We start from the raw sequence: 284497 nt of genomic DNA, 5'->3' as shown, positions 1-284497 counted from the left end.
ACAGAGGCTTCCTGCCCACTGATACGTACGAGGATCAAGAAAGGTTAATTGCAGCGCAGTTGGAGATGTGACTGGAATGTGTGCTAATTCTGCCCTCCCCAAATGCTTGTCATGATTTAGCTGCCTGTCAGTGTGCATCCAATGATACCATTGCTTGCCTGATACCAGGCATGCCTTTAAACACCTTTCAGGCATTTTGAAGAAACTGGGGGCAAATAATCAGCATTATTTTGAAATCCAGCCTAGGATATACATTGTTGTAACTTACAAAAGCTGCCAGTGCACAGGCACACAAGAGACCCTCACAATGTGCTCTCTTCCACATAAATCAAATTCCCCACCTTTTACAGAACAAGCCGAGCTGAGAAGCGAGCTAAATTTCCAAAACTTATATATTACTTGCAGGGAGAGAAGCTCTTGGAAAGATCAGGTAACGTTCAACATACTAAGAGTCACATCCTGATACTTTCTTCCTCTCGAGACTCCTTCTGCCAATATCTCTTCAGGATCTAAGCTTGTGCACTGGTACCTTTCTTCATTTTTGTGATAGAGGGGGGTTCCAGTCCTCGTAGGATCACCACAGCTCTGCCCCTCTCCTGAAGCAGGTATGCCAGTTGCCTGTGCTACTTTCATGGTGTTCGTCTTATGCTTAAGGCTAATTAGCCTCACGGACAATCCACGCTGCACATTAACCACAGGCAGTTGTTACTTGGATAAGCACTCTGCTTTCTTGACTGTCACCATAACTCTTTCTCCCACTGTTTCTGAGAACAGTTGCTGGCTGCTCTTCACTTCGGAAGTGGCTGCAATCCTCTGTGGGTCCCTCCTGTGGAAATCCATGGGAATTTTCCATCCATTCCAGTGTGAAATCTCACGGATCACAATGTTAAAAGATCCTTACCAACAGACTACCTGTAAATCTACTGCCATCAATAGATGCTTATTATTATATACAACACATGTGTAAGTCAAGTGATAAATAAAAGTAAAACTATCTATTTCCTTCAGATTGCGAACTTTCAGTCCAGACCTTTTGCTGACACACTATGGATTTAAAGATTGGAAGCACTTGCACATTACAGTTATTTAAGGCAACAGAGGGACCATATCTCCAGGGACACTTCACCTGTTCTTGCTGCTTTTTACTTTCTTGGTCTTTCCCTCTGGTCTAGTAATAACATCCATCGCTTTGCAAGATAAGAAAACCAGATGAATTATAGTCTAAGACAGGTATGTAAAACATATGGTAAACTGTGATGCAGTCAGCAAAGAAGGAAACAGCACTGGCCAACGTCAGTATCAAATAGGTACAACATCAAAAGTCTTTCTCCTCCATAGGTCCTTTTCTCTGCTGTTGTTCAGAGCTGGGCGTACATTCCTGCTTCTCCTGTAGTTAGTTACTAAATTCACAATCGATTTCTTGTGCCCTGCAGCCATTTCTAGCATGATCTTTGAAATCAGTAATATGTTGGTGACACCAACAGGCCTAGGCTCCAGGTCTGTGAATTCAAAACTGTAACCTGCCCGTCCACATGCTCGCGTGAAAACAGACCACCCTCTGAAAAACAGGGGCAAGGAGAAGGTGGGTCCATGGCTCACATGCTGTATGATTCTTCCTGTGCTTCCTTTTCTCTTTGTTGCGAGCTGCACTCCAAAAGGTACAGCAACATCACAACAGATTTGCCTCCCGGGCATTCCATTCAGAACAGGTGCCTCTACGCCATGCATCTTGGTGCTGGCAGTGCTGTGGGAGTAGATGGATAGCTGAAGCACGATTTATCAAACAATAAACACAGCAATCAAAACGCCAACATATTGCTAACAGACCTGACGTACAGAATGAGATTGTGACCTAAAATGAAAGCTAGAAACAATCTTCTTCCATGTTTGAGTACACGAAGGGCAGAAACACTACCTCCCTCCTTAGCTCAAACAAAATTAAAGGGCAGATAAGAAGGTATTGAGGCTTGTTTCAGAGTTCTTTGTAGAACTATTTGCGCTCGTATCAGCTACCAATCCACCCAGCTTGTAACACTGCCTTCAAAACTAGTAGGCAGTAAACACCAAAAGCTTAGTGGTAAGCTTTTAGATCTATATGCAACACTTTCTAAACAAAAACCATAAGACCTCAAAAAGGCTTATCATTTAAAGGAAATTCCCTCAAACTACAGAAAGGGATGTTTTTAAGCCATTGGTGAAGACTGAAGAGCTGCACTGAGTTCCTGCCTCGGTCACGGACAGTTTCCATGGGAAGAGTCAAACCGTACAGACTACCTTGGGCTTCAGTTTCCCATTGACAGTATCAAGGCAGCAATGCATCCCTCATCTTGTCCATTCAGAATAGTCCTCATCATCTGTAAGCAGCTGTGCGAGAGCAGAACAGAACGCTCTTCCCACGAGTAATGCTCTTTACCCCTGGGCCAAGGGAAGAGTTTAGCCTGCATCTTTTCTAACTGTGCACAACCACTCAGCTGTTTTATTCAGATCTCACTCAAATCTCAGAGCACCGTTCCATTAATAAATGAATGTAGCACGCAGAGGTTGCTTTAAAGTCACTAATTCTGATTAAACTAGTAGCAACAGGATGAGAGTCTCAAAGGACCATTATTAACACTGCACACACAATAAAGGTTCAGATTCATCTGTATGGCAACTAGAGAGAAAGCCAGGTTGCAATGACTAATTATTTTCAATAACTTTGAATTAAAGAATAATCTGAGAATAATATGACTATAAGCTTTGTTCATACATCTGGTCTGCCTCTTTGGAAGCTCTACCAGTTTGTTCCTTTGGCATCTACTTCAGTCTCTCGTCTTCAAAATTTCACTGGACAGTTGGTGTCAGGTCAGCATCCCTAAAGAAATAATTCAAAGATATAGAAAGCCTGAGATAATTAAGGCAGGTATTTTATAGATTTTGAAGAGCTTGGCTGACTTGGGGCAGGGGAGGGGCTTGCCATGACTTCCGTGCCCTCTAACAGAAGAATACACGAAGAAAGGCTTGAGACTTGACAGTTGTCACTTGGAAACTAGATTAGGGCTTCCACTCAGTTTTGAAAGTCTTGAAACAACGGCCTTTCCAGATACTGCAACCACAACAGCTTTGAAAGTCACAACCCACATGAGTACTCTTGCCAAGGAGTGCTCTCACTCAAAGGGGGCTTTGAGGTGTTTCACATCCCCCGTGCATCAGCCAAACAAACATGGCAACCACAGCTCCTAGTTTCCCATCAGGGAGCTCCACTTCAAAATACAGCTAGACAGGCTCCCTGTATCTTGCAGACACACACAACCAGTCCTGGACTTTGGTAAAAGTTTGACCCTCCAGAAACGTTCTTTGGATCACCAAGAACCTGCAGCCTGCTGTGAACACCATTAAGCTAAAAGAATAGTTTCACCATATGATACAATGCTCTCTTAATAAATAGCAGATGCTTTGACCAGGACCTGATTTGAACATAACACATTGCAGACCTGAGGCCAGTTTCCTGGACTCCACAGGAATGCCTTGCCCTCTGGCAGCCAGTCAAGCCTCCAGTAAACAACAAACATTTAGTCTTCAGCCCCAAAAGACACACTCCATCCAAGCACCGACGGAAAGGATGTGTGAATTCAACCGTTCACTGAGGTCTACCAGAGGAGCTGGCAGGCAGCACCAATGCTGCCTCATCTTGTATTTTAAACAGCTCCTGACACAAGCGACTCCCCGGCATATGCCGGGCACTCAGCAAGTGATCACAGCTCTTTTTACACTGGCATTGTGGGAAAGGATCATTTAGTTCTGGGTTGTGAACTTTTTTGGACTGGGACAGTCTCCTCTATCGCTGGGTTTGAAAAATACCTGGAAGATCTCTGAGCCATTTTATTTCTGTTCTCTTTTTGGATGAAGAAAAAAGACAAAGCATTTTAATTGCTGCATTATCTTTATTTGTATATCATAGGTTTCTTGCACTCAAAGCTTACAAGAGACAAGCTGAGTCTAACACCGAGTTTTGTTCCAGTTGGAGAACATCTCCCATCACAAAAGCATGCCAAGAAACAAGCTGTTTCCATACAGCAGAATTGTCAAGATCCAGCCTAATTGATTTTTTCACAGATTTTAATGCCCAAAATGCTTGGAACTCCTGCATTGGCACAGCCATTAGCATTGATTAGTGCTAAAAGAAACAAGAAAATTAAGATATTAGCAGTGACAAGATCTCTGTATCCATCAAGGAAAAGTTTGTTAAGTGCACAAATTTCTATCCCCAATTATGGTCCTATTCGAGGCTCCTGTTGGTCTCAATGGACACTGCGTGAAACTTCAGTGGGCTAACTCAAAGGGAGGAAATGTTTGCATGGCTTTAAATCACCTTTGTGCTCCTCCCGTCCCTTACATGCAGCAGGTCGCATGCTGGCATACAGTAGATGCCTTGTGGGATCTCTGTGTCATCGAGGCATAAGCTGGGTACCGCTGCTACACAGTAGTTTCTTCTGACACCTGGCAAACCACTTTGGAACAGCTGTCCCAGATATTTAGATGCCTAATACTGAAAAGCAGTGCTTCACCAGATTTTCCAAAGCATCCCAGAGCCTTACCTTTCCATCCTGCTAGGTAGTTTACTCCTCCTCCCCCAAACAGGGAAATATGTTCATGCCTCAAAGGTGGACTTAAGGCTTAAAGGATAGAAGGGTGCTTATGCACTGTAACAGAAGCGTAACATTCTGATCTCATAACTTACGTTGAGTTTCTGCAAGCTGGTAGAGAGGAAGACCCGTGCAGAGTTGTTCAATGGCTTTACCGTAGACAAGCCAGTCTTTCATACGTCCAAGTCTGGAATGGCCCGATTGAAACTGTACCCACACACTATATGGAGAGTATACTGTGTTCATAGTCTAAAAAGAAAGAGTTAGACATCATCACTAATGTAGCTTTGTTTCCATTCTACTAGGACACCCCTTGAGAAAATCCCAAAACCTAACATCACCTTCCTTTGCGTCACACAAAGCAGCAGCTAAAGAAGCTACACGCTTTTAAAAGATTTTAAAATATGTTCAAAGTTCACTAGATACTCATTCTGTTAACATACCAAAATTGAGCTGTGTTGCTATCATAATAAGTTATGTTAACGTGCGGTAAGTTTTGCTGTAAATGCGCTACTCTTAGGCTGTCATAAATTGGTCCAGAACTCAAGTCCATCTCCGGGCAACACTTCCAGTCACCTCCAGGAAACCTTTGCCCGAATTGAAAAGTCAAAGTCTGGTCAAAGTAAGTAGATTTCTAAACTTTGTTCTGCAAGCAGAATTATTTCAAGTTATGTCAAGCTCAACAATTCAGCTGGACAATGAAAAAAGAGAACGCCTGCCTAAGTTCATATTGCCACCCCCCTAAAACACTCAAATTACACTGCTTCAGGGACAGGTGATCTTCTAGTCTAGTCACAGTGACAATCCACTCCAAAACCATGAGGAGTGTCGTGATTGCTTATTATCTTAAAATAATGTTCTAAATTATATTCCCCAAAAGTTCTGTCTTCTCAGATCTGCTTTATCATTGCTAACACAGTAAAAGACATTCTAAGAACTGCTCTTCTCAAAGGCAGAATGGAGGGCTCCCGTCACACCACCCAGCTCCTACACAGCAGCCTTTCTTGTCCACCGTACGGGTTTTGCTACAAAGTCACCTGTCTCTCAAAAGCCAGCCGTCCCATTTCTTCCAGATCTGGGATGTATTCCTTATTTATTTTCATGATAAAGCAGGCATTTCGTGAAAATAATCTTGTTGCAATATATCCCTGTGATTAAAAAAACATGAGCTAATTAATCAATTGAAAACGGCTACCACTAATATTAGTTGGTTCTCCCTACAATCTTTAGGACAACCGAGAAGCAACACCAAGTGGCTACACAGACCACGACTGTGGAACGACTCTGCATGGACATTGTCACCTTTGGGGAATGGAAGCAGCCTGCCCACACTAACGTCTGTCCATAAGACTGGAAGGATCTTTGCCGACAGACTTCTGCTGCACTCGCTATACGAGGGTGATGGCAGCCCATTCTCAACTCTGACCTCACTGAGGTCAATGACATTCTGCTCACTGTCGTGAACCACCGCCACAGGTTTCATTATGAGTCTTTGAAATGGACAGTCATATGGGTGAAACAAAAGATGGCCTAAGAGGAGGGAAGGTGATGGAAGTCTTCAAAGAAACAGTGTTTCACAACAACTCATGGTGACAATACACTAAAATAATTTCCGAGTTTAAAGACTTCCTCAAAAATTAAGTCTTGGTAGATTCTTAGATTTACTTACATGCACGTAGTCAAAAATGGTATCAGAGGAGTACAGGCCAGAACGGACATGGACATCAACAATGTGCTTCTCGTTGTCAATAGTCATAGTTCCAGTGACATAGTCATTTTGAGGTTCTTGCAGGGTAAAAGTCTTTGGTAAAAAACACAAAATCATTGTTCATCATCTGGCTGGCGCCTTTAAAAGGTGTAACATAAACAAATGCTTTCTCTCAAATAAACAAGCATGATTGCTTTATGTAAATACTAAATCCCTTAACAACCCTCTAGCAGTCTCAGGAGGCCCTTGAGGTGGAGATAAGTCATGCAAGAGCGGGTCAGGCTGAGAAAGGAGGGGACAGGCCCTCGCTGCAGCCTAAGGAAAAACAACATGGGGCACCCCAGTCATTATGACTGGCAGCAGACTGCAACAGTCTCCAGATCTTAGCTTGAGCTAAGGGGACCTAAGCCCCCCCAGTTTTTGTGTTCCTGTGCACCTGCACACAACTGCCTCTTTGGCTTCTACCACTGTCACCTTGGGCAAATGCCGTTTTTCTCTGTGCTTGGCAATAAGCATCTCGTTACTTTCTTCTGTGCTCTCCTTCCTACTACGTTCACCCCCTGCCCAGGAATCTCATGCACTTTCAAGGAGTACCCGCACTACAAGGCTTCTCAGTCTACTTACCTCCAATGCAGAAGTCTGAGTCCAAAAGACTCCCAGCAAAACGAGGACTGCAGCCTGGAAAAGGAAGAAGCATTCTCACTCAACAGAAACACCAGGCAGTGCCACAAAAAAACCCCAAAAACCAGTCTGTGAACGGAGGGAAGCAGCTGTAGCATCAGTTTGAAAAATGACCCCCTTAACACATGTATTTATTAGTTGTAAACAGTTACAGCTCTTCGTTGTAAAATTCTTGCATTTAGGCTCTCTGTTGCCTGTAACCAAAAAAGCAGAATGATAGCTTACACATTACATGTTTTTTATTTTTCAGAAGTCACACTCCCTGGTACCATGTTACTTCTGGATGTGTCTCCGCAACTGTAATTACTAAATCCAAACTACATCCCCCGTCTGAACTGTAATCCAAGTTCTGCACTCTTTGCTCAAATGATGCTTCCACTGACTCCCAGGGGTTACTGCACACCCAGGAAACGCAAGCTTCCCACTGAACAACCCACAGTAACAATACACAGATCATATTAGTCCCAGTACTGTACCACTTACTTGAGCATCTTCTTCTCTGTCCTCTTATTTTTAAAAATAAGGAACTTTTAAAAATATATGTTCAATAAAAATGGATATACTCACAAATCCGTTCATTTTTCTTTCAGATAAGAACAAGAGGCTGCAGAAAGTAAGAATGAAAGAAAATCCCAGAGACCTTCAACTTTTATATCTTGCTGGAGGTGTGGGAAACAATTGACAGAACTTTTCTTCATGACTCGAGCAAGTCCATATCTACATGCCACACTGTGGTAAGCCTCATATCTGAATTTTGGGTTGGCACAGATAACCTGACCCCGATAGGTTAAAAGCACTCAGTAAGTCAGCTTTTGAAAAATCAATCACTCTGCAAATGGCTATTATTTACTGGTTTAAACTCAAGAGGAGTTCACACTCTTGTTGCTTCCATTTTTTAAAATATTTTAAATATTTAACAGGATATTGTCCAGAACTGAAAGTCATCAGGAATAACTCTGCTATTCATTCATACAAACTGCATTTTGTTTTCTGAAATATAACCCCTCACAGTCTGACAGTCTGCAGACAAATTCTGGAAAGGAATACCTATGTCATGGTGGGCTACGTGCCAGTCACTGAACAGACCAATTCTTCAGCCATTTCTTCCATCCAATACATGCACGAACTCTTAACAAGAAGCAGCATTATATCAACTAACTTTAAACAAAACTCTATAAAGGCACGACATAACATTTCGCTCAAGAACTACATGATGTGAGCTGTCTGCTTTTCATTTCCATCCCCTTAAGACTCTCGTGGTGAAAAAATCCGATATTCTCTCAACTCTGCAAGTTGAAATCCAGGCAATCTTTCAGAGCCCGGTCATGCCCACGTTGGGTGCCAATAAATCTGTCGTGGTTTGGGCTGGGCTGGCCACTAAAATAAATCACCGATGCTCTCTCTAACCTCTCTCCCCTTTAACCTCACATCCCTCTTCTGAGAAGGCAGCAAAAATAAGAGAGAGAGACTTACGAGTTGAAAAGAAACTAAACTAATGAAATATTAATGATAAAAAGAAAACACAATAATATTAATAGGAAAATAATGAAATATATACAATATATACCAAACCGTACCAAGCTCCCAGGATGACGATCACGTCACCGGCAGGCACTGGGCAAGTCCCAGACTGGACTCAGCGACGGACGGGAGATGAACTCAGGAACTGGATTCAGGAATGCACGGATTGGGATCAAAGGCAGAAGAACAGAGTCCTCCTCGGACACCGGCCATTGAAGAAAGAGTCTGACCCTTTGATCCCTCAGCTTTTATACTGAGCATGTTGCAGATGGGATGGAGTACCCCATTGGTCAGTTTTGGGTCACGTCTCCTGTCCGCTCCCCCCGGCAGGTGCAACCCCACTAAGCTTTTCCACTTCCCACCCTCCAACTTGGTCCATAATTTATCCGACCTTGGCTGTTACAGGAATGAGTATAAGGAAGAGCCTCTCTGCATACCATTCCTTGGGATTCACTATAAACATCAGGCGTTATCTGCTAGAAGCAGGCACTGTCTGAAAAATATGCCATTCATTTCAGAGAATGCAGTTAGTTAGAAGAGACATAACTGAAAAGTAAAATTACTGAAAAGAAAATTGGTTCTTTTTTACCTCAAACACAGACAGAGTGCTGCTTGGTTTTGATCACTTACCGTGATATATATAACACATGCATTGAAATCAGGGACATAATTGGGAATAACAATTGTGCTTTACAAGACCATCTGGGTAAGCGCTAGCCTCCTCAGTGCACAAAGGAGTGACACAAAACTGCAGAGGATGCGTGCGTCACACAAGGTCACAAAACAAAAGGAGCAGCATGAGGATTCCTTCTTTAAAGCTACAACTGTTTTCTGGATCCTGTGAAAATGTCAGCGACCACATGACATTGCCCTGAGAAGTATTCTCCTGCGACTATGACCTTGCCCGGGCTCCTCCTCATCTGCGACTCCACGTCAGCCAGTGCCAGAACCTTGACGAATCCTACTCTACTTTCTACTAGAAAGTCATAATAGAGGCTGATTCCCTTCTAATAAAACAAGAACGCAACCTAATAGACAACACATTGCGGTAATCTCAGTCATCACAAAAAAAGGTGAAAGAGATTCTGTGGAATTCTCTCTCAGCAAACAGGCCTCAGTGAAAGAAGGACATCGCATGCATTTGCATGGGTGGGGTGGCTGACACCCCAGAGGGCCGTGGTGCCACCCAGCATGACCTGGACAGGCCGGAGAGCTGGGCAGAGAAGAACCTCATGAGGTTCAACAAGGACAAGCGTAGGGCCCTGTACCTGGGGACGAAGAATGTCAGGCACTGGTATAGGTTAGGGGGGGACCTGCTGGAAAGCAGCTCTGAAGAAAAGGACCTGGGGGTCTTGGTAGACAGTCAATTATCCATGAGCCAGCGATGTGCCCTTGTCGCCAAGAAGGCCAAGGGAATTCTGGGCTGCATAGGGAAGAGTGTGGCCAGCAGGTCCGGGGAGGTCATTCTCCCCCTCTACTCTGCCCTGGTGAGGCCACAACTGGAATACTGTGTCCAGTTCTGGGCTCCCCAGTTCAAGAGAGACACGGAACTACTGGAGAGAGTCCAGCGGAGGGCAACAAAGATGATGGAGGGATTGGAGCATCTCCCTTATGAGGAAAGGCTGAGAGAGCTGGGACTCTTTAGCCTGGAGAAGAGAAGGCCGAGGGGAGACCTTATTAACGTTGACAAGTATCTAAAGGGTGGGTTTAAGGAGGATGGAGCCAGACTCTTTTCAGTGGTTCCCAGTGACAGGAGGAGGGGTGACGGGCACAAGCTGGAACATAGGAAGTTCCCATCAAATATGAGGAAAAACTTCTTTACGGTGAGGGTGATGGAGCACTGGAACAGGCTGCCCAGGGAGGGTGTGGAGTCCCCTTCTCTGGAGACTTCCAAGAGCCGCCTGGACGCAGCCCTGAGTGATGTGCTCTGGGCAATCCTGCTTTAGCAGGGGAGTGGGACCAGATGATCTCTAGAGGTCCCTTCCAACTCTGAAATTCCGTGATTCCATGAAAGCCGTGCTGCTAAGCAATACATCAGAATACATACGAACAGCTAGCAAATTGTGACAACCACCATTAGATTAGACTAATTTGATTGGATTGATGTTACCCTCCTCTTGAAATCTTGCTCTGACCCTTCTCAAAAGAGTATTTGTTTCTAACATTACAGATATGTCAGAAACATTCAGAGTAGATTCCAGCAGCCAAATAAACCTTTCATAGCAGGAATCTATCAGGGTTCAGGCACCACAAGCTAAACCAAAAAGCTGTCCTAAGTTTTAAATGCTTTTAAACTAAAGCTTGAATTAAATTTCCATTAGTCATTACGTCTTCGTATGCTCATTTCTTGTGAAAAACACCCAAGAAGCACAAGTTTCTGCTTTCTTAAGCACCAATAAGAGCAAAACAACCACGTAAGAGCAAAACAACATGTGAAATCGGTCATTTAGTGAAGGAGAATTACAACAATAGCCACCATCTCATGATTTTCACCTCACATTGGACTGACTGCATGTGGCTGATCCGATCAGACAAGGCCAGATGTTAATTTCTAAGAAGCACTTGACCAATTAACAACATTATTGCAAGAGAGAACATACTCCCACTTGGCTCAGGCAAAACCTAAATATACTTCCAATAGGAAAGCCTGGCTTTTTGGAGGCTTTTTCCCCACACTTAATCACATATCTCCCAGTAATACGCCTGCAATTAGCACACATGCACTGAGAGGCAAGACAATCCATGATTACACCAAGAGTCCTCGAAGCACCCTTCTATATTAAGCAACTGAAGTAAAGAGCTAAATAAGCAGGGATACAACCCGCTCTAATTGCCACATGCACAACTTTCACTTTTGCCAGTCCACAGGCAGAGTGAGGTTTAGCTTAGGAAGCTGTGACTCAGAACCCCTCGCTGAACATGAAATTTCACAATGATCACAGAATCACAGAGTGGCAGGGGTTGGAAGGGACCTCTGGAGATCACCCCGTCCAACCCCCGGCCAGAGCAGGGTCACCCAGAGCAGGTGGCACAGGGACGCCTCCAGGCGGGTTTGGGATGTCTCCAGAGACGGAGACTCCCCCACCTCTCTGGGCAGCCTGTGCCAGGGCTCTGCCACCCTCACAGCAAAGAAGTTCCTCCTCGTCTTGAGATGGAACTTCCCATGGTCAAGTTTGTGCCCGTTACCCCTTGTCCTGTCCCCGGGCACCATTGAAAAGAGCCTGGCCCCATCCTCCTGACACCCAACCTTGAAGTATTTATAAGCATTGATAAGATCCCCCCTCCGTCTTCTTTTTTCCAGACTAAAAAGACCCAAATCCCTCAGCCTTTCCTCACCGGAGCGATGTTCCAGTCCCCTCGTCATCTTGGTAGCCCTTTGCTGTCCCCTCTCCAGCAGTTCCCTGTCCTTCTGGAACCGGGGAGCCCAGAACTGGACCCAGTGCTCCAGATGGGGCCTCCCCAGGGCAGGGCAGGGCAGAGGGGGAGGATGACCTCCCTCCACCTGCTGGCCACGCTCTTCTGGATGCCCCCCAGGATGCCATTGGCCTTCTTGGCCACCAGGGCCCATCGCTGGCTCATGGTCATCCCGTTGTCCCCCAGGACTCCCAGGTCTCTCTCCACAGAGCTGCTCTCCAGCAGGTCACCCCCAACCTGTGCTGGTGCAGGGGGTTATTCCTCCCCAGGTGCAGCACCCTGCACTTGCCCTTGTTGAATTTCATAAGGTTTCTCCCCATCCAACTCTCCAGCCTGTCCAGGTCTCGCTGTATGACAGCATAGCCTTCCGGTGTGTCAGATGAATGATGCCCACATTCACAAAGTAGTCTCCTTGCTTTAGATACTTTTGGCCTAAGGGAAGACTCTCAAACTTTTCCCCAACTAAAACCACTTTTTCCTCAACTGTTACACTTGCAATCAGGTTGGTCATATCAGGGAAGCCAGCAGGAATAGAATTTGAGTAATTTTCAAAACAAGTAATATGTTGTAACAACAGAGCAATGTTTATTGTCACAGTAAACTTAGTTTCTCTGTTATTTTCACAATAAATTGTAAGTTACCTTGATGAAACATGATTAAGTTATAGAATTCCTATCAATCTATTTAAGTAAAATTTCCAGAAGAATTTGACCCATTATTTGTCACTGTCATACACTAAAACTCATTTCAACAAAAGAACCTTGAACATCAAATGAAAAGAATAATTGTACAATTTCAGTTCAAGTTTGATTACCAAACAAGAAGTTCAACACATAAGGGAGATGGATTCAGTCAAGTTAAGGTGAGGTGATATTATCATAATAAAGTCTGCTGGTGACTCATGGGGTTTTTTTCCAGGTACTTTTCATAAATATTTACTTTATCAGGGAGTGAGCAGGTAGTGGGAGAAAAGTAAAGAATGAAGGAACACCTCAAAAAATCAACAAAATTCTACGTGCTTCCATTTGCATTCAGCGGGGCATGCCACGTGCTAGATAAAGATGAGGCGCACAGCCTAGAAAAAGCTGTGCAGCAAAGGAAAGGTCAAGCAGAATTAATCACATTAGTTAAATAACAAATCAAGCTTTAAGGACGAATCTAGAAATCATTTCAGCAGTTTTGCTAGACAGTACGACCTAGAAAAACACGTGAAAATAAAAGTGTGTGCACAAAATGAAACACTAGTTTGAGAACAGTGTTAAAACTGGAACGCCTCTTAGCCTTGGCAGATTGCTGCATGGTGGTACAAGAATCTAGTATGGAAACAGAATGCCTTGAGCAGAGCTTTCAAGAGGAGACTGAGACAAGCTTGTCCTGGAAACAGAACAAGGTCTTACACAGTAAAAGCACTCCTCCCTGCCCTTTTTCCTGGCTTCTACTCTTGTAATTAGTTTTGTAAGCTATTCTCAATGTCAAATGCTCCAGCTGTGTGTGTTTGCCATACAAACTACTCCAGTAATCAGAAGTTGATGGAAGATTTGGAGATTCAGGCTTCCAAGTGTGATGCATCACTGTAATGGCCAAGTTGGCTACACTTGTTGGAAGACATGGACAAAACTGATTTCCATCTCATTGCTAATGACACCATAGGGATCAGCTTTATACAGTTCAGTTTCTCAGTGTCTTTCTTGAGAAGTAGTCGATTAGTTAAATTTCCAGAGACTACAAAATGATTTTGTGACATACAAAATAAGGCTTTTATGTGTATTTTGGATCTTGGAGGCTAGGGACATTCCCGTCACCAGCTGGCATCCACAAATCCATCCCATTAGAAGAACTGTAAATTTTTTCCCTTAGCAATTCATTACTTTCATTCACTGTATTTTATGCCTCGTGCAAACTGCAAAGTGGGTGCAAAACAGATGAACACCAGAGCTCTCTGCTTACAGTGCTGGCAGACTGGCTGCACTCACATAGTCCCAGCAAGGCATCGGTTAGCAGCAGAATGACAGAGTGTGGCCCTGATGGGTGTAAATGAGACCTGGGCCTTGCTTTCTCAACTACAGCCAGATTCCCTGGCTTTTCCACTAACACCTGACACAATGATCCTCAGCAGCTGAGGACAGTGGAGAACTTTGCTCAGACAGACACATGAGTTTATGATGACACCGAGTCCCTGTCATGCCATCCTGGCAACCAAAAGGAAACTTCAGCGTGCAATCCCAAACTGAGCTACAGTGAAGGGCACAATTAGTCTACAGAGGGACCAACAGAGCTGCTGTTAAATAAGAAGCACTTTTGGAGGAGGTAAACGTGCTGGAAAGCAGATCCTAACTGAACGAGCTCAGAAAATAAGGTTAACAGAACTCAGTAATTTCTATGATTTAGAACCAACTTCACGGTTTCCAGGGACAGACTTGGCACTTTTAACATAGCAAGGTTACCAACCTCATTGATTTAAAAATGTTATCAGCTACAGACAAAATACCATGCTGAGTCCTTTGCTATGCTTTGCCAAGCACAAAGCGTCACTACAAATTTTATTAGGCATCTATTTTCTGGTTCTGATTTTTTTTTTCTGTCATTTAAAAGTTGCTATAAAACACATTCAAGTTACGATAACAAGTTTTGTTTCATCTTCCTGAACATAATGAATTGATCAAGCTGGTATCAAAGCCTCCTCTTATCAGAGCATTTCCCCAGGAAGCCCGTCATGGTTCTGTGAACACAGGGCATGTGCCAATAAGGTAAACGCGTGTTAAGATTTAACTTTGGGATATTACTGTATAAAAAGTAAGAGTATACAACAATTACCTGCAGATTTTGCCTTGCCTACCATCAAAATGAAGTTCACTGTAAGTACATTTATCACTTTCTCATAAAACTTTAAAGGCTAGACAGATTTAAAATTATTTTGAGTCTTTCTCAGTGCCTAGTGAACTACTACTGATTTATATAGGGATTACGGAGTGAAAATGCCAAATGGGTTGGGACTGCATGGGTGAAATTTCACTTTGGGCACTGGCTTCACTCCACATGCCTACTCAAATGGAAGGAGCGTAGTGCTCTGTTACAAGGGCAAGACGCACATGTAAAATGTTCCAAGGGCAATATTCTCTCCTTCACAACTCAGATGCAAGTCAAGAGTCACAGCAAGTTACATAAAGTTATGGCACAGCTGTCTGATGGGAGCATAGGACAAGAACCACGAGACATGAGAGACTCCAAGCGCATGGCTGCAAAACAGGGGTATTTACAGCTGCCTGAAATTGTTGCAGGATGAATTCCAAACAGTTAGTGCTAAATGCTCTGAGTCACACTTGGATCTTCCTCATAAAATGCCTCCTTTGAAGCAGATGAAATTTGCGACAGCTTCAATATTCGAGGCATTGTCTCCAAGAGAATAATTGTTCACAATAAGGATTATTGCAAAAGAATTTATCATCATGATAATATCAAATCTCTCAAAAATATATGACCAAGTGATATGAGGAGAGGCCGAAGGGGCTGGGCATGTTTAGCTTGGAGAAGAGGAGGCTGAGGGGAGACCTCATGGCCCTCTACAACTACCTGAAAGGAGGGTGTAGAGAGGTGGGTGTTGGCCTCTTCTCCCAGGGGAATAATGACAGGACCAGAGGAAATGGTCTGAAGCTGCGGCAGGGGAGGTTTAGGTTAGATATTAGGAAGAATTACTTTACTGAAAGAGTGGTCAGGCACTGGAACAGCCTGCCCAGGGAGGTGGCTGAGTCACCATCCCTAGAGGTATTTAAGAAACATCTAGATTTGGCACTTCAGGGCATGTTCTGGTGGCAGAGATTGTAGGGGTTTTTCTGTGTGTGTATGGTTGGACTCGATGATCTCAAAGGTCCTTTCCAACCATGAAGATTCTATGATTCTATGATTCTATATCAGCAGTAGTTTTGACAAACAACAAGCATGTGAAACGCTATTATTTTCTAAAGGGGCAACAAAGTGTTTAACATTACATTCTTCTGAACAAAAGTGATTGTGCCTACCCTTATACTATAAGCCCTGTGTTCAGAGGCATGAGATCTCCTGTGAGGATGCTCAGGTCCCATTTCAGCTGTGTTCCAAGTACAGAGCTGTACAGTGCACCCACATTCCAACTCTCCACAATAGCTGCACACCTTCATGGATGTTGCATGGATCTGCTCCATGTCTGAAATCAAAAGCTGAGCCCCAAAAGTTCACTCTCTGAAACAAAGTATTTCAGACCACCTTTTTCCAAGGAGTTTACTGAACTGGGGCGGGACATATTTTACCTGTGCAAAGTGTAGTACTGAGGTTAAGAGTAATTTATATCAATTGATGATCTGATGTAAGCTCATTAACAAAAAATTCTTCTGCATATTTAAACACTTGACCCCACTTCAGGAAAGTGCAAAGAGGTACACAAAGTTAAACTGGAAGTCAAAATTATTTTAATTCGATGCAGGATCAGCAGTCCCAATGTTAAAGTGCTGTGAATTTAAAATGTTCATTTCAGATTATGATTGCTTCTCTTCTTGGAGTTTTCCTGGCTCCAGCCCTTGCTAACAGGGTAAGTACAGAGCTACACGCAACTAGACACTGCCGCCTTTAGTGGTCTTTAGCTATAGCCTATGAAAAACATGTTTCTGAAAATAAAGCTGTATTTAAAGCCTGATACTTAGCAGAAAACTACTTATTGTTTTATACCAAAGAAAATATTTCAGGCCTTGATATATCAAGGGAAAGAGACGGTTGCTAGATACAGAATCAACAAAGTCTGCCTTGAGATTAGCACAAACACTGTGAAAGTCATTGTGTGGAGAGAAACAAATGTTACCCATGAAGGATCTGACCACAAAATCCAGTGAAATGCTCTCTGGAACCCTCTGCCTGCGGGTTCCGTCTGGGGAAAGAACAACAATGAATTAGTTTACTTCCCTTAGAAATTTTTCTTGCAAGCTTGATACTGAACTTCCAGTAATGTGAAAGCTTGTCTGTCTTCATAAGGTGGATGCATCAGACGCAAGAAAACCAGGGCTAGATAAAGCCTGAACGTGAGGCTTGACACAACAGTACTAAAGGCTTCCCAGCCTCCCCTCTAAGGCCAGAAGCCATCTCCCCCTCAATTGCATCCCTAAAAGCATTAATCTCCCCAAACGTGGTTACTACAGCTCTTGCTTTGTTGAGGGAAAGACCACTGGGAATCCACAAACCTAAACCCTTACCTCCTTTCATCTTTTTCAAAAATCAGAACGGCAAGAGGCACCACAGTGAGCACTCACACCGCTCTTTCCCTGACACTGGGGTCAGCACCGACTCAAAGGAGGGCTTCAAGGACTGGAAGTCTGTCTGGGACATCGAGACTGTAAGTGGCCACCACCATGGCTCGAAAACATAGAAAATAACCAAAAGGTTTTTGGGAAACACCTAAGCTTCAACAAAACTTAACAAGATTCAGAGGAGATGCTGAAGAACGTTCCCACTTCACCATTGTTTCTGCTGCACTGATGTTTTCAGCAGTGAATTCCTTCCCCTGACTTAAGCACTGTAACGTATCATACACGTGGCATTACTGGAGAAGGCAATTTACCTTTTACCAAAGTCCCTTGTCAGCCTCCACAACACATTCACCTGGACAACATAATTGAAAGAACAATATTTTCCTTCCCTATCATTATTTGGACTGTAGAAAGCTTTTTTTTTGAACAAGTACTTCTCTCTGGCAATCCGCTTATCTTCCACGGTATATCGTTTGCAACAAAAAGCTTTTTTTCTTTTTTATTTCAACAGGGCTACGTAGCAACCAAGGTACTTTCAAAGCACACCTGCATCATTGCTAAAATAGACAAGAGGTTTTTCCTTGATAAACCCTTTCCTGCACCACCTCGAGGACACCAGGTAGGATGGTGAATGACAGTGGTGAGAAAGCAAAGCATTTGCCTGTGAGAAGTCCTCGTTCCTGACCCACAGAGAGGAGAAAAGGCTCCAGGAGCTGAAGACAGGTTTCTCAGCAGGGCATTGGTTTTTCTAAATGCTCCTTTCTCGGTTTGTCTCTTTGATGCTTAGGGACTTAGCCCTCACCAGCTTCCTCCCAGAGAGAATCGCTTCACTATCTCAAGAAAGAGACTCCAAAGCTTGCACCCATATGGAAAACGCATTCAAGCTCTGTGCCGAGGAATTCCCTCTTACCTTGCTTACCCAGCTGCCGGTGAGTATACTAGTAACAGTGTTTTGGAGACCCAAACAAAAAGGAGCAAGGTTAAAAAAAAAGGATGAAAAAGATGTAAGTGAAGATGAGCAAGTTAATTATTGAAATCTTGTGCTTTTCTATGACTTTTATAAATCAGCGAACGCGTGCAAAAGGGAAAAAGCAGGTCTGTCCCTCTTCTGCATACAACTCGGAGACCAGGCTTTTCAGGAACATTTTGGGCTCTCGCTGTTGGCACAAGCCTGAATTTTTTAAGCAACTTCATGCATATACAATACCTAGCTACCACCAGTCCTGCCACAGCACAACTCTGAGATTTACAACCCCATTTGCAGCTTAGATTTGTCTAAAAAAATTGCACTAACAGTTGCTTCTAGTCTAAGTTTAGAAAGATGCAGCTCAATTTTTAAATGGCATTTCCTGGTCCATTTCCAACATCATGTTGGAAGAATTTCAGCCACATTGTTCTCTTAGTTCCTCACTCCAAATCTAATCAGTTTTTCCTTTCCTTTCAGGATCAAACTTCTTAAAGCAAGATGTCGCATGTTTGAAAGTTAAGATAAACGAGCTGCCTTTCTATTTCTGTGATTAATTCTTCTGGATGAAGTTTGGAGGAAGAACATTCACAGATGTGTGTACCCACAAACAAGGATGTTTCTTGTGACAATCTTCCCTTGATCACATTTTCAGCCACTTCTCTGTCTCTTCTTCTGCTCTGTGTGGAGGCAATTGTGTCTCAGCAAAATTTACCATCAACCTCTATTGGTCTGCGCTGTGTTTTTACTAATCCTTTAAAAACGTGGAAGCCATTCCAAGGACAAGTTGCTAAACTGGTGTTCTTGCAAAATCCCAGGTTTGGCATTCAAACCCCAACCTGTACAATTTCCCAGACACATTTCACATGCTGCCTTAAGCAATTATTCATCACTACTCAAAGCAAACGGCACTATTCCTACTGCATAACCATATTTAAGATCATAAGGTCTGAAGTCCGGATTTATAGGAATACACAGATCTGAGTTATTTCTATTGTAACTTCTTATTAACATACTAAGTATTACAATGTTTTATGGTAGCAGTAAGCGTTGCAACGCAACATGGCCAAGCACAAAGAGACAGAGACACTATTGCTCTCATCAACCCAGCAATCAAGCTGCAAGTAACACAATTGATAAGTGCATTAAATGCAGCTTGGAGTTGACTACGGGTGGTCCTGAACTATCTTTGAAGAACGTTTAACACAGGAAGCAAAAAAGCATACCCTCACCAATCAGAAGTGCAGTTGGGAATCTGAAAGAATCAAACCAGAGTTAGGCCAAATCTAAGGCCAAACGGCTGGGACTAGTTGCTTCAACTAAGACGATCACGTCCGAAACGCCGTCTGTCTGGAAAATACCAGACCTTCACCTTCCCTCCTGGCTCAGAGGCCCTTCTGCTGGAGTTTGAAAGGAGTTGCTCCAAGAGACACTTTACCCGTTCTCCTGACAGTCAAGGGCTACTCTAAATAAAGGATGCAGCAGCCTGGTCGGTTCAGGAAAATGGTTCTGGGGTCTTGAATAGTTAACTGACATGAAAACCAAAGCAAAACTGCACCCCAAAGTAGGTTATTATCCCCTCCAAAGAAAAGCAGCCACGTGGTTGCAGTATTTAAACACAGTTCCTGTCTGACTTGCCTTGTAGTTTGTGGAGGGAATCTCCTCTCCTTTTCCAATGTCACACTGCATTTTCCCTGACATCAAGCAGGCACAGCCCTCGTCACTTGCCCCATCGCATGTCACTGGGAAATGTCTTTCTGGGGCCCTTGGAGCCCTTGAAAACTATGGGCCACACTCTGTAACAGGTGATGGTTTAAAGGCCCCTGAGGCAGCAGGGGTCTGACCTGAGCAGGGCCTATGGCACAGCACAACATCACACACCCCCGGCTGTCACAGCCCTGTGTGCAAAGGGAGCAGCAGCCTTGTAGGGAAACAGGGGGACCCTCTCCTGGGCTCAAACCAGAGGGTCCACGGTCCCCTTGGCAGGGAATACCCGGGCACGGATGTTTCTGGCAAGGGATGACGCCTGCCCCAATACCATCTTGTTTCAGGCCAAAATTTCAACAAGAAGGAACAAACACTTGCAGCAAGGCCCGCCTTCTTGCAAAACTACTTTAACTTCATGCACGTAGATTCCTGGTTTTACTACAACATTACACATTGTGATGCTTAATACATATCCAAGCTCTCACATCAGTTTGAGACCATTTTAGTGGTAGCGTACGCATACAGAGACTATTCTCTCAGAGGTACTATTTACACTGTATTAAACGCTTGTGAGTTTCAGGATCCTGCAAATGCATTTCAACTGGAGAATTTTTAATCAATGTCCCACTTTTTAGACTCTAGTACTGCCAGCTCTATCGTTCTTGTGTTGCAGTTAGCTACTTCACAGCTGTTGAGCACCTGTAAGCTATGCGGAAACACTCCCCTACCTGAAGGATCCCACCCCTCTGGTAGCTCCTCACTTTTCATTAGAAGACCCCCACACTTAGGACCGCAGCTCGGGGGAGTCTCTAACATGCTTTAAATCACGCTGCACATCTCCCAGGTTTTCTCAGAGAGGCTTGGCAGATAGGGGTGTCTTGTGAAGCGCGGATGGCAGCTTATCTCATTGAGAGCATGGAACAAGCCCCTCGCAGTCCCTGGTGTTAAAGGGCTCGACTTATCTGGAATGAGTGGCAGAGTGCCCTGGCTCAGCTCTCAGTATATTGCACCCAGGGACATTGCTTAATGTGCTGCTGTCAAACACCTCCCAGTGCTCAGGGCAAATTTCTGAATTGCGGAGCTTCTTTGGGTGAAAACAGCCCCTGCTTCCCATCACAGGGGGTGGAAAAGGTTATTGGCTACCTCTGTCGGCTCAAGCCCTACGTCTCAATTTAAACATATACTTAAATGCTTAACAATCCGTACGTGACCAATTCTCCAATCTGAGCAGAGTCACAGAAGGGTCTACATTATGCTACATCTGCTTTTCTATCCAACAACAAATGGCTGCAGCAACCTGAGGACCCCGTTCTATAGGTCTGAATCATCTTCCTCTCTTCATACACACCCTCAGAAAGTTAAATAAAGTGGGAACCCCCAAGTCACAGGAATCCGGCTGCCTCTTTCTGCGTTGAGAGCAAGAACAACGAAAAGAACTTGCAGAATAGGAAGAGAGATGCCAAAACCTGCGGAGGGTGTGGCCACGACGAGAGCCAAGAACAGTAGGACCTGCCGGCAAGGAACAGAGATCTGGCTACAAAATTTCAGCCAGACTGCCACCCCCTTTTACCCCGGTCCCCCCAGTAAAAAAAGCCCCAAACAAAACAATGAGCCAAGAGCACATAATTCCTCTCTGGGTTCTTCATGTTTGAGGTGGAGCCCGGCTAAGCAGGACTGGGCAGGGGCAGAGACAGATGAGGATGGTTTGATTTCACTTGGTGGGAACAGGGTTGGGATAAAGAGAGGGAGATGAGCAGAATGCAGGAGTGCTGGGGCTTCCCCCTTACCTGTGCTCATGGTCAGTGTGTGATTGGCCTTTGTCAGATTTATCTGTCCTCCGTTGCTGCATCCCTTTTCTGAAAGAGAAAAGATTTCACTTATTCGTATTAGATCTTGTGAATCTCCTTCTGTTTCTAGAACGTTTTGAAATCTTTCATTAGTAAACCTGGTGCAAATGCAATGCCTCATTAGACAACAGTATATACGTCTCACTGGTTGGAAATCTGAAAGAATTCTAATCCTCTGCATCCTAACTCAGCTATTACTTAGAATCATAGAATCATAGAATTGTCAGGGTTGGAAGGGACCTTAAAGATTATCTAGTTCCAACCCCCCTGCCATGTGCAGGGACACCTCCCACTAGATCAGGTTGCTCAGAGCCTCATCCAGCCTGGCCTTAAAAACTTCCAGGGATGGGGCTTCCACCACCTCTCTGGGCAACCTGTTCCAGTGTCTCACCACCCTCATGGTGAACAACTTCTTCCTAACGTCCAGTCTGAATCGACCCATCTCTAGTTTTAATCCATTCCCTCTAGTCCTACCATTACCCAACATCCTAAAAAGTCCCTCACCAGCTTTCTCGTAGGCCCCCTTAAGATCCTGGTAGGCCACTATAAGGTCTCCTCAGAGCTTTCTTTTCTCCAGACTGAACAACCCACCTCTCTCAGTCTGTCCTCATAAGAGAGGTGCTCCAGCCCTCTGATCATCCTCATGGCCCTTCTCTGGACACGTTCCAGCACGTCCATATCTCTCTTGTAGTAGGGGCTCCAGAATTGGACGCGGTACTCCAGGTGGGGTCTCACGAGAGTGGAGTAGAGGGGGAGAATGACCTCCCTCGACCTGCTGGCCACGCTTCTCCTGATGCAGCCCAGGATACGATTGGCTTTCTGGGCTGCTAGTGCACTTTGACGGCTCTTGTTGAGCCTTTTGTCCACCAGCACCCCCAAGTCCTTTTCTTCGGGGCTGCTCTCAAATCCATTCTCCGCCCAGCCTTGTGCTTGGGATTGCCCTGACCCAGATGGAGGATGTTGCACTTGGTCTTGTTGAACTTCATGAGGTTCGCATGGGCCCACCTCTCCAGCCTGTCGAGGTCCCTCTGGGTGGCATTCCTTCCCTCCAGCGTGTCAGCCGCCCCACACAGCTTGGCGTCGCCGGCAAACTTGCTGAGGGTGCACTCTATGCCACTGTCCATGTTGCTGACAAAGATGTTAAACAAGACCAGTCCCAGTACTGATCCTTGAGGGAATCCACTTGTCACTGGCCTCCACTTGGACATGGACCCATTGACAGCCACTCTTTGGGTGCAGCCATCAAGCCAGTTCTTTATCCACTGAATTGTCAGTCCATCAAACCATATTTTATGGGCTTGGAGACCAGGATGACATGCGGGACAGTGTCAAAGGCTTTGCTCAGGTCCAGGTAAATGACGTCAGTTCCTCTCTCCTTGTCTATTGATGTTGTGACCTTCTCATAAAGGGCACTTCCTGGGGAACAAATTTCAGGTTGATGGCGATTCATTTTATTTTAGTTTTGAGTTATGGTTTGCTCCTAATCAGTGTTTCCACCAGCCTAATGGCAGCAAGATCTCACTTAACAACAACGCCGGCTTCAGTTGGCAATAAGAAAGACGTAACTGTGGAGGTTACCGTAACTAATTGCCATCTAGTGGTCAATGGAAATCGCACTTGGTGCTCAACTCGAGTCGAAAGCAGACATGTACCACACCAGGACTGGATTATATGCCTTGGACAAGCCGGTACGGCTCACTGGCCAAGACATTTTCCTACTTCAAACAAGTAGCCGTGCAAAACTCAGCTCACCACCCCTGAGTATTTAAGATTAGGCACCTCGATTCAAACTGAGCACGTATGTTCCCTTTACCGGGATGCGCCCTCTTCTCTTCTTGCCCACAGATCTTGCCATGCTGTTCAGTGCTTGACCACAGCAATTTGACCCAAGTGCCTAGCGCTTGTAGAGACACAATCAAGAGGCAAGTTTTTGGCTTCTAAAATTAAGGCATGGTCTGGCAAAGGTGTCATACCTTGACCTTGGGAAACAGTCTCGTACACCGAGAAATTTGGGGAGGTGGTGAGGGGAGGTTCTCAGTGGAATGGCTTCAGTGGTAAAAAGATCTTGGATTACTGTGCAGCGCAGGTGACTAGATAAACTGCTGTCCTTGGCACTGAGGGACCACAGAGGCTTCCTGCCCACTGATACGTACGAGGATCAAGAAAGGTTAATTGCAGCGCAGTTGGAGATGTGACTGGAATGTGTGCTAATTCTGCCCTCCCCAAATGCTTGTCATGATTTAGCTGCCTGTCAGTGTGCATCCAATGATACCATTGCTTGCCTGATACCAGGCATGCCTTTAAACACCTTTCAGGCATTTTGAAGAAACTGGGGGCAAATAATCAGCATTATTTTGAAATCCAGCCTAGGATATACATTGTTGTAACTTACAAAAGCTGCCAATGCACAGGCATACAAGAGACCCTCCCAATGTGCTCTCTTCCACATAAATCAAATTCCCCACCTTTTATAGAACAAGCCAAGCTGAGAAGCGAGCTAAATTTCCAAAACTTATATATTACTTGCGGGGAGAGAAGCTCTTGGAAAGATCAGGTAACGTTCAACATACTAAGAGTCACATCCTGATACTCTTCCTCTCGAGACTCCTTCTGAAAAACACCGTCTGAAAAACAGGGGCAAGGAGAAGGTGGGTCCATGGCTCACATGCTGTATGATTCTTCCTGTGCTTCCTTTTCTCTTTGTTGCGAGCTGCACTCCAAAAGGTACAGCAACATCACAACAGATTTGCCTCCCGGGCGTTCCATTCAGAACAGGTGCCTCTACGCCATGCATCTTGGTGCTGGCAGTGCTGTGGGAGTAGATGGATAGCTGAAGCACGATTTATCAAACAATAAACACAGCAGTCAAAACGCCAACATATTGCTAACAGACCTGACGTACAGAATGAGATTGTGACCTAAAATGAAAGCTAGAAACAATCTTCTTCCATGTTTGAGTACACGAAGGGCAGAAACACTACCTCCTTAGCTCAAACAAAATTAAAGGGCAGATAAGAAGGTATTGAGGCTTGTTTCAGAGTTCTTTGTAGAACTATTTGCGCTCGTATCAGCTACCAATCCACCCAGCTTGTAACACTGCCTTCAAAACTAGTAGGCAGTAAACACCAAAAGCTTAGTGGTAAGCTTTTAGATCTATATGCAACACTTTCTAAACAAAAACCATAAGACCTCAAAAAGGCTTATCATTTAAAGGAAATTCCCTCAAACTACAGAAAGGGATGTTTTTAAGCCATTGGTGAAGACTGAAGAGCTGCACTGAGTTCCTGCCTCGGTCACGGACAGTTTCCATGGGAAGAGTCAAACCGTACAGACTACCTTGGGCTTCAGTTTCCCATTGACAGTATCAAGGCAGCAATGCATCCCTCATCTTGTCCATTCAGAATAGTCCTCATCATCTGTAAGCAGCTGTGCGAGAGCAGAACAGAACGCTCTTCCCACGAGTAATGCTCTTTACCCCTGGGCCAAGGGAAGAGTTTAGCCTGCATCTTTTCTAACTGTGCACAACCACTCAGCTGTTTTATTCAGATCTCACTCAAATCTCAGAGCACCGTTCCATTAATAAATGAATGTAGCACGCAGAGGTTGCTTTAAAGTCACTAATTCTGATTAAACTAGTAGCAACAGGATGAGAGTCTCAAAGGACCATTATTAACACTGCACACACAATAAAGGTTCAGATTCATCTGTATGGCAACTAGAGAGAAAGCCAGGTTGCAATGACTAATTATTTTCAATAACTTTGAATTAAAGAATAATCTGAGAATAATATGACTATAAGCTTTGTTCATACATCTGGTCTGCCTCTTTGGAAGCTCTACCAGTTTGTTCCTTTGGCATCTACTTCAATCTCTCGTCTTCAAAATTTCACTGGACAGTTGGTGTCAGGTCAGCATCCCTAAAGAAATAATTCAAAGATATAGAAAGCCTGAGATAATTAAGGCAGGTATTTTATAGATTTTGAAGAGCTTGGCTGACTTGGGGCAGGGGAGGGGCTTGCCATGACTTCCGTGCCCTCTAACAGAAGAATACACGAAGAAAGGCTTGAGACTTGACAGTTGTCACTTGGAAACTAGATTAGGGCTTCCACTCAGTTTTGAAAGTCTTGAAACAACGGCCTTTCCAGATACTGCAACCACAACAGCTTTGAAAGTCACAACCCACATGAGTACTCTTGCCAAGGAGTGCTCTCACTCAAAGGGGGCTTTGAGGTGTTTCACATCCCCCGTGCATCAGCCAAACAAACATGGCAACCACAGCTCCTAGTTTCCCATCAGGGAGCTCCACTTCAAAATACAGCTAGACAGGCTCCCTGTATCTTGCAGACACACACAACCAGTCCTGGACTTTGGTAAAAGTTTGACCCTCCAGAAACGTTCTTTGGATCACCAAGAACCTGCAGCCTGCTGTGAACACCATTAAGCTAAAAGAATAGTTTCACCATATGATACAATGCTCTCTTAATAAATAGCAGATGCTTTGACCAGGACCTGATTTGAACATAACACATTGCAGACCTGAGGCCAGTTTCCTGGACTCCACAGGAATGCCTTGCCCTCTGGCAGCCAGTCAAGCCTCCAGTAAACAACAAACATTTAGTCTTCAGCCCCAAAAGACACACTCCATCCAAGCACCGACGGAAAGGATGTGTGAATTCAACCGTTCACTGAGGTCTACCAGAGGAGCTGGCAGGCAGCACCAATGCTGCCTCATCTTGTATTTTAAACAGCTCCTGACACAAGCGACTCCCCGGCATATGCCAGGCACTCAGCAAGTGATCACAGCTCTTTTTACACTGGCATTGTGGGAAAGGATCATTTAGTTCTGGGTTGTGAACTTTTTTGGACTGGGACAGTCTCCTCTATTGCTGGGTGTGAAAAATACCCAGAAGAAAAAGATCTCCGAGCCACTGAGCTGCGTATTGAAAATGCTAGGATTTTTCATGGCACTTGCAGAATTCAAGCTTCTTTGGAAGTGTTGGGAACATAGATCTGCTCCCTCCCTTAATCTATGCATTCGTCTATTTGATCCCCCCTCCAGCAATCATATATAAGGTGAGTCAGCACCTGGATAGGCTGGGTGGTAATGCCAAAGGGAAGTTCTCCACTGGAAAAAAACTATTCTGTTACTGTTTCTTCATTAGCATGAAGCATATACCAATGCCACGGTCATGCTGCAGCCTAAGCACAGGAATACACAAAAGGGAAACCTATCCCTTCTGTAGGAATACTTGCAAGGCCCACTTTATTTCTGTTGTCTTTTCGGATGAAGAAAAAAGACAAAGCATTTTAATTGCTGCATTATCTTTATTTGTATATCATAGGTTTCTTGCACTCAAAGCTTACAAGAGACAAGCTGAGTCTAACACCGAGTTTTGTTCCAGTTGGAGAACACGGCTACCATCACAAAAGCATGCCAAGAAACAAGCTGTTTCCGTACGGCAGAATTGTTAAGATCCAGCCTAGTTGATTTTTGCACAGATTTTAATGCCCAAAATGCTTGGAACTCCTGCATTGGCACAGCCATTAGCATTAATTAGTGCTAAAAGAAACAAGAAAATTAAGATATTAGCAGTGACAAGACCTCTGTATCCATCAAGGAAAAGTTTGTTAAGTGCACAGATTTCTATCCCCAATTATGGTCCTATTCGAGGCTCCTGTTGGTCTCAATGGACACTGCGTGAAACTTCAGTGGGATAACTCAAAGGGAGGAAATGTTTGCATGGCTTTAAATCACCTTTGTGCTCCTCCCGTCCCTTACATGCAGCAGGTCGCATGCTGGCATACAGTAGATGCCTTGTGGGATCTCTGTATCATCGAGGCATAAGCTGGGTACCGCTGCTACACAGTGACGTCCTCTGATACCTGGCAAACCACTTTGGAACAGCTGTCCCAGACATTTAGATGCCTAATACTGAAAAGCAGTGCTTCACCAGATTTTCCAAAGCATCCCAGAGCCTTACCTTTCCATCCTGCTAGGTAGTTTACTCCTCCTCCCCCAAACAGGGAAATATGTTCATGCCTCAAAGGTGGACTTAAGGCTTAAAGGATAGAAGGGTGCTTATGCACTGTAACAGAAGCGTAACATTCTGATCTCATAACTTACATTGAGTTTCTGCAAGCTGGTAGAGAGGAAGACCCGTGCAGAGTTGTTCAACGGCTTTACCGTAGACAAGCCAGTCTTTGTTACTCCCACGGGCAGAATGGCCAGATTGAAACCGAAACCACAGATTCTTTGAAGAGCGTACAGCGTTCATATTATTCATATTCTGAAAAGAAGGAGTTAGACATCATCACTAATGTAGCTTTGTTTCCATTCTACTAGGACACCCCTTGAGAAAATCCCAAAACTTAACATCACCTTCCTTTGCGTCACACAAAGCAGCAGCTAAAGAAGCTACACGTTTTTAAAAGATTTTAAAATATGTTCAAAGTTCACTAGATACTCATTCTGTTAACATACCAAAATTGAGCTGTGTTGCTATCATAATAAGTTATGTTAACGTGCGGTAAGTTTTGCTGTAAATGCGCTACTCTTAGGCTGTCATAAATTGGTCCAGAACTCAAGTCCATCTCCGGGCAACACTTCCAGTCACCTCCAGGAAACCTTTGCCCGAATTGAAAAGTCAAAGTCTGGTCAAAGTAAGTAGATTTCTAAATTTTGTTCTGCAAACAGAATTATTTCAAGTTATGTCAAGCTCAACAAATCAGCTGGACAATGAAAAAAGAACTCATATTGCGACCACCCTAAACCAGTCAAACTACACTACTTCATGGACACATGATTGACCACTCTGAAACCATGGGGAGTGTCGTGATTGCTTATTATCTTAAAATAATGTTCTAAATTATATTCCCCAAAAGTTCTGTCTTCTCAGATCTGCTTTATCATTGCTAACACAGTAAAAGACATTCTAAGAACTGCTCTTCTCAAAGGCAGAATGGAGGGCTCCCGTCACACCACCCAGCTCCTACACAGCAGCCTTTCTTGTCCACCATACGGGTTTTGCTACAAAGTCACCTTTTTCTCAAGAGCCAGACGATGGATTTCTTGCAGATGTGGGAAGTGTTTCTTATTTATCTTCATGATAAAGCAGGCGCTTCGTGAAAATAACCTTATTGCAATATATCCCTGTGATTAAAAAAACATGAGCTAATTAATCAATTGAAAACGGCTACCACTAATATTAGTTGGTTCTCCCTAAAATCTTTAGGACAACCGAGAAGCAACACCAAGTGGCTACACAGACCACGACTGTGGAACGACTCTGCATGGACATTGTCACCTTTGGGGAATGGAAGCAGCCTGCCCACACTAACGTCTGTCCATAAGACTGGAAGGATCTTTGCCGACAGACTTCTGCTGCACTCGCTATACGAGGGTGATGGCAGCCCATTCTCAACTCTGACCTCACTGAGGTCAATGACATTCTGCTCACTGTCGTGAACCACCGCCACAGGTTTCTTTATGAGTCTTTGAAATGGACAGTCATATGGGTGAAACAAAAGATGGCCTAAGAGGAGGGAAGGTGATGGAAGTCTTCAAAGAAACAGTGTTTCACAACAACTCATGGTGACAATACACTAAAATAATTTCCGAGTTTAAAGACTTCCTCAAAAATTAAGTCTTGGTAGATTCTTAGGTTTACTTACATGCACGTAGTCAATAATGGTATCAGAGGAGTACAGGCCAGAACGGACACGGATTTCAATAATGTGGTGCTCCTTGTCGATAGTCACAGCTACAGTGACATTGTGACGTTCTTGCAGGGTAAAAGTCTTTGGTAAAAAACACAAAATCATTGTTCATCATCTGGCTGGCGCCTTTAAAAGGTGTAACATAAACAAATGCTTTCTCTCAAATAAACAAGCATGATTGCTTTATGTAAATACTAAATCCCTTAACAACCCTCTAGCAGTCTCAGGAGGCCCTTGAGGTGGAGATAAGTCATGCAAGAGCGGGTCAGGCTGAGAAAGGAGGGGACAGGCCCTCGCTGCAGCCTAAGGAAAAACAACATGGGGCACCCCAGTCATTATGACTGGCAGCAGACTGCAACAGTCTCCAGATCTTAGCTTGAGCTAAGGGGACCTAAGCCCCCCCAGTTTTTGTGTTCCTGTGCACCTGCACACAACTGCCTCTTTGGCTTCTACCACTGTCACCTTGGGCAAATGCCGTTTTTCTCTGTGCTTGGCAATAAGCATCTCGTTACTTTCTTCTGTGCTCTCCTTCCTACTACGTTCACCCCCTGCCCAGGAATCTCATGCACTTTCAAGGAGTACCCGCACTACAAGGCTTCTCAGTCTACTTACCTCCAATGCAGAAGTCTGAGTCCAAAAGACTCCCAGCAAAACGAGGACTGCAGCCTGGAAAAGGAAGAAGCATTCTCACTCAACAGAAACACCAGGCAGTGCCACAAAAAAACCCCAAAAACCAGTCTGTGAACGGAGGGAAGCAGCTGTAGCATCAGTTTGAAAAATGACCCCCTTAACACATGTATTTATTAGTTGTAAACAGTTACAGCTCTTCGTTGTAAAATTCTTGCATTTAGGCTCTCTGTTGCCTGTAACCAAAAAAGCAGAATGATAGCTTACACATTACATGTTTTTTATTTTTCAGAAGTCACACTCCCTGGTACCATGTTACTTCTGGATGTGTCTCCGCAACTGTAATTACTAAATCCAAACTACATCCCCCGTCTGAACTGTAATCCAAGTTCTGCACTCTTTGCTCAAATGATGCTTCCACTGACTCCCAGGGGTTACTGCACACCCAGGAAACGCAAGCTTCCCACTGAACAACCCACAGTAACAATACACAGATCATATTAGTCCCAGTACTGTACCACTTACTTGAGCATCTTCTTCTCTGTCCTCTTATTTTTAAAAATAAGGAACTTTTAAAAATATATGTTCAATAAAAATGGATATACTCACAAATCCGTTCATTTTTCTTTCAGATAAGAACAAGAGGCTGCAGAAAGTAAGAATGAAAGAAAATCCCAGAGACCTTCAACTTTTATATCTTGCTGGAGGTGTGGGAAACAATTGACAGAACTTTTCTTCATGACTCGAGCAAGTCCATATCTACATGCCACACTGTGGTAAGCCTCATATCTGAATTTTGGGTTGGCACAGATAACCTGACCCCGATAGGTTAAAAGCACTCAGTAAGTCAGCTTTTGAAAAATCAATCACTCTGCAAATGGCTATTATTTACTGGTTTAAACTCAAGAGGAGTTCACACTCTTGTTGCTTCCATTTTTTAAAATATTTTAAATATTTAACAGGATATTGTCCAGAACTGAAAGTCATCAGGAATAACTCTGCTATTCATTCATACAAACTGCATTTTGTTTTCTGAAATATAACCCCTCACAGTCTGACAGTCTGCAGACAAATTCTGGAAAGGAATACCTATGTCATGGTGGGCTAGGTGCCAGTCACTGAACAGACCAATTCTTCAGCCATTTCTTCCATCTAATACATGCACGAACTCTTAACAAGAAGTGCTGCTCGTTACTGATCTCTTTCTGTGGTGTATATAACACATGCATTGAAATCAGGGACATAATTGGGAATAACAATTGTGCTTTACAAGACCATCTGGGTAAGCGCTAGCCTCCTCAGTGCACAAAGGAGTGACACAAAACTGCAGAGGATGCGTGCGTCACACAAGGTCACAAAACAAAAGGAGCAGCATGAGGATTCCTTCTTTAAAGCTACAACTGTTTTCTGGATCCTGTGAAAATGTCAGCGACCACATGACATTGCCCTGAGAAGTATTCTCCTGCGACTATGACCTTGCCCGGGCTCCTCCTCATCTGCGACTCCACGTCAGCCAGTGCCAGAACCTTGACGAATCCTACTCTACTTTCTACTAGAAAGTCATAATAGAGGCTGATTCCCTTCTAATAAAACAAGAACGCAACCTAATAGACAACACATTGCGGTAATCTCAGTCATCACAAAAAAAGGTGAAAGAGATTCTGTGGAATTCTCTCTCAGCAAACAGGCCTCAGTGAAAGAAGGACATTGCATGCATTTGCTTTATTCCACTGCATTCCACATGGAAAATGTTATCTCAAGTGTAACAAAGGTATACTGCTAAGCAATACATCAGAATACATATGAACAGCTAGCAAATTGTGACAACCACCATTAGATTAGACTAATTTGATTGGATTGATGTTACCCTCCTCTTGAAATCTTGCTCTGACCCTTCTCAAAAGAGTCTTTGTTTCTAACATTACAGATATGTCAGAAACATTCAGAGTAGATTCCAGCAGCCAAATAAACCTTTCATAGCAGGAATCTATCAGGGTTCAGGCACCACAAGCTAAACCAAAAAGCTGTCCTAAGTTTTAAATGCTTTTAAACTAAAGCTTGAATTAAATTTCCATTAGTCATTACGTCTTCGTATGCTCATTTCTTGTGAAAAACACCCAAGAAGCACAAGTTTCTGCTTTCTTAAGCACCAATAAGAGCAAAACAACCACGTAAGAGCAAAACAACATGTGAAATCGGTCATTTAGTGAAGGAGAATTACAACAATAGCCACCATCTCATGATTTTCACCTCACATTGGACTGACTGCATGTGGCTGATCCGATCAGACAAGGCCAGATGTTAATTTCTAAGAAGCACTTGACCAATTAACAACATTATTGCAAGAGAGAACATACTCTCACTTGGCTCAGGCAAAGCCTAAATATACTTCCAATAGGAAAGCCTGGCTTTTTGGAGACTTTTTCCCCATGCTTAATCCACACATCCAGAAACTTCTCTGCTAAAGAGATGTTGATGGAATATTTGGAGATTCAGGCTTCCAAGTGTGATGCATCACTGTAATGGCCAAGTTGGCTACATTTGTTGGAAGACATGGACAAAACTGATTTCCATCTCATTGCTAATGACACCACAGGGAACAGCATTATACAGTTCAGTTTCTCAGTGTCTTTCTTGAGAACTAGCCGATTTTGGATCTTGAAGGCTAAGGAGGCTAAGGTTCTGTGAAAATCGGGCACATGCCAATAAGGTAAACCCATTCAGAGGCATGAGATCTCCTGTGAGGATGCTCAGGTCCCATTTCAGCTGTGTTCCAAGTACAGAGCTGTACAGTGCACCCACATTCCAACTCTCCACAATAGCTGCACACCTTCATGGATGTTGCATGGATCTGCTCCATGTCTGAAATCAAAAGCTGAGCCCCAAAAGTTCACTCTCTGAAACAAAGTATTTCAGACCACCTTTTTCCAAGGAGTTCACTGAACCGGGGCGGGACATATTTTAAAAACACTCTGTTTATGTGATCTTCTTACCTGTGCAAAGTGTACTACTGAGTATACCACATTTCAGGAAAGTGCAAAGAGGTACACAAAGTTAAACTGGAAGTCAAAATTATTTTAATTCGATGCAGGATCAGCAGTCCCAATGTTAAAGTGCTGTGAATTTAAAACGTTCATTTCAGATTATGATTGCTTCTCTTCTTGGAGTTTTCCTGGCTCCGGCCCTTGCTAACAGGGTAAGTACAGAGCTACACGCAACTAGACACTGCCGCCTTTAGTGGTCTTTAGCTATAGCCTATGAAAAACATGTTTCTGAAAATAAAGCTGTATTTAAAGCCTGATACTTAGCAGAAAACTACTTATTGTTTTATACCAAAGAAAATATTTCAGGCCTTGATATATCAAGGGAAAGAGACGGTTGCTAGATACAGAATCAACAAAGTCTGCCTTGAGATTAGCACAAACACTGTGAAAGTCATTGTGTGGAGAGAAACAAATGTTACCCATGAAGGATCTGACCACAAAATCCAGTGAAATGCTCTCTGGAACCCTCTGCCTGCGGGTTCCGTCTGGGGAAAGAACAACAATGAATTAGTTTACTTCCCTTAGAAATTTTTCTTGCAAGCTTGATACTGAACTTCCAGTAATGTGAAAGCTTGTCTGTCTTCATAAGGTGGATGCATCAGACGCAAGAAAACCAGGGCTAGATAAAGCCTGAACGTGAGGCTTGACACAACAGTACTAAAGGCTTCCCAGCCTCCCCTCTAAGGCCAGAAGCCATCTCCCCCTCAATTGCATCCCTAAAAGCATTAATCTCCCCAAACGTGGTTACTACAGCTCTTGCTTTGTTGAGGGAAAGACCACTGGGAATCCACAAACCTAAACCCTTACCTCCTTTCATCTTTTTCAAAAATCAGAACGGCAAGAGGCACCACAGTGAGCACTCACACCGCTCTTTCCCTGACACTGGGGTCAGCACCGACTCAAAGGAGGGCTCCAAGGACTGGAAGTCTGTCTGGGACATCGAGACTGTAAGTGGCCACCACCATGGCTCGAAAACATAGAAAATAACCAAAAGGTTTTTGAAAAACACAGAATCACAGAATGGTAAGGGTTGGAAGGGACCTCTGGAGATCACCCAGTCCAACCCCCCTGCCAGAGCAGGGTCACCCAGAGCAGGTGGCACAGGAATGCGTCCAGGCGGGTTTGGAATGTCTCCAGAGACGGTGACTCCACCACCTCTCTGGGCAGCCTGTGCCAGGGCTCTGCCACCCTCAAAGGAAAGAAGTTACAGAATCACAGAATGGTTCGGGTTGGAAGGGACCTTAATGTTCATCTAGTTCCAACCCCCCTGCCGTGGGCCCGGACACCTCCCACTAGACCAGGCTGCTCAAAGCCTCATCCAGCCTGGCCTTAAAAACTTCGAGGGATGGGGCATTGACAACTTCCCTGGGCAACATGTTCCAGTGCCTCACCACCCTCACAGTAAAGAATTTCTTCCTGATATCCATCCTAAATCTACCCTCTCAGTTTGAGGCCGTTACCCTGTGTCCTATCATTACACTCCCTGATAAAGAGTCCCTCCCCATCCTTCCTGTAGGCCCCCTTCAGGTGCTGGAAGGCCGCTATAAGGTCTCCTCGGAGCCTTCTCTTCTCCAGACTGAACCCCCCCAACTCTCTCAGTCTGTCCTCATTACAGAGGTGCTCCAGCCCTCGGATCATCCTCGTGGCCCTCTGCTGGACCCACTCCAACACGTCCATGTCCTTCTTGTGTAGAGGACTCCAGAGCTGGACGCAGTACTCCAGGTGGGGTCTCACGAGAGTGGAGTAGAGGGGGAGAATGACCTCCCTTGACCTGCTGGCCATGCTTCTCCTGATGCAGCCCAGGATACGATTGGCTTTCTGGGCTGCTAGTGCACTCTGACGGCTCTTGTTGAGCCTCTTGCCCACCAGCACCCCCAAGTCCTTTTCTTCAGGGCTGCTCTCAAATCCATTCTCCGCCCAACCTGTATTTGTGCCTGGGATTGCCATGACCCAGATGGAGGACCTTGCACTTGGTCTTGTTGAACTTCATGAGGTTCGCATGGGCCCACCTCTCCAGCCTGTCGAGGTCCCTCTGGGTGGCATTCCTTCCCTCCAGCGTGTCAGCTGCCCCACACAGCTTGGCGTCGCCGGCAAACTTGCTGAGGGTGCACTCTATGCCACTGTCCATGTTACTGACAAAGATGTTAAACAAGACCAGTCCCAGTACTGATCCTTGAGGGAATCCACTTGTCACTGGCCTCCACTTGGACATGGACCCATTGACAGCCACTCTTTGGGTGCAGCCATCAAGCCAGTTCCTTATCCACTGAGTGGTCCATCCATCAAATTCGTGCTTTTCCAATTTAGAGACCAGGATGTTGTGTGGCACAGTGTCAAACGCTTTGCATAAGTCCAGGTAGATAACATCAGTTGCTCTCCCCTTATCTACCAATGCTGTGGCAACACCATACAAGGCCACCAAATTTGTAAGGCACGATTCGCCTTTGGTGAAGCCATGTTGGCTATCACCGATCACCTCCTTATTTTCCATGTGCCTTAGCAGAGTTTCCAGGACGATCCACTCCATGATCTTGCCAGGCACAGAGGTAAGACTGACCAGTCTGTAGTTCCATGGGTCATCCTTTTTTCCTGTTTTGAAAATGGGGGTTATGTTTCCCCTTTTCCAATCAGCAGGAACTTCAACAATTTCCTCCTCGTGTTTAGGTGGAACGTCCTATGGTCAAGTTTGTGCCCATTACCCCTTGTCCTGTCCCCGGGCACCATTGAAAAGAGCCTGGCCCCATCTTCCTGGCACCCCCCCTTGAAGTATTTATAAGCATTGATAAGATCCCCCCTCAGTCTTCCCTTCTCCAGACTAAAATGACCTAAATCACTCAGCCTTTCCTCATCGGAGAGATGTTCCAGTCCCCTCAGCATCTTGGTAGCCCTTTGCTGCACCCTCTCCAGCAGTTCCCTGTCCTTCTGGAACCGGGGAGCCCAGAACTGGACCCAGGGCTCCAGATGGGGCCTCCCCAGGGCAGGGCAGAGCAGAGGGGGAGGATGACCTCCCTCCACCTGCTGGCCACGCTCTTCCTGATGCCCCCAGGATGCCATTGGCCTTCTTGGCCACCAGGGCCCATTGCTGGCTCATGGTCATCCCGTTGTCCCCCAGGACTCCCAGGTCTCTTTCCACAGAGCTGCTCTCCAGCAGGTCACCCCCAACCTGTGCTGGTGCAGGGGGTTATTCCTCCCCAGGGGCAGCACCCTACACTTGCCCTCGTTGAATTCCATAAGGTGCCTCTCCGCCCAGATCTCCAGCCTGTCCAGGTCTCTCTGGACGGTGGCACAGCCTTCTGGGGTGTCAGCCACCCCCCCCAGCTTTGTGTCACCAGCAAACCCGCTGAGGGTGCACTCTGTCCCTTCATCCAGGTCATTGATGAATATATTGAAGCAGACTGGACCCAGTACTGACCCCTGGGGAACACCACTTGTCACTGAACTTGAACTAGACTCTGTGCCCCTAATCACAACTCTTTGAGTTCTATCTTTCAACCAGTTTTCAATCCACCCCACTGTCCATGCATCTAACCCACACTTGCGAAGCTTCCTTCTAAGGATGCTTTGGGAGACTGTGTTGAACGCATTGTCAAGGTAGACAATGTCCGCTGCCCTCCCCTCATCTATCCATCCAGTCATTCCATCATAGAAGGTTATGAGATAGGCAAAAATTATTTCCCCTTGGTGAATCCATGTTGAGTACTTTTGATAGCTTTCTTTTCCTCCACATGCCTTGAGATGATGCTGAGAACGAGCTGTTCCATCACCTTTCCAGGGATGGAGGTAAACTTCAACAACCTGAGCTTCAAACTAAGTTTCAACAAAACATAAGAAGATTTTAGAGGAGATGCTGAAGAACATTCCCACTTCACCATTGTTTCTGCTGTACTGTCTGCTGCACTGATGTTTTCAGCAGTGAATTCCTTCCCCTGACTTAAGGACTATAACGCATCATACACGTGGCATTACTGGAGAAGGCAATTTACCTTTTACCAAAGTCCCTTGTCAGCCTCCACGACACATGCACCTGGACAACATAATTGAAAGAACAATATTTTCCTTCCCTATCATTATTTGGACTGTAGAAAGCCCTTTTTTTGAACAAGTACTTCTCTCTGGCAATCCGCTTATCTTCCACGGTATATTGTTTGCAACAAAACGCTTTTTTTTCTTTTTTATTTCAACAGGGCTACGTAGCAACCAAGGTACTTTCAAAACACATCCGCACCATTGCTAAAATAGACAAGAGGTTTTTCTTTGATAAACCCTTTCCTGCACCACCTCGAGGACACCAGGTAGGATGGTGAATGACAGTGGTGAGAAAGCTGAAGACAAGTTCCTCAGCAGAGCTAAGAAACACACAAATTTGCACACAGATGCTGAACTACATTTTTGGGTTTTCCAAATGTTGCTTTCTGTGTTTGTCTCTGATGCTTTAGGGACATAGTCCTCACAAACTTCCTCCCAGAGAGAATCGCTTCATTATCTCAAGAAACAGACTCCAAAGTTTGCGCGCATATGGAAAACGCATTCAAGCTCTGTGCAATTGCAAAGAGACAGATGCACTATTGCTCTCATCAACCCAGCAATCAAGCCGCAAGTAACACAACTGATAAGTGCATTAAATGCAGCTTGGAGTTGACTACGGGTGGTCCTGAACTGTCTTTGAAGAACGTTTAACACAGGAAGCAAAAAAGCATACCCTCACCAATCAGAAGTGCAGTTGGGAATCTGAAAGAATCAAACCAGAGCTGGGACTAGTTGCTTCAACTAAGACGATCACGTCTGAAACGCCGTCTGTCTGGAAAATACCAGACCTTCACCTTCCCTCCTGGCTCAGAGGCCCTTCTGCTGGAGTTTGAAAGGAGTTGCTCCAAGAGACACTTTACCCGTTCTCCTGACAGTCAAGGGCTACTCTAAATAAAGGATGCAGCAGCCTGGTCGGTTCAGGAAAATGGTTCTGGGGTCTTGAATAGTTAACTGACATGAAAACCAAAGCAAAACTGCACCCCAAAGTAGGTTATTATCCCCTCCAAAGAAAAGCAGCCACATGGTTGCAGTATTTAAACACAGTTCCTGTCTGACTTGCCTTGTAGTTTGTGGAGGGAATCTCCTCTCCTTTTCCAATGTCACACTGCATTTTCCCTGACATCAAGCAGGCACAGCCCTCGTCACTTGCCCCTTCGCATGTCACTGGGAAATGTCTTTCTGGGGCCCTTGGAGCCCTTGAAAACTATGGGCCACACTCTGTAACAGGTGATGGTTTAAAGGCCCCTGAGGCAGCAGGGGTCTGACCTGAGCAGGGCCTATGGCACAGCACAACATCACACACCCCCGGCTGTCACAGCCCTGTGTGCAAAGGGAGCAGCAGCCTTGTAGGAAAACAGGGGGACCCTCTCCTGGGCTCAAACCAGAGGGTCCACGGTCCCCTTGGCAGGGAATACCTGGGCACGGATGTTTCTGGCAAGGGATGACGCCTGCCCCAATACCATCCTTGTTGTCATAGCCCTGAGAGCAAAAGGGGTAGGAGGCTTGCAGAGAAACTGGGATAACCACCATTTGGCATAATTTTATGTCTCAAAAGCGCCCTTTGGAATTGCAGACTCAATTCAGTGAACCTGAGACCAGATTTAATTTAAAATTGTACTTGCAGGACCGCTTAGAAGTTATTTTTATGCACTAAAGCCCCCTACCTCTATTAATAATATGCTGGATTCCAGTTGAAAAGTAATTTTGCAACCTTTACCTGCCACAGACTCGGGCTGCACACAGAATTAAATGAGCAACTTGACAAAAACCTCCGTAACTGAATGATCACCTCTTTCAATGAGTATTTGTATCACCACAGAAAAGAAGCTGAGGCAAGGAGAGAAAAAAATTATTCTTGCCACCTCAAAGAACAAAGACACCCACAGACTGGCACATGTATGACGCTTTTCAGCTTGAACTGCCTATTTATCGTAAAATAATTTTCAGTGGCAATGTGGTATTTGGGCCAAATATTCTGGCGGGCCCTATGGTTACATGGTAACATACAGTACATTTTGGGAAGTACAAAGGCTCTTGTTTATTTTGTATTTTGTCTACTGTAAGGCTTTTCTTTTCAACCCGAGGCTATCTCTGGTCTGAAGTTTGGTGTGAATTTTCAAAAGTAATTAGTACATGTCAGAAAGTTACTTAAGTTACTTTAAAACATGTTTAATTTTTCACGGCAAATGGATTCTTATCTGATAATCATCAGACTCGGGAAGGTCAAAATTTGCAGAAGTATAATCCCCGTATTTATGAAGTAGTTACAGCAGGAAATACTTTCCAGTGACAGGCAGACAGGGATGCAAATGGCAAAATAATTTTATTTCAACACTTAACCGTTCCACTTATATACATCTGAAAACATATATAAGGTGGACAGTTCACCTTGTGCATTCTACCTGCACCGGCATCAGCTCTGCAGTCAAGATGAAACTCACTGTGAGTATGCATGCTTTTTCTTCCTTAGAAACTAAAACTTTGATTCAAAACCATTGCCTTTCTCTCTCAGAAGTGCCTGTGTCTGTCTGTAACAGAAAGGTATTCTCTGGGGAGATTTTCCTCCTCCAGAGTGAGCAACTCAGACCCTATTAACCTAATCAGATGAAGAGGTAAGGATTTTTTTAAAGGCTTAGCTATACATTATTTGATCTACAGGAAGCCTAATCCATGTCCATTTTTGTCAATGCTTTTGCAAAACCAGAGCGATGCACTAATGGATCAACCGCTTTCTTGTAATGCCCAACCAGAAGAAATTTACATTCCTTCTCCCCATCCCGGTGAAGTATCTGTATGCCTCTGTACAGGTCTCAGAAGCAACTTCAGAGTCGGCTCTTAAAAAAGCAACCTCCTACCTTCCCAGTTTGCGTTATTCTAGGGTAAAGCAAGGATGACTCATTTTAGGTGACTACTGTAATTCCAGTATGAAACCAAAAAAGGATCCAAAGAGTACACTTTAACACCAGATCAGGAAAAAGGCACTAGCTTTCTCACGACCAGATTTGTCAGCCAGACCTGCAGCTACAATTTTGTTTTCGATTTTGATTTCAGATCGTGACTACCGTCCTTCTTGGACTCTTGCTGACTCCAGCCCTTGCTGAATACGTGAGTATACTGACCAAGTTACACATCCATTGCTGCTGTTTTCTAGATTCCCTCCTTCTAGAATTTTCCTTGCTTCTTTCCCCATCCCTTTGGAGGATAGGAATGTAAAACTTCTTTCATGCACAAAACTCTACAGCCACCAGGAGACAGTTGTAAGATACAGAAATTATTCGCTGAATCTATTACAAGAATTCTTACGGCTACTCCAGAATGCCACAGCCTTATTTTGTTGTCATTTTGAAAAGACGGTGGTCACTAGAGGTGCTCCCTGTGGGCCACACTTTTTCTGTTCTAGCAGTGTTTTTCTAAAGCTCTGGGCAGATAACTGGCTCTAACTTGAAAGTCTAAAAGGGTTGTTTAATTTTGTTCTCTAGTTTCCGCAAAAAGGTGGAAGCCAGCCAATCATAACCAAGCAATTCACCATTGTCGGAGGCTTCCAAATTCTGACCCTCAACAGGGAATGGCGCGTGGCAACTATCGAGCAAAGGAGCAACCAAGGATCATGGAAAACCATTTGGAACTACAATCTGGTGAGTGGCAAGGAGCACGCTTTTTTCCGAAAACGTACAAGACGACCAGCTCCTATACAGAGATGACCAAAATATAGGATTTGTTTCTTTATTCTTAACACCGAGTCCAAGTTTTGGGGTCAAAACTATCTGCATTTATTGCTTTTTTTTAAATGCAGATGTTATCCCAATCTCCGTTCTTGAAAAACTGAATTCCTTATTGTCAAAAACTTTATTTTACAGGGCTACATTGCAAGCAGAGTGCTGTCACAGGGAACTTGCTACATTTCCGTAATGAACAGAAATGTGATACCTCGCTTTGATACCCTCATCACGCTGGCTGAGCAGAACATGGTAAGATGAAACAGGAGTAGTTGCTTGCAAAGTTGTAGGGTGATGCAAAGGAAACATTGTTCTTTTCTTTTAAACCCACAGTTACTTTAAAAGCCATTTAGATCACGCCATTGAGTATGAAGTACCATATTGATTAGACTTGTGTCGGGTCGATGGTTGGACTCGATGATCCGAAAGGTCCCTTCCAAATTAGACAATTCTAGGAATCTACGATGATTCTATGAAGCATTGGAGGAGGGTTTTCCTGTTTTTTTCTGATGCTGTAGATTACTTAGATTATTTTGACGATGTTTTAAAAGATTATTTAGACAGACTGCTTTTTAAACAATTTGTTACGCTTAAAGATTTTATATTTTTGGCATGGTGCTCTTCATCATCTCAGTCTTTGAAGGCTACAAATCCCATTTTTCTAGGCAGCTCTAGCTGAGGAAGAGCAAATAATCCAGTAATGAGGAAAAAAGTTTAAATAAGGTTTCAAGCTTTCCAAACTTCTTCAAAAGAACCAAGCACCCTACGAGCACAAGTTCAGCCCACACAATGAGCCACAGACATTTTAAACCCGATTTTAGCATTCAGCATACTAACCTTTTGTAGACACTGGCTTGTCTGGAAGCCTGAGAACTGAGTCCTTGTAAAAATCCTGGCTTTAAAGGACAAGAAGGCATGGTGGGGAAGAAAAAGGGAAGAGTTCACGCGGGTACCGGCCTGAGCAAAACCATTCGGCTCTAGCTAGTTCTAGGCTTGCTTGCACTACGGTGCATCTCACTGCCCCCCCCGAGGCTTATCTCAACTCCTTGCTTAGCAGCAAGAAGGAAGCATATTGGAGTGGGCATTCAGGAACCCTTTGATAAGATTCCACCAGAACTTTGAAAGCCTACATCAATCCCCGTCATCCCTGCTAAGTGTGCCTTTACCCTGGAGTTCTTCAAGCTGTTTCTTGACTGTGCTTTTTCTTTCCTGAGAGGATGAGATTTTCACAAGTGGCAGGATTTTCTTTTTCTGAACAGCCACGTGGCTTGGGGCTTTGCTGTGGGAATGGTTTTTCAAGAGAAAAAGAGTAGGTGCCTCAACTGGCCCCTCTTCCCAGCTACGTTTTCTATGAGGAAGTTTAGGTCTGCAGGTTGCTAGGGAACAGCTGGAAACCTTCCATGGCGTTAATTATTTCTGGGCAGTAATATCTAAAAATACTTCTGAGTCATTTCAATACAAAATTGGGTTTTTCGTTTTGGAACATTGCTTTGCAGATGCTGTTGTTCAGACCTCCATTTTCCTTTAGGGCCTAAGAGAGCACCTCTATAGTCAACAGCCTTTCCCCCATATTAATTGTCTGAGCCCAAACAGGAATCCGGTGGCTGGAGCTGAATAAGGAGAGGTGCAAAGCAGCAGGAAGCCTAGGGCATCAGAGAAAAGGCAGGCGTCCAGACACTTTGTCCAGACAACGGAGCGCTCAAGTAGGAAAAGATAGCTGAAATTCATTTGAAACAAAGCACTCTGGAGCAGTTCAGAAAAAGCTGCCCCACTGAGACACTCCGAGTTCTCAAACAGGTCATAAGCAACACTTGCACATAATTTTACTGTAAATGCATCTGCCCTGCGTTGCTGCTGCCCTCTTTGGCTCCCCTGTCAGAAGGCTGAATGAACAGCCTTCCCCTTCCAGGCTTCCAAGTTACAACCTGAGCAAAGGAATACGCGTAGCATTAAGCAGATTGAGGCATTCATTGATCCTGCTGAGTGATGTTCTTTGATGTTTAGGGCCTGAGAGGTCAAGGACAACCTGCAAGGGAGATCACGTTTGTCGTCAAGGGCCCTGTCCTTGACCTCTCCTCTTACGGAACAGACATCATGGCTATGTGCAGAGGACTCACAACCTACCTGACTTACGAAGTTTACGGTGAGTGCAAGCAAATGAACTACCAACCAGGCATTTTTTCCCCTTGGGCAATAATACACAAATGCTGCTCTTCCAACTAGAGATGGGCACAAATCAAGAACCTCAGGAGTTGCAGAAAGGGTTCAGTACCTCTGCAGATCAGCATTGGAACAGTGCTGAGTCACAACCTCCATAAATGGTGAATTTCAGAGGTGGAAGGATTGCTTTACCTAGGAGTTTAAAGACCTACACACTTCACAGGATTCGCCAGTCATGTCAAAGCCTGTCAGGGCCTGTGAACTGGCACTAGCATAACCGTATAGCGGACAGCAATAGATACTAACAGTGTAGAGTGTAATAGTGCCCCTCGCTACTGGAAAACCAAAAGAATACGGAATAGCAAGTCTTTGTGATCATTCATTTCTGATCCAGTTGTGTTTGGTGACTCCAGAGGAATCTTCCACTATCCATGTAAAATATTTCTATTACAGCAGTTATTAAAAACATTGCTCCCTCAGAGTAATAACATGCACGGTCGGTAGGATGCCAGCCATTGCTATGGAGACTAGTATAAATCAACTGCCTTGCTGTGGGTGCCATAATCACATCCTGATCACTTGCAATAGAATTTCTTGTATCGTGGGGAAAAAAAAGGAAATTCTTTTAAAATGTATATATAGGAACTCAGTTTAACTCAGAGGAGTTAATCCTGAAGCACCAGCAAAGTACTCTGAGCCTTACTGCAAGCCGATTGCCTGCAAACCCTGTCACGAGAAAGACGCTCTGCAGATCAGGCACAGGATGTGGCATCCAGACATAGCAGCAGTTCCACCCGCTCACTGCTTGCTTTGCTAATTGCTTTGGTACTCGAGATGGCTCAATTTGATTACAAATGCAAGTGCAGCATGCCAGGTATTAAGGGCTGCCGATGAATTCAAAGAGCACTTAACACCATCTTAGCTATGACCTCATGGTATTTTTTCTTTCTTTTCTTGTTTTTAAAGGACCACAAAATACATACAATTACGGATCATGCACTGTACTTGATGTCCTGCAACTCGTGGACCTCAAGTACTGTCAGGCAAATAACAAGGGCCCAATCCAAGGCTATCAACCTTTCTGAAGCAAGCACGGATGCCCAATAGCTGCTGTACAACCCCAATGCTGTTCTTCCCTGGCATCTCCTCTTTCGAGAGATTCCTTCTTGATGCTTCAGATCAATTGGCAACCATATCTTTCAATTAAAGACCTTTAGCATGGATTAACTCTGGCTAGTTTCTCATTACTATAGCCTTTATCATCTATGAACGCATCCTGAAAATATTTTGATTGCATCTCTTCTACCCCTTGTCAGCCCTTTGAATGCGCTTTTAAAAGCCTGCTCTTAACACAGGGCACACCCACAGAGGTGGGCAAGCATCAGAGTATGTATATTACAAATACGGCACACTGAGTAGTTACCTTATGAACCTCACGAAATTCAACAAGGGCAAGTGCAGGGTGCTGCATCTGGGGAGGAATAACCCCCTGCACCAGCACAGGTTGGGGGTGACCTGCTGGAGAGCAGCTCTGTGGAAAGAGACCTGGGAGTCCTGGGGGACAACGGGATGACCGTGAGCCAGCGATGGGCCCTGGTGGCCAAGAAGGCCAATGGCATCCTGGGGGGCATCAAGAAGAGCGTGGCCAGCAGGTGGAGGGAGGTCATCCTCCCCCTCTGCTCTGCCCTGCCCTGGGGAGGCCCCATCTGGAGCCCTGGGTCCAGTTCTGGGCTCCCCGGTTCCAGAAGGACAGGGAACTGCTGGAGAGGGGACAACAAAGGGCCACCAAGATGACGAGGGGACTGGAACATCGCTCCGATGAGGAAAGGCTGAGGGATTTGGGTCTCTTCAGTCTGGAAAAAAGACAGCTGAGGGGGGATCTTATCAATGCTTATAAATACTTCAAGGGGGGTGTCAGGAGGATGGGGCCAGGCTCTTTTCAGTGGTGCTGCTCGGGGATAGGACAAGGGGTAACGGGCACAAACTTGACCGTGGGAAGTTCCATCTCAAGACGAGGAGAAACTTCTTTCCTTTGAGGGTGGTAAAGCCCTGGCACAGGCTGCCCAGAGAGGTGGGGGAGTCTCCGTCTCTGGAGACATTCCAAACCCGCCTGGACACGTTCCTGTGCCATCTGGCTCTGGGTGACCCTGCTCTGGCAGGGGGTTGGACTGGGTGATCTCCAGAGGGCCCTTCCAACCCCTGCCATTCTGTGATTCTGTGAGTTAAGACCTTCCTGTCCCTTTTCAGGGAAAGACGCCTCACGTTAAAAATCCTGATTCCTGTGGCATGAAAGGTAGAAAGGAAGAAGGAGGACACACAGAATTTGCCCTTTTTAGGGCAAGAGGGGTCTAACTTGTAGAGTTTGCAGAGTAGTTGTGCTCCCAAAATAGAGTCCTCCATTTTCCCAGTGCGTAGCAAGGACTGGCCAGAGGCATCACATTGAACACTCAGGTGGATGAAGCTTTGCTTCAAAGAGGCCTGCACAATATAAACACAATTATTGAGCCACATAAGGCAGGGCGAGATCCCCAGCTGTCTCCTCCCAAACGCCTCTAACTCAGCCTTGAAGATGCCAACAAAGCAGGCTCAGTTTTACTTCCTTCATGCTGCAATGGCACCGCAGAGACAGATAAAAGACTTATTCCATTTATGCTGCCAGGGACATGTAGAAAGAGTCTTTGTGCTTGCCTGATAGCTAGTGCGGGATTCTCCATATGTCCAATCTTCCAGCAGTATAAATTTGACATGAATCAAGCTAGCAATACGGTAATGTTTCTGCTGAATTAATGAGGACATTAGACAAAGTGTTTATGTCAGATTTGTCAGCTCTAGGCTAAGGACAAACAACGCCATCTCTACTTTGACCCACCATGAAGCCTGCTGTTAGAAAGTTAACCCTTTCCCACCCCCTCTTCCCCCCCATTTATCTTTGACTGTTGTCACCTAACGCTCAGAACTTTAAAAACTCAAGACTGATTATTTCCTCGGTTCTAACAAAAATGGCAGGTTGCCCTGGGTCGTGCAGGTGAATACAAATCTCTCTGTAAGAATACCAGCCATGCAGTGTCCCTCAGTTTCTCTTACCCTCTCACTGATCCCCACAGGCTTTATTCTGTAGCAGCTCACTTAGGCACATCTCAGGCAAAGGCATCTCAATTATCTGGGTTAGCACACATCAGTCCTAGCAGAGGAGAGAGTGAGACAGTACTTTATGGCAGCTAATCTCCTTCCTTTTTGGCATTACACAAGTTCTTTTAATTCCTTCACACGCCAGCGGTTTGCATTTTGCTCAGGCTGAGGCTAAATAAGACAGAAAGCGGCAAGAAACAAAGTTTGGGAGGGATTTTCACTTATTTTTACTCATTATACAGTACCCTAACAAAATCTTTTGGCTCTTGTCATGCCCTACTTTGCCACCTTATTGGCATTTCTCTATGTAACTCCCTCCCCAATAGGGACCGTAAAGAAGCTTTTTAGTAGCAGTATGTGCATTTTAATGCCAAACGTACATGAGTGAAAGAAAAGGAAACTTCAGCCACCTAACAAAGCAAAGCAAAGCAAAGCAACTTCTTGGCAGCAACAAAAACACACCTATGATGCTCACCACAAAAATGGAGCACAAGCGCTCTGAAGAAACTGACTTAAGACAAGGGCTCAAACAAACCTGATGCTTCAATGGAAACTTTATGGCTTGTTAGCAAGTGGAGCTGTTACACGTCTCCTGACCCCAGCCCAGAGTCCGTGCCTCCCGGCACACCCCCAACAGCATATGACACATTTGCTTCACACCACTGGGAGGAGAGTTCTGAAGAACAAGTACAGCAAGAACAGCCTCACTACAGATCTTCCAGCCCATACCATCCTCCAGCACTGCAGAAAACTACCCCAGTCCAGCAGGTGACATTTAACAGCAGAGAGCAGTTCATGGCACGTGTCCACAAAGGCATCGCCCAGGCTCTGATATGCAACAATATGGGATTTTAAGAAGCCACCGTTGCACCCTGCAGACATTCGTCTGCATTTTGCCCCTTAAAACCTAAAGGCTGCACTAGTAAGTGCCTTACTAAAGACAGTTGCTCAGTCAAAGGAGATCTGTAAACCTCATTAGGAGAGGACAATTTGACAACACAGCACGGGCCGAAGGGGGAAAAGTTTTCCATTTATCCCTTCCAGTCCAAACTCCAGTTTGGAGCACACGTCAGTAGAATTAACCTCTTCCAAAGAAAGCCTGCAAGAAGGAGCAGGGTCACTTAAGATCCCATGCCTCACCTCCGAGATACACGGTCACATTCTCCATGATTGAAAAGGGTGAGTCAGACACTGCAAATCCAGCAATGCGGTAGGATTTACTTTTAAATCCCATAGGATTATGTGAAATGTAGTCAGGAACTCTGAATCTTTCATTCTGTGCAGCTCTGCTCCCGCCTGCTGGGCACGTGTGCTTATCCTTTTGCCTTAAAGCCCATGGAAACCAACCCACAGAAGACCCTAAGAGTCATTTAAGCAAACAGTGCTTCATCAGTGCCATTTGCGTATTCACTTGCTCAAAGTTAGATGTGCGTTTCTAGATATTCACTGTTACCTTGGACTTGATCGTTTCAGGATTCATACACCTTCATGTCTCCAAGGGGCTCGTTCCTGCTGGCTAACTATCTGGTCAAACTGAACCGACTGCTACGGAGAATATTGAGTTTGCGTCCTTGTGAACGACAGGGGACTGAGAATCCGGACACCCGTACTCTTGTTTGCACTTGGTCATTAGAGCAGTCAGAGTTTTAAAAAGTATTTTCTAAGAACCTGACCTTAATTGAGTACTTTCATTTAAGAAGGGAGGTCAAACTCAGCCACCCAATTTCCAGAAGTGCTGAAAACCAGAAGCCCCTAATGATTTCCTCCACATTGCTCCAAACTCAGGATCAGTGCCACCTTTGTCTAAATTCAATTAGAGAGAAATATACCACCCTTTGAGTAGACCAGGATGAATTTGGTCCGGCTCTAAGGGAATGTAAAAAACCACTTGCAGAGGTGCTGCAAGGATGCTGTAGCCCTGGCAAAGTGCTTGGAAGTGGTTAAAGTAAGGGCAAAGCAAAGCAATACACATGCAACACTTCGTAGAGGAGGGAAGGCTGTTGAGAAGTGCACAGCCCTATTTCCTACGGCACTAACCACAGGGCACAACACTGCACCCCCTGCTCCTAGGCAGGGTTAGGCAGACATGAAAACACAAGACTTGGAAAGCAACTGCATGGCTTTCCCGGATTATGGCAGAGTTATTCCCTACACCATATTTCCTCCTGTTTTATTTAATACCTTGCAAACAATATATTTTCATCTGTAAACTGAGCCTGATATTCCTCGTCGGGAAGAGGTTGCATCCAGATGCAGAGTTAGCAGCCCTTGTTAGAACAGCTAGTGGAAGGAACTCTAATCGCCAGGAAGATAATACAATACAGCCTTACACGCTGCAGCACAGGGAAATAAAATCAAAGCGGGTCAAAGTCAGATAAAAGCAAGCGACAAGGGAGTCTGTTGAAAAATTAGAGCAACGCAGGGAAGAAAAAGGCCTTCCTGGCCACTGGGTGTCAGCCTTGACTTACACGGTGCCCAACTGAACCGTGAAGGCACACAACTCATACCCGGGGAAGTCTTGTCCTACGCCATGTGAGACAGTGCAGCTCCGCGATCCTAGCAGAGCTGTGCCGAGTTACCCCAGCTGAAGACACGGCCAGTGAATTTAAGGACAAGTCTACACTGCTGACAGGGAAGCAATTCCTGTACAATGATAATACATTTGTGATGATGACATTGGTCAGGGCAGGCAATTTGTTGCATCTCGATTATCCATGCAGGCTGCTGTAGCAGCTTCCTGAAGTGCCGTGAAAGCTTGCGAACAAGGCTTTGAGATCTCGACAGTAACGATAAAACATGAAAACCTGCTGATAACACTTTGCATCATTTTGCAGATTCTATTCATGCACCAAGGCCATCACTTGGAGCTTAATTAACTATGCTGTATGTGATTTAAACACCTTCCTGCCTGTCTCTTTCACACAAAGAATACCACACTCCCAGACCTCTGACAGCTGTTAGGTCTTTCACACAAAAGCTTCAGCCGTCACAATATTTTTGTCTCTGGCATTTTTAGCGAGCAAGGGAGGGAGGGACAGACAGACATTCCAACACCCCCTCCTGTGTCTCACATGAGCTGCCTATTATGGAGCTGCTTTTCTCCAGAGTGTTGATCCTGCTCTTACCAGACCGTAAACAAAAAGACACATGCTCAAGATAGGCACATGAAGAGGTCTAGCCCTGGAGAAAGTCAGAGTTATAGCACAAAGCACGGTGTTTCCCTTTGCCAGAAGCTCCCTCCATCTCAGAGTGCTCTAAGCTTCATCTGATGCCTCATTCCTTGGCTTTTGCCCAAGCTTTCCTGGGCCTTCTGTCAGCCTGAATCCACAGATACACAAGGAATCGGGTCTCCTCCTCCGCTCCCTTCTTCCTCTGCTAGCTTCAGGCCACTGTTATTTTCCTGAGGTACCGATTTTTATTTACTTTAATTTCTTTTGACTCCACATAGTTGTTCAGCTCAGGGCCAGTCAGAAACAACCGAAAGAGATTCTCAGTCTTCTTTTAATCTTTAGGCAGACACAGGTCATAAGCTAGCCGGCTCTGGTAGGAGCCCTAGCTCTACCTCAGATCAGAAGCTGGCCCTAAGTACTTTCCCAAGATGCTCAAAACCAGCACATCAGTCTCCAGGGAGGAAGCTTTTCTTCTATCCTTCCTATTTTCACACCCTCCATCCAGCTCATTTGCTTTGAAAAATACTAAAAAAGAATCCACGGACTAGTCTCAGCCCCTTCCTTAGGGCAGTACAAACTTCAACACCCTGTTCTGCTCCTGGCTAGCCCCTGACAAGCTCTGACTTCCAAAGGCTATCCGCTTCCTTCAGGGCTGACCAGGGTTTGGCAGCAGGACCATTTGCCCATGTCTCTGTATTATCCACATTAGAGATGATGGAGCTGGTGTACTTGCTGAGCATAGCCAGGTGTGGGAGGGAGAACACTCCCAAAGTTTTAATCATCAATGCAGCAAGGTGCCTGACTAATGTGTAATCCAGACGTTTCCACTTCCGTCAAAAGTCTGCTGTCATGCTTTTTGTCCTTTTCCCTTGAAACCTATCCTGCTGCTTTTCCTGGTCTTTCCTCAGATTGTTTGCATTTGCTAAGAACTTTTTCTAGGACAAATTTCACTCTTTACGCAACAAAGAACAGCTTGGAAGCCTGGCTCAAGTGCACTTGCATCCCCTCTCAGAAACTAGACCTGGTCCCCCAGGCTTGATACAACACCTGAAGCTGCTCTGCTAACCATAGAATCATAGAAGCATAGAATTGTTGAGGTTGGAAGGGACCTTTAAGATCATCGAGTCCAACCTTTAGCCTACCCTGACAAGAGCCACTTCTAAACCATGTCCCTCAGTGCCCCATCTACCATTTTTTTAAACACCTCCAGGGATGGTGAATCCACCACCTCCCTGGGCAGCCTATTCCAATGTTTAATAACCCTTTCAGTGAAAAAGTGTCTCCTAATATCTAATCTAAACCTCCCCTGACGTAACTTGAACCCATTTCCCCTCGTCCTATCACTTGTCACCAGGGAGAAGAGGTCAGCCCCCATCTCTCTACAACCTCCTTTCAGGTAGTTGTAGAGGGTGATAAGGTCTCCCCTCAGCCTCCTCTTCTCCAGGCTAAACAACCCCAGCTCCCTCAGTCGTTCCTCATAAGGTTTGTCCTCCAGGCCCCTCACCAGCTTTGTAGCCCTTAACCAGTGTCAGTACTGGGAGAACAGGTGTGTTGCTCAGGCCCGAGAGGATGGGAGAAGGAGGGCTAGGAGCCCCTGCTCCTGGGCTCTCTAGTTTAGCTCTTGCTGGCCTGGGGGGGGCTGCTCTGAGTGAGGAGTGCTCTTGCTTTTGGGCCGTCCTGCTCCGGTTTTGGAGTTTGTGGTACTGTTTGTGGAAGGAGACAGAAAATGCAAGCGTAGCTGACGTTACATTTTCCAGCAAGTTTTCCTGGCAGAGGGAGGGTTTAGGCTCCAGTGGCTGAAAGGAGCTTGCTAAGGATGGTAAGAGGGGGCAGCCCGTTTCACAGGCACAGCCGTTGCTCGATATTTCTCAGGACTGAGAAAACCCAAGGGACGAAACCTGGTGTGGCTTGTCACTTCAGTTTTTGTGAAGCTACTCCAGGTTTTTCAAGGTCTTTATACCCGGATGCTGCCAACGTGGGAAACCAAGATGTCTCTGCATAGTGCTGCGTGGCCGCTGTAAGCAAACTGCTTCTCTGCTCGTTCCTAAAGCTGCTGTGGGATGTGTTCAGTGTGCTCGCTGGAGGAATGAGATGTTCAAAACCAGTGACTCCGGTCAGCTTGAGTTTTCGCCACCAGGTGGCATTCTCTGAGCTTTTTTTGCTAAGGAAAAACAGAACTTGCCATCCTTAATAATAACAATAATAAATGAGGGAGGGGGGCGAGTTCCTCAAACCCTCCCTGTCATTTCTGAAGTGTGTAACAAAGCAAGATTTGTTCGGAGGCTGCTTCTTCTCTCGCTAAACAATGGTGCTGCTTTCAGAGAGCTGCAAGTGAGACCGAGGGTCAAGTCCCTTTAAAAAAAAAAAGTGAAATACAGTATTGTGCATCTTGAAATCTGAAACCAAGAAACAGAAGTGCAAGGGAAACAAGGGGGAAAGTCTTGCAATTCCTGAGAACAACTCTTGCAAGTGGAGTTTCAAGGAATAAAAGATACACATACATACAGACCTGCCTACAGATTTAAAGGTCACTGAATGGCTTTTGTGGAGAAACCTGTGAAATAAAGGAGCCTGGAAGAAGAGATTTCTTTTTCTCCTCCTCTCTGGATATAATGGCTATTGCAAAGCAAAGCATCTTGAGATTTGGCTGCAGATGTCTCTTCCTAGCAAGTTTTGTGCTAGCCTGTGATGGACAAGGTGGAAAGAGAGAGAACGGTGGTCCTGCCTGTTATGGAGGATTTGATTTGTATTTCATTCTGGACAAGTAAGTCGGTTCTCCTCTGCTCTTTTTCAAAGAAGTCTTTCTCTAGGCATGAACTGGAATGGCATATACTGATACCGAGGAGGTTTTCTTTGGATTTTGCTTTTGCAGAAATCACTGTGTCCCCAAGGGACCTAGGAAACTGCTTACTGCTCTGGCATTGTTTTTGTTGTGGCAACTTCTTTGGTAGGTCTAGTATATAATCTCATTGTGTTCTGTAAATCAATTAGTTATAAATGTTGCTGTGGCTGCTCTAGAAGCTTTATTGTGTACTTGACCCCGTAGTTTCTTAAAAGAGTGGTTGGGAGAAGGGCAGTATCCTCATCACCTCTCGTTTCCCATGAAGACTGTACAGTTTGCTCAGAAGTAACACCCCACACATTGCAGGGTTTTATTTTGGTATTAAAGACTTCTGGCCCATAGTTGGCTTCCAGAGTATGTGTCTGCCACTGTGTGGAACAAGAATTCGGTGCCCACCTCTTTTAGCTTGCAGTTGATCTTGTCCCTCTGCCTGGGATTTCTAAAAAAATTAAAACAGACACCCTGAATCCTAATAAGGTTTCTGGGAAAGTCTTTAATCTTCAAGTCAGTTTGAATACACAAACTTACATCCTTAGAAAGGTATCTAGCCATACATTACCTCAGCCTATAACATTACCTCAGCCTATGCAAACATTGAGTTTACTCTTCCCCAACCCCCTTTCTATCTGTTTCTGTCATGCATGTCTTCCCCTGGATATCAGGTCCTGACAAATTTGATCCTGCGTCTAACAATGCATCTGCATTCCTTTCAGGGAACAGATACGCCAGGGTCTAGAAGAGCTGCAGAAAGTCCTTCCGGGAGGCGACACATACATGCATGAAGGATTTGAAAGGGTAACTAGATGCGTGCTATAGTGCCTCTAAACTGTGTCTGGGTGCTCCTCAGGAACTGTTAAACAAAGGGATCTGGTTAATACTTCTCTGGTAGGTAAGTGGGGCTGCCTCCCTTTTATGCAATAGGCACGCTGAAGTGTACGCGTTCAGTGTTGGAGCTGGTACAGGCAGCTGCAAACCCTACTACTTATCTTTCTTTTTGCCTTCAGCTTCTCTGGGGGGAGCTGCCTTTTCAGCCTAGGACAAGGCAGAAGGTTTTGCCTTGCAATCCCCCGCAGACCCGTGTTCAGGAAGGGTGGAAAGCTGTCTAGAGTCCTGCATGGGTGCTCTAGTAGGCTTGTTAGAGCTGGGTGGGGGCTCAGGCCATGGCTCTAGCCCGTTCTCACTGGTGGACAAATGATGCTGCGCAGAAGTTATTGCCTGCTCTGATCGTCTCCTCCTGTATGCTTTACAAGCTCAGCAGTTTCTCTAGACCTGAATCCCCTCCCACTTCTGTACTCCACATGCATTTGGGAGGACTCTGGAACTGTCTGCCTATTGAAAACGCATGTGAACACCCAGCAGAAAGTCAGGTGACCTGACAGAGCTGGTGGCTCTGAACTTGGAGCCCAGACCCCAATCCCAGAGCCTGGGGACTTGTGAAGCTTAGCAGGAGAAGTCCAAAGAACCAAATTTAAATTCAGAACAGAAATGAAATTCATAAACCAAATATGTTCAGGGTGGCCTACTCTTTAATTTTGAATGGATGTACCCTGAAGTGTTTGCCCTTCTACCTTGCAGAATTTGCTTGGGCATAGGTCAAGTGGGAGACAGAAGCATAACAATATCTCTCTGTAGTTGTTTTATTTGCAAGTAGAGCAGCTGATCTAGAGGTGGTGAGAAACATCCAAGGTCCATTGATAAATATTCCCAAGGAAGAAGGTGAATGTGATTTTCAGATAGCAGAATAGTGGGAGGCTGCATTAAGGATTGACTGTTTGCTGCACAGTGGTACAAGAATCTAGTATGGAAACAGAATGCCTTGAGCAGAGCTTTCAAGAGGAGACTGAGACAAGCTTGTCCTGGAAACAGAACAAGGTCTTACACAGTAAAAGCACTCCTCCCTGCCCTTTTTCCTGGCTTCTACTCTTGTAATTAGTTTTGTAAGCTATTCTCAATGTCAAATGCTCCAGCTGTGAGTGTTTGCCATACAAACTACTCCAGTAATCAGAAGTTGATGGAAGATTTGGAGATTCAGGCTTCCAAGTGTGATGCATCACTGTAATGGCCAAGTTGGCTACACTTGTTGGAAGACATGGACAAAACTGATTTCCATCTCATTGCTAATGACACCATAGGGATCAGCTTTATACAGTTCAGTTTCTCAGTGTCTTTCTTGAGAAGTAGTCGATTAGTTAAATTTCCAGAGACTGCAAAATGATTTTGTGACATACAAAATAAGGCTTTTATGTGTATTTTGGATCTTGGAGGCTAGGGACATTCCCGTCACCAGCTGGCATCCACAAATCCATCCCATTAGAAGAACTGTAAATTTTTTCCCTTAGCAATTCATTACTTTCATTCACTGTATTTTATGCCTCGTGCAAACTGCAAAGTGGGTGCAAAACAGATGAACACCAGAGCTCTCTGCTTACAGTGCTGGCAGACTGGCTGCACTCACATAGTCCCAGCAAGGCATCGGTTAGCAGCAGAATGACAGAGTGTGGCCCTGATGGGTGTAAATGAGACCTGGGCCTTGCTTTCTCAACTACAGCCAGATTCCCTGGCTTTTCCACTAACACCTGACACAATGATCCTCAGCAGCTGAGGACAGTGGAGAACTTTGCTCAGACAGACACATGAGTTTATGATGACACCGAGTCCCTGTCATGCCATCCTGGCAACCAAAAGGAAACTTCAGCGTGCAATCCCAAACTGAGCTACAGTGAAGGGCACAATTAGTCTACAGAGGGACCAACAGAGCTGCTGTTAAATAAGAAGCACTTTTGGAGGAGGTAAATAACACCTCAAAGTGCTGCTTCTGTAGCAGCCACGGCTAAGAAACAAATCCAAATTATCTGAGCCTATACATATATCTCTCTCTCTCTTAGCCTATTGAACAGCATTCCCAGCTTATTGAACAGCACTGAACAGAATATTCCTAGGCAAAAAGACTCTGACATTTATACTGGCCAATTAAATAACCTAAACATTTTGCAAAGTTTCTGCAGCAAACAAGGCAAATAAACTCTTATGCCATGGCTCTGTATATAATTATCAAATTCAGAGAAATATTAAAATCTACTTTCTAAATACTAGTTGATATAAAACGCCCATTGTTACTGCTCCTCCCTTACTCATTCTTTGTTATTTCTAGCTTATGGTCCCTTTCTAGAATTAGCCCTTAGTCCATCATCAGTTACTACTTCTGTGAAGATAGAGAGGCCGTGCCTGAAGACTGGAAAGCAGATCCTAAAAGACAGAACAGTGCTGAATAAGCTCAGAAAGGAAGGTTAACAAACAACCTCGGTAATTTCTATGATTTAGAACCAACTTCATGATAAAGATAACCCATATTTTAAATCAATGGAGGTGGTAATCTTGCTATGCTCAAAATGTTATCAGCTACGGATAAAATACCAGGCTGAGTCCTTCGCCACATAAGCACAAAGCGTCACTACAAATTTCATTAGGCATGTATTTTATGGTTCTGGTTTATTTTTTTCATTGAAAAATTACTATAAAATACATTGAACTTACCATGACAATCTTTCTTTCATCTTCCTCTATGTAACGAACTCAATCAAGCTGGTATCAAAGCCTCCTCTTATCAGAGCATTTCCCCAGGAAACCTGTCACAATTTTGCATACACAGGGCACGTGCCAATAAGGTAAACCCATTTTAAGATTTAACTTTGGGATATTGCTGTATAAAAAGTAAGAGTACACATCAATTACTAGCAGATCTTGCCTTGCCTACCATCAAAATGAAGTTCATTGTTAGTATGTGTATCACGTATTACAGAGTGAAAATGCCAAATGGGTTGGGACTGCATGGGTGAAATTTCACTTTGGGCACTGGCTTCACTCCACACGCCTACTCAAATGGAAGGAGCGTAGTGCTCTGTTACAAGGGCAAGACGCACATGTAAAATGTTCCAAGGGCAATATTCTCTCCTTCACAACTCAGATGCAAGTCAAGAGTCACAGCAAGTTACATAAAGTTATGGCACAGCTGTCTGATGGGAGCATAGGACAAGAACCACGAGACATGAGAGACTCCAAGCGCATGGCTGCAAAACAGGGGTATTTACAGCTGCCTGAAATTGTTGCAGGATGAATTCCAAACAGTTAGTGCTAAATGCTCTGAGTCACACTTGGATCTTCCTCATAAAATGCCTCCTTTGAAGCAGATGAAATTTGCGACAGCTTCAATATTCGAGGCATTGTCTCCAAGAGAATAATTGTTCACAATAAGGATTATTGCAAAAGAATTTATCATCATGATAATATCAAATCTCTCAAAAATATATGACCAAGTGATATGAGGAGAGGCCGAAGGGGCTGGGCATGTTTAGCTTGGAGAAGAGGAGGCTGAGGGGAGACCTCATGGCCCTCTACAACTACCTGAAAGGAGGGTGTAGAGAGGTGGGTGTTGGCCTCTTCTCCCAGGTGAATAATGACAGGACCAGAGGAAATGGTCTGAAGCTGCGGCAGGGGAGGTTTAGGTTAGATATTAGGAAGAATTACTTTACTGAAAGAGTGGTCAGGCACTGGAACAGCCTGCCCAGGGAGGTGGCTGAGTCACCATCCCTAGAGGTATTTAAGAAACATCTAGATTTGGCACTTCAGGGCATGTTCTGGTGGCAGAGATTGTAGGGGTTTTTCTGTGTGTGTATGGTTGGACTCGATGATCTCAAAGGTCCTTTCCAACCATGAAGATTCTATGATTCTATGATTCTATATCAGCAGTAGTTTTGACAAACAACAAGCATGTGAAACGCTATTATTTTCTAAAGGGGCAACAAAGTGTTTAACATTACATTCTTCTGAACAAAAGTGATTGTGCCTACCCTTATACTATAAGCCCTGTGTTCAGAGGCATGAGATCTCCTGTGAGGATGCTCAGGTCCCATTTCAGCTGTGTTCCAAGTACAGAGCTGTACAGTGCACCCACATTCCAACTCTCCACAATAGCTGCACACCTTCATGGATGTTGCATGGATCTGCTCCATGTCTGAAATCAAAAGCTGAGCCCCAAAAGTTCACTCTCTGAAACAAAGTATTTCAGACCACCTTTTTCCAAGGAGTTTACTGAACTGGGGCGGGACATATTTTACCTGTGCAAAGTGTAGTACTGAGGTTAAGAGTAATTTATATCAATTGATGATCTGATGTAAGCTCATTAACAAAAAATTCTTCTGCATATTTAAACACTTGACCCCACTTCAGGAAAGTGCAAAGAGGTACACAAAGTTAAACTGGAAGTCAAAATTATTTTAATTCGATGCAGGATCAGCAGTCCCAATGTTAAAGTGCTGTGAATTTAAAATGTTCATTTCAGATTATGATTGCTTCTCTTCTTGGAGTTTTCCTGGCTCCAGCCCTTGCTAACAGGGTAAGTACAGAGCTACACGCAACTAGACACTGCCGCCTTTAGTGGTCTTTAGCTATAGCCTATGAAAAACATGTTTCTGAAAATAAAGCTGTATTTAAAGCCTGATACTTAGCAGAAAACTACTTATTGTTTTATACCAAAGAAAATATTTCAGGCCTTGATATATCAAGGGAAAGAGACGGTTGCTAGATACAGAATCAACAAAGTCTGCCTTGAGATTAGCACAAACACTGTGAAAGTCATTGTGTGGAGAGAAACAAATGTTACCCATGAAGGATCTGACCACAAAATCCAGTGAAATGCTCTCTGGAACCCTCTGCCTGCGGGTTCCGTCTGGGGAAAGAACAACAATGAATTAGTTTACTTCCCTTAGAAATTTTTCTTGCAAGCTTGATACTGAACTTCCAGTAATGTGAAAGCTTGTCTGTCTTCATAAGGTGGATGCATCAGACGCAAGAAAACCAGGGCTAGATAAAGCCTGAACGTGAGGCTTGACACAACAGTACTAAAGGCTTCCCAGCCTCCCCTCTAAGGCCAGAAGCCATCTCCCCCTCAATTGCATCCCTAAAAGCATTAATCTCCCCAAACGTGGTTACTACAGCTCTTGCTTTGTTGAGGGAAAGACCACTGGGAATCCACAAACCTAAACCCTTACCTCCTTTCATCTTTTTCAAAAATCAGAACGGCAAGAGGCACCACAGTGAGCACTCACACCGCTCTTTCCCTGACACTGGGGTCAGCACCGACTCAAAGGAGGGCTCCAAGGACTGGAAGTCTGTCTGGGACGTCGAGACTGTAAGTGGCCACCACCATGGCTCGAAAACATAGAAAATAACCAAAAGGTTTTTGGGAAACACCTAAGCTTCAACAAAACTTAACAAGATTCAGAGGAGATGCTGAAGAACGTTCCCACTTCACCATTGTTTCTGCTGCACTGATGTTTTCAGCAGTGAATTCCTTCCCCTGACTTAAGCACTGTAACGTATCATACACGTGGCATTACTGGAGAAGGCAATTTACCTTTTACCAAAGTCCCTTGTCAGCCTCCACGACACATTCACCTGGACAACATAATTGAAAGAACAATATTTTCCTTCCCTATCATTATTTGGACTGTAGAAAGCTTTTTTTTTGAACAAGTACTTCTCTCTGGCAATCCGCTTATCTTCCACGGTATATCGTTTGCAACAAAAAGCTTTTTTTCTTTTTTATTTCAACAGGGCTACGTAGCAACCAAGGTACTTTCAAAGCACACCTGCATCATTGCTAAAATAGACAAGAGGTTTTTCCTTGATAAACCCTTTCCTGCACCACCTCGAGGACACCAGGTAGGATGGTGAATGACAGTGGTGAGAAAGCAAAGCATTTGCCTGTGAGAAGTCCTCGTTCCTGACCCACAGAGAGGAGAAAAGGCTCCAGGAGCTGAAGACAGGTTTCTCAGCAGGGCATTGGTTTTTCTAAATGCTCCTTTCTCGGTTTGTCTCTTTGATGCTTAGGGACTTAGCCCTCACCAGCTTCCTCCCAGAGAGAATCGCTTCACTATCTCAAGAAAGAGACTCCAAAGCTTGCACCCATATGGAAAACGCATTCAAGCTCTGTGCCGAGGAATTCCCTCTTACCTTGCTTACCCAGCTGCCGGTGAGTATACTAGTAACAGTGTTTTGGAGACCCAAACAAAAAGGAGCAAGGTTAAAAAAAAAGGATGAAAAAGATGTAAGTGAAGATGAGCAAGTTAATTATTGAAATCTTGTGCTTTTCTATGACTTTTATAAATCAGCGAACGCGTGCAAAAGGGAAAAAGCAGGTCTGTCCCTCTTCTGCATACAACTCGGAGACCAGGCTTTTCAGGAACATTTTGGGCTCTCGCTGTTGGCACAAGCCTGAATTTTTTAAGCAACTTCATGCATATACAATACCTAGCTACCACCAGTCCTGCCACAGCACAACTCCGAGATTTACAACCCCATTTGCAGCTTAGATTTGTCTAAAAAAATTGCACTAACAGTTGCTTCTAGTCTAAGTTTAGAAAGATGCAGCTCAATTTTTAAATGGCATTTCCTGGTCCATTTCCAACATCATGTTGGAAGAATTTCAGCCACATTGTTCTCTTAGTTCCTCACTCCAAATCTAATCAGTTTTTCCTTTCCTTTCAGGATCAAACTTCTTAAAGCAAGATGTCGCATGTTTGAAAGTTAAGATAAACGAGCTGCCTTTCTATTTCTGTGATTAATTCTTCTGGATGAAGTTTGGAGGAAGAACATTCACAGATGTGTGTACCCACAAACAAGGATGTTTCTTGTGACAATCTTCCCTTGATCACATTTTCAGCCACTTCTCTGTCTCTTCTTCTGCTCTGTGTGGAGGCAATTGTGTCTCAGCAAAATTTACCATCAACCTCTATTGGTCTGCGCTGTGTTTTTACTAATCCTTTAAAAACGTGGAAGCCATTCCAAGGACAAGTTGCTAAACTGGTGTTCTTGCAAAATCCCAGGTTTGGCATTCAAACCCCAACCTGTACAATTTCCCAGACACATTTCACATGCTGCCTTAAGCAATTATTCATCACTACTCAAAGCAAACGGCACTATTCCTACTGCATAACCATATTTAAGATCATAAGGTCTGAAGTCCGGATTTATAGGAATACACAGATCTGAGTTATTTCTATTGTAACTTCTTATTAACATACTAAGTATTACAATGTTTTATGGTAGCAGTAAGCGTTGCAACGCAACATGGCCAAGCACAAAGAGACAGAGACACTATTGCTCTCATCAACCCAGCAATCAAGCTGCAAGTAACACAATTGATAAGTGCATTAAATGCAGCTTGGAGTTGACTACGGGTGGTCCTGAACTATCTTTGAAGAACGTTTAACACAGGAAGCAAAAAAGCATACCCTCACCAATCAGAAGTGCAGTTGGGAATCTGAAAGAATCAAACCAGAGTTAGGCCAAATCTAAGGCCAAACGGCTGGGACTAGTTGCTTCAACTAAGACGATCACGTCCGAAACGCCGTCTGTCTGGAAAATACCAGACCTTCACCTTCCCTCCTGGCTCAGAGGCCCTTCTGCTGGAGTTTGAAAGGAGTTGCTCCAAGAGACACTTTACCCGTTCTCCTGACAGTCAAGGGCTACTCTAAATAAAGGATGCAGCAGCCTGGTCGGTTCAGGAAAATGGTTCTGGGGTCTTGAATAGTTAACTGACATGAAAACCAAAGCAAAACTGCACCCCAAAGTAGGTTATTATCCCCTCCAAAGAAAAGCAGCCACGTGGTTGCAGTATTTAAACACAGTTCCTGTCTGACTTGCCTTGTAGTTTGTGGAGGGAATCTCCTCTCCTTTTCCAATGTCACACTGCATTTTCCCTGACATCAAGCAGGCACAGCCCTCGTCACTTGCCCCATCGCATGTCACTGGGAAATGTCTTTCTGGGGCCCTTGGAGCCCTTGAAAACTATGGGCCACACTCTGTAACAGGTGATGGTTTAAAGGCCCCTGAGGCAGCAGGGGTCTGACCTGAGCAGGGCCTATGGCACAGCACAACATCACACACCCCCGGCTGTCACAGCCCTGTGTGCAAAGGGAGCAGCAGCCTTGTAGGGAAACAGGGGGACCCTCTCCTGGGCTCAAACCAGAGGGTCCACGGTCCCCTTGGCAGGGAATACCCGGGCACGGATGTTTCTGGCAAGGGATGACGCCTGCCCCAATACCATCTTGTTTCAGGCCAAAATTTCAACAAGAAGGAACAAACACTTGCAGCAAGGCCCGCCTTCTTGCAAAACTACTTTAACTTCATGCACGTAGATTCCTGGTTTTACTGCAACATTGTGATGCTTAATACATATCCAAACTCTTTGTATTCCATTAAAAGCTTGAATTAACTGTATATCCTACAGTAACCATTTTATAGAAGACAGGGAACGACTACCGAACCATTGAAGCAAAGTATTTGCTTCTTCCTGACCCTAGGAACTTAACTGGAATATAACATTCTGGGAGGCGTCTTGCTCTAACTGGGACATCATTACATTTCACAGTGTTCATTATTCAAATTTAAACTGATCCAGGTTTAGACTGATTGGGAAGAGAACAAAACTCAAAAAGAGATTGCTAAGTAGAGACACAACAGAAAGACTCCAGTGAACCCAAAGAGACACCAATGCTCTGCCTCTCAAAATATCCATATAAGTACAGAGATATACAGATATTCTTAACAGTGTAGAAGACTGTAGTTGCTTACCTCGCACAAAAAGATCCCTCTCAACAAGGCTGCGGCCTGAGCTTTTTCACTAAATACAATTTCCATGATCTACAATGATCACTTCAGTAACTCAGGCTGTCTGGAAAATACCACATCTTCACCTTCCCGAATTTCATTAAAATTGTAACTTGAATTCTGAGGGCCAGTATGCCACATAAGCATTACAAAGTCAGAGGATTTTATCCTAAGTCATACCGCCCTGTTTTTCTCCTATCCCTCAGCAGGCAGAACATGCAGATTCAACTGCATTTACATTTAAAAAAAAACACACCTAAAAAACTATATTGACAGAAAAAAGTTCAAAAGAGTGACTTGACTATAATTAAAAAGCCATATTATAATCTAATTAATGTATGAATACCCTCATGTACTTTAAGACAAATTCAGGATGCTGAGAGAACCTGAATCGAGAGGGATTTTTTTTTTTTTAAACACAAAAAGTGATATTCTCACTTGAGACACCGCCAGCAGGTCTAACATCAGTCTTCTGGAAAGAAAATACTTCCACAACTGTGAAAGAATATAATTGGAGCGGCTAAAGCTGCCGGCGTTGCGCCGCCGCCTCAGCAGGGTTTTCCCGCCCTTTTTCCAGCTTCCCCCCCGCCCCCGCCCCGGTCACGCGCCCAGCGGGGCCTCAGAGGCCGCCGCCTCAGCTTTGCCCCTCTGCCGCCCTGCGCCCGCACCTCAGCATAAGGAAACTCTCTTGTTCCCTCAGCAAAGGGGTAATTCCCGTCAGGCCGCGAAGGAGTTTTCTCCATCTTTCTCCTCAGGTTTCTGGGTTGTTTTTTTTTTCCCTCTCTCCCCAGCGGTGCCACAAGTGGGCGAGCGCGAGTGCAGTCCCCCTCAGACCGCACAGACCGACGTTTTTCACAGAAATGCATACAAGCTTGTACAGACCCAAGAATATAACCACCATTTCGCAGAACTGTATGTCTCAAAAGCGCCCTTTGGAATTGCAGACTCAATTCAGTGAACCTGAGGCCAGATTTAATTTAAAATTGCACTTGCAGGACCGCTTAGAAGTTATTTTTATGCACTAAAACCCCCTACCTCTATTAATAATATGCTGGATTCCAGTTGAAAAGTAATTTTGCAACCTTTACCTGCCACAGACTCGGGCTGCACACAGAATTAAATGAGCAACTTGACAAAAACCTCCGTAACTGAATGATCACCTCTTTCAATGAGTATTTGTATCACCACAGAAAAGAAGCTGAGGCAAGGAGAGAAAAAAATTATTCTTGCCACCTCAAAGAACAAAGACACCCACAGACTGGCACATGTATGACGCTTTTCAGCTTGAACTGCCTATTTATCGTAAAATAATTTTCAGTGGCAATGTGGTATTTGGGCCAAATATTCTGGCGGGCCCCATGGTTACATGGTAACATACAGTACATTTTGGGAAGTACAAAGGCTCTTGTTTATTTTGTATTTTGTCTACTGTAAGGCTTTTCTTTTCAACCCGAGGCTATCTCTGGTCTGAAGTTTGGTGTGAATTTTCAAAAGTAATTAGTACATGTCAGAAAGTTACTTAAGTTACTTTAAAACATGTTTAATTTTTCACGGCAAATGGATTCTTATCTGATAATCATCAGACTCGGGAAGGTCAAAATTTGCAGAAGTATAATCCCCGTATTTATGAAGTAGTTACAGCAGGAAATACTTTCCAGTGACAGGCAGACAGGGATGCAAATGGCAAAATAATTTTATTTCAACACTTAACCGTTCCACTTATATACATCTGAAAACATATATAAGGTGGACAGTTCACCTTGTGCATTCTACCTGCACCGGCATCAGCTCTGCAGTCAAGATGAAACTCACTGTGAGTATGCATGCTTTTTCTTCCTTAGAAACTAAAACTTTGATTCAAAACCATTGCCTTTCTCTCTCAGAAGTGCCTGTGTCTGTCTGTAACAGAAAGGTATTCTCTGGGGAGATTTTCCTCCTCCAGAGTGAGCAACTCAGACCCTATTAACCTAATCAGATGAAGAGGTAAGGATTTTTTTAAAGGCTTAGCTATACATTATTTGATCTACAGGAAGCCTAATCCATGTCCGTTTTTGTCAATGCTTTTGCAAAACCAGAGCGATGCACTAATGGATCAACCGCTTTCTTGTAATGCCCAACCAGAAGAAATTTACATTCCTTCTCCCCATCCCGGTGAAGTATCTGTATGCCTCTGTACAGGTCTCAGAAGCAACTTCAGAGTCGGCTCTTAAAAAAGCAACCTCCTACCTTCCCAGTTTGCGTTATTCTAGGGTAAAGCAAGGATGACTCATTTTAGGTGACTACTGTAATTCCAGTATGAAACCAAAAAAGGATCCAAAGAGTACACTTTAACACCAGATCAGGAAAAAGGCACTAGCTTTCTCACGACCAGATTTGTCAGCCAGACCTGCAGCTACAATTTTGTTTTCGATTTTGATTTCAGATCGTGACTACCGTCCTTCTTGGACTCTTGCTGACCCCAGCCCTTGCTGAATACGTGAGTATACTGACCAAGTTACACATCCATTGCTGCTGTTTTCTAGATTCCCTCCTTCTAGAATTTTCCTTGCTTCTTTCCCCATCCCTTTGGAGGATAGGAATGTAAAACTTCTTTCATGCACAAAACTCTACAGCCACCAGGAGACAGTTGTAAGATACAGAAATTATTCGCTGAATCTATTACAAGAATTCTTACGGCTACTCCAGAATGCCACAGCCTTATTTTGTTGTCATTTTGAAAAGACGGTGGTCACTAGAGGTGCTCCCTGTGGGCCACACTTTTTCTGTTCTAGCAGTGTTTTTCTAAAGCTCTGGGCAGATAACTGGCTCTAACTTGAAAGTCTAAAAGGGTTGTTTAATTTTGTTCTCTAGTTTCCGCAAAAAGGTGGAAGTCAGCAAATCATAACCAAGCAATTCACCATTGTCGGAGGCTTCCAAATTCTGACCCTCAACAGGGAATGGCGCGTGGCAACTATCGAGCAAAGGAGCAACCAAGGATCATGGAAAACCATTTGGAACTACAATCTGGTGAGTGGCAAGGAGCACGCTTTTTTCTGAAAACGTACAAGACGACCAGCTCCTATACAGAGATGACCAAAATAGAGGATTTGTTTCTTTATTCTTAACACTGAGTCCAAGTTTTGGGGTCAAAACTATCTGCATTTATTGCTTTTTTTTAAATGCAGATGTTATCCCAATCTCCGTTCTTGAAAAACTGAATTCCTTATTGTCAAAAACTTTATTTTACAGGGCTACATTGCAAGCAGAGTGCTGTCACAGGGAACTTGCTACATTTCCGTAATGAACAGAAATGTGATACCTCGCTTTGATACCCTCATCACGCTGGCTGAGCAGAACATGGTAAGATGAAACAGGAGTAGTTGCTTGCAAAGTTGTAGGGTGATGCAAAGGAAACATTGTTCTTTTCTTTTAAACCCACAGTTACTTTAAAAGCCATTTAGATCACGCCATTGAGTATGAAGTACCATATTGATTAGACTTGTGTCGGGTCGATGGTTGGACTCGATGATCCAAAAGGTCCCTTCCAAATTAGACAATTCTAGGAATCTACGATGATTCTATGAAGCATTGGAGGAGGGTTTTCCTGTTTTTTTCTGATGCTGTAGATTACTTAGATTATTTTGACGATGTTTTAAAAGATTATTTAGACAGACTGCTTTTTAAACAATTTGTTACGCTTAAAGATTTTATATTTTTGGCATGGTGCTCTTCATCATCTCAGTCTTTGAAGGCTACAAATCCCATTTTTCTAGGCAGCTCTAGCTGAGGAAGAGCAAATAATCCAGTAATGAGGAAAAAAGTTTAAATAAGGTTTCAAGCTTTCCAAACTTCTTCAAAAGAACCAAGCACCCTACGAGCACAAGTTCAGCCCACACAATGAGCCACAGACATTTTAAACCCGATTTTAGCATTCAGCATACTAACCTTTTGTAGACACTGGCTTGTCTGGAAGCCTGAGAACTGAGTCCTTGTAAAAATCCTGGCTTTAAAGGACAAGAAGGCATGGTGGGGAAGAAAAAGGGAAGAGTTCACGCGGGTACCGGCCTGAGCAAAACCATTCGGCTCTAGCTAGTTCTAGGCTTGCTTGCACTACGGTGCATCTCACTGCCCCCCCCGAGGCTTATCTCAACTCCTTGCTTAGCAGCAAGAAGGAAGCATATTGGAGTGGGCATTCAGGAACCCTTTGATAAGATTCCACCAGAACTTTGAAAGCCTACATCAATCCCCGTCATCCCTGCTAAGTGTGCCTTTACCCTGGAGTTCCTCAAGCTGTTTCTTGACTGTGCTTTATCTTTCCTGAGAGGATGAGATTTTCACAAGTGGCAGGATTTTTTTTTTCTGAACAGCCACGTGGCTTGGGGCTTTGCTGTGGGAATGGTTTTTCAAGAGAAAAAGAGTAGGTGCCTCAACTGGCCCCTCTTCCCAGCTACGTTTTCTATGAGGAAGTTTAGGTCTGCAGGTTGCTAGGGAACAGCTGGAAACCTTCCATGGCGTTAATTATTTCTGGGCAGTAATATCTAAAAATACTTCTGAGTCATTTCAATACAAAATTGGGTTTTTCGTTTTGGAACATTGCTTTGCAGATGCTGTTGTTCAGACCTCCATTTTCCTTTAGGGCCTAAGAGAGCACCTCTATAGTCAACAGCCTTTCCCCCATATTAATTGTCTGAGCCCAAACAGGAATCCGGTGGCTGGAGCTGAATAAGGAGAGGTGCAAAGCAGCAGGAAGCCTAGGGCATCAGAGAAAAGGCAGGCGTCCAGACACTTTGTCCAGACAACGGAGCGCTCAAGTAGGAAAAGATAGCTGAAATTCATTTGAAACAAAGCACTCTGGAGCAGTTCAGAAAAAGCTGCCCCACTGAGACACTCCGAGTTCTCAAACAGGTCATAAGCAACACTTGCACATAATTTTACTGTAAATGCATCTGCCCTGTGTTGCTGCTGCCCTCTTTGGCTCCCCTGTCAGAAGGCTGAATGAACAGCCTTCCCCTTCCAGGCTTCCAAGTTACAACCTGAGCAAAGGAATACGCGTAGCATTAAGCAGATTGAGGCATTCATTGATCCTGCTGAGTGATGTTCTTTGATGTTTAGGGCCTGAGAGGTCAAGGACAACCTGCAAGGGAGATCACGTTTGTCGTCAAGGGCCCTGTCCTTGACCTCTCCTCTTACGGAACAGACATCATGGCTATGTGCAGAGGACTCACAACCTACCTGACTTACGAAGTTTACGGTGAGTGCAAGCAAATGAACTACCAACCAGGCATTTTTTCCCCTTGGGCAATAATACACAAATGCTGCTCTTCCAACTAGAGATGGGCACAAATCAAGAACCTCAGGAGTTGCAGAAAGGGTTCAGTACCTCTGCAGATCAGCATTGGAACAGTGCTGAGTCACAGCCTCCATAAATGGTGAATTTCAGAGGTGGAAGGATTGCTTTACCTAGGAGTTTAAAGACCTACACACTTCACAGGATTCGCCAGTCATGTCAAAGCCTGTCAGGGCCTGTGAACTGGCACTAGCATAACCGTATAGCGGACAGCAATAGATACTAACAGTGTAGAGTGTAATAGTGCCCCTCGCTACTGGAAAACCAAAAGAATACGGAATAGCAAGTCTTTGTGATCATTCATTTCTGATCCAGTTGTGTTTGGTGACTCCAGAGGAATCTTCCACTATCCATGTAAAATATTTCTATTACAGCAGTTATTAAAAACATTGCTCCCTCAGAGTAATAACATGCACGGTCGGTAGGATGCCAGCCATTGCTATGGAGACTAGTATAAATCAACTGCCTTGCTGTGGGTGCCATAATCACATCCTGATCACTTGCAATAGAATTTCTTGTATCGTGGGGAAAAAAAAGGAAATTCTTTTAAAATGTATATATAGGAACTCAGTTTAACTCAGAGGAGTTAATCCTGAAGCACCAGCAAAGTACTCTGAGCCTTACTGCAAGCCGATTGCCTGCAAACCCTGTCACGAGAAAGACGCTCTGCAGATCAGGCACAGGATGTGGCATCCAGACATAGCAGCAGTTCCACCCGCTCACTGCTTGCTTTGCTAATTGCTTTGGTACTCGAGATGGCTCAATTTGATTACAAATGCAAGTGCAGCATGCCAGGTATTAAGGGCTGCCGATGAATTCAAAGAGCACTTAACACCATCTTAGCTATGACCTCATGGTATTTTTTCTTTCTTTTCTTGTTTTTAAAGGACCACAAAATACATACAATTACGGATCATGCACTGTACTTGATGTCCTGCAACTCGTGGACCTCAAGTACTGTCAGGCAAATAACAAGGGCCCAATCCAAGGCTATCAACCTTTCTGAAGCAAGCACGGATGCCCAATAGCTGCTGTACAACCCCAATGCTGTTCTTCCCTGGCATCTCCTCTTTCGAGAGATTCCTTCTTGATGCTTCAGATCAATTGGCAACCATATCTTTCAATTAAAGACCTTTAGCATGGATTAACTCTGGCTAGTTTCTCATTACTATAGCCTTTATCATCTATGAACGCATCCTGAAAATATTTTGATTGCATCTCTTCTACCCCTTGTCAGCCCTTTGAATGCGCTTTTAAAAGCCTGCTCTTAACACAGGGCACACCCACAGAGGTGGGCAAGCATCAGAGTATGTATATTACAAATACGGCACACTGAGTAGTTACCTTATGAACCTCACGAAATTCAACAAGGGCAAGTGCAGGGTGCTGCACCTGGGGAGGAATAACCCCCTGCACCAGCACAGGTTGGGGGTGACCTGCTGGAGAGCAGCTCTGTGGAAAGAGACCTGGGAGTCCTGGGGGACAACGGGATGACCGTGAGCCAGCGATGGGCCCTGGTGGCCAAGAAGGCCAATGGCATCCTGGGGGGCATCCGGAAGAGCGTGGCCAGCAGGTGGAGGGAGGTCATCCTCCCCCTCTGCTCTGCCCTGCCCTGGGGAGGCCCCATCTGGAGCCCTGGGTCCAGTTCTGGGCTCCCCGGTTCCAGAAGGACAGGGAACTGCTGGAGAGGGGACAACAAAGGGCCACCAAGATGACGAGGGGACTGGAACATCGCTCCGATGAGGAAAGGCTGAGGGATTTGGGTCTCTTCAGTCTGGAAAAAAGAAGACGGAGGGGGGATCTTATCAATGCTTATAAATACTTCAAGGGGGGTGTCAGGAGGATGGGGCCAGGCTCTTTTCAGTGGTGCTGCTCGGGGATAGGACAAGGGGTAACGGGCACAAACTTGACCGTGGGAAGTTCCATCTCAAGACGAGGAGAAACTTCTTTCCTTTGAGGGTGGTAAAGCCCTGGCACAGGCTGCCCAGAGAGGTGGGGGAGTCTCCGTCTCTGGAGACATTCCAAACCCGCCTGGACACGTTCCTGTGCCATCTGGCTCTGGGTGACCCTGCTCTGGCAGGGGGTTGGACTGGGTGATCTCCAGAGGGCCCTTCCAACCCCTGCCATTCTGTGATTCTGTGAGTTAAGACCTTCCTGTCCCTTTTCAGGGAAAGACGCCTCACGTTAAAAATCCTGATTCCTGTGGCATGAAAGGTAGAAAGGAAGAAGGAGGACACACAGAATTTGCCCTTTTTAGGGCAAGAGGGGTCTAACTTGTAGAGTTTGCAGAGTAGTTGTGCTCCCAAAATAGAGTCCTCCATTTTCCCAGTGCGTAGCAAGGACTGGCCAGAGGCATCACATTGAACACTCAGGTGGATGAAGCTTTGCTTCAAAGAGGCCTGCACAATATAAACACAATTATTGAGCCACATAAGGCAGGGCGAGATCCCCAGCTGTCTCCTCCCAAACGCCTCTAACTCAGCCTTGAAGATGCCAACAAAGCAGGCTCAGTTTTACTTCCTTCATGCTGCAATGGCACCGCAGAGACAGATAAAAGACTTATTCCATTTATGCTGCCAGGGACATGTAGAAAGAGTCTTTGTGCTTGCCTGATAGCTAGTGCGGGATTCTCCATATGTCCAATCTTCCAGCAGTATAAATTTGACATGAATCAAGCTAGCAATACGGTAATGTTTCTGCTGAATTAATGAGGACATTAGACAAAGTGTTTATGTCAGATTTGTCAGCTCTAGGCTAAGGACAAACAACGCCATCTCTACTTTGACCCACCATGAAGCCTGCTGTTAGAAAGTTAACCCTTTCCCACCCCCTCTTCCCCCCCATTTATCTTTGACTGTTGTCACCTAACGCTCAGAACTTTAAAAACTCAAGACTGATTATTTCCTCGGTTCTAACAAAAATGGCAGGTTGCCCTGGGTCGTGCAGGTGAATACAAATCTCTCTGTAAGAATACCAGCCATGCAGTGTCCCTCAGTTTCTCTTACCCTCTCACTGATCCCCACAGGCTTTATTCTGTAGCAGCTCACTTAGGCACATCTCAGGCAAAGGCATCTCAATTATCTGGGTTAGCACACATCAGTCCTAGCAGAGGAGAGAGTGAGACAGTACTTTATGGCAGCTAATCTCCTTCCTTTTTGGCATTACACAAGTTCTTTTAATTCCTTCACACGCCAGCGGTTTGCATTTTGCTCAGGCTGAGGCTAAATAAGACAGAAAGCGGCAAGAAACAAAGTTTGGGAGGGATTTTCACTTATTTTTACTCATTATACAGTACCCTAACAAAATCTTTTGGCTCTTGTCATGCCCTACTTTGCCACCTTATTGGCATTTCTCTATGTAACTCCCTCCCCAATAGGGACCGGAAAGAAGCTTTTTAGTAGCAGTACGTGCATTTTAATGCCAAACGTACATGAGTGAAAGAAAAGGAAACTTCAGCCACCTAACAAAGCAAAGCAAAGCAAAGCAACTTCTTGGCAGCAACAAAAACACACCTATGATGCTCACCACAAAAATGGAGCACAAGCGCTCTGAAGAAACTGACTTAAGACAAGGGCTCAAACAAACCTGATGCTTCAATGGAAACTTTATGGCTTGTTAGCAAGTGGAGCTGTTACACGTCTCCTGACCCCAGCCCAGAGTCCGTGCCTCCCGGCACACCCCCAACAGCATATGACACATTTGCTTCACACCACTGGGAGGAGAGTTCTGAAGAACAAGTACAGCAAGAACAGCCTCACTACAGATCTTCCAGCCCATACCATCCTCCAGCACTGCAGAAAACTACCCCAGTCCAGCAGGTGACATTTAACAGCAGAGAGCAGTTCATGGCACGTGTCCACAAAGGCATCGCCCAGGCTCTGATATGCAACAATATGGGATTTTAAGAAGCCACCGTTGCACCCTGCAGACATTCGTCTGCATTTTGCCCCTTAAAACCTAAAGGCTGCACTAGTAAGTGCCTTACTAAAGACAGTTGCTCAGTCAAAGGAGATCTGTAAACCTCATTAGGAGAGGACAATTTGACAACACAGCATGGGCCGAAGGGGGAAAAGTTTTCCATTTATCCCTTCCAGTCCAAACTCCAGTTTGGAGCACACGTCAGTAGAATTAACCTCTTCCAAAGAAAGCCTGCAAGAAGGAGCAGGGTCACTTAAGATCCCATGCCTCACCTCCGAGATACACGGTCACATTCTCCATGATTGAAAAGGGTGAGTCAGACACTGCAAATCCAGCAATGCGGTAGGATTTACTTTTAAATCCCATAGGATTATGTGAAATGTAGTCAGGAACTCTGAATCTTTCATTCTGTGCAGCTCTGCTCCCGCCTGCTGGGCACGTGTGCTTATCCTTTTGCCTTAAAGCCCATGGAAACCAACCCACAGAAGACCCTAAGAGTCATTTAAGCAAACAGTGCTTCATCAGTGCCATTTGCGTATTCACTTGCTCAAAGTTAGATGTGCGTTTCTAGATATTCACTGTTACCTTGGACTTGATCGTTTCAGGATTCATACACCTTCATGTCTCCAAGGGGCTCGTTCCTGCTGGCTAACTATCTGGTCAAACTGAACCGACTGCTACGGAGAATATTGAGTTTGCGTCCTTGTGAACGACAGGGGACTGAGAATCCGGACACCCGTACTCTCGTTTGCACTTGGTCATTAGAGCAGTCAGAGTTTTAAAAAGTATTTTCTAAGAACCTGACCTTAATTGAGTACTTTCATTTAAGAAGGGAGGTCAAACTCAGCCACCCAATTTCCAGAAGTGCTGAAAACCAGAAGCCCCTAATGATTTCCTCCACATTGCTCCAAACTCAGGATCAGTGCCACCTTTGTCTAAATTCAATTAGAGAGAAATATACCACCCTTTGAGTAGACCAGGATGAATTTGGTCTGGCTCTAAGGGAATGTAAAAAACCACTTGCAGAGGTGCTGCAAGGATGCTGTAGCCCTGGCAAAGTGCTTGGAAGTGGTTAAAGTAAGGGCAAAGCAAAGCAATACACATGCAACACTTCGTAGAGGAGGGAAGGCTGTTGAGAAGTGCACAGCCCTATTTCCTACGGCACTAACCACAGGGCACAACACTGCACCCCCTGCTCCTAGGCAGGGTTAGGCAGACATGAAAACACAAGACTTGGAAAGCAACTGCATGGCTTTCCCGGATTATGGCAGAGTTATTCCCTACACCATATTTCCTCCTGTTTTATTTAATACCTTGCAAACAATATATTTTCATCTGTAAACTGAGCCTGATATTCCTCGTCGGGAAGAGGTTGCATCCAGATGCAGAGTTAGCAGCCCTTGTTAGAACAGCTAGTGGAAGGAACTCTAATCGCCAGGAAGATAATACAATACAGCCTTACAGGCTGCAGCACAGGGAAATAAAATCAAAGCGGGTCAAAGTCAGATAAAAGCAAGCGACAAGGGAGTCTGTTGAAAAATTAGAGCAACGCAGGGAAGAAAAAGGCCTTCCTGGCCACTGGGTGTCAGCCTTGACTTACACGGTGCCCAACTGAACCGTGAAGGCACACAACTCATACCCGGGGAAGTCTTGTCCTACGCCATGTGAGACAGTGCAGCTCCGCGATCCTAGCAGAGCTGTGCCGAGTTACCCCAGCTGAAGACACGGCCAGTGAATTTAAGGACAAGTCTACACTGCTGACAGGGAAGCAATTCCTGTACAATGATAATACATTTGTGATGATGACATTGGTCAGGGCAGGCAATTTGTTGCATCTCGATTATCCATGCAGGCTGCTGTAGCAGCTTCCTGAAGTGCCGTGAAAGCTTGCGAACAAGGCTTTGAGATCTCGACAGTAACGATAAAACATGAAAACCTGCTGATAACACTTTGCATCATTTTGCAGATTCTATTCATGCACCAAGGCCATCACTTGGAGCTTAATTAACTATGCTGTATGTGATTTAAACACCTTCCTGCCTGTCTCTTTCACACAAAGAATACCACACTCCCAGACCTCTGACAGCTGTTAGGTCTTTCACACAAAAGCTTCAGCCGTCACAATATTTTTGTCTCTGGCATTTTTAGCGAGCAAGGGAGGGAGGGACAGACAGACATTCCAACACCCCCTCCTGTGTCTCACATGAGCTGCCTATTATGGAGCTGCTTTTCTCCAGAGTGTTGATCCTGCTCTTACCAGACCGTAAACAAAAAGACACATGCTCAAGATAGGCACATGAAGAGGCCTAGCCCTGGAGAAAGTCAGAGTTATAGCACAAAGCACGGTGTTTCCCTTTGCCAGAAGCTCCCTCCATCTCAGAGTGCTCTAAGCTTCATCTGATGCCTCATTCCTTGGCTTTTGCCCAAGCTTTCCTGGGCCTTCTGTCAGCCTGAATCCACAGATACACAAGGAATCGGGTCTCCTCCTCCGCTCCCTTCTTCCTCTGCTAGCTTCAGGCCACTGTTATTTTCCTGAGGTACCGATTTTTATTTACTTTAATTTCTTTTGACTCCACATAGTTGTTCAGCTCAGGGCCAGTCAGAAACAACCGAAAGAGATTCTCGGTCTTCTTTTAATCTTTAGGCAGACACAGGTCATAACCTCGCCGGCTCTGGTAGGAACCCTAGCTCTACCTCAGATCAGAAGCTGGCCCTAAGTACTTTCCCAAGATGCTCAAAACCAGCACATCAGTCTCCAGGGAGGAAGCTTTTCTTCTATCCTTCCTATTTTCACACCCTCCATCCAGCTCATTTGCTTTGAAAAATACTAAAAAAGAATCCACGGACTAGTCTCAGCCCCTTCCTTAGGGCAGTACAAACTTCAACACCCTGTTCTGCTCCTGGCTAGCCCCTGACAAGCTCTGACTTCCAAAGGCTATCCGCTTCCTTCAGGGCTGACCAGGGTTTGGCAGCAGGACCATTTGCCCATGTCTCTGTATTATCCACATTAGAGATGATGGAGCTGGTGTACTTGCTGAGCATAGCCAGGTGTGGGAGGGAGAACACTCCCAAAGTTTTAATCATCAATGCAGCAAGGTGCCTGACTAATGTGTAATCCAGACGTTTCCACTTCCGTCAAAAGTCTGCTGTCATGCTTTTTGTCCTTTTCCCTTGAAACCTATCCTGCTGCTTTTCCTGGTCTTTCCTCAGATTGTTTGCATTTGCTAAGAACTTTTTCTAGGACAAATTTCACTCTTTACGCAACAAAGAACAGCTTGGAAGCCTGGCTCAAGTGCACTTGCATCCCCTCTCAGAAACTAGACCTGGTCCCCCAGGCTTGATACAACACCTGAAGCTGCTCTGCTAACCAGTGTCAGTACTGGGAGAACAGGTGTGTTGCTCAGGCCCGAGAGGATGGGAGAGGGAGGGCTAGGAGCCCCTGCTCCTGGGCTCTCTAGTTTAGCTCTTGCTGGCCTGGGGGGGGCTGCTCTGAGTGAGGAGTGCTCTTGCTTTTGGGCCGTCCTGCTCCGGTTTTGGAGTTTGTGGTACTGTTTGTGGAAGGAGACAGAAAATGCAAGCGTAGCTGACGTTACATTTTCCAGCAAGTTTTCCTGGCAGAGGGAGGGTTTAGGCTCCAGTGGCTGAAAGGAGCTTGCTAAGGATGGTAAGAGGGGGCAGCCCGTTTCACAGGCACAGCCGTTGCTCGATATTTCTCAGGACTGAGAAAACCCAAGGGACGAAACCTGGTGTGGCTTGTCACTTCAGTTTTTGTGAAGCTACTCCAGGTTTTTCAAGGTCTTTATACCCGGATGCTGCCAACGTGGGAAACCAAGATGTCTCTGCATAGTGCTGCGTGGCCGCTGTAAGCAAACTGCTTCTCTGCTCGTTCCTAAAGCTGCTGTGGGATGTGTTCAGTGTGCTCGCTGGAGGAATGAGATGTTCAAAACCAGTGACTCCGGTCAGCTTGAGTTTTCGCCACCAGGTGGCATTCTCTGAGCTTTTTTTGCTAAGGAAAAACAGAACTTGCCATCCTTAATAATAACAATAATAAATGAGGGAGGGGGGCGAGTTCCTCAAACCCTCCCTGTCATTTCTGAAGTGTGTAACAAAGCAAGATTTGTTCGGAGGCTGCTTCTTCTCTCGCTAAACAATGGTGCTGCTTTCAGAGAGCTGCAAGTGAGACCGAGGGTCAAGTCCCTTTAAAAAAAAAAAGTGAAATACAGTTATTGTGCATCTTGAAATCTGAAACCAAGAAACAGAAGTGCAAGGGAAACAAGGGGGAAAGTCTTGCAATTCCTGAGAACAACTCTTGCAAGTGGAGTTTCAAGGAATAAAAGATACACATACATACAGACCTGCCTACAGATTTAAAGGTCACTGAATGGCTTTTGTGGAGAAACCTGTGAAATAAAGGAGCCTGGAAGAAGAGATTTCTTTTTCTCCTCCTCTCTGGATATAATGGCTATTGCAAAGCAAAGCATCTTGAGATTTGGCTGCAGATGTCTCTTCCTAGCAAGTTTTGTGCTAGCCTGTGATGGACAAGGTGGAAAGAGAGAGAACGGTGGTCCTGCCTGTTATGGAGGATTTGATTTGTATTTCATTCTGGACAAGTAAGTCGGTTCTCCTCTGCTCTTTTTCAAAGAAGTCTTTCTCTAGGCATGAACTGGAATGGCATATACCGATACCGAGGAGGTTTTCTTTGGATTTTGCTTTTGCAGAAATCACTGTGTCCCCAAGGGACCTAGGAAACTGCTTACTGCTCTGGCATTGTTTTTGTTGTGGCAACTTCTTTGGTAGGTCTAGTATATAATCTCATTGTGTTCTGTAAATCAATTAGTTATAAATGTTGCTGTGGCTGCTCTAGAAGCTTTATTGTGTACTTGACCCCGTAGTTTCTTAAAAGAGTGGTTGGGAGAAGGGCAGTATCCTCATCACCTCTCATTTCTCTATGAACCGTGAAGGCTGAAGCACTCACGAAAGCAGGGGTTGGAGAGTTATCATTGCAGGCATTAGTTCTGCAGCTGAAAATGGGAAGGAAATGCTCGCCTGCCTGGTGATCTGCTTCTGTACCACTTGCTCCTTAGCTCTGAACATTCTAGAGCAGCAACTGGCAGGTAAAGACCGGGCTCCAAGAGGTGCCTACTCCCTTTGAAAGGTTCGGGTTTTGGCAGTTGTGATGGTAAGCAGGTAGAGTGCCTCATTTAAAGTGAGCTTGATTTTCTTTACGCTGAGTCACATTTTCTTTGTTTCCTGTTAATCAAAGGCAGCTTTTGACTGCTGAATTGTTTATACTGAAGATCACTTCCAACCTCGCTTTTCTCATCAATTGTGATAGTGTCATCTTCTTGGCACTGGAGAGTTTGCCTCTTTACAGGCCTTCAGATTGTAGATGGAGCCATGTGAAATAGGTCCGTGCTGAGCCTTGGGAAGCTTCATATTGAAGCAATACAACAATTTACAAGAAAGTATGAAAAAAGTACTAGCTAAAAGGATTCTCCTAATTTTCTTGATTAAGAATAGTTATTTTGAACCAAAGATTTGGAAATACTGGAGAATATGCATGCCAGAGCCATGGTACTGACATTATTAACCATAAATTTCAGAGACAGGAAAGTATTTGCAACTTGCCAAAAATGCTCGCGGATGAAGCTTTCTGACTGATCCTCTGGAGTGTTTTGCAGTAGCTCCCACATTCCATTAGTAGAGATGACTTGGGATTACATAACGCTTTATTACAAAATACTGGATAAAATGTAAGGCTGAGACACAGGCTATTTTAGCATGCCAGTTGTCCTAACGCTCCAGGGAAGGATTTTTTTCTAGACCTACCCATCTAATGCATTTTGTTGCTTTGGCTGTTCAGTTCTTGGTTGGAACACTTTTATGGCTATGTATGAAAAAAAACCCACCAGAGCATGATTTGTACTGCGGACAGCTTCTGGAAACTGTGTTTCCCTGAAAGTTGAAGCAGGATTGAAAGTTCTCTCTGTTGGATGTGCTGTGTTATATCTTGGAGCTAATGTAATTGTAACAGCCACTTATTTCAAGTTCTGTGCTCTCTTACTAAAAGGCATGACTTTCTAGGCTTGCTCAAGGGATTATTAATTTGGGTGGAAATACGAGGCTTGGCGCGAACTTTAAAGTAGGCAGGTTTACCTCAGTGTACGTATCAAGGTATCCAACAAAAAGTCCTGCTCTGACAGTTGCAGGCTTCCTATTTTGGGGGGTTTTCTGGTGCAGAAATAAACAGGGTCTAATGTGAAAATGTCCTTGGTCCCCAGTGGGATTTGGAGGAGAGTTATGGTGTTTAAACTACTAGGGTGTACAATATGCCATGGACCTGATTGTTTAGCCTTTGAGGAGGCTGATGAGAGACTGTCTGTGGGGGAGCAGGTTATCCCATATCCTTTATCTTTAAAACTTTCTTTCACTCGTCAGAGTCTAAAACTGAAGTTCTAAAAACCTTGGATCTTACTTAGCCTGGGTTTTCTACCTTCTAATTATTTAGAGAATGTTTTCAAAAATGCTGCTGAAGTCCTGAATGTGGAGAGAGGTGGTGCCTACAGAGGGCTTCAGGCAAACTGTGAAATTATAATAGATTCAGAGCTCGCTGCTTTCTTTTTCTGAATAGCTTGAAAAATGATTAAAAGTGATAAAGGACACTGAAGCAGAAGAGATTTGGATTCTGAAGCACAGAATGTGAATTTAAATGGTGGAAGCAAGCCATTAAAATCTTAAGCCACCTACTTTCTGGGATCAAAGGAGTAATGTAAAAACAATAAACATGGCCCTCGAAGTCAGCAGTGCTAGAGCCCTCTACCGACCCTTTTGCCTCAGTGCCTACGTGGATTTAGTGACTCCTTACGTCCCATTAGCACCCTGTACGCGTGCTGCTCATAGGACACCTTCCAGCCGCCACACTATACGCAGTCCTTGTCACAGCGCTGGCTCTTGAAGCATGTTTCTGGCCACAAGAAGCCCCTTTAAAGAGAACATGTAACCACTGGGGAAGGCGCTCATGTTATAGGCTGTTCTCATGAAGTGATGCTCTACTCCCTGCAACAGTCTCCTTAGACTCCTGCAAGCTTGCTGGGTGCACTGCTGAAGGGAAACCGGGTTTCCTCAGGCCCTGTGTAATCAGCTGGAGACATGACTCCCTGCAGATGGCATGCTCAGAGGACCTGAAGCACATCTCCCATTTCTTGTGGTCATGAAGGAGAAAATCCAGCATTCAGCCATTCAGAAATAATCCTGTTAAGCTACACAGCCTTGGTGTGCATGTAACAAACAGAACAAAAGCTTGAATGATACTAGGTGTGCTTGCTAGCAATAGCATCCTTAACCTCTGTGCGTGCACTTGCCTGTCTTTTATCACTTCCAAGAGTTCTCATACAGCTTAGGTAGCAATAGAGAAGGCCTCTCGTGCTGTGACTGTTGGACCTCAGGCTAGCAGAGTTACGTTCCAAAAGTGATGCAAAGACACCCCAGACGACTGCAGTTCGAGTCGGGCAAACTCCTTGCCAAGTAAAACTGAAGTTCTCACACTGTTGTTGGTGCAGTGCTCCAACTTCGAAGGAAACTAAGGTTTGCCAGCTCTCTTGAGAATCCTTGCTTGACATGCAGCAAACCTAGAAGGACAAAAATAGCATTACACATGCAAACACCGAACTTGAAATTCTGAGGTGCCTGACAGCACGTCCACTGAAGGGCTACAACTCAAGCTGTACGCTAATTAGAATACGGCTGTGTGCTGTTTGCTGTGTAGGTTATATGTATAGTCATACAGGGCGCTGAGCATCTCAGAGTGGAGGGCATACCAAGATGAGCCCGGTGTTGTGGAAAGTAATGCCAGCTAATCTTGGGAGAATTGTTGAGAGGGCTGGTCCTAGTTGGCATGTCCTTTTGTGTTACTGTGGTGCTGAGGGGTTTCAGGGGTTGAGGCTCCCCTAGACTGAAAGGCAGCAAAACCTATGTCAGAAGATGGTGCCACAGAATTTATAGCCTGGATGCGAGTTAAGGTACGTGGTCTTCATTAGGAAGGAAGAATGAGGAAGCAGTGAGTTGTTGATGAACATAAAACAAACATTTGTTTTTGCTGACATTGTTATTCTAAAAATATCATCCACGTGACTAATTAATGAAGACTATGACCCGCTCCCTAACTGACATGGCATCTAGTGCTGTAGTATGCAAACACCCCACACAAGCGCAGCTGGAACATTAGGTAGAGGCAGCTCCCAGATTAATTTATATGCACGTAGGGACAAAGGAATAACAATGAGTCGGTCTTCTCAGTAATCTTTTGCTGTATCCTCTCTGTGTCAAAGGTGTTATTTCCTATGCTCTTGCCTGTTGTGTGCAAATACTAGGCATTTCAAAGCCATGTGCAGAAAACATGCAAGGAACTGTACATATGTGAAAGAACTTGGCTCCAAAAGATCCTTGGAAAAATGAAGCAAGTAATCCAAGCTGTTTCCTGTGATCCCTTCGTTATTCAGCCAGACAGCTGATCTATTTTTAACCAGTTGTATTGAAGTGAAACTCCTGCTCTAGAGAGGCTAATAGTTGTTTCTTTGAATGCAGCTTTAGTAGCGGTGGTTACCGTGACTTAAGCGGGACTAAGTCCAGATTTACACTCAGAGTACAGAAGAATATAGGGGCCACAGTGGGATGGAAAGCAGACTCTGTATCACCAGGCAGCACCTACATGAACCGCTTCTGGTAGTGGTGACTCTTGTCCTGGGAAATGTGAGCCCTCCAACAGAGCTAACCACAGGACCCTTCCAGAGCTGAATAATATTCTAGCTGCTCTAATCTGAAGAAATACAAGCCTTCAGTAGGCAATGGTGAAACGGAGCGTCTGCAGAAATAGATTCAAAATAATCTCTGATCATTGATGACCAAGTCAGTCATTTGTTGATTGTTTTTCTGAAATCACAGGCCTGAATGCAGGGCAATGTATGCGTTTTGTTTGGCTGGCAGGGGTTTGCAAGTATATGGAGACAGAGTTTTTCTTTCTTTTAGCGTGAGGCTTGAGGGATGCTAGCAAGGTAGCCTGCAGGAATTTGCACGTTCTTGTGTCATTTTTGCTTGTTGCCTGAGAGAATGTAATTCCCTCCTAAGCCTGCTGTAGGCATGCAGTTGCAACGAGCGATGTGAAATCCTTGCCCATCAAGACCTGCGTACATGTTTTCAGCCATTGGTGAATCTAAGGTTAACTGTTCCTTGGTAAAAGGGGTGGGTGGGAACTGTCTTAAGTCCAGGATTAAGTGTGTGCCTGAAGTGCTCTGCACTTTATCTACTGCTTCATGTAAATTCAGTCCATGGTTACTTGTTTATTAGTTGGGTTTTTTGCATATCCCTTGCCAGTCAGGAAGAGGAGAATGTTCTTGGACTGTGATTAGTTTTAGAGGCTTGTCCTGCTCTGAACTGGACCTCTATAGACCCTGTAACCTCAAATGTTTGACAGTAGCTCTGGTAAGCTGCCTCGTGTGAAGTGTTGCACAAGATAGTAGTAGTGTTTCCTCAAAGAATTGCATCACTTCTCTAACATCGTTGTGTTATGTAGTGTTTTCAGAATTGCTCCTGAAGTATTTGGAAAGAGAAAGGACTCTTTATGGCTCATTTGTGTTATTTTTGAAGAGCTCAATAAAAAGATGCTGCAAAACATCTTGGGTCAATGCCACCTCTGACAGCTAGTTAGTCCAAAACTGTGGAAGTTTAAGGAGAATTTGGATCAGCATCAGTCTCTGCATAGGTGTCTTTAGGTACTTCTGTCAGCTGCAGTGCACGTAACTGGCGTGAAGTCTTTGTATGAGAGGTTGTAGGCTTGATTCCGTTTTCTTCTACTTTGTGAACTAAATAAAGCCATGGGCATTCTGAGAAGCTACAATGACAGAAATTGAAATAAGGAGTCTAAAAAGTGCAAGAAAGTCAAACTGTAACGAGGTTTGCGTTACTGCAGGTTTGGGTTACGGTGCCTCTTGTCGCAGTGAGCAGGAGAAAAGCACCTGCTGGAGAACAGGGTTTGGCCAGAGTATGGCTCTTTGTGTCTGGAACCATGGAGCCATGTAGAGTGTCTCTCTCGCCCTTGGATTTAGTTTAGATGTACAAAATTCCAGCACGGTTGACCACAGAATGCATCATGCACTTGTTAATGGCATTACTTAGTCTTAGTCTTAATAGTTTACTTAGTCTTAATTTCTATGGATTTGATTTTTCTCCAGCAAGAGAATTTGGCATCCTCACAATGAGCCTTTTCTTAAATTGCAACCATTCAGCTGCAAAGTGTTGGCTTGCTGATCATCTTGTTTCTCTTTGGGAATATGAAGAGATAACAATTTTAAATTTGGCTTTTATTGACTTACAGTTAGACTTTAGAAATACTTGTCTGACTCAAAGTTCTAGGCCTGCCTTATGACAGGCTTTACAAGTGACAAGTGTCTTTTACTGAGGGGCTTCCAAATAACACAGCCAGTTCTGGAGGTGAACACTGTAAGCTAATAGTGGTTTTGTAAACCATCTATTGACTGCACGAAAGTTACTTTTATTGGGTTTTTTCCATTTTATGCCAAGTGAAGACTGTAAGAAGTCTGAAGTATGTTTCAGAAGATCATAGAATCAGAATGGCTCAAGTTGGAAGGGACCTTAAAGATCGTCTAGTTCCAACCCCCCTGCCCTGGACCAACCTCCCACTAGACCAGGTTGCTCAAAGCCTCATCCAACCTGGCCTTGAACCCCTCCAGGGATGGGGCAGCCACAGCTTCTCTGGGCAACCTGGGCCAGGGGCTAACCACCCTCAGAATGAAAAATTCCTTCCTAATATCTCACCTAAATCTCCCCTCTTTCAGTTTAAAACCATCACCCTTCATTCTACCAGTCCCCTCCCTGATCCAGAGTCACTCCCAAGCTTTCCTGGAGCCCCTCTATGGACTGGAAGAGGCTCTAAAGTCTCCCTGGAGCCTTATGTTCTCCAACTCTCTCAGCCTGTCGTCACAGCAGAGGGGCTCCAGCACTCAGAGTATCTCCATGGCCTTCTCTGTCCCCGTTCCAACAGCTCTGTGTCCTTCTTATGTTGAGGGACCCAGAGCTGGAGGCAGCACTGCAGGGAGGTCTCCCCAGAATGGAGCAGAGGGGCAGAATCCCCTCCCTCACACTGCTGGTGGCTTTCTGGGCTGCCAGGAGACATTGCCAGGTCATGTTGAGCTTCCCATCCACCAACACCCCCAAGTCCTTTTCCTCAGGGCTTCTCTCCATCCATTCTTTGCCCAACCTGGATTTGTGCTTGGGATTGCCCCGACCATGTGCACTTGGCCTTGTTGAACTTCATGAGGTTTGCACAGGCCCATCTTTCAAAGCCTGTCCAGGTCCCTCTGGATGGCATCCCTTCCCTCCAGCGTGTCAACCACACTGCACAGCTTGGGTTCATTGGCAAACTTGTGAGGGTGCACTCAATCCCACCGTTCATGTCACCAACAAAGATGTTGAACGGCACCAGTCCCAGTACCAATATCTGAGAAACACCACTCGTCACTGGTCACCACTTGGACATTCAGCCATGGATGGCAACTCTTTGAGTACGCCAGTCCAGCAATTCCTTCTCCACCGAACAGTCCCTCCATCAAATCCACGTCTCTTCAACTTAGAGACAAGGATGTTGTGTAGAACAGCATCAAATGCTTTGCACTAAGTCCAGGTAGATGATGTCAGTTGCTCTTTCCTTATCCACCAATACTGTAATGCCGTCATGGAAGGCCACCAAATTTGTGAGGCGCAATGTATTTCATGTATTAGAGGAGCACTTTTTTCCTAAATGCAGACCTGGGCATTTATAGCCACTGACACCTGGGCTTGAGTAGATGGAGAAATTAACTGCAAGTAGACTGCGGGCTGTCTAACTACGGATGGAAAACTCACTGTGCTAGAAGGGATAATGTATGGTTAGCAAAAGCGTGAGCCTTCATTTTGGGACCCTTTTATAGCTTGTTCTGGAAGAGATGAAGAATAAATGGATTTTACGTTATTCCAGTTGCCCCAGTTCAGTGTGTGCCTTTGGAACTGAAAGCAGAAACCATCCTTCTTTTGTGGGACAGAGTGGGTTTGTTTTTATGATTCTAGCAAAGATAAGAAGTTTCCTTAAAATAGATGTTTAACCTTCTGCTGCTCTTGAACTTCAGGTTGTTCCCATTGTGCGTTAATAGATGTGTGGGAAGGTTTCATGGGAACAGAGCTGTAACTTCAGATGCGTGGAGTTTTGTTGCAGAGGGCATAACGATGCGACTGTTGATGGGAGAATAGGGAGAGGATGATGAAGGGAAGGAGGTGCAGCAGAAGCTGCAGCTGTACTTGTGTGAAGAATTAAAAAGCACTGCTTACCTGAAAAAACTGCCCAAATAGTTTAAGACCAACAGTTGCAAAGGCAAACGCTTAAATAGGATGTGCTATTGATGGGCACGTCATTGAACTGAGCTATTGGTTTTTAAGCTTTATTCTAGCAAATGCATTTTCAAAGGAATGCATGACTTCTCAGAGCTGTGGAAAATGACAGGAGTTTCAGATGATGACCTACATATCTTATGGGCTCTGTGGCTGGATCTCATTCCCAGCTACTTTGCTCCAATAGTAATTTTAAGTGATGATCAACTTTTGCTCAGAGGGGAAGAAATTACCATCCTTTTAAAGGCTAATGTACTTCTAGGGCAGTATCCTGTTGCAAGCCCTACCTAGCTGGGGCTTCTGTGTTGGCAGAGGCCGAGCGCTGAGTTTTCCCTTAACATGAAGTGTAGTATGGCCATCTTGTCTGATGGCTAGGAGAAGGTTGGTTAGGTTATACTTGTGAAAGTACACCTAGCTTCACATGTCTGCTACTACCAGATGGTTCAGAAGACATGGGAAACTTCAATGAGGCACACTGTTTCTGAGAGGTGGATATATGGTCTGAAGCAACATACCTTTCACTGAAAGAAGTAGTAGTAGTTTTATGGTTAACAAAGCCTTGGCTTCATGTGTCTTCTGGAGACTGATTTAACCACTGCTATAAAGTCAAGTGTTTCTTTTATGTCTCACCATATAAAGATGACAAATACTTATTTTGCAGGCCAGTTCTCAGAAATTACTCGGACTGTTTGGGACTGGAGTGCCTGTCTCGGAGTTTTTCCATACATCTGAGAGGAATTTGCACCTAGGGTTGAGCATTGTGTGTCTCTGTTACAGAATCACAGAATTGCAGAATGATAGGGTGGGGAGGGACCTCTGGAGATCACCCAGTCCAACCCCCTGCCAGAGCAGGGTCACCCAGAGCAGGTGGCACAGGAACGCGTCCAGGCGGGGTTGGAATGTCTCCAGAGACGGAGACTCCCCCACCTCTCTGGGCAGCCTGTGCCAGGGCTCTGCCACCCTCACAGCAAAGAAGTTCCTCCTCGTCTTGAGATGGAACTTCCCATGGTCAAGTTTGTGCCCGTTACCCCTTGTCCTGTGCCTGGGCACCACTGAAAAGAGCCTGGCCCCGTCCTCCTGACACCCCCCTTGAAGTATTTATCAGCATTGATAAGGTCCCCCCTCCGTCTTCTTTTTTCCAGACTAAAAAGACCCAAATCCCTCAGCCTTTCCTCATTGGGGAGGTGTTCGAGTCACCTCGTCCTCTTGGTGGCCCTTTGCTGTCCCCTCTCCAGCAGTTCCCTGTCCTTCTGGAACTGCAGAGCCCAGAACTGGACAATGTTCTATCCGTTGGCAGTTTGGATGCAGCAGAGGTTAAGTTTCTCATTTGAGAGCAAGTCATGATGTACCTCGAACTTCATCTGTTAAAAGACACCCATTTCCCCACTGTCCGTGTCGTTTAATTAGTTTATCAAGGCCCTTGCTATTGGCATTTCCTTGGTCCTCTCTGATGCACATTTGCATGGAGAACAACTAATGATTTCAAGTCCTGGTCTGATGAGAGGAAAGAGAGCCAAGAAGTAATCTAGCACTATTAGCACGTGCTTATGATCAAGTCAGCTCTGCAATATGTCCCTTAAAATCCTGGACAAAACGGGGGTGCCTGTAAGGTTTTGTTTAAGGAGTTGCACCATTTGGTATCGGGTCCGTTGTGCAATGAGAGCCAGAGTTCACTGTTTTTCCAGATGGTCCATGTGCTTTTGTACCTGTGCAAGGGTCCTCACTGCATGTCATCTAAGGTTGTCTTTGGACATATTGGGGCCATACAGAGAAAAAACGGTTTAAGGTGTCGCGGAGCAAGTGGGTAAGGCCAAGGCTTCTACTGAATGGCTGTAAATGAAAACCAGGTGTGGGGAGAATAGGGAAGGAAATTTGTATGACGTGCACATTGTGGTCTGCATGCTTGCTGTGCTGCTAGGAAGTGAAGTAATGCTCTTTGCAGCCAGGCTGGGGTTGGCTGCACCAGGTGTGCAGTACTTGGGTGAATCTATTCATGGCGATTGATTTGCATTCTCGGATCTAAGGTAGAGCAGAGTCAGGTCAGATGCCTTTTCTTTCTGTGAAGTGACAAAAACATCTTCTCAAATGTTCGTTTCTCCTTCCTCAGGCTGCAGGTCAATGAAGTTTCTATTAAAGCTGGAATGATTATTTGTCCTATAAATATTTTTAATTTTAGTCAATAAATTAAATAAGTGATGATACATTTATTTTCCAACTCTAGGAATGAATTTTTTCCCAATATTAATATTCCAGTGTTCATAGAAGTGTTTATGCCAGAGGGGGCATTTAGTGCTGAAAGATTCCCATTAACCTATTTTTTCCTGGTTCTTACAACATAAAGAAGAATAATCCAGTCCCCTTCTAGTCCATGGGTTGTTTGTTTTGTTTTGTTTTGTTTTTTTTTCCCAAGGAGAGAAATTAGTTTGTTTTGCCTTTAACTGAGGCCTGAGAGTATTACCCAGAACAGCTGAGATGTGGACCTAAGGTGTTTTAATTTTCATAGTCTCTAGCACAGTGGAAATGCTAGAGAAGTTTAAGAATCTGTTCCTCCAACTGCATTTTATTCTCAAAATACACTTGAGCTAAAAGCTCTGCATAATGGTATGGCAAGTGAGTTGGTGGAATTAATCTGAAATCTACTGTGCAGAGGGACAAGTCTTCACTCACACAGGGTTTATTTGTTTAAGGCTGTGCTAAAGGTCTAGCGTAACTGCCATATGTTATTACCAAGTATAGCCTCAAACACTTGCCTGGGGTGTAAATTATTCTTGCTATTCAAACTAAAGTAGGAAATGTCATTTACAGTTTAATATCTCTTTAAAGGAAGAATATGGACAGTGAGTGCTAAACAAAATAAAAAGAAATGACTAGCTGAGCAATGTGTAACAAAGCATTAGGCTGGGAAAACTACCATAGCAGCAATTAAACTAGTCTCTCCTGTAATAATTTGTTTCCCTAGATCAGGAAGCGTCCTGCACCATTGGAACGAAATATATCATTTTGTGGAACATTTGGCCCGCAAGTTCATAAGGTAAGAAGTGCTGCTTTGCAGATAACCGCATGAGGAGGGGTTGTGTGCCAGCAGCTAGGAAATGTGCTCTCAGGCGCGGTTGAACAGCACATGCTACTTTCCACCAGGGCACCCGGTGGAGAGAGAGTTCTTAATGCTTTTCTCAGATCATCCTGTTGACTGCTTTTCCCCAAACTTCTGTTGTGCAGGAAATAGGGGTAGAAAAGCTAGTTTTTCCCTTTTCTCCTGTCTGGCTTCGATGGATCAAATCGCATTTTTGTGGGGAAGGAATCCTCTTGTTTCAGAGATAGCCGGCTACCTCCTGAGGTACAGAAGTTTGGGTCTGCAGGGAGAGGCCTGAGGCTGTAGCTTTCAGGCACTGAAAGACTAGATGAAAAATCCCCCAGGCCAGTGGGTGGAATGTGTTATGATAAACATAATTAGTCTTCCTTCATCTCCATGGTGATATCAGGATGCACTTAAGCCTTTCTTGCTTTAGCAATCCTAAAGTCATGATGCAAGTGCTATTGGCATCTTTTAGAAGGATTCCTCATGGTTTTGCTCTGGGCCTTCCTAGTCAAGGCAAACACCTTTTGCTGCTCAGTCCTATCTTTTATCTTGCCTAGTTATAATCTGAGCAATCAGAGCGCCATCTGTTTGGTGTTAACACATGCAGTAAACTCTGGTCTGGACCACTGAAATAATTTACTTTTTTTCTCTCCTTCTCCAGCCCTCAACTGAGGATGTCCTTCATTGTTTTTTCAACTAGAGGGACAATTCTAATGAGGCTAACAGAAGACAGGTAAGAAGTTGTTTAAAGGTGCACAGCAGCTTTTGTGTCCTTGTTGAGCTTCCTTCGCCTTTCTTGTTCAATGATTTCCAGTCCACTCTGAGCAGTTGTGACACCTTTGTGCTTCTCAATTTAATTGTTAGAATCACCTGCCCATTTTTGCCTCTGACACTCATTCTTCTAGAATGGTGAAGAGGTGTTCCAGTCCCCTCATCATCTTGGTGGCCCTTTGCTGTCCCCTCTCCAGCAGTTCCCTGTCCTTCTGGAACCGGGGAGCCCAGAACTGGACCCAGGGCTCCAGATGGGGCCTCCCCAGGGCAGGGCAGGGCAGAGGGGGAGGATGACCTCCCTCCACCTGCTGGCCACACTCTTCCGGATGCCCCCCAGGATGCCATTGGCCTTCTTGGCCACCAGGGCCCATCGCTGGCTCATGGTCATCCCGTTGTCCCCCAGGACTCCCAGGTCTCTTTCCACAGAGCTGCTCTCCAGCAGGTCACCCCCAACCTGTGCTGGTGCAGGGGGTTATTCCTCCCCAGGGGCAGCACCCTACACTTGCCCTCGTTGGATTCCATAAGGTTTCTCCCCATCCAACTCTCCAGCCTGTCCAGGTCTCTCTGGATGGCGGCACAGCCTTCTGGGGTGTCAGCCACCCCTCCCAGCTCTGTGTCATCAGCAAACTTGCTGAGGGGACACTCTATTTCTTCATCCAGGTCATTGGGTGATACCCATACTCTTGAGGAAGAGGTGAGCATGATTTCTTTGGAGGTCTGAAGGTATGTTATAGGCAAACAGTGTTTAGGACAGATTGCAAGGGTGTATATTTTTTGGCAATGGCAGTTTGATTGCCCTGTTTCTGAAGCACATTCCTGTCATACCCTTGTAGATCCCCAAGTTAATCCCAGTAAAATCTATGGGATGGATTTTTATTTTTTTTTATTGTGACTTCAAGGAGAGATGGATGAGAGCCTTTAATTGCTCTTGCTTCCTCTGTTAACTTCATTGCCACGTGGAGCAAAAATATATATGTAACACATGTGAAGGCTGTATAAGTCAGCATGTGTTTTACATATTGGATGTCTATGAAATTGCATACCAGAGCAGCTACTATAGAGGAATGAATAGGAAACTGGCTGCTTTCCTAAAGAGCAGTCCTCATACATACCAACCTTGATAAATGGCATTAAACCCAGCCAGCCTAAGCATCTCTTGCCACTTACTGCAACAGTAAGTATAAAGAAAATTAGCCATATCTAACTTGGTGCCAGAGGAAAACCCGTTCCCTGCCTCTTTCTGTCTCCCACCCCGCGAGCACACCCCATTGCAGAGGTTTCTGGTCTGTTAAGGCTCTAAGCTGTGACACTTAAGTCTGAGGACTGACAAACAAGGAATGGCCTTCATGCTGCTCTTTTAGTTAACATTAGCCTTTCTTAATAGGGAAGCTGGAGTAGTGGCAAAACCTCTTCTACATTGCCCATGCCGCCATGTGGTGTATCAGCATCTGAATGTGAAGACTGAGGGTGCTTAGCATCTCTTTTGGAAAAACTCTGTGCATCTAATGGGACCGGATTGACAGATTTTAAAAACCGTTGCTGTCTGGTTTAAAATTTCAGTGTTCATGTTTGAAAAATAATTCTGATCACAGGAAATGCTTTTGATTTTTATATTCAGGTTTTGGGTTGGTATGTTCATGGGTAGCTGAATATCTGTCCCTAGCCCAGCTATGATATACAGCTCAGTGCCTAACCAGTTTGGGATATTGCAGGTACAGAATGAGTTCTTGAATGTTTGATAATTCAATCTATTGCAAAAGCAAATACTCTCTTCTCCCTGTGGGAGTTACTGCTCTGTAGACTGGCTAATGTTAATGCACCCCTGCAATCGGTGTCACACATGTGAGGTAGAGTATGTGATGATCACTGGGTTTTCTGAAGCAGTTAAAAAATGCAGGGACAAAACTGACTTCTGGCATTCGGTCTTGCAATGTCAGTGCAGTCCTGCCTGCAGTGACTGAATCTGTCTCCCATGAAGATTGTACAGTTTGCTCGGAGATACACCCCACACATTGCAGCGTTTTATCTCGGTATTAAAGACTTCTGGCCTGTACTCGGCTTCCAGAGTTTGGTGTCTGCAACTGAGTGGAACAAAAAAATGGGTGCCCTCCTCCCCATTTATCCTGTAGTTGATCTGTCCCTCTGCCTGGGATCTCTTTAAAAAAAAAACAAAAAACAAAAAAAAACCAAAACAAAAAAACCCCCACAGATATCCTGAATCCTAATAAGCTACTGGGAAAGACTTTAATCTTCAAGTCAGTTTAAACAAGAACTGAAGGCATAATCTGGAGTTGCCAGGGTGGCTTGAAATCATGTCATTTTTGTGGCTGTTTGATTGCATTTGTCTAGTCAAGTCAGCAAGTGAGGAAAGTGAGCCAGGTGCAAGTCAGCTGCTCTGCCTCTGGCTATTGAGCTAGGAGAGGCTGCTGTTGTGATGCTTTCCCCGGGCTGCGGGAACACTGGGAGCACATTACTCTGTTTTCACATCCTTAGAAAGGTATCTAGCCATACATTACCTCAGCCTATAACATTACCTCAGCCTATGCAAACATTGAGTTAACTCTCCCCAACCCCCTTTCTGTCTGTTTCTGTCATGCATGTCTTCCCCTGGATATCAGGTCCTGATAAATTTGATCCTGCGTCTAACAATGCATCTGCATTCCTTTCAGGGAACAGATACGCCAGGGTCTAGAAGAGCTGCAGAAAGTCCTTCCGGGAGGCGACACATACATGCATGAAGGATTTGAAAGGGTAACTAGATGCGTGCTATAGTGCCTCTAAACTGTGTCTGGGTGCTCCTCAGGAACTGTTAAACAAAGGGATCTGGTTAATACTTCTCTGGTAGGTAAGTGGGGCTGCCTCCCTTTTATGCAATAGGCACGCTGAAGTGTACGCGTTCAGTGTTGGAGCTGGTACAGGCAGCTGCAAACCCTACTACTTATCTTTCTTTTTGCCTTCAGCTTCTCTGGGGGGAGCTGCCTTTTCAGCCTAGGACAAGGCAGAAGGTTTTGCCTTGCAATCCCCTGCGGACCCGTGTTCAGGAAGGGTGGAAAGCTGTCTAGAGTCCTGCATGGGTGCTCTAGTAGGCTTGTTAGAGCTGGGTGGGGGCTCAGGCCATGGCTCTAGCCCGTTCTCACTGGTGGACAAATGATGCTGCGCAGAAGTTATTGCCTGCTCTGATCGTCTCCTCCTGTATGCTTTACAAGCTCAGCAGTTTCTCTAGACCTGAATCCCCTCCCACTTCTGTACTCCACATGCATTTGGGAGGACTCTGGAACTGTCTGCCTATTGAAAACGCATGTGAACACCCAGCAGAAAGTCAGGTGACCTGACAGAGCTGGTGGCTCTGAACTTGGAGCCCAGACCCCAATCCCAGAGCCTGGGGACTTGTGAAGCTTAGCAGGAGAAGTCCAAAGAACCAAATTTAAATTCAGAACAGAAATGAAATTCATAAACCAAATATGTTCAGGGTGGCCTACTCTTTAATTTTGAATGGATGCACCCTGAAGTGTTTGCCCTTCTACCTTGCAGAATTTGCTTGGGCATAGGTCAAGTGGGAGACAGAAGCATAACAATATCTCTCTGTAGTTGTTTTATTTGCAATTAGAGCAGCTGATCTAGAGGTGATGGGAATATTTATCAATGGACCTTGGGTGTTTCTCAAGGAAGAAGGTGAATGTGGTTTTCAGATAGCAGAATAGTGGGACATTACGTTGTTGTTGGCTACCGGCCTTAGGGTTGGTTTGACTGAGTTATGCTTTAGGTAAGACCTTGAAGTAATGGAATGAAAACCACAGGCAAGAAACTTGTGTGAAGCAGGTATCTCTGAAAGCAGAGGTGATGTGCAGACTACAAACATGACACCCTCTCTGCCATCTTCTCTTTCTGTCTGGTGCATGTGTAGATGCCCACAGAGTATTATTATTCATTTATTGCTAATAATCTTCTGATTTAATTTCAGGCAAGTGAACAGATTTACTATGAAAATGTTCATGGTGAGAGACTTTCTTGATCAATTGAATGTTGTTTTTTTCTTTCTTTTTGACTGATAACTTTAATAGATTGGAAATGCAGCTTTACTGTGGGGAAAGGTGGGGGCTGGCTCCTATTCTTACAGGAATGCAATGCTCTTCAGAGTAGTTGTTCCTGAAAAGGAAAAAGAATAGGGGGAGCTTTAAGGATCCAGAGCGTTTCAAGCCAAAAGAGAGAAGCCAGGCTGACTGAAGGTGCCTACTCTTACCAAAACTGTCTGGTACCTTATTTTTTTCTTTTTCCTTGAGGACTCAGGTAACCATTTCTTCTTCCTTCTGAAACATGCATCTGTGGAGATGCCGTTGGGTAAAAGTTTTCTTCAATAAGCAATTATTAAATCCAGTAGTAAGTGTAGACAATTTCAAAACTGTTTGTCCTTTCCATCCTTATAATTCATGTAAAAATTTTATGCGCTTCAAAGCCTGAAGTAGAAATATAAACATTGCTTCTTGGAACCCAAAAGGTAGGCAATCAGATGTTTGAGCACAAAGCCAATCCTAATGGTTTTGCAGGACCACTCAAGAATAAAATGTTGTGACTCGCCTGTAAAATATACTGCAGCAGAATGGAACGGATAGCTAGAACAATTAGATTTGGGATTGGTAGTGCTTTTACATGGTAGTATACACGTTTGATGTAAGCAGGTTGCCACCATGTGCAAGAAGCAGTGGGAAACTGAGTCCTCAATTCTGAATGTTGGCCTGTGTATTTTGTCTTTATTAGTTCTCTGTGTGTTTGTCCTTGCTGCACTCAAAGGAGTGTTTACACTGCCTGCAGTGGGTCCAAAGGCTCCTGCACTAGTCAGGGGAGGGAGAAAGGCACCTCTGGAGGTCATTTGGGCTCCTAAGTTTGTACAAGTGCTCACTCTTCTCCATTTCCTACAGAAAGAGCCTAGGCACTTGAGTTAGGCATCTGCAACGTGAATGACCCTGCATATTGCTTATTGCTTGTCAAGCACTCAAATTCCTTGTTGCATCGTTACCTCATCATTTAAACTTGGGGATTTCTAAGTGGAAGGAAATTACCTTTCACTTCCTTAATTACCAAGGAAATTAGGTATCAGATCTCTGTTCTGTAGTAATTGAAGAAGTTACTTGTTTGGATTTCTGTGTCTCCAGCAACAGCTTGTTAAAGGCACAGCTACTCATAATGGCAGGAAAATGCCCTAGATGGGTGAGGAAATTAAGGGGTTGATAATTTATACACCTTGACATATTTAGCTTTCCTTTATCTTTCCATAACAGTGCTTGTGCAAGATGTAACAGGTCCTTCAGATCTGTAGCAAGTCTATTGTCAGAAACATGAATTAATTCTATTTGGCCAGGCCTGAAAACTAATACAAACTTGTAAAACCCAAGCTGTAATCAATACAAGGGAAAGACTGCGAGGTTTAACTATGTTGCTGAAATATGCTACATAGGAAGGTTGAAGATTTTAAGGCCATTTTCCTACCCTATCTTTTTAAATCCCAATTGAGCTTTTTATCACAAGCTGAAAAAAATCTCTGGATTTCTTGAATTGACAGCATTAATAAAGTCAGGAAAAAACTAGGAATGCTTTGCATTGTTTTTTTTTATGGCTGCAGTCTAATCTACTGGTCTGAAATATTGAAAGAGTTATGAGGGGCTGGCAATTAAAACTCATTGGCACATCAAAGGAGTGTGGTATAAAACTGCTACTGAAGGCATGTGCCAGAGTGGAAAAAGTATGCCAAAATTCATGTCTTCTGAAAACTGATTGGCTGAAGAGAGGTGAGGACATGGGCTTGATTACCACTGTTTCTGGTCCTTTAAGAGTGCTAACAGGTCACTAGCAGGATGTTTTCTAGGCTAGTTTAGCAAATACAACTCAAAACCAAGGGACTAACGAAGTTTCCGTCTTCAGGTTACAGAACTGCAAGTGTCATCATTGCATTGACAGATGGAGAGCTCCATGAAGACCTATTTTTCTACTCTGAGAGGGAGGTAAGTGTCTTACACGTTTTTAGTCAGGGAGAGAGTGAAATGTGAAATGTCTGAGCTTGCTGCTTTGAAGGCAGAAGATAGGGACAACCTTTTTCCCTAGTAACGAAACTGCCCTTTGGTGCTTTTTAGACGTGAATCTTAAGGATAAACATTAACAGCAGCAGTGCTTTTGACTCATCAAAACTGAGACTATTCTTAGGAAAGGAGGGAGATTTAAGCTTACAGTTTAAAACAAACAAACACCACAAAAACAACAACAACAACAATAAAAAAAAAACAGCTGAAAAGTTTCAGTGTTTACTGGATTGTTTTGGGAAATACCCGAATCTTCTCACTTTGGCTTTTCTTCTTTCACAAAAAGTAAAGAGGAAGGCTGTTGTTCCTATAATCTTCTGTTACATCAGAAAGCCTTTTAGATCATCAAATCCAAAATTTCCACAAATGCTACCAGGATTCAGGCATGTATTCTCAACACCCTCATTAAATTAACGTATTATGCAAAATGTTAGATCAACAGCAGGCTGAGCACTTGAAAGCTTTGCTGTATAGTGTTCCTGCTGATGTTCTTTTGATAGTCATCTTTGAAGGGATGAACCAATTTTCACTTGTCAGTCAAACAAATTAAGATGACCTAAACTTGGAAGATGGTATTGTTACATGAATTTGCTATGGACAGAATTTTTCCTCTCGATCTGTCCAAAGTGCAGCTTTAAATCCAGTAACAACAAAAAGAATAGGTTTGTAGAATAAACCCAATACTGCTACAGCACAAACAAATGGCATGAACCTAGAGTTCCCCTCCTTGCTGTTCCTCTCCTTTTCTTCCCTTCTGAAATAAAAAAATCCACAAGAAAAACAAGTTTGTTTTTAGAGGTGAATGAACAAGTCGAGAGGTCCGAAATGTTATATGTGTTGTGGTTTGGGGAGGAACAGCTAGTGAGCTAGCAGAAAGGAGATCCCGAGCTCGGCTCCTGCACTGTGAGTTGCTGCAGTTGTTTGGGTTTCTTGGTGTAAACTGGAACGATGCTTTTTTGTAAAGCACCTTGCTATCTAACAATTTGAACTACTACAGTCTTCTGATATAATCTGACTTGCTACCATCTTTTCTGGGAATGAGCTTTCAGCCAGGTGTTCCTGTTCTAATGAATCACGGAATCACGGAATCTTCAGAGTTGGAAGGGACCTCTAGAGATCCTCTAGTCCAACTCCCCTGCTAGAGCAGGATTGCCTAAAGCACATCCCTCAGGACTGCATCCAGGCAGGTCTTGAAAATCTCCAGAGAAGGGGACTCCACAACCTCCCTGGGCAGCCTGTTCCAGTGCTCTGTCACCCTCACCGTAAAGAAGTTTTTCCGTGTATTTGAACGGAACTTCCTATGTTCTAGCTTGTGCCCATTGCCCCTTGTCCTGTCACTGGGAACCATTGAAAAGAGCCTGGCTCTGTTGTCCTTAAACCCACCCTTTAGATACTTGTAAATATGATTAAATGACTTAATTCATACTTACGCAGGCAGGAGCATTTAGAATAGTTGCTTTTTGAATGGTAAATGCAATTCTATCTGCATGTCAACAAAATCAGAAAAATCAAACCTGTGGATGTTCTCCCTCTATTAGTTTGAGATGCTGTGTAAATAGTGGGAGTGATACAGTTTTTTAGCAGATGGGATGAACTGTCTCTTCACCTATGGATATCATGAGTCCATGAAAAATATCAAAACACTTTAGGATACTGTTATACTAAATGGTGAAAAGAAAATGGATTTAGTCTGTCTTACATCTGTTGGTCAGACAAACGTTAGGAAATTGGAGTAGCTAGGAAGATGAGCTAATTAGTTTTAAAAACCCCACCAAATACCTTGGGTTTTGCTTTGCTAAACAAATAGCTACTCTAGTAGCAGTTAAAACCTGTTTATGCGGAATCAGGGAGAAAAGCTTTTAAAGCTGTCTTTGGACAAGATCTCCCATCACTCATTTTACAGAGAAAGACTAAATTTATGATTAAGACCTTTCAGAAACCTGCATCCCATCACATTTGTGTCCATGTCATCCTGCCTTTCCTTGTTCCAGGCTAATCGGTCACGTGACCTGGGAGCAACAGTCTATTGTGTTGGTGTGAAAGATTTCAACGAGACCCAGGTAAATGAGACGCTCGTGTTCACTGGGGTACTTGGCGAAGGTGCATGTTGAACACACGCACACGCTCCTGAATCACTTTCTCAGGACTTCTCGAGAGGTCTTCCTCTGCTTCTGCTGACTGTTTGACAGTCTAAAGCGACTGCCTGAAGTGTCTTGGCCTGGGTGTTGGGTTTAAGCCCCTTTCTGTCTAAATCTCCGTGTGTGGAGAACTTTTCCTCTGTCTGCATGCCACAATGACTCTTGGTAATGGTGGAGAAAATCAGAGGAAAAGACACATGAAGAATAGCAAATCAGTCTGGCTTAAGCTGTAGGCAGACGGGAGTTGTGGGGACTTTGTTTTTCTTTTTTTTTCCCCTATAAAACTGAGGTATTGGCATACAACACTTCAGTCTCAGTCCAGCTTTTCTTTCATGAGAAGACCATTCTGCAAAAGCAAGCAGCTTAATTAGTTACATTTGATAGTCCGACTTCTAAATTTATTATATCAGTGTTAGTATGTCCGTGAATTACATTTCGTACCAAGTGTTAACAGTTGACGTTATATTTTTCTAACATGAGTGAAACACTTGTTCAGCCTTAAGTTGACCACTGAAATACTTACTGAATCGAGCTTTTCCAGGTTTTCAGCTTTCTAACAAAGCTTCAAACACTGATTCAAAAAGGAGTCAAAACAAACTTGTTTTAGAACAATCTCCTTTGAATCAAAACCAGAGACTAGTGTAGAATCATAGAATCATTTAGGTTGGAAAAGACCCTTGGGATCATCGAGTCCAACCATCAACTCCACTCTACAAAGTTCTTCCTTACACCGTATCCCTTAACACCACATCTAAACGAGTCTTAAACACATCGAGGGATGGTAACTCCACCACCTCCCTGGGCAGCCTATTCCAGTGTCTGACCACTCTTTCTGTGAAGAATTTTTTCCTAATGTCCAGCCTAAACCTACCCTGTTGCAGCTTGAAGCCATTCCCTCTTGTTCTATCACTAATTACCTGTGAGAAGAGACCAGCACCAGCCTCTCTACAATGGCCTTTCAGGTAGTTGCAGAGAGCGATGAGGTCTCCCCTCAGCCTCCTCTTCCTCAAACTAAACAGTCCCACCTCCTTCAATCGCTCCTCGTAAGATTTATTCTCCAGGCCCTGTAACCTACAGTAAGTCAGTGAAAAAGCAAGGAGGGAATAAAAATGGAAGAGACTAGATCTAAAGTAGCAGACCTCAAAGACAGCTGCTGCTTGAAGTCATTTAGATGCTGAAGAAATTAACTGGAATGAGAATGAGATGACTGTCTGAAGTCCCGGAATGCGCTAGGAGGGTGCCTATGGGGAATGAGTTGAGGCAACTGTAAACATCCTGGTTCACAGAACCTGCTATCCCTTGGCCAACAAGCAGTAAAGCAGCTTTGCTGCCCTTCTCGGGGCGGGCAGGGGAAAGTTGCCTGGAGCATTTCTCTGGATGCAGCCCAGGAGGTTGGCAGTTTAGTGTTTCGCTCGAGAAGCGGGGTGGGAGTGTGAAGGTGGAGTCGGTGGGGTTCAGGGAGGAATGTGTGGCTAGTCTGTGGCCTCCAGTTTGCAATGCTACAGGAAATGCCAAAGAGGCCTGCTGGGTTGATGTTACCTCTGCCATGGGAGAGAATTACTATAACAAACATTGGCCTTGCAGCAGTAAAATTTGATCCTGCTCCAGCAGATGCATGGAGAGCTCATTACTTCTGAACTGGGCTTCCATTCGTGCCTTAACCCTTAGCATGCTATTGACAAGTGAACCTGCACGTAGCTCTTTACAGGTGGTGTCCTGGTTTCCCTTATCTTACCACCACCTCATGAATGTCCCTCTTCTTTGTCATGTTGGCTTCCAAATGCTCTTCTGCTCCCTTCTTCCTCCCACTCGGAAAATATCTCCTGTTATAGCTCCCTGCTTTATTCTTGGCTCTCTAATTGTTGAGCCTGAGACAAATAGTCAAATCTCTGTCCTGGAAGGAAAGGTGAATCAGGCCCGTATCTCCCAGTGGGGTACAATTTGCTTTAGTCTTCTCTATTTGTGAAAATACTGAATCATTTTGATTAGTTCCCTGGTTTAAATGATGTATATGCTGAAGCGTTTTGTTGCATTAGTGGCCTGTCATGTTGATGCTGTGGCCTATTTTGGTTGTGGAGTTACTGTGCTGGGTGATTTACAGTCATATGGGAGATGGTTTTTGCAATAAAGATCATTAGGCTCTGGGCATCGGTGAAAGCTGTGTTCTGTCTTGTCTTCCAAGTTAAGGGAAGCCTTTTCTGATTCCTTATATGCAGCTTTCTAAAATCAATCAGGCTAGAGAGATAACTTTTCAATGATTGACAAACTATAATGCACTAGCAATCCATACAGAATACTTGGAGTATTTGGTTTTTTTATTTGCAAGTGGATGAGTCTGGAGAAGTCTTAATGTGTTGCCTGCTGGCCAATTTATTTTGTTCTTTGCATTTCTGTTTTATTTACTTTTACCACTCCGTCAGCTGGCTAGAATTGCCGACAGCAAAGATCATGTCTTTCCAGTGAATGATGGTTTTGAAGCCCTTCAGGGAATCATAGACTCTGTAAGTATTTTTAATCATGTGTTTGCATGTGTGTGTGTTAGTTTCTGTTAGCTCGGGCAGTGGAAGGTTTAGTTTTCCTGTATCCACAATACCTGCTGACTGCTAATAAATCACTTGAACATTTGTTTCAAAGAAACTGACCTTTGTTTGTACTCATATTGCTACTTTAAGGTAGAGTTTATCAACAGGTCACAATGCAGGAGGTTTTGAACGCAAATATTATCTTTTTGTCTGCCTCCTTGATGGGAAGCAACTGACTGAATGGACTAGGTACCTGGTGACGCTTTATAAAATGGTTGCCACAGACTGGGACAGCAGAGATGTGTTAGAGCACATTCTGTATGAAGGACACTCTGATCTCTCTTTCTAGTCGATTAGCATCCTTTCTGCCCTGATGGATGTGCTGCACTGCTTGCCTGTTTAGAATAGGGGAAGGGATCCTGCTGTGTATGCCAAAATCCCCAAAACTCGGCTTTCTACGTGGGGCGTCCTGACAAACGGGCTATTTTTATTCCCCTCCAGACCTAGGTTTCCCGATTCAGATGGATCAGTTCCTGTAAGGTCTGGGTGCAGCACATAAGAGCTGGCCTGTTCCCGAGTGGCTGGGATAAGAGCTGGCTGTTCGGCTGACGGAGGAGGGGGCATAGATTGATTCCTTTCCCATGGCTTCTGTACAAGCCATGCAAATGGCTCCACGGCTTTTACTGGCAAGTAAGGATGCCTGATGAGGCATTCCTATTTCTAGCTCTAAAACTTTGAGCGGCCTAATACTGTCTCACCTAGGGCCAACGCTCTCCTTGACTGAGCAGGAAAGGCAGTATGTGAGAGGATGTGTGTGTCGTTTTCATTGTAAGTGTAAAATGTGCCCAGTGTTCACTAGGAAAAATATGTTTTCAGGTAGCTTTCAGTATTTTTCTGTTCCTTTTTCTCAGTGATATCCGATTACTGTTCTAATTAGATTGCTTCCCATGGCTACAAAGAAGGATGTGAAATCCTTTTGAGGACACGTGTTTTGTTCATTTTCGTATAGGCTTTTTTAGTTGATAAAACACAGATGAAATATGCAACTTGAAGCTAGGGAGGGTAGGTACACCAGGGGGGTCTCAGATTTCTGTGTTTACAGTGGTTACACACTGTGACCGTGTAGTACCAAGCAAAACCGTTCCCTCAACGCAGGCTCAGTTTTCCCTAGTGCGCTCACATGTAGATGGAGTACAATCCCTGGCTTATTGGTTTTCCTGGCACTGTCCAAGTGTGGGGCTACTGCCTCAATTCTCTTGGACAATCAGGTGTTGCATGTCATTTAAGAAAGCAAGAAAACAACAAAAAACCCTAGTTTGCTTCCCAGCCCTGCATTCCCTTTGCAGCTGTTTTTAATGAATTCCAGCAGCAGTTCTGACTCCCTTTCCAGTTACAGTTAACAGAATGGGAAGACTTCAGCCCCCAGGAACCTAGTCAAGAACTGCTTCAGTTCACTGGCGCAAGATTTACCAGCCCTGCAAAGGAAGGTCACAAGGAAGTGTAACTGTACAGTAATGAATCTGGGACCCGATCACTTGCCTTTGAGTGCAGTGATTGCAATAGGTTGGGTAGGAAGGAGATGTGTAAAAGGAATGGCAGAAGGACATTAATCACTCTGTAGGATGACAAACCTGTAAATTCCTCTTCTAGCTGGAAAGTAAGCTCCCTCATTCCTTCTTTTCTTGTCCTTGCAAAGCACCTCTGTCTTAGAGCAAACAAACAAAGCATTTGTGTTCACAGAAAAGCATTTTAGTGTTGAAATGTTGAGATTTGGAAGCTTCTTTCTATTCCTGTGTATGAGTTGGTATAGCAAGGATGCTCAGCCATGTGTAGAGGGGATTGGTTAGATAGACTACTAGCTGCTGGTTGATATAACAGAGGAAGGAAAGAGAAAATTATGAGCCTGGGGGGAGATTAGTGCTTGAAATCACTCTCAAGATGTGAAGACCTGGGTTTATTCTGGTCGGCAGTGATTTGGCGTGAACTGCCTTGTATTCCGGCTGAGGAGGTCTGACTCTTCCCTCCTCCCCCAGAAAAGGAGACCTTTTTTGACTCTCTGTGTGCACAGAGACAGCGGACTTAAGTCCCTCTGGAATGAGAAAGGGGGTGGGAGCTGGGAGTGGTGGAGCTTGAGGCTGGCCTCCGCTGGGCTTCTGCATCTGCTGTTCAGGGTGGTGGGTCTGCAAATGTTTCGGTACACCTGCCCTCCCTTTTCTGTGGGAGCCAGCAAGGTTTTAAGTTAGCAGCTGCAGGGAGGTCTGCTGGGTGCTTCTTGAGGAGGACTGTCTTCCACAAAGCACCACCAAGCTATTCAGGCTGTGCCCTGGAGGCTGTGCTTAAATGAGCTGAAAATATAGTGGATTCATAGTGGGAGCTGAAGGTATTTGGTCATTTCTCTCCTGAGAGTTCCAATGTGACTTTTTTTATTAAGCAAATCAATTGCTTTTTCTCCCTTAGTGAAAGAGCCACTGGTAAAACTTCAGCTTCCCCCATGTTTAATGGGGATTTTGAGTTTGTTAGGAGGGAAGAATCTGGTAGAGAAACAGACAGCTGATTGCTATAAGCTGGGAAAGAAATGGAAGGAACTGAAGTAATTTATTAAATTTTTCTTTTCTGTGAAAAATTTCTGCAGATCATAGCCTGTCAATTTAAAGCAAATGGAGCAAGTCTTAGAAAGAAAACCTGAAGCTCAACTTCATCTACTGCTCAGTAGGTCTTTGGTAGGAATGCTGGAGGCCATGGAACATGAAGCAACATGAAAGTCAGGATAGGATCCTGTCATTGATTTGCATTGAGCCTTCACCAGAAACTGACTGAAAGAGGAGTTGCTTGGAACAAGAATACTTAGAATACTTCCTGATCCTTGCCATGTGTTAAACCATGGCACTAGCTCAGAGCTTATCTCAAATAGAGATGGAATCTGGGTCCCTTAGAAAGGATTCTTTAACTGAGCTGCAGGAAGCCTCACGAGGCAGTTGTGAGGTATAAGAAATGTGTATATGAACTAGTTGGTGGGACCGTCTCCTATCTGTATAAATTGTGCAAATGATTCATCCTTTTAAGTTTAATTTCCTGTGTACTCCTTTCAGATCATCTTGCAGTGGTGTCCACCTACCCTCAATATTTTTCAGCTCTTGCCTCAGCTCTTAGAATTGATACGGCAGTTCAATGTACTCCTTCACCTCAGGAAATTTTAGCTTGGAAATGTACTGTCTCTGAATACTTCTGGTACTCAAACTGCAGTGCTGGGTGTGTGTAGAGTGGTAACTTTTGTAAGAACTTGCTGTGAGTGCCTGGTAGACGAAGTATGTATGAGAAATGTTGTGATGCTTTTACTTACTCATCCCGAGATAGCTGTATGGGTAAACTGTACGTTCCCTTTATGTGTACACTGCCCAGGGGGCCTAAACTTCTGCAGCCAGTAAGGGGTGGGATCTCCAGAGGGCAATTCAGACCAGGAGCTTCCCATAGATACTTTGAATCTATCATCTGTTAGAGCCAGGCTTTCTACATGGGCCAAGGAGAAAGGCAACAACTCAAGCCTCTTGGCTTGGGCAGCTAGCTTACCAGCTAAAGGAGAGGATGAGAACCTCCAGTCCCAACTGTATAGTGTTTCTCATTACTTTTAGTAGTATGCGATCACGCTTTCTACTTCTTTCTTACCTCAAATGCATCTTTAAAAATGACTTAAATATATTTATTTTACTTGGCTCATGCAGATATTATTGGGTAGGAAACAATTCATAAATAAATTAGTTTTGTAATTGGCAACAGACTTTGTTATTTAGTAATTCAACAGAGCTTGATAATGAGTACCTAGCCCCAGACTAGGTAGGTCATTCACACTAACACTGATTAGGCAGTAACCTATTAAACTTCAGCATCCTGTTTGCTAATTAGAATTCCCAAATTTGTTGAAAAAAAAATTTATAAGAAATATGCATCTGCTGTGGTGAAATAATCTGTCTGCATGCTTGTGGACCAGAATACCAAATGAAAGCTTCCAGCAGCGGCAGAATTTCACTCCCCTTCATCCCTGTGTTTCTAAAGGGCCCAGGTAACCTGCAGGGCCGCTCCTGGCCTTTAATGCCTGGCAGAAAGCTAAAGGACAGGCAGTGCCGTCACAGGTAGTGCTAAATTCAGTTCTGTCCTAATAGAGATAACAGTGACAAATAAAGCCAAGCTTCCACGAGGATGTGTTGCATTTTTTATTTGGCATGTCAACAAATATTAACAAGAGATCCTCCCAGGAGCCTGTGTGAAGCTGGAGCATAATTGGAGCCCTGTAGAGTACAACAGGAGACTGATTTGGGAATCTGAGCTTGGCCATTAAGTGTGCGCTGCTAAAGACAATGGGATGCTTCCTCACCGAGGGCGAGCACGTGCTTCAAAGACTTTTCTGCATGGCTGCCAAGGCAAGCTGCCTTGAGGCCTGCAGTTAGTTACCAAGTAAACCAGAACCGTTGTAATTCTCCCTATGAAAATGAGGATGTGGAGTCAGTTCTCCCGTGAATGCTCTTGGAGCTGTTTGTAGGCGCTCAGCTGGGAGATTGCATCACCACTCTTGCATGTGATTTTGCTTTCCTGGGGAGCCAGCCCGCAGTGAATGAAGTGCACCTAGAGCCCACACAGGGCGGCGCAGTCCTCGGGAAATGAAAGAACAGAAGATTTGATGAAATCTTCCATGATTAATATATTTGAAGTGCTTTTTGAATTTGTTTTTATGATGAGGAAGAGACGTAAAGGAATTCTTTTGCAATAGTTACTGCTGCCTGATTTTCACTTTAAGTTAGAGTGGGTGCTTGGAGCATTGGAAACTTCTTACTGTTCTAAATCAATACACATATTGCAGTTGGCACTGTAAAAAGCCATTAAAGCCAGCTTTTTATAGTCACGTAAATGGATTGGATTGGACTGGAAGGGAGCTCTGTATCATCTAATTGAGACACCTGCTATTCCACGCCCCCATCCAAGTTGGCTTGCAGCATGAGTATTTGCAAATGACTGAATACAAGTCATGAATTTCAAACTTAATCATGTGAAGTTTTATGTGTTTTATTTTTTTTTTAAGTGAAAGTATTGATTGTATTTTTCATGCATTTGTTCTCCAGCTCATTTGCCTACTTCTCTTTCACTTCATTTCTGCAAGGCAGTGAGGAGAAATACATATTAAAATGTTTGGGGATGCTGAGGGAGAGGGGAGCAGAATCGAAGGGGAATTTGGAAAAACGTGAAAAGAATCTCTTCTTAAGGGAGACATTTTTCAGTAGAAAGGAAAAACACTTGGAAAAGCAGCAGCTCTCAGCTGTGCTCCTTAGCCCCGGCAGTCACTTTGAGAGAAAAATGCTGTATCTTCAGAGAAGCAGAACCTGGGATGAGAAAGGGGTGGGTAGTAGAGGGCTCACAGGAGATGGGGGGATAGCTACAGATGGATACACTGGAAGAGTGTTCCTACAGTCGTCTTTATTTTTTGTGTATTTTCCTTATTCTCCCTTTCAAATTCTTCTAGTGCTTTTGAGTTCCGTTCTCGACTGTTGACTTTCTCTTTTTTTTCCTCTTGACAGTTCCTGTATAACCTTGTTCCTGCAAATCTTTCTCCTCACTTGTCAGGCTGCCAGCAGCTCAGACGGTCCTGGTTCCTTCAGCCCCTTGGTACTTTTTCAGTCTCTACCAGCCCTGCTTCTGAGTAACTCAAACTCTTGTTTAAAAGTTGTAAAACATAAATCATGGCTCTATCTGTACCTTTTGCAATTAGGTATTTGAGGCGGAGTGCCACGATTGTGGAGAAAAAGTAGATTATCTTTTTCTTACAAAACGCATTGTGTTGGTTGCTGTCCTTACAGATGTTTCAATTTAAAGTTGGGAAAATAATTTTCATGTTGGATTTGAGTCATGATGCTTGGCTGACATTTACTTGCTTCTTGGAGCTGACCTAAATTTTGATCAGTATTACCTCGTCTAGGGGCTGCTCAGCGCAGCACCGAACACCCACAGCACTCCATCGCTGCTTCCGTTCTCACAGGGGCTTACGGACACTGTCACAAGTTTGCTGACTCTGCGCAGTGAAGAATTTGAGTTGGTCTTCGGAGAGGGCAAAGGCAAATAATGGCTTGAGCAACTTTAGCACCGTATGGGAATAAACAGTATCCAACTCTAGCATGCTCCTCGTGCCTTGCAGTCTGCCAAGCTTGATGCTGAAATATTTGTGTAAATCACTGTCTGCACGTAAAGTGGTTAAAGGCAGTGACAACCCTTATGAAGACATACTGCTTAATTCACGTTTGGTTTAAGTGAAGAGCAATTGTCCATACATCTTGATTTGAAATCACAGTGCAACTTTGAGGATGCACACTGGTATGATCACATAGATCAGATTAAAACCCTAAGAAGTCTCGAACTCCTGTGCTGAGACTTGAGAAACGGCTATGTCGATGTTCCTAGGATGTTTTAATGCAAAGGTAAACAGCTTAGCTTAAACTTCTGTTGTTTTACTTGGAGTTTACTTGGCTCCAGAAGAATTTTGAGGGGGGAGTTAGGACTGCAAAGGGAGGGCCATGACATTTCCTTGCTAACCCTTCAGAGTGCACCTTGGTTGTTACGGATCATAGTCTGCATAATAACTTGTACCACAGACAAAGGCAAACTTGTGCTGAGATATGGGAGAGCGTCGGCATCCACTGCCTTCCTCCATAGCAATAGCGTGCTGAGGAAGAGCAATGACACCTGGGTGGCTGGTTTAAAGTGAAAAGCGAAGATGGTATAATTGTGACATGAATGCAAAGTGCTTTGTTGAGTTAAGTATTTACGTGAGGACAAGTGCACTCTCACGCTTTCAGATTTGTGTTTCTATAGAAACAAGTCTGAGACACTTAATGACATTTTTTCTGTCTTTTAGATTTTGAAGAAATCCTGTATAGAAATTCTGGCAGCAGAGCCTTCCAGTATATGTGCAGGGGGTAAGTATAAATTGAGGCCCTAGTTGTTCATGTTGCCTAAAATGCTTTTTTTTTTTTTTTTTTTAATCTCTAATTGCTGGAGTGTGCAAAAAGAACTAATTAACTGGAGCCGAATCTTTGGCTTTTTTTGGTGAATTTCTTTTTCATGTTACAGTAGCTCACACATTTCCAATTTCTGCCAAATGATGTCAAATGGGATTTTCTTACAGAAAAGGCTTAAATTTGACAGTTTTGCCTAACTGTTTTTCAGTCAAACCAGTCTGTCTTACTTGGACTGTGCCAAGCTTGAAGTAGATATGCTGCAAAATTACAAACCAAATCAGAAAACAAGACTTTGTGATTAAGTTTAGAGTTTTGCAATTTCATCATCTCAGAGGATTATCGAGGGAAGTGCTTTTTAAGAAACTTCCTGGAAAGTCAAGTGAGCACGCTTTGATCTAAAGACTTCTAAAATTCTTTGAACACTTCCTAGGCCTTTAGGGTTGATAGGGTGGCTGAGGACTAGAATTTAAACATCATTCAGCTGATTTGTGTGAATTGTACTGCCCCCCTTTGTGTGCTTGTTCTAATATGGTTGTGCTAAGTACTCTGCAGCTTTGAAGTCCTGGCAGGCATTTCTGCATTCACCTTTTTTGAAGAAAGCTTGAGAATCTTTTTAGCCTCTTCCATCTGCTTTCTGTGAATTCACATTTTACGAAGTGTATCCTCACTGTTTGTTGAATGTGTAACAGCAACTCATTAAGTAGAGAGGCTGGGAGAAGAGCTGAGGTTTGTAGAGAAGGATGAGTCCCTGACAAGTTCTGCATCTTCCTTTTTCTTACGTTGTTAGTCCAAAGAAGAAAGCCAGTTATCATTACTTCTTTGTTTTCACTTCCAAAGCAGCTGCCTCAGTCATCCTTCCTGCCTCTCCTGTTCCTGAAGCAACTGCCTGTATACCTAAACATATACGTATAGTCATATTTTCCTAGCAGACGCAAGACACCAGGCTAAATGTCCAATAAGTGCAGGCATCGACTTTGCATTCCATGCATGCCACTACAGCAGTTTTCTTTTTGAAGCCAGGATGGCATAATTGACATGAATTATAGGACTTAGTCATCTATTTCTCATTTTGGCTGGCCATTTAAATAGTTCCTGTGTTAAAAAATGCTCCAAAACAGGGTTCTATCTACCTTAGCATGGTAGGTGATTGTTGTCATGACAATCTCTGATATAGTGCAGTGATGTTCCAGAAATGCTTGGGAAAGGAAATGGAATTGTATGAACCTTCAGACCCACTTTACACGCTTACAGATTTTTATTTTTTAAAAAAATATATTTACATACTTATATAAGTGATAAACTATGATGCTTATGCAGTGTCGTAAGCCAGAAGATGACTTCCAACCATCATTTATAACCGTCCCTAACGCTTTCTAATGTGCTTGTCAGTTGCTTATACGTCTTATCACTCCCATTCATTGTGTCTAATGAGAACGTGGGGGTAACACACAGGGGCATCCAGCAGAGCGAGCTGACAGGAAACGTAGCAGGGTTCTATATAAACCGTTCACATTGGAATTTGGCCAGTACTTCACAAGAGGACCAATATTAACCTTGGAAAATGCCAACAGTAATTTAGATGCTCAATTAAAGGCCTCATCTCCAAGTTTGGACAAATACTCCATTGCTCTTGAACTGCAACTGATTTAATCACTTAGGACTTTGAGACTAATGAAAGTGCCATTGAATATGAAAGTTGTGTGCAATAGTGTTTTCTGAAATAAACTTCTGCAGGTGTAGCTCTGATACCTCCTGTTTTCTTGTTTCTGAGCACATCCTTGAAGACTGGTGGCAGGTTTTCCTTTTTTTTTTTTTTTTTTTTCTTTTCTTTTTTTTTCTTGTAAGGCGGGAATGGGAGAGCTCCGTGTTACCTGAGGCCACTCTTGCGCTGCAGACTAGGCGCAGACGCTTGGGTAATGAATTTCAGCAGCAACACGTCATTCTGAAATGCCAGTTTCTTGACAAGTTTGTTTGCATCAGTACCGACACGCAGAGTGCATACTGCATCTGTTCACTTCAGTCTCAAGCGGAGACAGGATCCTCGTGGTTAATCTGACATCAGTGATATGCTGTTCTTTGACTGTACTTGAACTCTCATTCCCCAGCAGTTGAGTCTTCTGTGATTTCTCTTAAGTATTCGTCGGCCCCCACACTCCAGAACAGAGCTCTTCTCCCCCGTTCTTCCCAAATGCTCTTGGACAATACATAATGGGCCTGTGAGGCAGCTTCCCTGGCTAGATGTGGTGGGATGATTTGCAACTTGGCTCTAAATCAGTGGGACCTGGAAGAGAGCCCAGATTCCAAAGCAAATCTGCTTTTTCTGACAAGTACAGTGTATGAGTCCTTAAGGGAGATGAAGGAAGATGGGGACTGTAAAGTGCAAGGAGAAAACTTTGAATCTGCAAAAACTAGGTTCCTTGTTGCTCTTGTGAATTTTAAAACCAGGGTGGTGTTTCTGATGTACTGTGATTACTCCTGCATTGGCTTGGATGGTGAAACATCTTGTGTTCAAACCGCCTTCGGCAGTGAAACATCAGTGGGGATTGTCCGAGTGCCTCTCCTATATAGTAACAGGAATTGCGGGGACAGTTTCCTTCACCATGGGGAACTGCAGAGTCTGCATCCCTATGTCTGCTGCCAGAACTCGGCTGGGGCTATGGCCACGTTTCAAAATTTGAAAGGCTGAAAATGGTGCTTTCCTTGCACGGCAGTCTTAATGCTGATGGCTGCGTGAAGTTCGTAAACCTTTCCCAGTACGGGGTTCAAGTAGCTGGAATACCAAGGGATGGTAGAGAGTGGTCTGAAAGACTCGTGAGGATATGATCTCATTGCTCAGCCTGCTTGTTCCAAAAAGGACCGCTCAGTCCAGCGCTCAGGTGTAGGTGACTGTGCTTGGTGCTTTCTGCTTGTGCCACAGCTTGTGGTGACCTTGTGAAGTTGATCTGGAAGACCAGCAAAGAGGAAGACCTGGGGAAATGCCCGCAGGCTCTGAGGTGATAGCCTTTGTCCAGAAACTAGGAAGCTGATCGCTTGATGAAGTCCCCTGTCATTGGATGGAAATGATCCCAGTCAGGGACTCGTGCTCATTGTACGAGTTAGCAGAGCAGGATGTGACAAAACTCATGATACAATTTTGCGGTTACCTAGGAAAGTAGCGCTTGGACTTCTCCAGGTTATCTGTCACTGGAAGATTTTTTTTTTTCTTTCCACGGAAAGATACTTTTGTCTTTCTTCACCCAAAACTTTCTGCCATTTAAGATGGCAACTTGGGGAGGGGAAAGCTCAGTGCCTCTGACGCTTAATGTTTTCACTGCAGATCAAAAATGTTTTTGTTGTGTATTATCTCCTGTTTCTAAAAACTCTTAATTGAAATTGGGTAGAGAGAGAGTAGAAGTTTAATTTTTAACAATTTTTAAGCTTAACAATTGTTAAACTGCAAATTTTAGCTCAAGAGATCTGAAGTGAAAAGTTTCAACGTATGTCGCTTATCTAAATGGCCATTCTTTGCCTTGCTACGTATCAATAATCTGTCTCTTTTGCTACAGAGTCGTTTCAGGTTGTCGTGAGAGGAAATGGATTTCGTCATGCCCGTAATGTTGACAGAGTGCTCTGCAGTTTCAGGATCAATGACACAGTTACTCTCAGTAAGCTGGTTTGATTTTTTTTTTTTTAATGTCTTTATTTTTTTTGACTCTACGCTGGCAAACATTTGCTTGCAAAACATTTTGGATCTTCAAATATGTTGACTGTGAGAGTAACAATTATGGGATGAGGAGCTATTAAACTTGCAGAATGCAGAAGAGGTTTGGTTTTTAGAGGAAAATTGCTGGTGGTATTGTATGCTGCAACTCTGACAGCAAGGATGTGACTAGATAAGCTTGAGTAATGGAGGGGACAAAATACAGAAACTTGCCTGTAAAGAGTATCTCTATATATATGTCTTGCTGGGTTAAGTATGTAGTGAGATCAGGTGTTTATCTCCTTACCTATATTTTGTGGCACTTAGCAGGCCTGATCATGTAGCTTAAAGAAACACTATTGTCGGAAGCTGTATTGGACCAGTGGCTAAGGCATTGCCGTGCTTCTGTGGATGCAGCTTGGAAAGATGTTTCCTATGCAGAGTTCACCAAGCAGAAGAACTGAAGTAAGAGAAGCAAATTAGACCCTGAGTGTCTGGTCTTTTTGTGAAGTAAACTGAGAGCCATTTAGCTGAAAGAACTAATGATCCTATTGTTCTCATCTGGCATGCCTGCAAACCCACATAGGAAACCAGATAGCGTAACTCATAGCTAATACCACCAGTGACAACAGAATTCATCTTTTCTAACATGGAATCTATTCAGAAGCTGCCTGATCATTTTGGAGGCGGTCCTGGCCCTTTTGAGTATAAAATGAAGGCATGAATTGGTTTCTTACATATGAAAGTCTAATGGCTCAACGTTGGACTTGCTTGTGCTTTGAGCATCTCTGTAATTTACTCTTTGGAGCAGGGGAACGGTTTGCTAAGGCTGTTTGCCGTGTGAGGAATGCCACTGAGCATTCAGGGCAGGTCCAGGACAGTGAGTGTGTGTCATTTGTCCTGAATGGCTTTTGTACTGTTATGCTGGCCTCCTCTGTAGTAGGCAGGTTCTGGAATTGCCAGCTTTTGTGTCACTAAGCAGAAAGCTTGGCTGGCTGTGGTTCACGGTGGCCTAATGCAGGTATGGTGGTAAGTGGTGAGCACATGAAGAGCAGAAGCTGGAGGGCTAAGTGTCCAGGGAGGAGCAGGTGGCATTGGAGGGGGGAGCAGGGAAGGAGAGGGATCTGAGTAAAAGCACCGGGGTGGGGGGGATGTGGTGAATCAACTGCTTTGGAGGCACCTCTCTGCAACCCTGAGATAAGTGCTGGAGATGTGTGAAGAAGTGAGAGGTGGCCTTCAAAAAAAGAACAGCAGAGGCAGCCACAGATTCATGCGTTTCCTTTGAAGCTCTGTAAAATTTGACCCAAACCTGACATGTGGCCAGAACTCCTTAAATCTGGATCGTGGCTGCATTTAGGTGTTGAACTATGTTTGGTTTCTCCCCTGAGTTCAGATCCAAAGTTTTGTTTCGATCGTATGTGTCATAAAGTCTCCTGCAGTTCTCCAGAGCTGGGCAGGAGACCTTCCCTTCTCTCTCCGCCTGGAAGGTTCCAATGGAAATGAAATTGCTGCTCAAATATTTAGAAGTTTTCTTTTCACCAAAAGTCTGAAGCTATGTGGTGCAAACCCAAAAGCCTTTGGGTTTGATTGCTGGAAGCTGGCAGTTTGTAGCATTCTTAGTTTGCATGTCTGCTGTCTTGTTTTCAATTAAAACATGAATATCATGAATATCGTGATAACTGAAAACATGACTACCATCTAAAACATATAATTTGGGTGAAAATTTCCACTTTATCGAGGAGCTACTTTCAGTTCAAGAGAAATGTTAGCGGAGGGTTTTTCAAATAGTTGTATTTCTTGATGTGTGCAGTGTTTCAGTTTTAGGACCACCAGGGGCCACATTTGCAACCTGTGTGGGAGGGGATAAGAACTAGGTTTGGTCCTTCCTTAGTGGAAGGACATCGTTACTCTCTTTCCCCAAATTGCTTTCTATTCCTTCTATACATTGCTTGCAAGACCTGCAGCACCAAAGGTCTTTTTGAGTTCTGAAGGCCTGAAAAACTTGGATCTGGGGCTTAATTTGAACTTTTTATTAGGAGCTTTAAAATAGATCTGTATCTTGAAGAGGAAGAGCATTGGAAAGCTATATGTGAAATGAGCACACTCTGCTACCGCTGGTTTACAGAGGGAGGAACTGAAGTACGGTCCTTGAGGTGTCTGCTCCAGGTGAGCTAATCGCAGGCAAGCGTGTGGGTGTCCTGACACCCAGCCGAGTACTCTTCCTACTGGTTTATGGGGCTGCTTCAGGAGCTAGAGATTTGGTGCAGGTCTCCTTTCTTGATTGCCTGTTCTTCATTCATTTCTGCCTCCATAGCCATCCAACAATTAGCCTTCTCGTGGCCCCATTTGCATTGCGAGTCCAGGACAGGGCTCTGAGCTTGAACGGATGGTAACAGTGGTGTCCTGCTTTGAACAACACTTCTCCAGGACTAACTTCGCTTTCAGAAATTTTACTTTTGAGTGAAGTCTTTTCTAATGCTTGGGAAAACTGCACTTTTAGAAGACTCCGGTGTCTGAATTTGTGAAAATATTTACTCTATAGCCAGCTATGCTATGTGGGTTTCAAGGTCTCAGTGTTTTCGAGCTCACCAGGTGCAGGGGTGGGGAGAAGCAAGATCCAGGCACTTGCCCCAAGCTGCCGCCAGGATTATTTCATACCATGAACGGCACATTCCATAGAAATTAGAAAGTTTGCTGAGGAGTTCTCTCTCCCTTGATGGCTGCCATCCTGAGAACTCTTTGCCCTGGTGCCAGAGCCCCGAAGCCCTTCCCTTCCTCCCAAAACCACAGCGCTCGCAGTGTCCCACATTTGCAGTTCCCTGCGGGGAGTGCCCAGCTTCTTGCTTAGGGAAGGGCCTGAGTGTCATCCTTGTGTATTTTATATTGGTGTTGGGATCAATATTGGTTCTTTAGTGTTATTAGTGTTAATTATCTAGTCTTATTCTATTAAATCTGTTTATATTTCAGCCCTTGGGTTTCCTTGTTTTTTCCCAATTCCCTTTCCTGGGTGGGGAGGGGTCATTGGGTGAGACAATAATTGCCTGAACAACAACAAATTGTTGTGGGTTCCTCAAACCATAACAAGTAGCTACTGTTTGTGCCAGCTTTGTGAAGTAGGGAAGTGATGTTAATGCTATCCTTCTTTTCTCTCCTATGTAAGGTCTTTTCCGTACTTGATTTGCTGTTTGACTTTTTCCTCCAGAGAAGACTACTTGCTCCATTCTTGTCATTAGCTTGAAAGTTACCTGCGGCTGTGCTGGCTGTGACCTGCTGTTGCATCCCAATTGCTGCTCAGCTCAGCTTCCTCAGAGCTGGCTGGCTCTCGAGCAAGGCATTCATTCCTGGAAATATCCTAAAGTCTTCATAGACCTAAGAATGTCATCCCTCAGCTTTCCACTATTCAGTGTGTCCTGTCTATGGAGACACAAAAACGTCCAGTGCTGCCAATGGGAGGAACTGTTTGCGAAGGTTATCTCACTCCCAAACACTGTGACCTGGTGTTGGTGGGGGGGAGGAGGAAGATTCCTTCCTCTCTTTTGCGTGCTGACTGCTTGTCTAGCCGAGTCATTTATTATGGCCTCTGTCATCATAATTTCATAGTAGCTTTCAGGAAAGATCAGCTTATCTTAGTGCAACCCATGGGCTTTTTTTGTTCGAAGCTGTCTTCCTGTGTCCATAAAATGACTGTGGAAAATGAGGATAAGGGCCCAATATATTCCCCACCTTCTGACCTTCTGATGCATTCATTGTGACCTAAATTGCTGCATAGGTGAAAAGTGAGCTCATTCTCCTTGGCAGCGCACCAAGATTTCTCAGTTCATTTTGCACGGCAGTAGATTTTTTGATGCAGTGACCTGGAAGTGAGAGGCCACAAACTCGGTTTCTGAGTTCAAACTGTTCCCCAATTGAGAGAACTCAACAGTTGCCCATCAGCGTTCTCAACTCCAAGTTTCTCCTGGTGGGAACTGGCACAGCTCTGTGAAGTTTAAGTTGCGCTATGTGAGAATGAGTCTCAGTGTTTTGCTTTACCGGAGCCTGCAGCTCCAGCCCGTGTTCTCAGTGTGCCTTTGTGGCAATTAGCTGCAAACAGCTTAACGCAAGAGTTAACTGAATGAGAGTTTTATGGAAACCTTATGGAGACTGGATAACTCAGCTGTTTTTGTTTGCTTGAAACCTCTCAGTCTCTGATTGTATCAGGGAGGGAGGTACTTTTAAAGATAACGCTAAGCCAACAGTTCCTGAAACCTTAAATTATCCCAGATGAGACGTAGACCAGCACAGCTAGGACTTGCTGAGGTTAAGGGCATGAGCTAATGGATTTTTATTGGGATTATTGGCAGAGAAAAGTGGCAGGTGAAGAGAGCATCAGCTCACAATGTTCGTAGCTATGGGATAAAAAAAAAAAAAAAAGAAAAGAACATCTGTAGAAACGATGAAGAATATTTGGCTGAGCAGAACTGTAATCAGATGCATGTTCAACAGCAGGGTGTTTTCTGCCAGCAGCAGGACCTCGGAGAATTGGTTTCAGACTGCACAGAGTTAAAAGTAATTATCCAGTGCAGTGACTTATGACTGCTTTGTGGTGCTAAAACGTCTTTGTCTGCCCAGATTGTGCAGGATCCAGCAAAGATAGTTCTGGGCATAGAAGAGGAGAGCTCTGTCCTAGGCAGTTTAAAACTGGAGAGAGAGATGAAAGATTGGTGAGGAAAGAGCACGCACCACAGCAGAGGTGGGGCTAGATCTTTTGCATTCTAGTGAATGTTCTGGATGCTTGGCCAAAACTGATCCTTTGCACAAATTCGCCTGGTGATTATTTTTTTTCAGCACCAAGTACCAGAAGTGAGGGGAAAATGAGGCAAAGGCAGTGGGAGCAGGGCTTTGCCAGGTATCAGCGGAGAGTGAGCTGTATAGGGAACTGTATCCCAAAACTGCCCAATAAATGCCTCCTAAAAATTGTCTTCTGTTTTTAAAGCCAAGCAAGTTTCTCCATTTTCCCCATCTTGCCTTTTCCTTGCAGCAAGGTACTTTGTCTGTGATATTTTCTTTATTTTCTCACAGCCTGGTCGCTCTTGCACAGGAACATTTTACTTTGCAGTTTGACTCTCTAATCCCTGTTTTCTCCACTCGATCATGTCACTTTAACCCTCCACTGAATCTTTTCCTTTCATTTTCTTGTAGTAGCTTTTCCCTCTTTCCACTGTGGTACTAGAGCACGTCTGTCACTGTGTACGAGCTCCATCAGGTGTTTTTGGGAGTGTGACCTTTATGAAGGACACAACGCATGCCTCTAATTATTCCTAGGTGAAAACATACACCAAGGTGAGCTTGGCATCCTATTTCGAGGGGTGACGCAAGTAATTGCCTGACAAAGAACATGAAAACAGGAGAAACAGTTGCATGTCAAATGCTCTCCAAGCCTCCAACAAATTGCAGTTTAGGAACTCTTAAAACAGGACTCGTGGGCATTTACCTCCAGCAGACTTCCCTGCAGCTCTCCAGGCCAAGTGTGGGGGAACAAGCCCAGAGCAGTCAGGAATACTAGGGCTGAGCGAGGAGGAGAGTCTCTGTGCAATGTGGGACTAGCAATCTGTATGCTGCTGGGGGACCAAGATGGTCTCTCGCTGTGGCATTAGTGCATCTGTGCAAATGAGCGTGACGGAGCTTATGGTAACAGCTCTGAGGTTGGAGTGAAGCTGTTGCAGTGCTGGACCAGGACTCCTGCCTGGACGTGACCCTGTTGTACTGCAGCGTGTGCTGCTCTCCTGAGCTGCCAGTTGTGAGCATGAGCAAATTAATAGCATGGTGCTTTGCCAAGTTCTATTAGTAGTCTCGAAGCTATGCGTGCTTGTTGAACGAAATTGTACACACAGCAGATGAACCCATCAGAGAAAAAGCGATTCCTTCCAGATCCCTTCTCTCCATCTAGAAATTGTTATGAATGCGATATCATTGTTCTGCGCTTATCTCCCTCTTCCCCCCATTCCCTAACTCTCCTCTGAATGGCTTTGGCATTCAAAGCTCGTGTATCCCTACACAAAGCAGAGCAATTATAGCATGATCTCAATGTGGTTTTCATTACAGCATTAACAAAACATTTTTTTATTTATGGGTCTTTCTCATTGGCAGTTTCTCTAGCTCAGAGAGTGTTCCAGTGTCTTTTTCCATTCCCATCTCCCCACAAAATGGGTTTGAAATAAAAACTTTGCTTGCAGGGCTGTCACAAGGAGTGGCATAAGAGGAGGAGTCAGACAGGACGAACGGAGATTGTTCGTTGGTAGGCGGAGCAGAGAATTGTGGAGGTATTTTGCCTCCTCTGGGGTGACAAAGGGACAGTGGGAGTGCTCAGGCTCACGATGGCTCAGGGCTACCCGTCTCCAGTGGGCTGAGGTACAGAGAACAGCCGCCTTAGCACAGATGTTTCTGAGGGAGTCTTACGTGAGAGCAGCCAGAGTCCCACCCCCAATTTGGCTGTTCCAGTCTAATAGACTAGAATCTTCTCTCCTATAGTAACAGAAGACTAGGTCAGAGCGTTTTCGGAGATGTACTTTAGTTGAACGCAAATCATAAATACAGGGATAACAGAAGGAAATTGTTGGTCTGTGATATATGGGAAGCCTGGCAAACAGCTTTTGCAGCTTTTTCTGGACTAAAATATTGCTGATATTGCGAGTCCGACAATCAGCACTTGTGATATTGCGGTGGTAATTTGAAAATATGCTTTCTTAAACCCTTCCGTAAGGGATCTTCGCCGTCAGTTTTCAGTATGCCAGTCAGTTCTTGGATGAACCGTTAACCAAAGAAAAGGCTGCTAATTCTAGCTTGGTTATATGGCTAAAAGAAAGTACTATGATCTGTCTTGGTCACCTTTTGGGGTTTTTGTACCTCTCTTTTACTGAGGTTTGCTCCTCTGTGTTAAAACATTGTGCATATATTGAGGCTTTTATTATTACGGTTGGGAAGAGCTCCAAGTCCTGTCTTGCCAAGAGGTTACACCCTGCTAATGGCGAAAGAAACTCTTCACTGTTGCTGGGAATAATAGATTTTACAGGCTACAGATAGTTGTTGAAAGGTGTAGGAATGCTGGGTAGCGAATTACAGGAATTTGAGCAGTAGAAAGTACCTTGTCGAAAGGGCATCTGCAGAAAACAGATGTATTCTTGTGAGATGTTTGACCCTTCTCCATTTCTGCACGCTGCTCTGAATGGCTTATGCTTCAGGACTGACTAGTTCTGGTTGCCCGTGGGTGCAGTGTCCTGTGGGGTTTTTTATACAGTGGAGAACCTTATTTTGCTTGGTTAGGGGTGCATAGGTGAGGAGCAAATTGTGCCCATTACTGCGGGCAGATTTTCTCAAAAGTGAGGCATTGCAATGCTTCCTGAAGGTGGCCAAGTTCTACCCTTGATTGACGTCTGAGATGCGATCAAGGCCTGGGCATCCTTTCTATAGCATTGGGAAAGGAGGCAAAGTGATTTCTTCCCGGTTGCGCAGCCAGCGAGTGGCCGAGCCGAGAACAGAAATCACTTCCTGGGCAGCAAAGTCAGAGACACCGAGTCGAGCGCTCCACCCCCCCGCCTTCCACAGCTCTTCCACTAGTATCGTCAGCTGAGAGGAGGCCAAACCACAAAATTCAGATTTTGGCACGAGATCTAGAGTTTGGGAGCGTTCGGGCCCATCTCTTACTGCACAGGAATACAGCAAGCTTTTTCTCGCAGACGAGAAAAGCGGCGTTCTTTCAAATGCATCCTGCAGATACAGATGCAATAGCAGACGAGAAGTGTTGTTTTGTTTGGTTTCCCTATGTAAGTTTTCCAGGAAGGAGTCAGATGGCCAGAGTTATGCAAACCAAATGGATCTTCTTTTGTTTAGAGCAAAGGAAAATAGTCACTCATTTTTGTGGTGAAACACAAACATTCTCCAAACAAAATAATCCCTCCCTGTAGCCAGCCTGGCCAGCCATGAGTTCCCTCTGGGACTTGGAGTCTGATAAACTTTCAAGAGAGGCATAGGCTTTTATGCAAGTTAGGGGTGGGAAGGGAGAGAAAGAGAAACAAAAAGCTAATGAGATCTGAGTAAAAGGCCTTGCAAAACTAAGCCAGCTCTTCAGTGAGTGCTGGCATGGAGAATTCTTTGGCCATTGCTGCCAGCGTTAGCAAAGAAAAAAAACAAGACATTGGTCTTCATTATCTTGGCATGCGTGCACTGAGACCATGCCATAAATTTATGGGAGTTAATGATATCTTCATAAATCAGGGTGAGAACAGAAGGGTAGGGCCAGATTCACCACCGCTGTGCATCTGCCTCGCTTGAGCAAAGCGGGGAACGCGGCTGCTTTGATTTGGTAACTCCATTGCAAAACGGAGGGCCTGCACATGACGCAAGCTCACCGTAAACCCAGTGCCCGTGCTGGAGGCAAAGTGAGGGATGTGCGTTCAATCGCTGCATTGCACGCTGTAAATGCCTGTTGTCTGTCCGCCTCTCCGTTAATGAGGAAGTGATTTTCTAGGTAGGATGGGGCTAGCAACGGAGTACCCTGTGCTTGAACACATCTGCTCCTAATGTTTAGCGTAGTGGAAATGTTCATGTGTTGTTCGTGTGCTGAGGCTGTGGGAAAACAGCGGTAATACGGTACTTTGCAGACCGACAGCAGGGGCAGGGACGTGGAGGGGTCGCAGAAGCCTGGAGGCTGCCCTCCGTAGGTGAGCCCTGACGCAGAAGCGAAGCCTGTCTGTGACAACCCTACGGCTGGCTAAAATGTTTCATTTTCAGCTGTTTGCCCCGTCAAACAGTCCTTAACAAAATAACTGCTGTGGGTAACCCAAAAATTCGAGTGTGTGTTTGTAGGCATGGGGTTTGCTGGAAGCTTGAAACATAAGGAAAACTTCAAGGAAGGCTACAACTTTTCATTACTGTTTAATTTTTTTTTTTTTAATGGAATGTAAAAAAGTAAATATTTCCTAACCTGCCTGAGGAACTAATCTTTTATATTGCTGCGAAAGCAAAGAAATACACCGGTATGAAATACAGATTGTAACGTGTGACAGGAACGACTACAGCAATATTGCTGCTTTCTAAAAGTTTGTACTCGGTGGAAACCTCTCCTTTAGGAATGTCTGGGAAAGAATGCTTGACTTGGTGAGTCCTGCTTCTGCGTGAGGGGACAAACTCGTGCAGTCGGTATCTCTTACGCCTGCGTCTGAATGAACCCTGTGGAGTTAACCTCTGAGAGCGGGGCCAGGACTAGTAGTGCTCTACAGCTGTTGCCCTGGTCATTATCAGACACCATCCCTGTGAACAAGTTTATCTGGGCAGTGAAGTGAAGAATGAACAAGGCTCACAGCAGAAATTACTTTAGAGAAGGTTGCCACATTCTCTTTGGCTTGTGTCTCTTCACAGCTTTTCCTCTTTCCACTGGCACCTTAAATGGAATTGTAACTTGCACAAGTTTCCTCAAAAACAAAAGACCAGACAGTCAGAATAGCTCAGCTGTTCATTAGATTGCTAAATGATTTGGTTAAACTTTTATCCCTGCTCCTTTCCATTCCCTGTTGCTGTCAGTGATGCACTGAACACCGTGATGCGCTTCCACGTTGCCAGTGTTACGTGCAGCCTGGGAAGGTCATTAAATGCACTATGCAGTTGTGAAGAGACTTGAGACGGTCAGAGATCCCGGGTTTGCAGTTTCGAATAGCAAAGCAAGGTCGTGATGAATTGTACTCCTGTTTCAGCATGGCCCCACAGAATGACGGTCTCTTCCACCATGCAGTACATAGAGATAAGATTCAAGATTTGGACTGAAGATGAGATTTGAAACCTACAGGTTTGAGAGGCAAAGGGGAAGGAATCTGTCGGGAGAGGAGAGACTTTCAAACAAAATGAAAATTTTAACTGAAAAATTTTAGGAAGCGGGTAGTATTTGTTAACAGCTCATTGCAGGTCTATAAGCACCTCTACAGAAGGCCCTAGAGATGGTTATAAGTGCAGCTGGTGGAACGTCTCCTGATGCAGTGACGCGCTTTTGGAAAATGCTGATTCATCAGAATCAAGCCCTTCTGCGGGAATGTGTGGTTTCCAGTCCAAAAAATAAAAACCACCCAGCCTGTCTGCCTGGCTTTCTGCCGGTCTGCCCGGTCTCTAGTCAGCTGGCAAATGGGCTGGAAGTTCCGTGGGATCCCCATCTGTCTGGTCACCAGAGAGATGGATGGTATAAAGTTCTGATTTAAGTCTACAAAAGAAGAGTATTAGCTAACGTGCCTCTTTCCCAGGCAATTGCCTATTGATAATTTTTCTCACTCCACTTTTAAAACCATAGTATAATTTAGGTTGGAAGGTTTAACTGAAGTTCAGATGAGTCTGCCTTGAAGTGCAAAATTTTCCATAATACACAATTTTCTTAACCCAGCTATTTCCAGTTATATGTAATCTGTTGCAATGCCCTCTGCTCTCCCGTAGAGTGGCCGTGATAACTTACTCTGACCATCCAAAAAGCTTTGTATCTTCAGTTTTGTTGTGGCTCAGATGTGCGGTCCGATAGATTTCAACGGCACGGAGCTGCTGTAGGAATGGCGAGGGTCCTGCATGCAAGATGTGGGTGATGGGCGGTGCAGGGCTCCTGGTTGCCCTGGGGCATTTGGATCTGCAGGGGCAAGTAGTCCTCAGCTCTTTTGTGGGAGCGATGGCAAGGAAGGGCTTTGTGGAATGATGTTTCACAGTGAGAACGACGGAGAGCTGTGGCAGCCTTGAAAACAAGGCAGTTTTCACAAGGCCTTTGCAAAGAAATGAAGAAGTAGTGTTGGTTGCCACATTTCTCCATCTTTCAGGAGGGAGGGTGGAGGGTGGGTGTAAATGTGAGGTGTTGAATTTTTTCTATTTATTTATTTTTTTTCCTGAGGTGCAGTGTATCTTCCGTTAGCTTGTGTTTGCTCTGTAACTCCGTGGGCTGGAAGCATGCCTACAGTTACCTCAGAACAACCTTTTTATCCCTTGTACCTCGTATCCCTTTGATCTTGTTTATGTATTAAGAGCGAAGAAACACATTATTTAAGTTTGGTCTCTAAGGCCCATATTGCTGACCACGTAATAAATCCCAGTATTTCTTTTTTCCAGATGAGAAGCCTTTTGTAGTGGAAGATACCTACTTACTCTGCCCGGCACCTGTGCTACGAGAAGTTGGCATGTATGTTTTTTCTCCGTACCCAAATATTTACTTTGCCTGTAGGAAAATGAGTTTGCATCATCTCACTGTATTATGTTGTTCTTATACGTATCTAACTCTGACGCTTTCTCTTGTGCTTGTTGGGTTAATTGGCAGTTGTGCATTGGAGCACAGGGGAGAGGGCACCAGTAGGGTGAATTGACCTGTAAACAAGGCTTTTCTGTGCATCAGGTTCCAGAGGATATTATCTAGTAGAGGGTTGTGGACTAGCTGGCCTGACTTGTTTCTTGTGTTGGTTTTTTTTTTCCAGGGAAGCAGCTCTTCAAGTCAGTATGAACGATGGTCTGAGCTTCATCTCTAGCTCTGTCATCATCTCCAGCACACACTGTGTAAGTTGCGATTCACGTGCCTAAATCACAGGATCACAGAATGGCAGGGGTTGGAAGGGACCTCTGGAGATCACCCCGTCCAACCCCCCGGCCAGAGCAGGGTCACCCAGAGCAGGTGGCACAGGGACGCCTCCAGGTGGGTTTGGGATGTCTCCAGAGACGGAGACTCCCCCACCTCTCTGGGCAGCCTGTGCCAGGGCTCTGCCACCCTCACAGCAAAGAAGTTCCTCCTCGTCTTGAGATGGAACTTCCCATGGTCAAGTTTGTGCCCGTTACCCCTTGTCCTGTGCCTGGGCACCACTGAGAAGAGCCTGGCCCCGTCCTCCTGACACCCCCCCTTGAAGTATTTATAAGTGTTGATAAGGTCCCCCCTCAGTTGTCTTTTTTCCAGACTAAAAAGACCCAAATCCCTCAGCCTTTCTTCATAGGAGAGGTGTTCAAGTCCCCTCATCATCTTGGTAGCCCTTTGCTTCCCCTCTCCAGCAGTTCCCTGTCCTTCTGGAACCGGGGAGCCCAGAACTGGACCCAGGGCTCCATGTGGGGCCTCCCCAGGGCAGGGCAGAGCAGAGGGGGAGGATGACCTCCCTCCACCTGATTCAGTAGGATGGCGGTACTTAACTACAGATGTTTAACACTGGTGTTAGGGCTTCCAAGTTGAGTAAGCCTGGGATGCGGAGGACCTATTTCCTTCTTTTAGAGGTGAGCTTGTGAGTGTGGTAACATGACATTTTGTGTGTAATGTGTGCCACAATGTAGTAAAGCTCTTGAGTCTCCAGTGAACACCTCAGACTCTGTATCTGCTGTGGGAGGCAGACCAGAACGAGACGAGCAGCCAGTGGTCCACAGGTGTCTGTGCCAGCCTGTCCACTGCACAGTGAACAAGAGTTAAGTCTGCTGGCTTCGTTAGCTAGTCTGCTTCCTCTACAGCAATGGTGCTGCTCACTCTGAAAAGCATATGGCAGTTGTGCTCACACCATTTGTCTGGAAACCAGTATGGTTGCCAAAAACAAAGTGGGAGATTCTCCGCTGAAGTAGCTGGCTTAGAGCTGGCATCCTTTGTTGGCAGTAGCGAATTGCTGCACTCAGTCTCTGGTGGAACCAGGCAAAGAACAGTGAAACCAGTTATAATTCATGGTATTGCTGAAGATGCTGCTTCTGCCGAGTCATGGCAGTTGAGCATGAAACGACTTGCTCTAAAGGAGGAAGTGGAGGAATTTTCACTTTGAGCTCAGCACAGTCCTTCATGCTTCGGTGTATTCAGCTTTATTCATCTGCGTATCTTCTGTGCAGGGAACGGTTGAGGCGCTGCTTTACTTCTCCCATGTACTGACTTAAACTCTTTCTTGAGAAGCCAGAGTAGTCTCGCCAGAAAGACGAAAGTCTGTCCATGGCCTGCTCTTCTCCCTGTCCAGTACAGCCACATCGTGTTGCGGTGCAGAGTAAGTGAAAGGCTAAGCTGTACGACATCCCATTACCAGCAGTCTTCTGGGTTCCATAAAGGCCGATGCACAAGATGAGGAAAGTCTTTTGTGTCACTTGGTACTTGTTCAACAAGGACAGGATTGTACAGAGGGACAGTTTTCAGAGCTTACATGAGGGGTTATATTCCCAAATATACAAAGACTTCCTTATGCCTTAAAAGAAGGGAATTTATTTTATTAGTTAACTTTTTGGTTTAAGTTCTCTTTGCCCACTGGCAAAAATGTATTTGCATGTTGTCAGCAAATTGCAGGAATATTTTCCTGTTCTGTTCATATGAGGCAAGACCTGGGAAAGAATTCTTAGCGAAAAATTATTCCTTCCTGATTTGCTTTCTTCTTATTATTTCTAGGTTATAGGAAAGGAAATATCTGTTCCTTTTCTATTGTTTTAATAGCTATAAGGAAACTTTCAAGGATGCCTATGCTTCACAGCAGCACCTACTGCTCCGATGCCTCCAGACTGTGAAACTGGATTTGCAGCGCGGCTATGCAGCCAGAATTCAAATCCAGATCCTACATCCAAATCTAGACGCAGCGACATTCAGTGGCTTTCTTAAAATTGCATTAATTAGGTGACAAGCAAAATTATTTTTTGCCACATTGTACTAACTTTGAGGGCTGCTACACAAACACACTTGAAGTTACATCCAGTATGACTGCTTATGCTTTTATACCTCCTCTTCCAAAATTCACAGAACTTTCTGGTTTAGGTTCTCAAAATGAAATGTCCAGAAGTGCCTAATTTTTCTTTTTTTAAAGTGAATCTCCAGGCTTTCCTGGTACTTTGTTGCGATTCTCTCCTCTCTGTTGAAAGGTAACTGTTTTAATTTAACAAAAGAAAACAGAAGAAGATGTGGGAGAGACTTGTGAAGATGCTTTTGTTGCAGAGGATGTTCCAGCATTTCCATTTTAAAGTACCTTTCGGGAAGACTTGCAGTCACATAAGAGTGATCTCATCTGAACAGGTGGAGCAAAATCTCCATTTTAAAAAGAATTTCAGTTGTCCCAGTTATTTTCAAGCCTGAGGTACAAAACAGCCCATAGGAGGTCTTTGAGGATTTTGGTTTGTTTTTCTTTGTTGAGACTTTCCATATGAATTCTAGAGGCAAGAGTCCGTTACACATGGGAGGCCCTTTTAAATCCCTTGTGATAAGTTTCAATCTGACATTTGCCCAGGCACATCAGCTAGCAAATGAAACTCCACATGCAAGGTCTGTCTGATGTGTAAAGTATCAGTCAGGATAAAGCTTGACTCCCCAGCCTCCTGCAGGGGCCTTTAGGTAAAGGTGGAGTTGTCATTTTCTGGAGATACTGAAAAGCATTGACTGTGGAAGTGCATGGGGTTGCTCCACTTTCAGAGCGCAGTCTTTACCTCAAAGAAGAGCAGAAAGAAAAGAGACAGAATCAGGTTAGTAGAAGAGAATTTTTTTCTGTTTTGGTGAATGCGACTCCCTCTCCCACCCTCGTGTTAGTTTCTCGGGAATAGTGCTTTTGTTGTGGTTTGTTGCCATGTTGGCTTTTCTGCTGGTTTTGGTGGCTCTAAAGTCTAATGGGAAACCTGTCTAGACAATGCCAGATGCCCTCAAGATGATAAAGTGTCAGAGCATATATCTGTCTCTCAGGGGCGGAAAATAAAGGCATGCTGGAGAGAGAGCGGGGTGTTGCCCCTGCTGCTCTGAGATGGTAAAGCAAGCCCACCCCGGTTAGCCGCGTCCCCACAGGAGGTTAGGGGCTGCGGCGTATGTTCTGACAGATGCCCGTGTGGTGCAGGGCAAAAAGAGTCACGTGCGTCAGGGGAGAAGAAATTGGGAGGGCTGTATCCTGCTCACCCTCGCAAGGTGCCTCCTCCAGCAGTCTCGGAGAGCCGGGCTCAGAAGGCAGGGGCCAGTATGTCAGTAAGGACAAAAAGGGCTTTTGCTTGTTGGAGGACCGCAGTGATTTCCATTTATCTGTCAAAAGTGGGCCAGACACAGGAGTTGTTGTGGTTGGGCGAAGCATTTGTTTTATTAAATTATGGAATGCAGCTGCAACCCTGTAGCTTAGGGCAGAATGATGCTGCGTGTAAGTGTCAAGCCTGCTTGCGCCCTCCCCGTGGATGGCCAGTACTATTTTTCATTCAAAGGTTTTGCTGACTGCACACTCCAGGCGGAGGGTTACTGGCTGGCTTCTGGTAAAGCTGCCAACAGCGGCTGGGTTTATTTCAGAAGCAAGAGGGTAACATTGTGTAAATCAGGGGCTGCAGACAGAAGTTTAATCCTGCTCCCCACTAACTTACGCATTACCCAGTTAAACTAAGACAGGGCTGTCCTGAGTATAATTTAGGGTGTTTTTTGGCCCGGGCTATGTGACCGCTGGCAGCTACCCCAGCAGAACAGGGGAATGGCTGGAACGAGAGTGTTCTTAAGGTTTGGAGACAGCAGGCTGTTTATACGCTTAGCGGGGAGATAAGATGCCAGCATCTCCAGTATGACAAAGCTCAACTGGCTGGAAGTATTTGATGAATTTGTCTCTTGGCTTGCTTGTCTTGGAGAGTGACTAATTTATTTCTCTGAAGTTGGTTTTTCAATATCTGTACTTCTTAAATATTGTTTTTCTTTCATTTGAAAGTTCCCCATGGGGGAAGGAACCCGCCCTTTCCATACGGAGGGCAGTGGGGCTGCGTTGTTACTGCATTACCTAAGCACAAGAAAGCAAAACCATCCAGGGACATCCCGGTGGCCTCTGCTCCTGGCAGAAGGTGCTAAATGCCAGCCCTGAATACTGAAGCCTGGAAACACCGGGCAGACGTAGGGGCAGGGCGTTGCTTCCAAAGATACGTCCTTAAGCTGTGGCATCACGCTACCCAGGGAGAGGTTGGGCTTTTTCCCCTGTGTTCTCCTGAAAAAGGTCATCTCTTCTCTGTAGAATCCACTGTGGATTTAAACCCCTCTTTTCAACCATTGGAAGCAGTTGTGACCGCGTAGACTGAGATTTTGGGAGGAGACGACCCCAAAAGCATTCTTTAGGAGGGTTGTGGATGAATCCTGGGCATCTGTTTCACAACCGGGTCTGCCAGTTTTGAGTGTCAGGGAGCTGTTTTGGTTATAAATATTGTTTAGTTAGAACTTGCCACTATCTGTCTCTTGCTTGACTCAAATTAGACAGAGGCCGCTTCTGGGGGATAACACCCACACACAGACACCCCCCCCCCCCATCTGCTGATGTTCTTTCTTACTTGGCCTTTGTAGTGCAGTCGCACTCCTGGATCTGACTCGCCCCAGGTGCTGTGTAACCACAGAAGACAAAGACAGATCCTGCCCCCAGATTCCTAGTGTCTAACTCCTTGCAGCAAAGCTCTTCACTTCAGATGTTACAATGCTCTTGCTGTCAGCCAAGCGCTCCCAGCTCTCCGGGGCCTCTGACAGACATCCTCTGCCAGGGTGGGTGGGCTCTCGGCTTTGCAGGTAAACGAGGTGCCTTTGTTCTGCGTCGCAGAGGTATCTGTGCCATATGGTAGCAGAGGCCAAAAGTGCCCAGTAACCAAACAAAGCTGCCAGTGATTACAATAAGGGCTCAGAAACAATTGTATACGTTTAGGTGTGACTTTACAGTACATGAACAGTCTATTTTCACGTGCCATGAAAGACTGAATTCTTGTTGCCACGATCAGTTTCCTCTCCCTTAGCTTTTAATACTCATTTCTTTTATAACATGCCTGCGTTTACAAAAGAGACATTAAGGCAGAAGATAATGATTCATGTAGCCTCCAGTCCCGGTCTGGAAGTTGACAGCTTACATTGCTACAGGTGTTATCGTGCGGTTGCACACTTTCTACCTTTTATCTGACAGACCAGAATATCTTCATTGGGTGGCAGATAATTAATGATGAGAGTTTAAAAAGTAGTTTCATTCTACTGCTGACATCACTGAACCTTTGATAGTTGAAGACACCAAGAACTGTAGTTTACTCCCTGCTAAACATTAAAAACCCCCGTCTTGTAACAGCAATAATATAAGGCATAGGGCCACAAATGCAATAGGAACTGAGCATCTTCAGCTTCCACTAGTGCTAAGACTGGAAAAAAAAATACATTATTTCTTCCTCAGCTCTTAGTTTCAGCATACCACCAATTTCCTATGTGACATTGCCCCACATCAGGCTTTTTGGTATGGACATGGCGTGCGTTGCTTTCATTTGCACGTGTTAATGCCTGGGGAGTGTAAACTGCAGTGGTTTTCCACTGCTTGGAGAAGAATTAGCAAGTAATGGCTGGTGGAGTCGGGAAGCTCTTAAAAAGGGATTTACTTCTGTTCCCACGTTAGGAGTTTGAAGAACTGAAAGAGGGAGAAAGTCTTAAATGCAGCTTTATAGGAATGTGTGTGCATGCAGATGTGCACAGAGCAGGCTGCACACCAACCATTATCAGGAAAGGGGATGTGCAATAAAGGAAATAATTTAAAAGGCGGCATTTAGAGGCAGGGAGTCAGTCCTGCTTTGCTGCCAAGTTCTTCAGTGCAAAAAGAGAGCATCTCGGAGAGAAGCCAGGATGGGAATTAACATAAGTCTTTGTTCATTTTCTAAAATGCTCCCAGAAGAGGAAAAACCACTAATGACCTCTTGCACTGGTAACTCTCAGACTCAAAACTGGAGGGGAAGTGAAAACTGCAGGGCTGCAGTGACAGTGTGAAACAGGTCTTCCTGGGCAGCCCTCAATTGGAAGAGCAAGGAGCATCTCTAGGTGATACTCCTCTACTCCCTGCATCACCTAGTGAGAAACACACGACGCTTCTCTGCGAGAAGGCAGGACAACGGAGGTACCCACACGTGGGCTGGGAGAACATTTCTGTGGCAGGATATTGGACTTGCCTTAAACTAGCACTGATTGAAACTCATTTGCCGCGTGTATCCAGTTCACAATGGATGTCTGCCCCTGTCACGCCCTGCTCCTTCAGGAGGAGAGCTAGGGGAATTATGCCTGGAAAAAGGAGTGCCTTTTAGCTGAAAAGGGATATGTTGGGTCAGGGCAGTTTGGGGAAGCAACTGCATTTGGGAGGCATATGCAATGCCTAGACCGGGCTTGCCCTTGTAAGCTCGGGTCCTATCCAGCGCCAGTATGTACCAGCCTCTCCTTACCTGAGGTGCTGGGGCTCCAGTTACCGCTCCTGGATGGGAAGCTCTCAAGATGGTTAAGCACGCTGCCGGGCAGTTAGCCCTTCCATGGTCCTGGGTAGGATTTCAGATTTTGGAAACCGGAGGAGAGCTGCTGGCTAGCACTTGGGCCAAGCACTGGGCTCTGGAAAAGGCTCTTCTTGAAACTAGTCGAGTGGAAGTGAATGGACGCAGTGGCTTATTGCACCTGACAGCAACTCCGGGCAAGAGACTGTCTTGCAGAGGCAGATCAGGGAACGGGTTATCTTACCATGGAGCGGTTATCTTGGTGGCAACCATTAATAAGTGGCTTGGGATGATCGATCAGGTGACAGGTGGGGAACAGGCCTGCCATTCTGGAAAGAAATAGTCCCTCTGGTCTTACTTTTCCAGCTGCAAGGGTGCAGGAGCCATTGAAGTCAGCTAAAAGAAAAGGAGGCGGGTACTGTCACAGCTTTACTACGTCTCGGTATCCCGGGTTTCTTCCTGTGCCTGTTTGAAAGACTGCAGTAATTTGCAGCTTTGAGTTAAACATTAGTGGATGCATTTGATCTTTAAATATGGGGAAAGAAAAAGTTACAAAATCAAGAAAGCACTGGAGGCTTGTAGTAAAAACTAATGATGCCCTTCACTGAAGGTTTTGGGGTTTTTCTTTTTATTTATTCAAAAGGAATGGAATTCAGTGCTAAAGTAGGGGTTTTTCAATTGTGACTTTGTTCTGGGCTGCACAGCTCAGGGTCTGCTAGTTATCAGTGCTTCGAAGTCTGCAAGCAATTAAAGTGCATTCACTATTGTATCAATAGAGGCTTTATGAAACTGCAGAGTAAATTTAATGAGCACTTTCCTAGGCCCTTGACCTGTATATTATTAGTTGAGGTATTGCTCTGTGGGAACTCCAGGGCATACGATTTCAGGTTTGTTTCTAAAAGAAATTGCTCTTAAATGCTTTATGCTGCAAATATAATCGGCAGTGAGTGTTTTTGCTAACACAGGTCACCCTAAGAGTTAAATGGGCAGGGATTATTTCACTCTAATATTGCTACGTGGGCTGTTTTATAAAACCCTCAAGTGCGGTAGACATACTACAAACAGCATGTTCCTATGGTTTGGAAAGTAGGGATTCACAGAAGAGACCGATCAATTTGGGGTGGGGCGGAATCACAGAATGGAAGTTTTGAAAAGTTTTAATTTGGAAACATCAAAATAGTTTGTGGATATGCAGACTTTTTTTCCTGTGACAGTGCTGAAATTAACTGCCAAATATGTGCTATAATCTCTGCACGCATGTGCACCTCTAATAGTGAAATCCCGTTTAACATTTAAGTTGAAACAGAGCACTTTGAAACAGTGCATTTGAAACAAAATGTTTGATTTTATTGAAATGTTTTTCCTGGTGAAAATGTGATTTCAATTTAAACTGGGTTTCAGAAGGAAACTTATCCCAAACGTGTCTCGTTGTGTGGGTTCAGGTCATGCTGGCGTCCTCTTTCCCTTGTCAGGCTCATGGCAAGCTGCCTGCGATGGCCTGCGAGAACTCCTCCTGTTCAGCGTGGGGGTTGGGGACGGGACTGTGAGCTCAGGGAAGGTGCTCCTGAGATATTTATTATTTTTAAAGTGCTGCTTAATGCTGCAAATCTCATAGACGTGCACAGAGGGAAGACATTCCAGAGCTGTGGCATGCTGTTTTCCTTCCCTTCCTGCCTCGCAAAGAAGTAAACCCAAATCAAGCCATAAATGGTTGCTGTTATGACAAAGTCCAATTCCGCAGAATTTTGTCTGTTATCATTCCATAATATTATTCTTATTAAGCACTGCCTTCAGGCACTCATGGAAACCAAAACAACTACTTAGGTTTCACTTCAAAAGTTTTGTTTAGCTACAAGTGTTGGGGGACAAGTGATGGCTATTTCAGAACAGGAGCTCCTCGGTACTTCCTCGGTCACCCCAGCAGCACCCGGACACGCACTGTCAGGGGGGGAGGGCTCAAGCCGCTGGCGTTATTTCAGTGCAGGTGTGCGCACAAATGGAACCTAAGAAGAGCGCTCAAGAGGCCTCTGCTTTCGTGCTGGCTGATTTCAGGCCCATGATCTCCAAGCCACAAAGCCAAGGCTCGTGCGCTCACCTTCAGGACAAAAACTGAGGCCTGACCAGATGCCGTCACCTCTGCCCGTAGCTGCGGAGGTCACAGCTGCCTTCTGCTGTGATGGTGAAGATGCTCACCTGCAGGTGGAGCACTGAAAGCTTGCAGCGGAGAGGCCCTGCTCCCCTTGATCTCGGCTGCTTCCTCCAGTGAGGCTGTTAAAATTGTGACACCTGGATGTTGACTATTAACAGGTAATGGCACGACTAGCAGAGACCTGAGCAAGTGTTCAGTGGCATGAAGTCTTACCACTATTTTTAGCCTTTGGTTCAAGCGTAGGACTATTGGTGGTGAAATTCAGGAGTCAGGAGGTTTGTATCAGAAACAGTAACAGAATTTGGAGCGTTTTACCAAACCAGATGGGATGTCCGAGGGAGCTAGAAACCAAAGAGGAGGGGTGAAGGCCTTTGGACCTCCACAGCTCTGAATGGGGAGGTGCCTGTCATCTGAAGACCAGTGAATCCCAGTACTGATGGAGAGTATATATGACTGAAGAGGGAAAGCTCATCAGTCGGCACGGTTTTCTCTTGCTTGTGTTCCTTCATAAACTATCCCACCAGACCACATTGTATTTAATGCAGGATCCCGGGTGCAATGCCTTATGGGCGAGGCACTACTTGCGACGAGACAAACTTGACTTCTACCATTAGTTGTGCCATATCTGCCTTTCAGAAGCTTTGCTAACACTTCTGTTTAGCTGGAAACTCTTAAGTATTTCTTCAGAAGGAAAAGTTCAGCTTGTTTTCGTAAGCATAAACATTGCAATAGGGGATTAGAGAATTGTTTTCTCTGACCAAAGATCTTTCCTTCTAACAGAGGGAGTAATGATTGTTCCTCCTTTCCATGTGTTTGCCTGCTCTGTTTGGAGTGTGAACTCTTCAGGACGAGGGTTGTCTCTTGCTCCGGATTTAGACAGCATATGATGAAGTGAGGCGCCACTGGTGTTTATACTGGGCGGTAAAGCAAATAGCGCAGGGTGCTGGAAAAGTCTTTTGTAAGCGGGCTCTCGTCTCCTTTCGGCTCTAGAAGGAGAGGAGGGAAACAGATCATTGCCAGAGGGACATCTCATTTCTCAGCACAGTGAAATTGGAAAAAAGGAGCTGAGAACACCTATATTGGGCGACCTAGAACATGTATTTCTTGCTTCATCCCCTGCTGAGCTTGGCTCCTACTCAAGCGGCTTCACGTAGACACCGATCAAAGAGGCATTGCAGAGCAGCGCGTTCAGTGAGTTTTCATTTCCTTTCAGAAATTAGGCCAGATTGTTTCTGTTATATTAAAAAAAAATAATCCTGTACGTGATAAAATAACTGATCGACATCAGTTTCTGTGGCTGTGATGGGAGAGTCCCCAAGAGTCGGGCAGGAATGGAGAGCGTTTCCTTCACAATAAAAGCTGCCGGAGTGTTTGGTGTGAAAGGGCAGGGCCATCCATTGTCTTCCCCTCCCCTACTGACTAAAGGACATTAAAGCTGTTTCCCCTTTCTCTCCCAGGAGAAAACCTCTGTCAGATTTTGGACGCTTGTTCAAAACTTTAGTCAAGATTTTCATAAAACTTTTTAAAAGCACTTCATTCTTTTCCTACTAACACCTCTGAAGGCTTTCAGCATGTTATTGCTCTTTCTGCTTGGAAAACGTAAAAAAGATTTTTTCCTAATGTACAGGACACTGGGCTGGGATACAGGAGCCATTCGTATCTTCTCTGTCTCTGGAATGACATTAGCCATATTTCTTCTCTTTGTAAAGCACCTAAGGTTTAGCAGTGCTAAGTATTTAAATTGTTACTGTAGAGTCGCTCTGAAGTGAGCCTTGGTGTTACGGCTGTCTTCGTGCTGCTCTTCCCAATTCCTGGTAGCGGTGCAGACGTTTCTGCACTCCTGAAGTAGTAACGACAGCAGCTTTCCAGCCTGCCCTGGAGGTGACATCACGGTGCTGCATGACAGCCTTAGGTCCTCTACTGCAGTTAACGCCTGGAAAGGCTCCCGCAGGCCCTTCTGCATAGCACAGGGACTGGTGGACTGCCTCGAGTCCCGAGAGCAGGAGCTGGTAGAGCACGTGGCTTTTGTTTGCTGGAGCAGCGAGTGCAGAACCAGATCAAACAGACTATTGAGGCTTCCTACTTCCCAGTGAGGTCTGTAGGAGTTAGGACGAATCCTTCTACTGAACCCAGGCCCACTAAAGCCAAGTGCTTGATGCATATATATAATGGAAGTCCATCCCTCTTAGGCATAGCGTGAAGTAAGCCCATTTAAACACATGCCTGAAGTTAAATCCATTTACTGCTGTGGTAACAAGCGTGCGTGCTGCCCACCTCTCTCTCCCTATAAATCAACAGTGCGTTAAATCAGCCGCAGTACGTGAGCACATTTATTAGATGCACCTAGTACTTCATTCATCACTCCTGAACGCCAGTAGTCAAAGCTTTTGAGGGTCCGCGCTTTGGGGTTGTTATTCTAGGTTACCTTTCTGGAATAGCTAACGTATGCTGCAAATGCCAGTGCAGTAAAGTGAGAAACTAGGAAATAAAATCTTAAACAAAAATAAGAAGATTGGAAAGACCAAACCAAACACACCAAAAAACCTGGTGCATAGTAGCATTTTTTGGAAAACAATCAGAAATAAGCCATAGTTCCATTGAAATACCAGTGAACTGATTTATGTTTGCTTTTGTGTTAGAAGCATCAAGGATGCCTAAGATAAAATAGGGGACTTAAAATCCCAGACTCTGTCTTAGCTTTGTCTCTCTGTATGATTGTCTACATGCTTCCTCAGGCAGAATTTTAGGAGCTTGGTCCTAGGCAGCGATCTCAGTAGACAGTAGCAAAGTAACTCTGGAGGATGAGTCATTTCCTCTGTGGCATGACCATCGCTGGAGTGGTCATCCCTGTTCGCTGACTGTTAAAGGAATGTGCGTGCACCTAGTTTATACGAACCTTTTTGTTAGATAGGCGCTTCCCAGGGGTTGCGTGCATGCCTTAGAGCAGTGTGTTCCTTCGTAGGCCAGCACGTTATCTGAATGTTTGGGTAGATTTAAGGAAATGAGTAGATTTAAGGAAGTAGCTCGTGCTGTTTGCTGGGCCAGACTTTGCCATCCCTCCCCTCTTCTCTCCAGCAGGACCTACAGTCCGAGAGGTGGGTCAGGTTTGTCTTGTGACAATAGGATTCCCCAGTCACAGTCTGACTTCTCGCAGCCCGGAACAGTTCCATAATAACTTGTGAATGAAAGCATATACATACACCACCACCACCCCCCTCCATGTATGAGGAATGCCTCTAACATGTCCTGCTTCGGATTTCTTGATATCTCGGTATTTTACAGTATCTTCCCGAGGTGGTTTTCCATTGTACTCCAACTTCCAGCATTACTTGTAGCACTTTGTTGGCCTTGTTGTAGTCTGGCAGGGAAAAGGAGGCGTCAAGGCACAGCTGCCTTGCTTTCTCTACCAGCATATTTGTCTCAAAGACCACACGGTAGAATTTTAACATGTCAAATGTGTTGCATGTTGAAAGGTCATTTAAAGAGCCTGCTCTTTTTCATATTACCATTTCTTGATACAATAGCAAGGTGTTTCAAAACAGTGGCTCCAGGCACCGTTCAGGTCTTCAACAGTTGTCCAGAAGCAAGTTGCCAATGTTTTGCACTTAGTGTCCCGACGGGCACCTGAGCTGTCTGCCTTTTCTCAGCTGTTCAGGTGTAACAGAGTTTTAGGCTGTTGATCCCACTATGGGTACAAGCAGCACAGGTTTTTCTTGGTCTAAGTAGTGGCGATGAATCCCCATGGGAAAGTCGTACTCATTTCATATAACTGTGGTTTTTTAGGGGCTAGTCACGCTTTGTCTCCATAGAAAATTCACTAGATTAGTGTTAAAATTCTCTTTTTCTTTTTTTTTTCCCTTTAAAATAAAAGTTGTTTTCCTGGTTTGAATTGATAGCCATTATTCAATAAGTGTTAAACACAGCTCATTGGATTATTCCATGGTTCAGTGTTTCCATGAGCATACGTATTGTTCTTCCAAATTTTGTTTAAAAAAAAAAAAAAAGAAAGAAAGGAATGAAAACAGACATTTCAAATGCTTCAGCCCTTTTTAACCAGCTCTAAGACTAGGAGAAAGATTTCAAAATGTCAGTGGAACTTTTGCAAACTATTTTAGCAGGCGTATTTTCCTTGTTTATTTTTCAGCTTGGATAAGTGGCGGTTCCTATCTAATCGTAGTTCTAGCTGTATAAAATCCATGGATGTTACCCAGAATGATAGCGAAATTGTAGCAGAGACTGACGGAGTAAAGATAAACCAAACCAACAGCAGAATTCAGGCCACTGTGGGTGATTGCAGTGGGATTTATTGTGCATATATGCTTTGTCCTGCTCTGACTCGCTGGGGCTTCCTCAAAGCCTCGTTCACCGCGGTGACAGCACAGTCAGAGCAGACGAAGACAGGACTTGCAGTTCCTCATTAAGTGTCTCAGTTTGACTCTTCATAGCTATGGCTGAGCCCAGAAAATTCAGTTCATATTTGTCTGGAATATTTTGATGTTTGTTCAAATATAAGAAAAGGAATTAATCCAACCAGATTTTTTTTTTTTTTTTCTTAAGGGTAGTGGTGGTGTTCTGGTTTTGATATCAGAAGAGGGCTTATTCCTGCAGACTTGCCAGGCAATGCTGGCTTTAGCGAGAGGCGTTACCTGAGTGACAAATATAAGATTTGGCAAATCAAAACCTTTTAAGTCATTTGGACTGTTTTGCTGCTGTGATACACAGAATGCTAGCTGGCCACATCGGCTGCCTTGCAGAGAAACAGATGTGGCAGGGTATTGTAGATTGGCCTTTGCAAATTGTCCTGGGGGGGAAGTAAAAATAAATTCTGTTTAAAAATTAAAAAAAAAATAATCCTCAGAACAAAATAGTTAAAAGGCCACTTTAATTTGTTTTGTATTTTTGCAAATTGATTTTAGTGTATTCTTAATGACAAAATACTTATTTCAATATAGGGGAAAAAGGGCCAGACAGCAATTAGACATAAAAGGCCTTATTTCCTCTACAATTTCATGGCAGCAAAGAGCCAGGATTACATTTTCTAAAGCACTGAATATCAGCAGGTTCCATTTTGCAGATGATGGATGTGACTTTATGCTGTCTGTCTAGAGGAACAGCACCAAATGTACAGCTTCATCATCTCAAATGAGCTTTTATTTTGTGTTGGGGTCCATTCCAAGTTCCATTTCCAGAGATGTCTTGGGTGAATTCTTCTCCAGTGTGGACTACCTCTCTTTTGTTGCCAAGTGTCAAAGATCAGGTCGTCTTGATCAAAGTTCTCCAGAAATTCCTTCTACACCAGAAGAGAGTTTGGAAAATGCTCTCAACCCTTTTTCCATTACTCTTCCCATTATGGTATGATGGGAGATCATCTGGCCATTGAATTACAGTGACTTAAGCATGCATCCAGTCTTCCCATCCTACAGGTCAGTCTGCTCTTGAATGTGTCCTTAATCTGGCATTGCGATCTTGACACTTGGGTGGGGATTTTTAAATGTCTGGCGACGACATCTAGAACATCTCAACCAGGCTTAAGTCAGGACTGTCTGCCTGCTTATCTCGGAACAGGAGGATGCTGGGGAGGAGTGGTACAGGGAAGCTGGCACGCCTCCGGAAGCCAAGAACGTCTGCTTTGGGTTAAATCTCAGCAACAAGAAATACTGCACATTTGGTTTTGATTGCTATATTGAGCTGGCTTGTGCAGCAGTTTGCGTTGTTAATCGATAACAGAGAATTTTCTGGCCTTTTTAAATGGGGGAACGATCACAGTAAGAGAGGAAAAGATCTTCTAGAGTTAATGGCTTTTGATGTGGAAACCCCGGTATGTTGTTGCGATGGTGCGTACGTTCAAGTCTCCTTGAAAAGCTCGTGGCAGGACTGTCCTGACTCAGCACTGCTAAGAGCAGGATAACCTGAGTCATGGGCCCATAGAGACCTTGCTCCAAGTTTTCTGCTTGGAATAAGCTTTAATTCTAACATTGCTTTCCAGTTTATTCTGCAAGAGGGGAAAAGAGTTGCGAAGAAAGGGAAATGCTTAAACTGCAATGAAACACTGTGTTGTGAGCTCTTTTTTAAATGTAAATACTCTGAGGAATATTGCATTAGTTTTGATCTGAAGTGAAACAAGTGTTTTATTTAATTCTGAGGTTCAGAAAATTGTGACAAAACCTGTAAGTCTCTGGGAAGGGAACTAGAGGTCATTGCAACTCCTTTGCGAGGAGGTGGGGGGTGGGTGCCACATTCAGATGCCTGAGGAGCGAGGAAAACTGCATTTTGTCTGCAAGATAAACGGAGTATGGCAATGGCCCTTGGGACGTGTACTTGCCTGGAAGCAGGATGCACAGGCGAGGGACCGTGGAGGGGGGAAGTTGTGTTCACAGGCTCACACTGCTCACAGGCGCTCTGTGTTTCTCTTCCAGTCAGATGGGACCATCCTGGCTATTGCTTTGTTGATCCTCTTCCTCTTGCTGGCGTTGGTTCTTCTCTGGTGGTTCTGGCCTCTTTGCTGCACAGTGGTAAGTGACAGAAATCATTAGCACAAAACAGCAATTCAGTGTTGCCTGAATGTAAGAAATGAGTGGGAAGGAGGCAAAGTTTTCCAGTAAGAAAGAGCACGGGACCGGTCATTGAACAAGACGGCGTTTCTCCCATTGCTGGCACCGTTTCGTGCTTCTATTTCATCTGCCTGACCTTTGGATTATACCCATGAAATAGCAACGTTGCTAACATACAGACCTCGTCAGGAGCCTTTTAGGCTTATTCCTTGGTCACAAGGAAATGGTTTGCAGAAGCATATTAGTTGCCGTGCCTCTTGGGGAAGGAGTGGCTTTTCTGGATTTTCTAATTCCTGTGTCAGTGTCCCAGTGCTGGAAGGCTCCTGTAGAAGGAGCTCCATGCTGAACCCAGGCTGGAATCCTTGTTCTGCCTCAGGTGCAAGGAAAAAACATTTCTAAGTCTGCAAATTTTTGCAAGATTAACTTTTTTTCCTGGCCCACCATGTCTGAAAAGCACATTGAAATATCCAAATGACAGTTTCAGTAGAAGGATGACTGTGCTTCACTGAGCAATATCTTTCCTCTGTGATTTTCACAAAATATTCTGCGGCGTTAAAAAGCACAGTCACAGAGTTAGTAATTAAAAAAAGACAGACAGAAATCAGGAGAAAACACGACACAAGGAAGAGGTCCAGGGAGGCAAGAAAGGAAATCACAGGACTTGAGACAAGCTTTTCTCTCACACGTGACTCTGCTGCTTGTCTGCAAGGAGCTGCCGTACCCCTGTCCATCTCCGATCTTCCCCTAGGACTGCCCTTTCCAATGAACTTCAGGGCAAAGGCTGAATTATTGTTGAACGTACAATACAGTGAAGCGCTGCTCTTGCTTTGGGTCTTGTTTGTGCTTCAAATATAGAACAAGAATTAGGGATGTACAAATGTCAGCAAAATTGGAGTCTGGTTTTCGTGACTGGCTGCGTGTAATGTTTCAGATGCTGCTTTCAAGACTGCCCAAGCTGGCCCTAGTTTCTGGGTCACTGTCATCATTCCTGATTTAAATCACTTGCCCAGTGCTCTAAATTTGCACCATTTTGTACAAACCTACGACCCGGTGCTGAGAGCTTTGGAGCCACAAACTGCAGGAGCAGTCACATTTCAGGATGAGTCTTTGTGGTGAGATGTATTTCTCTATCCAGAACAAGGATGGAAGTCTCGCAGGAAAGATCTTAGTTGTCTATTTCTGTTTCTGGCTGGAAATGCTAGGGGTAAAATGCTTCTTTACACAGTAGTTTGGCACCTCTGTCCTGAGATGAAAACCAGAAGGGAAAAAATATTTATTTGGACTTTTCAGAACAATAAAAAAATCAGTTCTAAAAACAGACGAAGGATTAGCAGTGTGGTAGGTTGCTCAGAGTTATTCGTGTAAAGTAGATGGCACGTTCCCAGTGAAGCTGGGCCAACTCCTTTGCTGGTGCATCTGCATGGAAGTCAATGGAGATGTGCCCCGTACAGTTGTTTACGCTGGGATTTGGTGGAGAATTGAGGTGATAGAGAGGAACGGCTCTGAGTGACGTTGCCATTTCAAGGTTCTGTCACAGGAGAACGATGAAGCTGATAGGAAAACGGCCTAAAGAAAAGCAGTACGTCACGGAGTAAAGGGAATATGGAGCTATGCATTGTGAGGGTGGTATGGGTCTGCTGCAGTGGAATGACATGAGGATAGTGGTCGTACAACAGCGTTCTTGAAGTGTGAGAAATACAGTCCAGATAAGCAAGGCGAGTACAGCAGAGATAGGGAGTCTCTTGTCCACATGAAACTTCATAAGTATAATATTTTCCAGATTTAAATTCTGTACTTAAAAAATTTGTTGCAGATAAAAGCTTTTCCTCACCCTCTCTCTCCTTTACCTCCCACATTCCCTCCTAGCAAGGTCTCCACGCGGGGCCTATCTCACTGATATTTTCCAAATGTAAGTCAAACACGTCCCTCTACTTGCTGGAAAGATTTTAATTCGAGAACCTGTATGAAATCTCTTCTGTCTCTCTGGGATGGCAGTCCGGTATGCTTGACAGTAGATCAGCAGCTATGATACCTCACTGGGTATTGCTTACCCAAAGGTTCTGTAAAATTAAAGATAAATCCAGAGAGGCGTACCCAGCCTGTTTCGCTTCGGGCAGGGAGAAAGAGAGCAGAGCAGTGCTTATTTGCTAGTTTGGTAATGGCACGCTAAGGAATGCAGTGTTGTCAGAAGCACAGAGTGAATTAAGGGCAGAGGAACTGGCTTGCACAACAGACAAGAGAGGCAGGCAAGCAATAACCTCTAACAATCAAACCGCAGACCCAGAGACACTGCTGTGGATTCGAGCCCAGGGACATTTCGGAGATAATGCTGTGTGTGTCCAGGCAAAAAGAAAAAAGCACAACAAACTCTTTTCTTACCAAGTATAAATTTGTTTCTGAGTGACAAGCACATTTCTAAACCCTGAAATTCCTCTTGGCGTGCTTTTTAATTAAATAGGAATCATTATTATCCAGCAGTTCTTCAGGAAAGACACCAAGCCAGCTTCATCCCTGGAGTAAATGGACTGAAGTCAATAGACTTACTCCGGAGATTTATCTGGAACCCAGTGTCTCCTTGGCACGCACCCATAAAGAAATGCTGTTGCCAAGTGTATCCAAGTTTATTGGTCTCAGAAGTATTCTGGGATGAAGTCTGGAATTTACCATTCAGTTTACAGTAGATGCAATTGTTGCTCAGTGGATCAGAACAATAATTAGGTTTTTGCTGTGCCTGATACCAGCACAGGCAAATTTTCCCTTGATGTCTGTGGGGGAATATTACAAAAGCATGGGGGCCAGGTGCTAACCTTTCAAAAGGTTTCAAGGATGTTTATCCAGCAACAGCAGAAAACAAAGGCAGATAATTCTGCTAAGCGAATATCCCCAGCACTGTACACGGTGGAAGGATGATGGCACATACAAAGACACGTGTAGCAGGACGACCCTGCTTTTCCCGGGCAGAACGTATCTGCAAAACATCAGCAGGTGCCAGATCCTGGTCTCGTTGATGCTAGTGGGTTTTGTTGTTGTCTTCCCAGTCCTTCTCTTTCCTGAACACTGCATAACCTGAGGGAGTCCAAGTGATCATAGTAGTAACCGTGTTTGCAAGAGGCTATTTAGGTGCCCAAGGGTGAAATTGTTCTGGGCAGGAGGCCAACGTAAGGCTTGGGTTTAATATTGATGTAAACCAAATAGATTTTAGTATAGATGTAAGCCAAATAGATAATAAGCCTCCAAGATAGTCTTGGAAATGGGGCTGGTCAAAGTGTTTTGGACGTATAGTGAAGGCGTGATTAATACGATAGCTGGAAGGCTTGTCTGTGCTGGGGCAGTTTCCCTGTGCCAATATGCAGCCCCACACCGAGCGAGTGTCTCCCACAGACACTTAAAACTGGCGGGCTGGGGCAGTTGTGTTTGGGCTTTGCACCTGAACAGGATCCGCACGGAAGGTTAGCCCTGGCATGGCCGAAGGAGTGGCTACGGTCAGCCTGCCCCGAGCCTCGGGCTGAGCCTTGGCTAGGGCAGTCCAGGGGATAAAACGCAGAGGATATGAGTGGAAATATCTCCCTGGTGCAGCCGAAACTCAAAGCATTTCCCACATGCTGGTCCATCACATTTTTACATTACAATTTTATGAGGTAAACACGAGTCTTTGCCTCCCTTATGTGTCCATTCAGCGTGGCCCGAAGGAGGAGGGCACGAGAAGCTGGTCTGTGTTAATTGCCTGCTTAGAATATATGCGCCATCTTACCCATCTTTATACTGCAGCTTTTAAAATACAGGGGTGTGGCTGGAATATAAATGAGGTGTTGGTATTTAAGCATCTAACACCAGTTTTAACTTTAAAGCTGCTTTCTGGAAGGAAGCATGGAAGAACCCAGCAATTTGTTTGGCTCTCAGGCTGTACTGCAGCTGACCAGAAGTTTTGGAAACAAAAAAGCTGGATGGAGAAAATACGGAAAATATATATTAAAACCACATGAAAATCATGGCTAAACTGGAGGAAGAGGAGGGGAGGAAATGGATAGACTCTACAGCAACCCTGAAGAGTCATATAATTAGATGGTGCATGATGCTTGATGGAGATGACTTACAAGGGTCCACATATTCTGATTCCCACCCGCTCCCACGTGCGTGAGGCACAGTTTTTCTGCAGTTATGATGATTCTGTGAGAAGGGAGCGCAGGGTCGTGATTCATCGGAAACATTTTTGAGACAAACCAAGAGAAAGAGATACAAACGTGCAGGCAGAAATTGCTTGTGGACCCTGCAGTCCCTACCTTCGATTTGGATCTGAGCTATTGAGGCAAGCGGTGCCGTAGTACAGTGTGGTAGAGTTTCACTGAATTTATTGGAGCTGCAGGTGGTGTGTAAAAATCCAGGCTCTGAATCCATGCATGGTGCCACAAACGGGTGTCTTCATTTCTAGCAGTCGATCCCAAACAGTTGGAGGTAGCGCTGTTACTGTAGGTTTAAAGTGGTGTAAATAACAGAACCTGACTTTGCAATTGCTGTGCACAAAGGGCAGCAGGAGGATAAGGAGAGTCTTATTAATCATCCAGAGTACCCACAGCAGTTCTCTGTTCCTCTCAGCCTCCCGTCAGTCAGACCAGGATGGTTTAGATGTAGGTATAATGCTCTGTAGCTGTCAGTCTTTAAGCAGGCTGGCATGGATCCTGAAAACAGCGTAGGAGAGGCATTTTGCCTGGGGTTGATAGAACAGCGCGTGTGCCAGGCACTGAACTAGGGTGCTTTGACGTGCTGCTGTGACGTGTCCTTGCCAAAAAGTTAAAGCCAAATTCTCCAAAGTGTCCTTCAGTTCTGGGGTGTCCAAACTGAAAGATCTGCATGGAGCTGCCTTTTTGGAAAGCGCTAAGCATTGCCTCTGAAAGTTAGGAAGGTAGTGTTTTATGCCTAGACTTCAGATTTCCAAACCGTTTTACTTGCTAATGCATTTCCTTAAGGCCAGATCCAAAGGCCAGTCATATTAATCCTGACCAGCTCCACCACCCTTTGCTCCAGGCCACAGGAGCTACTAACACAGAGGAGGCACTGTTGTTCTTTGCCCCAGTCCTGTGTGGGAAGTAATTAACTCAATAAAAAGGACTTCTTCCTTTGGTTTTTCCCTGGCTGCCTCTCACCTCCTCCAAAGAAAGCTGGCTCAGCCCTGCTAAAGAGAAATAGGTCTTTGGGACATACTTTTGGTCTTACTTAACCAGGTAATTCACTAGCAATCAGTGAGTAAGAGCAAGAGTAAGAGCATGTAGCTGAAGGTAGCTATGGTGTTTTCCTTTAGGCCAGAAAATGAATTTAATTTATATAGTCTTCCAAAGAAAGTGTGACAGACGCCTGGAGGAAACCCCAGTGACTCTGACCACTGAAATACCCCCCACACCAGGACAGGTTGGGGGTGACCTGCTGGAGAGCAGCTCTGTGGAAAGAGACCTGGGAGTCCTGGGGAACAACAGGATGACCGTGAGCCAGCAATGGGCCCTAGTGGCCAAGAAGGCCAATGGCATCCTGGGGGGCATCCAGAAGAGCGTGGCCAGCAGGTGGAGGGAGGTCATCCTCCCCCTCTGCCCTGCCCTGCCCTGGGGAGGCCCCATCTGGAGCCCTGGGTCCAGTTCTGGGCTCCCTGGTTCCAGAAGGACAGGGAACTGCTGGAGAGGGGACAGCAAAGGGCCACCAAGAGGATGAGGGGACTGGAACATCTCTCTGATGAAAAAAGGCTGAGGGATTTGGGTCTCTTCAGTCTGGAAAAAAGACGACTGAGGGGGGATCTTATCAACGCTGATAAATACTTCAAGGGGGGGTGTCAGGAGGACGGGGCCAGGCTCTTTTCAATGGTGCCTGGGGACAGGACAAGAGGTAACGGGCACAAACTTGACTGTGGGAAGTTCCACCTAAACGTGAGGAGGAACTTCTTTGCTGTGAGGGTGGCAGAGCCCTGGCACAGGCTGCCCAGAGAGGTGGGGGAGTCTCCGTCTCTGGAGACATCCCAAACCCACCTGGAGGCGTCCCTGTGCCACCTGCTCTGGGTGACCCTGCTCTGGCCGGGGGATTGGAGGAGAAGATCTCCAGAGGTCCCTTCCAACCCTATGATTCTACGATTCTATGAAATAGCGTAGGAGAAGGAATGACCTTTGCAGGTGCTACATTTTTTTTCGTGCATTCCCTGGAGAGCTGCATGTCAGCCCCGTTCAGTTGCAAACTGAACAAGAGTTAGCCAAATGCGGGGCTTTTTTTTTCCCTCCATGATGCCATGTCTTTTCATAGGTAGATGATTTTGACTTGTGCTATTGAATGTGGTTTGTGCACGGCAGCTTGAAGTCTTAGGTGTGAAACAGCCTTGTCTCCTAGTTTTAATGAGTTAAAATTGAGATTCCTGGATCTGCTTCCAGGCTGACAAGAGAGGTTAACTTAAAAGTGTGAGTTAGCTTTCCTATTGGACTTCATTTACCTCTTACTAGGGTGTGCAGGAAGAGGAATGTATTGTATTGCAGATGAAGAAATAAGGACAGGCTTCTGTTTGTATTAGAAACTTTGAAGCATAGACCAAATCTCCAGGGATTTAAAGGGTACTTAAACACAGCAGATATGAAACAAATTAAAAGGAAATGTTCCTTTATCCGACTCATAACTAAACTATGAAACTCTATCACAGGACTTCGAGGAGGTCAAAACTATAAATACATAAGGAAAAAAAATAGATGGGTCAGATGTGTCATATTTAATGCTGTAAAAAAAAAAACCCAGCCCTGCCTATTAGGATAGCAAAAATACATATTCTGTATTTTCCAGAAGGTAAATAAGGACAAAAACTCTGCTCAGTTAAGTGCATGTTCCCTTCCCAAATTTTCGTCCTAATTAGAGGTGATGTCCTTTCTTTCTTATTTTGTACTGTTTTCTCATGTTGCCCTCACTTTAAATGATGGTCTGTTCCATCTTAATGCAGATACACTTCACTGACAAGAAATAGATTGCCCCACCTTACCATATAAAACTCCAGGGAGCTGTATATGATAAGTGCTTCCTTGACTCTGTAAACTGGTGGAGTTTTCTGGTCTCCCAAGATGGAAGACATCCTAGACACATTCCTGGAATATGCAAACTTTGGATTCAACATGTGCTTTCTTATGCCTGAATGGCTACAGGAATTTCAGAGCAACAGAATACCAGGCCTCTCCAATGCTATTAAACTGCTAGGAGGTGGCTAATGGCGTTCCTCTGCTTTTACGCAGGGTTATTCATCAGAATCAGCTGCTTCTCCTTGCATCTGTGACATCAGGGTAGGTCAGCTAATGGAGACCTGTGTCTGTCAAATGCACGTTGAGATCTGTGATGAAAGGCAAGAGAAAGGCAAAGAATTGCTTTGCTGTCCTGAATTTTCACAGCTAAGGGTGTAGAAGTGCTGACAACCACCCTTGAAATTCCTTCCTCTGCCGAGAAAACCCAGTGGCCACCTCTCCATCCCACAGGCCTTTACTACTTGAAAACAAAAGACTGCATTGAAAGGTTTTTATAGCACGGCGATGATCTAGAAACCCTCAGGTGTTCCTCACCTAGAGAGCAAATATGGTCGCTGAGCGATCATATTTTTCTTCTTTCAAACACAGGGACAGGAGATACAGCTTTGCAGCAGCAATCACAGAAATGGCTCGAGGTTATCAAAACAATTGCAGCACACATGAACAAACACTTCAGCCTTGCCAAGCTAAACGAGCCGAAGCATTTTGCTTGGCCAAGTGTGCTCCCAGCTGATTGTGTTCAGCAGGTCCATGTGTGTCATCTGGCAAGGCAGAGAGAAGGCGAGAGGTGCAGCCCAGAACAAAACGTGGCGGACTCGAGTCTTCTCTGCCAGTGTGGGCTGTATCCTCGCTGGGTTCCCTGTAATGGCATTTTCTTTCTTAAATTTGAGTAATTGTTTCTGTTTGGGCAAAGCGAGCAGGTGTAAGGCACTGCTTTTCAGCTCAGGGACCCTGTTATTCCCACTTGGCGTTTGCTTTGCTCGCTTGCGTGAGGTGGCACAAAGATCCCATTTGCTTGACGGCCTCCGGAACCCCAGAGGGAGGGTCTTGTGCACATATGGCTGTGACTATAAGAATCTGAAAGGGAGCAGGAAAAGATTCGTACATTTTGTAGACCAGAACTTTCCAGACCTGGGCAGTGAGACAGAAAATGTATTTTTTTGTAAGGCTTAGACTTTGAGAATTCATACAGGCTCAAAGGCAAAGACTAAACTCTCCCCATCTCTGGACTTGTCCTAACTAACCAATCATCTATGTTGCCAACTTATGGGGTGTTCAGTTGCTCTTAGAAGTGTGTAGCACTTAAAAAGGGACAGAATGTCTTTTTTTTTTTTCTCCTCTTTGACTGTGATAGAAAAAACTTAATCTGTTTATAGGAATCAGTTAGTTTGTGTGTGCATATGTTACGAGAAGGAATGCAAATGTACGAAAAACACAGCCATCTTTTCATTTCCAAGTCTGTAATCTCAAAAGTTTCTAGTGATACTGGCTGAGAAATTGTGTTTGAATGCTTAGCTGGACCAAATATGTTGGACAGATTATTCTGATGTTTCACGCCAATGCAAATGAGAGAAACTCCACTGAAACCCATGATGTTCCACCATAATAGTGTTAGAGGAGGGAATAAGACCACTTCCAGTAGGTATACTTTGGATCACATATCTGAAATTTCTCAGCATCCAGTGGGTTTGGTTTAGGGCTTTGGTTCAAAAGGTGGTCTGCTGACAGGCGTCACCCCTCACACCATCCAAAACATATCTGAAAACGTGGCTAGAAAAGTCTTCTGTGCATTTTGGTGCATTGTATACGCTTTGTCAGTTTTTATTGTGTCAAGAGACACATAAGAGATTATGTTCTCTCCATCCTAAACCAAGGAGCAGCGCTTGAGTAAACCGTGCTGATACCCACGGTTTCCTTTCCACAGAGCAGTACTCTGATGCAGACAACTTTTCATCCACTTTTCATCATCGAGGAAAGCGCTGGTATCCCCCAGAGCTGCAAGCACGAGCTAGGAATTGCAAGTTGTGCAGAGATGGAAGCTGTATCAGATGCTCACCAGCTCTGCTGCTCAGCCTGAGCTCCTCTGGGGCATCTCCCTTCCTTTCTTCCTAATGTGGTCGGTGGCTTTACAGCCACAGCCTGAGCCATGGTTCTGCTGTGTCAGAACGACTGATGTTGTGAGCAGGGCAATGGGTGCACCTGCCACGCTCCTCAAATGTCATTTCATGCTTCCATGCTTAGGATATGGACCACGGCCAGGACATGGACCTGTTGGACCGGGTCCAGAGGGAGGCCATGAAGAAGAACAGAGGGTTAGAGCCCCTCTGCTGTGAGGACAGGCTGAGAGAGTTGGGGGGGTTCAGCCTGGAGAAGAGAAGGCTCTGGGGAGACCTTCCAGTCCCTAAAGGGGCTCCAGGAAAGCTGGAGAGGGACTCTGGAACAGGGAGGGGAGCCATGGGACGAGGGGGAAGGGTTTTACACTGAAAGAGGGGAGACTGAGATGAGATCTGGGGAAGAAATTGTTTGCTGTGAGGATGGTGAGCCCCTGGCCCAGGTTGCCCAGAGAAGCTGTGGCTGCCCCATCCCTGGAGGGGTTCAAGGCCAGGTTGGCCGGGGCTTGGAGCAACCTGGGCTGGTGGGAGGTGTCCCTGCCCAGGGCAGGGGGTGTGTGGAACTAGGTCATCTTTAAGGTCCCTTCCAACTCTAACCATTCTTTGATCCCACATGCGCTTTGTGCTTCTGTGCGTATAAACAAAGATTCAATGTTGATTCCTAAAGCACAAAGATTCTTTAGGAGAAGTTCCCATAGGGCACTGTAGGCCACCAAAAAAAAGCCCTGTTGCCCAGGAGCAGGTAGTGGCAGAGCTCTACAACCATCACTGCTCTGGGCTGAGATACAAACAAAGGACTGATCCAGCCCCGATCTCCTCCCTTGCCAGAGGCACGTGCTCTTCATTAATGGCCACATTGCATGACTCGGGGTTTGCAGAGGAAAATAAAAACAGTGAGCTCATCAGAGAAGGAAAAACACGAGTGAGAGGAATTTTTGTAAATATTTATATCTTCAGGGCCTTTAATGTGATTGTCATTTTCCCTTTCTGCACTTAAACAGCCAAGCTGTTATTGTGGGGGACTGTGATTTTTAATTTTTAAGCTTACACGTCTGTACCCCATGCTGGGCAGCCTCTACACCTAATACCCAGCCCTGGGAGGAGCTGAGGATACTGGGCACTATCTCCACGGGCACTCCAGCACTCTTAAACCATCTGACTCATGGCCCGGTGTGTAAAGAAAGAGCTGCCTCATCCAGGTGGACTTAAAACTACTGGAGAAAACCCATTCCTGGGGCAATTGCATCGACGTTGCTGGCTGGATTCAATCTGTTGACTGCAATGGCTGTGCACTGGGGCGCGTCTTGTGTAAGGGAGAGAGATTTGACGTGCCTGTATGCAACTGCTTTCCCTCTGGAAGGCTTTCTGTTGCTTTTGGAGTGGAGGGCTGTGATAATAGCCAACTGCCTGCCGAACCCTAGATGCAAACTTTTTGCATGAAATAATAGCCTCACGCCTACATAAACTTAAATTGTTTCTATGGAGAATATCCTGGACCGGTCTAAAACCTCACCCTGCTTGCTTCATCACAGATCCTGGGAGAGCCTCAAATGTATATGTATTTTTATATATTTTTTTTTAAACTTATGAGAGTGAACTATATTAGCCTGATAATGTGAAAAGCATTTTTCATGAGAGCATGAGGTGACACAGCCTTTCAGAATGAAGTACGAGTCTGGGAGACAGAGGCTGGGGGTTTATGACTGCTTTGCAATGTCTCCAGGGCATTTTGCTCCACCTCGGTTTCACTTTTCCGTCTTTGTTCAGGCTGCAAATTATTTAAGGCAGGTTCTGGACACGTGTGCAGTGGCCAGTAGAAGGAGACGCTGATTTTAGCGTGGTTGTTCAGGTGAAACAGTGATTGCTATCAGTGTTGCTTAGAGCCAGCGCTGACTACGCCTCCTACGGGGATTAGGAGGCTGGAGAATCAAGGACGTATGACTTTGCTGTTACCTCACCTAGGACAGGGGTCACCTAATGAGCAACAAGAGTCTGGAGCTGTAATTAGGAAACGTCTATATGGCAGGGCTTTGGGACACCTCCTGTTTCCCCTCTTGCTCTCAGGGACGGTGACACCAGTAGCGCACGCAGCCACCCTGTAATCATGCAGTATTGCAGTGAAGTTCAGAGATGTTCGCAGTGGCATATCCTGGGTTTTTTGTTGTTTGGGATTTTCTTTAAGTGACATTTGAATTGTGCTAAAGAACAAAGTATGGATTTACTCTTCTGTTTCTCTTTGAATCTTCTAGATCATCAAAGAGCCCCCCCCACCTCCTGCAGAAGACAGCGAGGTGAGTAACACTGACAACCTGGTTTCCTCAATGTTTAGGACAAGATTTTGTTCAGTCTCCTCGCAAGAGTTCTGCTGCCTGGCAGAGTATGGACCTTTTAAACCTTTGTGCTCAGCTCTAGCCTTAAAGCTAAACCTAAAGTGGTTTAGCTAAACTGGGGGCTTTGTAGCTGATGTCTGCCACGTGTGTTTCACTGTGCTCACTTTGCTTTCTACAGAGGTAGAGATGTGCTTTTATTTATTTAGGAGTGACCGTAGGTCTATATATACAATACCTCCACGGAGCAGGTAGGGAGGGAGGACAGCGGCAGGCAATACTTCCACTCGGTCAGAACAGCACGCCGGAGTTAGGCTGTGGTTCACAAAAAAGACAATTCTTAAGTGTATGTTTAACTTTGAAGTTAATGGAACCTAAACATGTGCTTAACTGCCTTCCTGGAACAGCACGGTAATGATTTTGATGGTTTAGCGTATACAGCAGATCTTGGCAGCTGAGCGGTAACTTACGATGCTGATCCCTTGGACTACGGTTGCTGTGAACACAGGCAGCCCCCAGTCTTTGCAATGTGTCCGAAGTCAGCGGGACATATTCTGAGCAGATGTAAAACCCTGGCAAAATCATCTTGGTATCAGAAGAGCTGCTCTAGCCAGGGAAGTTTTAATGCAGAGAAATGATAAAGCAACATTAAAACCTTCAGCTTAATTCTGCTTGCTCTTTTTAGATGAATCTAGCAACAAAAGGTTTAAAGCGATGTCACCATTACTGAATTAGTAGACTGTCCCCAGAAATATGCCCTGTTTTTCATCTCTCTCTTCCTGTGTCCTGCTTTCAGCACGCAATGAGTCCCTTCTTTGCTTTCACTGTTTTGCACGTGGGATTTAATTGAAAAGTCACTGGGCTGTGTTCAGGGCGCATTGATGTCGATGGGAGATTTTCCATTGACTTCACTGGGATTTGGATCAGTTCCTCTTAACTATGCAAGTAAGAGAAGACTTAGATCTGTGCTCAGAGTGATTTGGTTGGTTGGTTCGCCTTGCTTATTGCATCTGGAGACAAATTCATTGCCTGCTTCAGCTTGCAAATGGAAAAGCTTGCTGAAATGATCCTCTCTGTGGTCTCCGTACAGTCCGGCCCAGTGAGCGTTCTCTGTGCCAAGGCAGGCGGACGCCTTTAAGGCTCAGTCCTCTGCCACACTTCCGAGGTGGGATCCAACCTACCTTCTGCCTGCACTGAGCGCAGAGAAATAGTTGAGGGCAGCTGAAGCCAAGGCCAGTACTAGAACCTCCATCTTGGTGTCACTTCAAAACAAGCCAGAGGCAAAACTCCAAATCTGAACGTTCCTGGACCCAAGGGATCCAGTGCTCCCCATGGCTCTATACACGGGCATCTGGCCTATTTTCCTAAGTAGACATTTCTGTGTAAACCCCCTAGCTTTGTTAGCTTCTATCCTCTTGAATGAAAAGGAAAATATTAACTTAAAATTGCACGTGCTCTGTTTTGCATCGCACATTCCTCCAAGCCAAGGGATTCAATTGCTGAAATTAATTGAAATACATCATTCTGGAATGCTGTCTCACTGGCCAAGGACTGGAAGGGGAAATTACGTCTCTGTGCTAAGAGGGAAAGTGTGCTTCACATGTAAGGAAGCCTTTTATCAAACCAGTAAGTGCTGCAAAGCAGATCAGTTGCTGCAAAATAAACTGGTTATATTTGCCAGACCAGTTCTATTTACCTCAGGTTAAGTTTAGTTAAGCTGGTGTAAAGATATTTCTGGACTTGTTATATTTTCTCTTGGCCCTTACTCTGACAGAGAGGAACAGTCTGTGCAGCTCTTTGGATGTAAGAGTCCTCAATTCATCTGTCCGTTTCACAATTTCCCTTTAGCAATGTATTTGCCACTGGCTTTTTATTTTAAACTAACCTGGTCTTGTACTGTGGATAACGGGGGGTAAATCCTCCTCGTACAAAAGCAGAAGGTTGTTCTGCCTGCTCTCAGGCTTGATCCCCATGGATGACAGCTTTAAACGCAGACTTGTCCGCGCTTTGGTTGTACCCAGAGGAGGGCCCTGCGCGGTGCTTGAAAAATCGCGTTCATCTTGTGCCTGTAGTTTACCTGCTTCCCCGTTAATGCAAGAGGAGAGCTGTGCAATCTTTTGGCTATTATTCGTACTGTTTCGGGACCCTGGGCTTGGGGGGGCTTTGGTTACAACAATGTGCCAACATTGTAGGGACTGGGGCGGTGGTATCATTTCACACGTACTTTCCACCAGAGCACATCCCCCTAAGCTCAATACTCGGTTATCCTACAGCCATCTTACACAATTATACAACATCTTATACAATTAGCAGCCAAAGGTGTCTTAGCAAGGAAAATATAGTTTATACTGTTTAAGAAACCGTATAGCATCAGAGCAGCACTCAAAAATGAGTAAAGCTTGAAGCTATGACTTGTACTGTGCATTTTTTTCCCCGACAGAAGAGCTTCCCGCTAGTGGAAAAATAGCAGAAGTTCTGAAAAGATGCATTTTATTGGTGCCATTTACTCTTATAGAGCCTGGTCCACAGAACGGGATTGGCAGGAGTATGATGTTTTCACAGAAGGTTGGACACTCCAGATTTTCTACTTTGCTGAAAACAAATAGAAGGTGGAGTTGATATTCTGCAATCCAGTTTTTCTTAGCTGATGCAGATAGCTTTCTCCCTTGCAGAAAACCTAGCAACTGCTCGTCTCCAGCGTGAAAGAGCGCTAATCCCTTAAGCAGCAGTGTTACAGTTGCAGTACGATTTTTTTCTTCTCCCAAAAAATCTTGGCAAAAAAAAAAGCTAAGAGGAATTCTTGCATCAGCAGATTTGGGAGCCGAGGCCCATATGTCTTTGCGCTGCAAGGAGAATGCATTATACTGTAACAATGAAGGGAAAGTAGCATTGCTGTCAAACCCGCCAAAGGTTTTATTGAACTCTGCTTTAAAGGCCTTTAGAGACATATTGGAGACACGCTCACTGTTGGTGAAGGAAATCATTATTGGCTAGAAACTTCCAATTAATTCATTCAGAAATTGCAAATGTCGTCAACTTACCGCTGTGCTCCTCAGAACAGCACGGGATCCTGGAGGAGGTTAAGCCCAGATGAAGGACAGATGGTTTTACTTACAGCCAGGAAAGATTGAGTTAATGCCAATCGGAAGAGGTGAATGCCTCGAGGAGCCAGTGAGCACCTTTCTGGCCTGTGATTAGTCATTGATGGTGGATCAAAACCACATTCTTCTACCTCCAGTGGACAGGAAGGCTTTTTCTATCCCTGCTGGAGGAAGACACAGCTGCTTTTATTCATGCGGCCCATCACCTTCAGGCTGGGCTTATTGGAATGTCTCTTACTGAACTCAGACCAGGAGCTTACCATGCGGCTGAAGCTGGCTCTCACTATAGTAACCCATCTTCTACATCAAACAACCCCAACCTGCAGGGCTCTGTAGCTTCCAACGATCTCCTGTGCACTCCCTGACCCCTGCCAGAGGTCTGCAGCTAGTCAGTCCCGTGGAAGGACAGACTCTGACTGCAGTCAGAGGGCATAAGCTGGAGCCCTCCAGAGTATACCCAAGGGGCACCCTCTCTTCTCATTGCTTCCTTGCCCTATAAACAGAGACTAGGCAATGCTAAAATACGCATCTGTATCTTCGTTTTCTGTCACGGCAGCACTTTCTCCTGCAGAAGGGATTCAGGGAGAGTTCCCTGAAATCTGGCAGAACCAGGCAGATTACCGGATGACCAGAGCGTGCCCTTTCCTCATCACTCAGACCCATTTTTTCCATGCTCTTCTATCACCCGAGTTCCGCAGTCACCCCTGGCATGGCACCAGAGCCAAGCCACCAACCAGCCTGTAATTGGATAATTCTTATATCTGTTGTCGTCTTACCCACATACACCAAAGCAAGCACACACAAGAAAGTCGTGGAGAGAAAGGACCATTCAGCAGCACAGTCATGAGATGCTGAAGGTAATTATCACTGTCATGGGAGGCCAGCGTGAAAAGGAGGAATTTAACTCACTGCATGGCAGCTACTGTTAAGCCAACAGATGAAACCACCTGTTTGGCTTGAACCAGTTTGATTTTTGTGAACTAATCTCTTTCTCCCACCACTGAACATGCATAAGGCCAGAGAATGGCTAAGAGGGGTTCACCTGCTTGGGGCGCTGCTTGCACCCTCACTTACTGGTGTTTATTAATCTTTTCCAAATTGTTTCCCCATCTCTTCCTGAAAAACCTTGCTGGGGAGATAACAAAGTAAGCTCCAGAGAAAGGATCTGATAGAAGTTTTTTGTAGACACCAAGGCAGGAAATGTATTCTGTTATTCCTGAAATAAAGCCAGGTCACAGTGGTATGCCAGCTCTTTTCCTTCCCCTTTACTCCCCATCTACAGTGAGCTGCGGAAATACAGGAGGAGGAGGAGAAAAGGAACCTTTCAAGAGACAAGCATTTAGAAGAAAAAGATTTGGGATGTTTCTGGCAACAGATGAGGTGTAGGTATTACACCATGAAGGTGTAATAGCCAAATTTCATGTGAAATATCTAGACAGTCCCAGGAAAGCAAACTCTGTTAGCATAGAGGCTGCGAAAGTTGGGTTTAATCACATCACAGTTGCAATGGGAGCACTAGTGTTAATTCCCATGACCTTATAAGACCTCACTTCATCTTCCCCATAGCTCAGTGTGTGAGCTAGAGAGTATGAATAACTCGACATCCTTTCTTCATCAAAACGGGGGCTCTCTTAAGCATGCGCATGCACCACTTTGCGCTTGGAGGATGTAACTTCAGGCAGGGCCTTTAAGAATCTATACCCTAGATAAACTAGGAGTTTCTGTGATCAGTACGACCAGCAAAGGCTGGTTTTCTAAGCATTTATGCCTTGAGGATAAGGTCGTATGTGAATTTTTTGGTGCCTCATGAGAGTTGAGCTCTTTCTTCAGCCTGCTCCTTAGTAGAGCACCAGAAGAGCATCTTAGGTGCTCTTGTGACCTGGGAGTGCTTTGTGACAACAGTTTGCAGGCTTGGGCCAGTGACAGGCAAAGTTACGAGAGAAACCAAGGCAATGTTCTTGCAAAACTGCTCAGGGATGATTAAGAGCAGGCAGAGTTTGTGCAGTTGCGATTTAGACGCCTAGCAGAGCATAACGTAACGAGCAAAACCTGCCGCAGCAGGGAGGAAATATTTCTTGAGAACCGAGCAAGGTGTCCTCAAAGTGTGGCAACGCCTCTGCGTCTGAGAGGTGGCCATGCAATTTGGAAATGAGCCTGGCCTTGGGAGAAAACAAAGAGGCAGTAAGGGGCCAGGAGCCTTGAGGACAGTGTATTCACCTCCATGCTTCCTCGGCTGTAAAATTCGATGGTAACATGTCTTAACTCGGAGGAATGATTGTCCCATGTCTTGCAGCGCCTGGTGCAGGCAGAGCTCTCTGTAAATGCTGAATTCTGACAAGATTCAGGCATTGCAGAGACAATTGTGAAAACAATTATAAGGGCAGGAAGAGGGGTCGGTTGTCCAAACTTTTTTTATATCTGGCCAAATTCAGTTTGAATTCTCGCCCTGAGTGGTTCAGATACGCCTAGCGGAGCCTGAATTATCCTCGCGTTACCCACAGATGAGGTTCCCTCAGGTCAGGGTCAAAGTATCCAGAGCCCGGCATGGACTCGGAGATAAACACGGATCGTTGTTTTCTGAAATCCAGCAGTTACGAATCTGGATCTCTGACCGTGAAATGTAGCTCTGTCCTGCTTCTTATTTTTTAAAAGAAACTCTAGCTCCATCTAAAGCAGATTTTGGGGGTGGAAAGATGCCAAGTTCTGTACAGTCAATTTCCACCATCCTTAAATGCACTTGAGTTTTCCGGGGTTGGTTTTTTATACTGCTGCTGTGTCAGAGCTGACATTCCTTATGCAGTTCTTCTTCAGGCAAAACCCCCATAGTAGCTAAGTGTATAAAAATACGGGCGTAACTGAGTCAGGATGTGAGAATTCAGCCCTGTTTTACTGGCTCAGATCTTGTGAATGTGGCAGTGAGCTGGGATGCTGGACGTGGGGGTTGTGCGCTTCTTCCTTCTCGTTTTCCTGCGGTCTCCTACCCCGACCCCCGCGTTTCCAGTTGCTTTCCTCTGGCTACTCACGTGTGTTGTGAGCGTATTTGCCAAGTGTGTAGGACATCACTGGTGGGGCTGGTTGGGTTTTTTTTTTGCTTGTGTTGCAAAACCTCCTGCGCCCTTCAAAACATGTAAACAGACTCATCCTGAAGGAAGCTTGTGACTCCTTTGTTTTTCAAGTGTCCGCTGTTGTCTTTTTGTGCGTGTGCTGTTTCTGTTGTTCTGGCAGAAACACTCCTGTCTTAGACTGAAGTGACTCGCAGGGCTTTTAAGGGCTTGTGGGGAAGATTTCCTAAACCTTGGTATTTCCTGTTGTGAGAAGTCCAGTCTGTGCTAAACTGAAGAGAGAGAGAAAGAGAATTGCTGAAGGAAAATATTTAGATGGCTCTGATTCCAATTTTTTAAAAAAGTCCTCATGGAAAACTTCATGCGGAGATATTAAGTTCTTAGGTTGCAGCAAAGAGCCTCAGCCGCTCTAACCAGGGAGAGAAAGAGGTCAGCTATGAAGGAGAGGAACCTTATATTTATGACTCAATTGTTCACTCTTCCTTTAGATCAGAACAAATTTTGCAGCCGAATTTATTTGTATTTGGAAAAACAACAATGTTTTTGTTTGACATGAAAAGCATAGTTTGTCTTGGATTTTTTTCCCCCCGTTTTTTCAGTTTTCCTACTGGGGAGTTCAATTTCAAAGTATTTTTGGCTTTTCCAGTTTTGGAAAGCTCCTATGTTTTGGAGTTTTGCCAAATATCTGTGAAAAATTAAAGAAAGAAAAAAGAGAGGGACCATTTTTCATTTCTCTCCACATTTTTCACAGGAAATACTTCACGTTTTTGATGAACTCTGCTTTTCTGCTTTGCCAGTTCACAGCCTGAACTGTAGAAATTAAAGGGAAAGGCACTACGTAGGTCAGAGCACATGTGGAGTTGTTATATAGTGCAACAAAGAATATGGAATGTATAGAACCTTAGCTAGACTCATTTTAAATAAACTTGAGATTTTCTTGATTTGTTAATTTGGTGATATGTGAACATCATCGTGAAGGCCAGGGTTGTGGCCTGCAGTACGTAAGGGTAGAACACATCCAATCTGTAGAGAGTTTAAGTCTCATTTCTCACACAGGGCCTGACTCCTGCTGGCATAGGCCCATGAAAATCACTGAAGCCACATGGACTTCCCCAGCAGAGGCAGAAGTTCGGTATAGGAGCTAATTCCATTCTTGTAACATTTCCATTAGACTTTTCCATCCTATTACACTTGGCCAGCTCATCTCAAAACCCCTCATCTCTGTGTTGGGCATTCACGCTGGGGTTGTTTCCGAACATACTCCTAATTTGCCTTCACTCAGGAGCAAATTTGACCTGCTTGCTTTCTTGCTTTACCCCGATTCTGTCCAATTGGAACTACAGTGATTTATCTGGGCCCTGGAGGGTTCCTCCAGCATGTGGGGAGCCATGAGTCAGAGAACGCTCCTCAGAGCAGCTGTTCCCACCCTAATCGCAGTGAAGGGATGGGGAAGAGCTAAGTCCCTGCCACTGTCACTGGTGGCTAGCATATTGGCCAGACTTGCAGCCAGAAGACCCCCGCTCTTGAGCTATGCTGGTTGCCACTTTGGTGGTTGCTGCAATGATTTTGCAACTTGGAAACAATTTACTTCCCTGAATTTGATGATGATGATGAAAGACAGAGTCTCCTTAAAAACTAAAAAGGAAAAAAGGCAAGAGTCGCATTCCTGCTGGAGCTGGACTGTACCTTTCAAGTGGTGGTGGTGTTTATATCATGAAACATTTTCTTCTCATGAGTGTACATCCTCTGGAAAATAACCAGTGAGAGACCAGAACCTTGATTGCACTGGCTCTAGCGGGCTCAAAGGACCACCTGGCCTGTGACTGTTTATTCCTTTCCATCTCTAGTCATGCTTCCTAACAGCGCAACCCCTTTCTTCTGTTTTGTAGGAGGAAGATGATGATGGCCTTCCAAAGAAGAAATGGCCAACAGTAGATGCCTCTTATTATGGTGGACGAGGAGTTGGCGGCATCAAACGAATGGAGGTAAATAGATACCAGTTCATGTATTAGAATATCTTATTTGTGAATTGAGCTGTGATATCCCCTGCAATTTACCCAAAAAGAAACTCAGGAGATAGGCACAGACTTCTTTAAGCTTTTTTGTCCATCTGAGGCCAGATTGTTGTTCTATAGGAATATTTGAAAGCCAAACATTCCTGAAGTCTGAGACCATCTTTTTCTTGTAGTACAGTAAGATCCTGGCCCATGCCTGGGATACAGGGGCAATGTTGCCATACAAATTACAAGGAAATCTTTTCAGTTTTTATGAAAACCTTCCTGACTCTCACATTTCTCATAAATCACAGAGGAGGAGAAGTTTAAGGTTTGAGCTCTAGTCTAGAAATAAGCTTTACAGCCTGTGGCTCGCTCTTCACCTTGGATTTGGACACTGGGTAAATACAAACGAGGGTCTAGTTATTACAGCAGGGATGTAACTCTTTACAGCAGCTACTGTGGTAATATGCCCTGATGCCATCTTTTCAGGTGCGCTGGGGAGAAAAGGGCTCCACAGAAGAAGGCGCTAAGCTAGAGAAAGCCAAGAATGCCAGAGTCAAGATGCCAGAACAGGAATACGAGTTCCCTGAACCCAGGAACCTTGCGAACAACATGCGCAGGCCTTCCTCTCCTCGGAAGTGGTACTCTCCAATCAAGGTAAGTCCAGCCCAGTGTTGTACTGCGTAGGATGTTTCCAGGAGATCTGTATTGTTTTCACGTCTCAGGCCAAGATGTAGAACTGTCCACAAACCTGTGATCTCAGGATGCTGCTGGAGTAGCTGTGCATGCGGGAGTCCCACTGAACTCCTGCCTGGGGAGGTGCTGTAGAGAGGAGCCACAGGGAGCAATGGGAATTTCCCACCAGATCGATGAGGTTTTGGGATTGCATTGCTTTCTTAGACCAGAATAGGATCCCAATCCTTTCCGGTGGTGCAGCTAGCTTCTGCGAAGTGCTTAGAGACTCGGCAGCACCTCCAAGGGCAGGCCCTTTAGTCCACACTGCGTATTCCCTAAGACATAGGGAATAAATAGCATCCTCTTTCTTTAGAAAGAAGGGAGAAAATAGGAAGAAAATTGCTGGTAAACCTCACCAGGGAGCGTTGTCCTCGGCAGATCGAGGATTGCAGCGCAGCAGATGGATGTCTGCCAGCAGGCGTGGGTCACAGGGCCAGGCTTGCTGCAGGGCAGCGTGCTGGCCCCGCAAGGAGGGGGTGCCCTGCAAGAAGTGTTTGGCTCAATCGGAGTGCCTCGGATGTGGAAGGTCAAATTCCCACTGATAACAGGTCGCATGCGATGCAAAGCTACGCAACAGTCGCTCACGGGAACTGGGAAGACTCTCCTTCTCTGCCATCTGTCCCAAGGGCAGGCAGCTGTTCCTCAGTTTGTCTTCACTAATACAAATGGTTGGCAGCGTACAAAACGGAAAGGAGCAAGCAACTGAGTACTTCACTGCAGCAGAACTCTTCGTTGCACATGTGAATGTTTCTCTTGGATTAAGAGAAACAAACCACACAAAACAGATATCAGTTGCTTCTTCCAGGGCGTGGTATGAGGGCACTGCAATGTCAGAAAGCTGATCTTCTACATTCAGGACAAATTAAGGTGCCCTCAGGAAAGGAGGACAGCTTAACTGCTGTAGAACTACTCTAATGAAAAGGAAAAAAAAATAAATCCCTCACTCCTATTTCTCAGGTGGGACTCTGGGGAAATGCCAATAACCTTCTTGTCTCTTTTCAATCTGGGGCTATTTGTAGCAGCACTGTAGTTGTTTATCAGTCTCCAAAAAGACTGAATTCATATCCAAGTGCAAACTTGGCACCACGGGAGCTTCAATCTCATTGTGAAGAGTGGAGATGCTCATTAGGGTCTTAGACACCCTCTATAGGCAATGTATCTGCACATAGTCTGCAAAGAGGGTGTGCGTAGCACGTGTAGTAAACCTTTTGGTGTATAGAGCTCGCCTTGACATTTATGCTGGGGAACGGGGAAGGGCCTCACCGCTGGAAATTAGAGGGTTTATTCTGCTGTTTTCTTCCTCCCCAGTAGCAGTCAATCTAGTCAGACATATTCTGCTACCCGAGTTATTGCAATGCAGATACATTACACTGCAGCGCACCCAGCTTTCCCTCCGCTGTATCTTGTTACTGATCAGCTCCAAGCACTGGCCATAGGAATTTGGGTAAGTCATGTGTTTGGACTTTCCTCAGTCATTGATCTTGCAGCTGGTTCAAATCCAGTGATGGGAATGGCAAGGATGCACAAGGGAGGCAGAGTGGTTTCCAGAGTATATGGAAATGTGAGCCTCTTTGAAGATTTGGTCCAGTGCCCTCTCTCTTTTCCCCCTTAAAGATTATCATCTAATAAACATAATCTACCAACAAGTCATTTGCAATTGTGTTATAATGACTTCAACACATCTTCATGAAGGTTATTCCTTCCCACAGTGGGACAGGTTAGAGAGTCAGCTGTTGTCAGTCCAGGGCGGGGAACGCAGTAAGCTCCATCCCATGTAGCTACTCCTTTGTTCCTAAATGCATTGCATTGCCATTTTGCATCAGTGCAAAGCATTTGTAAAACACACTTGTCCCATCCAGGAGGTTTTTCGCTCCTGCTGTGTGCTCATGGAAATGACCTCATCCAGCTGAGAGACGCAGCTCAGTTGCTTTTTGCATGCTGCAGTCAGGAGGCTTCACAGCACCCAAAGCTATACTCTAACTACCGAGGAGCTGACAAAAACACTGATTTTAGCACAAAGAGCCCTGAATTCATGCTCAAGCAGCTGGAGTCCATGTGGGTACAACAACCTGAGATCACTACCTGAGAGCTGGGTCCTTTCCCATAGGAGGTACTGCTGAGTTTCTTCCCTCTTCCTTCACCAGTTCACGCTGTTGGATTACAGCCTCAGAAGACTGGCAGTTAATTTTCAGGGTTTATTTGGCACGGTAGGAAGTGAGTTCTGAACAGAGGAGTCAAGTTTGTTGCAGATCTGTGTCCCACCTGGAAATTCTCCAAAGTTCAAGAGAGACTTGGAGAAAAGATTCAATGTATGTAGGGTTCGAGTTCAGTTCTGACTATGACTAGGAACAGCTTTTGCTTCGGAACAGCAAGAATTCAGTTATAAGGGGGCCTACAATATTAGGAGTATCTCATGGGTGATATATATTATTAATTCCTTTAGAAATATCTCTCTTATCTACCATTCCAATTGTACACAGTGTAAGGACAGTTCCAATCCAAGACCCCCATATCCAAATACTTCCATACCTTTGGGGTGTTCCACATCTGGATAGTATTTAGCAGCCTGAATCTGTCTGTGGACAAGAATTTACCTAATTATGAGTTGCCACCACGCCCCTTATTGAACTGCACCCAAAAAGACAGTGTATGCAGATGGGACAGCTGTATCCAACACTTTCCTCATGTGTAATCATGAACACTCATCAAAACCAGAGGGGATCATTCCTATGAAACAAGGCTCCTGCTGTGACTCTCACTGTGCAGTAAGGAATTAGCAAAATTGGCAAAATTCATCAGCACGCTTGGCAAAAGATCTTGTCCTGAAGATCATAGAATTGTCAGGGTTGGAAGGGACCTTAAAGATCATCTAGTTCCAACCCCCGTGCCACGGGCAGGGACACCTCCCACTAGATCAGGTTGCTCAGAGCCCCATCCAGCCTGGCCTTAAAAACTTCCAGGGATGGGGCTTCCACCACCTCTCTGGGCAACCTGTTCCAGTGTCTCACCACCCTCATGGTGAACAGCTTCTTCCTAACGTCCAGTCTGAATCGACCCATCTCTAGTTTTAATCCATTCCCTCTAGTCCTACCATTACCCAACATCCTAAAAAGTCCCTCAGCAGCTTTCTTGTAGGCCCCCTTAAGATCCTGGTAGGCCACAATAAGATCTCCTCGGAGCCTTCTCTTCTCCAGACTGAACAACCCCAACTCTCTCAGTCTGTCCTCATAGGAGAGGTGCTCCAGCCCTCTGATCATCCTCGTGGCCCTTCTCTGGACATGTTCCAGCACGTCCATATCTCTCTTGTAGTAGGGGCTCCAGAATTGGATGCAGTACTCCAGGTGGGGTCTCACGAGAGTGGAGTGGAGGAGGAGAATCACCTCCCTCGACCTGCTGGCCACGCTTCTCCTGATGCAGCCCAGGATACGACTGGCTTTCTGGGCTGCTAGTGCACACTGACGGCTCATGTTGAGCCTCTCGTCTACCAGCACCAAGTCCTTTGAGCATATGAAGATGAACTTGCATTGTTTTCTGCAGGGAAGCGATCAGAGAGTCACAACAGGCAGAGGGAGGTGAGGAGGGACAGCGTGGTAGGTCATTGGGTCTGTACTCTCAGCCAAAGCAGGACTGCTAACTTGAATCTGTTCTTCACTGCTTTTTCCAGTCTGGTTTTTAAAATAGCATAGAGGCGTCCACTACTTCTCAGGGGGGAATATTTCACAGACTACCAGACCTCACCCGTAGGAAATGTCTCCTGGTACTCATCTTAATTTTTCCCTTATCCCCATGCTCCAAGTGCACTCGGCTCCTTTGGTTAAAGCAGATGTTAAACTTCCACACACTCCACTGGACTGGTTGAAACACCTCTTTGGAAAGTAGGCGAATATGCATGTAACAAGCTACTTAAGTAAAAAAAAATCATTGGTAAAGGAGGAGGGAAAGGAATTAAATCTCAGAAATAGTGAATCAAGGTAGCTTGAATCTGATAAAGAGCCAGGAAATGCACATTTTCGGGCTAGTCATCTTGCTGGCCAACAGGCCTCCAGTTCTCCATGCAGCACAAGTGCCAGCCAGCCTTTACTTAGTGTTCTGCCTTTTGCCAGTTTATCTGATGGAGGTCTTTCTTCCCTCTTCGTTAGTCTTCCCAGAGTAACATCTATGAGGCAGGTAGACAGCTGAGAGTGGAGAGATCACTTTTTGAAATGCTCCAGGGATTTACTTGCTACCAAATGTGGCTACTGACACTTAACAGATTGTTGTTATTATTATTGTTATCATTCTTAATTGCTGCTGGTACTTCTTAGCGTGATGCCAACTGGATTATCCCGCTTTTAAAATATCATTTCAACAGTATGAAAGGCCAGTGAAAATAATCTAAGGAGGATGACAAGTCTGAAAACTTCTTAAGAAACTTAGCAAATCCTCAGTTCGTCTGACACAGGGGGAGGCAGCACAAAATGTACGTACAAGTAAAGGATCATAAAGGCCCAGTGCCTTTTGTTTTAATTTGGTTCAGGACATGCTCCCTTGCTACAGCCAGCTGTGCAGCTCTGTAGGGTTTGGTTTGGTTAGCAGCTTTCCTCCTACCTTTATTTTTACCTCTGCTTTTATCTATCTATCTACCTAGCTTCCTCTCCTTTGTTCGTCCTCCCCAGAGCATTTATAGTACTTGTTTGACTTGAAAAGGACCGCCATCAGTTTCTAAAAAGCAATGCAGAAAGGACCACAAGACAAGGCTGAACTCACCGGTCATCCACAAAAACTCACATGCAGGACCTGCCCCAAGGCTGAGGCTGAAGCAACAACTAGTGGTCTCAGAAAGAAACCTCAGGTGAATCCGAAGTGGAGGCTACTTAAGCATTTATTAAGCTGTGTGACCCTGGCACATTTTCTAGCCTTTGTGTCTTCTGTCTCTATTTACAAAGCTGACATGGCACAGCCTCCCTGCTAGAAGGGGCCCAAAGGCAGCTTGGATTTGTAGGCAGCTTACAAAACTGCCTCTGACACCACCAGATACCAGGTCTCAGGAGCGGTCTAGGTATCGGGTCGTTCACTAGAGCAGGGTCAATACAGTGCTGAATTAAACCATTAATTCAGCACAAGAATATATTCATGTTAAAGCAATGGCTAAAACTGTGCCCTCCTTCATTTGTCATCTGCTCTGATTGTTCCTTCTTTCTGGACTTCATATCTAGTAGGACTCAAAGCCTCCAGATCTTTTTTTTCTCCAAGTGACCTTGTGCTTCAACTGCAAAGGAGTTCCCAAACGCAGAGACACAGCCCATCCACTGGAGAGCACAGAAGTGTTTGTATTTCCAAGTGAACGCATTGCCATTTTCATTTCTTCAGGCAGCATCATCCTTTCCATGATCCACTTTCCCTCTCTTCCACCCAGATGTCTCAGGCAGACCCTGAAGCTCCAGTCAGACTCCCAAAGATGGAGATCTTGGCTTTTCCCAAGAAAACTTGGTAGGCTCTTGGAAATTAGGACTAAAAAGGACTTTTTGTTCCATGGAAAGTTGTAATTTTCCCTCTGGTTTCCTAAGGAAAAATGGAAGAAAAAGGTATTTCTTTCTTAAGTTGTTGGAGGAGACAGGAGATCAAGAGCTGCAGCCACCTCTGATGTGGGGGGAAAGATGGATTGGGATAGACAGGGGTGGCTTCCCTTAGGTCTAGGAGGTTGTGCTGTCCAAATGCAGGAGAGTCTGACAGAGGAGTTTCTTGCTTCTTCCTTTGAAAATAACAGACTTTCCTGGCTCTCACCTTAGGAAGTCTTTTCCCCAGTATCCTGTGGAAACAAGATCTATGCAGTCATTCCGTGTGTCTGTCTCCACCCATGTATCCCTCCAACTCCCAAAGAAGCTTTGAACCATTGGCTTGACACACACACTGGTTGAGGAATACAGGTCTCAAAGAGGATTAGGGCCCTAATGGTTTCTTGAAAAGGAAAGAGAAAGACTCTATGTCCCCATGAAAGGAGGAGTACGCGTTGAGTGCATCGAGGCTTTAATTAGATACCAGAGCACCAATGTCGCAGAAGGACCTGGCTGTCAGGAAGGTCTCACCCTCACAGACACTGAAGTTCACGATCAGCCGTGAGAGCTAGGCTCTCGGAAAAGCAAGTTTCCTCACTGCTAGTGAAGCTACTTGCTCTTTTCCCACCACCACTGCAATATGCAGCTTAGCTTTCTATTTGCTTAATTTTGTCCTATGCTGGTTACGTGAAGCAATTCTGCTGTCATGGCATTTTTGTAGTCTTTATTCCCAGGAAGCAGGTAACCATCCTACATGAGTTTCTGAGTCCAGTCAGGGGTAGCTGGGTCTTCGGGTTTGATCTTCTCGACCGCAGGAAATAGTTTTGTACCAAGGGACAACTTTGCGCGTTCTCGCGGCAGCTTTTCTCCGTCTCTGCAGATACAATAAAGTTTACTGAATATTAGCGGCAGGGGTTTTGCTCATGGTGCCTGCTCTTTATACGATAGCATTTGTGTCATCCAGAACAATACTAATGGAAACCTTAACAAATACTGTCTGTTGTTAACCCTCTCAAATTTTTACGAATCTCTGGGTATCGTGCACTTGACAGACCAAGGGTCAGATGAAGTTAATTTGAAGAGAGTTTGATAAATTAATCTTCAGCTTCTCTGTAGTCTTCCACTGAGCCAGCCAACGTGCTGTGCTTGTGTAAACCCTTCTGCAGATCTCCCAGAAGCTGAAACCATTTTGAATGCGAAACCCCAGCCTATTAGAATATAGCAGAGAATCCTTCGGCAGCAGATGTGCGTTTCACAGGAGATGATTCGGTGAATATTTCTACATCGCAGAGCCCTGTGCTGCTCCTTCTGGCCTCCTTCAGCTCATTTTGAAAATAACCGCAGGCTTGACACACGTATTGTATCGCTGCTGAATCTCAATCAGGCCTGAACACTTTGTCTGCATCGCAGAGCAGCATTGCAGCAATGGCAGGGAGGGTCCGACCCCACATCGCAACCAAACTGTCTGCCAACATGAGACTTCAACGCGCTGGGTTTTGAGAAAAACTTGGCCGGGTCTGTGCACGTGCGTTTGGGTCCGAGACCACACAACGAGTTGTCAAAACAAGCGCGATGGGTTGAGCTGCTGTAGGGCAGCTGACACAGAGCTCAGACGAACGGATGGCTTTGAAAGATGTGCGTTACTGCCTGGAAAAGATGCAAATGTTAACTGACACCTGGGGTGGGACTGGGGAGCTTGTGAGAGACCTGGTAACCTGAAGCTCTCTTGGTAGCATGTAGCCGACACAGAAGATCAAGTGGGCTGTTACACAGCGCCTAGCTGCGACGCAGCTGGCTTGGCTGTGTGGAGAGACGGTTTGTCAGTCAGTTCCCCCCAGCAGATTGTTTTGACACATAAATCAAAACTATTTGATAGTTCTGTTTCTACCGTGGTCACTTAGAGCTGGAGGGAAGCCGTTCAGCCAGCCAGGGGAGGCGGCAGAATAGTTAGGAAACGCAGCCTATAAATCCACCTGATCGCTTTCTGCATTGATTTAGCGTTTTGCTAGCAATGATGTCAGGAGCTGAGTAGGTATCAGACTCCTTCAGCCCAGGAGGTATCTAAGTCACCTACTACCTTTGGAGATTTTCAGATTAGTATGTAAAGGCTAGACACGTGGATGCTGTTGACTGTCAGACATGTCTACTTACTGCTCATCCGAAAGCCTCTTCCTTTGCACTTGCACCAAGTTTGGAGCAAGTTTCTGTGACAGAAAACATTGTTCTCCAGCATCTTGTACAATCACACCAAATGGCTGAGTAAAAAATGTGCAGGTCTAAGCTGCGTCGTCCCCGCACGGCACTTTGCACAGCGCGCTTGTTCTTGCACAGAAGATGACACTGTTATTTCTTTTGATTGCAGGGGAAATTGGATGCTCTCTGGGTCTTGCTGCGGAAGGGTTACGACCGCGTATCTGTGATGCGCCCACAGCCAGGAGACAAGGTACCGTGCCTCAAAACATGTTTTACGGCTAGGGAAAAATAAAACCCCTCTGAAGTTCCTGACTGCCTTTACATGTGGGACTGAAGGCAGATACTCGCGTCACTCAGTCACGTCTCTCAGCTTTGTTTGCAAGTGCAGTTCGCGCAGGTCGACTGAGACAGCTTCCAGTATGAAAACTGTCCAGGTGTGGTGACACATACACCCATCAAAGAGCCCAGTACAATCTTGCTCTTAGATAATACAGCTGCTTTCAATTACAGAAGTAATTCTAATGAATCGTAAGGAATACTTCTGCATATTTTCATTCGTTAAAATCCTACATTCTGGAATAAAACTGTGAACACACATCAACATAGATATTTTGCTACATAAGTTTAAACTTCCTGGGCACTTTTACAAAGCAAAGTTTGCAGAATGAAGTTTGGACTGTTGTGTGAGAGGGAGGAAGCATTCCCACATATTTCTAGTAAAAACTGTGTTTGTGCAGATTTCTATACATTAATGTGTGCTTATGGGTGGAAAGAGAAGCCATTGAGGAGAACAGACTAACATCACTTTACAGGAATCACAGAATCAATTGTCAGGGTTGGAAGGGACCCTAAAGCTCATCTCGTTCCAACCCCCCTGCCATGTGCAGGGACACCTCCCACTAGATCTGGTTGCTCAGAGCCCCATCCAGCCTGGCCTTAAAAAATTCCAGGGATGGGGCTTCCACCACCTCTCTGGGCAACCTGTTCCAGTGTCTCCCCACCCTCATGGTGAACAACTTCTTCCTAACATCCAGTCTGAGTCATCCCATCTCTGGTTTTAATCCATTCCCTCTAGTCCTACCAGGGATCACGCTGTCTGTGACAGCAGGATACCACAGAACTACCTCTCATCTCCAAGGCACTGATCTGCTCCTTTTCCGTGGAGTTAAATATCTGGGTGCTTCCTAAATAACTGCAGGGAAGTTATCCCGGTCTGTCTCTAGAGGTACGTAGCTGAGCGCTGAATGACCAGCACACCCCGTGTGCAGCTCCAAGCGCCCGGCAGACAGGCAGGGACGTGCAGCTGGGAGGGGAGAGCGAGAGCTGCACCTCAGCTTTGAAACTTAGCCTGTGTTCAAGGTACGCAACCTGGGTGAATTGAAAGCCCTGGGGTAGCCATTAGACATCCCCTAACCCCTTGCAATTTAGATGGTTGCACCCAGTTGCCCAGGGCCGTTCCCATTCCAAGGGTGGAGATTCAACACCTCTCCGAGCCGCTCTCCATAGTCACCTCATGGCGAAAGATGCCCCTTGTATTAATGTCTTATGCCATTGCTTTACACACCTCCGACATAAACCAGGAAAGGAGACTGGAGTTGCTTCAGGAATTTATTTGGCCCAAAGCATAAGAAATATGTAGCATTGTGAAGCCTTCAAGAAACTCAACTGCATATGAAACAACAATGTAATTTTTGGGTGGGGAATCATAGTTCTGTAACATTTGGCTCCCTCTAAGGTTTTCCACTGAACGCAGGACCGATGGACTATTATGAATAAAAAGGTTTAATATTTTATTCCTTCAGGGGGAAGACTTGCTAAAATATCTTCACTGAGTGTGATACGGATTTTACTATGTCAGAACATACAGATTGCTAATGCCTGGCAGTTTTCCCACAGAAATCAGGGTTTGAATTCAGGATGCCTATTCCACGCATAATTTTTTTTGACTTAACAAGCTAAGATTATTTACGTGGAAGATGCTAGGGAAAACTGAGAGCAGTTTAAGTGAAGCCGACACAGTTAGCAGCAATTTATCTTAGCGCGACTGACAGCAGGCTCTGTCTCTTCTTGGTGACGTACCTCTCAGACGTGCGGTTCTGTGCGCTGTCGGCACAAGCAACAGCAGAATTGGCCCATGCAGGTGTTAGATGATCCAGGCTCAAAGTGAACTAAGCTCTTTATGATTCTGCCGTGCTAGAAAGGATCTCTGACTTGGGTGCAAGTATAATTTAGTGTCAAAGGGAAGCTGGCTGAAAATGCACCCAGGCTTACAGCTGCTAAAATACCTGTTTCTCTCCAGCTGGCTCCTGGAAGGCTTGCAAACGTTTGGGCACTTCCCTGTGTAGATACGACGTGCTTCTTGGACTTTCTGTGAGGGTGGACTGCTCTTAGAACATTTGTTTTCCTTCATGTAAACAAACTTACGAACCTGAGCGTTTGTCGTCTTTGAATAACCGTGTGCGACCCTCTTGATGTTGTTAATCACTTTCAGACTTAAGTGAGCTGTTTATATTTATTCCTTTACAGTACTGACATAACTACCGGGTGATGTCACTCCCAACAGTACCGGCAAAACCAATATGAGAACTCCCTGTAAAACACTAAAATGACATTCGTTAGTTTACACAGCTGAAATGGCATAATTGGGCAGGGTTTCCCCTCCCCTGTTCAGCAAAAATGTGGGGGTTGTTCCCCTGCTTCAGATTTAAAGCGGGGAGAAGAATCTGGGTTTCAGATCTAAGAAACCCAGACCTGGGTTCAGCTCTAAGATCTCTGAGTCATCTCGCATCTCGCTATAGGCATTCCCCGTGATTTGGATTCTGATTTTAGTCTGTCATACCTCGCTTTCTCCTTTGTAGATGTCGAAAGTGATTTTACCAGAGCTGGACGTTGGGAAGGTTGACTTCACAACATTTAGAGGCTTCTGTGCAAGGAACTGGGAAGGAATGAAGCATTGTTGCTGTTAACTGAACTACCACAATCTACAACTGTGCCCTGGGAGACAAATTAGTCAAAAAGTAAAGCAAAAGGTTGCAAAAATAGTTGCAAAATTTGCACCTCACAAAATAATGAGACCCTAAGCCCTAGCTGATTCCTGCCAAACTCCCTCTTTTCTTCTCTCTGTAACTGTTCTTCTAAGAGAAAGTTAAATGCATGTCTAAACCTCAGGATACAAAGGCTGCATGATTGAGGCTACGTTAGGGCTAGTGGCTTCTTCCAGGTCAGCAAACATCAAATATTATCTTAGAAAACACATTTCTGTGTTGGCGTGATTGGAAATGCAGTGGGAAGGTCAGTGCTGAATCGATGGGGACGGCTGTGGGAAACATCTGCCAGTGTGGACTGCAGCTTCAATGCAGATAGTCCTGAGTCAGGGTGAACAGTTCAATTTCCTTGCAAGAAAAAATGTCAAGGAAAAGGAGCAATTCCGCAGAAAATCTTTTTTGAAATGAAACTTGTCTCCGTAGGACAGTGTTGCAAAAGAAAAGGATCGGATATGTTACACTGAAACGATGGGGAATTTCTACCCGTGCAAACAACTGTGGGGCTGGAATCCTCTGCCCGGAAAGTCAGGGCTGGTTTTAATGAGCTTGGATCCAATCCCTGCCACTAGCTTGGAGACATTTCACCAGTATCACAATGAGAGGGCCTCTGGATTACTTATCAACGCAGCCCTTCCTCTGAAGTGGATGTTTGGCAATAAAAGTTTAATAACCTGTTCATCATTTCCTTCATCCAGCCTGGGACATGGCTCTTGGCATCCCTCCAGGTTGCAACAACATTCACAGGGACAGCATTTCATCCCTTCGTTGTCCAAAGACAGGACTGCTTCTGTGATGGATGCACGGCCTGCGCACTGGGTCACTGAGCAGACACATTTATACACCTGGTCACGTGCCAGGAATACCACCAAGCATATGGTATGTCTGATGGCTGACAGCTAGTGTGAGGAAGGTGCCTTTTACACAGGGCTCTGAGATATGGCACGTCACCTCCTTGACCTGACGTGCAGACTGAGGCCAACTGGCTGTATCCAACAGGTTTAGATATTCCTAGTGCAGGAGCTGCTGAAGAACACCACTGTGGAGGACATTCACACCATGGCCGCCCTGCACATGCACACACACAGAATCACAGAGTGGCAGGGGTTGGAAGGGACCTCTGGAGATCATCTCCTCCAACCCCCTGCCAGAGCAGGGTCACCCAGAGCAGGTGGCACAGGGACGCCTCCAGGTGGGTTTGGGATGTCTCCAGAGACGGAGACTCCCCCACCTCTCTGGGCAGCCTGTGCCAGGGCTCTGCCACCCTCACAGCAAAGAAGTTCCTCCTCGTCTTGAGATGGAACTTCCCATGGTCAAGTTTGTGCCCGTTACCCCTTGTCCTGTGCCTGGGCACCACTGAGAAGAGCCTGGCCCCGTCCTCCTGACACCCCCCTTGAAGTATTTATAAGTGTTGATAAGGTCCCCCCTCAGTTGTCTTTTTTCCAGACTGAAGAGCCCCAAATCCCTCAGCCTTTCTTCATAGGAGAGGTGTTCAAGTCCCCTCATCATCTTGGTAGCCCTTTGCTTCCCCTCTCCAGCAGTTCCCTGTCCTTCTGGAACCGGGGAGCCCAGAACTGGACCCAGGGCTCCAGATGGGGCCTCCCCAGGGCAGGGCAGAGCAGAGGGGGAGGATGACCTCCCTCCACCTGCTGGCCACACTCTTCTTGATGCCCCCCAGGATGCCATTGGCCTTCTTGGCCACCAGGGCCTATTGCTGGCTCATGGTCATCCCGTTGTCCCCCAGGACTCCCAGGTCTCTTTCCACAGAGCTGCTCTCCAGCAGGTCACCCCCAACCTGTCCTGGTGCGGGGGGTTATTCCTCCCCAGGGGCAGCACCCTGCACTTGCCCTTGTTGAATTCCATAGGGTTTGTCTCTGCCCAGATCTCCAGCCTGTCCAGGTCTCTCTGGATGGCAGCACAGCCTTCTGGGGTGTCAGCCACCCCCCCCAAATTTGTGTCACCAGCAAACCCGCTGAGGGTGCACTCTGTCCCTTCATCCAGGTCATTGATGAATATATTGAATGGGACTGGACACAGACACCTCGATGCTCTCCCAGCCCCGTGTTTCTGGTGTAGGGCTTCCCAACACTAAAGATTAGCCGGTGGGGAAGAGCTGTAAGCATCGTTTTGGCAGTGGTGAGCTAGCTCTGAATTCCTGTGGCCTCTCTCTGTGATTCTAAATAGCTCCTTTGGACCAGGCAGCATGGGCCAGGGCTGCAGCAAGGACAGACTTGGTCCTCACCAAAATCTTCAGCGTGGGTGAATGGTGGCAAGTCTGCTGGCTTTCATAGCTGTCCACTGGCAAATTTAGGTTTGATCCTGTTCTGCTCTGCTGGGAAGCGTAGGTAAAGGAGTGCTCTACCCAGCTTGTCAGAGCTGGTATCGACAACTCCCAAGTCAGTCGTGTGGTTTTAAAGTGGAGGCACAGCTGGTTTGAAACTTCAGCCCTGCTGCCCTGGTGTAAACCCAGCCTTGCCAGTCGCGGGAGACAGGCAGCTTCAGGCGGTCAGAAGCAAGGCTTTGAGGTATTGCTGCACAAGGCAGGGCAGCTCCAGCTTTCCAGCTTTCCCCTGACTGCCTGACTTCAGCCCGATGCCATCCTTTCACAGGGTGCCGTGCTGCCTGCTGTTGCCAGAGGGGACCAGGCCACCCATCATGCCTCTCCCAGGTGCTCTGCAGGACTGCTGGGCGACGGAGGCTGGGCTGGGTGCTCTGGTTCGTCTACCTGGCGCTCACCCAGAGGAGTTTCAGACTAACTAGCTCAGTTTGAACCATACCGTGCAGCTGCCCAGCGTAGACTGCATGGCACAAGCTGAGTAAGTACTTCAGAGTTACTTAGCAGCAACCCAGCACGCCCACGCTGCCAGCTACCTACAGACTACCAGCCCTAGCAGTCTTACAGCATGGATGTGTCCTGGGAATGACAGAAGCAGTGATTAGCAAAGCATCCTACAGTAACCGGCAGCCTCAAACAGAGCCACCAGATTAAAAACCTACCACGTGGTGCATTCTCAGGCTAGATAAATAGTCAAACCCTTGCAGGCAAAATTTATGGCTAGTAAAGAGGAGCCTGAAATTTGCGGACAGGAGCCTTTGACCATATGATATTCCTAAAAGCTAGGAAATTCCTGAAAGCCATTTGTACGTCCTTCCTTCTCTTTCCTGAAGAAAGGAAGGAAGCAGATTCAGACTCTTGGTGTTGTTGAATGGGCACTTTAATTCACCCACTGGTCAACACAAAAAAGTGAAGCCAGATGAAAAATAACTGAAAGGCATCTCTGTTTGCTTTGGAGCCTGAAAAGGAATTGGACAAATCCCAGGGTTACATCATTTTCATATATAAGCAATCCCTTGCTATAATCAGTTACTTTATCCACTGCCAGAACATTAGCTGAGCCGTTCAAAAAGGTTGCTTGCGTAGAATGCACCGTGGATTCAGCTTCAAACAGTGTTGACTAATTGTCAGTGGTTATCTGCTGTAGCCCACACAGCTTCCTAGGTACCATACGAATTCTCAAGACGGACGTCCCCTGCCCTGAAGTTCTCATTAGTCTATAACAAGACATTGGTTCAAGGGTAGTGACTAATAAATTTGCAATCCGTAAACATTGCAATGGATAATGCGGGGCCTGAAGCTTAGATTCCAGTCCTCCTCCTCTGTGTGACCTCAGACGATCCCTTCCCTTTGCCTCTTGTCTGTTCACGCCCTGACCCCTTCCACCAAGGTTGAGCTGCCCTGTGCTAGGTCTGGTTCTTCACTGCGAGGGGTACAGTTCTAGAAATAACTGATTGGTAAGTGCTGGATCCAGGGTTAGATAGTTCCAGACAAGAGAGAGCTGATACCTCTTCAAGGAGAACTGCGGGAAAGGACTCCTGCCCGTGGCGTGGCAACAGCCTGAGCCAGAATCTTACCTGGCTTTGAACAGTACAGCTCCGTGAAAGCCATGGCTTTGGATATCAGCAACAGGTCCTGAATAGCGTGGGGTTGTGTCCGCAACAGCTGGCCACGCGCCTCTCTGCGCTTGCAAGGAGCAAACTCCGGTCTGGTTTGCAGAAGGCTTTGAAAAATGCATCTTTTATCCCAAAGCGAAAGGGAGAGAGAGGGATGTTCGGGACCTGTTTTGAAGTGCACCCAGAGAGGCCGAGATGCACAAAAAGTTTGTGAAATTCTTTTTTTTTTTTTTTTGGAGTCAAACCTGGAAATGGTCTGCGTTTACCAACAGACACAGATGTTTCCAATAAGACAAGGAAGTCAGAGTCACATGGGATTCCTGTGGTCTTCTCACATTTTCGAGAGACTAGGTTCGCATTCCTGTCAGCATTAATGAGGTTATTTTTACATTCAAAACATCACCAGATAGGGGTGATGTACAAAAATATATGTATTTTTAGAGAACCTGATCGCTTTTATAGTGGAGTAAGGGAATGCTTATTTGTGCGAATTGTCACTTAGCACAGGATCCAAATAATTGGTGTCTCTTTGGAGTGTCAGTTGCACTTCCTTGATAAACATTGTTCTGTCAGGAATTTATAAGGAGATTATTAAAATGTGCGTCAAACTCAGACTTGGCCAGGAACACCTCAATCTGGCGGCAAATTATATTTTAGATTTTTATTGCGTTGTATTATCGCATTTTCCTTTTGTGTCGTATAGGTAAATGTAGATGAGTGTAAATAGGGAGTAAAAGTATAACAAAACCGTGTGTAATTATAGGTAAAGATGTATCCTGCCTAGATTAACAAAGTTGAAGGGAGAGGAGCTTTTTCCAGAACAGTTTGGCAAATTTACTGGTGAAATCACATAAGCTCATATCTTGTTAGATCTCAGCGACACAGTTCTGGTACAAATTGTGGTTAGTTACGACAAGAGGATGAGGCTACAAAATACATGGCAATGTCCCCATTAAAGTAATCGCGATTGTTCTTTTTGCAATGAAAGGAAGGATGTGTGTGTGTGCGTGTGCTGACATAAAAAAACCCCAGCTTAATATAAACAGAACGGTCAGAGTATGAAATAAGACAAATTTGCAGCCAAATTGCATGAATCTTCGCTACAGAAAAGCACCGGTTTTCAACAAAAGCTTGCAAAACTCCCTCTGCCCTACGATCGCACATACTGCAGTGAAACGCCAAAACCTCAAATTAACTTGATTTCTGGCTTCACTGTGAGTGCTTTGTGCAGTAAGGAGTTCAGATGACCCCTCTGGATTATATCAGCCATTCATCCCAAATGACTAGTTTTTGTGAAGGGCCCAATTCTGCAAAGCAAGGACTTGCTCCTGCCTGTGAAGTCCCGCTGCATTTCTGGAGAACCGCTGGAGCACGCGACCCAGCGCTGCTGACCAGGGACCCACCTCTACACAGCTGTGCGGCGGGGGTCGGCAAAGAGCTGTCCTACCCCAGCCAATAACGGCCTGGAAGTCTTCAGCTGGATAGCTCTTTTAATTTGCATCCTGCTAGTGTAATTCTAGATCTAAGGTGTCCAACTGAGCTGGAGGTTTGTGGGCTATTCTCAAGTGCCAGCAGGGAGATCGGAGGTTTGGGCACTAGACTGGAGTCGAAGCTTAGCGTCAGTCCAGTCTCTGCCACTGCCACACGGAGTGACCTTGACCAAGCCCCTTAATCGCCTCCCGTTTCTCAGAGGCTTTTCCTGTCCTCTAAATGAGGCTAATCCAACATATTTTCTTTCCCAAAGCATTTGTGAAAGTGGTTGGCACTCGGTAATAAATGTAAAGGATTAGCAGGAGCCCTGGCTGTGGGCAGGGACAGCTGTGTCTGCAGGTTTGTGGCTGGGTTCGCACAGTGGCCTGTGGGTGCAGGGGGTTACAACGTGATGCGAATGGCACAGAGACTCAGCGTCTGGAGGTCCAGGTCTGTACATTTTAGATCTGTATGGTGCTCTCACGTAGCTTAAAGTAGAAGTCCAGCAGTGTTTCTTACAGAGTTAATTTTTCTTTTGCAAGCTGAGGTGTTACAAGAAGAAACTCGGTGGGCGCCGGGAGCTAGCTTTGCCGGGTCTGTCCGCACGGCATCTTTGGCACCTGTGGCAGGAGTTCACCTGTTTCAGCAGACCGTAATTCTCAGTTCATGGGACAGCCCCCCGAGGGGGCAATCGTCATTGTGTCTGAAAAATGCAGGGGAGGAAAAAAGCAGCCTGAATCATTACCACGTTACAGTCAAATTTCCTCCTTCTCTGTCTGTTCTTGTGCTTTCAAAAAACCTGAAAAACTTTTAATGTGCTGCACAGAATTGGGTATTTCACAGAGGAGATTAGCATTGGCTGCTGTGCCATTTGAGGAACGTGTCTTTTTATTTCTGGCAAATTCAAACTCTCAGAAAACAAAGTCTCCTTTCCAGGACTTCCCCTGTCTTGTGGAGAAAGCTGCGTACTTGAAAAAACCTGTCTGGGAAATAACTAGTCGTTTCTCACTCCCCACACAGTGCTGAAATAGAAGGAAATTAAATCTAAACTAAAAAGAGAGGGACGGTGATGCCGCATAGCCTGGGGCCTCGCTCCGTCTTCGTTACAGTGGTGTGCTCATACGCTCCAGCCATCAGCTCAAATCAAACCCATGGTGCCAGGCGCTGGGCGGTTGTAAAATAAAACCAGCATCTCGGCTTTGTTTGAGGCAAGGGGCGAGAGCAAGTATAGACAGATACAGTGAGAAACACTGAGACAATGCGGTCGTGCTAATTTATCTGAATGCTAAATAGTAGATCTACAACACCAGCTGGAATAATCCATTGATGTAATTCAAATCCTCCTTTAACCACAAGGAGTGACTTTTCTTGCTAGTTTATTCTCCCTCGGCACATCTCCCGTGCGGCTTCCAAAGAAGGAGCGGTGCAAAGTTCCAGGCCAAACTGACCCTATGTGTGCATGCACGCGTTAGAGCCCGGAGCAGGCACTGCCTCTGCGGATCAGGCCGTAGGAGGGGGAGAGTGTAAAATTCTTGCTGGGGCAGAGCAATACTCTTCTGGAGTAGTGGGACGGGGCATTAAACGGTCAGGCGCGTCTAACTGCGCAAAACTTGCGGAAAGTATTTTTGTTTGCCAGAGGACAGATGTCTGGGTGCAAGCACTGAGATGGCGACGTGGGTTTCTCCATGTAACTCGGTACCACCTCCCCTCTTGATACAAAGGCAGGTGCTTGTATTTGCGCTCTGGTTCCTCTTCCCCTCCCATCCTCCCTGGCCCGAAGCACACAACTGTATTTTGCTCCTCTGAGTATGAAACGGCGTTTGTCCAGATTTTGGTACAGCTCTGAAACCGTCACGAGTGCTGAGCTTTACTGTGAAGTGTCATTTGCATTGAGGCAAGAAATTAACCTGCTTAAGCGTTGACTTGAGATTTCCAGAGCAGCGAGGGACTGGGCAAGCGCTCTGCGCAGAGGATATTCCTGCGTGGGGCTCGTGGAAAGGGCGGCCTTTGGTATAATGAGCTGAGAAATAAAAGGGGTTCCTAGTTTGTTTTAAAGAGCAGAAGGCAAAACAAGCCAGTGCAACGGCAGAGTTCAGACTTTCCTTTGCGTGGAGTGAGTAGTTCGGCAGCAGTGGGGTGAATTGAAACAACTATTGGAGTAAAACCCTTACTGGGGCGGTGCAATGATAGCAATGCTGTGCCGTGGGGGTAGAAGTGCAGAACCCAGGAGACCAGATGCAGAAAAACATCTAGGTATGTAAATTCTCACAGAAAACATTGCAGATTTCTTCAGCAGGTGTTTAGGTTCTTAGAAATCAGTAAAAACATAGGAAGTGAAACTCCTATAATAGAAAGAATAGGATTTTCATGCAGAGACGAAGCACCTTCTGGCAGATGTCTGGAAAACCCATCTCTCCCATGCACGTTTCTTGCTGAGTGAATGTTGGTGTTGCATTTGTGTTGTGTTTCCCTCATGCAGCTTCCAGCAGTGGGCTGGACTTACTCTCCTTATCCTTATGGGAAAGCAAGGTCATTGTTTCCTGTGGGATCGCAATAAATTCCTGAAAATAAGCAGCAGCCCCAGCTGAAAAATTTGGACTGTGTCTGGGTCCATCTGCACGGAGAACTGGTGAGGGGAACCCTAGGTCTTACATCAGCGGTCAGGGGGCCCTCAGGGACTTGCTAGGCACGCAAAGTCACCCAGAAACAAAAGCACCGCCGGCAGACGTTTACCTGTAGTCGAAGGCACTGAAAGGGATGACTTAAACTACAGCTTAATTCAATCCCTGGCTCCCGTCCTGGATGTGAAAGCATGTGGTACCTGTAGGACCCGGGGCAAACCTCCTGCACCAAGCGCAAAAAGAGCAAATGGCGTCAGATTGGAGATTTAGGAGGGAAGTTGTGAAGACAAAGGCGCCGTGGATGTAGGAGTGGGACAGTTGGTAGGCTCCCGCCGCACCAGTGTGTCACACAGCAGACGGGTTGAAGCATAACAGGTATCCCTGGCATCAAGGTGTGTAAGTGCCAACGGCAGCAGAGCCCAGCTTCCTGAGCCATTCCTGTTAATACGCATACAGATTCCCACCACGTAAGTGGTATTGCGGAAGAGCCATGAAGAGACACGCTGGTGCACGGCAGGGCAGCAGCCGCCCTGTGTGGGTGGCTGATGTAACCCCCGCTGGCCTGGTCCCGCTTTACGCAATGCTCTTCTGCTGCCGGGGCTTCAGCTCTCCCTCCTGCCTCTGCTGTGACTGGTGTCCCACCGAAGCCTGTGGGTACTGTGCCGTGTGTGCCGCCCCTTGCCCACGGCAAGTGGATAAGCAAAGCCCGTTCTCCCTCCAAGAGGAGCACGATACTCTACAGGTAACAAAGAACCCCTTCCTGTATGTCCCCACAAGCAGCAGGTGTCTATTCTTGGTAAATCACGGCCTGCGTCCCACCCCGTACCACCAGGAACTTACAGACCGCGGGGAGCACAAAGGCAGTTTATTTCAGTGTTGGTAGCGGTGACTGGTCATCAGCCGTTACGCACTTGCAATAAACTCAGCTGTTAGCAGGTTCATGAGGAACTGTAAAGCCCATTAAGTGTTGCTGGCACACAGGAATACGGTTTTTAACTTAAGGCTGCATTGTTAGAGCTATATCAAGAATGCAGAAGGAATGTGGCAGTTAGCCTGGGCCTTTGCTTGGAGTGCACAAATCCAATGAAACTGTCCCCAAAGCCGTAATTATTTCTTCATAATTGGATACTGAGGAGTAAATTCTGCCACACAAACCTCCAGTGACTTCAGTGAAAGTCATGAAATCTGCTTCATTATAGATTAGCCAAGATGAATGGTAATATGGGAAGGCTGGGTTTTAGTAATTAGCTATGAATATCACAAAGCACATGAGAAAAATCTATCATCCTGGAAAGTGCCCCGAGTCCTCTCTCATTTTGAATTAGGAGTCTGTTCTAGAGATGAGGAAATTCAGACGTAGGGTAGTTGTCTGATTTCACACCAAGCTGTCTCACGGTGTCATGAATAGAAACCTCCTCCTGAAACAAAGAACAGAAACCAGGAGATACGATTCCGACTTCACCTGCTTTAAATGCGAGACCGCATTCTCTTTTCAGACCTGAGAATAAGGCCAGCGGTGCGCACTCCCCGGTCACGCCCCCCACACCTATACGTTGCTCTGTCGCTACTTGCTTGATGACTCTTCTTTCTGCAGACTCAAAACCGCACAGGAGCTAATAAAGAGCCATTGTTTAACCCATCGTTAAGTCTCAGCTAGCAGGTTTCTGTTGATAGGCTGCAGGGCTTGAGAACAAAATTGTAACCTTTCCGCGCATACCCTTGCTGTGTGGTTTTCCATTAATAGCCATGGAAAAGTTAACCTAAACATTAGCTCTTTTTCCTGGAACTAACAGCTCCGCAGCCAAAAGCCCGGTGATCCGCTCATCAGCGTCCAGCACTACTGCAAAGCTGACTGCTCCTTACTGTAAAATCAAAGCACAGAGCTGGCTCTCGGACCGCCGGACCACTGGTTGTGAAGCAGGGGGTAGCCAGCTCATGAAGGGGAGCGTCCCAGTCATATCTCGATCCAGGGCAAAATTTCCCCTAGACAGAATTACAAGGTTATGCCTTTAACGTTGACGGTCAGAGATCTGCCTCAGAAGCAAATCTAGCAAACAGGGATTGCAGGGTTGGGAATTATTTCTCACTAAATATTGGTAGGACAACGTTCAGCGGACAGTAATTCCCGTTTCCTCGAGCCGTTAGCACTGCCCTGCACAGGGTAGCTCTCCTGAGTCAGGTAACGTGAAAACAGCCATTGAATTGTGTTCTTCTCACGTTCACATCGTGGAAGATCCTGTCCTGAGCTGTGCCCCGTCTTGTTTGCCCAAAGACAAATTGCACCCAGAGAGATCCTCCCCGGATCACTGATTCTGGAAGAATAGATCCTGCAGGCTCTTTCTATCTCTCCAGAGGGATGTTTACCACTATCCTTGATTAGTTGTTCCAGTTATCGCTGCCAAAAGAATGTGTTTCATTTTTCATTTGAATTTTTCTCTCTTTTCCTCATACCCAGTAGGTTTTGTTATTCAACCTCCAGATGAAAGATTACAATCCTGTGTGAGGCAGCGTCTTTGATGTGTCACCCAGCAGCTCTCCAAGACTAGCTACCTCTTTCCAGAAAGACAATGGGAAGAATGACCAGATCTTCCTGGAAATGACACCCATCCCATTACACTGTAAATAAGCCAAAACTAGCTCCTGCAAAAGTCATCAGGCCTGTTTGCTGACATACAAATGCCCGCTCATCACCGAAAGAGCCACGCTCCTGAACTCTGGCACAAGCCAAAGGCTGAGGCTATTAAGCTCATTCCCACACTCAAATTTGGCAAGGTGGAAGCCTGTATCATCTTGTTTCACTTTTTGTAGGAGTTTGCACTGAATGTTTTCTTTTCAGGAGGTTCCCCGGCTGGTTCAGTCCTGCATACTGTACTTACAGATATCAAGAACCAGAGGCTGGCAGAGCACTGGGTATTATCTGGGTTGCGGCAGCTGAAGAGCCAGGCACAGACGAGAAGTTATGAGTAAGCTTATGAGTAAGATTTCAACTGGAGGTTGCATTGGCAGAACCACTCTTTGTACTGCGGGGCCCTCAGACACACAGCGCTATATGCATAGGTATATGCAAGCTTTAGTCATAAGCCAACGTGACCGAGCCGATACTCTAAATAAGCCCTTACTTATTTCAAATTCTGTGAAAGATCTGCAAAAATTGCAGCATGTCGTGATGTTTAAAGGAGTTCCCTCTGTTCTTCAATGTATACATGAACAGAACAAGATCATAAATACAAATACAGACCATTGCTTTAATATTTGAATAGACCAAACCATATTGAGGCATCAAAGGCAGTTAGGCGGTTTTTCTGCTTCTTTTTTCCTTCTGAGTTTCGACAGGCTGCTTGTCTGCAGAGTGAGAAACGGCTTCCGATGTAATTGGAGTTCGGTGTCTGTGGGTAAGATCACTTGTCGCTAGGTTTGATAATGTGCGTGCCGTTCTCGTTTGGGGTAGATCCCACCTCCTTGCTGCCTTCAGAAGGAAACACCAATTTGAAACCACCCTGTTCCTGGGAGTTAGAAAGCCAAATCTAGCATGGTGTGTGGTACTGAGACCTGACAGAAAACTCTGGATCTTGCTCCAAACTTTATAACTCTGTAGTACCTTCACAAGGTCTTCTAAGGACCATAACAGTCCCTAGTTTTCATTGCTGCCTCCGCAATAAGAGACCAGGTTATTAAAACACTGTTGGAGTGATGATCTTATCAATGGAAGTCTTCCTCTTAAATTTGGGAGAAAATAGGTCAAGCCTCCAATTACTTATTTATTGAGTTGCCAAGGTGGCAGGAATGCCTTGGGAATAGTAGGTTTTATGACCAACACTGAGTTCTAGGCTCCATATTTAGTAATGAGGCACAGATGGGAATGGTTTTGTTGCGGTGATGTTTTATCACGAAATGAGACAGTTTTAATAGTTGTCTGGTGACTAACAGATACAGAGGTAGCCGTATAATTAGTGTGCTTGCTGCAGGAGGCAGTGTTTCCTGGCATCACCAGGAATACTCTGCACAGGCTGATCTCACTGAGAGGGGCTGGCTAACAAAGCCCAGAAGCTAGTTAACAGTTTCCTAAAACTGTCTCCAGACACCCTTGTGTGATTTAAAAGGCAGCACGCTGCCAGCTCAGGTCATGCAAGCAGGAATATTTCAAGCTCGTGGAATCCTAGCACGTGGCAGAAGCTGCCTGGTATCATGGGGGTTATCTTGGTGGGGGTTCAGAGCAGCAAAACCCCCTGGGAACCCAAGAGCTCCCCGGCTGACGCTGTTTCCCGAATGATAAAATGTTGCTGGGAAGCAGATTTGGATTATTCTCACCCTGTTTTTTTCCCAGTATCACCTTTGTCCAGGCACAAAGGGAAGCATTTTTGGAGAGAGGTTTTGTAAAGTACCCTATGCAAAGGCCACTTTGACAAGAGGGGCTCCACACCATGTTGGCTACGGGCAATTTTTCTCTGTAGCCGCAGGAGAGGCGGCATGAGCTGTCTGTGCCATTTGGCTCTTGCAGGCTGCGGACAGGCAAACCTCGGCTTACCGCCTTCCTCTCCCTCGGGGGCTCGGAGCTGCTATCAGATCCACTGGGACTCTCTGCTCTGTATTTCTTCTCCTCTCCCCACTCATCACCTTCACAGATGTTTGCGTGAGTTTTATGCCTGGACTGAGTTCAAATCAAGCACCCGGGATCCGTGGTAGGGAGGGGTTGGCTTGGAGAATGTAGCGTTAGTTTCTCTCATCCCTGTATGTGCTTTGCTTTTAAAGTAGCTGCAGTTTAGTAAATCATCTCTTTGCAGAGACTCGTGGTAACTCCCACATATATTTAATGTTTGCCTGTTACTCATTTGGCTAGTATCTCCTACAAGTTTTTGTGCATGCTTGATTCAGAATCAGGTATCAAATCCCAGGATAAGTTTTACATTTCTTTTTTTTTTTTCCTCCCCTCTCCCTTTTCCTTTTTCTCCTTTTTTCTCTTTCTCTTCTCTTTATTTCTGTATTTCTTTTTATTTCGCTCTCCTCTTTCTCATAACAACAGGGTAAACCAGGATATTGTTTATGGAAAGTTTGAATTACTAATGACCCATACAAAACAACATTAAGGATCATATCTTTTCCGGTGTGTCTTTTTAAACCCAGGAGCTCCGAAGCCAGTCCCAGTGTTTTATGATCTTAAAGTGTTGATATTTTTCCAGGCATTAATTCCAGCTTGATAGGAAACCAAGAGAAACAGAAACATTTTTCATCTCCGCTTCAGAAAAATGTGCTCCATCTTCCTCTGCTAGGGAGGGAATGGCGCTGCTCTGGGACTGGCTTCCCTATCCTAAATCACCTTTCCTCTGTGCCCCGCGTGAGCCCTACCCTGAACAGCCGGAGCCACAGAGAGCAGGGTTGAAATGAAACAAAAACCCAAAGCTTCCTCCTAGTTTCAGTCCTGCTGGGATGGAGGTTGGAGAGCTAGCTGGTTAGAGAAAAAAGAAACACTGCCACGTCCCCGGAGAAAGGTCCGTCCTCCCCGCAGCTGGATTCAACCTGCCGAATCCTGGTCAGTGTCTCTGGGCAGGTAGAGGTGTGCACAGGTCATTGTGCACTGGGCTCTAAGTGACGGTCCCTCTCCCAGTTAGTTTCCAGACTCAGATAAAAGCGGAGAGGCGGGAGGAGGTGGGAAGCAGTTTGGACAAGGCTGTGGAGTTCCCAGGAAATGCCACAGCTTGGCTGAGGCATCTGCCGCTCCTTGTTCCTCTGCTTGCCAGATCTGTGTCCAAGACACAACTGCCCCAGCCGGCTCTCTTGAATGCTCAGCAACCACCCCCTGTGCTACAGCCTCAGTAGCCCCATGTCCCCGTCACCCCATGTCCCGCCCTTCGCCTTCGATCCTGGCAGCGCTCCTCACTCAACCCGATGTGAAGAGCAAAAGGAAAAGCTCGGATCAAGTGCGCAACCCTACGGCACCCCACATGCAAAGAGCTCGCAGGGCGAGACCGTGGTCAGAGGAGACGAGCCTCCCGCGGCTGAGCGCTTTCTTGTCCTAAAGGCAGCGCTGCCTGCCTTCAGCCCTGAGACAATTAGCTGCTGAAGGTGAAAGAGCAAGGCCGCTCCAAGTAGAATTCATTATGCACATGCCTGCGAGCCGTACTCTGGAAAAACAACATCAGATGTGAGAGTGAATTGCCCTCACTGATTTTGCTGATTCCGCTAAATTTCAGATCTAATGTCTCCATATTGCTTCAATTGTCTCTTCTGAGGCACAGCTGTGACTCTCCCCCCTGAAGCGTTGTGGCTGCAGAAAGGGAAATAAAACCTAGCCAAGGCGTTCAACACAGCAGCCTTTTAATATACAGCCTGTTCCCTACGTTCAGACGTTCTGTATCTCCAACTACTGTCTCCCTGCGATAAAGACTAATAGAATTGACTCCTCTTATTCTCACAGTTGTGGTATAATCTAGTTAAGGAGGGGTTTTTTTTTCCCCCCTGGGATGAAATGTGACTTCCGTTTAAGGGTCCAAAGTAGCGTTTAGTGGAAATGGGTTCATTGCCTGCCAGCTTCTGGATGTTCTGCCACCATCTTCCACATCCACCCTATCTAAATTTGGACACCTAAATGTGGTGATAAACCTTGGCGGGTAGCCAAGAGGGGCTGCTGTCTGGTGGCCATTGAGGCCCTTCTAAAATCACAGTCATGTGAAGGTCCTTATGTTTGCACTGGTGGTAGAGAGATGATCCTGCACTCCTCTTACCTGTAGTACCTCAGACGTTCACGCTGGTTTTGCATCCAGATGCCAAGGCTGAACAAGGCATTTGGGCCCATTTATTTAGAGGGTCTGTTACTGCTCACATCAGCCCCCGTTACCTGTGGGCTGAGCTGAACTGTGCTGGCAATGGAGAGCCCCGTAACAGCTTGAGTGGATGGGGGATTAGCCAGCCAGCCTGACCTTCATCCAGACAGTTTTCCAGATAAAACAGCACTGAACCATGGAGTAGGCCAGTGATGCTGATGTTTTATTTTTCTATCACAATTGCATGGTACAAAGCCCAGCTGTGAATCAGGGCCCCCTTCTGGTAAGTGCAGGTGGGAAAACACATCTCTTGCCATGCATTTCAGAGAAAGCTGGGTCTTCCGGAGCAGTAGGATTACTTGCTTGTGGCCACACTCTGGCTAGCACAACCTCTGCACTTCTGCGTCTCTTACCGTACTGCTACATACAAGTTGAGAGCCCTGTCTAACATCCAGCATTTTGGTTAAAGTAGCTCTCATCCTCCTGGGTCTGCTCTGCATGTCTACCCAGGGCACTAGTAAACATTTTCTGCCTCTCCTGTGCAATGGCATAGTAATTTGTTTCCTGGATATCTCCTTGTCATTCAATCTGACACTCCTCCTCCCCTAGGAGATGTTGGCTTCTCCATCTCCTCGGAGGCAGCATAGCTGCCAAAGTCCATTTCAGTCCGTTTGGACTGAAAACTCCTCTCTGGCATTATCCCTCCCCATCTGCATGGGTGAGAGAAATGTCAAGCAATGGAACACAAGAATTCCCTTGGTCTGTCAGTTCACGTGAAAGGAGGAGAAAGCCTGAACGGTGTATCTGCCCTTCACGCATGTTGGATGCCCCGCAGAATTACCCAATGCACAGTAGTGGAAAGTGTTGCCAAACAGGTCACTGTCAATTCACTGCAGAGCAGCTGACCCAGGCAGCAAAGGAAACAGCAGGAGGCAGGGGACAGCACGCTCGAGCTGAGAAAAAGGCACACTCTGTCCTGTTTTATCATAGAACCACAGGATCATAGAATGTGTTGGCTTGGAAGGGACCTCTAAACGCCATCTAGTCCAACCCCCCTGCAGTGAGCAGGGACATCTTCAACTAGATCAGGTTGCTCAGAGCCTCATCCAGCCTGGCCTTGAATGTCTCCAGGGATGGGGCCTCCACCCCCTCTCTGGGCAACCTGGGCCAGTGTCTCACCACCCTCAGTGTAAAGAACTTCTTCCTCATGGCTAATCTAACCCTGCCCTGCTCTAGTTTAAACCACTGCCCCTTGTCCTGTCACTGCATGCCCTTGCAAACAGCCCCTCCCCAGCTTTCTTGTAGGCCCCCTTTAGGGACTGGAAGGGGCTCTAAGGTCTCCCCGGAGCCTTCTCTTCTCCAGGCTGAACCCCCCCAACTCTCTCAGTCTGTCCTCACAGCAGAGGGGCTCCAGCCCTCGGATCATCTTCGTGGCCCTCCGCTGGCCCCGCTCCAACAGGTCCATGTCCTTCTTGTGGTGAGGGCTCCAGAGCTGGACACAGTGCTCCAGGTGGGGTCTCACAAGAGCAGAGCAGAGGGGGCAGAATCCCCTCTCTGGATCTGCTGGCCACGGTTCTTTTGATGCAGCCCAGGATGCCGTTGGCCTTCTGGGCTGCAAGTGAACATTGTTGGTGCATATCCTGCTTTTCACCCACCAGTACCCCCAAGTCCTTTTCCGCAGGGCTGCTCTCTATCACCTCATCCCCCAGCCTGTATTGATAACGAGGATTGTCCAAACCCAAGTGCGGGACCTTGCACTTGGCCTTGTTGAACTTCATGAAGTTTGCACAGGCCCACCTCTCTAGCTTGTCCAGGTCCCTCTGGATGACATCCCATCCTTCTGGCATGTTGACTGCACCACTCAGCTTGGTGTCCTTGGCAAACTTGTTGAGGGTGCATTTGATCCCACTGTCTAAATCATTGATGAAGACATTGAACAGCACTGGTCCCCGTACAGATCCCTGAGGGACACCACTTGTCACCCCTCTCCATCTCGACATCGAGCCATTGACCGCTACCCTCATCTAGCCAGTTCCTTATCCGCTGAACAGTCCACCCATCAAATCCGTATCTCTCCAACTTAGAGGGAAGGATGTTGTGGGGGACCGTGTCAAAGGCCTTGCAGAAGTCCAGATAGATGATATCCATTGCTCTTCCCTTATCCACTGGTGTCATCACTCCATTGTAGAAAGCCACTAGGTTGGTCAGCAGGACTTGTCCTTAGTAAAGCTATGCTGGCTGTCTCGAATCACCTCCCTGTCTTCCATGTGCCTTAGCATAGCTTCTAGGAGGATCCGTTCCATGATCTTCCCAGGCACAGAGGTGAGGCTGTAAGGGGAAGAAGATTTGAACTCCAGCATAATGCACAGGAGGACGGGAAGAGGTATGGGATGGGTACAGCTCCATGCTGTGCCAGCGCTGGGCCAAGTCTGCCTCTCGTGTCTGCACTCCCACGCTGTCTGTTCTCTGGTTCTGCGTCTGAGTGGCTTATGCTCAGACTCCAGTCCAACTACTGGTTCAAACCAGACTGCATGGCCAACACGACCGTGTTAAAGCACGGTTATCAAGGGCAGTGGAGATTTAATCATGTTTGAAAAAAAAAAAAAGAGCTCTTTGATTTCAAAGCAACCCTATTACTGGAGAAAAAGAATAAGCAGTAGTTTGTGGACACGAGGTGGTAGCTAACTACAAATACTAGCGTAAACATCAGGTAGCTGTAGGTTGGTGTGGCTCTGCTGCTCTGTCCAAGCCAGTTTTCATCAATGAGAAGTCAAATCTTTGCCAGTGCAGAGGATGCACAGGACATACTCTCTTATCATTTTGGACCATGCCTTGGGCATTGCCGTGAATACGAGATGGCTTTCAGTCCTCCAGCCCTGCCCCGGCCCCAAACCCAAAGATTTCTGAGCCTCACCGCATCCTCTTGAATGTTCTTAGGGTGGTGCTCAGTTCCATTTGGATCAGCAGCACCATAACCTCACCCCTGTAGCTTCCAGACTGAGTATCTCTCCACACAAAAACAATTGCAACTTTTTGTTCTCTGGCTGGGATTCCTGGACTGCTGCTTTTTGTTTGGCTTTACTTTATTCTCAACGTAAATAAAGAAAACGAAGCTAGTGCAAGTAATAGTCTGGAACTACTAAAGTTGCATTGCAGGAGATGTGGAACTAGAACAAGGAAAACATTCTCATGGTTTTTTTTTTCTGAATAGAATTGGTTAATCTTGGGTTCAGACTTTCACTCACTCAGCAGGCCTGCCCCACTCTATTCACTCAAAATCACGGCGAAGTGCATTAAAATGACATTAAAGCAGAGACACCAGCCCACAAAGAGCAAACAGAACCAGGCACGCGCTGAGGTGAGACGGCTGTGTGCCTGTTACGGGCTGTCCTCTGCCTAGCAGATGGTGCCCCTTTTTGGCCAGCGCCAGAGAGGCTGGGATGCTGCGGAGGGGCTTTGCCCACTCTGACACTTCAATTTGTACGGGCATTTTGTCCTATGCAAGGGACGGAGAGCGTGTCCCCGCTGCGCAGGTGCTAATGGGAGCGCCGCATATGGAGCAGCGGTGGAGCCTCTCCTCCCTTTTCCCCTCTGTGTTGTCGTGCTGTGAGGACAAGCCTTAGCTGAGAGAGCACTCATCCTCCGGGACGGGCATTGCCACGGGCGTATTCATGACCATTCCGTGGGTCTCTGCTCTGCCCCAGAGCCCGATTCCTCGAGGAGAATCTGAGTTGAAGCCAGGGGTTCTTCCTGCTGACAGAAGGCCAGGGCTGAGCCACGCAGAGAGGGTTCAGCTGCCGCCGTGCTCAGAGCAGCCCTGAGGTGATGCTCTCATCTCGAACTTGATGCGGTTCATGGCACTGTGAAATCTTTGTTTTCCTTAAACGACCTTTGCTTGCACAAGACAGCCTGCGCTCAGCTGTGGGCTGCTCTGCATGCTTCATCACTTCAGCAAGGAATCCACTTTCCTTTGCTGAACGGCTCAGACTCAGACAGATGTTTCTTCACATCCACAGAGCATGATGATAGAATTGGCAGCCCTCTCGGAGAGGAGCTGTCTGTCTCTCTTTACGTGTCAGCCCCTTCCACGCCAGCTCCCCTCATCCCTGTCAGATCCTTGGCCAGCACCCTTCTGCCTTTCTCCCAGCATCTCCCTTACTTCACTTTGGGTCCGTCTTCTGCAGAGCGTTTGGGCTACAGCAGGGATAAGATACAGAGCCGCGCACAGGATTCCAAATGACTGATGCTGCTGCCCCAACAGATCTCCCCCCGCCTGCATGGGCTCAGTGCTCCATTTGGCATCTTTTCACCAGGAAAAACATTTACTTAGGGAGAGGAAAGAAGAAAACAGAAAATAAGCTCACGCTCACAAATCCGAAAACAAAGTATGGACTCGGAAATCCTCTAGTGCCTTTTTGGATGATTTCATACCTAAAAGAATGAATCCATAATACAATAGTGCTGATTCTGACATTTGAGTATTTACAGTGGGATCTTTTGCAGGTGGAACTTCGGAGAAAAAATAAAACCAAAAAACATCTCAGAGGGCAAAGGTTTTGTTTAAAAATGTACAACAAACTGTAGCTTAGCACCAAAGAGTGAGAAAAGCAGTTTATTGGCTTCTCACGAGCACTAGGATATCAAGACATCCTAATTTCAGGAAAAATTCTGAGCAAGAAACTGTCTTAAGTGAAACAAGTCTTCCCTTTTGCCTGGTTGGTAAATGATTAGAAGTAGGACACAAAAGCCAGGTATTTGAAGGAGAGAACGGCTCCAAAGGTGCACAGCCCAGATTTCATGCTGTTGGAAGTTCAGGACTGAGGTCTGGGAAGAGGCAGGGACCCCGGGCCGTGCGCTGGCTCAGACCCCCGTTCCGAAGAATAGGGACGGCTCTTGCCAGCTCTTGCAGCTTCAGTATGACTTGATGTACTTGATGCTCTGCTTAAAGATCCTGGAGTCAGAAAACAGCACGAGAGGGTTTCATCCTCCTTCACTACAAAAGCTGTTGTTGGGGTTAAACCTCTTGGTTGCTCGGCACCGGACTTACTCTTATAACACCCATCTCAGAGAAAGAGAGGGAACGCAGCACCGTGCCCAGGAATACTTAAACTGGTGTCAGAATTGCACACAGCCAGGAAGGTATCTCAGCCGCGATGCCGTTGCCTCAGTCCGTAACCCTGCTTTTCCTCTTTATTCTCCTTTGTTTTAGGGACGTTGCATCAATTTCACCAGGGTGAAGAACACGGAGGCCCCACCCAAATACCCGCTCAACAACGCGTACCCGCCGTCATCTCCACCTCCAGCGCCCATCTACACCCCCCCGCCCCCAGCCCCGATCTATACCCCCTCTCCCCCCAGCTCGCCCACACCCCACACCCCATCCCCGTCTTCCACGCTCCCCCCGCTCCCCCCACCACCCCAAGCCCCACCACCCAACCGGGCCCCCCCTCCATCTCGGCCCCCGCCTCGCCCAGCAGTCTAGGGGGTTGGCCTTGCTCTTCTACAAGCATTCAAGAGGCTTTTTCAGCAGTACTGTACCACATCCATCTTCCTGGGGGGGTGGGGGGGGGACTAGAGGAAGCCGGACCGTTTTTGAAATGGGTGACAACAGAACGAACGACTTTGTAGTCGTCTCTCTCCTTTCATTTTCTTTTATTTTTAAAATCCCTTGTGCATCAGTGCCACCAAACTCTCGAAGCAAGAAAAGCCAAGAGACTGCAGAACAAGGCGAATCGCTTGAGCTCCGTTTCAGCAAGGGTCTCCCCACTCGTTGTCCCCGACACTTCCCTGTGCCTTACCGCGGTGATTCCAGGATACATTGAAAACAAAAGGAATGAATAACTAGAGTAAGCTCTCCAGAAAGGCAATTCTCCCCAGGGAAGGACTGCAAAAGACTCTTCCAAGTGCAGGCATCCCAGCTAACTACCTGGAGACAACTGCACAAATGTCATGGTACAAGACTCAAGGTATGACAGAAAGCTGATCACATCTCACTCACGTGCCAGCGGCCAAGCAAATAATGACAACAGCAGGTCTGCGAGTACAGAAACCCTGGTAAATCTGAAAAGAATTGATGACGGGCAGCTGTTCCCATGGACCGTGAATTGGAGAAGGGAAGGTATTGTCATCTCGGAGGGTCCAGAAAGGAGAAGGGGTAGGTCTCTGGTGTCTGGATTTGTGTATGTTGGTCTGTGGAAGTGCAGGTGAATGAAAATGGAGTGCCACTAGGGAAGTGAATTACGCGGAAAAATAAACCAGGAAGTATGTCACAAGGCTTTGACCCCACCTCCCGAGGACGAGGAATAATCGATGACAGGTCAGCCTGCAGCGCTCCCAGTGGGACACGGGAGTTCATCAAAATTGAGCAAAGGAGTCTGGGAAAGGCATGGTTGACAGAAGAGTCTTTACATTCAATTTAGGCTAATTATGTCCTAGACTAGTTAACAGCTCTGCAGTTCGGCAGTGTAATTTAATGCTGCTTTCCATTTTAAAAGGAACATTTCTGAATATAAACAGGAGGTTAGGTGTGTCAAGTTCTCTAAATCCAGTCTGCTTGGGCTCCTTGTTATTGTCAGTTTGAAACGGTTACCACTGATGCATTTCTGTTTTTTCTGTAAATTGCATTCTTTTGCCCTAGAAATGTTTCCACGTGGATGTTTATTTTTTGTTTTCCTTTCCTGAATAAGTAGCAGATGCCTTCCAAACTGTAGTGAAGAAGAGCCAGCGTACTTACTCACTCTTGTCAGCTCTCAACAACATCACTGCTGTTAGCAGTTGTTGACTAAGGCAAAAACCTACGCACCGGACATGCAAGATGGGAATCAGTCTTCCAAGAAATGCACTGGCTGCATTTCTCCATGCTTTCTCCTCGCCTTCATGGAACCCCCACCATATTCCACGATATTGCATACGCACACATTTTATCCTCTAGCAAACCTTCTGAGCACCCGCCTTCGCAACACAGTGCTGGGGATAGGTGAGATCCCTCAGCGCGTCGGGCAAACCTCTGGCTCTCTAATTCACTGTCAGGATCAGTTCTCACAAAACGACTCTCTCTCTGGAAATTGCGAAGTCGTACAAGGTAAACCATCTTTGTAGCTGCAGATCTATGACTATCTAAGGGTTATCATAATCGTGTAATTTTTTACCAGGTAAAGAAATGCTTTGCCAAGCACGTCCTTCAGTGCTGTTGGAAATACTAACTCTAGCTTTTCTAGCAAAAAAAAAGAAAAAGGGAAAAAGAAAAAAAAAATGCACAAGGAGGAAAGGGAACAGGCCAAAAAGACTCAGTGGAGACTCGACCCGGGGGCCTTTTGGTAAGGACATTTGTGAATGAACCCTTACCATGGGACTCGGAGTCAGTCCAGCTGTCCTCCACCAGCCTTGCCCACCGCCAGGCCAGCGCGTCATCTGTTAGGTGAGAGAAACGCACCAGCCACAGTGGGCCTGCGGACCCCATCTACAGCCGGGGCCGGCTGTTCGGTGAAAGGGCCGATTCTTTCCCCCACAACACTGTTTTGTCTGCGGGCAGCACAGAGCAGTCCCCCAATTAGGAGCAAACCCAACAGTTTTGCGACTCGCTGCGTCAGATTGTATCAGCTACAGGCCATGGTTAGTGCGAGACGAGGACTTTGTGATCGGCAGGGGGGAGCGGGAAGCTTTTAACGCCCTGGCACAAGTTTGGTTGGACTCCCTCTTGTGATGGATGGGATCTACTTAAGGAGCTGTTTGATTTGGTTTCATGATGAACGATGTAAAAACTGGGAATAGTGTAATACAGGATCAATAGGTATTTCTCTTAACAGATCCTCAGTATTTCAAAAAAGATTTGGAAAGGAAACTGATTTTCAACAATACGGCATTGAGAATTTTTTTTTTTATGAGTGTCAATTAACCAATAAATCTAAACCTACTGCTGGGGAAAAAATAAAAGCAGTGTATACTCCGTGACTAAAACTAACTTCTTGCAGATGTACATAGAAATTTTCTTTCTCCCCAAACTAAGGGGAAAAAAAATCCCTACGGTATTGAAGAAGCAACATAAAACCTAGATCGGGCTAGAAAAATATAATTTTTAAATCTCCCCTATGAAATCATCCAGTTTAGGGATAAAAAACAAACTCCAAATTTTTTGTTGTACATATTGTTACTGCATGCTTACCATATGTTAGATGGAAGCATTTCCTATCCATTGTGGATAAAAGAACAGTTTTCAAGTTGTAGTAAATTATTATAAAGCCAATGACATTTCATGGCATGTTATCGTATCAAGCTGTGCTTGTTGTATTTGTTTTCTTTATGGTTGTATTGCTTTTTTATAAATGTACAAATATTTCCTGTAGTGACGAACACCTATTTCACATAGCATTAATTGGAGCACTGGAGCTACGCGCTCCCTCCATCCATTAGCAAAGAGTTTCGCGCGTCGATCCGAGTGGGATACGGCCAGAGCGCAGTGGGGAGAGACAAACGCAGCGGCTGCCGAAGCAGAACAGCCCTGCTGCTGCCAGGGCGCCGGCTTTGGTGGGCCCGTCCTAACGTTCTCAGCAGAACGAGAGCGGGTTTGGTGACGGATTTTGTACCCGGTCTTGGATTTAGGCTCAACCCACGTGTGGTTGCTAAAATGGCTTCCCAAAAGTAGCGCACTTGCTTTTGGAAATCATACGCCTTTTATGCCGACCCCTAAAGATTAATTTAGGAACTCAACATAAGGCAACCAAGAGTGAAAATTCGGTCCTGAATTTAAATCGGCTTCCCCTGACAATTAATGCTATGTAAATGAGGTTGAATTAGCTGGTGTACCATATACTGATGTATGGTACCCTATGTATCCTCTGTCTATACAACTTTCCTAGGAACACATTACACAGGCTATCGATCCACACTAGCCAATTTTGACGTAAACACTCGCTATCGATCAGAAGGAGTCGGGTGGCACTACATCTGCGCTGCCCTTCCTAAGGGCTTCGGCGGGTCTCACTGTTCACTGCTTGCACGTGCTCCTGCGTAGGCTGGTCTAAACAGCAACAGAGAGATGTCTGATGGCGTTAGAGAAACGGTCGTTTCATTTGCTCGGAATAGGTCACTTGATTACTCCCGTTGTTTTTCATTCGTGCAAAACTTTCTGTCGGCGTGTCTCGCAGCCTTAAAGGACCAAGCAGCTGCATTTGACAACCATCCCGATTTTATTTTATTTTTTTTTTTAATTGCTAATGTTACAAATTGTTGCTGGCTGTATTTTGAAGTGTTCACCCACATGGACTTTGCGGTCATCCGAATTCTCTCTCTTCTCTTTGGTGTGTGAAGGCATCTTCTGTCACTGTTTATTTTGGGGAAGGGGGGAGCGTCTGGCTTCGGAGAGCTCTGGCAGGATCCGAGGGGAGCCGGTCGGTAACATCGCCTTACGGGTGGTGCTGATGCAGCAAAGGAAAAGAAACGAGCCTTCTGTTTTGATGTTGAATTACGTTTCGTGAGTTCAGCCAGTGCTGTGCAATGATGTTTTACTCCCTCTGTTTGTTGCATGTGTCATTTGTTAAATTCAGTCATTACTCTTGCTGACCTTGATGTTATTATTAAAGAACTACACAAATTTGTGTCGGGCTCCGTAAGATTCATTGACGAGGCACAACGAAGTCGGAGGCAGGAGAATCCTGGGCAACAAGTTTCCTGATAAAACTGTCTTTCCGGCATCCTGGAGAACTCAGACTTGGTAATTTTCTTCCCGACAGCCCTGACACAAAAGCATATTTCATTCAGCACAGCCTGCGAGCCCAGGCTTTTCGACTTCCTCTGAAAACACGAGCCAGCCGTTTCCTCAGCACATCCAGCCTTGCGCGTCTAGGCCCAGTCGGGATTTTTCTTGCTGCATTTTATTTAAACCAAACTTGTAAACTAGAGGTGGGTCGATTCAGGCTGGACGTTGGGAAGAAGTTCTTCACCATGAGGGGGGGGAGACACTGGCACAGGTTGCCCAGAGAGGTGGTGGAAGCCCCATCCCTGGAGGTTCTTAAGGCCAGGCTGGATGGGGCTCTGAGCAACCTGATCTAGCGGGAGGTGTCCCTGCCCGTGGCAGGGGGGTTGGAACTAGATGAGCTTTAGGGTCCCTTCCAACCCTAACGATTCTATGATTCTAAATGCAAAGAAGGAAGCCACGGTACTCAACGCATCCTGCTCTCCTGCTCGGACAAAAGGTGCTTTTTAAAAACTATCACAGAAAAACGTAGGTGCTTTTTGCAGAAGGGGACGGGCGAAAAAAAAACCCGTGAGGAAAGTTAAACCTCAGCGTAGCCCAAACTCAGGAGAGCTGATGCAAACCTGTGGTGGGAGCTCTGGGTCCTTCAGGGCACGCGTTTGCACAGAAAAGCCAGCGTAGCCTTACATAAGGTCTCATCAGTACTTTGGGGAAAAAACCTGAGAAAACCACCACAACGAGCCCCAGGCAGGCTTGTTTGCCCTTTCAGTCAGGTGCTGGCCCCACCACCTCAGGACGCTCCGCTTCTCCGCCCAGGGAGCCCCATCATGGCAGACGGCATCGCCAGACATGCAACAAGACAACAGTGCCCAGAGGGAACATATTTTTTGGAGCAAAGCTGCTCCAAAGCAGGAGCACATGGACACAAGGCTGCTAAGTAGCCCTGAGCGTGTGGCTGCCCCCCCACCCCCCATCTTGGTCTTGATCCTAATTAGCCACGTGCCTCCCTCAACAAGCCCCACCTGGGAGCAGGTCTGGGCTCTAGAGCCGGGGCTGCTGAGGGAGGGAATGGGGGGTTTGAGTGGCTGGGGACAGAGCACCTTGGGAGCCAGCTTGTCGGCAGAGCGGGGAAGTGAAGGAGATGGGTACGTACAGCAGCTGGAAGAAGCCAAACTGTGAGTCCCGGCTGGGCTGTTTCCAGCATCTTCTTTTATTTTGGGGTTGAAGCTGGGGGGGCTGCTCACAGGGCTCTCTTTGGGATGAACCTGGCTTGTTCCTCCAGAGGTTTGTCTGGATTCGGGCAGCTGAGGAGTTCCTCGCTTGGCAGGGAACGAAATTGCTGGTTCTTTCTAATTCTGGCAGAGAAATCCCCTTCTGAGTCACAGATGGGGCTTTTGTAGGGGGGCTGAGGGGAACACCAGCGGGACCCAAAGCATAGCAGGATCCTCTTTTTGTTGTTAGCGTCGCTGGAGAGTGTAATGCACCTTTTTTGAAGAAACAGCTATAAAATAACTCGTAAAAAATAACACAAGCAACAGAATAAATCACGTTGGACGCCGGTAGTGGCTGAAAGTCTGTAGCACATTGCCAGAACAAACTTCTTAAGATTATTTAAATATCTCTTAAGACTTAAATCCTTTCAAAGGTCCTTCTTGCTAGCAGGGGAAGGTAAAATATCTTTGAAAGGCCCAGAGCGCCAGGGAAGGTGTTTTCTCACGCCGCTGGGTCAGCGTAGATGTCGCCCAAAGTAACGTGTCCCTGACGGTGAGGGACCGTCCCCTCCACCGAGGGCACCGACGCTGGACGTGGCCCGGAGCTGTAGCTGGTGCTGTGCTGCCTTTGGCTGCTGCCTCGTCCCGTCTCACCGGCTGACCGTGCCACAGCCTCAACGGGAATTTTTCTAGTTCTTCACAGACATTAAATCGTGGGGCCTTTTCCAGAACTGGAGGAATTAATAGGCACGGAGAAACTGCAGCAGGCAAAAATACCACAGAGAGTGGAAAACTGAACTGAGCAGATGAGGTAACTTTTACTTGCAAGAGAGCTGGGGGTTTCTGTGTTCCACTTTCCATTCCCACTTAAAATGCTTCCTGGCGTATCCGTGGGGCCTGCTGCTGCCTGCCTCTGGGTGTGAATGTCTTCAGCTGCTTCTAGAAGGTGCTTAGTGCTTTATTTCTTCTTGCATGTGAGATCTTGTGGGCTCTCTACACCCAGGGCTCACTGGTAGACGACCAGGAATGGGGGTGTCAGGATCCTTTTTTCTAAATATTTCGTACTCAATGGAAAGTCTCTCTGGGAAAGTAAAAGCCGGGCAGAAATAGAGTATGTCTGCATTCCTTAAATCTGTTTTTGGGGATGGGTGACCTGTGAAATATGAGCCTTGGGAAGGCTTGTCTGCCCGTCAGCATTGCCCTGTAACACCCTGTCTTGCCATTGCCCTGACCTGTGTAGGCAAACATCGAACTGCTTTGAAGAAAAGCTGAGAAAAATCCTCTGGGAAAGTGAGATTTTTTGACTCATCTTGGCTCTGCAGTGCCTAAGTTCAGATAAAATTAAAATGCCTCCAGAGCTCCAGACCGGACTGAGGGGGTACGGCTGAGGAGAATGCTGGGTTTGTTTCCCGGGTTTCAGTTAAGGTAGGGCTCCCGAGCACCCTGGTGGGCTGCGATATTATCGTTTGCGAGTGAAAATTAGAAATCGGTGTTCCTTTTCTTCTACTTCTGGTTTGGCCCCGATGCTCAAATCCTTACCCGTGCTGTAGGCGTGGGGTGGGATCGGAGCCAGGGTTGGGGAGTCGCCGGAGCAGGGTCAGGGATCAAGCCGAAGCGTTGGCAAAGGGGCACGTACGTCCTGGGGGCAGCAAAGGGGCAGTGGCTGCGGGTTTGGGAAGAGCCCCTGCTGCTAACGGAGCCCGATTCCAGGTTTGCCTCTGCTCCTGGGAGACTCTGGCAAATCCTGCCTGCGCTCGGGGGGGCTGCTGGGGGTGTTTCACAGGGTGCAGCTAATAGAGACATCGCGGGTTTGGATGGTTCCTTCATCGTTCGTGGCTGAGCAGCGCGCCTCACCCTCCCTGTGCCGAATGGCACAGCAGGCTCTCCCTCCGGTAACTACGGCAACGGCAGATGTGGAAAAAATATTAGGAATGGATCGAAGATATTTTTAGCTGTCTCTGATGCAGCGCAGCGTCAGGGAGCCAGCATGAGATACACGGGCGGCATTTCCATTGACTGCCAGGAAAAAAGCCCACAGGACAGAACTTGGGAATTGCTATTTCGACGTGATACAGTGTGAATTTGGTGGTAGTTACTTTTTGGGGGGGGGGTAAAACTAGTGTCGTTCTATGTGTGTGTGATACACTGTTGGCTTAAAGTAATAGCAATTACAGATGCCTATTTCACGGGCTGTCATGGAAACTGGAGAGATTTGCAGTTGCTAAAAATGTATTGAAATAACTGTAGTAGCATCAGACAGTTTCTTGTTTGGTTTTTTTTTAACAGTGCAGCCCAGAAGGTCAAATTCTGAAGTCATTCTCACTTGTCTGCCTCTGACTCTGTTCCCGTCTGGGCAGGGACATGCATGGCTTGGTCCGGGGTGCTCCTCCAGCCTGCTGGAGATAATCCGCTGAAAATAAGCGCCTCAGAGTGGCTTACAAAATAAAATAAGCATTTTGTATTTTTTATTTTTGGTTAGAGAAGGATGTGGAGGTAAATAACCTGTCAAGGATCAAAGAGGTAGTTGTTGGCAGAACTATTCCTTGCGTCTTGGGCCAGCAGACTCCTATGACACTAGCGTGTCCTCAAAACACGGCAGCAAACCATTGTTTTCTTCTTTTCAGTTGTAGGAGATCTTATAAGCTGCTTTTTTAGGAGACCGAGTCGTTTGCATTGACCCAAATAATGCAGTGAATCAGAAATGTGATTATAATTCTTGACCGTGACACCGGGTGAACTGAGAGTACACGTGGCACCATCAATCTTCAGAGGCAAAAAAACCCCAAAGTCCTCGGTGATTTTGTTCCCTGTCCCCATTCCCTTTAGAGAGCGACGGGGCTTCCCTGGCTGAGGTCAGTGACGTTATGAAATCGGGTTCCTGCGCAGTTTCCTTCTCTGTGCGCAAACCAGTCCGGAGGTGCATCCACAGTAGGAGAAACCATTTATATCCAATGGCTGGTGGTGCCACCCAGCTCCCGGACAGCAGGAACCCGTGCGACCCAAGGGGCAGTCCCGCATGGATAGTGCCACGTCCCCGGGGTGTGGGGAAAAGCCAGATTTGGAGGACTGGATTCCCTCTTTAGAGGAAGCTCCTGGAGCAGAGTTGGTGGCACTCGTTGTTTCAGAAATAAAATTGGAGCTCGGGTGACTGGAATAACAGGTTACAAGGAGAGCTGCCTTCTTTTAATAGTTAAAACCTGGCCATTTGCTACCTCACAAGCTGTTTACATGTTCCTTCGGCATCTGTGGTTAATGACTTGAACCAGGTGTTGCACATGTTCGTGCTGCTGACCCCTGCTCTGGTGATGGCTTTGTGCAAGAGCCTGGGCATCCCCCACGGTGCCCGTGTCCTTCAGCCTTGCAGTAGGACCTGGGGCCGGGGTCCTGCTTTGGGCCGTGCCCTGTAGCTCGATCTCGGGTCTGTTGCTGTTCTATTAGGGCTGGCGCGACTGCGTAGTTTTGGGGGCTTTTTTGAAAAAGAAACCCAGGATTAGTTCCTGTTAACAGATTGCTGGTTCTTTAAATATCCCGACGTTCTCTCGAGCAGGCAGGGGAAAGTTTAGGTAATGCTGCAAATATGGAGGTAACTCTAGCTACTTATCTGAGGCCAAATTGGCAAGGCTTTAAAGAGTGCCCATTATAAATGGAAGCCATCAGAGATAGTGACTAAGAAGGCCCCGCTCCGGCCCCTGATCGTGACGGGATGCTATCAGTACCCCGTCCCGTCTTGTTTCCGTGCAAGGGCTGAGCAGACAAAGGAGTTCCCTGTGCAGGGCTGTTCTGTCTGACATGTGGGAACAAATGAAAGGCAAATGTTAAAGGGGAGTTGAGGGCTTGGGTTTTCTTCCCAAAGCCAAAAGCTTTTCAGACATTCCTGGGAAGCATCTCGGAAACGGGAGGATCAGTGTCAGTAACCGTATCCTATGACCTGAAGATCCTCTGCAAACCGTGAAAACTCCCCAAACTTCTTAGCGGTCTGGGAGACAGTGTGAAGCGATGGTACAGCCGTAGCTTGATGCACGTGTGTGTAATGGATGTAACTGAGTCTCATTTCACCACGCACCGGCGCGGGCCGTGGCGCTGTGCCCTGTTACAGTGTGGGTGGGAGATGCCACAGCAGCAGCTGGAGCCTTGCGGAGGTGCTGTTTGTCCTCCAGGTAGCGTTGATGTGTGTTTGGGAGGTTGGTAGGGTAGGACTTGGCCAAGACATGCGCTCCAGGATTTAGGCCTTGATCTATAGGATGCCTTAGAAGGGAATCTGGCTCCCCTTGCAAAACGACTTTTGATTTTTCTCTTGGCAAGAGCTTCCCTTTGTCTCCAGTTATATTGATCTCATGCCTGTTCCAGCTGTGACTCCATAGCCATGCTTAGAGCTTTCCAAGCCTGGCCTTCAATAACAAACTTCCTCATAAACCAGACAGGCCTCATGTGTCGTATATACCAGACAGCCGAGAGAAGCACGCGCGTGAATGCCAGAGAAATGCCACGTTCGCTTTGTGCCATCCATCTTTTCCGAAGGAGCTGCTGCGGGCGGGCCGTAAGCAGCAACAGAGCGGTTCTGAGCCTCGTGTTTCTCCCCTCCTCTTGCAGCAGCGGTGGCTCTTGACCTCCAGAGTGAGAGGGGTTTCTCTGTGATGTTTAGGGAAGTCAGAAAGCACCGTGGAAGTACGGAGGGACTCCACGCGGCCTGCGCTGTGCCCCGCTGGGAGATGGATAGGAGGGATCTGCGAATACATTGGAGTGCGGCAGAATACAGTAGCAGCACACGTATGTTCCTGGAGCCTATGGCCCTGGATGTAAGTACCCTGAGTGGCCGGGTGGAATAAATCAGAGGGTTCCTGCGTCATTGTCTGTGCCTTTTTCTAGCACGAATTTTCCTGTTTTCTTGATTTATTTTTTTTTTGCATCCCCACCTCCAGAAGGGGCAGAGTGACACGACTCTTGACCGTAGAGGTCACCCGTCCCGTGCTGATGCAGGTGTCTGCGTTGCGATGAGCTGGAGAGGAGAAGGGGCTTGTGTGTGGCGAAGGCTGCCAATGCCGTAAGTGCTGGGGCATCCTGCCCCTCGCTGGTCTGCGGGGATTTTTGCCTGAGTAAGGACTGTAGGACTTGGCCTTTGCTTTACGCCCCTTCGAAACGGTTTCTTACTGAAACAATTTGGCTGAAACAGACACCAGCTGAGGCCAAGTGCTGGACCACCCAGGCCACCGGCCTAATCCACTTGTGGCACATTTTTACATTCCCACAACATAAAGTTAAATAAATAAGAAACAGACCAGAATGTGAGAAACAAAAAAGAAGGCACGAACTGCTGGAAACTCGCCAGACAATCCATTGATTCAGTAGGATGAATGCAGATCTTGACCAGAACAGTAAGTAGGGAGCCCACTAGCCCGCTTTGGTGTCAGCAGGCGAAGGTCATGGGAACATAATAATCTAGATTTAGAGAAAGAACCGCACCGTTGCAAACACTGTCACTTCAGAGCACCAGCAGCAGAAAAGCTCTGAAAGCCAGTCGGGGGGGAAACCAGTTTAGACAAATCTCTGCCTAGGATTGCCAAGGAGGAAGGAAAACTTCCCTGTGGCTCCGAAGGTCGGTGGTGAGCCGGGGCCAAGCACACGCGGGAGACGGGGCGGCAGTTCCCCGGTGCGGAGCTGCAAAACCTGCTGTTGGTGCCCACCGATATTTTGCCGGGTAGAGCTGTCTGCACAGAGGCAGGATTTTTTTTCTTGGAGATCATCTTGTCTTGTCTGTGTTTGCAGGGAGGGGAATGCTGATAGAAGCCAAAGGGAAACGTTTTCATTTCCCTAAAAAGTAATTTCAATTTGGGCTTTAACAGGTGAGCTTTACTTGTTTCATTTGTTTAAAAACAACAACGTCTAAAAAAGAATACCTACTGAAAACTGTGGTTTGGCCAAAAATGAAAAATAAACCTTTTTTATTCTTTTTACTAGGGGCCTTTCTAAGGTTGAATGTATTTTTTTTTTAAACTGACCAATGTTTCTGCAGCCTCTAATGCACGTGTCTAAAACCAGTCAGACTTGGCAGAGCCAAGTAATTTTCGTAGAGCCACGTTGGTCCCTCTCCAGGGGGGAGCTTCCAGAAGGCTCATCTGGTGGGTGCTCATGGCTGGAGGCTGTGGGATAGTTTCTCTGAGTGGTTCCCCCACCAGTTAGAACCATAGAGTGGGAAGGGACCTCTGGAGATCACCCCGTCCAACCCCCGGCCAGAGCAGGGTCGCCCAGAGCAGGTGGCACAGGGACGCCTCCAGGTGGGTTTGGAATGTCTCCAGGGTTGGAGACTCCCCCACCTCTCTGGGCAGCCTGTGCCAGGGCTCTGCCACCCTCACAGCAAAGAAGTTCCTCCTCGTCTTGAGATGGAACTTCCCACGGTCAAGTTTGTGCCCGTTACCCCTTGTCCTGTCTCTGGGCACCACTGAGAAGAGCCTGGCCCCGTCCTCCTGACACCCCCCCTTGAAGTATTGATCAGCGTTGATAAGATCCCCCCTCAGCTGTCTTTTTTCCAGACTGAAGAGACCCAAATCCCTCAGCCTTTCCTCATCAGAGCGATGTTCGAGTCCCCTCCTCATCTTGGTGGCCCTTTGCTGTCCCCTCTCCAGCAGTTCCCTGTCCTTGAACAGTTAGGCCAGTGACAACTGGGGACAACTGTGTGTTGTGCAATGGTGTGCTCCTCCTGCAATGGGGATGGGAAGTTTGCTGCCACCACGAGGGGTCCTGGTTCTTGATTCACCCCTGCCTGCGAATAAAATCAGTTCAGGTACTAAATAAGTTTAGTGCAATCCTCTTTTAAATAATTCTGAGCTAAAACAAGCACAGAATTGTTTTTAGGTTTGTCTGGATTGTTTTAATCACAGGCAGCGTGTCCGTGTGCAGGAGACCCTGCCTGGAAAGGGAAGGCTGCAGTGAGCCACGGGACGATGTTACTTTTCCTCCGCTCCACGCCTTGTTTGCAGGAACACGCGTGTGCCCGCAGACACGCCATGGGGAGTCAACTCGTGCCAACCCCTCCTGGGCTTGCTGAGTTTGCACAGACCTTGGCGAGAGAGGGATTTCACCACCGTCAGGAGGAGACTGTGGCAACCAGGGATGGGGACCCCGGCTCCCAGCAGGTACCTGCCGCAGGCTGCTGTAGGAGAAGGACACAAACCGCACCAGAGAGCAGTAAACGGGTCGTGTCCTTCGCACTCGATACACCAATCCTCTCCCCTCCTCTTCCCATGTATTTCCTGTGCAAAAATTCCCGACTTCTTTTTTAACTCCCTTTCTGCCGTCGTTGGAATACGATTTAATCGCAGCCAACTCTGCCGGGGAGGCGGCTGGTTGGGAGTCGTTAGCAACGGTGATGTGCGTCGGTCCGTTGGCAGCCAGCTCGGTGATAAATCACTTCACTGGAAGCTCAGGATGTTGGGTTGTGTTTTGGGGTTTGTTGTTTTGTTTTGTTTTGTTTTTTTTTTCCCCCTCCACCTCCCTTTGTGTAGAAGAAAAGGCATGAAAGAGATGAGCTGTGCTGAAAGCCATTTCCACGCTCGCCCTCGGAAAGGTTTGCGGCTGGGGGTGGGATACTCTTTGTGTGCTGGCAAGTTCAAGATGCTGCGGTTTGCTAATGCATAAATACTGCAGGATTTCACAGTTGCTCCCCATGTGCCAGGGAAGTCGGGGATGTGTTCAAGCGGTTGGAGAAGTTTAGAGGATCTTTAGGACGTAAAAGAGAAGGGGATGTTGTCCCGAGGAGCGATGCCTTGCGCAGCCGCCCCAGCGCGCAGCAGGAGCGGATCTGCTGGTGATGCCGCAGACAAACCGGTGCGGGAGGGGTTCAGGCAGTCTCGGGACACGCTTCCGCATGGATGGTGCTTCAGTTTTGTGGGGAACACCAAGGGTTTTCCCAGCTTTGCTTTGTCAGTCTAATTTAGGCCAGTACAGCTTGGAAACATTTTTGCTCTGTATTAATTTTTTTTGAAATGCATTTCAATCAGAGGAAGAGATTTGTACTGGATCCAGCCCAGAGTGTCTGTGAGCGAGCGTCTCGTGCGACGGTGACCAACGCAAGCAAGCGGAGTGCAGTTCGGCTGGTTTATTTCGGCCTTTGCGCCTTCGTTTTGAAAACAGTGTAAGGCAGAGGGGACAAATTTACTTTCACGCACGCACAACTGTCTTTTATTATCGTAAAATGTGGTTCTGGCAAACAGCAGCCATGCTCTCGTTCAGAGGGCAGGAAAAGCGAGGGTATTCCAGGGCTGTGCCCGAGCGGGAGCACCCTGCCCTGGGTTAGGAGCAAGCGTTTGATTTGCGGGTGGCATTAGGTGGCATGGTGACCCCGGGCTTGGAGGCACGAGATCTCTTCCAGTCCCACATCCCCCCTGCACGGCCCGTTCCGAAGCTTGCTGGAGCAACTGGAAGGATTTCCCCCTTTCTGCCGTGTCCCACGTCAGACCCCGGGTGTCTGTGCTGCCGCTGGGTGCCCGTGCAAATTACTGATCTGAGTCGGGCGGAAACCCCATCCGCTGTCTTCAGATTTACCTCCGCAATGCTGCGGGAGTTAATATTTCCTCTTGTGGGCAATAGGCTGCCCGCTGCTAAAGAACGAGCTTTGTCCGCGTGTCTTTTCATTTTACCCTTCGTCTGGAGGCACAACCGCCCGTGCGGCGTCCTGGCCCAGGCCGGTCAAAATGGTCTGGGTTAGCGTAAACATTTTGGGGTGTTCATTTGTTGTATTTTAGATTTATTCCCCCCCACACACACACTCTCTCTAGGTCATATCGATTGAATTGGTGTAAGGCCTGATTTATAACTTAAACGGCCCTTGTGCCAGGGGTTTTCCGTACTCTCCGGAGCACTGGTGTTGATAGACTGGAGGGAGCCGAGCGTGCCGGGGCCTGGCAGCTGGCTGGGCGCTCCCAGCTTTTTCCACACATTTCCCAGGTGCTCCCAGGAAAATGGGGACACCGGTAAATTCTGCTGACAACACATTGCAGTGCTGGGGGCGGTGGCAGGTCCTGCGTAGGCCCATGGACAGCCTTGGGCACGGCCATGCCACCCCCCTCTCTCTCACGGCATTACCAGAGGTCTGTTGAAGCTTTGGTGACTGGGCGTCTTGGGTTGTGTTTAAAAGCAGAAAAGATTGATCTTTCACTCCAAAAGGCTGTGGGCGGACGGAGGCAAGTGAAGGTTCCCAAACTTACTGCCTCAAAATGTTGTAGTTGGAAAAGCTGGCCTCGACTATTGCCTTATATTGCACCAACACCTCCTCCGCTTCCTCGCGTTATCGAAGCTCAAAGCACTTTGCGAGAGTTTCGGTCCTGAACGGCACCTGTGTGAACATGGCGCGCGCAAAATGCTGGTGATTGCCACGGCTGAACGATCTGGGGGGTTGTTTCTGGGGCAATAACTGCCAGGCAGTGACGATCTCTGACCTGTGACCAAGGACCAAGTGGGACTTGGGGTTATTCTTGGGCTGACTTGGTGCTTGATGCCTTCAGGAATTCCTACCCCGCTGGGTTTATAGCAGTGAGACCTTTATGCCTCTGCAAGTCAGACCCCTCACCTCTTCCCAGCCGTGTCCTCAGCCTGTCCGTGGCGATGGCCACTGTAAGCAATGTTCCTCACCGGGCCAAGAGGTGCTTCTTGACATCCCGGCCCCACAGTGTTACCACCAAGCCACCGCTCCTCTGCATCTCCTACGGGCTTTTTTTTAGTTTTCTAATCTAATCATAGGGAAGGTGGTGGCTTTTCTCTGCTCCCAGGAGCTTGCCATAGACATTTCAGCAGGTCTGGGGAGAGAATTTGGCTAGCTGTCCTTGTCTGCGTGGGACTGGCGTGTTAAACATATGAAGCAAGATGCAGGGCTGTCCGGCTGGGCTCTTGTGACAAAACCATCACAAGGACTAAAGGCCCAGCCTTCCCGTGCTCTCTATGTAAGACACATCCTCGCCATGCTACGTGCAGGCTAGAAATTCAAGTCAAAGTGACGCAGACTTCAGCCATCAAAACTGTCACTGAACAGGGAAAGGAGGGCGAGTGGGAGGGAGTCACGAACTTGGCTTTGTTTCTTAGGCTGCAGAAGCCAAGGAGGGAATAATCCATCCAAGAAGAAAGACAAACTGGCATCTCCAAAGCAGGAATGCTCTGCTTTTGGCATTTGCTTTAAAAATCAAGACATCTTTGGAGACTTTTATTGTTTAAAACCTAAAAGCAAGGCAAGAACTGCAGTGCAAAATGCAACCAGCCAATAGAGTAATCTGGTGACCGTCACTCCAGGGGGTTCTTCTGTGCCTTACTCGGTGCAAAACACTCAAATCTCGGGCTGCCAGCCTGTGCCGCGCAGAGCAGACAGGACCTGACTGATGCTCGTGGCTGCCCGGGAGGGCCCTGGGGTGTGGGCAGAGAAGGTGGTGGCCCAGGGACGTTGTTTTGGGTGCAGGTCACCCCTCTGGCTCCTTCTCCTGGAGGTTCTCGGACGGCTGCACGGGCGGCGAGTTGCTCACAGAGTGGCGAAGCGGCGGTGGCCTTCAGTCTCTGGAGGCGGCAATGCGGTCCACCTGCAAAAAGGACAGGCAGCCGTGAAAAGAGCAGCCCTTAGAGCAGGGAGGTGCGGCCGCGCTTCGACACCGGCCGCGGTGAGGAGCGCGGATCTGGCACCCAGAAATGGGGCCGCTGCTGTGGACAGCTGGTGGTTCAGCCCGGTCGGCTGCGGAAGAAGTAGCGTGGGGGTTGAAAAAACCCCAGACATAAGGGTATCTGCTTTCCCGCGGTGTTAATTCTGGGCTTAAACAAAGGAGGGCTTTGTGCGTGCAGGATAACCATCCAGACTCGATGGGATTACTCGCTGTAACTGAGATAGTACAGGAAAAACTCAGCCTGAGGAGGGGGTTAATCCTTGCTCTCAAGGGATGTGTGATGTATTGGAGCTTCGCTTCTCTTTCTCACCTATCTGTTAACGACTACGGGGGCTAACGCTACCTCCTCTGCACCTTTGGGACCGTAGCGGGAGTTTGCAAGCAGCTGTGTAGCCCTAGGGGGAAATGGGGTGTTTTTGTGAATCAGCGACTGTATTTTTGGGATACTGAGATGCAGTGGCTGTCGAAACACGCCGGGCAGGCTGGAAATCGGGTCATTTTCTGCAAATCCAGCGCTGAAACTGGTCTGGTCTTGGCTGGCGTTTCTCCGTGAAACGGCCCTGCACTGGGCCGCTTGTAAAACTTGTGGCTCTGGAGGGACCAAGGGTCCGGGGCGTGAGCTCCCGAACTCATTTGAGTTTGGTACCGGCGGCGTAATGAGCAGCGTCAGCTACAGGCTCTGTGGCCGGTTGAATGCTGCCTTGAAACTGCCCGTGGGTCACGCAGGACCCCTCGCTTTGGGCTTTTCTACCTGTTTCCATTCTGGGAAGCAGCATCCACCCAGGCTACGTGGTCTTAGGAGCAGCTGTAGTTCTTCCTTTAATTTTTCCAGCCATAGAATAACGGCAGGTATTTCCCTTTGGAACAGGACTTTATGTATATAGCGCTTTCCATACACCGTAGTCACTGGAACAAGCAGAACATGTCAAAGAGCGCAGCGTTCCCAGGCTGGTGAGCCTTTCTCCCAACTGAACGTTTCACTGCTTGTTCCTACCGATGAGAAAAGTGTTTCTTAGTTGATGTTTCCATGGTGTTAAAGCCCAGGTCTCGCTGCAGTTCTCTTTTTTTTTTTTTTTCCTACGTGAATAGCAACCACCCACATCTACTCAAGAACAGTTTTTCTCAGAGCTGTGACCAGTGTACCTCCAGTTATCCACAACTCCCTGGCTGCCGGCCTGCTACAAACCAGCTGGTCGCATCCAGCTGGTGCATTAAATTGAAGACAGCTACAAATAAATTACTTGCTTTATTGCTTTTCCGCGTAGGCATTGGCCACGATACCACTTGGGGCACGTGGGAACCCAAACGGGAGGGGTAAAGCGATGAGGTACAGGACGCTCCTTAGAGAGACGTGACAGATTTTAAGCCGCAACCGGTTTAAGAGCAAGTTTGAGCTCTCGCTTTGTCCCGCCGGCTCCCCGGGAGCCGTGCCTTCCGTTCGGTGGCACCTCACACTGCCCGGAGTGACTGAACACGAACCTTCCGAGCTACGTTAGGGGGAGGAAGGACAGATGTCCTTTTCTGCAATCCAGCGGTGCCTAGAGAAGGGATGGTTGCCCCCAGGCCCCCGCCTCCTTCCCCTTTGAGGGCGCTCCCCAAACCAATTCCTGCCTGCTCTCAGCTAGGCTAGCAGAGCCCGGCATGAAGCTTGGGATCGTGACGAGCCCTTCTTCCCGGCTGGCAGCACCCGGGGGCGGGGGGGAGGCAAATGGCTTCAGTCCCTCCTGATCCCTACCCTCCTGATCCCTACCCCAACTCTCGTGCCCATACAGCCCCACGGCAAAAACTGCTTCCTAACGCCGGCTGCTCGGCTCGCGAGCACGTGCCTTTCTGGGTTAGCTCACGTTGGCCTCAGGACCCACTTGCCTCCTGCCTTACATGGACGTGGCCCTGCAGGGACAGTCCTCGCGGCAATTAATTCATCCTACGTTGTAAGCCCCGTCATGAGCCCTCCCCGCAGGCTGTCTGCCAGTTATGCCAAGGGAGGTGACGGGGCTGCTCTGTAGGCTCAGGCCTGTGGAGAAGAGGGGGATGAGGACTGCCGTTCTCCTGTAGCGACACAATCAGCGAGGGCCGTAACACACGTTCACCAGGTCACCAAAACCTGCGGCTCCTGGCGGTGCGGTTCTGTTGGGAGTTTTTCCTGGGTGTGTAATTCCCAGCTTTGTGCAACTCTGAAACCCCCCTAAATTCCACCTGGCGACAGCCGGCACCACAGGCTCGGTATTACATTGCCGGGGAGGTCGCCCTCCGAACGTCAACATCCTGCCTTGGCACGGGGCACATGGGTCTTGAGTTTTCCCAGCGTGGACCAGTTGGGGCGCTTTGGATAGAAGAGATTTTTGATTTTGAGCAGTGTTTCTGGCTGGGCTTGGAAAAAGCACGCCTTCCGGAGCATAGGAGATGCCACAAAAAAATGCGAGCAGGAATGCGAGTCCCTGCCACAGTTTACAGCAGAGCCGTCCAGCCGATGACCACAGGGGCCATTCTGTCTGTTCTGGTGGCCCTCTTGCCCTGGTGGGGCTGCGAGTGCTGGAGAGGAGGTTTTGTAGCTCAGACCAGGATTTCCCAGCGTGGTGTGCCAGCAGCCATGCGCTGATAGCCCTGAAGGGCGGCTTTGGTTACGAAACCGACTTCCACGCGCATCCTCAGCGTCTGCCAACGTGCCGTGAGTCATCCTGTGCAGGCAGGCAGCGTCTCGCCCAGTACTGGGTGCTAGAAAGCATCCGCTTGTGAGCTTGGGGAAGGCTTGTTCGAGTGGCCCCTGGCATCAGAAGGGAGGAGAGGCGCCGTCTCCTTCCTAGCGGTGACCCTCTGGTGCGTGTGGTGCCACCGAAGTGGAGAGGCCGCTGGAGCGTGCCGTCCCCCGCAGCGCTTTTGTGTCCCATGCCTTGCTCTCCCGGGGATGCAGAAAGCTCTCGAGGTGGAGCTGGCACGTCCAGTGCCAGCCTGCTCCAGCCGGGAGGCTCCGGCGCATCCCCTGCCCCTGGAACGCGCCGTCTCATCTAGTCTAGGTTAATTCCGGGCAGAGATGGAAATGAGAGGAGCGGGGAGGTTTTAGCTGCATCCCATGCAGGCTTGCTGATTGTTCCCTTTAGCGGGAGCTGCAGCATCGTTTTGGTACAGCCTGTGCAGGGTAATTTTCTCCTTCGTAAGGTCTTTGGGTGCCCTCCTACCACTCGGAATGAGCTGGCCGGGCCCGCCGTGCTGCCACCCATCCTGCACGTGGTCCACGTGTATCTCCCGATGCTCGGGAGCCCCTGGGAGCCTAACTGGCTCTGAGCTGGGGTGGTGTCGGGAGCGTCTCCAGTGCGTCTGGGCTCACCGCCGCTTTTAGGATCCCGTGTGCAAGTAATGCTGCCGCTGGCTGTCCAGACACGGGCTAGCGGCTTGTTTGTTTAAACTTGTTTCCATAGGAATTTGTAAGGACCATGGGAACATATTTTATTTGACCTAAACAATAAAGAATGAGACTGAGGAAGGGGGAAGGAGTCCTGTCACGTCTGATTTGTGGGGATGATTTTTCTCTTAGGCTGGGTAACCTCTTCAGCACTGAATGGACCATCTTGGCAAGTTAGCTTGCTGCTTTTCTCCTTTGTTTTTTTTTCAAAGGCCTGCAATTTATTCCAATCAGTTGATAAATGCATGGAAATAGGTCAGAAACAGCCTCTTTTTAAGCACACAGGGCAGCTTTTGGGTCAGGCTTGCAGTAATGCAGAAACCCCGCTTTCGCGTCTGAGCCAGATTGTCCAAGGTCAAGCGCCGCCGGCTGCGCCTCCGATGGCAGCAAACGATCTCGCTGTCTCCGCCGTCTCTCTCCCTCCGAGTCTGACGGTGCCACTAGCGCCGTGCCTCTCGCTGCTCTGGGGGAGGACAGTGATGCTCTCCTGCCTGGTAAATGAAACGCGTCAGGCTGTGCAGAGCGACCTGGGCCGCGGGGGTGCTGTCGGTCCTCTGCTGGGAAGGTCGGGGTGGCCTCGGGGGGCGCCGTGGGCAGGGGGTCGTAGCAGAGGCGGGCGATGAAGCCGAGCTGTTGCGGGGTGGTGATTGTTGGACCTTCCCAGCTGTAGGAGCTGGAAATGTGGCGAGTCAGAGGTGGATGTAGTAGCAGCAAGGGGGCGCGGGAAGAGCAGCCCAGCAAAGCGGGGGTGTGCGCAACGGGGGAAGGCAGCTGCTCAAAGTGGAACCCGCCAGGATGCTCCACCGAGAGGAATTCCCAACCCCATACGGTGTTTTTTAGTGTTCCCCAGGAAGGCCCGCCAGCTGTCGCTAAAGCGAAGGCCCGTAAATCCTCCTCGTTAATGCTCTGAATGCCACGGGGTGCTGCTCTGGCGCCGCACGGCCATGCGGTGGGTCCGGCAAAAACCACCAGGAGCTCAGGACCCACAAAGCTCAGCAGGTTGGGCTGACACTTGGGAACGGTGTTGTGTCCCCGTCCCCCCCCCCGCCCCGAATGCTTTCTGCTCTCTAGGGCTGGTCTCTGGACAGTGTAGGGATCATTCGTTCCCTTTGCGCATCTTCGCAGCACCACGAGGACTGTGGCTGCCTGCTTTCTTATGGGGGAGGGAAAAAGAGAGAACGGCTTTTACCTCTTTCTGAGGTGGGGTGAGGGACGGACACTGTTCTCAAACCGAGAAGCGCCGCGCGCAAACACCAGCCTGCCCTGCAGAGATCGGGCGCGGGGGTGAGAACGGCTCCACTCCTCCTCCTCGTTTCCGTGAAATAGCACCCTGGAAACTGGGAGCCAGTTTTACAGGCAAAACATCCCCTCCGTCTTCTGCCCGAAAGCGTTGCCGCGTACGCTTTTCTCGCCAAACTTGTCCGTGGCCAAAAGGGGTCTGGGGCAAGAATTCCCCGCAGCCTGCCCCACGGACTGCCGCTTCCCCATTTAGCATCTTACGGGGGGACCTGGGAAGCGGCTTTTTTTTGTGGGGGCAGGTGCCATTTTTCTAGTCCCAGGTGTACGTGGGTGTTTTCTGGGCAAGCAGTTGCCGTACGGGGACGCGGGTGTGCTCTGCAGTGGTGAAAAACCCTTTGCCAGAGAGAGGAAAAGAACACAGCGTGGAATAAACTCCGCTCCCGGGGTCTCGGCTCTATGCACAGCACTCCTGCAAGGGTGAGCGCTGCTTTAGAGCAGAAAAGGTAAATGTAGGTAAATTAAAGAAACTTGCAAGACTGCGTGTAGTCGGCAGGTTGGGGCTCAGCACTGGAGCTGTGCGAACGCCCACACCGTGGCAGCACGCGAAGGGCAGGCGTCAGGGCACGGGTTGCTCTGGAGGGGCCGAGGGGCGCTTCGGAGCGGACGATAGAGTCTGATTTATTCCAACCAAATGCTTATGCCCTTCTGTAAATCTCACGCAGCTTCTGGGAGCTCATTTCTCTCCAAATGTCGTATTGTATGAGACCAAGTCTGCGTGGGATTGAAGAGCTTCTGTGCAAAGGGCCTGCAGGTCCTTGTCTTACTGCTTTTAGCCTCACTGGGGTTTAAGGAAAGGGCTTTTTTTTGCAACCAGAGCTCAGGACCGACTTGCTAAAGACCCTGGGTGTGTCCCTTTGCATTTGTCTTCCCACTGCCGTTTTTATTAGCTTAAATTAAAGGTGCTGTATAATGTGCGTGGCGGAGATGGAGGAATGAGAAAATCGGAGCGCTGGCAGTGCCTCGCGGAACCCGTTAGGATACAGCTCCCTCGCTCTGCAGTGCAGGACTCGGAATGGATTAAAGAAAGGGGGGGGGGTGTCCCCTGTCCCCTCCCCGGTGTCACTGGAAATGCAGACAGCCCCACGACGGCAGCGGATGAGCATCTCCGCTCCCTGCGGCGTGTACCCGAGGGGAGTCGTGAGCTAAAGGGGAGGCTGAGGGTGGTGCAGCCCTGGATTCGCTTCGGGAAGGTTCTGCACGCAGCCAGCTTTCCGGGCTGGTTCGGTGCAGCATTCCCAGCTCCTCTAGTGTCCAGAGCAGATGTGACCTACAGCTACGACAATGAAAGCCTACAGCTTTGAGCCGTTTGACCCGGTTTTGTTTACGGCTGTAACACAAGCCAGAACTGCTGTGTTTCTGCAGATCTGAGCAAGCAGAAATGGACAGTTTTGCTCCCGGCATCTGTGTAGGCACCAACTTTTATTGTGATAGTAAGGACATATGTGCATTGTTTCAAGGCAGTAAGCCTTAAAAAGTAGCCTTGTGACCTTTTCCCAGGGGTGCTTGTGGAGGAAGGTGGTGTGGTTTAACCCCAGCTGGCAGCCAGAACCGCGCAGCCACTCGCTCGCTGCCCCCGGTTGCGATAGGGGACAGAATCAGAAGAGCGAAACTGAGGGGAAAAAAAACGTGTGGGTTGAGCTAAAGACAGTTTAATAAGTAGAGCAAAAGCCGTGCACGCAAGCAAAGCAAGGAATTAGTTCATCGTTCCCCCCGGGCAGGCAGGTTTTCAGCCATCCCCAGGAAAGCCGGGCTCCATCACGCGTAACAGTGACTTGGGAAGACAAACACCGTAACTCCGAACGTCCCCCTGGCTTCCTCCCCCAGCTTTACACACGTCATATGGTGTGGGCCAGCCCTTTGGTCAGTTGGGGGTCCATTCTCCCGGCTCCTTGTGCCCCCCAGCCCTCGACGGCAGGGCCGTGTGGGGAGCAGGAAAGGCCTTAAGAGCTCAGCAACAACTGAGACCACCCATGTGCTGTCACACTATTCCCCTCCCAAAGCCGAAAATACGGCACTACGCCAGCTGCTAGCAAAAAAAGTTAACTCCAGCCCAGGTGAAACCACGCCGGAGACGTACTTGTGAGAAGAGCAAGTCCAAGCTGCTCGCTTGATCTAGGAAAAGAGACGCGCGTGCTGGACGTTCATCCCCCGGAGAGGTGAAGGTCCCTGAGGAAATTAATCCATGAATGGTTGCGACTGGAGGAGGGGGTGGAATCCCAACCCGTCTTTTGTCATTGTGGGTTTCGCTTACAACATTATCCAGGCATTTTTTTTTTTTTTCCGACATGAACAACCTCTAAGCCCCCAGCTGGTGTCTTACGAGAACGCGTGCGCGCTTCGTTGTGCTAGCTCAGCGCCCGCGTCCCAGCCCTCCACTGCCGGGTCTGCAGAGCAGCCCGTCTGCCAGGTACCCAAAACAGGTTTCCTTCTTGAAAAGGAAACCGCGAGTTTCAAAAGATGCGGAATGCGTGTAATATTTGCTAAGCATGGGGTCATGTACAGGCTGTGCTGACTGCGGTTTTGTCTCGCCTGCTGATAGAAAAGAGGGAGTTAAATGAGAATTAAGGTATGGAAGGCAATACCGACTGTTCTGCCTCAGGGGTGTTTATGGGCTTCTGTCTTGGTTAGCGGCAAAATCACGGTTAGGAAAGGGCAGTTGAAATATATTCTGTCATCTCAGACATGAAAAAAAAGCCTGGGCAGTCAGGAGAGAGGCGAGTTAAGCCCTGCGTTTCTCTGCTTTGTACATACTGCCCTTAGGGGTTACTATTCTTAAACGGATTTAACTAAAGACCAGTAATTCCACTTGTTTAATGTCGGGCACTTGATTTTATTCAAAGGGCGAGATACAAAAAAAGTAAGCAAAAAGACAAAACCCAAATTGTAAAACGCTACAGACAAAAGTAAGACATCTTCTGCGTACGGCACACAACAGGAAACAAGGTACAGACTGGTCCCCACACACCAAGCCAGCTGGATATGTACAGGCAGAGGCAAATGGGTCTGGAAGGGAAGAAACGGTGGTATTTGCCACTTCAAATGTCTATTTACATAAACTGAATTGAAGGCAAATAGTTTTCTTTCCTCTCATTCAAACCAAATGCTTCTTTGTTTCTTCTTCCTGTTCCTGACGTAGAGGAGGGACTCCGTGCTTTGAGGCAAGTTTGGTACGTTCAGGTAGGATCTAAAATTAGCCACAGCTAAACACTGACGTGCTACTTCACGCGCTGAAATCTCAGTCCCTCCCTCCCTCTGCCACACTGCCGCCAGGTGACTCGCAGCGTCAGGGACTAGTGACAGCTAACGAGGAGAAAAGCCGAATTTTGCACCAACTTGTTGGTCATCTTTATGCCTGCAGATGTTTCCAGCGGCAGCTTAACCAAACCCGGTGGGTCTCAGCTAGTCGTAAGGCTCCCGAGCAGGATTACGTGTGGCGTCACATCCCCGAGCTCCCTCCCCCTTGACTCCGAAAGGGCCTGTGTGAACTTGCCGGCTCTTTCAGCACAGAGGGGTTGAGGCTTCCCAAACAAGAGCGTCAAGGCAGACTCGTCGCTGGAAGGGCGTCCCCGTGGTGACGGTATGTAATTACCCTCAAGTCGGTACGACCACGCTAAGAAGGAGATGGCATTTGCCCTGTCATCGCTCCGCCTTACGCCTTAGACAGTACTTGCTCACCTGGCAAATTTGGGAAAGAACTGTCTACGGCCTTTCTTCAGTAGAGCCGGGAGGGAAAGCCCTTCTGACTGAAGTGTATTCCGTGTACACTTTCCTCTAGTGTGTCAAATAACCCTACTAGTGGTGCGGACTTTGAGATCAGCATGTGCTGAGCCTGAAGTTCTCCGGTCTTCAGTAACTAAAACACCCTGAGAACCTACGGGCGCGCGCTTCCCTTTAATCCTCTGTAGACACAGGTGAGGAAAACGGTTAGTGAAACCAAAATCAATTCTGACAAAAGTACGCAGTACTAGGCAGCTGCTGTTCCAAATGGCGAAGGCCTTGATCTGTATTTACCTGTGGCTCAATTTTAGTGACAGGGCTACTGAATTTTTAAAACGCCTCAATCAGGAAGGAGGGAATTTTACTGGCTCAGTAAGCAAAACATTCATTTTGGAGAGCAGAAGACTGACTGGCTGTTAATAAATATCACAAGACACTCTAAAAGTTTTCTAAGGAAAAAGAGAAACATCATCTCTTCATCAAAATGCAACACATCTAGACAAAATGAGGTAAGGAAAGCTAAGAGGAGTCCTTTATACATTCGCACTTCACACAGACGTGGCAATTAACGACGAGATGCTTAACGGATTCCCTACCATGCTCATCAGAGAAATTCTTCATAGCAAGCGTGCTCCACAGCATCCTCGGATGTTGAGCACTACGACATCCGACAGCCTAGTTGCAAGCAGCGACTAAACCTCTGCGTTGGGAGGCCGAGTTTTACACACTGCAGGCAGCTGGCTGGCAGCTTGCCCAACGCAGGGGGCGACCGCTACCTTTCCTTCTGACAAACGGAAGCAGCTGTCGTGAGTTTTAATGCCTTAAATTACAAAGAATAAGGATTTGTCTATCACAGCATAAAACCAAATAGCTCAGCGATAGCTGTACAGTTACACCCGACACGAGAGGGTCGGACTTACATTTCTAACTTAGACTCCTGTTCTTTGGTCCTCTTTGTATACAACTTTCATAAATATTTAACAGCCTGCACTATCGAACTTCTACTGAGCAGGGATTCCTACCATCCTGTTTGCGAGGAGACTCGGTAAACTAGGGGACGATCGTCTCTACGGGGCTAGATAAAAGCAACACTTACTGCTTTCCTTCCAGTGGAATAGGAGAAAAAGGTCTTAAAACAATTCTCTTGCAGGGGTCTTTCGCATTCGATCCCACGCTAATGAGGCCGTAGGATGTGATACTGCAAGTCCTTGTGCTGGGGGGGGGATACAAGAGGGGGTCCCTGCCTTCGTTCCACCCCTCCACGTGAAAGGTTTGCACTTTCTGCTTTTAAGTGAGCTGAGTGGGAGGAGGGGGAGGAAGAGGAACTGTCTCCAACTTGTTGACATTGAACACACATTGTTTTTTTTTCCTAAGGACAAGTATCGTCTTCAAATGGAGCAGGGAAGGCTACTGGTCATGTTTAGGCAGAGGCATATAACTGTTACGAGTCAGTGCCTCATAAGCAAATGCTGTATAAATAAAACGCAATATTTACTACTTTGTTCTTAAATAGACACTGTGGCAGCACAACGCGTCCATAAACTCATAGTCTGAATGCAATGTATTAATGAACAGACAGGTATTGGTTTTGAGAAGCTGTTTCCAGGCTTGCAGCACTTCATTCTCCTAATAAAACTAAGCCTTGAGCTGATCGATACTGAATTGAAGTTAAATAGTTACTGCATTTTTATATAAAAGTAGAATTGCTGCAGACGCCGTCTTTGGAAACGCCTCAGTCGGAGCAGTCGCCCGCCGTTGTGCGAGGCAGCCTGGAGTCCCGCTGCCTGGGAAGAGCCACGACCAGCCCCCCTGGGCGAGCAGAGCGGGGCTTCCACGGGCAGTGGACAGGCCCCGGCACCGCGTCTCTCTCTTACGGCAATTCTTCAGGGGCAGCAAGTGACCTGGCACAGTCACCGGCACCTGGCAACGCGCTGCTTTACGCCTCGTGGCGTGTTTGTCTTCATGGTGCGTGCGTTAATTCACAACCCATGGGGCTGGTAAGGAATTCACCTTTTTGCATGCGGAAATACACAGCTAACTGCCCTTTAATGACTTTGAAAAAGTCAGCGTTAAGTCTTGAAGGTGTATTTTCTGTGTAATTTCTGATTCTCCGCGAGCTTGTTATAAAACTGTTACCAAGGTATGTATTTCTGCTGTGTCTATCACGCCTTTTTTTATCCCCTCCAATTCCAAACCCGCTGAATTTGACACAAATCCCATACAACCTGCTCCTAAATAAACTGGAGGCCACGCTTTCATTAAGGGCTTTTGGCTAACGCGGTAAAGCCTCAGAAAGGGAGCTTTAGTGCCAGCTCTCTGATGGGGAGACAGAAGGCAGAAACCTTCTGCTGTACGCTCAGACTTCTAAGCGACCTGCGGCAGCATAAAGCTCATTCCGTAGGACGTGTTTTTAATGCACAGTGCTCACTTCAAGGGCAGGAAAAAAAAAATCCTCACCAGGGGAAGACTTCTACTTGTTTTAGAAAAAAAAAAAAAAAAAAAAAAAGCCTCAACACCAACAACAAAACCCCAGCACAAACTGAGCGGACGGTTCACGCTCGTCTTTCTTTTCCCCCCGCTTTGGGACGCTTCCTTCCCGAGTCAGCCACCGCGTCCATTCCCACTTGAAGGCGTGAGCGAGTTCCGCCGTCCTCACGGGCGCAGCTACAGGTACGTGCTGGTGTTACGCAGCGCCTTGCGGCCCAGCGAGTCCACGCGATTGTCACTTGCTAGGTATTTGGCATAGATAAAATCCTTCTGAAGCAACGTTATTTCCTTAGCACGGTTGCCCTGTGCCTAAAGGCTGTGACAGGTCAGTTGGATTCCCTTTTGTAGATGAGGCAGACACTGACCCCAAATGCTTGTTTACGGTTTTCTTCACTGTTAAAAATATCTGCGCAAGCATGACCAGTAACAGCTCTTGTTCCAGTTGTATATCCTGGTATCCTGCTTCGCTGCCTGAGAGCATGACAGGTAATTAATTCAATGGTTTCTTATCAAAAATTGGAATGAGCCACACTGGATAAGAAACAACGACATATCTTAAAGGAAAGTGGAGGGCCCCTTACCTAGAAGACTCAGTAATCTTTAAAGAAAACCATTTAATATCTTTCATGGAAGTCTATTGTTCAAAAAACCCCAAAGCTATTGACATAGCACGTGGAATCAATTTGACAATCACTAATGTAATGGAATTACGGTGATCTTATACACAAACAATGATTCACCAAAATAAGATTTACCTAGGGGACTTTAAAATCAAGTTATTTTGGTACCAAAAAAAAGTCTTTCATTTAATTCCCCTTTGCCCCTATGATTCAGATGATCTTTCACTCTACAGTTACGGCCTTGGCCAGATTTCTTGGAAAATCAACCTGCAGAGAGGGAGGAGAAAGAACACGCTTGTGAGTATTTACACACTTTCTTTGTTTATGGATAACTTTGTAATGGTGGAACGTTTGTTCTGCATTTAAACTGAAAACGACTGAACATGTTTTTGTGTTAATTTCGGATAACCGGTGCACAAAAAGTCCATAAACCTCAATTGTTACGACTCCTCTGTCAAGAACTAAGGAGTTAGTCCCTTTAGTCTATGTTCTTACAGCGCTCAAATGATAAAAGGTCACTGTGAGGGAAGTTAGAGGCCAGTGTCTGTATTAAGGTCAAAACCTAATGCAGACAGACTCTGTTGAACATCCTTCTGTGGATTCTTGCCTTCCTCTTAGCTTCCTACCAGCCCTCCAGAAACTGTACCCCTGTACCAGAAAACAGACATGTGTCCGAACTCCAACCACACAAGACTCAGCCACGGGTACTAAACTGCTTTCACGTTTTGTTCATGAGAAGCTGCTGTAATTGCCGGGTCTACCCTTTAACCTCGTCTGTCCAGTAGCTCAAGCAATTATACAGACAACCCCCACAGACTTCCAACATCGCCCAGCGCACCTTTTCCAGATTTGCAGACAGCAAACATGAGTGCAGAAAGGAAGGAATAACTCTACTCACATCGTATCCTCTGAGAACTGCAAGATGGAACGCCAGAAGCTGAAGGGGGATAACGCTCAGGATCCCCTGCAGACAGTCCACTGAATGGGGAACTTTGATTGTTCTCTTATTGTTCTTAATTGTCTCGATGTCTTCCTTATCACAAATCACGACAGGTCGCCCCTGCAACAAAGAAAGAGAAACGTTGAAGGAAAACAGGTGTGGAAGGGTCTCTTCTCGCTTGTGTTCAGAGTGCCAGTGGCGAAAACTTTTTATTTAATTTAGAACAAAAGGGCTTAGCATCCCACGGGCACCCCTGTAGCATATTTTAAGGGGTAAACAAACCGCACAGGGCTTCTGCAATCTGCTGCCAAAATTGCACGTGAAACGCCCAGAGTATCTACTGCATTCACATTTTCGGCAGTGGCACTAAAGCTCGGGTTTAGTGTTTGGGTATTTGGGTACCCTGTAAACTGCTTTTATATTAAAAGCAGCATTTCTGACGCACTGTAAACTTTTTTAGATGATACTTACTTGTCGTGCAATGACCTGCTGAAGGGCGTTCTGGCACTTGGCATACGTGTGGTCTCTCATGATGATCATGATAACAGGCATGAGTTTGTCCACCAGCGCAAGAGGGCCGTGCTTCAGCTCACCTGCCAATATCCCTTCGGAGTGCATGTAGGTAATTTCTTTAATTTTCTAGATGGGGAAAAAAAAATTACTCATAAAGCTTTGGGAAAACTTGTCATTTCTTTTACCCATCCCTGTGGCTTCTTCCACTTTCTTTGTAACTTTGTAAAAATGCATTCTGGCTCTCCTCAGATCCAGAGCGTAGGCAACCAGCCTGAAAACTGAGATCGAAGTCGTGCACCTGGGCTGAGCTGCCTGCAGGCCATCAACACTTGCAGTTCTAACACCAAACCCACCACACACCTTACGATTTGCCGTCAGCCAACATATTTATCATCACAGTCTTGAGCTGGGCAGGAAAATGCTAAGAGGAGGCGTTTGCATGTCAGCGGGTGACAGCACTTACAACAACAGGAATCTCCTCAAAGGCAGAAACTGCAATATACAGGTATTAGAAAGTACCCGCTCAGTTTTGGATGCTAAGCATTCCTGGAAATGCCACCCCAACAGTTCAAAGAACTGATTTTTTTTGGGTGCCCAGTCTGTCCCAGTGAAGCGTTCCCAGCGCGAATGCGGGAAATACACCCTTTCAACCCACTGTAGTCCATGGTCATTATGTGACTTGCGTTATCTTTAAGTGGACGTCCCCGCGGCGTTGCAGTGAGTTTTAGCTATTTGACCCAACGTGTCAGCGAATAACCCATAGCTCTTAGCTGCTTTTAAAACAACTTGTAGCCACGTGTCGTTTCCTGTGCTGAAAGCTGAAGTCCACAGCTAAGAATGTTTGAACCAGCTTTAAATAAAGAAACCTCTTACCAAAGCTCCCTCGAGACATGTAGCATAATGGTAGCCACGGCCCATGATGAGAACAGACTTCTGATGGTATAGCTCCGTGGCTAGCTTCTGGATCTCATCATCCATGCTCAGCACCTCTTTAATTAAGTCTAGAAGGAAAGAGAAGAACTCCAGTTGCGTGTGCTTCTACGCCTGTGCCTCTCAAACTATACAGTCTGTTTATACTTCAAATACACGGACAGCAGTGACTTGCATGAAAATTGGACTCTTATTTTTTATTAGTCCCATTGAGTGGTCTGAAGGCATTAGAGAAACGCGGTTGCAGAGGTTATTGCTAATAGCCACGGTGCCCATATCTGATCCCCTCGGTCTTTCAAAGCAAAGTTGAGGCACGACTGAAGTTCATCTGTGCTACGGGGTGTCACTTGGTGAGCCGCAATAAATGCGGCGGTTTCCTACCTGGCAGCCCCTTTAGACCACGCATGATTTCCTTGCGCCTTTCCTGCATAGAAATTCTGTCATCGCACATCATCAGAGCAAACATCACCAAAGAGACGAACTGGCTGGTGTAGGCCTTATTAAAGTGGGAGAGAGAGAGAGAGAAAACACGTCATTACAATAGTAACCGACCGGTTGTCACCGACTGTGTGAAACCCTTAGACTAGCTGTTGACTTTATTCTTAACATGGTACCAAACGGCAGCTTTTATTCCAATTAAGTAACAAAAATGAATGACGAACGTGAAATTCTCATTTGGGCAAATCACATTTGAGCAAATCTCAAATTATACTCCAAGAGATTGAGATACAACAAGGAAAATGGAATATTTCTAAGATTCCCTGGCAACTATTAAATCCTCTTTTGTGACTATACCCATGTCCTTCTTTATTGCAAGTAAATGCTGAAAACACCGAAGACGGGCAGATCCGGTGACTAGAGGTGTACAGGGGAGGCCCACCACCACCATCTGCCCATCACAACAGGACAGTCAGCTGCACGGTTCTTGGACCGCATTCAAGGAGCGCAAAGGCAGCTGAAAAGGTAAGTGATTTACCACCTCACTTCTTTACAAACAGATTCTGAACTCTTCCCCTTGGTAAGGCTCCGCGTTTGTCTAAAAGGCCGTATAGTGACTGGGGTCACTGACTTCGGGGAAGAATCCCCTGCACAGGTGACTGGAATTAGTGCTCCAAGTTACGGCAATTCTATTCGCAAAAACATTTCAGACGCGGTATCAAAGAGCTATTGCAAAGTCTGGCCTCGGCAGTCCTCGTAAGACAAAGGTTATGAACTGGTCTGTGGCGCCAGCCTGGGACTGTAGTTGCTTAGAAATAATACTAAGGTTTGTAGTATTTCTGTCCCTTCCTGAACAATGCTCAAACTTCCATGTTGCTATATCGGAGAAGATTTAAATACCTCTGAAGGAATCCAGAAAAGCTTCAGTTATGCTGATCGGCAGAGTTTGCTATGGAATGGGATCTGCTTTGTTTTGGTGCAGTTGAAGGTTACAAAAGCAAAGAGCACTACGCAGTCATGCTAACGGCGCTGGGGTTGTTTATACTGTGCTCTCAAAATGAAGTTCTGGACAACCCTAGGGCAGAATCTTTTCAAGTTCATATTTCAGATACGCACAATTTCGGTAACTCCCCGCATCACCACAGAGAAAATGCCACGTTCAGTTATCTCCAAACTGTAAGGTCGGCTACGTGAAAACAACCCAGCGACAAACAACTCGTTCAAGAGCTTCTTGTAAGAGACTCATGAATTTTCCATGATCAAATTCCCCAATGAACTATTAAACTCAAATGTGGTTTTTGGCTGAATTTATGTAACAGATTGACATCATTTTGCCTCTAAATATAACTAAATCAAAGCAGATTTCACCATGCAGAAGCACTTCATCAAAATGAAATGCAGCAAAGCAAGTTATTTTACACTGTACCACACGTAGCCAGATGCATCAACCACAGAATAACTCTGTTAGGTGGACATAAATACTGTTTTTTTCTGCAAAAGACCACTTGCCATAAGTATAGTTTTGGTATCACACTTTCTTTAGTAAAGCAGTGCCATTAGGGCAGTTACGTGCAGTTAAAGTTTCCATGATCTTGTCTTTTTATTTCCTTTTCCATCTTTAGACCTGCAGATCTCAGTCTGCACCTCAAGACAAATGATGGCAAAGAGGAAAGAACTCTTGCCTCTTAGGGAATTCTCCCCTTTGAGACCCCTTTGGTTTTGATGTTTAATATTGGCACGTTATAATATTTCATTGGCAATAAAAAAAAAGCCCTTTGCAAGATACAAGAAAACGAAGAGTGTTGCTGGGCACACAGTCATTAACCACACAACCATCAGTGGCAACCAGTAAAAGGGAACAGAACCCATTTAACAGAGGACACATGCTGTCACTAACACCGTCGGGAAGAGTTTCAGTAACATTAATAATAATAATAATAGTCAGTGAGGTCTATAAACTTGTGACTTACCTTGGTACTCGCAACCCCGATCTCTGGTCCTGCATTGATATGGACTCCGCAGTCTGTCTCTCGTGATATAGAGCTGCCGACTGTGTTAGTTATTCCTACGGTTAAGGCTCCTCGCTCTTTGCAGTACCGAAGACCCATCAACGTATCCGCTGTCTCACCTGAAGAGACAGGTATTGACAATGCTGCGTTCAGTACTGGTTACTGCTGCCACTGCAGACGGAAAACTGCAGTGATTTCCAAAAAAGAATCTTAGAGGCCTGTATTTCCCTGCGAGTCAGAGGTGTTAATAGTTCCCTGGCACGCTGTGTTTTAGCCCTAAAAAGACAGTGAAATGTAGAGAACACAGAACCTAACAACAGTATTTGGTGTAAGGAAAAGTCAGTATTCTGCTATGGTTAAAAAAAAAAAAAAAGCAGTTCAAGTGCATCTGCTGTAACAAAACCAACTTTCTTCCTTTTCCCGGTAATAAAAAAAAAAAATCACCCGGGGCAGGGTGGGGTGGGGGAAAAACACATATTGGGGACAGCTGAGGCGGAGAGTGGATGCAGTGGCACTGAGTTACAGCCTGGGTTTTTGAGTCCTGCCACTGCCTTCCTGCCGTTGGAACCCACGCAATTATTTGCGGGTGGTGCCTACCAACAACACGAGAGCTTGCAAAATCTGCTGCCAAAGAGGTTCTGTCTAAAACTAATTATTCCTGTTCAAAATTGTTTGAACTATGCAAGTTTAGATCGGCTTAGCTCGGACTTCACTTAATGTGTCGACTCAAAAACCCTAGGTATAAAGGAAGCAGAAAAAGCTGGTTTAAATGAACATGATGGGGGGAACCTTGCACTGACGATCCCAGAGATGGGGCTAGAAACAGAAGCTACTGGGTCTTCCATCCAGTGTTTCCAGTTTGCCTTTGTCCTAGAAGGACACACCACTTTTGAGTACTCCTGCACACGTGTCCTGGTTTGAGGTAAAACAGAAGCAATTTTCTGATTTGTAATTTTACTTTTTAGCTGGGCCCCTTCTACCTGACTGAAGTCTGAAATCAACAGCACGTTGTTCAGAAACCGTTCGCTCTCAGAGGGGTGAGACCTGATCGTACCAAGGAACGGTGCGCGCAGAGGCTCTTGCTTAGACTTATCGCTCTAACAACCAAGGCCGGCTAACTGCGCCGCTTGCCCCGTTGGAGGGTCGGAAGCGGAGACGCGCAGAGGGGTCCCACCTGCAGGGAGGAGCCGACGGGACAGCGGACCCAAAACTGGGTATTCCATCCCATCTGCCTCACGCTCAGTGCAAAAGCTGAGGGATCAAAGGGGCAAAGGGGGCTCTGGCTCGCTCTTTCTTCAATGGCCGACGTCTGAGGAGGACCCTGTTCGTCTGCCTTTGATCCCGATCCGAGCATTCCTGACTCTAGTTCCGGAATTCAGCTCCTGTCCGTCGCTGACTCCAGTCTGGGACTTTCCCTGTGTCCGCTGGTGACGCGATCGTCATCCTGGGAGCTGGGTACGGTTTTGTATATTTTGTGTACTTTTTTTAAAATTTTTATTATTCTATTATTATTTACTATTTTCTTATTTATTATTTTCATTAAAGTAGTTTAGTTCTTTTTCTAAACTCATAAATCTCCTTCTCTCTTCCTCTCCTCTCTGGGGCGGGGAGGGCCATCTGTCGTTCTGAACGGCCAATCCGGCCAAAAGCGCGACAACACGTACGGTGAGAAGAGAGAACAAAAACCCCCCAAGGTCAGTTTGGCACACTTCTCCTTCAGCACACCGATGCCTAAAAACTGCTCCAGATACTGCGGGGTGGGAATCTAAGGCTAGAAACACAGATTTATGGGTGGGGGGAACTGGGGTTTATTTGAGCTCAATGTTTACTTTGGTTTTGTATGGCCTGGTGACTGAGCTCAGGTTCCAGGAAAATCTTTGTTAGCTCGACACGTCCAACACCTCAGGGGAAAGACGCATCCCCTCGTGTGCCCTCAGTCGCGTTCCCTGTTAGAGCGGGACGGTGCCGTTTCTAAGGGGAAGGAGCAACATCTGCACGCGTATTCCAAAAACCAGAGAAATCTCAGACATTTACATGAGAGAGGATATTCTCAATTACTTGATACTGAGAAGAAAAAATTGCTACCAAAACAGTATTTTAACCTATGGAGAAAAAGCAACGACTAGTTTTAGTATGACAGCTGAAGACCATTTATGAAAACCTACAATGGTAAATGCAACTAAGAGGAAAACAAATACTGTAGTTTTCTATTGCAGTTGTCCTCGAAAATATTTTGAATGCGACATAAATAACACTTTGTTTTTATGTTTAAGTGTGTCTTTTACCTCATATTCCCAGGCGTAGCATTTTTTGATAATTATGTGTAACAGTTTCATTTCTTTTATGGATCCGATCCACCGTGTAGCTCGGTATTTGGTAGCGCTTTAACTAGAGAACTAGAACTATTCAAAAGAAACTATCAAGCTGCCTTCACCCAGAGCTCAGTAGCATTTTTTCAGCCTGTTGATTGATGGAACATTTCCTCACAGAGAAAGGAAACGAAACTACTGTTACCATATGTAAGACTCAGCTAAACAAAATCCTGCACCCGCATGCAGATGGACGGGGGCAGAACCACTCTATTTTTTTCCCTGTCTCTAGTACGTGTGTGCCAATTTCTCCTCTCACGCGTACCACACGCAATCCTCCAGGCAGGCGCGAGAATTTGGCCCTCCTGCCTTTTCCATCCCCAGCTAACGTTTCCAGGAAAGAGAGGAGCGAGTGGGTGGCAGAGCCAGACCATACCTGACTGGCTGATGAAAAAGCAAACATCGTCTCTGAAGACAGGGGTGTTTCTGTCCAAGAAGTCGCTAGCTAGTTCAACCATAACAGGTAATTCAGTCAGTTCTTCCAGAACCTGACGAGTCTGGTAAAAGGAGATGTCAGAAAGTTACATATTACATCGTGTTTAAAAAAAGCCAAGTGTTGGGAGCACAAAAAAAAGCCTTCAAGTTGCCACCCGCTGGAAAATATTATTATCAAAATACCATGCGAAAATTAGTGCTGGATTGTATTTTAATTACTCAGTATACCCACAGTCAAGTCATGCAACTACCCCTATGAAAGGCGACCCTGCTTTTGGCACCACAAAAAGCCTGCGAGGCCAACTCCTCCCTCCCATGGAGACAGGCCTTAAATAAGTCTCACTTATTATATAGCACTCTGTGTGTGTGTGTGTATATATATATGTATATACACAAAAAATAGAGGGTATCCTTCTATCAGACTATAACTTGTATTGCTGAAGAACTCAAGAAACCACCACCTGTACCTAGGCCAAGCCAGAAACTTGTTTTGGCCAGTCGATGGATAACTGTTAACGTTAACCTTACAGAGCTAGCCAAGATGAACACAAATTTTCTTTTCTGGTCCTTGTAAATCAGTGAACATAGCTGTGTCTTGCAGCATTTCCGAGAGAAGCTGAAAGATTCCTCTGCGAAGTTGTGGAGTACTTTTAATCGCAACATTACGGGCTGCCAAGCTACAGTCTAAAAAAGCTTCATCTCCAGCTGTCACAGTTTAACCAACGATTAGGTCAGGCCTTGACAAAACAAAATCACCCCTTGGCTGTAGGCAGAGCCCGTGCTCTCTAAGTACAGGGTGAAACCTCTCTGCCTCCTGGGCAAGCACAGGGGTGTCTCTGAGCCAGCACCATCGCTGTCTGCGTCAATACCCAAGGAGGGACTCCTGTCTGCCCCACGGCAGCCTCCACCTTGCTGCAGCATTTGCATTCTGCCCTTGTATTGTCTCTTCCCCTCCCAACTGTCTTTTATGACAGAGCAGGTTTTTGGTTTTTAAGGCTTCCACAGCAATGGAAGTCACAGACCACGTTTTCATAAGTATTGAAGCTCCTCAGCTTTTATTTCCTACTGCTGTTGCTGGTGAATGAAGAGTCTGGTACGTGCGGCTTTCAAGAGGGTTTCATTCATCAGCGTACACTTGCTCCATCTTAACCTTAAATTGATCCTTAACCAGCTGGACACACAGTAAATACCGTGCCCGCTGCTCAATTCTAGCCACAGTTCACAAACAGATCAAGACTGACCACTCACCGCAACTCCAGCGTGGTAACTTGTCCCACAGGCAATAAGGATTAAACGACGACACCTCTGAATCTCCTTAATATGATCCTTCAACCCACCGAGATTTACTGTAAGCAAGATTAAGAGAGAACAACCAGGGTTGGCCAGGTAGCAGAAATTCTCAAGATTACTGGTGCCAACACATAGCGTGTTACAACCTCCATCAATGACTTCGCAAAAAAAAAAAACATCCCAAAAAGTAATCCTGCCCCCAGGGCATGTAATTCTGGCAGCGCTCCCTGTGAGACAGACACATCGTCTTACACCGGCATGTTTTAATCTCCCACGTCATCACCTACTTCCTCCTCTATTAGCTGCTGTGAATAACTACTAGATACTGAGCTGTCAAAAATAAAGGAAGCTTAATCTTAATTACCAGTGTAGTCATCAAAGTTGACCCTTCCTCTCATCGTATTAACAACAGATTCTGGCTGTTCGAAAATTTCCTTCTGCATAAATGAGCTGAAGTTACCTATAAAAGAAAGAAAGAAACAAAACAAATGAGAACACTCTAAATTACCTCCTGGTAATTTACGTTTTGCCTCTGTCCATAGGGAAAAGCTTGGACCAGTCACTAACAGGCCAGGTACCAATCAGATATTATCGAGTTGATGCTTCTTTTTCTGTTAAAGCATCATCTCATCGTGAGAGCTAGACTCAAGTTACTAGAATGTGCCAGTGAAGGGTTAAATCTGGAATGGCAAACCTGCTAGGGATCAATCTTTGGACAAATGGACGCCTCCAAGCAGGAGACAAAATCCTCAGCCCCACAATTCTCGTTACGGTGGCAGCAGCTAGAGGGAAAGTCCCATTAGATGTAAAGACAACTTTTTTCACCATGAGGGTGGCAAAGCACTGGGACAGGTGCTCGGGTAGGGTGCGCGGTTCCTGGCCTTGGAGATCCTCCAAACTCAGCTGATCAAGGCCCTTAATGCTCTGATCTACTTGGCCCTGATCGGCTTGGCCCAAGTTTAATACAGGGCTTGGACCTGATGACCTCCAGAGGTCTTTTTCAACCTGACTTAATTCTGCGACTCCAGGGAGGACCTGCGCATCTACACAGGTGACATCCAAGCGATTTTACCCTTCATAATTTGCTGGAGTTCCATCTGCAGGGTTTGGACAGCACGGCCGGGGTGATCGCCTGCTGTGCGTTTAATCCGGTGGATGGAAAGGCGGCCATCGACCACAGCTGCTACATCGTCATCTTCAAGGAAAATCACTCTGTTGGTATGCTCAATGACAGCACTATAAAAGCATACACCATTTGCCATAAGACATCGCTCTTCACAAAAAGATGAGGGCTGCAGCCCTATTTATAATCCAACATACAGCTTTTGATTCAAGAAAGTTACTCATTTCAATGGAATTTCTTTTAAAATGAGTACTGTAAAGTACATTTCCACACTGCCAATATAACTGGATTTTTTCCACCTATGTTATTAATTTCAGTGCCTGCTTTAAGAAGAAAATATGAATTCCTTAGACAAAGCAGCGTGTGCAGCAGTGGGATCTACCTGTTAAGGAGCTCGGGAGCGGAAGTCAGGACGACAGTAATTTGCCCCCGAGCACACAGGGCGCTCAGCTGTAGGTGCAGAGTCCTTTCGCGGTGTTTCCAGTGATAAGCCATCCTGCACCTCATTTCCCCATCTGTAAAACCGGGGACAGCTTGGCCACCTGTTAAAGTACTTTGAGAGGTGCTCAGCAACACTCCAAGAATTAGGTACTGCTGAACACCTTCCCTGCCTGGCGTTTCCTTGGGGATGTCAATATTGGAATTACCAGTGGGGCTTCAAATCTTTGTTCAGGTTTAGTCTGTACTCTCTCTCAGTTGAAGGCGGCAAGCTGTACAGAAACACATCAGCTCCCCGTTTTAGCAGCTTTTGTGCTGACCTTGGGCAAGTCACTGAAAAGCTCTCTAAAATCTTAGGACACATCAGGGTGTTCTAAGACTCTCCAAAAGGCTCTGACGAGAAGAGCTGCAGAGGTCACCCACTGCAGTATTTTCACATTCCTGGAACAAGTATTCACTTCTCTAATATAAAGAAAACCAAAAGTTCTGGTAAAGCTGCTGCTAAGTTAGTCTTTCCTCCCTCTGGAATTAAAAAAAAAAGCCACCTTTGACGCTAACGGTATTGCATGTGTGCAGAGATCCCCGAGGATCAACACAACTCTGATAATTAGCATCTGTCCTGTTAATTTAGGTCAGTACTCTCTCAGGTTTCCTATCGCTCACCTCTGGAATCTTACCCACAGATGTGCTCGAAGGAGGGAAACACTATTTCAAAGCGAGTGTTTGCGTCTTTAGAAGAAACACTCATCTAATCCACCTCTGTCTCTTTTTAAGGTCACGTATGGTATCTAGTTAGTGTAAAGAAATGTCCACGCATACATAATTTACTATTATTCAAAAAGAAACCCCAGACTCACCATCTCTTGTTCAAAGCCTATGCTTTAAACAGCACAGTTTTAGATAACGCTAAAAGATACTGAAAAACGTTACCTAGCATCAGAAGCAAAGTAGTACTCCACAGCTTTCTCCTCAACGGGGAAAAGGCAGGTGGTACTGTCAACACGAGACAGGTTGCAACTTCCCTTCTTGTCTTTACCTAGAAGACACGAGGATTAGGTACCGCACGTAGGGACACATTTGGAACGCAGCTGCAATGTCAGTCTCAGGTACCCAGAGGTCCCAAGGCACCGTACCAACATGAAGCACTATTTTCATCGCTGTGAGGGGTCGCAGTAAAGTTAACAGCGACACTGGGAGAGGGCGCGCGCTGGCACTCGTATTATTGGGCCCTTTCTCCGTTTGCTCGCATGGTTTTCATGTGCTTTTGAATTACGTCTGCAAGTGTAATATTAGTGCAGAGTTTTAAGTTTAAAGGAAAACATCAGTAAAAATTCAAATGGAAGTTTGTGTGTGGCTCCACTAGCAGAAGAGAATTCAAGCTGCTTTATAAGCACTCGCATTTACCAACATTTTCCCAGTTGAATCTGCCCCGTTTATCATTTTAAGTTTCTCCTGTGCTCCTGTTTCACCAGCTTGCCGGAGGCTTTGAGAAACTGAGCAGGTCTGCTCTTTGTCAGCTACCCTCAGCACTGGGTGAAACTCCTTCAGTGCTGCCACCTGTTCAAGCCCTGCCCTGCTGAGCACCTGCAGGCATAACCCAAACCCGTTTCCGTGCGGCTGAGTGAAGGTGTTCAGACACAGCTCAGGAAACACACGATGAAGTGCTCGGCCCTGTTCCTGAGCTATCAAATACAACCACCCCATTCTCATCCAAAAATCGTCCTGCCGGTGAATGGCGGCAACTCTTATGCTATTGCCAGGGAAGTACCCAGGTGTACTGAGGGACAAGAGTCAACTGCTGAACAACTTGTACTAAGCCTCTAAAGAAGTTCCGTGTTTCACCAGGGATGCTTTCTGAAGTACTCCAGCAATTCCCAGCACTCTCTTCTCCGGCAACTCATCCACCTCCTCTTTAACTGCAGAAAATACGTCTCAGTGGCGAAGCTCATCGGGAATGCAGGACCAAAACACCTACTGCTCGAACAAAACGCTCTGCCAGTCACTGTGCACGGTATGGAAAGGGGCGGGGGTGGATTCATCAGCCTACGTAGCAAAACAGGACTATGGCTGAAGAATAACACCACTGACGTTATGTATTTATTCCATAAGCTCTAGTGTTGTGTTTCACCTGCTGGGTATCAATCTGATTCGGTGATGTAACTAAAGCACATGATGTTTAGATTTATACTTCTGTAAATGCAAACGTAAAGAAAAAAATACTGCTTTCATGTTGATACTCCGTAAGAAGTTTCCACTCAGCCAACAATTTAGAGCCCTCCACTTCAGTCATTAAGTCAGTAAATGAGGAAAACAGCTTCACTGCTGTTAAGACAGGACAGACTGATTTCTTGCTGAGAAAGGAGAGAGCAAAGGTGTTAGTGCCCTTTCTCCACCCGAAGCACCTGTACTTGATCAAAACATGCAAATTTTGTTTCTCAACATTTCCCTGCATTGACTTTATTATGTTGCATTGCTTTCCTGTATTACGGATTCTACGCTGAGCCGAACTGTAACGAGTTCTTACTGTGCACATATACCTGCCCTGTATGTATATCTTACAAGGACTGGCTGAAAAGTCCCTCGGAGCATTGTCAGCCAGTTGCGGTTGTTACGTTCTCTATGGATTTGCCCATCGACCGCCCATTTACCTGTGGATGACCTGGACTGTCGCTCTACAGAACCCACCTCCCACTTACTAGGACTGAGAAGCAACACTGAAGTAATCTTTTAATCTTTTCCCTTCTAAATCAAAGAATGGAGACATCATGGCGAATTAACAGGTACAGCACAAAACGGGTGGGAGGGGTGAGGGGGTGGTACGTGTTGAGGGTATTTTGATGCCACCTCACTCTCCACTATGACAATCCCGAGCATATGGCAGTTCTGCAAAGGTGCTACAGCACGGATTAATACAGCTGCTGCTTAATAGATTCTTCCACGCTTACTTGAGCGTCATTAGAGTTGTGATTTCTGTAAGAGGTGTTTTCAGATGCAGCACTAGACAACTAGTTAAACAATGATTGTAGTCACAGATACTCAAATCCGAATTTTGTATGGTCCGTTTTTCAGAGAAGCCTTAGTGCCACTGAAAGCTGAGGGCCTTTGGTTCTTAAACCCCCTGGGAATTAACCTGACTCAGACTTTTACTCCAAGCACTTCACGCTGACTTGAGAGAGAGACATTTGGTAAAAAGGAAAAAAAAAAAACTGCACCTAACATTTGGATCGAGGCGAACCGGCTCCTGACAGAGACCAAGCACAGTTCACCTTTCAACAAGCTGCGGTTCATTTCTCCTCCGGCAGAAGCAGAGATTTCACCCGCTGAGCTGTCGGTGCCTGAGGCTGGAATGACATTTATTTACAGCAGCTAAGAATCAGACCCTCTCCTCTTACAGAAAAGTGCTCTCGGGCTTCGGACGTGGACTTAGTTCATCACATCGCATACGATCGCTGAACCTTTACAAAAATTAAGTACTTCGTGTGTATTTAAAATGGTTCGCGCTGATAAACGAGCGAAGGGAAGTAAGTTCCAGCCTCAGGGCAACCTCACTGCTTCCACCAGGAGCCGCAAGCCAGATTCACATTGCCATCGGGAGGAGGATGTCGCTCTGTGACGATGTGAACTCCAGAAGGAATTTTGGAGAATACTTGCATTAGGATTACTAGCAGCCTCCTAACAGGGTTTCACTCTATGGTTTTGTGGGTTTGTTTTTTTTTAAAGGTAATTTACTATTTCCTTCCATAATCAGAGCTGCGGGGAGGGCACAGCACAGCCTGCACTAAGTCATCGATTTTGCACATATGCTGAGCGTTACGTCAGAATATTTGAAATGGGGTGGGTGGACTTTCCTGTGTGTTGCTCATGGTGCTTCTGATCAAGAAGGAATTCCGCTATCCCACTTGTTCCACCACACTACATGGAAAGCAATAGCCACATATTAAAGAGACAATGCATCTTTGTCTCATTTGTGATTCCTTTCCTAAGGAACTGGAGGATTTGTCTGAAATTTCAAGCATTAGATTTTCTCTGGTAGGCACCTTCCTCCATTTTTATGGATATTCCATCAAAAGAATGATCCATAGATTGTACAGCTGAAAGTATAATTGGAAAAACAAACAAACAAACACACAAAAACTTCAGATAATATCAGTGAAAAAAAAAAAAGTGTTACATACATATATTAAGGATTACTGCTAATTATCCAACATCAATCAAGAGTAAACGCAGACAAAGCTTACTGGGACTGGCTCCTCATGTTACATCGCAGCAAGCTCTCATTAGGAACACCGTTAGGAAGCAGCAAGACCTACTGTGACAGTAAGTCCTTGGGATCACTTCAGGGCTTAGAGAACTACTCCAGTGCCCAGGAACCGAAGGGGTTCAGAGTCCTCTGACAACAATAGATTACAGGATAATTCTTAGCCACGTCTCTCTTTCAAGAGTGCAACTACGTGTCTACAGTGGTAAAACACGTGTGTGAGTGAAAGGCGGACAGACAACAGAAATACACACTGCCACACAGAGGGTAACGGCATTCTACGTGTTAAAAATTATGTTGGAGGGGCGGGGGAAAGGTCTGTGATAGTGCAAAGCCCACAGCCTGCAACGCATGGTCATTTCGTTCTGGAAAACAACCAGGTCCGTGAATGCCCATGCACCACACACAAAATATAAACTTCAGTATCTAAGTTCAACCGTACTGTTAACTTTACTGAACTATTCTATTCTATTGCACTAAAACGTGTTTTCGTTGCAACCACTGGACATTCAAGCTTCGATTATAAAACTAGAGACTAACTTTAGGTACATGGTTTTATAGCGTGTGGTTAAAAACTTACTTTAAAAAAAAAAATAAATAAAATCTCTTTTTTTATAATGGTTTTATTTACAGCCGAAAGTTTAAAAGTGCAGCACGTATTCCAGAGCAGGCAGCTGTTTGTGAAACTCTACGCTTGTGCAGTGGTCAATGTGAGCGGAGGGTGGCTCCTCCGGGGGGGGAGGTGCTCGTGCTTACCCGTTCTGTAGAGTATGGGGATGTGGTCGGTGGAGAGCTTGTGCTCGCTGCGCACTCCGATGAGCAGGGGGCTGCCTCGCCTGCAAGAAGACATAAAATGACAGCCCGCAGCGCCCAAAGATTCCTTACCCGGACATCCGGCCTGAGCAGAGAGCACAGCAATTGAACTGAACTGAAAAAGAGCGAGCTCCTCCCAGACAAGTTGTTGGTGCTGCAAACAGGGGCGGCCACAAGACAGAGCAAGAGAATCTCAGAATAAACACAGTGCAAGGACATGAGAAATCTGCCTCGATTTTTGCGGAAACTCTGCAAGAGTAACTGCAATCCCACGGACACTCGAAGCAGGAACACACCGGCTCTTGCTCACTGTACGTATCTACAACCAGCTGTCGACACCGAGATTCGAAACCTGTGCTGGGCACGTGCGCGGTTAAACCAACCCGACTGATGGCGATGTTCAAAAGTGGAGTACAAAACCTGAACACGGCACTGGCCCGACTTTAAGTCAAATGGAGGACTTGTCCAAATGCAAATGCCGCCAGAAATGCCAAGACAAAGGAAGAGAGAAAACCGTCTCTTCCCAAAGCTCTCACAACCACAGTCTACAAAAAAAAAAAAAAAAAAAAAAAAAAAAAAGCTGTTCCGTATCAGTCGTGATACAGCTGGTCACCAAGAATTTTTCGAAACATTTTTTGGAATTTTCTGTCACGATAAATGGAAAATAAGAGAAAGGAGATTAAAAACACCAGCCACCCTTACCCCAGCATACATACTGTGATAAAAACAACCTCTCCTCTACCGTCGTCTTCTAACTTGGGGGGACAAGAAAAAAGCAACACAAAGGGTACAACAAGGCTGTTCTTTCCCACGGCAATACTTACCGGGTACCGACCGCTTGACCAGGATAATGAACACTTTTGAACACAAGGGCGAAAGCACCTTCCTGAAACAAGATAAAGACAAGCTGTTTATCCTTTCATTTGAGGCCTGGGCCACCATTTCAGGATTCCCAGCCCAGCGTTTCTGTGAACAGGCAAAAGACAACCAAGCAGAAGGCTTCACAGCCCTCTTCAGAGCCACCAGCAGCTCCAGGCACCTCACTGCGGAGGGGTGTACCTGCCCTGAGCCCGGGTAGCTCATCCTCAACCACTGAATGAGCCTTCTGAACTCCCGGACAGACACCGCGCTCGGACATCACCCGTGCAAGCGCTCCTGCTTTCGTTCAGAGCGTGGTGAGGGGACGTGCAAAGGCAGAGACCTGGCAGAAGCAGCTCCTAAAGCAAAACGTGCCCTTGGTGTGTTGCTGCTACAGCTCCTGCCGGGCAAACCACTGAAAAACTGCCTCCTGAACAAGGCGCTCTCAAGGGCCGAGACAACCAGGCTCAGACCCTGCGCACAATTCGGCAAGAACCCGCACGTGGAAGAGGCCGCCATGCAGCGAGGCCCCCACAAGGGGTCAGCAGCTCTTCCAGGTGGGAGGCCTGGGGACGATACGATACGATACGATACGATACGAAGCACAGAAAACATTTCCACTCTGTCCCACCCAACACACCGGGGACTGGCCACCTCCAGATGCTGTCGCATCCCAAAGTTTAGACGTTTTTCACGAGTACCGTCAAAGAAAAGGGACCGTACGTCCGAGAGGAACTGTGCGAGGTAGGAAAGGCAAAACCACTCCTTGACCTGTGCCACAGAACGTCCTGGGGCACGGTCCGGCACAGGCACGGTGCTGCACTGGCCAGGTTACCCTGGGCAACACCGGACTACAGGCGCGATTTTTTGTGTGCGCACATGTATGTCTTGATTGGGGTGTGCGTCCCCGTCTGTCCCCGTGTCCCCACCCGCGCCCTGCTCCCAGCATTACCAGCTGCTGGATCACCCTCTCCACCAGCGTGGTGAAGCTGATGTCGTCGCTGTCCCGGTTGTCATACATGTACTTGACCAGTTTGGCGATGCTCTCCGTGTCCGTCTCCGACTCGAAGTCGTAGCCTTTGCTCTCCTGTAGCGACAGTATGTGTTGGGTAACCCACCCTCTCCCTTCCCGTTTTCTGCCCTCTATCCTTTTCTCTTCCTTCCTTTCCCTCCTCCTGCATTTCCTCTCCCTTCCTTCTTTCTGGCCTTTTTCTTCTTTCCTCCCTTTCCTTTTTTCTGCCCCTAACTTCTTCCTTACTTTTTCCTCATGCCTCCCCTTTTCTGCTGCCTTCCTCCACACTCTGTTTCCTTCTCTTTTTTCTTGCCTTTTTTCCATCCTTCCCTCCTGCCTTTCATCTTCTTGCCTTTCCTTTTTTGTTCCTTCATACTTTGCTTTCTTTCATCCTTATTTCCTGCCTTTCCTCTTCCTTTTCTTCTCTTCTTCTCCTTCTTCCTGCCTTTCCTTGCTTTTTATCCTTCCATACTACATTGCCTTTTTTCCTTCCTTTTTCCAGCCTTCCCTCCTGTCTTTCCTCTTCCTTTTTCCTTTCTTACCTTTCCTTTTTCCATCCATCCTTCCTTCACTTTGCTGTCGTCTTCCTCTTCCTTCCTACTTTGATCCTTCTTTGCACCTTTCCTCTTCTCTTCCTTCTTTCCTCCCTTTTCCTTTCTCTTTTTTCCCCTCCTTCCTTCCCTTCCTCTCGGACTCCTTTTCCTTCCTCCCATTTCCTTTTCATTCCTTTCCTTCCCTTCCTTTTCCATTTTCCTTCCTTCTTTTTCCTTTCCCTTTATTTCCTTGCCCTCCTTTTCACTCCCTTCCCCTTTCACCCCCTCTTCTTCCCTTTTCCTTCCAGCTTTCTCCTCCGTCCAGCGCATCTCCTTCCTTTTCCTTCTTTTCCTTTTCCTTTCCTCCTGCCTTCCCACCCCGCGAGTGGGAGAGTGAGTGTGAGTGTCCAGAAGAGCGAGGGAGCGAGTGAGGAAGCGCAAATGGAAGAGCGAGCATGCCAGCGGGGGAGTGACGGTGCGTGTGAGGGCACGCAACAGTGCAAAAGGGAGGGGGACAGTATGTGTGAGAGTGCCAGAGTGACGCGAGTGCAGCTGGGAGCGCGAGCGGGGACCAAGTGTGCACACAGAGTGTGCAAATGAGGGTGGGAGAGAGCGGGGAGCGCGTAAGATGGACAGCACAAGAACGTGCAAGCGGAAAAGTGAGCGTCAAGTGCGAGAATTTGAGCGCGGCTGGGGGAAGTCGGTTTAAGTTGGGGGGGCGGGGGGGGGTGAGTGCAAACGTGGAGTGAGAGCATGTGTGAGTGCTCCCCCGAGAGTGGGCTGGGGAGTGCGCGAGTGACTACGGATGGAGGAATGCGCGTGAGTCGGGGAGCGAGAGCGCGAGAACGAGTGGGGAGGCAGGAGTGCGGGAGTGAGCGTGAGCTGGAGGGTAAGTGGCGGAGTGAGAGTGCAGGAGGGAAACCGGGGGGGTGTGGAAGGGAGTAGGAGAGAACAGAGGAGGGAGAATGAGGAGGCGTGAATGAAGGTGAGTGCGAATACGAGCGGGGGAATGAGTGGCAGAGTGTGAGTGTAAGAGTATGAACAGGGGAATGGGGGAGGGAGGTGGGCGTGTGGAAGGACTGCGAGTGGGAGGTGAGATTAATTAGGGAAATGTGAGTGTGGGGAGTGAGAGTAAAGGAATGAGTGTGAGAGTAAGTGGGGAGCGAGGAGGAGTGTGAGTATGGGAGTGAATGAGTGCAAGAACGTGATTGGAAAGTGAGTCCGAGAGTGAGTGTGAGCAAGAGTGTGATGACTGTAAGGAACAGGAGGGGCAGCATGAGAGTGGGACTGCGGATAGGGCTGAGTGCGAGTGGGGAGTGAGAGGTGTGAGGGTGAGTGTGAGTACGGGAATGAGCAGAGGAGTGTGAGGTGAGCGAGGGAGTGTGAAAGTGAGCGGGGAACTGAGAAGGTGAGAGTAGGGGAGAGTAAGAGGTGTGGGGGGGGGAGTGGGAGAGTGAGGGTGGAGAATGGGGTAGTGAGTGGGGGAGTATGGAGTGGGGGCGTGGGAAGGGAGGGCGACTGAGTGAAGGAGGGCGAGCAGGAGGGAGAGAGGTTGTGGGAGAGTAAAGGGGGGATATGAGCGGTGAGCGTGAGTAGAGAAGTGAACCCAGTGTGAGAACGAGCAAGGGGGAGTATGAGTGGGAGGGCAAGTTAGTGAGCGGGGAAGCGTGAGCAAGAGTACGGGTGGGAGGGCGAGTCTGACAGGGGAGCGTGTGAGGGATGAGGGGGGAATGGGGCAAGTGAGTGGGGGAACGAGGAGGACTGTGGGAGGGTGAAGAGTGGCGGGGGGGGCAGTGTGTGGGAGTGGGAGCTAAGAGTGTAAGAATACGAATGGGGGAGCGAGGAGTGGGAGCGGGAGAGTGTGAATGGAAAAGAGGAACAAGTGTGCAGTGAGTGGGGGAAATTCCTGGGAGAGTGTGAGTGGGGGAGTGAGTGTAAGTGAGCTATGAGTGGGGGATGGGTAGTGAAAGGTGGGCTACCGGGTGGGGGTTGGGAGTGCAAGAATACGAGTGGTGGAACGAGGCAGTGAGTAGGGGAGAGCGAGGAGTGGAGTGAAGCAGGAGTGCAGGAGTGTGAGGCAAGTGTGTGAAGCGGAGGAGTGAGCGTTGAGTGGTGAGCGAGGGAGCAGGGGGGTGAGAGTAAAGGCATGAGTGGGAGAATACGAGTGGGAGACGGAGTGTGCAAATACGAGTGGGGGAATGGGGTAGTGAGTGGGGAAGTGAGGGGGGGCGTGAATGCGGAGTGAGAGTGGATGAGTGCGAGCGGGGAAGGGAGTGAGCAGAATAATGAGGGGTGTGAGTGGGGGGAGTGTGAATAGAGTGAATGTGAGAATTTGAGTGGGGGAGGGAGTGGAGGAGCGCGAGCACACGTGTGAGTGGGGAACAAGTGGAGGAGCGTGAGTGGGACAGAGAGTGGGAGTGGGAGGCAGGGATGGAGCTTACGTGGGTGAGTGCACATAGGGGAGTATGAGTGGGGGAGTGTAAATGGAGGGGTGTGAGCATGAGAGGGAGTGGGGGGGAGTGTAAGTGGAGGAGTGTGAGAATGAGCGAGGGACTGTGAACAGAAGAGGATGAGCGGGAGAGCGTCAGTAGGGAGTGAGGAGGAATACGAGTGGGAGGGTGAGTGTGAACGAGGGAATGGAAGTGTGAGAATGTTCGAGAATGAGCGTGAGAGTGCAGGTGGAGGAGCGCAAATACAAAAACATGAGTTGGGGAACACGAATGGAGGAGAGAACATGAGTGGGGGAACAAGTGTAGGTGGGAATGTGTGTGGGGGGGAGTGAATGTGAGTGGAGGAGTGCGACAAGTGGGAGAGTGCGAACGTGAGTCAGGGAGCGAGTGGAGAAGCGTGTGAGCGCCAGAGTGAGCGGGAGAGCGAAGGAGCAGTGGGAGAGTGTGAATAGGGGAGTGAGTGTCACACACACACATCGCTCACCAGGAATTTCCGCAGGTCCTTGTAGTTGGTGATGATGCCGTTGTGAATGACGATGAACTCTGGAGACAGAGGAAAGGCCCCGCTCAGCCCCACACCAGCGCCCTGGCCTGGCAGAGGGTGCCCGCGGCCGCGTAACACAGACCGCAGAGACCACAAGGCTATATTGCGTGAAAAGCCGTACTCGGCAGAATAAAGAGAAGGGTTTCACCTCCCAGTGCGATTCCCTTACTCTGCCCCATTTGGTGTGGCTGGTAATGGTGGAAGACAATAATGACACAGGTGGGACATGGGCTATCGCAATCCTGCAAAGCTTCTGGAGGTGCTTAAGCACTTGGCAGTTTCTAGCCTGCTGGAAGGCATTAAACACCCTGCTCCTCCTGCCAGCTTATCGGTGCTGCTCCTCGGGCGGCTACACCAAACACTAACCAAGCTGCACACTGCAGCAGCACAGAGCAACCCCCTTCTGTATGGTAGTGATTATGGAAAAATCACGAATAAATGGGGGGGGAAAAAAAAAATATACAAAATTCCATTCCAAAGAACAGCCACAAAAATTCTTACCATCCGGTTCTGTTGTGTGTTTACCTCCTCCTTGCACTATACCCATGCGCCCACCGAGCCTCTGGGCACTAATCCCAACCCCTCCTGCGATCATTCCCTGCTGTGAACATACCCCACGGCCAGAAATGAAAGCCAAACCCCTCCAGCTTCACAGCAACCGGGCTTGGCACCGTGGCCCGCAATAAACCCACTGCCCTGGGTCCAGACAGCCCTCCCTGTGACAAAGCAGGGACGTGGCAGCAAGCTTTTCCAAGACCTGCCGAGGAACGCGCGGTTCCTCCAGTGAACACACTCACCATTGTTTTTGTCCGAGCGTTGCGGGTGGCTGTTGACAGGACTGGGCTCGCCATGGGTAGCCCAGCGGGTATGGGCGATGCCAAGGTGTACATCAAACTCGATGTCAAGGTCCATGTCCTGTTGCTCTGCAGCAGAAGCAGGAAAAGTTTTTAGTTCCGAGGGGCTGTCCCTACCACGACAGTCAACGCGGGAGCCTCACCAGGCCTCTGTGGCCACGGGACAGCAGTACTGACAGGGAAATAGAACTAGCAAACCCAGCAAACGTGTTTTCAGGGGATTCAGAATGCAGACGCACACCAGCAACCGTCCTGCATTTCTCACCCCCTCAAAATAAAAAAAACAACTTTTAAGAAAGAATCCAACCCTAATTCCGCTCTCAGGGGTGCACCGTGCCATCCTGTCACCTGCCACACGCTGTCAGCTGTCACCAAACCAGCCCCTTTCGTGGTTACATACCACTGTGGTTGGAATATTCATTACTAACCTTTGTCTCTAGAAAGCATACCATTAGCATTAATATTTCTTGGGGAAAAGAGATTCCTTTTGTCCCACGAGTGTCTCCACAATCTCTTTAAAACTGTATATCCTGCAATTTTCTTGAGCAGGCAAACATTTCTTCAGAAATATACTGTATATCTTCTATTTCTGTAACGCACATACCACCCCGCCTGGCCTTTTCGGTTCCTGGTTTTCTCTCCACTAAGATTAGATCGACCCACCTTCCTCTTAGACATGCAGCACCCTGGACCGTGAGGTTCACAAGCATGGCTTAAAAAAAGTTAAGTTATAACAACATAGCAGGCCTTGAATGTAAACTCGCGATCTTGACGCCTCTGAAAAGCATCTCCCCATTCTCGCACAGCTCACCTGTACCCCACGCCCAACAACTCTGTTTCTTTGCATTCTGCACAGATTCAACGAACTTGACGTTTAAATCAAGGGAACATAAAGAGGCAGAAACGGGTGCAGAAGACCTCACTCTCTGGGTTCCCATCAATCTGACAGTTACGGACATTAGCGCTTCCCCGAGGCCAGCTGGCTTAGCCCATCGCTACTCAGATGGACAGCTTGAGCTGGGACAAACATTATATATGACTATTTAAAATTCAACTAATGAAGTTATTACAGCATTTCTCTTTTTTGCCCAAGCTCTAGGTCTCTGATAATTATCTCCCAGCAACTCATTCCCCTTTCTCCAGTTTAAGGAGTTTTTTGTTTGGGTTTTATTTTGGTCTGTTTCCTAAAACGTATTTCTGGTCTGTTTTACTTTAACAGGATGTGATTCATTTGTCTGGAGAAATCAGGATTTCTCTGTAACTTCACGACAACATCCAAAGGATCACTGGGTTCTTCACAGCACATGCATGAGCGTTTACATCTCTGGTGCTTTATACACAAGTTATTTGGGTTTAGGGGAAAACAGGCGATATTCAAAACACAAACGAGATGAGAGGACATTTCAAGGAAAGAGAGCAGGCGGAGATCAAAAGGGAAATACATACTGTGAACCTCCTCATCCAGAGCCTTCACTTTCCCTTTCTGTTTGATAAGCTGGATTTTGCAAGCGTTAGCTTCCCAGTCTTTGTCGTTTCCGCCATCAATTCCCACACCTAGGCACCACCACAGAATATGAAGAAAGGGTGTGAAATGCAGAAAGTACATTACATGATTTTATGTAAACAAATACTGCTTTTTTACCCTTTCGGTTTTTTTTTTTTACAGTGCCCTTTCTCCCCCCAGCTGATCCTCCCAAATAAAGGCAAGAAACCCCTTAGATTAGAAGTGAGTTTTCCCTTTGTCATCTTGTAGGTATTTTTAAAGCCTTAGATAATATGCATCAAGAATGTTTATAGAAATCTGTATATTGCAAGTTGATCCAAGCCTCCGACCACATGATCACAGGCACATCCAATCTGCGTTTCAACTTTCTTCAAAAGCAGCAAACGGTAGAAACCAATTCACAAACACACCAGGAAAACCATCATTTACAAGCCAAAATTCAAAAAAGAACCACTGCTGCTCAGAGAGAGCTACCTGCAGAATCATAGCCTCTGTACTCCAGCCGCTGGAGCCCTTTGATAAGGGTCTCCAGGATGTCCCGTCTTGTCCGGGGAACATGGTAATTCAGGTAAGCAAAGATGCCTGTACGGGCAAAAAGAGCATAATGTTAGGACAAAAGCACAGCTGAGGAAACTCTGTATGTACATCTGCCCAGCACGTGCACTGAGTTAAACCTTCAACAAGCCTTTGTACTGAGAACCCCCTGCAGGCAGATACCACCACATCTGCAGCTCTTCCTTACCCCACCTGAGGTCCAATGGAGAAGAGCCACTAACATTTCAGAGATCAAAACCAAGCACAAAATGCCAGCATCCTCCTTGTGACACTGAAAGCAACTAAACAGGACAAGCCGGGGCCGTGATGGGAGAAAGAATTTCCACGTGAGCTGGACCTACACCACAGAATGAGCTGTCAGGAGACAACGCAGGGGACAGGAAACTCGTTACTCCAGATGAAAAGTTCAAGGTTCACTAACGCCGAGCTTTGCATGCTGAAGAACCACCTTCAAAAGGAATTCTTCCTCAAATAGCTTTCTCCAAGTTCCTCCCACAGACTCACTTAAGAAAAAAAAAAATAATCATTTAACTCATGCAAACTAACACCCTCAAACTAATAGAGCTATTTTTCCTGTAGATTGCAAAAGGAGATAAATCATCGCTTCTATTTTTAAGCAGCGATGGGGACACACAAATTCCCGCAACTCTAATCCCAACTATGGCTTGATTCAGAAAGATTTCCTTCGGTGCCATCGTAAAGCGGTAGCATGAGAAGACATTTACAGGATGCTAGAAATATCTGTACTTCAAACCTACCATTTCACTCTGCCTAACATTTTAAAGAAGAAAAATATATCTGCATAGAGTAAAAGCAAGACGGGTTCCACACAGACATCCATATATGTAAGTGACTGGTAATTCACGGTTTGTAATTTGAGAAACTTTATCAAAATCTCTGGAGGAGAACAGAGTTCAGCCGCGCACACGCAAAACCAAAGTCCTTTTAAAGGCATCCCAAATCTTCAATTTTTTCCTGATAGTCCTGCCATACACCCCGCCTCGCAGTTCCCAAGCCTTTTACTCATGTGAAAAATTTTACTCCCAAGATGATTTTTGGAACACAGACCTTTACGTTTAGCCACAAATTATTTTAAAGAACATTTGAAGAATTGCGTTCTTAAGCTGTTTGTCTTTTGGAATTAAACCAAATAAGTCAAAAAGCCTTTTGACGTCTTTAGAAACACGGGCTACTCAGAGTTGCCGGACCCACTGAAAACCACACGGCTGAAACATTTACAAAGGGGACTTTTAGCCTGAGAAGGGACAACAAGGTCGTACGTAGCCATGTACCGTTCTGACACTCTCCCACTCCTTCTCCCTTTTCCACGGACTTTAGCCACAGGCCTCAGGACAAGTTTGTCACCAGCTTCACCTCCCGTTCCCAAAGCACCAGCATGAGAAGTTACATCTCCCTGCTACAAAAAAAGGACACCGCGTCTCAATTATTTCCTTCCATATTGCCAGATAAAATTAGATGCACGTTCTCTTGTTTCTCTTCCTTAAACCACCTAGTCAGGTGAAGAAAAAAAGAAAAACAAAACAAAAAACCACAACAAAAGGAGCTTTTCACTTGGTTTCTTCAGCTTCTACATTCATTTCCCCCACACCCAAAGCCTTTTCTGATAACCACTTGTAAGACTATCGGGACCAAGTTTATAAAAATCTGCGTTTCACTTGCGTTGCCCCTGACATCCCAAACCAATCACGCACAGAGGCCTGCTGCTGCCACCTCCTGATGGCACTTGTTCAACTCGAATGTTGGTTCCAGTAACTACACGGACAGGGCGAGGTCCTCCTCCACAAACCTCCCAATTCATAGCTAAAAACTCAACAGATAATAAAACCCCAGCAACAGTGAACAGCCTCTGCCGTATTTCAAAAGCCTCCGCCGAAGGATACTTCCCCCATGCTTTTAATCGCCAAACCCTCCTCCCCGCCCTTCTGGCAAAAATAAACTTTTCCAATTTGAGATACTTCGTTCACTCTGTTTCTAAAAATTACATTCTTCAGGCAAACAGCAACCTCCCTGTTTACAAGCGAACTGACTCCAAATAGCTACCATCCAGGCTGAAGAACAGCACATTTCAGCTAGTATGGAGTTCAGGAGTACAAAGCAGGCGGCTTTACGAGGAGGCAGCTGCAAAGGCCCTTTTCTCCCTATTTCCCAGAAACCTCACAAACAGACCCCCAATGCAGCAGTATCATTACACGCGAAAATAACAAGTGTGTACCATAAAGCAGAGAAAACAAGCACGTGAGATGTCTTTAAAAAGGCAGGCTGGGCTCCAGCAGTTCCCGACGCTTCCCTTCACACCAAAGCCACCTACCATGGCATCCAAAGTAAAGCTCCTTCAGAAAGCATAATTATAACCAGCAGGGTTATAATTTTTCCAATTAGCTTTTTCCAAATCTTTCCAAACGTTTTTCCAAATTAGCTAAATCATTTCTGATTTGAAACCTCTCTCCACATTTTACATGCCCTGGAAGCACGTGCTAAAGGGTCCCATTCCCACCCAAGTCCTGGAGCTGCCTATCTGTTTTGATGGCACTGGCATTAGCTGGGCCCAAAAGCTCTCCAGAAGCACCTACAACCTCTGCATCCCCCTCGGGGGCGTTTCAGCTATCTCACTACGGCATAACCAGTCCCACTCAGGCATACAGCTGCTCAGTAGGTTATTCCACTACCACGGCACAACACCAAAGGCCACTCAAGTGGGATTGGCTCTTTGGAGCAAATGGGGACTGATGACGAGCATTACGGTGCTCCGGAGCTCAAACATCAGGTAGACCATGGCCAGACAGTTCCTGGAAGTCCTTTCCAGTGAAGAGCGGCAGTGTGAGAGGCACAAGAGCCTCACTGACGGGAGCACAGAGAATCATAGAATCATTATGGTTGGAAGAGACCTTTAAGATCATCAAGTCAACCGCAAAGTTACTACTAAACCATGTCCCTCAGCACCACGTCTGCCCGGCTTTTAAATCCCTCCAGGGATGGGGATTCAACCCCTTCCCTGGGCAGCCTGTCCCAATGCTTAATAACCCTTTCCATGAAGAAATTTTTCCTAATATCCATCCTAAATGTCTCCTCGTGCAACTCGAGGCTCTTTCCTCTTGTCCCATCACCTGTTCCTTGGGAGAAGAGATCGACCCCCCCTGGCTACACCCTCCGTTCAGGGAGCTGTGGAGAGCGAGAAGGTCTCCCCTCAGCCTCCTCTTCTCCAGGCTGAACACCCCCAGCTCCCTCAGCTCCTCCTCACCAGACTCGTGCTCCAGAGCCCTCACCAGCTCCGTTGCCCTTCTCTGGACACGCTCCAGCACCTCAATGCCTTTTTTGGCGTGAGGGGCCCAAAATTGAACACAGCATTCGAGGTGGGGCCTCACCAGTGCCGAGTACAGGGTCCTGATGATCACTGCCCCAGTCCTGTTGGCCACACTATTGCTCATACAAGCCAGGATGCTGGTGGCCTTCTTGGCCACCTGGGCACACAGAGTGCCTAGGTGGCCAAGGACGAGGTCTTCTTCCCTGGTAGGGCATTCCACTGAGTGACTGGGGGGCAAAAATGGAACAGGCTGTCAAGCTGGCATGCGACGGGTGAAAGAGAGCCACCACAACGTTTGGGGAAGGAATGGCGTGCAAAAGGTACAATGCGTATGGACCTTGGGGCATGCGTACGTACTATGGGGCATATGCCAAGAGGGGAGAGGGCTGTAGGAAAGGTGGATGGGGAGTACTGCAGAGCAGGACAGCAAGGTTACTGTAAAGTCTGCTCTGACACCTTACATCCCGACATTGCTGCCCACCAGCACCTCCAGGCCCTTCCAACCAAGAGCATGCCGGGGGCGTGTGAAGGCAGCGCTCCCCCGTGCCTGAGGGACGTTGGGCATCACCCCTGTAATGCTACCAGGCACACAGCTACAAAAGACCTAACTGGTTTCCAGGCCACGACGCTGCATTTCAAATGAGGGCATTTTCCACGGAAGTAGACTGTGGGGGCCCAGTGAGGTCATCTCAATGGCACAGAGCATGTGTCCCACCAACACACCTGTAACTGATAAAACAGGCATGGCCTGGAGGGGCAGGGGGACACCACGGAAACACAACAGCGTCTCGCTCCAAGCCCCTGTGAGGATCCCTTTGCACAGCACGTTCCCCACAGACGCTCGGTGCCCCAGCAAGGCCACTAAAAGGCAGCCCTCCGCATGGAAAAAAGTGTAACTCAATAGATGGGCACAATTATTAAGCAGAAACTCTGTTTCCTTTCATAAAATATTTTTGTAAATGTGAATTGATCATTTTAGTCTCCATCCCGCTTCTGGTACAAGGCTCGCAACTTATTCTGGACCAAAAAAATGGCTTAAAACCAGAACTATTTCCCCTTAGCCAGGGCTGACTTCAGACGGCTTTGTTAAATCTGAATCCAAACCCGACAGCGGCTTCGAATGTTATTTTCTCTGCACATTTTAACAAGTTTAGTCACACCTGAACTAAAAAAAAAAAAACACCAAAAAACAAAACAAACAAACCAACCAAAAACAAAACCACAACAACAAAACAAAACCTGGTTCCTTGTCACAGATCACAACTGCTGGCAGTTTGCAGCAAAATACCATGTACCGAACGGGCACAAAGTAGAAACCAACCTCCTCCAGGAAGGGCTGGCTCATCTGGAACGAGACTGAAAAACAGCAGCGTTTATATCTACTTCTACTGTAAACAAACAGAAAACATCTATCTAGAAAAGAAGCCAACTTGGCATTTGTCTCAGGCATTGAAAAAAACCATAAAAATCTATTAATTACAGCACAATTATATTAAGACTATTCAAGAGGACTGCAAAAAAAAAAAAAAATCTGAATCTAAGACTAAGAATGCCACAAAAAAAAAAAAACCCAAAAAAATCAAACCCAAGGAATTCAGCACTTATCAGAGAACACAGAGACTAAGAAAACCAAGGCAACTAAAAGAAATGCAAATACAGCATCGACTCTGCAAAATATGCGAACACGCTCTTCAAAAAAGATGACGATGTAAACACTGGGAGATTCAGTTTTGATTCAGTTCAGCTTTTAGATCTCAACAGGAAAAGCGCTGGAGTGATAATGGAGACGCCACTATGAAAACAAAATTCTAGGAACTCACCTGTGATTGACACATTTTACAAACGAGCAGGCAAGAAAGACAAGCAGCTCTAAAACTCACCTTAGAGAAAACAGGAAAAAAAAAATAAAAATTAAATGGAATAACATGTAAAAATGATGCATAATTAAAGTAAAAAATGGGACAATAAAGCCGCTGAAAATGAACAAGAGTCTTCCTAAATGCATGGTTTACTAATCTGCAAGTTAAAGTCAAATATTTGAAGGTTTATCACCCATTTATGACATCTGGTCATGACGAACTATGTGTAAATAACAGTTTAACTTACTGGAAATATTTTCAAATGCATTTAATTTTCCCCTTTTCAAACATCCCATAATGACGTGATTCTTCATAGCTGGAGGAAGTTTCAAACCACATTTAGAAAACAGCATTTTTTACTGGCTCCACCCTAACTATCGGATTATTCAGGAATATACGCGCAATCGCACCTTGTAATCACTTCCATTTTTAAGCACGATTCCACTGCCCCCAACAGTAACGCTGACGAGGAAAAAAAAAAAAGACTCAAAGCGGTAATTGCTTGTTACGCTTCACTGATCTAAGTGTATTTTTGAAAAACGTTTATTTCTCCCAGCAGCCACCAATAGGGACCCTGCAGATGAAATTTTTGCTCTGGAGTAACACCTCGAGCCTTCGGTCCCATCGGCGTAAAGGTACAGCAAGGAACGCGGCGGTGCTGAGCCACTGAGCGCCCAGGTGACGCTTACGCCCCAGCACGATGCAAAGCCCTGGCCGTTCAAGGAAAGAACTTCTTTTTACTTACAAGCTGAACAAGGGGTCCCTTCATCCAGCTACGAAACACAGCCTTCTGCGAGGTGGAAGGCAGCAGAGGTGGGACGGCGCACAGCAACTCTGCCTTGCAGTTCAGACTATAAAAGACCTTTCTTCCACGCACCAGAGGCGTGTTTTTCTCCAAATCACAATGCCTTGTCCTCTCCCTCCCTGTGCTCGTGTTCAGATCAATCTACGCGATTCCAAAGATGAAGAGGTAGGAACTGCACAGATCTTTACCGCTGCTTGAAGGCTTCCGTGAGGAGTGCTCTGTCACAAAGCGCCAATTTTTCTCTCAAAGTGACAATTCATTTAAATCACAACAGTCAACGGAAACGTGTTGATTTTGATGAAATTCCAACACAAATCTAGCAAATTTCCACCACGGTCCCGCCTGGTGCACCACCAGCTTATCCCCCTTGCCAGCCTAGATGCCAGGTGCCTGAAACGCAAAAACCTTGAAGTCCAAGCGGAACGTTCCTGAAACCAACCCACCGTGAAAAAGAGACGTTTCAGTTTAAGCTCAACTTACGCATTTACACCGTTCAACGCAAGTGTTTTTCAGTAATTACACCACACCTGCCCTCTGTAACTCAGGCTCCGGAACAAGCCAGAAAGAGGAAGTACTACAGAAAACCAGGATATATGAATGCCATTTAATTACGCTACCTTGACAAGCCCCGAGTTGGCATTGTTCGAGGTCAAATACATGCCATGCGAAACCAAAAAAAAACCCTGGGAACTTCATCCTAGTCCAGCACTGCTTATAATGGTGAATTCCCAGCTAAAGTAAGACAGCAGCAAGCATACTACAGGAATTTACATCTGACGGGCTCAGAAAACACAATACCCCTGTCTGGAACACACCAATATACTTCAGAATTTGCCACGAATATACTTCAGGATTAGAACAGAAGTCACGCTTTACAACATAATAAACTGTTTCAACTAGTAACTTGACACAGGACTTTGCGCATATGGACTGAACAAAAAATTGTCAAAGTCTGTCAGCTTATCATCTAAGCCTTGAATCACACGAAGACCCGCCGCAGTAGGAAGTCCTGTATGTATTTCTCTTAAGTGAAATACCTTGAAAAATATACCTTAGAACATACAACATTTCCTTTCCTGCAGGTCTGTATCCAAAACCTTACCTGGTGAACCACCAACAGCACCGGCGTTCAGCCGCTTGTGAAATTCAACTCTCTCTTAGAACGAATTTTCAATATGCAAGAACAAAACCCAGGCCTTCTTAAAGACAGCTACATAAAGAATTCCCTATGAACAGCTGACGGGTTTTAACAGAATAACATTTTTACCAAGCGGACGTTCATTATTTCTATTGTTGACAATCACTGAAATACTTTTTCTGAGAACTTCATTCTCCTGTGACCTTTTTGATGCTCATGTTCCTTTATTTCATGGTAAGTTAACAGGAAAATGAAACTCATCCCCAGTTCCAGGTAAGAATAAATCATCTTCTCCAGTGTCTTGAATACAGGAAAGTTACTCAGGAATAGCTCCCCCCTTTTCCTGCAAAAGTATAAAATCCTTCAGGCTAGGTCTACTGTCAGATTTACAAACTCCTTTATACCATTTCAACAGACGGTGTTATCAGTACATACACTTGGCAGTTCCAAAGAATCCTTTATCCTGGTGACGATTATTAGGCCTCAAGTCTTCAACGAATCAGACGCAGGCTACTAAATATCACATACATAATATATGTTACAGGCTGGGAAAGGCGATAAAAATATTTTTCTTCAAACTCGAGCCGGGGAGACACTAGGCAGTAACAGCAAGTTCTAACGCGGATACTGATCGTGTCATACAGAACGAAGCCCCAGAACCGATGCTCAAAACCCACCGGAGCAGGCTCCACGCTGCCTGGTGGTTCGGTGGGGAGCAACGCTGTGCCAAACCCCACGTACCAAAACAATGCTAATTCTGCACAGTTGAAGGAATGCAAGGTCAGAAACAAGCAGACTATCATTATTATGTCCCCTAGCTGGATACGGGAGCGTTTACATGCAATTCATCAAGGCCACCCTGGGAGAAAAAGCAAAACAGAAAAATACCCACTTGGTGGAGAATGACATTCGTCCACTGGACGCTTCTTTCACCGCCCACGGACGCATCTCTCTCTCTCCGGCTAAAAAGGGCAGGATTTCTCCCGCCTAGAGCAAACAACCAGCAAAAAATCAGTTCTAAGGACTCATTCTGGGCAAGAGCCACGACTCTATGTGTCACAGAACGGCATACACCTCGGTGTCCCAGCGGCATTTCAGCAGGCGGGAGGGCAATACCACTGATGTACTTGCAACCCTAAAACTTGAAGCTTGAGTCTTTCTTAAGCCCATTTTTATCTGCAGTAATCACTAGTAACACGAAACCTAAATTCTACAATCACTTTTGTCATTAAAACCAGTCATGGCATACAACAGGTTTACTTATTTACAGAACAGTGTATTTGAGCCGGGCTACCTTGAAAAACCTGTTTTCCAAACTATTTCACAGATTCCATTGAACTGGTTTGGTGCATTCGCACCCAATTTATACCTAGCTAGGTCTTCAGACTGCAAGTTTGTAATAAATACCAAGAACAAAACCTATTTTTTACTAACACTATTAAAAACGAAAGCCCAGCACGCCTACCCAGCAAGCCTGTCCTTTATGCTAGGCATCAAGGAACAGAACTGTGCGTCTATTGTCCTTTACCCGTCAAGTGGTACGAGCACATCAGATCACAGGACTTCGTACGGCCGCGTGCACGTAAACCTGAACACCAGATCATCAGCACATTGAAAACATTGCGTTGGTAATTCCAGTCTTAAAGCTGTCACAGGGAGAACTCGGATAACAACAGCAGCATCGTCACCTTCTTTTTAAAAAATTCATCTTAACAACTACCTTTCTATCTGAGATGAATCGGATAAGAATCCGAACGGGGACCATGTACCCACCAGACAGCAGGGCGGGATAAAGCAGTGCACATCCTGACTTACAACTCCATTACAGAAATGTCGTCTGAGGGTTCGCACAAGCAACCGGGACCGCACGGCTGTCACTACACTGCGGAACACAGCTACCTGGACCTCGTGGAGGCCACAGCATGAGCAACCAGAACCCTCTACTCCAAGATGGAGACTACTGTCTCTTCACTTAGGATCCTGAGACAATTCGGTCTTGTTAGCGTAAGTACTCAAGAGCACCTGCGAGCCAGCTCTGTCTATTTACGACATTTGCAGGACTATCTGAGAGGGCAACGCCTCCATTTGTCTACCTGGAGTCGACTGCTGCTGTATGGAGAAAAGCTCAAACCGTCCCTGCAATTAACATTGCCTTACGCGGGCCGAGACCACCGCCAATTTTGTCTCGCATTCACCAGCTGGACCGCAAATGGCGCGGCAGAGGAGACTGTAGTCCTTAGTTTCTGCCAACTGCACTTAACTGCAAGTCACAAGCATTCATGCGGTAGCACCCTCTGACTGCAAACAGTTCTCCTCCTGTTCCCTCCAAGAACCTTCCCTGTATTCAGCCACAAACTTCCTGTGTTCAGGAGCTCCTCAATTTCCAAATTTTCTGTATGAACAGGCTCAGTTAACGCTCTCTTCTCGTTTTCACTATAGGATATACCTCTGGCTCCCAGAACAAGACTCGACAACAGAGCCAATAATCCTTGATGCTTTTCTTACTGTTTTGTAAAACGTTTCAATATCCAAGAAGAACTTTCCTTATAGCAAAAAGAGGAGAAGCACGTTAAATCTTGAACACAACTAAGTGACTACCCACAGCACTTTCAGGGCTTATCGCAGTCAAAAAGACAAAGAGCAGAATGTTAATACCACGAATTTCAAAGGCTGGACCTCAAATAAGGCAAGCACGAGGCACCAAAATCACCCCTATTCTTGCAGCAAGCTATTTATAATAATAATTATCCCTTCTATTCTTAGCTTTGCTCCACTTCGTACTTTTAACACAAATTAACATAGCGCTAAACGTAAGCTGACGTATGAATTTCTGGTCGCCTCTTTGTAGCGCTCCACAGAGTTGACAGTTTGAAGGTGATACCAGTTCAGTCTCACAAAAACAATGGAAGAAATGGCAACTTGCATATTAAGTATAAAACCCACAATCTCGCTTGGAACATAAATTTAATTTTGCACCTAAAAATAAAGAGGAAAAAAAAAAACAAAGAAGGAAACATGGAAAGGCAAATAAGAAGAGCCGACAAATCACTGCCGCATAAATTTCCATGGAAAAACATGAAGCAAATATGATAGAAAGAGGAAAAGCAAGAGTGAATTATGTTCCTGTGTCTAAAAGACGAGGTAGAATAATTGTACTAATGTGGCAAACGGGAGTGGAGAGTACCTAAGGAACTTTGGAGACCAAAGCCTCACTGGCTCGTGCTCCAGCTCACTCCAGGCATCTGTTCAACACAGGTCAGCTCCACGGGGGCAGGAACAGAGCGAGACAAGCCACTGCAGAACCCTCCATCGGACGCTTCTAAGCCGCGTTTAAACCAATTTACCTGTCTGCCTCACAACCTACATGGAGTGAACTTGAATCAATGCAGGAGTATCCACATCAGAAGTTCTAACGCCTTAAAAACTAACAATAAACGACACTTTCCACCTAAAAGTGGGAGTGGTTCTTCTGATACGACCAGACCCACGTCTGGAAACGCTACTGGTGAAACCTGTATCCCTTTCCTATAGCGTACACGTTACCGACGTGTGCTGGGGTTTAGGCTCCTAAGCCACTTCGTTGCTTTTAAACACAACTCACCAACCCACCCGACACGGGAGTGTCCCCGTCCTCAGCACCACCCGCCGCTGAACCGAAACCCACCGACACCACCGAGTGCCCCGGCGGCTTCTGCATCGAGGAAACGGCGTGTTTTTAGTGCTGCCGTGTCTCCCGCAGACCGAGGGCGCCGGCCTTTTCTACGCTCCGGCCACGTTTGCACAGAATTTGGGGAGAATTTGCCTTTTCAAGTTATAAATACAGCGCATGACGCCTCCCCGGCGGAACCGTCGGCGGCCGGCAAAGGAGATGATGACAATTTCAGATAACGGAGACGGGGCCCCTTCTCCCTATAACCGAAGCAAGGCAGAAGCGGCCGGCCCCCTTTCCTCCTCCCCCCCCCACCAAATTGCCGGGGGCGCCCGGGGGCCGGGCCGTTCCGCCGCCGCACGCCTTCGGCACGGCACCGGCCGGCCTAGCGCTGCTCTCCCGGCGGAGAGGGGTGGGGTGGGGTGGGGGGAAAGCTGGGCATGGACCCGGCCCAGGCCACACCGGAGCACCCCCCCCCGCCTCCCGCATTACCACGATGCGCTGAGTGTGTTGCCCGCCCCCGACCCCAGGGGCCGCGCCGCTCTGCCCTTACCACACATGGTGCGCCCCGTTCCGCGGCCGCGCTGCCTCTGCGCGCCGGGGCCGCACCGCTCCCCCCCCCTCCCCTTCCCTCCCCCGCCTCCACGCCCCGCGGCGGGGGCGCAGGGCGCAGGCGCGCAGCCCGCCCCGCCATTGGGCCCCGCCGCCCGCCCGCCCCCTCCGGGACGTGGCAGCCGGAGCGGGGCGGGCGGGCCCGCAGTGGCGGGGCGGGGAGGGGGGGACGCACAAAGGGGTCCTGCCCCCGGGCAGCCGGCGGAGCCCCGCGTCCGCCCGGGAGAGGGAGGGAGCGCTGCCCGTCCCCCGGCCCGCTTTTAATGGGAGCGTTCCCCTTCCCCCGGCCCGCTTTTCACCCCGGGGGGGGGGGGGGGGGGATAACCCCCCCTAATAATTCATATTAGCGGGATTATCCCCACGCCTTTCAGCGGCGTTTGGAGAGGATCAAATCATTAACCCTCACCCCCCTCCCCCCCAGGGTTTTTTTTCCCCAAGGGACAGCGGCAGGATCCGTATCCCGCCCCCCCCCGGTGCATCCTCCCCCCTCCAGCAATGACACAAATCCACGTGGCCCATCCCCTTCTTTCTACTCTGCTGCTCTATAATAGCACTTATTCAGAAGCACGATAAAGAAAGCATTAAGATGAATCTGCAAAGCAAAGTGGGCCGGTGGGGGGGTGGGGGTGGTGTGTGCTGGCAGAGGAGCGACAGCCTTGTTGGTACAGCCAGATACCGCTTAGTTACACCGTCCACGTGCAACCACCACCATCACGTACCGGCTGACAAACTTACTAAAAGCCTAAGGCGACAAAAAGACAGCAATCTCCTTCTTAAGAAAAAACACCATTCACTTAGCTTTATCTTAACAATAAAGAAAGATTTCCTTAAAAAGTCCAGAAAACAACCCAAAATGTTAGTATACGTAAAAAGAAAAACAATTTTTGAACTCGCTGCTAGAACACGAACAGAAGCAGGAAGGTCACCGATCTAAGACGCATCAAGAGTTCGCAGCCATCACACCCTGCTTCTGCTCCGCAGCGAGGACATTGCGGGGACAGCCCAAGGCAGCGAGTCCCTGTTCCCAGGACCAGCCTGCGGAAAGCAGTGACCTGGAGCCAAGGTGCTCGCTGCTTTATCTCCCCTTTGGCAGCTGGGAGGTGCAGGAAGGCTGACTTCAAACTCTGATTTTTTTTTTCCCCCACTTCCACATCTCTAAGTAGGAAGCTGGATGCCTTGTGGCAGTGGAAGTCGATTTCCCGGCTGAGAAGGGGACTATTAACCTATCGTAATAGAAAGGTGATCACCAGAAGTACACACAATACACACCAGTGCCGAAATACCGCTCTCCTCACCTTTGGCCACTGTTCAAACTGGTCTGCCAGGCATACCCAATTCATCTGCGGGTTTATTTCTATACTGGGGGTTCCTTTGCTGCCCTGCAGTTCATCACTTCTTCTCACTAGCGAAATTTCTTAAGGTATTCACGACAAACCTAAAATAATCCATAGCATTATCTGAAGACAAACGGAAAGGATACGACTCTACTTACAGCGTGGGATGCCCCAGACCTGAAGGAGCACGGCCGGGCCTTACAAACGCTCCCTAAATACATAGTTCATGTCAGCAGCACAGCAAATACCAAACTTTACAACTTAAACCTATACCATATATAAATGAACCCTTCAAACCGAGGCTAACTCATCCATCCATATGTACTAATCCGGTGCAAATTCCTCAGAATTTTACATCTACAGAAATTAAGCTCCGTGTGTTTAGTCTTGAGTGGCTATTTAATTTTTTTCCCTATAAAAGCCAATATTTATCCCCTACGTAACTTGTTACTTTATTCTGAGGTTCGCTGTATGTACAGTAGATGTTTTTACCACCACATATAGTTCATGCGGATGCAGATGTTCAACTTACTGCTGGATGGAGAAACGTGAAAACAGTCTCCCAAACTCTCTCTCACACGTGAGCCTTTTAAAATTAACAGAAATGGGTCATGGTTGGGAAAAAAAATGCCCACTTCCTTCTCCTCTAAGCTCAACATGCTTCACTTGAAACAGAAGTTCTGGCTAAAGTCCCAAATTTCAGACAGACTGCCAACTATCACCTCGTGGAAAAGAGTATGTTTTCCTAATATAATGCTTTTTGTACGTTAACATCAGGTAATGGGAAACACTTCCTCCTGCTACTGTGTTGAAAGTACCTGCTCCAAAACTGCTGTCGGCGAAGGCTGTGGCTGGCGACTGCTCCACGCCGAACACTACAGCGTTAGCAGAAGGCTGCCTTAGAGACAAACAGGCTAATTTCTCCTAGAACCATGGAATGAGTCACATCCTGACAAAAAGCACATCTCCACCTGTGACCGGTTTCAAGATGACAAGAGCTTAGATAGCTGTAATCAGCTTCTCCTCTGAAAGAGAGTGCTAGAACAGTGCTTAGGAAACATGAATGGATTTTACATGTTTTCTCTAGCTGAGACGGGTGAAAACAAAAATGGCTGAATGGCAGCCCACAATTTTGTACTTATCTATGGCACAACAAAAATACCAAAGTATTTTCTTCTTTAAAAAAATACCAGAATAATTTCAAGCAGTCATTGCTATTTTAAATGCAATGACTAACCACAATTTATAGAAAAACTTCGCAGTCAAAAAACCTCGCTGACCTGAGCGTTACGGCAGCACAGCTTCCCAGCTCCCTAACTGAAGGGCCCACTTTAAAAAAAGAACAGCAAAAACATCCCATTCCACACCATACCGCCACAGAGCACGCAGGCCACCACGTTAACTCCTCAGCTAAACGTTGAACAGTCACTCCCCTGTTTGCCTCAGCGTCTGTGAAATGTGAAAGGTCTTTTGGGTGAGTGGAGGAGACGGGACGCCTCTCGCTAACAGGAATTCTTTCCATGCACTAAGCTATTCCAGACAGAGCTTGGAAGATTCACAAACTCCTAACGGTTTGGGCTGACAATTTTGCCACACTGGGCTGCCACAGCATTAGAGTTTATGGTTATTGTTAATGCTGCGAATACAGTCGGGTTTGGTTTTGTTCCCCAAGTGAGAACTGGCACTTAACCCCTCCCCTCTGCTTCCCTTTTTCCAGAGCTGGAGAGCCCCGCCATTGCTTTACGCTGTAGAAATGCAACCACTGCCCTAAAAAGCTTACTTTGGAGGGGGACAGAACGGATAAAAGAGGATGGCATGCGAGCGTTACGCGCTTCTCTCTCCACAACAGAGCTTGAGGAACTTGAGGACACACAGCATACACGCTGGACACGGAATCTCTTCGGTCTCAAAATCACAAGATGCTTCATCTTCAGCCTCAGTATGCACAGGCTTAATTTGGTCCTACTTGTACAAATCAAAAGCCCATTAAAAACAGGACTGGAAATACTACGACAGTGGCAGAACTGGATCCTTACTGGACCTGGAAGATATTAGTACTGCTTAGTTGAATAATAAAGACCACGCCTTTAAGAGATAACATTTTATTTAACACACAAAACAGCTACTTTGCTGTTTCGGTTTTGGCTTATATAGTGCATTAAATTGACAAATTAGGCCTAAAAAGCCCTATTTTCGAGAAACGTTCCTCACCATTCTATGGTTTGCTGACAAAGAACATGGCGATAACGTTTGCACAAGCTCTCTTTTGGATAGTCTGAGGCTACCCTCGAGAGGAATTTTGTTATCAATATACCTGTAAGATCAGGCACTGCGTACTTCATAAAAGGGTAAAGAAAATATGGTCATTTCAAACTAATTTCCAAATCCTGAGAGGGTAGTTTAAATCACTGTAGGTTATTACTCTCCATGAAATCTGAAGAAATATTTTGCTAAAATATTTAATTTCAAATTTCTAACAAGTAATATTAAGTTTATGGTTACCACATGCTGATCTGCGTGCTATATAAAAGATTTTCTGACTTAATTGATCCTGTTTAGGGACTCAGTGGAATTACACTGGCAAGGCGCGAAAGAGGGGAACACACCGGAGGCTGCGAAATCCTCGCACAGAGGGAATACAACTATAACCATAAGTGAAATAACGACCCCAAACTCAGCTCGACTGTGGCAGCGCAAAGAAGAAACAGTATTTCCGTTAGCAGAGCCATCTGCTAAAGCTAGGCACCAGGAAGAAAGTAAATCCTACACGCATAAGTAAACAGAAGTACTTGCAAAGCCTGATTTACGTATTTCATTTCGGGACAATAAATATTTCTGTTCTCATAGTCTCTCAACCAGGAACTTGTTCCGTTCTGCCACGTCTTCCCTTGCTCAGCCAGGGCGGCCAAGTTACGCATACGCTGCACTCTTTGGCACTGCAGAAGGAACAAACAGGATACGGCACAGGTAAACACATTAATTTTCTTTGCTATCCTACAAATGTAATTTGTGCCCTTAAGCGCTGCACATTCATCTTGATGTTGGAGCACTATGTTGAGAAATCACTTTTGCAAGTTTAAACAGACCACTAATGGTGGCTGAACAATTTTACTTCCAAGTAAGCTAATTAGTCTCTCTATTTACTAAAGCTGATAAGGATCATCATCTTCTAACATTTATTTTAAAAGATAAAATTTTTATAACAAACAACTCACATTTTTCATTTTTGTTGCTATTGTTTGCACAGTGGCAGTGAGCAAGTAGGTAACTTTCCACAAGTGATGAAAATACCACATTCTCTAAAATGAAGAGCTGGAGTTATGGGTTATTTTTCACACAAAACCCTGATATGAATCAAAAGCTTTTTAACAAGACTGGATAAAATTAACATTCCTGAATTTCCCAATTATAGAGCAAGGGCAGATAGTCCTGCAAGCCCCATAAGGAGGTTTGGGGGAATAAACATTTAATAATTCTATTGCACAAAAAACAGTCAAGAAACTTCACTTCTGCCTTGTCTCTTTTTTTCAGTCTTTAGCTTTTTTGTATGAAAGAACAATGGAGAGATTTTAAAGCCTGACATTTCTTTCTTAAGACAGAGTACAAAGTAGAGCAAAAGGATTCTTTTTTGAATGCAGAGCATTTAATAAATTAGCGGACAAACTGCTTAAACTGATGATACATTTTCACAGATATAAGTGGAACTATTTTTCTGAAAAGAAAGGCAAATTTGGTTGCTCCTCGTCACAAAGATAGTTTACGTACACTAAGAGGTGAATATGTATTTAGCCATAGCTGATGCTAGTTCAAGTAGAATTTGCTTCTTTCTCCACATCATCATCGTCGTCAACAACCTGAAATCAAATCCAGAAGTAGCTTAGGTGAACAGTTTAAGCTCTCAGCCCCGTAGGATTGCATAGAGAATTTATTACATTAAATCCTTGCTGGACCCAAGGAGAGCAGCAGTTATTCTACACCACGGAATGACAACAGTCGCACGAAAAAAGTAAGAAAATACTTGCAATCAAAAATGCCAGGAGGAAATGTGGCTGAAATAGTAGGAGGCTGCTCAAGTTATTATGAAGGCCACTAGAACAATCACTGCAGCATATCAGATTTTTAATGAGAAAGCAAAAGAAGCTGCGTTTTAGGGGACAAAAGCCTGTCCCTTATTATCGCACAAAGTCACCAAAGCACAAAGGCAACAATCACTGGCAAACACAGAGCATCCAGGTCTGGGCTCCTCAGAACAAGAGGGACTTGGGATACTGGGGAGTCTCCAACGAGGCATCACCTCCCTCAGCCTCCTGGCAATATTTCCCTTAATACTGCCCGGGATATCGTCAGCCTCCTCTGCCATAAAGGCACACAGCTGGAAGTTCAACTCGGCATTCCCCAGGACCCCGGGCCCTTTCCGGCAAAGCCACTTTCCACCAGGCAGTCCCCAGCATATTCTGGTGCACAGGGTTGCACAGGACTTTGCATAGTTCTGGATCTTTTGCTAAGATACAGCTTCTGAGTTGGAAAAACTGCGTTTGTACATCCTGTACTTTTGCTTAAACTGTCAGCCTGTCCACACTGGAAAGGGACCTTCTTTTCCATTTAAAAGAAAGCAGCTATTATCTCTCACCAACCCACCTGTTCCACGCCTTCTACTTCAGGGATGTAGAACTGGAGCATGTTCTGTATCCCGTTCTTCAGGGTGATGATGGAACTGGGACAGCTGGTGCACGAGCCCTGCAACTTCAGCTGCACAATCCCATCCTCGAAGCCTTTATAAATAACATCACCACCATCTTCTTGCACTGTCGGCCTGATGGAACACAAGACTCAATTTAAAGCAGGTGTAGCTGAAATATATTTCCTTCCAAAAATCTTTAGTAAAGCTCAATTTAATACACACAACAAACTGTCAAGAATAGTAACTAAAGCCCTCTTTCTCTACAACCACCTGTTTCAAATTTCTAACAATACATACTTTGCTGGACTCTCTCACATTGACGGCTACTGCTTTTCCATAGGACGTTGAAATTCTAGGCCAGGCTAAGCACCTTAGAGCAGGGCTTGATTCAGCCTGCAAAGAAATACGGGTTTGCCTTGAGGCCCTCTCGACACGTAACGATGATTGCCTCCGTTACGCACCAAATGTAATAGGTATGTGTCCTACCACACAATGCATGTGTGTTGTTACCTGACTAGGGACAGTGATAAGAAGTCCTTAAGTGCTCCCATAAATACAGAGTTCACCATAGTTGACACAAGACAGAAAAAAAAAAAAAGCTACGACTATATAAAAGCTTAATCCTGCTAACAGGTGAAGAAACCAGCATCTGCTAAATCACATCCCAGTACCATTAGCATTTCTGCAGCCTCGTCTCCTTTTGCAAGCAACAAATGCCCAGCATTGTAACTGTATCCCCACAGCAACATTTTGCCAGACCAAGCTAAAACCATCAAGTTACTCTAACAGAAGCTCTTTATACTGATTTCCAAAATAACTCTTTTGAGAGCTACGCTCCCAAGAGAATAATCTATGAATCTGACCCACTTATTAACAACTCACCATAGCAAATCACCTCCATTCCAAAAAGTCAAAGAACATGACTAAAAATTCCATTTTTCTTAGTTGAAATTAACTTTTTTAAACACACTACAAGACCTTGCAAATCTACAGTCCCTCCATCCTGCACTTTCTGACCACTTCTTTGCACATATTTTTGAACGACTAAACAAGAAGTGCTCTGTACGTACCAGTGGTTTATATATAGCTTCTGCAAACCATGCTGCTGTAAAATGAAGTAAGATACACTACTGCTAATATTCTCACCAACAGCTTCTTGGTCCACTGAGAGTGCAGGGGGAAGGGAATGAAAGAAAGAAAAAGGTGGGGAGAAGCAGAAATTCCACGACTGTTATGAAAGGCCACTGGGAAATCAAGGACTGACATACTATAGGGAGCTCAAACGACCACATACCCAGCAAGAGAAGGGCCTCCCGAATGGTACTTTCTGCCACGGCTTTATACACCAGTAAACTTGGGTTACACATTTCAACACTTAGCACATATGCTTGGGAAGAACATGCCAGCTTATTTCTGCCTTTCTCCCTCTTTCCTTTCAGGAAAATGAACCAATACCATGCGTCAGCTCCGAGATAACCAAAATGGTATTTTTAAATATCACTTTTAAAATGCAGCATCTAAAAAAATGAAAATTTAAAAACCCAAGTTCATTGTAACTTCTGGAAAAATTAAACTGAATTCCGTGATTTTAACTCCCATACATGTTTCTGGTTCCTGAAATTTGTAAGCTGGAGAAGATGCCGCCATCAGATATCACAGCTTCAGAAACATGTCAGATATCTTCCCCTGCATCTAAAATGTCAAGTTGCTTATTGGAACGCAATTAATGAGCATAAAAATACACTTCAGGTAAACAACATGATCCATAGTCACTCTTGAGACTTCATTAGTTACCACCAGTTTCTAAAGTCAAGCTCTGTTAGAATACCAATAAAATTGCAACCAGTAAAATGCAAGCAGGATACGAGGACAAAATCCATTGAAGACCAGACAGCAAGGGAAACCCACTAGTAAATTTTTCCTTTAGAGTAGGACACAAGAGTATAAACTACTGTGGGACACTTGTAAGGGAAGGACAAGTATAATTAAGACACAGATGAATACAACAGAGGGAAAAATGTTACTGCAAAAGCAAAGACTGTTGTTTTCCCTACTTAAAAATAACCACCTTAAACCCAATGGACCTCTTTGAACACACTATGGAGGGTAAGACTATACACAGTTCTAAAATCACCCAGCAATAAGGCCTCTGTTCAGCATACAGTTTGCTTGAACAGGAAAACCAGACAGAAGGTTTTCAAACAGAGGCAACAGCATTCTGAACGCTGGCCAGTTTTGCCCTTTAACCCCCACAGTGGATGCTGAGCCATAAAATCACGCATAGCCAAAGAAAAATGCACTGGCCCCTAAATAAATCCAAACCCCAAGACTAACTCGCTCCACCTAGCAGTAACGTTCCTGATTTACCTTATTCTTGTATCCAGCAGTTCTTTAATCATCAGTACAACTTCATCATCTTCTTCTGATGCAGCTTGGGGAAAAGAAAAACGTGCAAATCAGAACCAGAGAGAATTCCATTATGATTATTAACACTGCATATCCATAATGCATATCCAGAATGAAATCGCATAAAAACATTGCTGAGATGACTGAAACCAAATGGCAGAAGTTTTAATTCAGAGTAAATATCTTTTCCTGCATTATCCTCATTTCCATTGCAGGCTTTTGTCGACAACAAACAGTATTGGTTCAGAGTTGTTCTCAATAGTCAAAGGCCTTAAGAGACAATAGAAGCGACACCTTTCAAAGGAAGCAGAAACTAACATTCAATAAGGATGCATCGGTTAAGGCAGGGTTCTCGGAAGGAAAGTTTTAGCAACCTAAAAAATTCATCAAAAAAAGAATTAGGAATGTGTCTGGATTTAGCAGCTCTGGATGCAATTTTAAGCTCACTGTTAAGTCTTGCAGAAGCATTTTTAAAGATGCCTTTTTCATATAAATTAAAGTCTATATCAATATTGAAATTAAATCCAGACATAAGAGAGCAGAGAGGAATTTACTAGTCATAATCTTCCTTAAAACACTGGAAGAATTGTTTAAGTTGCTAAGTTGCAAATGAGAAAATAAAAGGCTAAATACTGCTCTTGAGTTAAATCGTAAGTTTGTCTCAATTACTTTCTATTACAGTTTGGAAAAGACTTCTTACTATTTCTTGTTCATTTAAGACCATAAACCTATCATTAAGACACAGACATTAAGCTTTGGTGCTCTTTTTTGATTTAAGGAGGGAAATAAAAGCCTTTGTAAGTGCCCACACAAAAAGGATCTGCAGGAACACTCAGCTTCCTAAACACAGCCTCAATACTTGCAAAAATATTTCACACACACAAAGTGTAACAGAACACGGTCCACACTGCCGAAACACAGAGCTCAGCACAGCTCCTGCGGAGAGACACTGCTCAGCCTACAGCAGACGAGAACCAGGCTCTGCATTCACGGGTAAGCAACTCCTTTAGACAGCGCAGCACTGCTTCTGCCAGCACATACACATTCTGCAAATTCTCTCTTGTGTTAATCCTAGAAGTTATCACTTTAAATCCTCTTGCACGCTTTTCTGACGGAGAAGTGGAGGCTCTTCTGGATGCCACAAAAGCTAAACCCAAAGGCAGATACTGGCCTCTTCCTGAAGAGTTTGATTTACCTGTATCTGTCCTAGGTGCCTCGTCAGTAACTACAGGTAAGCCAGAGGCAAAAAAATCCATTATAGTTGCATAAATATCTGGTTTCAGTAAGTTCCAATCCAGGTCTTCACTCTCCTATGAGAATCATAAGGGAAAAAAAAAAAAAAAAAAAAGAATAAAAACGAGTATCTGCCTCCTAATAATTATGCAGAGCTGCTTCTTATGTTACAAATATCATAATGGGCTCTTGTGTTTAATGCATAGATTTGGTTTCACAGTTCTGTCAAGTCAAACTTTGCCAAAAAAGTTCACTAAGACTCAATTTATAACAGTCAACAGAAAGATTTCCTTGCTCACAAGACAAGTGCTATTAAAATATTATCTCAAAACAGGTGAAAAATAAAGCTCCTAAATACATTATTTGGCACCTATTTTTACCGAACCATTTCAGAGACCCAAGTTTGTTTGGTTCCATTTAATTCTGAGCCAAATTATTATTCACAGAATTGCCCTATGCTCTTCACACAGTAACAGCATAACTGCATGGTTACCGCACCACACCTTATCTCTGCTGACATGAGCTCCACGCCTTGGGCAAACACAACACTGCCTGCGGTCCCACCATCGGGGTCATACAGCCATCTCCTCTGGAAGTGTTTTCTGGAGGTCGTATACTCCCGCTTCCTCTTTGACGCAGAGCCAGCTTCCAAGCTGACCATGTTGCACAGGGCCTCGTCCAGCCCAATGATGACCATTGCCAAGATCAAAGAATCTAAAGCTTTCTCTGGGCAACCTATTCCAGTGCTTATCCATACATTGCGATTTACTTTTTTTCTTTTATATTAAAGGAAATTCCCTTTGTGCCTCTTGTGAACATTGTATTTGGTACTTTCACTATGCAGGTCCAAGATCCAACAGGACCTTCTCTATGGCCATCTTTTAGTACATTTGAATCTCTGTTCTGCTTACCTTAGTGATTGTGATGAAGTCTGGTCCAAAGAAAATACTTTTAACTCCTTCAATTTTGAATAACTGTCTGTTAGGAAAACAAAACAAAACAAAAAACACAAACACCAAAATGCAGTCACATTTCAGGCAATAAGGATTTATTTAATCTATCACAGAAAAAACGTTCTAGAATACATTTCTAGGCAAAAATAACCACTAAAACCAGAACCATTAAGAGAAACTCAGAATTACTGCACCTAGAGCTTACTAGGAGGCAGGAGATCCTGCTGTGAAGCAGTGTACGTAGTAAAACTGAACACATCTTACAGGACTTTTCTACAAGATGAATGAAAGAGTTTCTCTCTCTCCGGTTCTTCTTTGGAGGCAAAATTATATTCTGTATATAAAAATGTATTTGCTCAGCATCAAAACCAGTAAGCGCCTATTGTTTCAGGCAGGACTAGTGCAAATACAAGGAATATTCCTCAGATTAAAGCAAGTTATTTAAAGTAATTGTGCTCAACAATAACTGCCTTCAATCCTATTGCCATTAAATAAAAGGATTAGTGCCAAGCAGTCCATAAGGCTTTAACACACCAACTCACTTTGTGAGCAATCTTCAATATTTTTAGTCTTTTGTATGACACATGAAAAATTTGAAGGTTTAGTAAAGTCTCATGATTCATACTAAATTGCTTGAGGTGGCCCATATAGCACCCAACAACAAGGCGGTAAATTAGCACACTTCCAAAGCATCACAAGAATTTAGATCATAGGAAAGACCATATTTTTGACAATATTTTAAGTATAAAAAGCAGAACGAGAACGTAAAGACCAATTTCCACAAATGGTTAAATAAAACTCAGCTAATTCATCTACAGAATAAATAAATGATGCTACTCCTGAAGAGTAAAATAAATAAATAAATCATTAAAAGTATGAGGCACCCAGAGTTAAATACAGCATAAGGCTGTAAGAGTTGTTTTGTAATTAAGGAAAAAAAAATAGATATTTTCTCCTAAAGGACTGGAAAACATCCAAACGCAATGAATGAAGGAATTGGAAATCTTATCACAAAGGAACGCGTGACCAGAATTGACAGAAGAGATTTCACAATACCCATTTGAAAGAATTTCCACGCACGAAGCAGCTATACAGGTGTTGGGCTTTTATATCGCTAAACCAACTGGATTTTAAAGTTAAACAATGAAATTATGCAAGTTCAATTATGCATCAAACTATCCTAGATGAATTAAATAGTCCTCCCTCCCCTTCATAAAGCTTTTGTTACTTCTTCGGAAAATGAATATTCCCTTTCACAATAAGTGAGCATTCCATTTACAAAAACCATAATCGGGAGTTTAACGATGTATAGTAGGCAACTTCTTTCCATTAACCTGCATAATACGCATAATGAAGCTGTTTTGCCGTGGGACACATTCTAGCACACACGTCGTCTTTGATGAAAACATCTATTTGCAGATATACAACAACAAAATGCCACTTTCTGACAGCCGATTGCATTCTGCAACCTGATGCACTTTGGCATAATCAGATCCTAGAGCTTCAGTACTCCCCTAACATGTTTTGATGTCCTCAAAAACCTTTCACATTGTATTTTTCTCTTTAAGTCACAGAGCTTTGCTTCTAAAGATCCCTGTTTGCTCTCAAACTCTGCAAGAGACGTTTGGAAACGTCAGTGCTCACGTTTGATAACCCTACAATTTCCTGGAGAGACTGTCAAATGAAACAGCTTCTACTTTTGCACGTAATTCTTACAACATAAACAAAGATGACTTAAACTAGGATCTCTGGAGGTAACCTACTGCAGCATTTCAGGATCTTACCCTCAAATTGAAGCCCTTCCACCCATGAAACAGATTAAGTTTCTTTTCAGAGGCTAATGTGAGAGCTATGACAAACATGTAAAAACGTTTACTTCCAAATATTCCAATTATTGTGATGGTGCTCCAGACCCCTTCTATAACAGGATGATACGAATCGATTATCTGCTCAGCAATTCTTACTCCAGATCACACATTTTGGTATTGAAAGCTGTAACTCCCAAGACCTGTTACAGATACAGCCTGAAAGAGCGGCCAAAACTGGCTTTCCTTTGACAGAAATGGCGTAAAACTTTTGCTAAGTAAAAATCCATTGAAGTTCAGGTTACCACCACCATCTGCCTAAGGAAGCAAGCTACTACATTTATTTTGAAGTATTTGGAGATTATCTACTTCCTTAAGCCGTCTATTTCCCCGTTCTGAAAAGTTGCATGATTTCCAAGTAACTGCCTGAATTCAGAGTGTTCTGACAGGAACAATTTTGCAAAATCAGGGCCAGAGGTCTCACTGGGGATGCAGCAACTGCTCAACAATACTGACTTATAACATCACTCAATCCCATTGCATAAACTAAACCGTGAGGCACTCTGCTATGATACAGCCGTGGGGAGTACAGACGCATAGAAAGACTGCTTAGTAATGACAATATTCACAGCTTTAATTTTATGCACAAGTAAAACGGTATTAAAAACTTAAATCCAATCAAACTGCTCCCAAGTATGAGGAGGAGAAGAATGATCAGAAGCTGTGCTTAAAAACGTTGTAGTCAATTGTAGACACGCAGTCCATACTGGTCCCCCAAACAAATTATGATGTGTTTGATAATACCTTGCCAGAGGTGAGCAAAACGCCGCAGCTGGTGTGGAAAACTCCATAGTCCTCGACTCCAGCACTTCCTTCCCCGGAATAAACTTCAAACTATTTGGATTTGGTGTGTCCTGAGTTTGAATAAACATACATCTTACTGGAAATTTAAAAAGGAGAAAAAAAAAAAAAAAAAAGAAGAAAAATAATCAGACCTAAGCAGCTTAAATGAAAGTCAGGGATCCTGATTATTTCACAAGCCAAGGCCCGGGTGATCACTGTGCTATAGCAAACAGCAGCCTGTGCTGCAACGCTATTAGCACAATGCAATGGGTTCCATGAAAGCCTCCAGACTGACATGAAGACCGATAAACACAGGCATGTCACCTCACAGAAACAAGACGATAAACAGAACCTTGTCTTTGCATCTTTTGCTAACGTTTATTTACTAAAAAGCACCCTACTGCAACAGCATCGAACTGCATGAGGCCAGTACCACCCTCGCTTTCTGCTCAAGGCTGAGAGATGCAACCTTAATTTCTCTGTTGCTTTTTTTATTTTATTTTATGATCCTCAGATGCTGGGAACTCCCTCTTCCAGCATTATCACTTCCTGTTCAAAGCGTAATCAGGTTTACTAACCCTCTCTTGAGGATACACATAATTTAGGGGCATGGTTTTTATTTCATCTTTCAGTACTATAAAAAAAGAAACAGAAGCATAACAACAGTTACAGTGACCTACACCCTGTTTATACTGTTTTCTACAGAGTGAAAAATTACTTTAAGCTATCACTTATCCTCCAGAAATTGAACTGACTGAACAATTAAAAAAAATTATTTACAGTTCACTGGTAAAGATGTTTAAAAGATAAACTTTTACAGAACTTCCTTTTGAGGCATGGGTCTTTCTTTCACTAGAAGAGTGTAAAAAAGCCTGATCTTGACTAAAATTTATTATTCTACATTTAATGGCGTACATTTAATAGTGTATTTTCCTGTAGACGTGTCCACGCAGCACATGCCTGATGTCCCACCGAAGCTGAACATCATTTAGGGGCAGTTTCCTGTCTTCTAATTCTCTTTCTAGATCTCCTTTTTTCTAACTCTCCCTGCACATCAAATAACACAATAATATACGAACATTCAGGAAAGAAAAAATGCATTTTAAAAACAAAAATCTCTGGGAACTAATATTTATAAGTAAATTGTACTTGAGAAACAAGCTCACATAACTTCAGAAAACATGCAATAGAGGGATTTAAAGCAGCAAAAAAGAGCTGCCCATAGCACCCTAGTATCAGATGACAAATCATACCATATATAAATTGCCAAATTGTTACTGCATGTACCTCTCATGGTAACAACCCCCTCGCCTTGAACCTGCACAATGGCAAAGAATGCACAAACCACATTTTCTTTTCTTTTTTTTTGTTGTTTGGTTTTTTTTTAAAGGGAAAAAAGACTTCACACGGAAGTACTTAGTCTTAACATGAAAAGAATAATACTGATAGAGCAGGCAACTAGTCAGCTTTATCCATAGGGATGGAAGAGCTACTCATCTTCCAGATCCAGCTGGCATCCAAAATCACATCCAACGTTAACAGCACAGTTAACAAATAACCAACAACAGGGGATCTGGGTGGCGTAAACTGAGTGCACTCTGCCAATTTTTTGAAAGCAACGGGTCATTAACAGCTATCATACATTGTTCATCTAGCATCTTTAACACCCTAAAACACAAATGGCTGTCTCAGCTCTCGGAAAAGGTGTCCACGTGGGTAGCCACTGTATTTTAAAAAGCGTCCTGCAGTTGAAGATCATCTTCCTAAAACCTGGTTTTGCAATCACTAATCAACCGGGAGATTTCTTTGCACAGCTGTGAAAAACTCATTTGGAATTTATTATTCAGTAGTTGGTAACTGGCTGTATTTACATCAACATCTGTATTGTTTCAAGCCTCTACGGAACGCTCCGTGTATCTCCTTATTATTCCGTTCTGCCATCTGCTCAAGGTAAGAAGACACCAAATAGAGCCTGACTTTAGTAGGACACTTGCAGAAGCGGGTAAAATACTAAGCCGACTTGTCAGAGTCTGCCTGTTGATTAGAAATGAACTAGAAAAGATGGTGCTGGACCAGATAAGATTGGACTTCTCTGAAATCAGAATTAAAAAGAAACTTCTGCCTGAGCAGACTCATTTAAATAAGATTTCTATTTGTGACTAATTCCACACAACAGCACCTGCAGATTTTTTTTCCCCCTAGACCCTTCCTTCTACAGCATTGGAGAGCAATTGCTAAATGCCTCAGGCAGGTGCAAAAGCACAGTGTTTTTCTGCAGTGCAAGTTTCACAGATTGCTTTTTTCAGTTTGGTTTTTTTTTTTTTCTTTCCTGAGCATTACAGTCTACTAAAAGAAATGGTAGGTACATCAAACTCAATCTTCAAACATTGTTTTTTCAGGGTAATACCAAGTTGCAGATAATATTACTGGAGAATATCACTGATGCGCTATACATCGACGTGTGTTCAAGAGGGGGAAAATTAAAAAAAAGAAAATATTGTAGCTCTAAGAACAAAAGGCTTTGCTTTCATCCCTGCTAGGGGATGGCCAGCAATTTTATCTGGCAGAGCTCACCAGCTAAAGCAGGACAGAAGGCAACACAAAATCTTTCACAAGGGATAAATTTAATTTCTATCTTAGTGTAAACGAAGAAATGCAGGAAACCCAAATAATATTTTGCACAAACAAAGCCCCTTATAAGTCTTAGCAGCTGAATAACAGAAAAAAATCATGTATAATCAAGCACAGGGCGAGCCATCCACACCTCCTCCCCAAGCTCCAAATGTCCAGGTGCACTAGCACTTCATTAAAACCACCTAGGAAATGTTACCACACCCAGATCTCTGAAAGAATAGTAGTCTTTCATTATTACCACAAGACATAAAAACTCACAAAGTGCTCGTCTATTCATTTTTAACTAGTATTTACCTGCATTATGCCATACTGCAGATGGAAGACATGGTTTCTTTGTCACAAGTTGGTGGAAAGACTGTTGAGTTGTCAAATTATGATCTTTTAACATCATATGACAGAACCTAGAGAAAAATGATTTTAATAATTTTATTAACAATTTCCAGATTACAAGTCTGCACTACCCCACAGAAAGAGTATTTCACACGCTTCTAGCAACACCAAACTCAGCAAGACGCTCATCTGCCTTAAACCTCTCCGGTAGTGTTTCGAGCTCGCAGCTTAAATCGCAAAACGTCCCTTATTTTTCCCCCTTTTCAGCACTACCTCTCTCTCCTTTTATAACAAAATAGACATAACTCTCCAATTTTTGCCACCTAAAAAAATTAATCTAGACTCCTTCACAGTCACTAAAGACAGGCAAATCCCCTTATTTACCTAGAACAGAAGAGGATAAATCACCCTGAGGGAGCCTTTTGTCTTCCCTCGGACAGCAGCAAGCACCTGGAAATCTAGCTTGGACTAAACACCTAATTATCAGATTACAGATGGCTAAAATGAATCCAACCCCAAGCACCTGAGGCTAAATCAAGGCCAGAATTTACTCCTCTACTCTGGGGGTTTAGCTGGTCAACCATAAGGCTCTCCTATATGACTCTTAGAAGATACAAAAAGGCTAAAAAGGTAATGCAATGGCTACTCTTGCACAAAAGTTTGCCGCAAAAAAAAAAAAAATACCAGCACAACTCATTGGATAAAAGATAAAAACTCTATTAGCTACACGTACCGAGCCGTCCCTCACCCCTGTCCGCTTCTCTGTATTTCTTCCCTTTGGGAAATAAAGAAATTCAGTATATTCCCATACAAGTACTCTTCCAGAATTAAACCAGACCACCTAAAAAGATGGTTTTTAGGCTGGCCAAAAGATGGCCAACTCCACACTGGCCACACAACTTGCACTAGCAGTCAAAGTATGGGTAGCGTCACCTGCTCAGACCAAGTGAAAAGGGGGGAGAGCACAGGGGAAACAAGAAAAAAACATTAATAGAAAAGGCAAGGCAGAGTGATGCAGTAACAGGCCTAACTTTCAAAAGCGTAAATAATTGCTCGCACCTCTGATTTCTGTAACTTTACGCACAGACAACACCATCCAGGTATTTCAGAGCAGAGTGAAAATCAGAAAACATAACCAAAACCCACCTCATGTCACAGACAGCATGGATAATACAGAGAATTAATTCCTATCTGGTTTCTCTCCTCCTTATCAGTTAGAGGGGGGAAGGCAGGTAAACTAAATTATATCTGCGGGGCTCTTACTGAGAGAGGTGGCTCATTCTCTCAGGGGGTGGTCAATGAGAACACAAGCACTACACCTAAGCCCAGATTCCTCAAAACACAGGAACAGGAGAAGATGAAATGGACTTCCCTGCTGCAAGTGAGGGAGACATGAACACAAAAAAGGTCTAAATCATGTTATTTGCTTATTTTTTGGCGTTGACAGCAGCTAGAGAGACCACAACGGGACGTGTGAGGAAGGTCTCCCAAGAGAAAAGTTCTCCTTTCTCCCTTGAGCTTTGGGAACAAAGATTATAGTCCCTTTTTCAGTCCACCACACAATCCTTCGAATTTCCCCTTAATGCAGAGTCTTTAGCAACTAGGGCGGGATAATTTCCCCTTAATGCATAGTCTTTAGCAACTAGGGCGGGAGAATTTCCCCCTATTGCTTGGTCCTAAGCATACACGTGTGGGGCAGTTAACTGCCCCCGCCTGCACGACCCCGTGCCCGTGTGTGTGTGCGGGAATTACTCCTCGTTCCGCGATCCTGAGCACATGGAGGGGGAATTACTCCCCGCCGCACCGCCCAGAGCACAGGTCGGGGGGGGGGATCACCCCTCGCTGCACAGCCCTGAGCGCGGGGGGCGGGAATTCCCCCTCACGACTCACACCTCCGTGCGCGGGGGGGGGGGAAACAGTCTCTCAGGGGAAGGCCCTCAGCACCTGTGTGTCGGCGGGAATTAACACCCGACTACTGTAATGGAGTTGGGGGGAAAAAAACAGCCTCTCGCTGCCCGCCTGTAACGAGGAGAAGGAAGAAATAACTCCACCCTCATCCGCCCGCTGCAGCGGGGAACGAAAGGGGAAGAGCGGGGAAGAGTCCGGCGCGGCCCGGCAGGTCGCTACGACATGGCCACCCCCCTCCCTCCCCAGCCGCGCGGGGAAAGGACGAGAGGAAGGATCCCTCTGGGGAAAAGCCGGGCTCCCTGCTCGGGGCCGGGGGCAGCGACGAGCCGAGGGAGCCCCGCGGTAACCTACCGGCCGCCCAGCCCCGCGACAGCCCCGAGCCACCGCGCGGCCGCCATCTTGGCGCTCCTGAGGGCCGCCCCGCCCCGGCTGAGGCGCGGCCGCGGCCCCTCGCGGCGGCAGCGGGCGGGAACACACTTCCTTGGTTATTTTTTTAAACGGATACTTTTTTTTTTTTTTTAAAAGTTACTTCTTACAGAAGAACTGTACTTCTTACAGAAGAACTGTACTTCTTACAGCACATTCTACAGCGATAAGGCCCCACTGTCCGTGTCCCGACTGCCAGCGTCAATTTATCACCCTCTGGAAGGAGCAGCGTGGGATAATGCAGGCAGGGCTTGGAAACAGCCCCCTCAGAACCACATTTTCCTGTTTTTGAGGTGAAAGAGAAGCAATTTTCTTTTCAGTAATTTTACGTTTCAATTAAGCCCCTTCTAACTCTCTTCTTTTCCCCCCTCCAAGTCTCACAAGCCATCAAGAAACTGCCGATTTAGCCCAGAAACCTTCCAGAGATGGGGGCTGCAGGAGAAGTTGGAGATTAGGTTAGGTTTAATGGGTTTTGAGCACAATATATTTGAGGTGGAAGCTCTTGATTTTGCAGATGGCACCCAATGCGCAGGGGTGTTGCACGAGAAACGAGAGAGTCTTCCCAGGGAGGGAGGAAGGAGACACATTTGCAATTTCAACAAGATGAAGAGTTGCAGTTCGTACCTGTGCCACAGCTGCCTCTTCCCTCCTTAGAATAAGATTATAGTGTTGCCGATTTTAGACCAGAAGTCACTTATATTAGGCCAATCATGCCTGCTTATTCATAGAATCCGTGTGGTTAGAGTTGGAAGGGACCTTAAAGCCCCCCCAGTGCCACCCCCTGCCCTGGGCAGGGACACCTCCCACCAGCCCAGGTTGCTCCAAGCCCCATCCAACCTGGCCTTGAACCCCTCCAGGGATGGGGCAGCCACAGCTTCTCTGGGCAACCTGGGCCAGGGGCTCACCACCCTCACAGCAAACAATTTCTTCCCAATATCTCATCTCAGTCTCCCCTCTTTCAGTGTAAAACCCTTCCCCCTCGTCCCATGGCTCCCCTCCCTGCTCCAGAGTCCCTCCCCAGCTTTCCTGGAGCCCCTTTAGGGGCTGGAAGGTCTCCCTGGAGCCTTCTCCAGGCTGAACCCCCCCAGCTCTCTCAGCCTGTCCTCACAGCAGAGGGGCTCCAGCCCTCCCAGCATCTCCGGGGCCTCCTCCGGCCCCGCTCCAACAGCTCCGTGTCCTTCTGCTGTTGGTGCCCCAGCGCTGGAGGCAGGACTGCAGGGGGGTCTCACAGAGTGGAGCAGAGGGGCAGAATCCCCCCCCTCACCCTGCTGCCCACACTGCTGGGGATGCAGCCCAGGATACGGGTGGCTTTCTGAGCTGCCAGCACATGTTGCCGGCTCACGTTGAGCTTCTCATCCACCAACACCCCCAAATCCTTCTCCTCAGGGCCGCTCTCCAGCCATTCTCCACCCAGCCGCCCAGCCTAGATTTGTGCTTGGGATTGCACAAGCAATTATTCTCTTATAATTAACTAATACAACCTAAAAATCCAACCAAGCCCTTTAAACAAACTTCCATCCCTTCCTTGCTGGATTCACTGTACCTTGGCAGGCAGCTGTGCTCAAAGAAAGCACGTTTTCCCTGGGCTTTGCCAAAACCTATTCTTGGACATCCCCGTGTGTCGTCCCCTCCCCAACACATGCACAGCTCGGCATGGCAGCGGGTGGTCACAGATGATTTTGCTCATGTACAGCGGATCCTCTCTGGGGATGGGTTTGTTCTGCACCTCCTCTCTGGCAGCAGCAGCTCCTGGTTTGCAGGGAGGGCTCAATAGCTCTGCGCTGTCTTGTAGCATCGCCCTAGTAAACTGCAATATCCACTGCTTAAGGCCTCTGCTCAAAGCAGTAAGATCGGTCTGACTTTACAATGGCCACATAAAACAGCAGGGACAGACTGAGTTCGGTACCTACCAAGGGTAGGAAGAACTCATTAAAAACCAGATTCTTTGTATCCAGCAAAAATATTTTGCGTGGGGAGGGGAGAAGGAACACGCAGCAGAGAAGATGTATTGTAATCAGATACAGTTTTAATAAAATGTACATAAGTATACAACTCAAAGGTTTCTTCATAATGATTACCAGAAATACAGATGATCACACCCGGAGTGCAAAACTTGACTCCATCAAATCTGCAAGACCGCCAAGAATTACCTTAATAACAGCGTGGTGCAAACGAAACACTGCTCCTAGGACACGAATCACAGATTGTTTGTCACAGTTACTGGAGACCACGGATGCTTTCAGCTCCGGTTCCCGCTCCATGTGGAAACAAGGGAGTTTCTTTCCCTGCTGGACTTGGCGTGCAGTGATGCTCTACCAGCTGCATCCTACACCGGAGCCCCCGGCCCTGAACAAGCACCCTGTCCCCCCACCCCTGTGAGCGAGTATTTCTGCCTTAGGAGAGGAGGGATGAGGGAACAGTGGATCAGCGTTATCCCTCTGTCTTCACAGGGAATATTTCTAGGTATGTGTGACAGTACTTACCCTACCTACAAGGGAAACTACAGGCCGTGGCTTATTTTTAGAAACACTAACACAGCTGATCAGGTTTCAGGAATGTGTTTCAGAACTGGAACAAGATTTCACTGTTAAGATACTACTGTAAAAATGCTTTGGAGTCTCTCAGTGTACCGAAAGGCCTTGATTTAACACCATGAGGAAAAAAAACAACCACAAAAAATTCAACTCCCCAACACAAGAGTCTTTGGTGGAAGCTGAGTTAAAGTAACCGATTACCACTTTGGAGTGATTGAGAGTTCAGTGATTAAACAGATCTCGCTCAGTCTTGCTTAAGTCCCACTGAAGACATGCTTCGGGTGCTGTGTGTCATGACTGCTTACACGGGTTTGCTGTTAAGAGCGTAATGTCACTTATGTGCTCCATGCATAGTGTGCATTACAGATTGAGTGTGCGCTGGCTTCAAGAGACTACGATTGTAAACTTAACACCACGTATGACTAGTGCTGAGCTGGCTGGAAGGGAGAGGAGATACAGGGAAAGTCCGGAAAATACTGCAGCAGGCTGCGGAAAATGCAGGTTAACACCACGGCAGCTGGTCCCGTTACGTGTGCTGTACAAACGTCACGGCAAAAAATCTACAAACGTTGAAGAGAGACTTTAAGTGCGTTCATGCTGAAGTTGGCAATGGGTAAGAACCAGTCCCTTTCCCAGCATGAATCTAAGATTGTCGCAGGACTGCAGCAATAACTGCGGCCCTCTGGCCGTGCCTGAGGACCCAGGGCAGTTCAGAGAATTTGCTACAGCTTTTAAAAAAAGATGAAACCAGTGGTTCTGTTCAGGAAATGAAACACTGCATTGAGGGCATACCAGTCTTATTTCATTAAGATCACCGGTTGTGTGGCAAAGAAAAACAATTAGCATTATTCGTCCACATTCATTAAAGTAAGCTTCAGAGACTATGGAAATGAAATTTCCACTTTGAAGTCATCACGCTGAAGATACAGTACTGGCAGTGCAGGATTAGGAGGAATACGGGTGGAAGTGAGAAGGATATCCGACTAACAGGCATTGAAATTCAGTTTTCTGACCATAACCAAAAGTCCCATTATTTCGTAGGTCACATGCAGAGATACAAATAAGCCGCCTCCATCCCTCAAAGGAGATTTAAAACCATTTAAGCACTGGATGTATGCTGGCAGGATCATTAGCTTCTGGGGCACGGTTAGCTTGCTCTACGCGTAAAGTGCTTGAAGAGCATAAAAGCTGCCAAAACGCTAGCTGGAAATTCAGCCTGACCTGACCTGAATCAGGGCTGTAAACAAGCCCGCACACTTCGCTGCGCCTCGGTGCATTTTCCCTTTCTCCCTCGGCTGGCAGTGCAGGACAGCAAGGTCTGAGCGACACACTCATCCCCCCTCGCCAACACGCACACGCACGCAAGACACAAGGGCCTTCCCTCCGAGCGTGACGGGGAACAGGCTAATGCATCTCCAGCATCGTCTGAGTGAGACCTGGATGTGGCATCGAAAGGAGTTTCACAGAATTATCCAAAAACAATTTTTCAAGTAAAAATGAAGGAAAGGAAGGAGAACCTGAATCCAGTTAGTAGAGGTAATACCTTGAACCCACATCTTATTTATCCTGCTTGCTCCAGGGAAGCATCTCCCTGGTCTGCAGATTCATCCCTGCGCCGCCAAGGCCTGACCTCCCCTCCAGCAGCTTCCCGAGCGAACTGAACAGCTCGAGGCCAAATCCAGCCTCCTGGCAGCACGCGCGGCCACGACACAGGCTGCGTGTTGAAACGAACCTGGGCCTTCACGCTGGGGCTCCTTGCTACCCCTTGAATTCATAGTTTGCTATCGCAGCCGTCGGCATCTCTCGATGATCCAATCCAGCAACAACCAACTTGGGGGTGGGGGTGGGTATAGTTTAAAAACAAAACCAACAACCATCTTTCGGGTATAGATTTAAACAAAAAAACTCAACAACAGCAAAACACAATAAACAACAGCCTCAGCTTTGCTGATGAAATGTCTCAAGGGAAACCCAGGAATTTCTTTACAGTACTTCTGCTTTCAAGAGGCAGTGACGGAGGACAGAAAAAACCCTAAACCACCAGTATGCACCAGTATCACTTAACTCCAAGCATTAAGGCTCCCAGCTCCCCACCACTCGACCTGAGCTGGGCTTGGCAAGTCACTACCTGCCAGGAACTGGTCTGTGCAAGCCAGCGTAGCCTCCCTGCTTTCCACTATTCTCGTCCCCAAGGCTCGAAGACCTCAGGCCGAGCTTCTCCCTCTCCCTTCCAGACAATCCCCACGCCGAGCGTGTCCAGCAGAACTTTTGGCTCATCTCTTGCAACTGGGGATATTTTGGAAGGGAAGTGAATTCGGGGAGGGGAAAAGAAACATGGGGCAGGTGGTAACTCCTATCTGCAGATGCTTCGCTAGTCAGCTCCTGGCTGAGCTCCATCCATCCTCCCCATACACTGCTGGGCTTAAAAGTCGGCAGCGAGTCATCCCTGGACTGTGCAAAGTTCTGCTTTGTTGAAGCAGCATTCACGTGAATCTTTAATATGCCTGTTGCATTCCTTTAATGCTTATTATTTGGACATTGGACAAAGCTATGTACAGGGGGTGGTGTCAGGTTTTTTCCCCCCAAAACTAGACTGAGGTCTATTTTCAGCTGCAGAAGTTCTCCCGGGTGTGGCTCCGGTGAGTCAGGAGGAGCGGTGCCTGATCCTTCCCTCTCCTAGCGTGACAGTACTCACAGTCCTTTCCCAGTACAAACACACCAGAAAACGAGCAGGGCAGGAACCTGCTCTGCCTACAACCGGTCCTGATCTCAGCAACCCACCCATTGCTCCAACAATTCCCCTGCAAACGCCCAAAGACCTCAAAGCCGCTCCCAAAGGCAAACTGTGTCCTTTACCCTCAGCGCAAAGCTCCATCTGACACGATAAGGAACAACCTTCCTTGGGAAATGGCCACCACGAGGCTTTTAAGAGACTTGGCCAGGTGCTAGTAGAGCCAATGGGGATTTTTTTTTTCCGTAGATGTTAAGTCCTTAAAAATAAAACCACCAAATTTTTTTCTTGGGAGACATTCTGCAGCACCAACAGCTGTTCGGAGGAAGGATTCCTGCACTGCAAAGATTCATCAGCGACTGGGAGTCTCTATAACTGCATATTTTGAAAGCCAGCCCACGCTTACAAGTAACCCTTGTGGGCCAGAAATAGCAGATCCAAGACAACTTAGCAACCAGGCATTTTGCAAGACGGGAGGTTTCACTCTTAATCTCTGCCTTCTATTAGCGAATAGAGACGGGAGCAAAAAGCCTTCTTCGTTTCTGCCCAGCTGCCAGCCCGGGTGATTCTTCCTCCAAACACCATATCGGGATTCACCACACCAATGACTGAACAAGCAATAAGAAATTGTCTTTCTGTTTGGGAATAGCGTAGAAAGCACAACATTTTTGAAGCTGAGAAAACATTAGCGAAGGAGTGTGAATGGATTTTGTTTAGGCTCGTCCTTAATCAACAGAAAAACAAAAGGCAGGATTTACAAATATGGAATCAAGTTCTCTGCTAGTATAAATCAGTCCAACCGGATTGCAGCCAATGCTGAATTACACCAAACGAGGTATGCAGATCAGGACATCTACTGAGTTATTTGCATAATAAGTTTTTCCGTAAGGCGTATTTTTAATACTGTAAAAAAGCATGGCTCTCTCCTTCACAACACCATAAGCAAATTTCTGGGTCCTACACTTTGGCATAAACCAGACAGGCAATGTGCACGTAAAACGGAAAGCTTCGCCTGATTATTCTATTTTCTAAACAGCAGCAACAGTAACAGCCTGACAGATTGCTTTGCTGAAGTTCATGCATCTGAGAGTTCGCAAGACAAGTGACTGAAGGCACTGCGAGTCCTTACACCAACTCCTCCAGGCTCCAGCACAGGCCCCCGGGCAGAACCGCTTCCACGCGTTACATGCCACAGCGAGCAAAGAAATGCTGCGTGCGTGATGCCACGGCTCTGCTCGCATCAGCGCGGCACAAACCTGGCACCACACATCGCCTGCTCGGCTCTCGCTCCGTCTGCACCTCACCAGAATCACTCTGGAGCCTCAGCTGCCAGGTTTGCCGTCGCTGCCAAGCAGCCGGAATATACAGCCTTGCTCTCTGCCCCAAGCCCCCGCTGATAGGAAAGAAGTCGCCATAACCCTTTAACTTGTGAAATCACTTCCTTTCCAGAGCACTAGCAAGTCCCGCTTGACTTGCTCTGTAATTAATAAGCCTTTTAATTCATCTTATAATGCATTTCCCTAGCCAGGTTCAGAAAATACAGATTACTGGTTTGGAAAAGCACCTAAAAAATAAATGGCGGGGGGGGGGGACACGACAGTGAGAGGAGGAAGGTAAGAAGCAACTGAAAAGGATATGAAGATCCTGAGCGCCAGGCATTCAGACTAACTAACATAACTTAAAATGGTTCAACTATGTATCACTGCAAATAGAGTTCTGACCAAAAAATAATAATTATTTTTTATATATATATATATATCTCTCTCGCTATGTCATTCATTTCAACTAAGAGGTTCAAGGTCCTGTGAGAGGCGGTCCTGTGGGAAGCACCCCTCCCAGCTCACAGCAGATTAAGGCTTTTGCTTTCCCGCTTTGGAAGGAAAGGGTGCGGAAGCAAACGGATCCCCGCCGGGCAGCTCTGTAGTCCTGGAAGACAGAGGGGCAACCGAGACAGATCCTGATATCGCCTGTCTGTTGGTCTGAGAAACCACTTTATAAGCAGCTATGGGCTTGACTTCGAGACCCTGCCCATCTTCCGGACTGTAGTGACGGGAATATTTTGACAAAGATTGTGGACGGAAAGGCTGGTTAACCACGGAGCCCAGCACCGCTTCCTGGGGCAGCGCGTGTCCTCCTTGGCTTCTCTCACCGGGAATGCCAGCCTGCTCTTGCAGCACACCTTTAGAAGGGACGTTCTCCTGGGTCTCCACAGCTCTTACAGATGAGGGATGAAGATTGCTTGGCTGGGTAAACCCGGCAGAGGAATACTGAGATCTCACTGAGGCCACGGACCCACACATTGCTGAATCCAGACTTGGGAACATCGGGTTAGCTCTGTGCTGGACATCACCTCCTTGACTTAGGAAAACAGGTGGTGCGAACGGTTCCTTAGACATACTATGGGAAGTCAACTCTTCCATGCTTTTCTTTTTAGTGAAAGGAGCTCTCAGAAATACATCTGCTTCTTCTGGATGTCTGTGAGCCACGTTGCCCTTGGAGATAAAAGGAGCTTTGGTAAAGACATCCACCTCATCAGGCACTTTTCTCGAGCTTCGGAAAGGAGCCGTGGCGAAAACATCCGGTTCGTTAAAAACCTCCCCGGTGTGTGACTGGAAGGAAGGGAACAGCATCTCCCCCGCTCTACTCTGGGAAGACTGGGAGTGGGGATCTTCTTTGGAGGCCTCGCGTCTTTCCCGGGGCGCAGACTGCGGGGACCCTGCGCACAGCTTGCAGGTTTCCTCCTCCTCTTCCGAATCCATCAGTAAAGGCCTGGACCCGCTGCAATCCAAAATATCTCCTTCGTGGTCTGTCCCCTCTCCTTCACTGCTGTAGAAGGAGCTGTTGCTTGAAGGACCATCTCTTGCTAAGTAGTCTGACTCTGCGTTGTGCTGCGTTTTCAGTGTCTCAGACTGACCCTTGTACAAAGCAAGTCCATCATTGCCGGAAGGTCCTCTAGAGAGTTCGAGAGCTACAACTGGAAAAAGGGCTGGATCCCTCTGCAGACCTAAAAATGCAAGAGAAGAGTGTTACTTAACAAGCTCCATCTCCTTAGTCATGATAAGAATGAAAGGTACTTATCAAACAAGAAATATCATGCTGTTCAGATTTAAACCACCATCACGCATGGAAAATGGGAAGGAGAGGGAGGGCAAATAAAATAAAATCAAAAATGCCAGGGGGAGTATTTACAACACACAAACTGACACGCAACTCGGCACTGCCTCACAGCTTGGGGACACCACAAATACTAGTTTTGAGAGAGAGATGGAAGATGTTCGACACACGAATGGGCACACCCAGCATTCTCTCAGCACCATTCCACAAGGTCTTCTCTGCCACCCACGACAACCACCAGCACGGGAGAGGTTTTCACTTCATAACGCTGCTGCCGGGCGGGAGGCTCCAGCAAACAGACAGTTTTTGCCATTTCGTTCTGCGCAGTTGCTTATTGACTGCCCTACAAGCAGACAGACTGGCGTAGCCTCTATTTCTGAGAGCCATCCCACGGATACGTGGAATTACACTCGGGCCTGTAAAACACACAGGGATGCCCTACAATCTGCTCAAATAACATACACGTTTCAAAGAACGAAGGTCAGCCTATAGCTTTTAATGAACCCCGGTAACTATGGCAGCATCATTTTAAACCACTGCGAGACGAATTATTTTAAAAAATAACCATGACTTCAAATCAAAGTATCTAACATAATTATAACGACCCGGCTATTCTCTGTGTTAGCGTAACAAGACAGTGGCAGGGAGAGGCTTGCTATTCTGCTCTTCTCCAGTTACAAGAGCCCAAGATGGGGTTGGTTTTGCCTTACGACTCACACAGACAGAACAGAAGATATCTTACCTTCAAAGAACTATTGGCAGCTTAGGAGTATGTCATTGTACCCATGTTAGCAAGAGGATAGGAAAAAGGCACGTGAAAACTAAGCAGAATGAATTGCAGGCAGAACAAGGAGAGTAAAGGAGGTGGTTTGGTACCCACTGAGCGATGGGCAAGCGGGGCACTACCCAACCCAACCCTCCTGCGGCAAAATAGCATCATCGTGTCCAACCTCTGCCCAGGTTAATCGGTCACGTTTGCACACCCACCACAGCCCGCAAGGCACGGTTTCTCGGTCGAGTCTGTACACGTAGGCAAGCTAACCCATCCGCAGCCGCTCCTCGCAATTAAAGACACAGCAGTCATTCGTTAGGCATCAAAATCAGTATTTATTGGGAAACTATTAACTTAGATACATTACACTGCTAAATAAAGACAGTGTCGGTATGTGAACATTTTATAAGTTACTCTACAAAAATACTGTCTGTCTTTCCTGAAGCCTGTGTTGTCAGCAACGCTTTAACCTTAGATGCTAATCTCGGATTACAGGAACAGTACGACTACGGTGGCTGCTTCTTCCAGGAGGTTGGTTATATATTTACCAGGTGTCATTGTGAGGTTTTTGCGAATACAGGCTGAAGCAGAGCAAGACCGGTTGCCACATGGCGCAAACGCCTCTCAATTACCCCGTTCCTTACTGAAATACAGCGTACAGGAAAACAAGGAAAGGGAAAAGGCATCGATCACGGTGAATATCGTGCCAGTGCAAACCAATGACCCGCTTTTCACAAGAACAGCGCAAACAAGTCATTTGCTCAGAACCGTCTTTTTAAAGAGTTACTTGCGTTAGTAGGTGTCTCCGTTCAGGTGAGCGGTGCCATTCAGGACAGAGCAAGAGAAGGGTGGGCAGGATGGATATAAGCCCGTTTGCTTAAGACGGGAGCAGCATGCTTCTCTGAACTGGGAGGCACTGTACGACAGGCAGCACGCTCTGTTTTCAGAAAAATTACTTCTTCTAATGCTTTCTCCTCTCTCTGCCCATCGTAAGCGAGAAGGGCACCAAGCGTGCTTGGAAGCAGTTTTCTCCCTCGCTACGGGACATACAGGAGCTGTGAATTACTCTGGGAGGGAAGATGAAGCGACGCTTCAGTAGGAACTGGTTCAGTTAGGAGCTGCTCTCGCTCAGAGCTGCTGGGCAATACAGCAAGAAGGGAAGCACCCTGACGATTTGAAAACAACGGAAACAGGCCCAGGGATACTAAAACGCAGTGCGTTACCCAAGACGCGTGGGGATTTCCTGACAAGAGAGGAGCGCCGTCTACATTCCCATGCTCTATTTTTCTCATGTTGAAAGCGGAAGACCTGGCTTCCAGGCGCCACCCCACAGTAACTATCTCAGGCACCTTTTCTTTCCCATGTTCTCAGCTTCCCTGTTTATTTCCTTTTGCAGAAAGCAAGAGGACAGTCCCAGAAGGAGCTGTGGCAGCATCACTGCAACAAGGAAGACAACATTATCCCAGCGTTTTCCTTTAGCTAACACCTGGGTGCACGTCTAACTAGACAGTGGCTTAGACATCTGCTCTCACAGCTGTTAATCTCGTATGTTAAACGGCTGCGCTCAGACACTGAAATGTGCAATCAAACCAAAAAAACCCAGACTCCTTTGTGTACGGGTCAGGTTAGAGCTCGCGAGACGAGGTCAGTGCGTTCCCGTAAGCAGCCATAGCTACCGGCTTCGTAGGGGAGTGTTTCAGAGGCGTATGCTACACCGCTTTTAGGAGGACAGAGAATCGAAGTTATCCAGCGCCGAGGGATGCTTCAGCAGGTCTGAGATTAGAGACCAGTGAGAATGAAGCGCTCGAGGGACCGACTGACATGAAAAGGCATGGCAGTTCTTTTCTGTATTACAGCAAAGGAGAGAAAGGGTCACTTCCCGAGCTGGTGACAGCATGAGGGTAAAGGACAAATCTCGTCAAACTAAGACAGGGCCTTTTTGTTTGAAGCCCTGCCCCTTCTCCGTGATGACTCGGCTCCCGTTCACGCCAAGGGCACACTGTGCAAGAGGCCTGAAAAGATACAGGCAGATGGTTTGCGTGAATCAACACATAAAGCAGCCACAACCCCTCATGCAAAGAGAGACGCCTCTTTCACAGAGGCGGCGTTTCCTAACGGCTGCCCGCGCCAAGACGGGCACCGCCAAGGGGCAGCTGCCTCTCTGGTCCCCTCCTCCTCCGGACTCCCGAGAGCTGTGTGTTACTTCACAGGGAAGCATCCCTCACGTGTTCAATTAATGCTCAGTTTTAACACATACGTACTCCTAACAGCTGCAAGCTTTACAGCATAAAATCTTTATAGAAGCCTGAATTCATAGGTAATGTTTCTCCCTACCCCTGTACAACGTTTGTATTTTTTTTTATTATTCCAGGGTGAGATATACGTACTAAAGAAACAATTTCTAAACTATACTCAGGCTCCCTTTTCTGCAGGGAGAACCTTTGTAATAAAAATACTTATTACTGGGTACCCCAGGAATACACCCTGCGCGTATCCAGAGAGCAACCCGAAGAAAAGACCATTTATCCCCGACTTACAGCACCGACACATCCAGTTCCCCCCTCTTTTAAGGAAAACGGTGCGCTGAAGTAACTGTCAGGAAAGCTGTACAAGATTTACTCCCCCTATTACGGGGGGCTGCAAGGAGGCAGAGCCGTCACCAGGGTGATGGAGCAGAGCCCAAAACAAGAACATGGGGGGAGACAGAGGCGTTCCTAGAGTCTAAAGCTGCTCTTCCACTAAATAACTGTGATTTCACAAAGCCAAAGTCGGGAAAGTCTCAACGTGTGGTAACAGGCAGCTAAAAATCAGCACAATTCCTAGTATGCAAAATTACTAGTTTAGCATTTAAAAAGGGTCAAAAGACTTCTCATTCCTTCATTCTTGAAACAGCGGCAGTTTTCCTTGCACACCGATTCCTAGAGGCAAGATCATTAAACACAAACACAGAGGCAGCCCGCCCAGTGCTTTCGGTGAGGAGGCATCAAAGCAGAACACCAAAGGCCAACACCACCACGGCTGTGCCACCGGACAACCATCCCGACAGCAGAACGAAGCGTTTGTGCCCAAAGTCACTGCACAGCGGCAGATCCGGGAGCAGATCTAGGGCTCTCCGCTTCCAGAAGGTAAGGAATTTAACGTTCCGGTTTTGGCACGCCTGTACAGTCATTTGCGCCACGCAAAGTGAGACAGGGCAGGTGTTAAACGCACCAACTGCCCACCACGTTCCAGCAGTTTATGAACAAGACCACCCACCTGGGGACTAACAGCATCCTTTGGTTTTTGCTTCAGTTGTACCGTGCACAAGCCAACTGTTACGCGTGCAAGTAATTTTTAAGAGGCAGCCTGTGGCCACCTAAGAAAAACATAAGGCGAGTTTCTAGGGGCTGAACTTCCTCCTGTGAAGGGCAGGAGCACAAGTCTCATGCCTCAGTAATGTCCTTCAAACAACCCCAGCCAAAGAACGCCACCCTCCTCTCCAGGAACACTGAGATCTGATGCTGCGTGCGTGGCGTCCGTGCTCCCATGCGCAGGCACGACCGTCCCCAGGGCACAGCTTTCGAGTTACAGAAATAAAGACTACACAGGAACAAAAAAAAAAAAATACGAAGAAAACCTTTTTACTTTCTCCCCCTCAAATCTATGTTTCCTGCTGGAGCCGATGCAGTTCCCGTGTGCGGCACCCACACAGCTCAGCAAAGAAGCCACGGGAACTCCTCTCGCCCAGGGATCGGTACTCGAGCTGACCCACCAGCCCCGGTCATCAGAGCGCTCTCCCGTGTCACACTCTGGCTTCCCCCACACCCATGCCAGCTGCTCCCCAACTCCGACTGATTCCCATGAAAGTTCTCCAACTAGAAAATGGATTGGCTAAAAAGGAAATAATTTACTCCGTGCGGAGGCTAGCGCAGCACGCCGTACGCTTGATGACATTTTCTGTAGTCAGAGACCCATATGCTCCACATTTTAGGTTTGCTTGGATACTCCAAAACCTGCTGAACTCTGTCTTTGGTCTGAATTGCATCTGAAATTTCATTGCAATAACATATTTATTTTTTTTTTCCCATCAATTTTTAATTGGAAAGCCACTGGAGGCAATAACCTGCGAACTTTCAGGCTGAAGAATGCCATCATCATTCGTTCGCAGGAAGCCTCTCTAAAAATAATTTTGCTCTACACAGATTCGCTCAAGCTGCACCGGGCTGTGTTAGGTGGGCTGTGCGAGGATGCAGAAGGTCTGTCACAAAGCCATCAGGGCTAAGATTCTTCACCTATCTCAGACTTCTCCGGCAGGCTGCACAGCGCCCGCAACCCTGGCCAAGTCCTTCATACTTGGCCAAGGCCCAGGGAACCCCGTGAAGACTTGGACAACTCGAATTCAGGAAGCTGCACCTTCTGGTTTTGGGACAGATGCTCTCGACACAGTGGATACAGTCAGAAACAACACAAACCCGCCCATCTCCGAATTGTGGGTGTGACACTTGAGCTCCTCCGGTTAAAAGATGAACTGGGGAGATTTCCAAAGGTAGGGGCAGTTCAAAACCCAACATCCCTCAGAGGAAACAAGGGCCAACACTGAAGTTCCCACTATTCCTTTTAACACCTCGCCACCCCAAAACCCAGAGTTTATTCTTGCACCCAAAGCACAAACTTGACTCGAAAGGAAATTGCTTTGTGTACCGGGGTTGCGTTTGTAGTATCCTCATTGGGAGGATACATCAAAATAGTTAATGCCAAGAACACTACTACGAGCTCCAGCCTGTTAGGGCAGAACAGCTCCTCTGTCACCCCGACGTGAACAAACAGCACACGCTGGGCAGAGGGAGAACCCCTCCGCCATGATTTTGCTGACCGTAGGTTTGTAGTCTGTTACTTAACAGCACCTGACCCCCCGACCCTTAAAAGAGAACAGAACCATCTCCCGTGGCTTCAAACAAGGCTCCAGCCACGGCTGTAAGAAACGCACACTCTTACACCACTTTGCGAATGTCGGGCACCAAACACCTCCCATCCGGGCGCTGGGTGAAAGTTCAGTTTGTTCCTTCACGGCAGCAGCTTCCACACAAACTACTCCATTTTTGAGCAGCACACCAACACTAACCTAATGCCTTTAGAACATTCACGTTTTTCGGAGAGCTTACAATCAATCCCAAATATCCACTCATTTTATCTCTCTCGCCTTTTCCATTCATTCTGCAAATAAGCGGCAAATATTTTCTGATGAAGGAGGTCTAGATAACGGGCATCTCTAAAAACGTATGCTTCCAGCGTATCGTATTTCCCACCCGGATCCATGAATAGCTCCTTGAAAAAGCAATAAAATAAACATTCACATCCGCTTATTTAATAGCATTATTAACAACCCAGCGCATTTATAATTTTTTCCAGAACCCTTGAACAAGTGCCATTAGATTTAAAATCTTAAACATTCTTTAAAAGTACTTTAATTCACAGAAATCTTTGTTTCTAATATACAGTAGATGGTTACTTTTTAAAATCCATTCTCTTTTCATATAATCTCAGTATCTGACTATACAATAACTTTCTATCTATAGTGTCTTCATGTTTTCCAGTCCAGCTTGCCTGTGCTTTAGGAATATAAAACAAAAAAATAATAAAGTTCTATCCACAATTTTACTAAGGTCATTTCCATAGTTCTCATGTAAAGCTTCTCTTGGAAAGTGCAGTATACACATGTAATGATACAACACACTTAAGCAATACTTTTATTATTAAGTGTAGGTTTTAAAAGAAGAGTAACGTAGAGCAGACACAATCAATGGTAGTTCTATGTACAGAATTTGTTAAACTAAGTGTCGGGGCGGGGGAATAGCGGAGAGACTGGAGATAGGAAAGGAGTAGTCACGGACTTTGATTTCTTTCCTTCTTAGCAAGAGGTCAGTACATACACGGTTCAGTCGTTCGTACTTTCACACGGGGGAAACTGCACTTTTACTAATACGGCTACATACACATACACAAGGTTAGCGGTAAGCTATTAATTATTCCACTACCGAGGAAGAGTCCTTCTGTTCAGAAAGAGCTTTCAAACACAAGGTAGAAATTCCGGACTCCGTGGCCGTAAGCCAATGAAAACAAGTTTAGTGTATCCAGCTAGTTGACAAACTAAGCATGTGAAGGGAAAAAGAAAAGGCAAAACCCATCACGTTGTAGCGGCACTTACTTCAAACCATCTGAACCAAGTGCATGCTTGTTCCACAAAGACCGAGGAGCGGAATAAAGTCCACGGTAATCTTTGTCTACTGAAACAAATGGTTCCATACTTAACTGGTTTGCACTATATGCAGTTACAAGGGAAAACGGGGAACCCAGAACAGATACCAGATGCTTGACTAAAACCATGATTAAAAATAGACAAAACAACCGGAGGACAATTTGTTTCATACACAATTTACAGTAGGTTGGGGGGGGCTTTTCTTTTTTCCAGTCAAACACAGAAAAGAAGCCACAGAAAATACATCTGCTGCTGCCACAATGCCCTTTTCATCCAAAAAAAGGTCAACAAAATGCTAGTCACAGCCGTATTCGTATGTATTTGGTTCAAAACCTTGTTATATTTCACTTCGGGTCACTTTTGCAGCTTTAACAATCTGGTTTGGTTTTTTTTTCTTTTTTTTTTTCTTTTTTTTTTCCCCCCCCCTTCCCCAAGGAAGCGCAGTTCATTCACAAGCAGGATTGTTAAACAGCAAACCATTAGCTGGGGGCAGTCCGGAAAACTCTCTTCATCTGCACCATCGCCAGCGGTACTAGGCAAGACTACTTCAGAGGAACGCGGTGCTTTCTCCTCCTCTGAAGCATTATCCTGGCAATTTAGAAACATCAGCTCCCCTAAAACCTGGATTCCGCAGGAGAGGGAGGTCCCTACCGATTTCACCTGTCCCCTT

General features: G+C 46.1%; 8 protein-coding genes and 1 pseudogene across 21 annotated transcripts in view; 5 read left to right on the top strand and 4 right to left on the bottom strand.

The window, feature by feature from the left end:
* Positions 1 to 3907: 3907 nt before the first annotated feature.
* On the bottom strand, positions 3908 to 8637 carry GKN2 (gastrokine 2). Its single transcript, XM_074563549.1, has 6 exons — positions 8592 to 8637; positions 6958 to 7011; positions 6295 to 6426; positions 5663 to 5773; positions 4721 to 4874; positions 3908 to 4156 (listed from the first exon to the last, which is right to left on the bottom strand). The coding sequence occupies exons 3-6, from the start codon at positions 6379 to 6381 to the stop codon at positions 4077 to 4079; spliced, it is 432 nt and encodes a 143-aa protein (XP_074419650.1). The 5' UTR covers positions 6382 to 6426; positions 6958 to 7011; positions 8592 to 8637; the 3' UTR covers positions 3908 to 4076.
* Positions 8638 to 16779: 8142 nt separating this feature from the next.
* Positions 16780 to 18812, top strand: LOC141733268 (gastrokine-1-like; annotated as a pseudogene).
* Positions 18813 to 40113: 21301 nt separating this feature from the next.
* LOC141733489 (gastrokine-1-like) lies at positions 40114 to 44250 on the top strand. The gene is made up of 5 exons (XM_074563894.1): positions 40114 to 40254; positions 40629 to 40784; positions 41007 to 41117; positions 42870 to 43008; positions 43992 to 44250. Exons 3-5 carry the CDS (start codon positions 41058 to 41060, stop codon positions 44108 to 44110), a joined length of 318 nt encoding a protein of 105 aa, XP_074419995.1. The 5' UTR covers positions 40114 to 40254; positions 40629 to 40784; positions 41007 to 41057; the 3' UTR covers positions 44111 to 44250.
* A 7269-nt stretch (positions 44251 to 51519) lies between these two features.
* On the top strand, positions 51520 to 68307 carry LOC141733362 (gastrokine-1-like). Of its 3 annotated transcripts, XM_074563635.1 has the most exons (8): positions 51580 to 52088; positions 52880 to 52961; positions 57505 to 57558; positions 64258 to 64311; positions 64686 to 64841; positions 65064 to 65174; positions 66927 to 67065; positions 68049 to 68307. In XM_074563635.1, the coding sequence occupies exons 1-8, from the start codon at positions 51937 to 51939 to the stop codon at positions 68165 to 68167; spliced, it is 867 nt and encodes a 288-aa protein (XP_074419736.1). In that variant the 5' UTR covers positions 51580 to 51936; the 3' UTR covers positions 68168 to 68307. The 3 variants fall into 3 exon arrangements, with proteins under 3 accessions (XP_074419738.1, XP_074419737.1, XP_074419736.1); XM_074563637.1 differs by lacking the exons at positions 64258 to 64311; positions 64686 to 64841; positions 65064 to 65174; positions 66927 to 67065; positions 68049 to 68307 and adding exons at positions 58240 to 58353; positions 58779 to 58886; positions 59055 to 59196; positions 59712 to 60731 and having other exon boundaries at positions 51520 to 52088; XM_074563636.1 differs by lacking the exon at positions 57505 to 57558 and having other exon boundaries at positions 51572 to 52088.
* Positions 68308 to 75107: 6800 nt separating this feature from the next.
* Positions 75108 to 188796, top strand: ANTXR1 (ANTXR cell adhesion molecule 1). Its single transcript, XM_074563823.1, has 18 exons — positions 75108 to 75689; positions 86474 to 86545; positions 87255 to 87326; positions 90034 to 90115; positions 91326 to 91359; positions 93281 to 93360; positions 95427 to 95495; positions 97994 to 98074; positions 104991 to 105051; positions 108639 to 108737; positions 119876 to 119945; positions 120235 to 120313; positions 135515 to 135610; positions 147038 to 147079; positions 155168 to 155263; positions 155765 to 155932; positions 163907 to 163987; positions 186788 to 188796. Exons 1-18 carry the CDS (start codon positions 75538 to 75540, stop codon positions 187058 to 187060), a joined length of 1707 nt encoding a protein of 568 aa, XP_074419924.1. The 5' UTR covers positions 75108 to 75537; the 3' UTR covers positions 187061 to 188796.
* Positions 188797 to 192345: 3549 nt separating this feature from the next.
* Positions 192346 to 201496, top strand: LOC141733457 (uncharacterized). 3 transcript variants are annotated; one of them, XM_074563822.1, is made up of 5 exons: positions 192346 to 192444; positions 193174 to 193291; positions 197123 to 197276; positions 197400 to 197521; positions 199455 to 201496. In XM_074563822.1, exons 2-5 carry the CDS (start codon positions 193287 to 193289, stop codon positions 200110 to 200112), a joined length of 939 nt encoding a protein of 312 aa, XP_074419923.1. In that variant the 5' UTR covers positions 192346 to 192444; positions 193174 to 193286; the 3' UTR covers positions 200113 to 201496. The 3 variants fall into 3 exon arrangements, 1 of the variants encoding a protein (XP_074419923.1); XR_012584297.1 differs by lacking the exons at positions 193174 to 193291; positions 199455 to 201496 and having other exon boundaries at positions 192350 to 192444; positions 197400 to 198641; XR_012584298.1 differs by lacking the exons at positions 193174 to 193291; positions 199455 to 201496 and having other exon boundaries at positions 192359 to 192414; positions 197400 to 198641.
* Positions 201497 to 202655: 1159 nt separating this feature from the next.
* GFPT1 (glutamine--fructose-6-phosphate transaminase 1) lies at positions 202656 to 249926 on the bottom strand. 2 transcript variants are annotated; one of them, XM_074563821.1, is made up of 19 exons: positions 249830 to 249926; positions 238423 to 238530; positions 237891 to 237998; positions 236388 to 236513; positions 235531 to 235589; positions 232004 to 232138; positions 231018 to 231079; positions 230137 to 230216; positions 226053 to 226158; positions 224634 to 224797; positions 223926 to 224021; positions 223520 to 223617; positions 222213 to 222333; positions 219429 to 219586; positions 217402 to 217516; positions 216964 to 217091; positions 216049 to 216216; positions 215536 to 215697; positions 202656 to 203036 (listed from the first exon to the last, which is right to left on the bottom strand). In XM_074563821.1, exons 1-19 carry the CDS (start codon positions 249834 to 249836, stop codon positions 203007 to 203009), a joined length of 2031 nt encoding a protein of 676 aa, XP_074419922.1. In that variant the 5' UTR covers positions 249837 to 249926; the 3' UTR covers positions 202656 to 203006. The 2 variants fall into 2 exon arrangements, with proteins under 2 accessions (XP_074419922.1, XP_074419921.1); XM_074563820.1 differs by lacking the exon at positions 202656 to 203036 and adding an exon at positions 210620 to 214904.
* Positions 249927 to 253308: 3382 nt separating this feature from the next.
* On the bottom strand, positions 253309 to 268552 carry NFU1 (NFU1 iron-sulfur cluster scaffold). 5 transcript variants are annotated; one of them, XM_074563705.1, is made up of 9 exons: positions 268367 to 268552; positions 266072 to 266178; positions 263105 to 263240; positions 260454 to 260520; positions 259505 to 259619; positions 258271 to 258334; positions 255861 to 256035; positions 254988 to 255076; positions 253309 to 254158 (listed from the first exon to the last, which is right to left on the bottom strand). In XM_074563705.1, exons 1-8 carry the CDS (start codon positions 268411 to 268413, stop codon positions 255029 to 255031), a joined length of 759 nt encoding a protein of 252 aa, XP_074419806.1. In that variant the 5' UTR covers positions 268414 to 268552; the 3' UTR covers positions 253309 to 254158; positions 254988 to 255028. The 5 variants fall into 5 exon arrangements, with proteins under 5 accessions (XP_074419806.1, XP_074419809.1, XP_074419805.1 ...); XM_074563708.1 differs by having other exon boundaries at positions 263105 to 263214; positions 268367 to 268442; XM_074563704.1 differs by lacking the exon at positions 253309 to 254158 and having other exon boundaries at positions 254844 to 255076; positions 268367 to 268551.
* Positions 268553 to 275418: 6866 nt separating this feature from the next.
* The window catches only part of AAK1 (AP2 associated kinase 1), an 84297-nt gene continuing 75218 nt past the window's right edge, over positions 275419 to 284497 (bottom strand). For 3 of the 5 annotated variants that reach the window (XM_074563700.1, XM_074563701.1, XM_074563702.1), the window contains one exon: positions 283005 to 284497. This exon is cut by the window's right edge and continues 612 nt beyond it. Coding sequence is in view for 2 of the 5 variants with exons in the window: in XM_074563698.1 (XP_074419799.1) it covers positions 275557 to 276710 (1154 nt within the window). In the remaining 3 variants the exon portion in view is untranslated. Of the gene's footprint in view, positions 276711 to 283004 lie in introns of those variants that run through there. The other 2 variants (XM_074563698.1, XM_074563699.1) reach the window with 1 other exon arrangement.

This window comes from Larus michahellis, chromosome 20 (genome assembly GCF_964199755.1).
Source record: "Larus michahellis chromosome 20, bLarMic1.1, whole genome shotgun sequence".
Classification (NCBI taxonomy): Eukaryota; Metazoa; Chordata; class Aves; order Charadriiformes; family Laridae; genus Larus; species Larus michahellis.
This window is presented reverse-complemented; position numbering and strand designations above follow the sequence as displayed.

What these genes read in the sequence shown, in the direction of transcription:
- GFPT1 (XM_074563820.1), bottom strand. An exon ending in CAGAGGCTATGATTCTGCAG is followed by an intron (nt 237,999 to 238,422) that starts GTAGCTCTCTCT and finishes GGTGGTGCCTAG; the next exon opens with GTGTGGGAATTGATGGCGGA. An exon ending in TCTGGATGAGGAGGTTCACA is followed by an intron (nt 236,514 to 237,890) that starts GTATGTATTTCC and finishes CTTCTGCTGCAG; the next exon opens with AGCAACAGGACATGGACCTT.
- NFU1 (XM_074563705.1), bottom strand. Translation starts at nt 268,413, where the DNA reads ATGGCGGCCGCGCGGTGGCTCGGGGCTGTCGCGGGGCTGGGCGGCCG. An exon ending in GTCGCGGGGCTGGGCGGCCG is followed by an intron (nt 266,179 to 268,366) that starts GTAGGTTACCGC and finishes ATTTTTCTCTAG; the next exon opens with GTTCTGTCATATGATGTTAA. An exon ending in ACTTCATCACAATCACTAAG is followed by an intron (nt 259,620 to 260,453) that starts GTAAGCAGAACA and finishes TGATTCTCATAG; the next exon opens with GAGAGTGAAGACCTGGATTG.
- LOC141733457 (XM_074563822.1), top strand. An exon ending in TGGAGCCTATGGCCCTGGAT is followed by an intron (nt 197,277 to 197,399) that starts GTAAGTACCCTG and finishes CCCCACCTCCAG; the next exon opens with AAGGGGCAGAGTGACACGAC. An exon ending in TGGCGAAGGCTGCCAATGCC is followed by an intron (nt 197,522 to 199,454) that starts GTAAGTGCTGGG and finishes CCTTGTTTGCAG; the next exon opens with GAACACGCGTGTGCCCGCAG.
- LOC141733362 (XM_074563635.1), top strand. Translation starts at nt 51,937, where the DNA reads ATGGCTATTGCAAAGCAAAGCATCTTGAGATTTGGCTGCAGATGTCTC. An exon ending in CCCCAGCCCTTGCTGAATAC is followed by an intron (nt 64,312 to 64,685) that starts GTGAGTATACTG and finishes TTTGTTCTCTAG; the next exon opens with TTTCCGCAAAAAGGTGGAAG. An exon ending in CGCTGGCTGAGCAGAACATG is followed by an intron (nt 65,175 to 66,926) that starts GTAAGATGAAAC and finishes TTTGATGTTTAG; the next exon opens with GGCCTGAGAGGTCAAGGACA.
- GKN2 (XM_074563549.1), bottom strand. Translation starts at nt 6,381, where the DNA reads ATGACTATTGACAACGAGAAGCACATTGTTGATGTCCATGTCCGTTCT. An exon ending in CCATTTTTGACTACGTGCAT is followed by an intron (nt 5,774 to 6,294) that starts GTAAGTAAATCT and finishes TTTTAATCACAG; the next exon opens with GGATATATTGCAACAAGATT. An exon ending in GGCTGGCTTTTGAGAGACAG is followed by an intron (nt 4,875 to 5,662) that starts GTGACTTTGTAG and finishes CTTTCTTTTTAG; the next exon opens with ACTATGAACACAGTATACTC.
- LOC141733489 (XM_074563894.1), top strand. Translation starts at nt 41,058, where the DNA reads ATGAACAGAAATGTGATACCTCGCTTTGATACCCTCATCACGCTGGCT. An exon ending in CGCTGGCTGAGCAGAACATG is followed by an intron (nt 41,118 to 42,869) that starts GTAAGATGAAAC and finishes TTTGATGTTTAG; the next exon opens with GGCCTGAGAGGTCAAGGACA. An exon ending in CCTGACTTACGAAGTTTACG is followed by an intron (nt 43,009 to 43,991) that starts GTGAGTGCAAGC and finishes TTGTTTTTAAAG; the next exon opens with GACCACAAAATACATACAAT.
- ANTXR1 (XM_074563823.1), top strand. Translation starts at nt 75,538, where the DNA reads ATGGCTATTGCAAAGCAAAGCATCTTGAGATTTGGCTGCAGATGTCTC. An exon ending in TTGTATTTCATTCTGGACAA is followed by an intron (nt 75,690 to 86,473) that starts GTAAGTCGGTTC and finishes TTGTTTCCCTAG; the next exon opens with ATCAGGAAGCGTCCTGCACC. An exon ending in TTCAGGGAATCATAGACTCT is followed by an intron (nt 98,075 to 104,990) that starts GTAAGTATTTTT and finishes TCTGTCTTTTAG; the next exon opens with ATTTTGAAGAAATCCTGTAT.